This window comes from Podarcis muralis, chromosome 1 (assembly GCF_964188315.1).
Source record: "Podarcis muralis chromosome 1, rPodMur119.hap1.1, whole genome shotgun sequence".
NCBI lineage: Eukaryota > Metazoa > Chordata > Lepidosauria > Squamata > Lacertidae > Podarcis > Podarcis muralis.
Genome location: NC_135655.1, coordinates 130349875 through 130637357, shown reverse-complemented (window position 1 = coordinate 130637357; position 287483 = coordinate 130349875). Strand labels below are relative to the sequence as shown.

Here is a 287483-nt window from a genome sequence, read left to right as displayed (position 1 = left end):
TGAAACAGACCGGTGTCAGAGGGGAAAGCAGTTGTACAGAAAAATCCCACCTTCTGACTACCAGAGCCACGGCTCGTGGCTACCTTTGGCTTCTAAGCTTTGGGGGAACTTTATCCAAAATATAAAGCCCCTAATCCACCTGTGTCTTTACCACCTCTTTAGTGCTTATAGCAGATCCTCCAGATTTTGGTAAGCTTGTGTATTTCATTTTACTGCTGTTGCAAAGTTGTGGAGCAATAAATGAGAATGCCCTTCTGCATGTGGCTGCTGTGCTAATTCACTGCCTGGATTGTATGTACCTTCTGTCTAACTGAAAATGAGAGACTGTGAAAGGACATAGCACAATGCCATTATGAATAGTAGCCTCTTATAGTCTTATTCTCCACTTGTCTTCCAGGACGCAATCCTGCAATCCCATTTTTGTTTTTCTCATTCTGAAACCTTTGGTATCACCAAAACTAACTCCAGATCACTTATGAATAAGTTAAAAAGCACTGATCACAGTCCAGAAAATAAAATTACAGTTTATTGCTGTTTGTGTGTATATATCATGAAATCAGCTTCACACTGCTGTGATGCTACTTGGGAAACCTGAGGCCAGCAACCTGCCAAATGTGATTCCACTTTCAATTTTAACAAGTTGTTGTGCGCAGGAGAAATTCATCACTGTGTTTAATCAGGACTGTCTCAGCTGTCAGGATTTGATGAGAATTCTCACTTGCCGTCTCCAGCCTCTTGGTTCATCCCTTTGGAATGCTAGGAGCTGAAAAGACAGCCAGGACCTTTGGAATGAAGGAAACACAACAGGATTGCTTTAAAAACCTAATTATTATCAGTGGGTAAGTCACCTTGTCTTTTCATCAGGCAAGGAAAATATATTCAGAAGAATTCCTCTAAGTCTGTTTAAAAGAAGATATTCATTCTAAATAATGTGTTGAAATTTTTATGGTGGTATGGGGAATATTTTATCCCACTGCCCCACTGGCCCTAAGCTATATCTCCAGGATACTTACCAGGGGTGGCCCATCCTGCTTCACTGCCTGAAGCAAAATGGGAAGGTGCTCCCCCCCCCGCCCCCACATCAAAGCCTTGCTTTCCAGGGCTGCGTGGTGGCAGTGGTGATGGCTTCCGGTGAGATCTCACAAGATCTTGAGAGCTCTGTGAGATCTTGCCAGGAGCCCCGTCTGCACGGGGTGGCCAGGGTGCCTGTGGGATGCCACAGGGCAGGGGCCTGCAACCCACGGCTCCGGAGCCGCATGTGGCTCTTTTACACCTTTGCCGTGGCTCCGGGGCAGATACTAGTGAGGGGAGGAGGCGCATTGTGTGCCCCGACACTCCCCACTGTGGCGGGCGCTGTACTGGCTGTGACGTCGCATGGGGGCGGTGCGTGCATTAGTCATGCACCGTCCTGACGTCACCTTCCCGCCCGCTGTCAGATCGCGGCTCCGGAGATATATTTGTTTTAAATGTCGCAATGGTTTTGCGGCTCCCAGTTGTTGTTTTTCTTCGGAAACGGGTCCAAGTGGCTCTTTTTGTCTTAAAGGTTGCAGACCCCTGCCATAGGGTTAGGGTTGGGTCAGGGTTAGCATTAGGTTTGGGTTAGCATTAGGGTTAGTGTAGGGTTAGGGATAGCCTTGTGGTTCCCTAAGGGGTAGGGTTAGGGTTAGGGTTAGGGGTAGGGGTAGGGCTGGAGCTACATTTAAAGCTAGGGCTAGGGCTGCAGCAATGACTTGAGGCAGTGGCGTAGCGTGGGTTGTCAGCACCCGGGGCAAGGCAAGTAATTTGCGCCCCCTAACCCGTGGATTTGCGCCCCCTAACCTGTGGATTTGCCCTAACCCCAGATGTTGCGCCCGGTGCGGCCGGCCCCCCCTGCACCCCCCACGCTACGCCACTGACTTGAGGTAGACTCCACCATGGTACCATGGCCGGGACGGGAGACTGCTAGAGTCCTGTCTACTCAAGCTGCATGGGATCAGTTCCAATCCATTACCTCCGAGGATGTGGACAGGCTGCTTTGGTGAGTGAAACCGAACACCTGTCTCCTTGATGAATGTGAGCTGGGAAGGGCTGGGTGATGGGCTCCTCTGCTTTCCTCTGTGAGGGAGCCTTCCCAGACCCACTGAAAGAGGCAGTTATTAAACTGCTTCTTAAAAAAAAACATACAGTGGTACTTCAGGTTACGAAGTTAATTCATTCTTAATTCGTTCTTAACTCAAAGCATTCTTAACCCGAGGGGCGCATTCCTTACATAGGCTTCCCGTGGCCCCAGAAGTGGGTTGTGTTCGAATCCCGGGGCAAAATTCACAACCCAGAACACCTACTTCCAGGTTTGTGGAGTTCGTAACCCGAAGCATTCATAAGCAGGACTGTTCGTTACCTGAGGCACCACTGTATTTGGACCCGGCCAATATGGCCAGCTACCGCCCAGTCTCAAATCCTGGGCAAAGTGTTTGAGTGGGTGATTGCTGAACAACGTGTCTGTGTGTCTTATTATAATCCTATGCGGGTGGCGGGTCCTCGACTCACAAAGCACCAGCTGGAGAGCGAGTGAGCGCGGAGCTCAGCCCTCTGGCGGCGGCGAACGAGGGAGCTGCCTCCAGCCCAGAGCAGCAGGGCTTGTAGCTGCGGTCGGTGCCCGCAAGCATGGCCCTCCGAGCGGCTGCTTCACCCGCCTGCCTCTTTCTTTTTCTTTTTTTAAAAGTTTTTATTCAGAGTTTTTTAAACATACAATAAACAGACAAAAAAGAAAAAACAAAGAGAAACATACAAAAAAGATAACAGAAAGTATATACCATCAAGGTCAGATTCTTGCTTTCGTCACTTCCTCACATCTTTCGCTCCTGCTTTCCATTTTTATAAAATTCTAAACAGCAAATTATCACCTTGTTTCAATTCCTTAATTGTATTCTTCCAATATTATGTCTCTAAGCTTAGGTTTGTATCCCAAAAGACTTAAATATTTAATTTAGTCATAATATTAACCAAAAAACAAGTTCACTTTTTTCTCAAATTCCATCCATTCTCAAATTCTTATCAACTAACTTACTGGTGCCACATTTTTTTACTCTTGCATCTTCTTAAAATTCATACAGTTTACAATGTTTTTGTAAATAGTCCTTAAATTTCTTCCAGTCCTCTTCCATTGCTTCTTCTCCCAGATCACGAATTCTGCCAGTCATTTCTGCTAGTTCCATATAGTCTATCAGTTGCATCTGCCGCCTGCCTCTTTCCCACAGCGGGGCGGGTGCAGGCAAATCGGATGGCAGGCGCGCGGCTCTTTGGGCTCCCTGGCTGCAGCTGCCCGCCTGCGTTGCAGAAGGAGGCGAGCGGGCGAAGCAGCTGCTCAGAGGGCCATCCTTGCTGGCGCCAAGCGCTGCTCGGCTCTGGAGCACTGGCTGCCTTTCCCAGCGGCAGCGGAGGGTCGTGGCCGAGCTCACACCCACCCACCCCGGCGCGGCTCTTGGCACAGCTTTGGGCTGGGAGCCGCTTCCGAGGCTGCAGCTCCGCTTGTGCTCCGTGGCGCAGGCGCTGGTGCCACGCGTGGCGCAGGCAGCAAGCTACTGGCAGTCGATGGCTCCGTCCTTACTGCCGGGATCCCCTCTCCCTGCTTTCCTCCTCACCACCCCCCCATACTGATTTTATACGAATGCAATCCGGAGTCGCTCCGAATCGGGGCCGCCTTCCCCTCCCCAGGGCGGACTTGGCGCGCGCAGAAGTCCCGGTTTCTACTTTCGCCCGCTTCTTAGCCGGAGTAGAGTTTGTGTTGGGGGTTTGGTGGTGGGGTTTTTTTTGGAGGGAGGGTGTTTGCGTAAAGCGTCCTGAAGGTGCCGGGAGATGCATGCCTCGCCTGCAAAAACCCGCCCATCTGACGGTCTCCTGACGGGGAAACGGGGGTGCGGAGGGAGCGGACCTCCCCCGGCACAACGATTCCGGTAGGGTGCCATCCTGGCCCCCCTGGATGCGGACTGCACCCCCCCCCCCGCATGCCAGGCACCGCGCCCCCACAGGCAGTGCGCCACGCCCCCAGAACACGCGCCACGTCCCTGTGGGTGGCGCATGACACCCTCACGGGCAGCGTGCCATGCTCCCCCCCCGGCAGGCGTGCCAGCCACACCCTCCCTGCTCCACCTCCCCCCCCCCCCCCGGTAGCGGAGCATGCAGCTTCGCCAATGCTCCTCCCCTCCACCGCTGCGCTGCCTTCCTCCTTTTCCCCTCCCGGCCAAGAAACTGCAAGGAGCGCGAGGGGAAAACCTATTGGAATCCCAGTCCAGCCTTTATTGTGCTTTGCTCTGTGGAAGGAGACACAATTGTGGTAGATGAGGCTTCATAACACCTTATGATGCAGGAGGGAGAGAGGGGGCATAGCTGAGCTAGGAGAGGAAAATTGCTTGGAAGAGACTGGAGTGGCTGACAGCCACAGAGAGAGGTAGTAGTAGTAGCAGTGGCGTAGCGTGGGTTGTCAGCACCCGGGGCAAGGCAAGTAATTTGCGCCCCCTAACCCATGGATTTTAGCACCCTAACCCGTGGATTTTAGCACTGCGAGTGCGAGCGCGCCCCCCCCCATGTTGCGCCCGGTGCGGCCGGCCCCCCCTGCACTGCACGCTACGCCACTGAGTAGTAGTAGTAATTTATTTATACAGCGCACATCTGGCTGGGTTTCCCCAGCCACTCTGGGTGGCTTCCAACAAAGGTGTGTTGTATCTGTAAGTGTTGCTTCTCTGCATCCTTGGCTGGGAAGCTGACGGAAAGCCGGCTGGTGCAACCTGGGAGGCGGATGAACTGTAGAAGGGAGCCCTCTGAGTGCCTGAAGCAGGGGCGGACTTGGGTAATCTTTCATAATATGGTGCCCTGTGCAAGCCCAAAATCTAGCACCCCCAAATGGGTCTTTTCTGTTTTGGACCTTGAGGCCCTGTGCAGGGAAACTGCCTTTGCTGCCCTAAATCTGGCCCTGCCTGAAGGGGGCTAAGTATGGCCACAGGGCTTCTTCAGGGGGGTCCTCTGCCTCAACTCCCAGTTGTAGAAAGGAAGAGCCAGATGGAGGAAGCCAGGAGGGAAGGAACAGCTGGACTCTATTTGCTAGATGTCAAAGTGTTCTTGCGTGGGACCACTGGCTATCTCGTGGGTGGACTTTCTAAAGCCCCAGTTCAGGAAGGCTGCAGCTCTTAACTCCTCATAAAAGCTGTGAATTTGTTTATTTCCCCCCCCCCCAAAAAAAAATATTAGTTTTCACAATATTATAAACAAACAAACATAAATCATAGCCTTATTGAAAATTACACTTATTAACTTTGTTAAGTGACTTCCTCGCTTCCCCTTGGTTGAATTTCATTGCATGTCCTTTTAGCAGTTTTCCAAATCCCAATTCTTATGAAATTTAACTTAAACATTAACATCCTTAAATCTTCACCTTATGGAATTAAACATATTAATTCATCACTTAACATAAATAAAATCCTAAGCCAATTAAGTATCTGCAAGCTATTTTCAGTTAATTTAACTTAACAAATTTAACTAGATAATCATTCAATTTATTCCACTCTTCCTGATAATCCTCCTCCTTCTGGTCGTGGACTCTTCCGGTTAGGTCAGCTAGCTGTGAATTTAACACCCCACTGGCTGTGGCTATTTGTTCAAAGGAAGACGAGGACTGGGAGAATGGACACAGAGGCCTTCAGGTGTACCCCTGTCCATGGAAAGCCAACAAGGTCACCATGCAATGTCAGCCCAAGAAGGCCTCTATGGCTGTTCCATCCTAGGATTGTGATGGAATTTGAGAGAGGTGTCCATCCACCTCAGTCCTGATTCTTCAAGAAGAGGAATCCCATATAGGATGTCAGTTCTCTAGCCTAGAGAAACCTAAAGCACTGACAAGGTGGAATGTTGGCATTTGGAACAAGGATCACTCTCGAGCAGCTTCTGGTTAGGGAAAGATAATTTCTAATGGTAGCTAGTTATGGATCTATGTTTATCGAAAGCAAATTGATCAAACTAACCTCACAACTATCCCTGACCAAAGTAATGTAAAATAGTGTTATGTCTGGAAAAGGGAAGGGTTTAGAATTTCTAGCCATGTCAGTCCTTTGGCATTTTTGTATCTGAAATCAAAATTTTATGATGTTTCACACAGAAATGAAGACTAGAGACAGATAAATGATATTCTCTCTCTCTCTCTCTCTCTCTCTCTCTCTCTCTCTCTCTCTCTCACACACACACACACACACACACACAAACACACACACACAAACAACATATTTTGCTACATAAATCAACTGCTTTGTGGTAAAGACAGTTTTGAAATCTAGCATTGCAGCCACTGAAAACCGCAGCACAATTTTGAATTTATTGAGTAGAGAATGAACAGAGCATCAGACAGATAGAGACTGCTGTGTGTGTGATGGCTATAAAACATGTAACATTGTCTCTAAACTCTTCTTGTGACCTCTCAGATTTGGGAAGTTTTGACAATCCATGCGTGAGATGTCACTTTATTTTTCCGGTAAGAAACTTTATGATCGTATCAAGCTTTCAGACACCATCTTGATGGTTAATACTCCAAGAGACTTACTGTTTGTATTTTTAGACACTCTTCTGTTTGAGCTACTAATTCTGTGAAGTTTTGAGGTAGCGTTGAGTACAGTCTCAGGATGCACAGTCCTTCCCTAGGGATAACTCCATATCTTGCATCATAGAACCATCCATGCATCCTGACTGCACCTTCTTTTTCCAGCAGCAGGATAGTATCCTGGGATTTATTGAAGTATCTTCCCTTTAGTGTTTCAGGGAAGATGCATATCAGATGTGATGACGCTAGTGGGAGACTCTTGAGAAGTTTCTCAGGTGAAGAAACTAAATCTAGTTGATATTTTTTCTAAATCTTATCCTCCAGCACCAAAGTAATGTATTCTCCCCACACTGACCATTATAAATTCCATTTCCCACCAGTTCTTTTTTAATCAAAGCAGAACTTGGTGAATTGCAAATATGAAGAGAAGAAACATTAAATGTAGAAAGGCCACCTTGCTCATACGTAATTTTTTTCAAAGTGACAGTTTGAAAATTACAAAGATAAATACTGTGCTAAATAGGGTTATAAAGGTGTGATTTATCTTTGCAGAACATTTTTTCTGCTTTTCAAACTACTCTTTTATTTTAAAAGGTGAGGGTAAGACATGGTGTCTGCATCCTTCTTCCATTGCAGAGCTGGGAGAAAGAAGAGCAGTGAAGCTTCAGCAAGCCTTCGAAATTAGGGTGAATATATTTGGATGCTGCAGGGGTTAAACCAAGGAGCCTAGGACTTGCCAATCAGAAAAAGTCCAGGAATTTTATTTTTTTATGTTGGGCTTTCAGCACTAGGTCGATAGAATGCTTTGATCCACTTCAAAAGTGCAAACCTTCCAGTATATGTTTGAATTCCTCTTGCAAAATAGTCACCCTAGGAACGGTATTGACCCACACCTCCAGAAGGTGTGGTAGAGCTTTAACAGGTGCATAGAATGGCAACTAAAATGGCACAAGTCCCTTATGGGGAAATTTAAAAGGGGTTAGAACTTCTTAGTTTGGTGGCATACAAAAGATGAACAAGTTAAATCTGTAATGAAACACTGGGTGAGAGAGATCTGTGGCATAATATTCAATTTTCAGATTGGGAAAAGTTATGGAAAACTGACTTAAAATTCATGGCTTGTTACACACTGAAAGAAAATTATATGTGTCAGGGGTTCAGGAGCAGAGGGACAGGAGAGGGAGGAAGTAGAGACCGAGGGAGAGGAATCTGAGGGAGAAGTCAGCGAGGGTAGCCATCCGAGGTCTCTAAGTCTCTCCAGTGAATCAGAGGATTCACAGAAAGGGGCCCCAGTGGTCAGAGCCAGGGGGTTGCCAGAGGGAACACCCCAGGAAGGAGGGGCCAGAGGGGACTCAGAGAGCAGCAGCTGGAAATCGGGACCAACTTTCCCACCGGAGAGCAGTAAGGGGGAGGAGTCCCAAACATCGGCAGCAGGCAGCCTTCCGTCAGCGGAAGGACATGAGTCAGGGTTAGCCACGCCTGCATCAGAGAGCGAGGTAACGGTCAAAAGGAAGGTCAGGGGCAGCGCGCGCGCGCCAAGTTCAAATGTACAGGAGGGGGGCGCAATGGGCAGTCCGGAGAGAGAGCCGGGTCCCAAAGCCCGCCGGAGAGAAGGGGAGGAGTCCGAAGGGTCCGCTTCCAAGGCATCCCGGAAAGAAGGCACCCAGGGGGGTAGTAGGACCCAGAGGAGGAAGGAGAAACGTAGAAGGTGGAGTAAGGCTAGAGTCTTAAGCTGGTGTACAGGGGGCGGAGACTCAGACGAGGCTTCGCTGGTCTAGGGTTTAGACGTAGAGACGCACGCTAGTGTTTGGAAATGGAAACTAAATGCCAATAAAGACTTCTGTACAGTTCTAATGGCTAGCGTTGGTCTTCTGTGAGCTGAGACCGGGAGGCAGTCTCTGACAGTAAGCCTCGTCTCCAGTTATCATCGGTTTTCTTCGCCTCAAGCATCGCTAAGGAAGCGAGGCAGGGAGGGTGGAAGACTGGTGCCTTGCGAGCTCACAAGAGTCAGGCAAGATGACTACAGAACAGAAAATAGCTTCCCTGCAAGAAGCGGTGACGCTACTCAACGCTGAAATAATCGCATCCAGGAAGAGAGAGGAAGAAGCGGCAGCTGCATGCAGAGATCTTCAAGCCAGGTTGGAAGGGCTTGTAAAGCAGGGGATCCCAGCACCCAGGTCCGAGGGGATCGGTTTGGGGAAGAGAGGAGGCAGCATTGTATCTCATTTTGATGGGAATTTGCAGCAGTACCCCAATTTCCGAGCAGATGTGCTGTTTGCGCTGCAGCTGCTGGAAAGAGACTTTAGAGATGAGCGGGAAAAAGTGGGGTTTATTTTGTCTCATTTGCATGGGGACGCGAAATCATGGCTGCGCAACCTGTGGAGAGATAAGGATCCAGCGCTCCAAAGCGCAGATGCGTTCATTAAGGCGATGGACTCCTGTTTCTTATCCAAAATAGACCTGGACCTTGCCCGGAGGGACATATTTGGGCTAAGACAAGGGAAAGCCAGCGTAAGGCAGTATCATTCCCGGTTTTTTGCATTGGTCAACGCGCTGAATTGGGATAAGGATTCTCCGCCGGTTAGAGACCTTTTTTGGGAGGGTCTGAATGCACAGATCAAGGATGAGATGGCAAGGGGAGAGAGACCCACCACCACTCAGCAAGTGGTTGAAAGAGCGTTGTCTATTGGGGTGAGGCAGGAAGAACGTCCGTGGAGCAAAGAAGAAGGGCGTTGGGGACGTTCACCAGCGAGAGTGCCCTCCCTCTTGCCCAGAGAGGCAGCGCGTGCGCAGTCCACGCCTCCACAGGGAGGGGGCGAGGAGCAGATGGAGATTGGCGGTGCTAGGGCTCACTCAGCTACCAGAGCCTTAACGCCGGGAGCAGTAAAATCGAAGCTGCCTAGAAGGAACAGGAAGTGTTATATATGTGAGAGTGCAGAGCACATGGCGAAAGAGTGTCCCCAGAGGAGTTTCAAGCACACTGCAGCTTCAGTGACAGTATTGGAAACAACTCAGCAGAGAGCACCACAGCAGGGAAACGACCAGGTCTGGCTGGAAGAGGAGGCACTGGGGCCCAGCCAGACGAGTCAGTGAGGAAGTCCCCAGAGATTTTGCAGCCCACGGACCCCCTCCCGCCCAAGCCAGTGGTGCAGCTAACCGCATCGCTTCAGCTGCCCAATGGACTCACCTTAGAAGTGCCTATTACAATTGACTCTGGCAGTAACGCAGACTTTATAGGATTGGAGTTCATTCAACAACACAACGTAGCATTACTGCCAGCCACACTGCCCCTGAAGGTTGTCACGGTGGATGGCAGGGAACTGCTAGGGGGGCAGGTGGTGCAGCAGACGCCGCCTATGGTGATGCAAATTGGGAATCACCGGGAAGTCATCAGTTTCAATGTCACCCAGCTGTCCGACACGCCTATAGTATTAGGCATGAGTTGGCTGCACAGGCACAGCCCAGCATTGGCGTGGTACCAGCGCCACCTGACTTTTGGCTCCTCCTACTGTGCAGAACACTGCATTATACCCAGCCCGGAAGGGGAAGAGGAGGACCCGCAGTTGCAGTTGGGCACGCTGCAAGCAGTACCCCACAAGTATGCGGAGTTTTTGGAGGTATTCTGCGAGAAGGAGGCGGACAAGCTACCCCCTCACAGACCCTATGATTGCAAGATTGACCTCCTGCCGGGGGCGACGCTGCCAACTGGGAAACTGTACTCCATGTCTGAGGATGAACTGCAAGAACTCAGGGAGTTCATAGATCACAATTTGAAGCGTGGGTTCATCCGGGAGTCGAAAGCGGTGGGAGGCAGTCCCGTATTCTTTGTGAAGAAGCGGGATACGCCCCAAAAAAGACTGGTGGTGGACTTCAGAATCTTGAATTCGAAAACCAAGCCCTCAGCTTTCCCCATGCCCAAGATAGACGACCTGCTCGCGACGGTGCGGAAAGGACGCGTTTTCACCAAGCTGGATCTACGTGGCGCGTACAACCTGATTCGCATGCGCGACGGAGACGAGTGGAAGACGGCCATGTTCACGCCACTGGGCACCTACGAATACAGAGTTATGCCCTTCGGATTACAAAATGGCTCTCACACTTTCCAAGCCTTTATGCATCACGTGCTGGCGGGGCTCCTTTACAAGAAGTGCGTATGCTTCCTGGACGACATCCTGATTTTTTCAGAATCGCGAGAGGCGCACGAGAGGGATGTCAGGGAAGTTCTGCAGAGACTGAAGGAGCACAGGCTGTACGCCAAACTGGAGAAGTGCCAGTTCGACGTGACGGAGGTGGATTTCCTGGGCTACAAGTTGTCGGACAAGGGGCTCGCCATGGACAGCGCCAAGGTTCGCGCAGTTTTGGACTGGAAGAGCCCACGCAATCGGAAGGAAGTCCAGCGGTTTGTCGGCTTTGCCAACTTTTACCGCAAGTTCATCAAGGGATTTGCCATGCAGACAGCGGCCATCACCGACACGCTCAGCTCCAAGAAGAAGAAATTCATCTGGACGGAGCAAGCGGAGCAGTCCTTTCAGAAACTCAAGCGTCTCTTCGCGTCCGAAGAGCAGCTGCTGCATGTGAATCCCAGCAGACCCATGAGGGTGGAGACGGACGCCTCAGACAGAGCCGTGGGAGCTGTCCTGTTGCAACAAGACCAGCAGGGGGACTGGAGGCCGTGCGCCTTCTACTCGAGGAAGCTCAGCAAGTCGGAGCAGAATTACACTATCTGGGACAGGGAGTTGCTAGCCATACATGCAGCATTCAAGGCATGGAGGCACTTCCTCATCGGAGCCAGACATACAGTGCAGGTCCACACGGACCACAAGAATCTGGAGTACTGGCGCACGGCTAGGTTCCTCAACCAGAGACACATTAGATGGGCAGAGTTCTTCGCGGACTTCGACTTCAAGATAGAGTACATCCCAGGCGACAACAACGTGATGGCGGATGCATTGTCCAGAAAGCCGCAATACCTGGAGGAGGCGGCACCGTCGGCGGCCAAGCACATTTTCGCACCGGAAGCGTGGGCATGCGCGTCGGCAACCGTGGACCTGGACGCCGTACGTCGCGCGCTGCGGGAAGACCCCTTCGCACGGGCCAAGATGGAGGAGGTGCACAGGGGCACAGCGAGGGCCGACGAGTTCCAGATTCGCGATGGGTTGCTCCTCCACAAGGGAGCACTCTACGTGCCGGGAGATGACCTCCGCGCAAGGGTCCTGCAGCAGCTACACGACGCTCCCACCGCAGGGCACTTTGGCAAAGAAAAGACTGTGAACTCGTAGCCAGAGACTTTTGGTGGCCCAAGATGCGGGGGGAAGTAGCGGATTACGTCTCGAGATGTGACACCTGCCAAAGGGCCAAGTCAGTTCACAGACCGCCGGCGGGATTGCTGGAACCGCTGCAGACACCGTCTGAACCGTGGGAGAGGGTGGCCCTGGACTTCGTCACGGATCTGCCCAGCTCGAGGGGAAAGACAGCAGTGCTAGTGGTGGTGGACATGTTTACTAAGATGGCACACTTCATTCCGTGTGCGAAGGTAGCCACGGCAGAGCAGACCGCCAAACTGTTCATAGACCATGTGTTCAAGGTCCACGGTCTGCCACGGTCTATTCTTTCCGACCGGGGGCGACAGTTCATCTCGAACTTCTGGCAGAAGCTGATGGGCATTCTGAACGTCAAAGTCAATTTGGCGTCGGCGAGACACCCGCAGACCAACGGACAAGCGGAGAGGGTCAACGCCGTCATGCAGCAGTACCTAAGATGCTACGCCAACCAGCAGCCCACGACATGGGTGGACTACCTGCCGCTCGCCGAGTTCGCTTACAACAATACGAAGCACGTGTCGACGGGGGTGACGCCGTTCTTCGCCAACAACGGGAGGCATCCCAGAACCTTCCCGGGTTTAGAGAGAGTGGGGGAGGGGGAGCCACAGGCAGCGGAAGCCTTAGCGTCAGAGTTGCAGGAAGTCCACGAACAGCTCAGGAGGCAGTTAGAACTAGCAAAGCACGCATACAAGGTGCAGGCCGACAGACACAGAAGAGTTGGGGAAGACATACAGGTGGGTGACTGGGTCTGGCTAGCAGCGCAAGCAGTGCCGACCAGATCATTAGCTAAGAAGAAGCTAGGACATAAGCAGCTAGGACCTTACCAAGTCCAGGCGCAGGTCAATCCAGTGGCCTTCCGGTTGGCTCTTCCGGAGGGTTCCAGAATGCATCCGGTGTTCCATAGATCGGTGCTCACGCCCTACAAAGCACCTCATAGGTTTCAGGAGCCAGACACCGCACCAGACCAGAGCAGTGAAGGGCCCAGAGTGAGGGGGCCGCCTAGGAAGGGACACATCAATGAGGTCACAGAGATTTTGGACTCCAGATGGGGGGAAGAGGGAGTAGAATATTTCCTAGCCAGAGAGGGTACCCCGGCCAGTGCCAACAGCTGGGTACCGGACTATGCCTTGGAGGAACCGCTGCTCAAAGAGGAGTTTCATGCCCTCTTCCCGCACAGGCCCATGCCAGCAGAGTATTTCGATGACTGGCTTTTCACACCCACTCTTTCAGCCAGCACATTCCTGGGGTTCGACTCGGACGAGGAACAGGCACCAGTCCCCAGCTCTCAGGTGGGTTCGCCACCGGGGTCTGCCTCAGACCACTCGTATTGGTGGGACGATCAACCAGAGGAGCAGTGGCGCAGGAAGTGGCTGAGGGGTCCTTGGATGGGACCACCCGAAGAGGGGGAGAGGGGCGAGACGGACATGGACGTGTTGGGGGACAACGTGGGGTTCGAGCATGAAGACAGAGAGATGGAAGCAGAGGAGAGCGACGTTGACGAGTACATGGGGGATGAACTGTATCCGGCAAGCACCCCCGCGACGACGGAGCACCCAGTACCCGCACCGGAAGGAGGGGAGGGGGGAAGGGGGGGCTTCGAGGGGGGGATGGATGTCAGGGGTTCAGGAGCAGAGGGACAGGAGAGGGAGGAAGTAGAGACCGAGGGAGAGGAATCTGAGGGAGAAGTCAGCGAGGGTAGCCATCCGAGGTCTCTAAGTCTCTCCAGTGAATCAGAGGATTCACAGAAAGGGGCCCCAGTGGTCAGAGCCAGGGGGTTGCCAGAGGGAACACCCCAGGAAGGAGGGGCCAGAGGGGACTCAGAGAGCAGCAGCTGGAAATCGGGACCAACTTTCCCACCGGAGAGCAGTAAGGGGGAGGAGTCCCAAACATCGGCAGCAGGCAGCCTTCCGTCAGCGGAAGGACATGAGTCAGGGTTAGCCACGCCTGCATCAGAGAGCGAGGTAACGGTCAAAAGGAAGGTCAGGGGCAGCGCGCGCGCGCCAAGTTCAAATGTACAGGAGGGGGGCGCAATGGGCAGTCCGGAGAGAGAGCCGGGTCCCAAAGCCCGCCGGAGAGAAGGGGAGGAGTCCGAAGGGTCCGCTTCCGAGGCATCCCGGAAAGAAGGCACCCAGGGGGGTAGTAGGACCCAGAGGAGGAAGGAGAAACGTAGAAGGTGGAGTAAGGCTAGAGTCTTAAGCTGGTGTACAGGGGGCGGAGACTCAGACGAGGCTTCGCTGGTCTAGGGTTTAGACGTAGAGACGCACGCTAGTGTTTGGAAATGGAAACTAAATGCCAATAAAGACTTCTGTACAGTTCTAATGGCTAGCGTTGGTCTTCTGTGAGCTGAGACCGGGAGGCAGTCTCTGACAATATGGAAATGATGTACCAGTGGTATTTGACCCTTAGTAAGCTAGCAAAAAGGGACGCGGGTGGCGCTGTGGTCTAAACCACTGAGCCTTGGGCTTGCTGTTCAAAATGGTGGTTCGAATCCCCGCAATGGGGTGAGCTCCCATTGCTTAGTCCCAGGTCGAACTTAGCAGTTCGAAAGCACATCAAAGTGCAAGTAGATAAATAGGCACCGCTCCAGCGGGAAGGTAAATGGCGTTTCTGTGCGCTGCTCTGGTTCGCCAGAAGCGGCTTAGTCATGCTGGCCACATGACCCGGAAGCTGTACGCCAGCTCCCTCGGCCAATAAAGCGAGATGAGCGCCGCAACCCCAGAGTCGGTCATGACTGGACCTAATGGTCAGGGGTCCCTTTACCTTTTTATTTGGATGCTGCACCAGTGTTTCATAGACTTTATAAGCTCTCTCACTCACTCTCACTCTCTCCTAAGTGTATACCTTTGGTGACTGCCAATAGTTTGGTGAGTGAATCCACTCTTGTCAAACCATCTTCACTCCGATTGGAGTCTTAAGCCATTGCCAATTTGTCTCCAACCAAGTTGTTCAAAAGCCTTCTCTTTTAGTGGAGGTGGTTCTACATGGGTGAGGTCAGTGTGGTGAGTACAGGATTGGAGCCTGCCACTTCCCAGGGCACATCCTGTAGGGTTCCAGCCTCGTACATATAACTCTAGCATGTTTGAATCTAATTAGTGTATGAAGGGGGTTAAGCCATAGAGTAAAGCTGTCCTGCCAGGCTTAGCCTGTGTCATCACTTCCTAGTAGACACCTAGTTTGGTTATCCTAGGGGATTTTAACCTCCATGCTGACACGACCTTACAAAGGGCCACTCGGGACTTCGTGGAAAGCATGGCCTCCATGGGGCTGTCCCTGAATAAGTTTGGCCCAACTCATAGCTGTGGACATGCCTTAGACCTGGTGTTCACTTCTACAGATGTGGGTGATCTGACACTAAGTAAAAGTGAAACAAAAGAAGTGCCATGGTCGGATCACTTCATGGTGCAACTGGACTTCTCCGCGACCCTTCCCCTCTGCAGGGAGGTGGGACCAATTCGGATGGTCTGCCCCTGTCAATGGATCCAAATGGTTTCCAGAGAGTGGTAGGGGATGTTTTATCCCATGTTGATAGCCTTTCAGCTGATTCCCTGGTGGCCCGCTGGAATGTGGAGATAACCAGGGCTATCGACTGTCTGGCTCCGAAGCGCCCTCTCCGATTGCATGGAGCCCGGACAGCCCCGTGGTTTTCCCTGGAGCTGAGAGTGATGAAACAATCGCTGAGATGGCTAGAGTGCCGGTGGTGGAAAACTCATTCTGAATTGGACCAGACACCGGTTAGAGCCTGACTTGTTAGTCAAGGACCCGCCACCTGCTTGAGGATAAGAAAGACACAAGGACACAGTATATTAGGTTAATGGGCTAAAAAAGGCCACAACTTTATTGATTACAGCATGTGAGTGGTATTGGCTTAGGCATTGGATAAAACAACAGAGCGTGACTCCACCCCCTCAGGAAAGGGTGAGTCTATCAAGGGTTAACCACCAATAGGAGGAGCCTGTTGATGCAAATACAACTGTAAGCTCCCCCTGAGGGATCTGTAAGGGTAAGGATTAGGGGTTAGGGATTGGGGTTAGGGTTAGGAGTTACAGATTAGGGGCCAAGATCAAGGGTCAAGGGATTTGGGGTTAGGCAAGGGATTTGGGGGTAAGGGTTAGGGTCAGGGGTCAAGGGATTTGGGGTTAGGCATAGGCGTTAGTGGTTAGGGTTAGGTGTTATGGTTAGGGGATAGGGTTAGGGTTAGGTTAGGATTAAGGGATAGCGGGGTTAGAATTAGAGGGTTAGGGCTAGGGTTAGAGGTTAGGGGATTAGGGTTTGGGGTGGGTTAGGGTTTAAGAATTAGGGCTAGGGATTAGGGTTAGGTTTAGGGTTCAGGGTTAGGGTTTAGGGTTAGAGTTAACAATAAAAACAACAGCAAACTAACCAATGGCAGCAACAATACTACTGAGAGGGGCAGAAAGAAAAAAGATTGCACCCTAGACAAGAAGAGCCAGGACCCACCCCTCCCCAAAAAGAAGCCCTGTGCAGGGACCTTTGTTATGTTTGATGTTTTATTAGGCTTTTAGATTTGTTGGAACTTGGAAGCTGCCCATAGGGGTGGAACAATCCAGTCAGATGAGAGGGGTACAAATAATAAAATTATTTTAAAATATTAGTGCATTTTTTCTCTCCACCATTCTCCTTCCCTTGAGGGGGTCCAGTCCATCCAGAACAAGCAGCTCTGCAATCCAGATCCTGTCCTGAGAAGCCCAAATTTATTTATTTATTTATTTATTTATTTATTTATTTATTTATTTATATTTCTTTCATTTTCAAATTTTCAAACAATCATCAAGAAAACCCCAGATTTATTAGTTGGGACATGCTCTGGGAGCCCATGGAGCCAGGACCCATTTTTTAGACAGCCTTTGCACCTGCAGGCTCCCTTGGGGCGCAAGAGGAGACATGAGGACATCACATAGGATGCTTCAGCGAGGATCGCAGATAAACTGCCTCTGGCACTGGAGGGTCCATCAAGCAGTAGCTGAGACCTGCCCAAAGATCTCTGCCAAATGAGGACAAAGGAAGCCACGGACAAGAACCCCCTTTTCCCGAAGCAGGGCAGGGGGAGTGCATTGGACTTTGGACAGGTGACGTGGTCAGCGGCCCAGGCGAGGACCACCGAAAAGGGCACAGGTGACTCCCCTGTTTGGGGCACTTCTGCTCCTTGACAGATAACCACCTTTAAAAAAAAAAAGAAAGAAATATCATCTCAGAGGTGGATTTAAAGGGCTGTGCTGGCTTTTCTTGCTGTCTGAGTCCCTGGGCAAAGAAACATACCTGATGCCTCTAGTTTCTGCACCCTGCCTTGGGCAAAAGACGCCTGCCTTGTAGCAGGTAGAACTAGATGAGCCTCCCAACCATTCTATCCTTCTTTTTCCTGGTTTTTCTAGCAACATCCTCACCAGGTCCTTTTCTGGAGATGAGATGCGGAAAGAATGGAAACTCTTCCACTGAGGCAGTTCCTGCGCTACTGACTCTCCAGCTTCGGGACTGTCAAAAGAAAACATGAACCGGTTTGAGTCGGGCGGCCACATTCCTTTCCGCAAGGGGGACTCAGGTTGCTTCTGTCGTCTGTGTGCTCAAGGTGTGCTCTGGGAGGGGCCTGTGAGCCAACAGTGACCTCATGGGGGAAGGAGGGGCCGGAGCAGCTGGCCAGGCGTCCCAAGGGTGTGGCTGGCTGAAAATCAGCCAGGCAGCCACTTTGGGGTCTCCCAGAGGGCGGAAAGTGCCAGCGAGGAGGAACAAGCCCAGCGCCAGGTGAGTGTCTGGACACCTGCCCCTAGAACCCACCTGGGCTGCCCTTCTGGGTGCAGGGATGCAAGGGAGGTCTGCCGGGGAATCGGCTCAGCACCCTGCAGGGACTCCCTGGATCTGAGGCAGTTCCTGGAAAGAGACTTAGCAGGGGAAACCCTCTCCTGAAATCTTCATCTTGTTCCGTGTGTGTAAAGGCTGTCAGCATTTCCATGTGATTTTATTTTCGGGAGTGTTTCTTATTTTATTGTATGGCTTGTTTATCTGATGGACATTTTTCCAGAAAAAGACTGCTCAGAGGCATTTTTATATAATAATAATAATTTATTATTTATACCCCACCCATCTGGCTGGGCTTCCCCAGCCACTCTGGGCGGCTTCCAAAAGAATATTAAAATACTATAATACATCAAACATTAAAAGCTTCCCGAAACAGGGCTGCCTTCAGATGTCTTCTAAAAGTCTGGTAGTTGTTGTTCTCTTTGACATCTGGTGGGAGGGTGTTCCACAGGGAGGACGCCACTACCGAGAAGGCCCTCTGCCTGGTTCCCTGTAACTTGGCCTCTCACAGTGAGGGAACCGCCAGAAGGCCCTTGGAGCTGGACCTCAGTGTCCGGGTAGAACGATGGGGGTGGAGACGCTCCTTCAGATGTACTGGACCAAGGCCGTTTAGGGCTTTAAAGGTCAGCACCAACACTTTGAATTGTCCTCGGAAATGTACTTTTCAATATGTTTTAAAAATGACAACAATCTTAAAAAACACAGGTGCGATGGAGCAGAGTGGCTGGAGAAACCCAGACAGATGGGTGGGGTATAAATAAATTATTATTATAGTATTATTATTATTATAATAATAAACTGCAACAAACCGATTTCATGGTTTACATGCAGCAGCATTTGAAATGACAGCAGCAACTTCTAGCTCAGTTGGTAGAACATGAGACACAACCTCATGGTCATGGGCAAAAGCCATTGCAGAGGGTTGGACAAGGTGACCCTCACGGTCCTTTCCAATTCTACAAAAAACATCAACACCTGAACCCCAGTTTGGTCAATACTGCAGGCAGGCTGTCACTGAAGCCAAAGTTTCCTCCCATCTGATTATGGGCTCCTGCTCAGAATAGAGTCCACCCTCCGGTATGTAAGATTTGCGTCTTACAAATAAGAAATAGGCACAGAAGGCAAGTGAAAAATGAAAGGAATGATTAACCCTGATTTTTTATATACCCTGATTTCCTCTCCCCCCCCCCCCCGCCCCAAAGTTCAACTGGTGCAGTTTTCAGTTTCTTATCTCCCAGCCTTTCAGCATTGGGGGGATTTTAATTCTCCCTAATTCTGTAGCCCCCCCCCCCACATTTCTGAGGCTTCACCAAGGATCACACCCCACAAATGTCCTGACCCCACAAGCAGCTTATCCCTTGACTGATACATGCCAGCTGTCTTGTCGGGGTCTGCAGCAGCCACATTGACATTTGACTGTTTAGATTAGCACTTCAGGCAGTTGTCCAAACTGCATTGCCACGTTTTTTCCGCTGGCCCTGCTCCTGTGCATTGTATAGCTGCCCTACCCCTTAACAGGTATGGGAAGCCTCTGAATCTCAGGGTTATGGGTTCAAATTCCATGCTGAACAAGATTCCTGCATTGCAGGCTACACTTCTATGATGCCTGGCACCAGTGGCGTAGCGTGGGTTGTCAGCACCCGGGGCAAGGCAAGTAATTTGCGCCCCCTAACCCGTGGATTTGCGCCCCCTAACCCGTGGATTTGCGCCCCCTAACCTGTGGATTTGCCCTAACCCCAGATGTTGCGCCTGGTGTGGCCGCCCCCCCCTGCACCCCCCCACGCTACGCCACTGCCTGGCACAGAGGAAATCTGCTGCTGTAAGTGGCGCTGTGGGTTAAACCACAGAGCCTAGGACTTGCCAATCAGAAGGTTGGTGGTTCGAATCCCCGCGGCGGGGTGAGCTCCCGTTGCTCAGTCCCTGCTCCTGCCAACCTAGCAGTTCGAAAGCATGTCAAAGTGCAAGTAGATAAATAGGTACCACTCTGGCGGGAAGGTAAACGGCATTTCCGTGCGCTGCTCTGGTTCGCCAGAAGCGGCTTAGTCATGCTGGCCACATGACCCAGAAGCTGTACGCCGGCTCCCTCTGCCAATAAAGTGAGATGAGCGTCGCAACCCCAGAGTCAGTCACGACTGGACCTAATGGTCAGTGGTCCCTTTACCTTTAAGCCTTCACCTCTGGAGTGTGCGGTTAGGGTTAACACTTTCCCCATTCCCACCCTCCCTTGGACTCACTGTCCCTAAACTGCATGGCAAGCACTTTAGACAATCTACACAATCTTAATAATCCCCTTGCCTCACAACTTGGAGCAGGAAGCCATAGCTGTCAACCTTCCCTTTTTTTGCGGGAAATTCCCTTATTCCAGCGCCATTTCCTGCTGCTTCCCGCTGCCATCCAGGATTGTTAGATATCCCCGGGACAGGTGAGGCTGCTGATCCCTTATTTTCGAGGCCGCTGATCCCTTATTTTCAATTCTGAAAGTTGACAGCTATGCTCCTGTCCTCTGGCAAGGGCATTGCTTGTGTGCAGGGAGGAAAGCACCCCAAGTTGAACTTTGGCCTGGCTGTGTTGGTGCGCATGAGCAAGCCAGGGAAAAACAGGCGGCTGCTCCCTCCCAGCCTTCCTCCCCCTTCTCTTGGACTCTCTGCCACATTCGTTGTCACTCTTCTTCCAAGGGGGAGCGGCAGCCAGACAACTGGTTGAAAGCAGGGAGAGAGATGGCAAAATATTGGTTTTGGCCACCTGCCCAACTCCTAAGACAAGCTCTGCAGAGTTGGCTGCGCTTAGGAGGAAATGCTGCCCTTCCTGGTCAGAGAGAGGACCTGTTTCCCCCACTGCCTTCAGTCCTAGAATCATAGAATTGTAGAGCTGGAAGGGACCTCAGGGGTCATCTAGTCTAACCCTCTGCAAGAAGAAGCTGGCAGCGGCGGCAGGTTAGGGGTTAGGGGGCGCAAATTACGCCGCTGAGCAGGACTCTCTTTTTTGCACCACTTTTAATGGTTCTGAGAGACACGGAGAAAAAGGACAAGCAGGACATTCCAGTGTCAAATAAAAAACTGGGGTGGCTTTTGTAGTTCTGGAATTGTCCCCGGAAAAGCAGGAGACATTGAGGGTCTGAGAGTTACATTGTCAGGCCATTGACAGAAGAGCTCCTATTGCATTAGCTGCAGTTATGTGTGGGGGTTTGGGGTATGTGTGAAAGCACTTATCCCCGTGTCTTTATAATGTCTGTAACAGTGGTCTATAATTTCTTAAATATAAATGAATAAGACAACTGATGATTTTTCAACCATTTCTCCCCACGCTCTTTCTTCTATAGAGCTGGGGTGATCTGCTGCTGGCCTGAAAGCCATCTCTCCCATTGACCATCCGGCTGCAAACTTCTCACCCTGCGGCTCCCAGGAGCTTCCTGCTGGATTCCCATGGATCGCGGGCTGACCGTCGAAAACCCCTACGCCAGCGTGAGCCTCCCTCGTGCCCAGCTGCCAGGCAGCTTCCTGAAGTATTACCTGGGCGAGGGCTGCACCCCAGACACGGTTATCTCTGACCCCAGCAGCTGCTGCACTTACTCGGCGCAGGAGAAGGAGAGGGAGGCCGCTCCGCAGGGGGCGCCACCCAATGCCCCCTGGGGCACGCAGAGGATCTCGACGCAGGAATCGTGGGCCCAGCCGTACAACCCCTATGCCAGCCTCAAGATGCCCCACCAGGGCTCTCCACAACCCTTCCACTGGAAGAGCCAGCAGGAGGGCTGCTGCTGCTCCTGTTTCAGAAAATGCTGCCCCTGCTGCTGCAGGAAATGCCCCTGCGTCATCTCCTAACTCTGCCGGCGTTCGCTGGGGGCAGCTCCCAGTCTGCTCTCCAGGTGTCTCTCACTTAAGGGCGCAGAGTGGGGCAGGAGCTCCCCCTGGACTCCTTTTTCTTCTGCATCTCTGAACAAGAGGTGGGTCAGGTGGATGGGAGGCAGGGAGTTGCTGGCTACTTGGGTGCCAGAAATGAGGGCCTTGGGGCCAGGATTGGGCCCTCTTGTGCTTTGTAAGAGCACCCATCACCTCAGTCCTTTGGAGGCAGAGGTTGCCAAACCCCAAACCTGTGGAAAGGCTGGTCTTGCGCAACTGGTCGCCAGGGTTCCCTTTCGTTATGGGCCAAATCAGCTGCTTCGAGGGGACTCTGCCTCCCCTTCTGCTTCCTCTCTTCCTCTCCAGCACAGAGTCGTTTTTTTCCACATTCCCATGAGCTTTCTGCTCTGTTCTTCCCTTATCCGAAGTGAAAGGAGCTGCTGTGGTTGCCTTTCTGGGCATGAGGTGACAGAACATTCCTAGGACTCACACACCAAAGATCGCTTTGTGGGCCAAAGCAGCCGTGCCCTTGAGCCTCCATTGGCAGCGCCACTCAGCCTCAGCTCCCCATATTTGGTGCAGTCTCTCTCCTCCTCCTCCTCTGCCACTGCAAAGGCTTCCTAGTGTCACTTGAAAGTAGGGTGGCCGTCTGCGGGAAGTGGCTGCTTTGTGGAGGGCAGGGGGCCACACACCAAGAAGAAGAAGAGAAGAGTTTGGACTTGATATCCCACTTTATCACTACCCTTAAGGAGTCTCAAAGCGGCTAACATTCTCCTTTCCCTTCCTCCCCCACAACAAACACTCTGTGAGGTGAGTGGGGCTGAGAGACTTCAGAGAAGTGTGACTGGCCCAAGGTCACCCAGCAGCTGCATGTGGAGGAGCGGAGACGCGAACCCAGTTCCCCAGATTACGAGTCCACCGCTCTTAACCATTACACCACACTGGCTCTTAGCCACTACACCAACTGCCTGGTGTCACAAGGCTGGGAAATATATTCTGTTGCCAAGTAAAAGAACCTCAGAGGATCCTCACCGTTGTCTGGATGGTGTGCTCTTAACGGTTCATAATAAAGAAACAGAAGACAAAGGAAAATATATCCACTATTCTTCTTTTTAACTCTTGCACATTGAAAACACCCTTGAGGAGGCGGGTTCGGGGGGGGTGTTCTTCATGTCTTTTATTATTGAAAAAGCATGCCTATTTCTGTGGAAGTGACTTGGAAGTGGCACTTGAATTCCTGGAAGTGGGGGCTGCCCACTTTAGCTTGAGCAGGGTCAAGCAAGAATTGCCTTCCATGGGATGGAGTTGGGGGGGTGCTTGTGAAGTTCACAAAGGGCCCTCTCTTTCCACCTGGTTGGAAGCTGGTCAGGTTGCCCTGGGGGGAGGGAGACAGGGCTGCCCACACCCCTCCCCACAAAATAGCCCAGCTGGAGGGCTTCCTGTGTGATTTCCTCCAACCTCCCTATACTGCAAGGATAGTTCTCCCTGGACCAGGGTGGGGTGGGGTGGGGTGGGGGGTCGGCCAGTCTTCACCCTGCTTACTTGCCCCCCCCCCCCGGTTTCCTAGTTCTCTGGGGAGTTGTGGTCCTGAGGGCACCAACTTGGTGCAGACCCAGAGATGCTGCGGAGCTTCACGAGCTGAAAGCCACTGTGATAGGGGGGGGTACCATCCGCTGTCTGGGTGCATTGGAGGCCAGTTTGCACAAACTAGGTGCCAGTGGCTGCAGATGCCTCTGAGCCCTTTGTGTGTGTAAGCCACAGCGGAGACTCTTCCGGGGCATCAGCTGTCTTGAGTTCAGGTTTCACAACAAGGCTCAGCAGAGTTATAAACCCAGAGACACATCCGGAGGATTGGAAGAGGCTCACATTCTCCCCAGAGTTGCCCCAGAACCTGGAATCTCCAGCAGGATCTGTTTGGGATACTTCTCACAGCAGTTTGATATGAACAAAGCAGCCAGCAAAGGGTTCTGTTTCTTAGTTTACAGCATTTGGTGACCCCCAAAAGGCTCCCCAAGTAGCTAGCTCACATACGAAACAAGATGGAAGCACCCATTCTCATTCAGACATGTTGGCAGCACCAGCCTAACCGCATGGCATGCAGCCCGAGGCTGGGCACCGAGGATTCTGGGTCCTCCTGGATCCACTGGGTTCCTGCCATGGAGAGTCTTCCCTTTGCAGCAGCTGCGAAAGAGAAGGATAGGCAAGAAAGAGCTGACTTGGCCATTTGGCCATTTCAGGCGCCCCAGCGATGCTGCCCTGACTTGGCAAATGTCCCCTGGCAATTCCTCCAGGGCCCATTTGCTCCACCCCTATCATTCTGCCCAGACGCTGAGGTCCAGCGCTGAGGGCCTTCTGGCGGTTCCCTTATTGAGAGAAGCAAAGCTACAGGGAACCAGGCAGAGGGCCTTCTTGGTAGTGGCACCCGCCTTGTGGAACGCCCTCCCATCAGATGTCAAAGAGATAAACAACTACCTAACATTTAGAAGACATCTGAAGGCAGCCCTGTTCTGGGAAGTTTTTAATGGGTGACATTTTAATGTATTTTTCATCTGTGTTGGAAGCCACCCAGAGTGGCTGGGGAAACCCAGCCAGATGGGTGGGGTACAAATAATAAATTATTATTATTATTATTATTATTATTATTATTACTGCTGAACTGCTGTTTGCCCTGGCACAGCCTCGCCTCTCCGTCCACATGTTTCCTTGCACTGTGCCCGGCATTTGTGGCCAGTCAAGGTTGTGCCTGTTCTGAACAGAGCAGACGCTGCTGGGGACGTAACGCCGCCATGGTGGGCGAGGGCACAGCGTGATGCCAAACGTGCCCTCTGGTGTGATGTCCTGAGGGCGGGCAGAGGCAGAAGCCACCATTTCCGCCGCCACCATGCTGGGCCCAGTAGTGCCATCCTAGGAGACACACAAAGAGTAGGATCAGGGTTGAAGCGGCGGATGTGAAACACACAAATTTGGTAGGATTGCTACATTTTACAACAGAGCCATTGATTTAAACAGAGTAAAATGAACAGGTGAAAAGGAAAAACGTAAAATAAAATCCTAGAATAGGGGTTCCCGTGGGTCATCTAGTCTGACCCCGCAATGCAGGAATCTCAGCGAAAGCATCCAAGACAGATGGCCGTCCGGCCTCTGCTTCAAAACTTCCCAGGAAGGAGAGACCACAAAATGGGCAGGTTGAATGCTTAAGTTGTGGGGGAAGATGGGGTTGGTGCAATGATGTCATCACGCCGGGTACTTGTATGTGGGTGTATCTGCATGTGGGCAGACCCGCCTGGAGACAGATAGAGGAGAAATCTTTACCCACAGACTAAAGTTTTGCTCATCCATCTTTGCTCTCAGGAAGCCAATAAGAGAACAGAAGGAATCCCTTGGTCTTCTGCCAAGTTCCTTCTGTCCTAATGAGAGGCGCCAGCAAATCCTACAAAGCAAATACATTGTTCTCTTATAAAACTGACATACTGGAGAAGAAAAGGGTTCTCTCAGGAAGTGTGGATGAGTCTTGCCAGGAACCACAGCCCTGACTCAAGCTTTCTTTTAGAAAAGAAGGATAAGGAAGCCCCTAGCCGTCCCAGAAGGAAAGGGACCGTGCAAAATGTGCAGGCACCTTGAGGGATTTTGGGAATCAGCCTGGCTGCCCCTGCCTTTCAGCGTTTTCTGACAATGAATAAAGTCAGAACTGTGACTGACGTGCAAGGAATTTGCACCGAGTGTCATTTGGACACTAAGCTGTCGTGGGGGCCCCAACTCTAACGTCCCAAAGAGATGCTCTCCCTCACACCCTCACTTCAGGGCACATTTACTTCCCGGGTGCTCTCTGGTTTTCTAGCGCTTGGAGTCTGAAACCTTGTCAAGTCATACCAGTGGGATTGGTTTCCGTTTTTCTTCATTCTGAGGGCCAGAATTTCTTCGTTCCGGCCAATACCCTGAGGCCCACATGCAAGAGGCAAAGGACATGTGTGCAGGGCCAAAGGAAAGCCTAAAAAACCCCCCAAGAAGTAGGACTCACCTTTTTCTGTGATTCTGAGTTGCTTTGGGGTTTTAATTTTTTTATTTTAATGTCATCTGCCTTGGGAGCTGAGGGTGTAGGGCGCATCAACAATAATAGCAATACTAGTAATAGTAATAATAATAATAGTAAGAGTAACAGTAAGTGATCCAGGGTCACTAGCCAGTCCGAGCTGTTTCCCAGGGTGAGACTGCTGCTGCAGGCTGACAGCTTCCAGGAGGTCCGGGTGAGAGCAGACTGGGGGGGGGGGGAACCACAACAGGAACTGTCCCCCCCCCCCCAAGGTAAGACCCCCTTCCCCCCTAACATTCCAGACACCAGAGATCAGAGGGACCCAAGGCCAGGAAATGGCCCTCACATGAGAAGAAGGGAGGAGGGAGGACCCTCTGCGGAAATAGGCTGCGGGCGCCATTTTTGAAGAGGGAAATAGCCGGCAGAAGTGCCTCCATGGTGGAAGAGGGCAGAGAGCGCCACTGACGCCATTTTAGGAGAGGACTGCAGCCAGGCAGATGGAGAGATGCTAGGCCCAGAGGTGGCTCCAGAAATCTCCATCCAGTTGCAAAAGGTGGGTTTCCTGTAGTAAAGTGCAACTGGAACAATGGGAGTATCGAACGCTACCCATACTCAGTTTGGCACCCCCATCCACATTTGCATACCCACACACAGAGGCTGGGAGCCCCAATGTCACAAGCATCAGTGGGGCTCGGCCCCTGCAACACTGGCCAAAGCCAAAAGTCTATTGAAGAAGTAATATTTACAAATACTGGCATGTATGTTTGTGTTTTGGACTCAGTTTGCAGTTTGCAATGTTAAGAGGTGCTCTAAAGAAAAGCACTTTCTACATTTATGAGCATTCCCTTAGAGTATGCTCATGTTTTTAACTTTTGCTGGAAGCTACCCTGAGTGACTAGGGAAACGCAGTCAGATGGGTGGGGTATAAATAATAAAATTATATTGCTGCTGCTGTATTATTATTTGATTGATTGATTGATTGATTGATTGATTGATTTCATATGTACAATCAATTTTGACTGACTGGAAACTGAGGAATTGCTGCTTACAGCCTCCCCGGAATCATTTCAACATTCAGGAGCAGACCTAGAGCCTTCTGGGTGATTGTACATATGCGGGTTATACAACCCAGAAACACTAACTGTCAGCCTACAAGGGGTGCCTGTTTTGGGGAAGCAGGGTGGCCGTTCCCCAGCCTCTGGGCCAAAAGGTCCTCACAGCCCTACACGAAACACACCCTTGAAGGCCCTTGCAAGGAGATATGTGTGATGGGCCAGGAATCAATGGGGAGATAGAGGCCTGGCTTAAATACTGCCAGAACCACCAGGAGTCCCGCCCAGATCCCCCAAGGGCCCCCGTCCAACCCTGGGAGTCCGCCCAAGCGCCTTGGTCCCACCTGCATGTGGACATCGCTAGCCCCTTCCAGGGAAGGACATTCTTCATAGTGGTGGACTCATACTCCAAATGGCTGGAGGTCCCCCAGGTACCATCCACTTCCATGGTTGCAGCCATCCGAGTACTATGTAGGCTGTTCGCAACCCACGGGCTCCCTGACACCCTCGCCTTGGACAACGGAACAGCATTCACGTCAGAGGAGTTCCAGACCTTCGCAATGCAAAATGCCATCCGCCACGCACGATCAGCGCCGTTCCACCACCAATGGCCAAGCAGAGCGCATGGTACGGACCACCAAGGACGCCCTCCACTGCACGATGCAAGGGGACTGGGAGTACCGCCTCACTGCCTTTCTCCTAGCCCAGCATAGCACCTCCAGCACAATGACCGGCCGGAGCCCAGCGGAACTACTCATGGGTCGATGTCTCACCCCGACAGGGCCCATGACGAGGCAGCAGTGGGGGAAGGTAGGAACCCCCCGGACCTTCCAGCCCCGCAACTCAGTGTACACAAAGAACTTCGGGGCAGGCCCAGCATGGGTACCCGCCACAGTCACCAGGGCGACTGGCCCCGTGTCGGACGAGGTGCTAACGGGGGGGGGGGGGGCAAGCCTGGCACTGCCACTGCGATCAACTATGGTGACGATTCCCTGGGGGAAACTGTGAGAAGGGCTGGACAGAGGAATCCCAAGGGGACAGCAGAAGGGTAAGGCCCATAGAGGAGGAGGAGCGGGTAAGGGAGGCAGAACTAGGAAGTCCAGAAGTGACCCCCGAGGCCGAGCAGCCACAGGAACCAGAGCCATGACCAAGTGGACCAGCGGCGCCCAACCCAATGGCCCCGTCACAGCCGGCAGCCCCAGAACAAGAGCCAGAAGCAGGAACCCCTAACGAGAGACACCTGAGACCACAACGCATACGTAGGCGACCAGCATACCTCAACGACTACGAATGCTAACCTTCTGGGCGCAACGGGAGCTTAGAGGGGAGGGGTGTTATGTACTAAGCTTGGATCCTTGAACAATAGGCAAGTAGGATCGTAGAATGCAACAACTGATTGGCTTGCAGGAAAAGACCAATCAGGCTCCAGGAGGAAGTTAATCAGCCTATTAGGCTAGTAGGATCGTAGAATGCAACAACTGATTGGCCTGCAGGAAAAGACCAATCAGGCTCCAGAATGGAAGCAGAATCAGCCAATCAGATGGGACTCATTGTGTAAATAATGTATACAAAAGCCTGAGGTTTGGGGGACAATTCAATCACTTACAGATGGGTAGCCGTGTTGGTCTGCCATAGTCAAAACAAAAAAAATTCCTTCCAGTAGCACCTTAAAGACCAACTAAGTTAGTTCTAGGTATGAGCTTTCGTGTGCATGCACACTTCTTCAGATACCAAATCTGAAGAAGTGTGCATGCAATCTGAAGAAGTGTGCATGCACACGAAAGCTCATACCTAGAACTAACTTAGTTGGTCTTTAAGGTGCTACTGGAAGGAATTCAATCACTGTTTTACAAGCTGCAATAAAGAGCATGAAATCACTGCAGGACTCCGAGTATATTTCATTCCCTTTGACCTTACCGCCTTGGGTGACCCTGCTGGGAGTACGAGATTCCCAATGGCTTCGCTCACAAGGGTCACAGGAATGTGCAAGCCCACTCACCATGACAAGGTAATGACCCAGCGAGTGAGAGAACTGAGATAGATTGCACTGAGCCCTGGTCTCATTAGACAAAGCATTCCACCAAAAAGGCTCTGGCTCTGGTTGAGGACAGCTGGATATGTTTTGGGCCAGGGCCCACCAGTAGGTTGCTGTTAGATGAGTGTCATGCTCTTGGGGGGGGGGGTGTATTGGAAGATAATTTCCACAGATAAGAAAGGTCACAGACTGTTTAGGGCTTTAAAGGTTAGCACCAAAACCTTGAACTTGATTTGATACTCCACCTGGAGCCAATCCAGCTGATGAACAACCACCTGAATGTGGGCTCTCCACAAAGTCCCAGTAAGAACTCATGCATCTGCATTTTAGACCATTTGGAGTTTCTGGAGCAGTCTCAAGGGTAGCCCTGCATTTTTATCTATCTATCATCTATCTGTCTGTCTGTCTGTCTGTCTGTCTGTCTGTCTGTCTGTCTATCATCTATCTATCTAATCTATCTATCATCTATCTATCTATCATCTATATCTATCTATCATCTATCATCTATCTCTATCTATCTATCTATCTATCTATCTATCTATCTATCTATCTATCTATTTATCGCATTTATACCCTGCCCTCCCTGGCTCAGATGTAGAGCAAGTTAAGGTAGTCTAGTCTGCAGGTGACTGCTGCATGGATCACCATGGCTAGGCTGGAAAGGGACAGATACGGTACCAATCGCCTAACCTGGCACAGATTAAAAAATGCCACTTTAGCTACATTTGTGACCAGTGCCTCCATAGAGACAGAAGCATCCAGGATCACACCGGGACTCCTGATGGCGGGTACAGGTGATTATTGCGCCCCATCAAGAGGTGGGAGCTGGAAAACTGAACCAAAATCATTCCGGCCCAGCGCAGGATCAGAAAAACCAAATGTTACCACTTTTCTTCTCCTTCCATTGCAGCACTTCTGGAAGCTGCCTTCCATGTCCCGCCATGCAGCCCCCGCTCCCCAGGGCACATCAGTCAGCACAGCATCTCCTGAGCCTGCAGAGGAGGAGGCGGCCAACGGACAAAGGTGGGAGGAGATTACTGAGCAGGTCCTGGTGAGGGGGTGGGTGGGTGAGGAAGGGGGCAAGTGGAGTTGGTGGGGTGGTGGGAGGGGGCCCCTCAATTTGCCCTCCCAAAATGTCGGGGGCGGGGTATGCCTGATCAGTCATCTCTGAAACTTTTCCCCATGTGAGGCTTAAATTGGGCACAAACATGAATCCTGCACTAGCTGAGACATTTGTTTTATTTTTCTGCCAAATCCTCTGTTGAAATACAGTAATATGGAACACACAGAGGAGGCAGTGGGGCTAAGAGCAAATGAGCTACTTAATGTTGTGCAAGAAAACTGTGCTCTAGATGAAGATGCAAACTGTAAATCCTGATACAGATAGGTAGCCGTGTTGGTCTGCCATAGTCAAAACAAAAAAAATTCCTTCCAGTAGCACCTTAAAGACCAACTAAGTTAGTTCTTGGTATGAGCTTTCGTGTGCATGCACACTTCTTCAGATACACTGAAACAGAAGTTGCCAGATCCTTCTATATAGTGAGAAGGTGGGGAGGGGTATTACTCAGAAGGGTGGTGGGAATGGGTGATTGGCAGATAGCTGTGATGAGCCTGTTGACGACTCTTAACGACTGCAATAGGTCTTACAGGAAAAAGCAAGGGGTGAGAAAGTGAAAAATGGCTTTGTCATATATAATGAGATAAGAAGTTTGGTAATGAGTTGCAATTCAGCAGCTTCTCTTTCCAAACTTAAAACCATGGAGAGACCTGGTCTGAACAAAGACATTGGATTCTTATCTCATTATACATGACAAAGCCATTTTTCACCTTCTCACCCCTTGCTTTTTCCTGTAAGACCTATTGCAGTCCTTAAGAGTCGTCAACAGGCTCATCACAGCTATCTGCCAATCACCCATTCCCACCACCCTTCTGAGTAATACCCCTCCCCACCTTCTCACTATATAGAAGGATCTGGCAACTTCTGTTTCAGTGTATCTGAAGAAGTGTGCATGCACACGAAAGCTCATACCAAGAACTAACTTAGTTGGTCTTTAAGGTGCTACTGGAAGGAATTTTTTTTGTTTTGTAAATCCTGAGGTGGTCCACAAGATGGCAGGAGAGTACCGTGGAGGTATAGAAACAAACTTTATTTGCATCAGCCGATGGCCATAGCAACAATAAAACATTACAATATACACAGAAAAAAGGAAATTTAGTATAAAAGCACAGTTTAGGGTCCTGAATCAACAATCAATTTGCACTATCGACCCCCAAGAATGGATGCAGTACTATCACTCACTTTACCAAGATCAGGATCATAGCTGTCAACGTTTCTCTTTTTTTAAGGGAGATTCCCTTATTCCGAATAGGATTCCTCGCAAGAAAAGGGAAAAGTTGACAGCTATGATCAGGATGCTCAGCCTAATCACCCAACAGTATCTCCAGAAAATTTACCAGCTTGGCCCCCAGTATCTATAACTGAGGTCAAAAACCTCATTACGCAGCTAAGGAACAATAAAGCCCCGGGCATCGATCATTTGGTCCCTGCTTGTGGCAATATTCTCTCATATTGATTCATCTGGCCTACTCCCCGACATCTGGGCCACTGCAGTAATCATCCCAATGTTCAAAAAGGGCCCTACATCGGATCTGGCTAGCTGTAGACCTATCAGTCTCTTACCTATTAGTAGCAAACTAAACGCAAAGCATCTCCATAGCAAACTGGTTGATGAAAAATGAAGGGGAAATGTGGTTGCGTCCTATGGGGCGAATGCAGGCTTTCGCTGAAGCCTGGAGGGCAAGAGAAGGGTTGTGCACACCGACCCCTCTCGCTCTCCAGGCTTCAGGAAGCTATCCGCAAGCCTGCGGAGCCCGGCGGGAACTCCCGCAGGCTCCGAAGGCTTGCGGATAGCTGCCCTAAGCCCGGGGTGCACAGCGGGCTACAGCGCTGCGCTCCCTGGGCTTCGGATAGCAGCAAGCTCCGGGAGCGATGGCGAGGTTGAGCGCAACCTCGCCGTCGCTCCCGGACCCGTTCTGGGGGCTGGGGATGGGGGAAGCTTGGGCTTCCCCACCCCCAGCCCCGCAAGCTCGGGGGGAAATAATTTTTTTTTCTTTATTCCCCCCCCCCCCCCCAAAAAAAAATAAGTGCGCCCTATGGGCCATTGCGCCCTATAGGGCGAAAAATATGGTTGGCTTTCTACAAGCGCATCTCTTGGCTGAATCGAAATATGCACTCCAAACAGGGCACTGCATTAAATTCTCAATCCTACTGGATTGGAATTGGGCCCACAGTCTGCAGTGCAGGGTGGGATATGAAGACATAGTCGTAGGAATGGGATCCCTAGTGCCGTTGTGGAGTACGGATGGAGATATTCCTTCTTCCATTTTGTGATGTGAATGGCGCAGACGTTCCCGATAAAAGCAAACCAGCCCACCCACACTCAGGATGTTTGTGGCGGGATCTCAAACTGCAGCATCTCCTTGTGAATGAATTGGATGAATTTTTATTTTGCTATTGTCTCCCACTTTGGTGAACTTGGGCCTCCTAGATTTCTGCATTAGTTTTCTATTACTAATGTATCTACGTATTATTTGCGTACATCACTGTACACGACCTTCATATTTTAGACGAAATAGCAGTATGCAGGGATTTTTATAAATAGATAGGGTGAGCTGTCAGGACTACAGATAACAAAGAAATGAATAAATGAGGAGATCTATGATCTGCTGTGCTGCAATGGAACCTTTCTATTATTACGCAAACTGCTGTTCATGAAACACGAACAGTTTAAGAGCAACACAGCATGGAATGGAACACACAGTGTTAAGAAATCTCACTACAAGGTAGAAAACCTAATGACTGGATACGACAAAGACCCACAGTTATGGATTTATTGGAAAAGGCCGCAAAGCTGAAATGGACATAGGCAGGACATGGGGCCAGAGACAACTTAGCAGAGTTAACACTGAGACCTTGCAATCTTAATGGATTCGGGAAGCAAACAACAAAAAATGCCGGAGAGAACTTGAAGAGGCCTCTATCCAAAGATGGACGTGAGATGCTATATGTCAGGGCTGCATCAGGTCCCAGCTCACAAGAGACCAACGCCAAGTCCAGTTTATATACAAAGATGTTTATTGAAGTCCATTGTACGCTCCACAGCCGAGGCGCGCAGCCCCACGTCTGTTACGCTTAGACCGCTGAAGTCCCCTCTGAGTCAGTCCCTCCTCTGCACCAGTTTAAGAGGGCTGTGCTGCTCCACCTCTTCCTTTCTTTCCTTTTCCGCAGGGTCTTCCTGCCCCCTGGGGTTTCGCCCCTCCTGGATTCCCCTGACGCGGAATCCCCAGACAGCTCTTCCCCCCTCCTGCGTGCTTTGGGACCTGGCTCCTCCTCCGGGCTCCCTGTACTTCCGCGCGCCTCCACATTTGAACTTGGCGCGCGTTCGCAGCCTCTAACTTTCCTCTTGACAGTTACACTACTCCCTGCACTACTCCCCTCCCCTTCCGGGAGGATGTCTTGCTCCGATCTCCCCTCCCTCTCTGCTTTCGGACTTGCTCCTCCTGTCACTGTGGAATCTCCACCCCCTTCACTGCGCTCTGGCGGAGAAGCCGGTCCCGACTCCCAGTTCCCACTTTGGGTTCCCCCGCTGGTCCCCTGCTCCTGACGGGTCTCCCCTGTGACTCCCCTCGACCTGACCACAGGCGCCCCCCTCTGGGAATCCTCCGAATCACTTGAAAGGCTCATGGAATCCCTCAACTCATTGTCATCCTCTTCCTTGCTGTCTCGGGATTCCTCCCCCTCGCTCTCCGTCTCCTCCCTCACCTGTGCCTCTGTCCCTGAACCCCTGACATCCATCCCCCCCTCGAAGCCCCCCCTTCCCCCCTCCCGCCCCTTGGGCGCAGGTTCTGGGAGCTGCGTCGTTGCGGGGCTAGATGCTGGACACGGGTCGTCTACGTCGATCTCCTCTGCTTCCAGTTCCGTGTATGTGTGCTCGAACTCGGGTTCGTCCACCAACCTGTCCGTGTCCTCCTCCCCCCTTGTTACTTCGAGCGGTGCTGATTGCCAAGGCCCCTTCATCCACCTCCTGCGCCAGTCCTCTTCTAGTTGATCGTCCCACCAGTAAGAGGGGTCCGTGTCCACCCCCGAGCACGATCCCCTTGGAGGGCTCGATTCTGGTGTCGTCTCCTCTGCGGAGGAGAACCCCCGGAAAGTGCTGGCTGAAAGTGTGGGCGTAAAAATACTCGAAATACTCGAAATACTCGGCTGGCATGGGCCTGTGTGGGAAAAGGGCATGGAACTTGTCTTTGAGAAGAGGTTCCTCCAGAGCGTAGTCCGGCACCCAACTGTTGGCGCTGGCCGGGGTACCTTCTCTGGCGAGGAGATATTCTACTCCCTCCTCCCCCCATCTCGAGTCCAGAATCTCTGTGACCTCGTTGAGTGGCGTGGCCCTCGGCGACTTCCCTCCCCTTGGTGACTCTCTATAGAAAAATGAGAAACTGCAGACATGGTTCTAAAGTCCTCATTAACCCACATAGGTAAAGGTAATGGGACCCCTTTACCCCTTACATAGGTAAAGGTAAAGGTCCAGTCATGGCCGACTCTGGGGTTGCGGCGCTCATCTCGCTTTATTGGCCAACGGAGCTGGTGTACAGCTTCCGGGTCATGTGGCCAGCATGACTAAGCCGCTTCTGGCGAACCAGAGCAGCGCACGGAAATGCCGTTTACCTTCCCGCCCGAGCGGTACCCATTTATCTACTTGCACTTTGAGGTGCTTTCGAACTGCTAGGTTGGCAGGAGCAGGGACTGAGCAACGGGAGCTCACCCCACCAGGGGGATTTGAACCGCCGACCTTCTGATCAGCAAGCCCTAGGCTCTGTGGTTTAACCCACAGTGCCACCCACATCCCTATTAACCCACACGCTAGATTCCAATTAAAGGCACAGCTAACATAATGCGTAATTTAGCCCTGAATTGCGGTTCTCCTCTTTGCCTATCTCTGCCAATGCCATCGACTCCTCAGGAATGCATCGTTCCTCCCTGGCTGCAATAGCAGGAAGCAAGAGGTCGGAGAGTACTGGGGAGAGAAGAGGAAAGGAGTGTGAAAATTAATCCGTGTAACTGGAGTGTAAATCCATAGCACGTGCCTCTGCCACCAGGACTGCAGGCAACTGCTGCAAGCACTTGGTTAGCAGCCTCTGCCTTAAACTTTGTGCATTCCAGCACATCTGGCTAATAAAAGGGCAGGTAAAACTGGGGAGCTTGAAGGGAGTAGCTCAAAAGAACCCTTGTCAGACTATAACTTGCCTCCAGCTAGGCTTATCTGGTTCTCCGTTCAACAGTGGGTCCTGAAATATGTTAGGTTCTTTCCTACTGGGACTTTCCCAACACGGTCAGTCTGAGTACCGTGGTACCTCGGGTTAAGTACTTAATTCGTTCCGGAGGTCTGTTCTTAACCTGAAACAGTTCTTAACCTGAAGCACCACTTTAGCTAATGGGGCCTCCTGCTGCCGCCGCGCCGCCGGAGCACAATTTCTGTTCTCATTCTAAAGCAAAGTTCTTAACCCGAGGTACTATTTCTGGGTTAGCGAAGTCCGTAACCTGAAGCGTATGTAACCTGAAGCGTATGTAACCACTGTACAAACAATTCAAGAGCTGCCATTGTCTTGAATCCACTTATAAGGTTATTTCAACTCAAATTTCCATAGTCCCTGCAGATGTTTCAGTAGCTATCACAGGCCCAAAGCCTTTCTCACAAATGTGTATGGCCACCAGGCAGCAGAGGTTCAGAGTTTTTCTTTTCATAGAATCATAGAATCATAGAATCATAGAATCATAGAGTTGGAAGAGACCACAAGGGCCATCGAGTCCAACCCCCTGCCAAGCAGGAAACACCATCAGAGCACTCCTGACTTATGGTTGTCAAGCCTCTGCTTAAAGACCTCCAAAGAAGGAGACTCCACCACACTCCTTGGCAGCAAATTCCACTGTCGAACAGCTCTTACTGTCAGGAAGTTCTTCCTAATGTTTAGGTGGAATCTTCTTTCTTGTAGTTTGGATCCATTGCTCCGTGTCCGCTTCTCTGGAGCAGCAGAAAACAGCCTTTCTCCCTCCTCTATGTGACATCCTTTTATATATTTGAACATGGCTATCATATCCCCCCTTAACCTCCTCTTCTCCAGGCTAAACATGCCCAGCTCCCTTAGCCGTTCCTCATAAGGCATCATTTCCAGGCCTTTGACCTTTGAATGGGCTATTTTCCCAGGTCGATGAGCCCCATTTGTCCCTCATTTCCCTCTACAGAATGTGCGGAAACCGCCTTCTTGACTGCTGGACCCACTCTTGGTCTCACTCGCTGAATGTGCCAGAGCTTGTCTTCGTAAGCAGGGGAAAACCCTTACTCACCGAAGGTGTGTGATATAAAATGGTTCTCGGTTAATTAGATGCCATCTATAAGCAGAACGAATAAATCGCTGTGTTTAACAAGAACGTAATTACAGCAAGAGAAACAACACTTTATGATGTGAAAGTAGCAATTATTTTAGGCAGCTCTTTAGGAGCTGTAATTTACTTTTGGTAGTTGCACGACAGCACGCTGTTTCATCTGCCACATTTGTTGGTTGATTGTTATTCAGCATTTTTTCACTTGAACAATGGTTTTGTAGTATGTTGAGAAGCCCTGGATATATTGCTTTTTAAATCTCCTTCAGTGACAGAGAATGCACAAATAGATCTTATTTATATTCAATGGCATTATAATTGGCATTACTTTCAAGTGAGTGTTTTGAAGCCATCTCAAAGAAAACTTTCCCCTCCAACAGAAACTTCTGCTGCTCACAGGTGGGTGGAAAATTAATCCCACCAGGTTTCAGTTACATAACAAAACAGCTAGTAATGCTAAATAAAGTGACTTAAATAAATATAGCTAAATAATAGTGACATTTTGTGAGGCTGCTGTACTTTTTCTGTGAAAGCATTTTTTGGATCAAGCAGCAACAGAACATTTGAACAAAGCTATCCTCTATAGATTTGCCCAAAACTGGCAGAATGCTGACAAGTGTTTCTGTGTAATTGGGAAGCAAACAAATAGATTTCTAGAGGAGAATTCTTTAATAAAACCAATGTAGGCAATTACCCAAGACTTCACTGGAGGCAGTGCTGACAGCTGCAAGGTACATCTAATGGCTCATCAATTACTAGCAGCCAAAAGGTAGGGTTACTACTGTCAGGGATAAGATAGGCTGATGCACACTAATGATTAGTTCACTATGCCATTACACGTGGCTTCATTATCTCCTGAACTTTGTTTGCTGATATCCATCAGTTTAGCAAGCCATCAGAAGTACAGAAAAGTAGCAGGAACCTAAGAAGCATAATAAATTATTTCTTGCCTGCTGTTGGAAGAAACCTCCAATTTTACCACCTGCTAGCCATTTCTGTTGTTTACAATCAAATCCTTTGGTTCACCATCAAATCCCTAGATAGACTCCTTCAGTCCAACATTTATTAAATGAAAACAGGCACATTTCTGTAATAAAGAGAAGGTACTCATAGTAAAGCAACAAGGAAATACTTGAAAAAGTCAGTGCTTCACATACTCCACTATTTTGGAGACATCTAATGCCCACTGTATTGTACAAGTTTGCCCGTGCATGAAGACTGCGCCTGCTTCTTCCCCTATGTGCCAGTGGACCCACCTTCAAAGGTGAACCAACAGCTCAATGCCTTTTCTTTCGTATCCAACATGATCTTGTCCTAAATGGAAAACCCTTGAGATTTCTCACCCAGCCACTCTGGTTACTGTTGCCTGCCCTTCCATCATCTTCCCACCTTTCCCTTGTTTCCTGTTGTCTCTGGATAATAGCAGAACGAGCGTCTCTACTAGGCAGAGATGGGCCCAGGCTGACTTACACTCTTGGCAAGAAGCTGTACTGGTCCCCCCAAAGCCAAGAGAAACCATGGACCAGAAACTCAAAAACGGCTTGCTGCCTTCCCTTCTGCCTCCTTCCTCCTTCCCTTCCTTTTCCCCCTCCTGCAACTCATCCTTGCTCTGTCTTCCTTCCGAGCCCCGCTGGGCCCTCCACACACACTTCAAATACTGCTTCTGGCTGACTAGGGAGGGGGCCACAGAGGGCTGCTGTGATGGCCCTTGCCAACCACCAGATTCCTCTACAGAGGTGCCCAGAGGAGTCGACATGCCTCGCCAGACCTCCTAGAGCAGTAGCAGAGCTTCCCGGGGAGTGTGTAGGGGAGCTCCTAGCCACTCCGACCCAGAGTGGAGAAGCATGGTTTTTGCAACCCCCTGGGCCTGCCCCCCCCATAGTAGGGTCCAGTTAACTCCCCTCACATGTTGAAAGCAAGCTTGGAGGGGGAGGTTTGAGTTGTAGCAACTAGCTCTGCTCCCGATACACCAGCTGGACGCGTGTTCAGTGTCGGGCTGAAACAGTCCTATGCCCACGCGAACACTTCATTCACACGAGAGGAAATCCACCACATCAGCTTCATATGGAGGAGGCAGGGATACTGGTACACATTGGTACACAATCCCCTTTACCCAGACACCAGAAAAGTGGCTGGGAGGGGGTACGGCTAGCCAGCAAAACCCCTTCACCCTTGCTTTCTGACCCCTCTACAGTGAAGAGAAATGATTTCTTAAAGTCCCTGAAGCAAATGTGCTCTTCCCTACCAAAGGGCAGCCAAATGTCATGTAATCTTAATGCTCATCATCTAACCCATGGATAGGTTAACTAAGGCCCGGGGGCTGGATCCGGCCCAATCACCTTCTAAATCCGGCCCACGGACGGTCTGGGAATCAGTACGTTGTTACGTGAGTAGAATGTGTCCTTTTATTTAAAATGCATCTCTGGGTGATTTGTGGGGCCTGCCTGGTGTTTCTACATGAGTAGAATGTGTGTTTTTATTTAAAATGAATCTCTGGGTTCTTTGTGGAGCATAGGAATTCGCTCATTCCCCCCCCCCCCAATATAATCCGGCCCCCCACAAGGTCTGAAGGACAGTGGACCGGCCCCCTGCTGAAAAGGTCTGCTGACCCCTGATCTAACCACTACCATGAATTCAATGGGACTGAAGTCCCCCCCCCTTCTATTAGCATTGGAGGCTATTTGAGGGGGTCTTCTAAGACTCCTGAGTAACTTTGCAGAGGTGCCTAAGGGAGGCAAGGTAGGAAAGTGCTCATGCGTGTGTGGAAGGCTCTGCACCAGGTTTTTTGGATCCCAGTTGGCTTGCCGTAAAACACCTGGTTGCAAAAATTGTGCCTTTCCATTCTGGCTCGGAATGGCTAGGAACCCGGCTGCTGATTGGATCCCATCATGATCTTTGATGAGACCTTTGAGAAATACACATGTACATTCCACAAAGAATGAGCCCGTTGTATACATGAGACTTCCTATTCCCCTTTCCTATTATAGCGTAATTTTTCTTATTTAGCAAAAAGATTGGAGTTGAATAATGCTGTTAGTCTCCTGCTGTTTTCTTGCTCTTATTCTTTTCTTTTTCAAGTTTTTAGCAAACAACACTTTGGTGACTCATAATACGTAACAACTCATTTAGAGATATTCAGCAGAATATCTTTTCACTCTGGTTCATTAACGGAATGTATCTCTGGAAAGCTCTGTGCGTATTGAGGGCAAATATTCTACAAGATTAAGAACATTTCTTCTGTTGTTTTAGAAAAAAAATATGAAGCTGTTTAATTAAGTAAAGCTGCAGAAATATGAAGCTGTTTAATTAAGTAAAGCTGCAGAGATGATAGCAGTCAAAGCCAGGACAATATTATCCATGTTTTACCTCCCTATTTTGAAATGCCTTTAGCCTTTGACTAACCTCCTGAGAATTTGTGCCGACATCCGCAAGTGGATCATGGTAACAAACACAGGCCATCAAGAGCTTTATGTATGACAAACTCACTTCATGCTGGAATTCATTCTGTCAGAGAAAGCATTTCATTCTCCAAGCACTCCTGTCCCCTGTTAAGTGTGAACTGTGTCTTTATCCAGTAGGAAAATAACACACACAAAACAGTTCCAGATAGGATTAGGTGGCAAAGATATCCATATTGGGAGAGCACCAAATCTCTTCAGACTTTCTTACATATTCTCCATATATGTACGACTGCCCATTAACCAAGGTTGTCAGCTGGTCTCTTCTGAATATAGACCAGAACATTCTAAACGAATACAGTGGTGCCTTGCAAGACGAAATTAATCGGTTTTTTCGTCTTGCGAAGCACGGCTATTAGCGGCTTAGCGGCTATTAACGGCTTAGCGGCTTTAAGAAAAAGGAAACAAACTCGCAAGAACTCGCAAGACGTTTCGTCTTGCGAAGCAAGCCCAAAGGGAAATTCGTCTTGAGGAACGACTCAAAAAACGGAAAACTCTTTCGTCTTGCGCGTTTTTCGTCTTGCGAGGCATTCGTCTTGCAAGGTACCACTGTACACAAATGCTCAGGCTATGTGCACCCCAAGAGGAACCTAGCAAAGATTCTACAACATGCAGAAAGTAAGCTGAAAAAGCAGAGCGATAAAAGATGATGAAATAGTCAGAGCACAGTTTTTGAGGAAAGTCTAGAGGCCATTGGGGAGCTGAGCACGCAGAACGGAAGACAAGCAAAGAGTTCTTAATGAGAACTGCTGAAAGAAAAAGAAGCAATGTTGCAGAAGAGGTTCTGTAATGGCCAAGCAACTTGCTTTAAAAACAGTCGCAGGAAATATTGACCTTTATTGAACAATTTGCTATTGGGAATAAAGTGTGAAGATACATAATTATGATTTCTTTTCTTGGAAGGGGAGTCTTGCGAGACAGTTACAGATACATGTTTTTGGACAGATTTCCTTTATAAGCAAGTGCTCAGATACTTTTTATTGGCATATTTTGCTGGTAACTTGTAAATGTTGGGAGAGGGGATTAAAGATTTGCAGCAAAGGAGATGTGAGGATCCTTCCAGACTGTTGTGTTTTGATCATATACTGGCAAATTCAGGTCACACAGTAATAGCGGATTGGGAAGTGTTGCACAACAAACCCAAAAGATTGGATTTTCTGATGGAAGGAAAGTGAGAGGAAAATTCACTGGAAAATATGGATAGAGTTCCACTGAACATTGCATTGTTTACTGGTTTGCAACGGCCCTTAAGTGTTTCAGATGGGAATCTTTCCCTCAGTATCAATGGCATTCAGATAAAGTTCAGGCCTTCTGGAAACCACATTGAATGTAAACAAATGACTTTATGACCTGGAGGAGAGACATTGCACAGTCTGTTATAATTCATGAAAACCTTTAATAAAAATTATTTCAAAAAAGAAAGATGAAGATAAAATGCACATTGTTTTTCATTGCTGAATATCTTTGGCCATGTTTCTTTCCATAGCACTAGTCTCTGTCCTAGGAATACCTTTTAAAATGCAGTCCTCATAACGTCAGCCAAAGTAGAAACACGGTGCAATAATGAGACTTTGAACCCAAGGGATGCTTTTATAAACATGATATTCAATCATGATATTGGAAAGTCACAAACATGCTGCAATTTCTCATTCTACAAGTGACTTGTGTGGCCCAAAGTAATGTGCTGCTATGAAAGATAGAAAAAATTGCCAGGATGATATTTATCAGCTCTCTACTTTGTGCATTACCAAACTAGGATTGTAAATTGTGCACTGCATAAAAATTGAATGCAGGTGATTCCCTCCCATCCCACGCCCATATAACAAAACGTTTCCAGAAGAGGCTCTGAAAGGGCTGCCCAGGGCCGGCGCATGCACAAGGGAAGGTGAGGCAGACTCCTCAGGAGCAGGGTCCACCAGGGCAGCGGATTCCACTGTCCTGTTCCATCTTTCTTCCCTGCTTGTTCCTGTTGTAAATCTTCCTTGTCATCCCCTTCTTCTCTGGTGGGGAAGAGGGCAACATTTGGGAGTCCATCTTGGGTGCCAAAATGTCTTGGGCCAGCCCTGGGGCTGCCCATGCAAAATATTTAAACATACCTATAATGGGTATGAGTTACTCGTGCGTAAACTGGTGCCTCTCTAGGCTGATTTGCCTGGTTAAACCTTTCTGACTGCACAGCCCCTTCTCATCGTGGCTGCCTCAGTCGCTAGCAGAATCTGTCAGTGGGCATTTCTTAAACCTCTTCCAACATAAAAGCTGTTTGACACCCAGTCTCCTCCTCCTCTCACTGCGCGGGAGTCTTCTGCGCAGGGAGGGCGTGCGTAATGGAGGACATGTGCTCTCCTCACTGATGTCCAGTGAAGAGTCCTGGAGCCCTCTCTCCGCTTCCCCCATCTGCCCCCCTTTATCCCTGGTGTTGCGCTGATTTGCTTCCCCCTCTACTGAGCCGTTTCTCCCCCTGCTGCTAGGTCCCTCGCCAGCATCATCTGGGAGCCTCCCCTTCGCCTCTCCCTCCGATGTCAGTTCCCTGACAATACCTTCCAAGATTTTTAAAATGATGGAGGGAACTTCGACTCCATCCAGAAGCCCCTCCCAGATCCCCAAAGGTCCTCCTCCCCACCTGCTATCACCAGCACTGTTCGCCTTCAAGGGTGCCGAACGACGGCAACCACTTTGTTGTGCGCATTGCCTTCAAGGATTTTGTCTCTCTCTTTAGATAAGAATATGTGAGCCATTGATGTGAACCTTACCATGGTAAGAATCATTTTACTCTGCCCATTCCCAAGCTGACTCTGACCAGCCTGATCCTAAGGGATAGCTCAGTCAGTACAGCATGAGATTCTTGATCTCAAGGTCGTGGGTTTGAGCCCCACATTGAGTGAAAGATTCCTGCATTGGATGGGGTTGGACTAGAGGACCCTCGTGGTCCCTTCCAGCTCTACAATTCTATGATTCTATGACAAACCTAGACAGCATCTTAAAAAGCAGAGACATCACCTTGCCAACAAAGGTCCGTATAGTAAAAGCCATGGTTTTCCCAGTAGTGATGTATGGAAGTGAAAGCTGGACCATGAAGAAGGCTGATCGCTGAATAATTGATTCTTTTGAATTATGGTGCTGGAGGAGACTCTTGAGAGTCCCATGGACTGCAAGAAGATCAAACCTATCCATTCTTAAGGAAATCAGCCCTGAGTGCTCACTGGAAGGACAGATCGTGAAGCTGAGGCTCCAATACTTTGGCCACCTCATGAGAAGAGAAGACTCCCTGGAAAAGACCCTGATGTTGGGAAAAATGGAGGGCAGAAGGAGAAGGGGACGACAGAGGACGAGATGGTTGGACAGTGTTCTCGAAGCTACCAGCATGAGTTTGACAAAACTGCGGGAGGCAGTGGAAGACAGAAGTGCCTGGCGTGCTCTGGTCCAGGGGGTCACAAAGAGTCGGACACGACTAAACGACTAAACAACAACAAATGACCACAGTACAGAGAAGCATTATTACCCCTCTAGAAAAGGGGTGGGACACACTAGAATACCTTACATGACTTGACTTTACTGATGCTAAGTGTCTGTGCTACTGTGTCCCTCTTAATTCTTTTCAAAGGTCTCCTCCATCCTTCTGTTTGTTCCATGATTTAGTACCTTGAACCCAGATGTCCACACATTCATCTCCCTGCTGCTGCTGCTTTCAATTTTTTTTCATTCACTTGTTTTATTCTGTTTTTCAAAAGAATCCAGTCCAATACAGTATTCTGAAAAACTCAGAGCTGCAGACCAAATGAGAGTATTATGGCATTCCCTGTGGACGTCTTTCACAGGGCTCTGCTATGGGCTGATAGATACTGCTGTGCTCAATATTCTCATAAGAAACCAAACAGAAGGAAGCTTGAAAGGATAATGGTGTCCCTGTGCCTCAGGGTGGTGCTTTCAGGATTCTTTCACTTTTCTTCATTAATGCTACAATCCTAAACTCACTTATCCAAAAGTAAAACTAATTTAATTTAATTTAATTTAATGTAACTTAATTCCGAGCAAACAGTAAAACAAATTTTCAAGAGCATAACCAGAATTGCTGGAGCTGAATGAAGTGTTGCCAACCAAAAATGTGTCTATTTCGTTCTTTTTTAATGAACCATTTATTTTTTTTGAGAGGGAGGGAGAATACCTTGAACAGTAAAAAAAAGGGGGGGGAGGGGAATAGCAGCATATTAGCATGGGAATAGCAAGTCTTCCCCAACTATCTATTTTATTTCTGCAGTTTTCTTCTTGGTTCTTTATGTTGTAATACTGTGTTATGATCTGTATTATGTTTTATACTTTTTCTATATAATAATTGGGTATTAAGGTAAAGGGACCCCTGACCATTAGGTTCAGTCGTGACCGACTCTGGGGTTGCGGCGCTCATCTCGCTTTATTGGCCAAGGAAGCCGGCGTGCAGCTTCCAGGTCATGTGGCCAGCATGACTAAGCCGCTTCTGGCGAACCAGAGCAGTGCACGGAAACACCATTTACCTTCCTGCCGGAGTGGTACCTATTTATCTACTTGCACTTTTGTGCTTTCGAACTGCTAGGTTGGCAGGAGCAGGGACCGAGCAATGGGAGCTCACCCCATCGTGGGGATTCGAACCGCCGACCTTCTGATCGGCAAGCCCTAGGCTCTGTGGTTTAACCCACAGCGCTACCCGCGTCCCTCCAATTGGGTATTATTTGAATGTAAATCTTGCCCTCTCTCTCCCCCCCCCCGTGTGTGTGTGTGTGTGTGTGTGTGTGTGTGTGTGTGTGTGTAAAGGCACATTTGCATTGGTGAACCATGGCAAAACCCAAAGAATGGACATGAGCTCTGGCTGACTACTACTCTCCTGAGCATGTCCCTATGTTGTCCCTATGTAGGGCAGGAGCAGATTTAGGGATGTGTCAGCACTGCGCATGCACTAGGCGCTGGGCTTTGGGAAGGAGGCATGATGCTCTGAGAGGGTCCTAGAGTCATCCTGCCTCTTTCCCAAAGCCTAGTCAGCACTTTTTTAATATATAAAGTTTTTATTAGGAATTTCAATGTAACATTTTATCAAAAGACATATCATCCTTAATCCCCCCCTATTTTTTTCCTCCCCCAAGAAACCCCCCCCCAAGACTTCCCACAGCTCCTCTCTCTGGTTTTTCAATACATGTAATTCTCTGCATATTATAAAATTATAAATATCCTTAATTTATCTATCTATATGTTATTAATAATAAATTTGTGTATGTTTATTCAAAACTTGCCAAGGAGTCCAATTCATTTTGTTGTTTCTTTAAGTACTTTGTAAAAAGTTCCCATTCTTTTTTTAAGTCACAGTTGTCCTTGTCATGCAGTTTATGCCAATTCCATACAGTCCATCAGTTTCTCTTGCCACAGTTCTTCAGTTGGGACTTCTTCATTCTTCCATCCTTGTGCTATGAAGACTCTTGCCGCCGTTGTCGCATACATGAAAATGTCCTTACATTTCCTTGGCTGGTCTTTTCCTACAATCCCTAACAGAAATGCTTCAGGTTTTTTAGCAAATGTTACTTGGAACATTTTCTTCAACTCATTATATATCATTTCCCAGAATTTTTTAATTTTTCTACATTCCCACCACATATGGTAAAAGGTCCCTTCTTTTTCCTTACATTTCCAACACATGTTTGAACCAGTTTTATACATTCTTCCTATCTGCACTGGTCTTATGTACGCCTAGACAGCACTTTTCCGCCTTTGGGGAGGAGGTGGGAGGGCTCTAACACCCTGTCAGAGAGCCCTCGCACCTCCTTCTGAAAGCCTAGTGCCTCTTTACCCACCTTTGGGAAAGCAGCATGGGGCTGGGGGGGGCACACCAAATTTTGGGCTTCCCCAGGGACATCCTAGTATCTACATGTTGTCCACTGGTGCAGGTCTCCCCTTCGCACCTTACAGTGTTCACCAAAAGACACTGGTGTCCCATTGGCCCCATGGGACTGACAGCCCTGCTAATAATAAATACTGGATAATAAGGCCTTACCATTTCCCATCTATCTGCTTAAAATGTCTGACATCGTATTCTTTTCTCCTTTACTTAAAGGTAAAGGTACCCCTGACCGTTAGATCCAGTCGCGGACGACTCTGGGGTTGCGGCACTCATCTCGCTCTATAGGCTGAGGGAGCCGCCGTTTGTCTGCAGACAGCTTCCGGGTCATGTGGCCAGCATGACTAAGCCGCTTCTGGCGAACCAGAGCAATGCACAGAAACGCCATTTACCTTCCCACCAGAGTGGTACCTATTTATCTACTTTCACTTTGGCGTGCTTTCGAACTGCTAGGTTGGCAGGAGCAGGGACCAAGCTGCGTGAGCTCACTCCGTTGCGGGGATTCGAACCGCCAACCTTCTGATCGGCAAGTCCTAGGCTCTGTGGTTTAACCCACAGCGCCACCCACATCCCACATGTATCTGACTGACAGCTAAAACAAAGGTCTACTGAAATAATGCCCCACCCACTTTGTGAATATAACAGATTATGCACAATAATGTACTGAAATAAGAATTACTTAAAAAATAGTATTTTAAATGTCACAAATGTACAGGAAAGAGATCACACACAGTAGTCTGGTTGGGAGACAAAATGTCATTTACTCTTAGCACAACATAGCATAAGTGACAGGTGGCTGTTTGGGGAATTACAGAGATTGGCAGTTTTTCTTTGAGCAAGGAAAGCTGGGCAGGAGCAGGGACCGAGCAGCGGGAGCTCACCCCGTCGTGGGGATTCAAACCGCCAACCTTCTGATCGGCAAGCCCTAGGCTCTGTGGTTTAGACCACAGCATGCAAATAATCTCTCTATACAAAGTCTCTGTTATTCACTGACTCACTATTTTTCCTCAGAGTATCACCAAAATCAACGAGTCGTACAAAATTACTTGAAAATGCTTTTGCTGCCCAGCAGACTTGACATTTCATATTTTGCCTGAAGCAGGTCATTCAGAAACACCACTTTACTAAATTGCACATAGAGGTGAGGTGGAAAAAGGGAAACTGGCTAGCAAGCATTCTGCTGCAATATTTATTAAAGGTAAGGTAAAGGTACCCCTGCCCATACGGGCCAGTCTTGACAGACTCTAGGGTTGTGCGCCCATCTCACTTAAGAGGCCGGGGGCCAGCGCTGTCCGAAGACACTTCCGAGTCACGTGGCCAGCGTGACAAAGCTGCATCTGGCAAGCCAGCACAGCACACGGAAACGCCGTTTACCTTCCCGCCAGTAAGCAGTCCCTATTTATCTACTTGCACCCGGGGGTGCTTTCGAACTGCTAGGTTGGCAGGCGCTGGGACCGAGCAGCGGGAGCGCACCCCGCCGCGGGGATTCGAACCACTGACCTTTCGATCGGCAAGCCCTAGGCGCTGAGGCTTTTACCCACAGCGCCACCCGCGTCCCTTCACCTTCCCGCTAGTAAGCGGTCCCTATTTATCTACTTGCACCCGGGGGTGCTTTCGAACTGCTAGGTTGGCAGGCGCTGGGACCGAGCAGCGGGAGCGCACCCCGCCGCGGGGATTCGAACCGCCGACCTTTCGATCGGCAAGCCCTAGGCGCTGAGGCTTTTACCCACAGCGCCACCCACAATATTTATTAGTGGGGCATAAATACCACCACCTCCTTGCTTTCGAGCTCTTTTAAAATGGCTTTTTACTCAGAGTTCTGGGTATGGTTGTTATGTACTGAAGTTCTCACCCTGGACCAGCAGGGGGATACTGTAGATAGTTTTCACTCAGGTCCACATATGCAAATAAGGAATTGAAAGTGACGTTCAGTGATTGGATAGTTACAGAAAGTTGTTACTGTTGCTTTGTAGTTGAGCTCTATATAAGCAGGCTGGCTGAACACTTCAGCCCAGTTCTGGGCATGTGAATAAACAAGAGCTGTTTGAAGAATTGCTGTGCCGTCTGATATGTTCAACCACAACTTTACAATGGTCTTCACTGATGAAAAGGTGCCATTAATTCGTTCTTCCTGTCAACTGTGAGTGTCTGATGTAAGAGAGCATCAAGCTCACTCTGGGTTCCACCACACTTCCACTTGTTCCATGCCTAGAAAGAATGGGAGCCAAGAAGTTTTCCACTTGTCTCACATTTTTAGGCATGGGTCTGAGCAGGTTTGTCTTTATCCCATGCTTTCCCCCTGGAAAACCTGCTCTTTAGTGTTAAATCAGAGCAAACAGCAATCCACGCAAAAACTGCTTTCCATTTGTTCTGATTCAGTGCTAAACCATGGGTTTTCCTGGGGGGAGGGGGATGATGGGATCAACAGAAGTGTAGCTGCATGGTCAACTAGCAAGTGTACCTTCTAGTGGTGCCCCTAACACCATAGTTGGCCAAGTAAAATTCTATCAGCTCTATCTGCTGGTGGATGGCCACACCGCCTCGGCCCCGAACACACTGACCAGATGGTTGGAAGCTGTGGCTGGATGGTTTTGTGGGAGCCGATTGAAACTAAATCCTTCGAAGACAGAGGTCCTATGGCTAGGTCGGGATGGCATGGGGATGAGGGACCAACTCCCTTCTCTTGCGGGGGCCCAATTAGTGCCATGGCCTTCCGTTAAGAGTTTGGGTGTAATCCTTGACGCCTCCCTTTCCATGGAGGCGCAGGTTACAGCAATAGCCAAGGCGTCATTTTTCCACCTTTGCAACATCAAGCAGTTGGTCCCTTACCTTTCCCGCCCCGACCTGGCCACAGTGATCCATGCGACGGTCATCTCCAGGCTTGACTACTGTAATTCGCTCTACGCGGGGCTGCCCTTGAAGCTGTCCCAGAAACTCCAGCGGGTGCAGAATGATGCAGCGAGGCTCCTCACAGGGTCTCTGCCATGGAAGCATATTCACCCAGTGCTTTTCCAGCTGCACTGGCTCCCGGTGGAGTACAGGGTCAGATTTATGGTGCTGGTTTTGACCTTTAAAGCCTTCACGGCCTAGAACCCTCGTACCTACGGGACCGCCTCTCCTGGTATGCCCCACGGAGAGCCTCAAGGTCCATAAATAGCAACCCCCTAGAGGTCCCGGGCCCTAAGGAAGTTAGATTAGCCCCCACCAGGGGCAGGGCCTTCTCAACACTGGCCCCGGCCTGGTGGAACGCTCTGCCTCATGAGACCAGGGCCCTACAGGACCTGATTTCTTTCCGCAGGGCCTGTAAGACAGAGTTGTTCCGCCTGGCCTTTGGCTTGGAGCCAATTTGATTCCCTCCCTCCCTCTCTTTTTTCTTTTCCTTCTCCTCCTGCAATGAGGCTACATTTTAATATTTTAATGTTCCATTATTTTAATGTTGTATTTTATTTTTGTTTTTAAGTTGTAATCATTCTTCTTGTTTTTATTATTGCTTGTAAGCCGCTCTGAGCCCGGCCTTGGCTGGGGAGGGTGGGGTATAAATAAAAAATTACTATTACTATTATTATTATTATTATTATTATTATTATTATTATTATCCTTCTGTATCCATGCCTCATCCCTTTTTATTTCTGTAAGTCATATTTTGGAACATAAAGACAGGAAAATATGGTATATAAACAATTCACATTTTCTTAATAATAATAATAATAATAATAATAATAATAACATCCTTGCTAACACTTGTGGTTCTTAGCCCATTCAACTTTGCCACCTGAGGCCAAACGGGAATGTGCCACTTTCTGCCCCTACCTACCCCTGCCTGGGTGCCCACCCCACCACTTCCACCCCCACAAGAGGTGGGCATTCCGGCGGCAGGAGACGTGGTGGGGTGGTTGGGATGCCTCCTCGGGCACTTTCACCACCTGAGGCAGCTGCTTCACCCCACCTCATGCGTGGGCCACCTCTGTACCCTACCCCACCTCAAAAGTTGTTGCAGGACAACAATAATAAATGCTACCTTGAACTGTATAGAGGAAGGCTAAGAAATAAATTTCCAAAAATTCCCTAATTGCATATAGGAGCCTACCAAATGAACTGCGAAGAAATGAAGTTTTCTGTTCTTTTCAGAAACAAAAAAGCGACTTTTCTATTACTGTATGTTCTTCTTTCTTTTGCAGTGGTGATTATTTTAAGAAGAAAGATGTTGCCAGAAATGCGTGGCAGGTATGGCAGGAAGATTAAGGGATAATCAAACATTTAAACATTTCAGCGTAGCATAGGGTTGCCATATTTCAAAAAGTTAAAATCTGGAAAGTTGTTGAGCTTTTTTTTTTAGTTTTGCCCAAAAGTTGTTGGAATCTTTCAGCTATTTTTAAGGATATTCTACACTTCTGATAGGGGTTGTCATTTTATTAATTTCTGACGTATGGCAACCACAGCATAGCATAGCATAGCATAGCATAAGGTAAAGGGACCCCTGACCATTAGGTCCAGTCGTGGCCGACTCTGGGGTTGCGGCGCTCATCTCGCTTATTGGCCGAGGGAGCCGGCGTACAGCTTCCAGGTCATGTGGCCAGCATGACTAAGCTGCTTCTGGTGAACCAGAGCAGCACACAGAAATGCCGTTTACCTTCCCGCCGGAGCGGTACCTATTTATCTACTTGCACTTGACGTGCTTTTGAACTGCTAGGTTGGCAGGAGCAGGGACTGAGCAACGGGAGCTCATCCCGTCACGGGGTTTCGAACCGCCGACCTTCTGATCAGCAAGTCCTAGGCTCTGTGGTTTAACCCACAGCGCCACCTGCATCCCTTATGGCAACCATAGCATACCATAAAAACATTTTTTTAGGGATATACTACCGGAAACAATATCCACACCTCTCTTCAAGAGCAATGGCTATTCTTCAACAGTTTTTCATGACATATTGTTGTAAACAGGTATTTTCAACTCTGGCAGATACGGAAGATCAGGAGAAAGAAATGCTTCTTTGTGTTGATGAGGAGATGAGAGTTTGCTTGTCTCATATTAGATCTAATATAAATGAGATTACCTGGCAAAAGCAAGCTCATGCCTCTCATAGAGTTTGTATACATACTTAAGGTACATATGTAACAGGCTCGTTTATAATTGTATTTTGGGAATGATTCATGTTATTATGTAGCAGAATTGTTTTACACTTTCTGGATGTCCCATGATCATACAGTGGTGCCTCGCAAGACGAAATTAATCCGTTCCGCGAGTCTCTTCGTCTTGCGGTTTTTTCGTCTTCCGAAGCACGGCTATTAGTGGCTTAGCGGCTTAGCGGCTATTAGCGGCTTAGCGGCTATTAACGGCTTAGCGGAGGAAACAAACTTGCAAGAACTCGCAAGACGTTTCGTCTTGCGAAGCAAGCCCATAGGGAAATTCGTCTTGCGGAACGACTCAAAAAACGGAAAACCCTTTCGTCTAGCGAGTTTTTCGTCTTGCAAGGCATTCGTCTTGCGGGGCACCACTGTATTATAAAGTAGTTGTGTTCTGTGTTGTAAATCAAGCATTGCTGGGACCTGTTTCTTTTGGTTTTCCAATGTATTTCTTATCAATTAAAAAAACTCAGTGTGGCTCGAGCAAATTTTTATTCTGGAAGAGTGGTCCAGAGAAAAAAGTTTGAGAACCACTGATCTAATCACTTGTATGTGATTTCAAATCCAGCCTGTCCATTAAAGAACATGTACAAAGAGAGATAAGACAAATTCCCCTTGACCTCCAGAATACTATTGATCAGAAAAGGGGGAAAGAAGAGTGAGGTGCAGTCTTCTACTGGTTCCATTTGATCATTAGGTTTCTTTCCATAATAGTGGAAAATCAGGGATTAATTGACAGAAAATGAAAGGGAGGAAACTCTTTTGAAATAAATAATGTCTGGCAATACAGCAAAGGGAAGACGACTGTGGAAGTACAAATTCAAAGCAATCTGCAGTGTCTATAACAGTAGTGTTTGCTGGCATGGTACATTTTTAAAAGTATGTTTTTAAAAGTCCACCTGTTCCCTCACTACCACCTCCTAATTTGCTCTATAAATCTCAGCACCATCTCAAACGTGCTTTTTCTTTAGAAAGGTTTTGTCTTCTGGGCCTTGCAAGGCCATTACGTTGTTGGCTCAGCCTTTGTGGCTAATTTATCTCCCAGGAAACAGAATCTCAGCACACACACAAATACCCTCCAGCCCTGCTCCACACATCCCTTTGAGCGTTTTTGACCACTGGAATACCTTCCTGAGCTATGATGATGCCTCTCGCTTGCCTGAATGTAAGGAAGTCGATGTGGCAGATGAGTGTGTTGAAACATCTTGGTTTCACGTAACTGGAAAGTCGTATACTGTGGGGGGAAATTCCCCACCCTTGGGATTGGGATTTAAAAAAAACACTGTACGTGCCTCTTTCTAGTTGCATGTTCACAATTATGATAGAGAGGTGTTTTCCCTCCTCCCTCTTGAAAAAAAATACCAGAATTTGAGGGCACCCAATGAAGTAGGGTCCAGGACTGAGAAAAGGAAACTCTTTTTCACACAAAATCTTATTGACTTATGGAATTCCTGAGTACGAGCTGTGGAGATGGTAGCCAATACCTTAGATGGAGTTATTTTATTTTTTTATGACCACACAAATTCATGAAGGGGAAAACCGTCAATGACTATTAAGTCACAATAGCTATACAGAACCTTCATTATTAGAGGCTAACTTGGGCTCAGGTGAAGGGTGTTGTCACCTCCACACACCCCTTGTGAGCATTCACAAAGGTAGCTGCCCACCATTAGAAGCAGAGTACTCAGGACACGGGTGGCGCTGTGGGTAAAACCTCAGTGCCTAGGACTTGCCGATCGCATGGTTGGCGGTTCGAATCCCCGCGGCAGGGTGAGCTCCCGTCGTTTGGTCCCAGCTCCTGCCCACCTAGCAGTTCGAAAGCACCCTTAAGTGCAAGTAGATAAATAGGTACCGCTTTATAGCAGGAAGGTAAACGGCGTTTCCGTGTGCTGCACTGGTGCCGGGCTTGCCAGAGCAGCTTCATCATGCTGGCCACGTGACCCGGAAGTGTCTGCGGACAGCGCTGGCTCCCGGCCTCTTAAGTGAGATGAGCGCACAACCCTAGAGTCAGACACGACTGGCCCGTACGGGCAGGGATACCTTTACCTTTACCTTTTACTCAGCTAGGTAAATTGGTTTAACTCAACAGTACAATTCTTATGCTCCTACGTGCTGGTTATGCAACAGTTTTAGAAACTGGGTGATTTATTATTTTGATAATTCCATTAGTGCACATGACATTTTATAGAGCCAAAGAGGGCAGATCCCTGCCCCCCAGAAGCTTACAATCTAAAATTTGACACAGGGGAGGCAGGGGTTCTGAACAAACACTTGCACATAAATTCATGTCCCTTCTGGAAGCACACAGAAACACCTTTGCATTGCTGCTGGTGTTGTAAGGCTTGGGATATGTTAAGAAAAGGAAGGATCCCATCAATCACAGCGTTTTGACTTTGTACGGATGGCTTTTATGTGAGTTTGCGCTACTGCTGCTTGCCCCGAGGCTCTGGCATGGAGTGAGGTGTGCATTTAAGCAAAAGTAAATAAATAATCAAAATAACATTTCAGGCTGAATTTGCACAAAGTGTTCATCACAGTGCATTAACACTTGACAACCTGAGTCAAAAGCATCATGACTATCCATTCAGCATTAATACAAAGAATATATTTTAAAGATGAGCTTTCCTTGCTCAAAGAAAAACTGCCAATCTCTGTAATTCCCCAAACAGCCACCTGTCACTTATGCTATGTTGTGCTAAGAGTAAATGACATTTTGTCTCCCAACCAGACTACTGTGCGTGGTCTCTTTCCTGTACATTTGTGACATTTAAAATACTATTTTTAAAGTAATTCTTATTTCAGTACATTATTGTGCATAATCTGTTATATTCACAAAGTGGGCGGGGCATTATTTCAGTAGACCTTTGTTTTAGCTGTCAGTCAGATACATGTATTATGAAACATGTTACAGAAAAGAAAAGAAAGTACCTTACAATAACAGTGTTGTGATTATTTTTATGCCTTTTAAAAGGTTTTTAAAAGTTGCATATATTTCACATTCTTCTGCTGCTCCCTGCAACACTGCAGTAGAAATCAGGTACCAGGGACTGATGTCCAAGAGCTCAGAAAGGGGAAACATCAGTAACATCTGGGCATTTGCCACCCGTGTTCCCATGTGACATTTGCTGTTCTATTGTATAATGAATGTATGTATCTTTGGGCATGGACAGTCCATCATTTTCTAACCTGGCGGTGTTCGTCCTGTGTGAGATGCAACGGGAAATGGCAGGCTGCTTCTTGATGTAAGTCTAAATCCTTCTTAATAAAGACAATAGAACTGATCATTCTGCAATTTTCGGCATCCTTCTTTAGAATTCCTGTGTTCCGCAATTCTCAGAAAACCATGCTCTCAATTGCAACTGGGAAAATGAGCGTAGCTTGCATTACAAACGGCTAATGGCTCAGCGGACTCAACCATAAATGGCCAAAACAGATTCAAGTTTTCAGAACAGTATCTCAGGGGAAGTCTTCGGGGGCAACGAATAATGAATATTTTTGTTTCCCTGAATTCTCTGAAGCAGTTTTACTCAGGAACACTGAGACATTACTTCTCAGCTATTTGAATCTTAATTAGCAATCCATGTTCATTCTCTAAAGCATGATTGGAAAACTGTAAAGCTGACGGCACATTTGTAAGATATCCCATTAATAATACCTGCAGCTCATGTACCTATTGTTCAATCCTGTCTGTTGAGAGATGGGTATAATTCATAGAAGCTGTTTACTTCTGGGTTGCTTGGAAATAGCTTGGTGGGGATTAAGCAGTCTGTGAGTGGAGTTTAATTCTGCTACTGTTTATTGCAAATAGCCCCTGATTTTGCATTAAGCCGACTTGACAGGTCAATTTAGTTGCAATGTGCAGCTCAGTATGCTTTCTAAGTACATCTTGAGTTTTAATATGCTCTGAAGTGGAGCAATCTCCTTTGTCTCAGTGAGCATGCAATATCTGGCAAGTTCTCCTCCAGAACTAATACAAACTTATTTTAAAGTCTGAAATCTGCCAACTCCTTAGGTGGTCTCTCCATCTCCCCTGGGAGCCTTGGTGTTGGATCCCTTCCTCTTCCTGCCAGTTCCACACTGCGCCAAGGCACCCATCCCAATGCTTCTCTGCTTTAAAGCTTACTCTCTTTTGCATTATGTTGCTCCCTCGACCTCTCTGACACTAGCTTTCACTTTGCTCCTTGATAACACCAGGCTGACAATAATACCAGCCCTGTGTCTTCTTCTCTTCCCTTTTTAAGCCCCATCTTTGAACTCCAACTCTCCCTGTCCTAGAAAATGAGACATCGCTCATTGGGTGTGATGGATTTAAAGTCCTTAGTCGCATCATTGTAATTAACAGACGAAGCCAATTCTTGTTCAATACAGTGTAAAAACCACGAATGAGTCAAGGCACTGTGGGCACAATTTACTTGTCCTAATTTTGAGAAGTCTCTTTCACACAAACCGCTTGTAACTGCACAGCACTGAACAGATTTGTAAAAGGCATGAAACAGAGAAGATTGATTTGATTCCTTTAGCCAACCGAGCCATTCTTGGAGGTGTTTGGAGTGCTACCTTTAGGAGGAGATCTGTCACAACTCCGAAGCAATCTGACTTCAGCTTCCAGCTCATTCAAGGAATTGAAAATTTCTTAGCAATGATTCTCATATCATCCCTGCCAGGGACTAAGCTCAACAGTTTCCCCATTGGTGTAACAATTGTACTAGCCCCTGTTCAAATTGTGGGCCAATATCGGTAATCATTGAGTCTTGGAATGGGTAAAATGAAATAATTCTCTCCTTGACATCTTTTGTATCAAAGCAATTCAAACACATCTTCAAGACGATCCAATTTCTCTCTCTTCTTAACTGGGGGAATCGGTATGTCATTCTCCACTCACATTTTCACACTGTCATCAAAACCAGATTAAAAAGTATTTTGGCCCACTTCACATCTCAGCCGAAGAGTTATGCGAGCTTTCCACCCCTGTCACCACAGTAAAGAGAGATCTGGACCTTGAAGAGCTTTACTCATTTTTACCAACATTTGGTGAAGTGCAACAAATGGCAATTTGGGTTTTCTACGAATTGCTGTTTCCGCCAATTCAGCTTTAAAGAGCAGGTTTTTGTGGGGAAAGCTCCAGAGTAATGAAATCTGAGCACTTGAAAACAGCTTTAAAACGCAGACCTTGCCTGAAAAGCACAGAGGAAAGGTAATTGTGGATATGCCCTGAAAGAGTGTCTTAAAACAGTAAGCCGCTTTCATTTTGAGACCCTCCGGGTGATCCCTCAAACCAAGAACTGGACAATCACACACTCCTGGAGGCTCTGGTGGCATTGCAAGTGTCTATGGGAGCCATAGCTCCATTTCCCAGTTTGAAGGACAGGGAGAGGAAGGGGTCAGTGCCTGTCGGACTAAAAAGATTGCAACCAAGTCCTTCCATTGCTCCCTCCAGTGCTCTCCCCCTCGCCTAAAAACAGCAATTGTAGCGGAGGCTTCTGAGGTGACCTCTCATTTCTCAATGGAGGTGTGCTTGGAGGGCCCCTGGTATTTTCCCGACCGAAGAATGAGAACCTGCTCTCCACCCAGTGTCTTGGGCCAAGGAGGCATGAGCAGGTACGTGGCCAAGTCCTTCCCCTTTCCGAATATTATGTAAAATAATACAAATTCTGAAAAGATGGGTTGATGCTAGCTTTTTTGGGGAATCAAATCCCATGGTGCACTCTGGTTTATAGATATTTGCCACACACAGGTAGCAGACCCAGGTCTTCACTGAGCAGGGATTCACAACTCTGGCATTTGAATTGCTGCTACTGTTTCATGCTTTTCACCTTGCTGAATGGTAAGGATTTCCAGGGTAGCCAGGATTCACAGTGTCAGTTTCCTTGCAGAGAGAGAGAGAGAGCGCCTTGGAGACTTATGGGACCTCAGTTGCGACAAACTATTTACTGCAGAAGTGTACTTGAATGCTTTCTTTAAAAAACTAGCTCATCTGTCCCTGTTCTCTTCCCCCAATCCACCGACACGCCCCATATGATGCCACACAGTATGCAACATAATCATGGCATTGTAGGGGCATTATTTGGGAAGGGAAGAGAGCCCCCTCCCCATCAGTCAGTTCAAAAATATTGATCTTCTTCGGAGAGCCAGTGTGGTGTAGTGGTTAAGAGCAGTGGACTCGTAATCTGGTGAACCGGGTTCGTGTCTCCGCTCCTCCACATGCAGCTGCTGGGTGACCTTGGGCTAGTCACACTTCGCTGAAGTCTCTCAGCCCCACTCACCTCACAGAGTGTTTGTTGTGGGGGAGGAAGGGAAAGGAGAATGTTAGCTGCTTTGAGACTCCTTAAGGGGAGTGAAAGGTGGGATATCAAATCCAAACTCCTCTAAAAAAAAAAAAAAAAGATCTTCCCCTATGATATTTGGCAAGGCTTGCTGCTGCTCCCCCCCACCCCAGTTTTATCCACTTCTCCTCAATCGCAGCGACACCTCTATTTCTATCACCAATATTCCCAGGTGTAAATGCAGAACAGCTGGGAAGCAGTTGCCACTAGGCCTTAAACTAGGCATCCCCAAACTTGGCCCGCCAGACGTTTTGGGATGGCTGTCTTAAACAGTGAAGGACCAGAACTACAAAGGCCAAAGAGCTGCTTTTTCCAGGCAGAAACCTCACAGCAATAGTTTCCAGCTCCAAATGAAGACCTTTCTCTTTTATTTCCACATAGAATCATAGAATCATAGAGTTGGAAGAGACCACAAGGGCCATCGAGTCCAACCCCCTGCCAAGCAAACTGTATAGTTATGATTTCAGCCCCTACTGAGACAATTGTGGAGTGACACCAATCACAAGAGCAAGAAATGGCCATTAATAGAGCACATTTAATAGATCTTATTATCCAACATCAACTGACAAACTATATAAAAAGTTGAGAGATCCATTTCGTATAACCAGCCAGCATATATTTACAGTATTAAAACATCTTATCCAGTTTAAATAAGTTTTGCTTTTGGAAAGAATCAGGGGGCGATAAGGCCCAGAAAACAATCTTGAAAATACATCTTGATGGACACAACTCAGATTTAGCTAGATTAATAGGATCTGGGACAACTGGCCAAAAAGTAGAGTCAATTAAATTTTATATCTGAGTGAATTTGGCTCAAAACTATCATTTCACCCTTTAGTATCTTTTCCTAGTAGCTTTTCTTAAAAAAACCTAGTTTGGTCAGTCAACCAGTTACAAATCCACTTAACAGTTACCTCATTCAACCCACATTTTACCAGCTTCCTCACAAGAATATCATGAGAGGCTTTGTCAAAAGCCTTACGGAGGTCAAGATACACTATGTCCATAGCATTCCTTTCATCTGTCAAGCTTGTAACTCCATCAATAAAAGGAAATGAGATTTGCCTGGCATCGCTTGTTTAATTTCAGTTAGACTTGGGTTGGGGGCACTAGCTGGAAAAGATCCTAGTAGATGATTTTTGCCCAGATTGTTCATTAAAGGGTTTCTCTGGAGATGAACCTTGCCACCATGAAGTAACTTTGGGAGAAGAAGACAGCAGGACAGAGATTTGGGGCCCACCAAGCATAATATCATGGTAGGTTGAAAGGGGAGGTGTGAATACCAGGTGTGTGAGGGGGAAAATAATCTTCAAATCAGAACAAAGCTATTTTTCTTTGTTTGTTTGGAAAATAGCTTGGTTTTCTGAACTAGTGTTATCATCACCATGTTACAGATGTTCAGCCTGAGGCTGAGAGATAGTAGCTTGCCCAAGGCCACTGAATTTGTGGGCTGAAGTGGAATTTGAACTGGGTGGGATGTTTTCAATTGCACTATGGTTCTGTGCAATTGTCAGAAGCAGATTGTGTAAAGAGGTAGCACTGTGTGCTTGAATACAACCTTTTATATGGAAAAGTATATATTTTTATTGGTTTTCAATAGTAGATAATAATAAAGCAGGAGAACAAAACACAAGGCACCCCTCGCCACGCAGGTCTCGCTAGCAGCAGTAGAAACCAGTCTGTCTTCCTCACCTTGTGTTTTATTCTTCACAGGACTATTGTGTGTAAAGATGGAGGGGAAAACTTCCATGGCCAAAATTCAATGAGGCTGCATTGTCAAAGCATCCAGATTTGTGTTGAAACTGCCTATAAAGTATTATGTAGACTCCTGTTTCTTCCATACATGGAACAAAAGGCCAGTGTATGGCATTAAAAGCATCTGTTTTTTTTCTTTTTCCTCCCGACACTGGTAACCTTATACATTATTTTCCACCCCCTAAGCCCATTTTCCAAACATTTTAATACTATCAATCTACGTTAAGCCTAAATCCTGCAGATTCCTCCATGTATGGATTGCAGATAGCCTTGTTGCCGCAAGTGATATTATCCATAGGTGTACTTTGCCTTTATGTCATCATTTGCCCACTCAAAGAGTGACTGTAGGGACAACTGAGGAGTAAAATCAATTTGTTCCTGTATGATTTCCAAATTTTGGGGTTGTATTCCCCCAAGGGCATAGACAAGGGGGGCAGGGGGAAGCTGCCCCCCAAATCAGTAAGAATCAATAAAAATCTTAGGTAAAGGTAAAGGGACTCTTGACCATTAGGTCCAGTCATGACCGACTCTGGGGTTGCAGTGCTCATCTTGCTTTATTGGCAGAGGGAGCCGGCATACAGCTTCCGGGTCATGATTAAGCCGCTTCTGGCAAACCAGAGCAGCACACAGAAATGCCATTTACCTCCCCGCCAGAGTGGTACCTATTTATCTACTTGCACTTTGACGTGCTTTCGAACTGCTAGGTTGGCAGGAGCAGGGACTGAGCAACGGGAGCTCACCCCATCGCAGGAATTCGAACCGCTGACCTTCTGATCGGCAAGTCCTAGGCTCTGTGGTTTAACCCACAGCGCCACCCGCGTATTGCCCTCCAAATCCTGGCTATGCCCATGTATTTCCCCCCCCCAAAAAAATGTAGCACTGGGCAACCTCAGCAAAAATGATGCTACTTTCCCTCTGCAGTCGATGCATCTGTAACATATTGATGCTATTCCAGAAGTCATGTGGAACAACTGGACCAGTGTTCTATACTATCTGGGGGAAATCTCGATCAAATTCTGCCTAATGTATGCAGGGAATGACCTTCCTGGTTTAGCCAGCCATATGTTTTCAATCTCGTTCACAGATTTTGTGTCCTCAGTGCACCCCCACACCTTTTTCATACTCCCAAATGCACCATGAATTGTGGAAACAAGTTTATATTAATTGTGGATATTAAGCCTTCAAACTATATTAGGGACCTGCATGCCTGCATTTTGAGCCCACCGATAAATGACAGAGTTGGTGAATTTGTGGGCACCCCAGGTCCTTAATTTCTCATGCCTGCTGTCAGTTGTTCAGCACAACCTTCGGTTTAATTTAACTTAGAGTAAATATAGGGGAAGCAAAATGGACAATAGTGTTGTTGAATAATGTTATTTTTCCCGAAATAAAAAGTTCTCCTTTTCTACAAGTACTGCATTCAACTCCTCAAAAGCCTGTTCTTTGTGAGTCTTATTATAGCCTGTGGCCAGATCAACAACTCACTTTGTGACTGCGAGACACAATAGCAACACGGAACACACTTATAAGAGATGCAGGTGCTTTCCAGAGAACTTTAAATCCTTTGTAGACCACAGAGACCCGGGAGATGAAAAGCGAGGTGGGGGGTTGAATTGCAGAGTGGGATAGCAATGGGATGCAGCTGAGTGAGGCTACTGAAAATATCCACTGGGACCGGATTTGTGGTAATTTTTGTTTTCCATATATATTTTACTACAGGAATTAACCAGCGGGTTATTGATTTTAAAGGGCATAAGGGTTTAGTACAGCGGTTCTCAAACCTTTTTCTCTGGGCCTCACTTTCAGAATAAACCATTTCTTGCACCATACATTGAAAAACAAAAGGAAACAACTCCTAGCAGTGCTTGCAAGGAGGTGAGGACCCAGAACAAAGGCTTTCGAAATTACCCAACCACTTAGCATCACAGAAAGAGGCAGTCTACAAAAGAGAATGAGTGTGGCTTGTCTCCTGTTTGAAAAGATATCTGATAATGCTCGCTGACTGTGTTACCTGGCCAATCAATATCCTAGTCTGTGAAATGACTGTCACAGACCTCCCCTAGTCACACACAAAATACAGTGGTGCCTCGCAAGACGAAAAGAATCCGTTCCGCGATTCTCGTCGTCTTGCGGTTTTTTCGTCTTGCGAAGCAAGCCCATTAGCGGCTTAGCGGATTAGCGCTATTAGCGGCTTAGCGGGCTTAGCGGATCAGCTGATAAGCGGCTTAGCGGATCAGCTGATAAGCGGCTTAGCGGCTTAGTGGATCAGCTGTTAAGCGGCTTAGCGGATCAGCTGATAAGCGGCTTAGCGGATCAGCTGATAAGCGGCTTAGCGGATCAGCTGATAAGCGGCTTAGCGATCAGCTGTTAAGCAGCTTAGCGGCTTAGCGGATCAGCTATTAAGCGGCTTAGCGGCTTGGGAAAAAGTGGGGGAAAGGAAAAAAACCCTGCAGGAACTCGCAAGACATTTTCGTCTTGCGAAGCAAGCCCATAGGAAATTCGTTTTGCGAAGCACCTCCAAAACGGAAAACCCTTTCGTCTAGCGGGTTTTCCGTCTTGCGAGGCATTCGTCTTGCGGGGCACCACTGTATGCTCTTTTGACAGGATTTGTAGGTGAAAACAACTACTGGGAAAGGTTTTTCCAAGATACTTCTGCTGCAGAGGAAATATTTGGTAGTCATTAGGAGAGCCAAGTGGATTCAGCACGGACTGGAACAAAGGACAATGATCAGATCTTCCCTCTGGGGGCAGGAAACTGCCAACTCCCCTTTGTCCTCTGGAAATGACTCATGGGGAGGGGGAAAGGAGGAAACAGCCAGGTGACAAGATACTCAGGTTACCTCCACAACCCCTCCCTCAACCCCTCCTTTTTGTGATGTGTCAATGATGTAGTCATGATGTAGTTGTGATGTAGTTCTCTGGGGGATTAGTAACTAATAAAAGTTGGGGTCTTCTTTTGTTCTGGGCTTCCATTTTGTTTCACCTGGTGGCAGGTGGGAGTCCTGTCGCGACAGTCTTCAATAAAGACTAAGCCTACTGGCTGCTGTTTTGCTCTGGTATTCCTGGCTGATATCCAAGGGAGCCCTCGGATTTCTCCGTTAGCACAATACATCCGGAATTTTCCACACATTTGTCCGATTTCTGCTCAGACGATGCTGACGAATGTGGTATTCCAGATATGTCTGAAAAATTCCAGACGTATGGCAAACCCTACATAGCATGCCATGGCATGACTCTTAGCTAAAGACTCAGTCATGTGTTCCTTGTGTACATATTCCTAGTATACAAACATTTGGGGAAGGGCATGCAGTGATCCTGAGATGAAGGGCGGTATAGAAATTTAAATGAATAAATGCAGTAACAAGGGAATTCAAGCAGATTCGCCTTCACTGCTTCATTTCCAATCAGTGCTAAAATCCCTTAACTTTTCATACCGCAGATGTTCTAGCTGCCTCATTGCTCATTTTACCCTCCGCCCAGCTATCTTAAACTCTTTCCCCTCTCATCCTCCAAGTGTCATCCTTGATAATAATAAGGAAAAAGTCTGCTATCAGAACATAGCTTTGCTGTCACACCAAGTTAGAGCAAAGATTTTGAGTCTCCCTGTGGCTTCATTGGCTCTGGGTAGGGTGTTGAAAATAACAGCAGCAGCAATTTTTTATTTTGTAATAGTAAAGGAAAATATTGCTCAGAAACAAGATGGGAATAGATAACAATCCATAAGAGGTGGTTTTCACAGACGACAGCTGCAAACAGATAAGGAATGGAGGGGATGCGACAGGGAGGCAACACTTAAAGTGAGCACAAACCGAGTGCAATTCCACAGCCATAACCAGACTTTTCTGGACTAATACAGCCTCAACTTCAAAGTTGCTGCCAGGTTTGAAAGGATTCTGAATCGGGAGCCTTCCCTCTTCCCCTACTCTTGCCTTAGAAGAGAGTTGCTGACCTTCTTAGGAGAGATCTGGGGGGAAACACATAGAACGGGCAGAGGAAATGGGGGTGGGAGCCTAATTCTCAAGGGAAAAACCAACAGTCACCTTCTCCACCAAGAGGGCAGTAGAACTCAGAGGCTTCGCAGGCACCAGGGCAAGATCTCAAGGGCACCTGCGCAAGCGCCATGCAGGCAGCCCCTTGCTGAGATGTGCAAAAGGTGGCAGAGGGCTTTCCCCCTCTTTTTTAAACTTTAAAAAGGAGAGCTTGCTGCTCCCTCTGTACTCCCCCCGCCCATACTTCAGAGCAAAGTGCTGCTCCAGGGGTGCTCTGGGAAGCATAGCAAGAGGGAAGCAGCGTGCCAGAGCCACAACATGGCATTCTGTTATCTACTGAGTTGAATAGGAGCCAAAATGCAGCAGTCTGATTGGTCCTAGAACAATAGGATTCAGAATGCAGCAGTCTGATTGGCTCTAGAACAATAGGATCCAAAACGCAGCAGTCTGATTGGTCCACAGGAGCCACCCAATCCAGCTCCAGATGGAAGTGAGTCCGCAACCTGATTGGCCTACAGGTGAATCCCGGAATTAGCCAATCACGTGGGGCCCATTGTGTCAATAATGTATATAAAGCAGACATCCTAGGGGAACTTCCATTCCTCACCACCACTATGAGTTCAATAAAGAGCATGAAATCCACTCTCGACTCCGAGTATATTTCACATTCTATGGAGCCACTTTGCCCTGAAGCTTTGCTAGAAAGTACAGGCAAAAGGGAAGGAGCCTGAGCAGTGCGAGCCCCTTCTTTCTGTTCAAAAGTTTTAGAACAGAAAGAACCCTTGTTCCCCCCACCCAGTACATCTATGGTTAATTGGAAGCCCCATCTCTCCCCTCCAAAAGGGCTGAGCCACTTCGGGGCTTGAGGGCTCCCTGGGTAGTACAAGGCCTCTTGTCTCATACACCTCAACTGCCCCGATTCTCCCATGACGGTCCTGGAATTGGTAAAGCCATCACAGCTTCTGACTCGAAATCAGGACATCCCAATTTCAAGACTTTGTCCCTGCCTTTCTGTCCAAACATGGCGACCCGCTCCAAACTTGGTGGCATGGCCTGATGACGCCATTCGCCAGAAGCAGAGACAGGGAGGGGGGCATGGTTTGGAAGGGGCCACGGTGCAAACCCATCAACTGCTGCTTTTGAGGCCAGGAAAGTGCCGGCGCAGCCTGCCTCTTACTTCACCAAATGTTTTTTGAGTCAGACGCAGCTGTGAGTCTCTCATGACATCTGATTTGGTCTTTTGTGTGGTTCTAACTTGACTTTTCAAAGCTCAGTACTTAACTCAATAAAGGAATGCTCTGGCCGTTGTTAAAGGGTGATGCAGAAATACCTACGGCAACTTTGCAAGAGAAGCATGTTATCATCTCACAGAGCAGAGGATCTCTTTGGCTTTCGTACGTGTCCTCAGGTCAGGAGCAGCATGTTCGAGTTCTATCACCTTGTGAGCCCTGTCCCTCAGTCCTGATGGTCAGTAACAATGGTTTTACTCTGTTCCTTATTATTTCCACATCTTTTTAAAAAATGGACATGCTGTCAGCAGCTCCGAAGGAAGAACACTGGTTTCAGCACAGAGGTGTTAACAAAAAGATTTAGCAAAAGAAGTAATTTTGACAAAGAACAGGTCTTGCTGTTTCACTTGCGAATGTATTTGTACTTACCATAAGTGAAATCTTCTTAATGATTCTGCATCATACATCTCACATAGGTATGATTCAGAAGGGAAAAGGGTATCCAGCTTTTGTAGCCGGGTGCTCAAGACAATTTTGTAGTAATATTTGAGAGTGAAACCAACTTTCCACAGAGGGAGATGCTTTTGTTTATTTATCTATCTGTTGCATCCACACACCTCAAGGGAATGTACAAAATGTAATAAAAAAACAGCTAACAGGATGAAGCTGATGAAGGGACGCGGGTGGCGCTGTGGGTAAAACCTCAGCGCCTAGGGCTTGCCGATCGCATGGTCGGCGGTTCGAATCCCCACGGCGGGGTGAGCTCCCGTCTTTCGGTCCCAGCTCCTGCCCACCTAGCAGTTCGAAAGCACCCCTAAAGTGCAAGTAGATAAATAGGTACCACTCTCTAGCAGGAAGGTAAACGGCGTTTCCGTGTGCTGTGCTGGTGCTGGCTCACCAGAGCAGCTTTGTCACGCTGGCCACGTGACCCGGAAGTGTCTCCGGACAGCGCTGGCCCCCGGCCTATAGAGTGAGATGGGCGCACAACCCTAGAGTTGGACACGACTGGCCTGTACGAGCAGGGGTACCTTTACCTTTACCTAACAGGATGAAGCACTCTAAGGGAAGTTTTTAATGTGTGAAATTTTGATGTATTTTTAATCTTTGTTGGAAGCCGCCCAAAGTGGCTGGAGTACAAATAATAAATAATTATAATTATATAGAAAGATAGCAATAAATGGGAAAACCCATAGAAGGGGCCACGAGAGTCATCTAGTCCAACCCCCTGCAGTGCTGGAATCTTTTGCCCAGCAAGGGACTCAAATTCCATAAATAACGCAATAAGTTTTGAAAGCAAATGGCAAACTATAATTGGTTTGGTGGATGCTTCTGTTCTTCCCCTGAGCAATGGAATCAAGGATTTGATTTGAAAAGCAGCATAGTATAACATTAAGTTAGCCATTCCCATCCCTACTTTTGTTCTATGTCTGTAGAGAATTTTGTTGCTTATCCCAGATTTTTTTGCCTCCTGACACAAATGCATTGAGTTTGTTTTGCTATCTCTTTAGCTGAAGAGGAGGGATGGGAAGAGGCAAAACTTGGGGTGGAAAGAGTAAGAACTTAGGTAACACAGACATTTTGACCACGCCAATCACCCAAGCCAGCTGAGGCTGAGATGTTTCCATTACCTAAGTTCTTGTTGAATGCCTTTATACAGTCCCCTATAGTTTCTAAGTCCCAGTTGTCTTGTGCCTGCCATGAGATTAATAGCTAAGTACTTAAATCTTCCATGCACTGTGGCAAATGGAGAGAAGTCACAAGTCTCTTCTAGTGTCGTCTAAATTGATAGGAAGGAGCACGGATTTAGAATACTTGATTTGCAATCCTGCTACAACTGTGATACGTTTCTGTCATTGTGACTCAAGGGCTGCTGTTGGATTTTGCAAAAATAAGAGGGTGTCATCTGCAAACATATTCACTTTGTGTACCTCGTTCTGCACGTTGACCCCATCTATAGAAGTGTCTGCATAGTTGGATGACTAGTTGCTCTATGACCAACGCAAACAACAATGGCAACATTGGCAGCTCTTTTAAGAGACCTATAGCTTGAGCATCAAAGCCATTGATTGAAATGATTGCCTTTGATTTGGAGTATAGTTGCTTAATGAGGTGCAAGAACTTAGATCCAAATTTAAATTTGTTTAGCAGGTGTGTCAAAAACAATGAATCAATTCTATCAAAAGCCTTATAGTCATCAAGAGAGAGCAATGAACCAGCTTTTTTCTTTCCATTCGACTCGTGTATAATGCTAATAATCAGTAGGTTACACCCTGAACTTGATTGCACAGGTTTTGCCTACACAATTTCATCTAAGATCACTTCTTGAGAGTCATGCATGAAGGGAGCAATCATGGTGATGAGATCTGAACCAAGGGCTTTACACCTCGGTGTCATTACAGTTCAATCGGCTGTGTCTCACCTCCTCTGTCCACTAGGTGCAAGAGCTTAAAGGCTGTGCAACAAAGGAGTCCCAAACTTGATAGGTAACAGCTGATTCTGGCTGCACAATCTGTGGCTCAACAATCTTTGGTAATGTTCTTGCACTACCTCTTGTGCAAGAAGTATAACACCAAGCGACTTTAACTTGGTGCTATGCTGGATACAGGGACGCGGGTGGCGCTGTGGGTTAAACCACAGAGCCTAGTTGGATCACTTTCTGAGCTCGAAGCATGGGTACCCCCAACAAAAATTTGGCTTTGTAATTTGGAATTAATGTGGTTTGATTGGTTTGTTAATAAAAATTATATTAAAAAAAATAAAAATAAACCACAGAGCCTAGGACTTGCTGATCAGAAGGTCGGCGGTTCAAATCCCCGTGACAGGGTTAGCTCCCGTTGTTCGGTCCCTGCTCCTGCCAACCTAGCAGTTCGAAAGCACGTCAAAGTGCAAGTAGATAAATAGGTACCACTCCAGCAGGAAGGTAAACGGCATTTCCGTGCGCTGCTCTGGTTCACCAGAAGCGGCTTAGTCATGCTGGCCACATGACCCAGTAGCTGTACAACGGCTCCCTCGGCCAATAAAGCAAGATGAGCTCTGCAACCCCAGAGTCGGTCATGACTGGGCCTAATGGTCAGGGGTCTCTTTACCTTTACCTTTATGCTGGATACAACCCAATATCTTTCCCTCAAATGATTTTTTTAAAAAAGCAAAGCAGACAGAACTTAAAAACAAAACAAAATTTAATAGATCTTGTGCACCACTTCACAATATTTACACGGTTAAATAAGTTTACCATCTTCAGTATAGCTGCTAACATCAATTAACATTAATTCTCGTGTATTTGAGTAGGCAAATACCTGCTGAAAACACAGGCGGCACCAATTTATAAACCCACACACATATTAACAAATCAATAAGCAAACAAAGCTTAGTCAGACAATAGGAAGCAAACATTTTTCCTGGATTATGTCCAGTGTTGTCACAATGAAGCATTTTGAGTTTGGGTGGACCCTTGGCAACAGACTGGAGACGTGGCAGGCAGGGGAAAAGGTCTTAGCGTCTTCCCTGTACTTTTTCCTGAAGTGAACCAACCATATATTTGGGAACCCAGCTAGGAAAAAAGCTACCAGGTGAGAGAGATGAAAGGGAGAAATTTGTTGTTGTTGCTTAGTCGCGTCCGACTCTTTGTGACCCCCTGGACCAGAGCACGCCAGGCACTCCTGTCTTCCACTGCCTCCCACAGTTTGGTCAAACTCATGCTGGTAGCTTCAAGAACACTGCTCCACCATCTCGTCCTCTGTCGTCCCCTTCTCCTTGTGCCCTCCATCTTTCCCAACACCAGGGTCTTTTCCAGGGAGTCTTCTCTTCTCATGAGGTGGCCAAAGTATTGGAGCCTCAGCTTCAGGATCTGTCCTTCCAGTGAGCACTCAGGGCTGACTTCCTTCAGAATGGATAGGTTTGATCTTCTTGCAGTCCATGGGACTCTCAAGAGTCTCCTCCAGCACCATAATTCAAAAGCATCAATTCTTCTCCTCGATCAGCCTTCTTTATGGTCCAGCTCTCACTTCCATACATCACTACTGGGAAAACCATAGCTTGAACTATAAGGACCTTTGTTGGCAAGGTGATGTCTCTGCTTCTTAAGATGCTGTCTAGGTTTGTCATTGCTGAAAGGGAGAAATAGCAGGAGGCAATTGGGTTAAGCGCTCCCTGTCTTGACTGCTGCCTTTCTTCTCCAAATCACAACCTTCACTCTTCTCAAGTGTTTGATGGAACCACAGGTTCCAAGACCTGGGGCCTGATGCCCAAAGTCTGGTTTCATGCTCAAGCACATGCCTCCCCCACAGAAATCAATTAGACATAAAATTACTAAAATCTGGGAGGCTCATTTCCACTAATGTTCTACAAAAACACCCCTGACCAGAGTCCAAGCTTGTATTTCCCTTTCATTTACCTTCTGCTTTTTCAGCAATGTTGTTTTCCCCCCAGTAGCTGTTGTCTTATGTGTATTTTATCTGATGAACTGTGGTCTTTTACACTTTTCTTTCGCCTCTTTTTCCCCAAGCTGATGCTTTCACATTCTTTAAATTCTAAATAACATTTTAAAAATGAGCAGAGGGAGAGAGATAATGTATTTTCAAGCTTCTCCACTGCAGATCAAAGTCGAATCCTCATCATACTTTTCCTAGGAAGCTTTGTACTTTGTTCTTAGTATGAGGACTGTAGCTCAGTGGGAAAAGCAAACGTCCTGCATGCATAAAGCTCCGTAATCAAGTCCTGACATCTCCAAATAGGCCTGGGACAAACTCCTGTCTGAAACCCTGGAAAGGTGATGCTAGATGAATCAACCGTCAGGCTTGCTATAAGGTTGGTTTCTGTGTTCCGATTAACTGTTCTGGGCTGTAGTTCTAGGCTGAAGCACCTGCTCTGAAGGCAGGGGGTCCCAGGATAAGACAAGTGGTAGACAAGGCAAGAAAAATGTTGAACTGTGGCAGCTGTGGAAAATTCCAGGCACGTTCCACCATATGTGGTGGGCATGCAAAATAACAAAAGCAATCTGGGAAATGATATATAATGAGTTGAAAAAATGTTTAAAATAACCTTTGTGGAAAAACCAGAAGCTTTTCTATTGGGCGTCCAGAAAAGCCAAAGGAAAGACTATTTAAGTATGTGACGACAGCAGCGTGGATACTTTTGGGCCGCAGATGGAAAGAAGACAAAGTCCCGTCCAGAGAAGAATGGCTGATAAAAATGATGGATTACGCCGAAATGGCAAAAATGGCCGGGAAGATCAGAAATCAAGAAGACAGAAATTTTAATAAGGAATGTCAAAAATTTGTAAGTTACCTTGGAGAACACTGTAAGCAACTAAAAACTTTGGCAGGACTATAACAATACTTGTAATGTTACTATGGGGAAATGGGGAAAAAACTATGGGGAAATGGGGAATTTTAAGAAAATGGAGAATCTTATAAGATGCAGTTGAAAAAGGAATGTCAATGGAACCCACAGAGGGGCAGAGGAAAGTCCAAGGAATGAGGGAATCCTTTATGATTATGATTTGAACACAAATGTAAACTGCAAAAACCAATAAAAAATTGTTAAAAAGAAAGGAAAAGGCAAATTCCACAATGTGGTTGAATAATGGGAGATGCACGAGAGGCCAAATGGGTTTTTTTCCTTCCACACAACACATAAGCTATGGCATTCACCATGAAAAGTGAACGGCGATCATAAGGCGATCGACAGCTGCTAGCTATGAAGGCTGTGTATTACCTCCCAGACTGCAGGCAGTGGTCTCCAAATACCAGGGGAAAGCGCTGCTTGCAGACTCCAATAGGCACCTGGTCAGCCACTAGAAGAACAGGAGAATTTGGGCCTTTGGACAGATCCAGCAGGACTCTTACTGTGCTCTTATTTAAGATACAGCTATGGCTCTCCAAAGCCCTAATGGTTTTGGATCAGGTTATTTGAAAGACCAGCTTCCCTCTCAGATTAGCACCAGAGGCCATTCTCACATGTCCATGACTGAGATTTATCTGGCTTTCATGAGAAACGGGGGCTTTTTGTTTGTAGCCCCATAATGGCGGAAGTCTTTTCTGGGTGTGACATGTGTGATCGCCTCCCCCCTTCTTTTGGGCTGGAAGTGAGTTTTAAAGACCGACCTATTCTGAATTGCCTTTTCCTAGAAACATGCTGGGATTGAAATGTTAACATTTAAGTAGATTCAATGATATTATGCTGGTCTGATACTGTGATTTTTAACGCTGTGGTCATCTTTCATGCTTACTATATGTTATTGTTTTAATGGTGGTTGATATGTTGTTTGTATTTTTGACTTGTGTATTGTATTTTCCTTTTCATGGAATCTGCCATGTGAGGCCAAGTGCCCTAAAAGGCAGCCTACAATTATCACAAATAAACAAACATTTGAGGGGGTGGGGAGATCGACCAGATTCATAACAATGAGAGAAAATGCACATATGATACAGTTAAGGGGGAACGTTATGGTCGCACACATCTTTGACTCAGTGTTGACCTTTGTTACATCTTGGAAGGGATGTGAACATGAGTTTGGTTTTGCTGCAACACATCTGATTGGCAAGGACTTCTGGCCTCATTAGTGGGGATAGGCATGATGGCTGTGATTTTGTATTATTTGGACTTCATATGTGTGTGTGAATGGTGTGTGACGCTTCCATTAATCGAAATAATTCTCTTCTGCCTAAACGCCACTGAATTTCGACTTCACTGGTGCCCCTGATGTTTTTAAGGCAGAAAAAACCTCCTGCTAACACAGGGACATCATGCAGTGCAGAAATGCTTGTGAGGCCCCTGGGTCATCAAGAGCTCAGTAGAAGATGTGCTTTGCATGCAGAAAACCCCATGCTCTCTATGGTGAGGAAGCCCTGGTTGCAGCTCTGAGAGAAGCTTCGGCCTGAGACAGCGAAGAGCCCGTCAATGACAGTGGGCTACACAGATCTGAGTCAGCACATGACATGAGCTGTGTCTGAGCAAGCTTTTGATGAAAATGAGCCAAGATGGCGGGCTCTGATGCAGAGCTTAGTTACTTGGGTAGGAGAAGACGGGCCTGCCCATTATTATTTTTAATTCCCGGCCTCTCTTTCATGCCTCTCTGGCTTGCTAAAGTGCTGCCTCTACTTCAGCCCTGCTATCCGTCACCTCCTCGTTAAGAGAGCCTGCGCAATGGCCCTGAAGCATAAAGGGCTCCTTAAGAGAAACAGCATCCAGCTTTTTCTCCTCCTCCTCCTCCTCCTCCTCTTCTTTTTCAGCCTCTTCATGAGTCCACCAGTGCACACAGTCCTGTTCAGAGTTGCTCCTAACATACCCGGGCAAAGTTATCTGGGTGTCGTTCTGCCGGGTGACGTTTTTGCCAGCCCTGGTGGAAATCACGACCATGCGGGAACTGGCCGCCATCTGAGACTGGCTGCTGGTGCTGTGCGTCATGTTCATGTGGACAGAGCCATAGCGATAGCTCCCACAAGGAGCCGTCCTCTCCCAGTCCACAGCCAGGTTCCACCTGGCCCAGGTCTTCTTGATCTCAGCCTGCACCTGGAGGAGAAGGAAATGGCCAGATCAAAACGCAAAGGAAGAGTGTTAGGCCAATGTCGCCGTCTTCTTCTTCTTTAAAAAATAATTTTGAATATAGGAACAAACATACAGCTCCCCTGTTCCTCACCATAACAACTGCAACTATGTCCAGTTGTGTTAGTAATAATAAAATGAAACATTCATTCAGTTAGTATTTGCTTGGACTGCCAAATTAAACTTGGAGCCATGCCTACTCTTCAGCTGAAGCATTAAGGGGCAAGTGGAAACTGTGGTGAGTGGGTAGGAGAGCACAATGATATATGTTTTGGAGGTATATACAGTATATTAAAAAAAACTATGCAGCAGAAGGACAGAGAGCCACACCAGACACAGAAGCTCTGCTGAAACAACAAGAGCTGGTTATTTATTTATTTAGCTGTTATTTCTAACACCATGAGGTCCAAAAATAGAGAGATCTTATCTGGAATCTACATCAAATATTAGTTCCAGTCACTGCACAAAACAACGACCTAAAGACATGAAATTTAATTATTGCGTTGCGCTTTGTGAGAACTATTTAAGAGAGAAAAAGTTATTCAAGTGTTTATATGTCATGGTCATGACTCAGATCTCTCTGTCTCTCCTTCTTTCCCACCCTTAGCAAACCTGAAGAATAATGCCCAGAGGGCAGTAAGTTGATTAAGCCAACTAATGAGGTGCAACAAGAGTGGCTGGTAAATTACAAATGAGGTCCCTTCACTCATTTCTAATGGAAACAAGCCTTCTCTCCTGCCTCCACCTTGTGTTGGCATATGGCTGGAGAGAGTCCTTACTGGTTTTTAACAAACTGCACTTTCTTGGACAGAACCCAAGAGTGCCATACCAATGCAATCTCATTGGAAGCATTTTGTAAGAAGAGAAATCGAAATTATAAATAGAAGCTGGGATCCAAAGCAACAGGCACAGTCTTCCTCTCATGCTTTACAGGTCATTTCAATCACACATATATAATTATGTGTTTCTTTATACCTAAACATCTGCCTTATTAAAAATGTGTGTGTGTGTGTGTGTGTGTGTGTGTGTGTGTGTGGCTTGGAACAGGTAGCAACTTCTTAAAATCTCGTTCACTGTCCCAAATGCACCTGCTGACTAGGTCATGCCCCCCCCCCCCATTTCACAGCTAGGAAGGCCACCTGTCCCAATTCATCTAGTGACTTACCTCTCCATTACAGTAGCAGTAGAGGATGGAGACAAAGAAACCCTGCAGGAGAATAAAGAACAATGAAAGAATATCAGTCATTTCACCATCTCCACTTTGAAGCAAGAATTACACATGGATGCAGCTGAACTGAAATTTGTGAACGAGGGGCTAAAAAGTGAGATGAAATATTTTCATATTTCAGTAATAAGTACTGTGTGTGTGTGTGTGTGTGTGTGTGTGTGTGTGTGTGTGTAGTGGTTAAGAGCGGTAGTCTGCTAATCTGGGGAACCGGGTTCACGTCTCCGCTCCTCCACATGCAGCTGCTGGGTGACCTTGGGCCAGTCACACTTCTCTGAAGTCTCTCAGCCCCACTCACCTCACAGAGTGTTGGTTGTGGGGGAGGAAGGGAAAGGAGAATGTTAGCCGCTTTGAGACTCCTTAAAGGGAGTGAAAGGCGGGATATCAAATCCAAACTCTTCTTCTTCTTCATATATATATATATATATATATATATATGCTTTCGTAGATTTTCACGGGTACAGGAATGCAGGTTTTGGTGTCCTCGGGTATCTTCCCGTGTAAAAGTTGGGGTGTCTAGGCGACGTTTCGACGAGGTCTCACTCGTCATCTTCAGGCTGGTGCTTTCGGCTTCTTGTTACTGGAACAGAGCTCTGTTCCAGTAACAAGAAGCCGAAAGCACCAGCCTGAAGATGACGAGTGAGACCTCGTCGAAACGTCGCCTAGACACCCCAACTTTTACACGGGAAGATACCCGAGGACACCAAAACCTGCATATATATATATATATATATATATATATATATATATATATATGCATCCTTTGAGCCAAACGGCAGCTCCTGTATGTCTGCTGGCCCTAAGCCAATTGACACCATAAGCAAGGAAGATACTCAGGTGCCCTATTAGCTGATGCCCCCGATGGCCTGGCACAGGAGCCATTTCTCCATGACTGGCTCTTGCACCCAGGAGAATACTTGAAGGACTCAACAACAGAGCCGGAGCCTTTCCCATGGAATCAGCACCCTACCAGGGTGCAAGAATACATCACCAGTTCTTTGAAACAAAATCTCGCACTCGCACCAGGGAACTGAACCAAAAAATGAGAAAGTCCCAGCCAAAGAAGAGTTTGATAACCAAGATGATGGACTATGCTGAATGGCGAAGATAACTCTGAAGATCAGACACCAAGATGATAAAAAATAATAATCAAGAATGGAATTTTTTTTATAGAGTATCTTAAAGACCACTGTAGATATCTAAAAACGATAGCAGGATTGTTATAACACTTATAATGTAATATGACTTAAGTTAAAAAAGGATAAACATGAAATTGAAAAATGTAATTAGATGCAATAGAACGAATAGAAAAAATTGGAAACCATGGGGGGGGGGGTTCCAGCGATTTAAGTAATCTCAGATGTGTAAAAATTGAAAATGATTTAAATGTATACAGTGGTATCTCGGGTTAAGTACTTAATTCGTTCCGGAGGTCCGTATTTAACCTGAAACTGTTCTTAACCTGAGGTACCACTTTAGCTAATGGGGCCTCCCGCTGCCTCTGCGCTGCTGGAGCACAATTTCTGTTCTTCTCCTGAAGCAAAGTTCTTAACCTGAAGCACTATTTCTGGGTTAGCGGAGTCTGTAACCTGAAGCGTATGTAGCCTGAGGTACCACTGTATGAACATTGTTATAAAAAAACAAAAATAAAGTATTAAAAAACAAAAGCAAAAGACGAGACATTCCAGGATCAAACCAGAAGCTGGGAATGGCTTCCATGATCTGGGATGTCTCACTAAAAATGGGGCAATTGGCAGGTCTGTGCAAATCAGCCCCAGTCCACATTTGGATGGGTGATTCAAATGTTGCCCCAGCCATGTAAGAGCGATTCACAACAAATGAGTGGGCTAAATCCGATGGGTTACAAAAAAAACACAACAACCCACAAACCCTGTTGTCATTAACACATTTGTGATAATAGCATTTTCTAAACAAACAAGTTGGAGAGAAGACAAATTTTGGGAACTGGTGGAGATCATCACAGGAAGTATCAATTCCTACCTCTGATTGGGTTAAATATTTTTCCAATATACGTGTTGGTCAGTCTGGACAATCACACTTGCCAGTAGTGTGTAATGATTCCTCAAACATTCCTAAAACACAAGTAGTCTCCTGTATGAGACAAAGGCCCTTATTTCCTGCCTGAAATCAAAGAAAAATCCTGGATAATATTTGCTTCTCCCTGAGCTCTACAAGGATTACATTTAATGGTGGAGACCTATCCTGGCTGACTTATTTACCAGCATAAACAGCCCAGGCTAAACGCCCTCTGGGTGGACAATGAAAGTCATTTTAGTGATTTGTAAGAAAGGGAATAGGAAGGAGCCACAAAGCTATTGGCCAATTAGCTGGTTAGACTTCTCCAAACTATATGCACAGTATTTCCTTCAACAATTAACTGACTGGATGCAAAATGGCAACGTTATTCATGTAGAACAAGCGGGGTTCAAAGGACTGATCAATGTTTTACTCTGAACCATATTGTAAGGAAATACACAAAGAAGAAGAAACTTTATGCAGCTTCCATTGATCTTTCTGCTGCATTCAATTCTATTTATCGAAAGAGACTGGGGGAGAAATTTCAAATTGCCAACGCTGACTGCAGATTTCTGCTATTGATTCAAGAACTATACAGGAACACAGGAAAGACAAACAAGTCATCTCTTCTATTATATTGTAACTTTTAAAAACAACCTGATGCTTAAATTTTGGAACAAGAAGGAGACAGACTGAAACTGCAGAGTTTTGAGAAATTAAAAGACAAAGTGCGAGACTGGCTTCATTATTATCAGATAATGGAGGCTTACAATTTGGACAAGAAAATTGGCTTCCAGGTGGAAAAATCTAAATTAGAAACAGAATTGTTAGAACCCAAAACTAAGATTTTGTCAAAAATGTATAACTTGTTGTTGCAATGGAACACTCAGGATGAGACGGTTAAATCTGCTATGATTAAATGGGCACAGGATGTTGGACATAACATTATGTTTGCTGACTGGGAACAGTTGTGGACCACTGGGATGAAATTTACGGCATGTAATGCCTTAAGAGAAAATATTATGAAAATGATATACAGGTGGTACATGACCCCAGTCAAGCTAGTAAAAACCTACCACTTGCCCGATAATAAATGTTGGAAATGTAAAGAAACTGAAGGTACATTTTTTCACCTTTGGTGGACGTGCCAAGGATTAAGGCTTTTTGGGAGATGATATATAATGAATTGAAAAAGGTATTTAAATATACCTTCTTGAAGAAACCAGAGGCCTTTCTCCTGGGCATAGTTGACCAATCGGTGTTAAAGAAGGATAGAACTTTCTTTATTTATGCTACAACAGCAGCAAGAATACTCATCGCAAAGTATTGGAAGATGCAAGATCTACCCACTCTGGAAGAATGGCAGACGAAGTTGATTGACTGTATGGGATTGGCAGAAATGACTGGCAGAATTCGCGACCAGGGAGAAGAGTCGGCAGAAGAAGATTGGAAGAAATTTAAGGACTATTTACAGAAATATTGCAATATTAATGAATCTTGAATGATGTGGGATTGAAATTAAGTGGTTTCTAGCTGTAATGGTAAAAGAATATGGAAAAAAATGGTTTTTTATAAGTAAAGTTTAAGATATAGTAATTTAATATGTTGAATAGAAAATAAGGTGTTAGTTAGCTGTAATGCTAGGAGATAAGGATTTGCTGGACAAATAATTTGAACTAGAAAACAAGAAGGGGAGGTACGAGGAAGTCAGGGAAATATGTTATTGAAAATAAGTTGTGAAATGTATGTGTTTTTAATATTTTTTCTTTTTACGTTTTTCTTTTTGTTTGTATAAAATGGAAAACTTTAATAAATATCTTATAAAAAAATAAAATAAAAACAACCTGATGCTTATTGTTGTAATCATCTCAAGTGATCTGCTTTGTGCGTTTCACCTGAGGCTGAGGTTTGCATTTAAAACATATGGGGCAGGAGTCAATTGCAGGGCAGCTGTTTACCAGCTCCATCTGGTACGTAGGCTGAGACCCTATCTGCTCGCAGACTCTCTCGCCAGAGTGGTGCATGCTCTGGTTATCTCCCGCTTGGACTACTGCAATGCGCTCTACGTGGGGCTACCTTTGAAGGTGACCCGGAAACTACAACTAATCCAGAATGCGGCAGCTAGACTGGTGACTGGGCCGAGACCATATAACACCGGTCTTGAAAGAACTACACTGGTTTCCAGTAAGTTTCTGAGCACAATTCAAAGTGTTGGTGCTGACCTTTAAAGCCCTAAATGGCCTCGGTCCAGTATATCTGAAGGAGCGTCTCCACCCCCATCATTCTGCCCGGACACTGAGGTCCAGCGCTGAGGGCCTTCTGGCAGTTCCCTCGCTGCGAGAAGCCAAGTTACAGGGAACCAGGCAGAGGGCCTTCTCGGTAGTGGCGCCCTCCCTATGGAATGCCCTCCCACCAGATGTCAAAGAGAAAAGTAACTACCAAACTTTTAGAAGACATCTGAAGGCAGCCGTGTTTAGGGAAGCTTTTAATGTTTAATAGGTTATTGTATTTTAGTGTTTTATTGGAAGCCGCCCAGAGTGGCTGGGGAAACCCAGCCAGATGGGCGGGGTATAAATAAATTATTATTATTATTATTATTATTATTATTATTATTATTATCCCATCAGCGGAAGCCCTAGTCAAAGACTTCTGCTTTCCCACCTCTCCTCCCTCTGTGCCTCCAGAAATGGGCTGGGGGCTGGGGAGGTTGGGGGAGCAATTCCTAGCATCCTTAGCATACCACAGTTCCCAGGATTCCCAGGCACATCAAATGTATTATTTGTATGCCGCATGAAAAGAGGTATGCAAGAGCCTTAAATAAACAAAAACTTAAGCAATGCATTGATCTCACTCTATTCTTACATGGTGTTGCCACTCCAACACCAGAAACCAAAAGAATCCCAGACTGATGGGAAAAGGAAGCAGGTTTTATAAGAGACAAACAGAATCTGAGGGATAGATCTTCACAGGGCCTTCCTGTGGCAATCCACAAAAGAAAACAAGAAAACAACGGAAGAGTTTTGCAGCACCTACTTTGAAGGACTACGCATCTTTGCTGCAAATGAACATATACAGCTGCAGCTGAGTTTGGATGATCAAAGGCTGGCTCTTTCAGCACTTTACAAAAAAAAAAAAAAAAAAAACCAGAGACACAGGAAACAAACACGGGGCTTATATAATAGCTTTAAACATGTGTCACTTTAGCAGAGAGGCAAAGAGAAGGAAGAAAGAAGATGCAATGTTTGGATTCATATTCATTTTGTCTTCCCTCTTCTGCATCTGTTAAAAATTTCAAGGTGCATTTAAAGCACGAGTGCTGACCCAGTGGCCTTTCAGAGGTTGTTGAACTCCAATTTGAATCTGCCCCAGACAACTTGGCCAATGGGTGAGGGTGACAGGAGTTGAAGCCCAGCAACCTCTGGAGCTAGACACCCCACTCATACCCCCCAAAATCAGTGAAAACTGGTTGCATGAGTTCGCAGCAGAAGCCTGCTCTGCACAGCACTGATTGGCTAAATCTTCCTCCAGTTCCTGCAGCAGTTTTGCGCAACATTATTACAATGGGGAGCACTTTTTCTTTTTTAAAATCACTTTATTGCTTTATAATTGGGAAAAATCAATTAAATATCAATTAAAAAACCCCAAAACAACAGGTAGCACTTCTTGTTTTAAAATGGTGGCAATTGAGTGGTTTATGGGAAACTTTAAAACATTTCTGAAGGAAGCCACCAAGCCAGCCTAAACTGGGAAGGGCTGATGATGGGGCAGGCATGGAGAGAGAAAGAGAGACCAGTCACTAAATCAGCACTGGAATCGTTGGTATTTACACCTGCCTTCTGCATAGTAAAAGATACTGAGCTCACCCTGCAAAGGGTGGGGGGGAGAGCACAGCAAATGCAAACTCTTAAAGTTAACCTTGGCACAAGATTAATTGCATGGATGCAATTAAAATGCATCTTTCTTTAAAGGTAAAGATGCAGACGTAAATAGCAGCTGCAGGCAAGGAGGCCTTAAGCAGGTGTGGGACTGTGGGAGTGGGAAAGGCCAACACCATCTTGGAAGAAATCCTCCTGCAAGCTGCTACAGTGGTGCCTCGCAAGACGAAATTAATTCGTTCCGCAAGTTTTTTCTTCTTGCGAGTTTTTTGTCTTGCGAAGCACAGTTTCCCATAGGAATGCATTGAAAATCAATCAATGAGTTCCTATGGAGACCGTCCAGGGACAGAGGGGAACCGCCGCGCGCCTTCCCCTCTGTCTCCGGACCTGTTTTAAAGCAAGGGAAGGGGCAGCGGGGAGAATTGCTTCTCCCCGTTGCCGCCCCTTGGTTCAAAAGGGGTCCGGGGACAGCGGGGAAGACGCGCTGCTCTTCCCCGCTATCCCCGGAGCTTGCGGGGCAAGCTGCGTTTTGCGAAGCAAGCCCATAGGGAAATGCGTCTTGCGAAGCGGCTAAGAAAACGAAAAACTCCTTCGCCTAGCGAGTTTTTCGTCTTCCGAGGCGTTCGTCTTGCGGGGTACCACTGTATTTGCATCAGAAGGGAAATAGCTATTTCCAAATGCAAATAGCAGATTTGGGGGGGAAGTGCAATTTTTACCAGGACCACAGCAAGAAAGAGAGGCGGTGCCCCCTCCCCACAGTCCCAGTCTTGTTCAGCCCCTCCTGCAGTTGCTATTTAGGTTTAAAGAAGCACAAACGTCCCAATTAAGTTTAGCACTCTCCCAAAATGGTTCCAGTTCTCCAGCCCTTGGAGGTACAAGAGGTCCCCTTGCATATTCCAGAGTCTTGGACAAATACCTTCTCGCCACATTCAGCTGCCCGTGAAGGATCTACTGCCTCCCAGCAACAACCTCCTCTCCAGTTAGCATAAGTGAACAGTTACGGCTTATAAGAACACACACATCAGCACACCTGGAATGAGTTGAAGAAGAGTTCGCAGTGCATCCGGATCTCCCAGCCCAGCCCGGTGAACGTGTGAGGCAGGCATACGAAGACAAAGTAATGCACACCAAAGACAAGGACCAGGATCAAGGTGGATTTGGCTAGTTTTCTAGAAGAGTGAAGAGAAGTTGTTGCCGTTATCATCATCATCAATCTTTATTACGGTCCAGAGACCCAACAAATCATTACAAAGCAATACACAATTCATACAGCCTACCTCCAGGTTAAACAAGCATTTTGTTTAGAATATAGGGATCATTTGTTCTTGCAACCACCGATAAAAACTTTGCCACTGCGAATGTTCTAGCATTTGTCTGGTCTTTCTCTGATTTTCCCGGGAAAGGTACCAGCAAGGGTAGTATCAGTTCAGCCCTGGCTTGCTCATATTTTGCACAATGCAACAAAATATGTTTTATGGAATCGATGTCTTGAGCACACGAGCAAAGTCTGTCCTGGTAGGGAACTCCTCTCAACCTGCCATCCAACACTGCAGAAGGAAAGACATTTAGTCTGGCTTTGGTGAAAAGCCTTCGATAGTCTGGTACTGTCAGGTTTTTAATGTAAGATGTTAACTTAAAGACATACCCATATTGTAGTCCTACTGCCAGTGGACTACAGAAGAAGAAGAAGAGGAGTTTGGATTTGATATCCCGCCTTTCACTCCCCTTCAGGAGTCTCAAAGCGGCCAACAATCTCCTTTCCCTTCCTCCCCCACAACAAACACTCTGTGAGGTGAGTGGGGCTGAGAGACTTCAAAGAAGTGTGACTAGCCCAAGTCACCCAGCAGCTGCATGTGGAGGAACGGAGACGCGAACCCGGTTCCCCAGATTAGGAGTCTACCGCTCTTAACCACTACACCACACTGGCTCTGCGTGTGATCGAGATCGCAAGTCACTGTGTGCATTTTCCCATAATCTTTGCTTTAACATCTTTTGGGCACCTTCATAACCCAGGTAATACAGTGGGGGGGGGGGAGAGAGACCAATAGAGGTGGCTTTTTTAGCCATGGTTTTCTGCCATTTGCTGACAAATTCCTCATTGGTCAGGTGTTGGTACAAACCCTTCCCTAGATTAAACACTGAAATCCTGAGCCAATGTTTTAGGGCAGCCCACCGTTATCACCATCAGTCATTCCGACAAAGTGCTAGATGCTGCACAGAAAAGTGTCCTAGCCTACAATCCCTGAGGCGGCCTAAATCTCCTTGAGCACAATGGGATATAATCAGCCTAACTCTCAACAGAATTGCAGGCATGCAATCTTATTCAGTAGGAGTTGCCCAAGGACCATAGCATACTCTAAAGGTAAAGGTAAAGGTACCCCTGCCCATACGGGCCAGTCTTGACAGACTCTAGGGTTGTGCGCCCATCTCACTCTATAGGCCGAGGGCCAGTGCTGTCCGCAGACACTTCCGGGTCACGTGGCCAGCGTGACAAAGCTGCATCTGGCGAGCCAGCGCAGCACACGGAAACACCGTTTACCTTCCCGCCAGTAAGCGGTCCCTATTTATCTACTTGCACCCGGGGGTGCTTTCGAACTGCTAGGTTGGCAGGCGCTGGGACCGAGCAACGGGAGCGCACCCCGCCGCGGGGATTCGAACCGCCGACCTTTCGATCGGCAAGCCCTAGGCGCTGAGGCTTTTACCCACAGCGCCACCCGTGTCCCATAGCATACTCTAGTCCCCTGAAATTTCATCGCCTGTGAAAACTGGAGGATTTCTTGGTGCCCTTGGGCTTCTTTTTCGTTCCTTGTGTTTCTGACTGTCTGGCTTGTATTTACAGCCAGACGGGACAATGTCTCCGGCAGGAGAATTCATTACGCACAACCGGCAAGAGCCCCTTAGACGTTCCCTGTCCCTAGAACCAATTCTTCTATCTGCTCTGGAGATCAGAGGCCTACCTCACTTTCTCACTGGGCGCCTGTAGATCCTATCAGCAACAACGGCTCCCACTATCCCACTTGGAACCTCAAAGCCCTGGTGATCTACAGCGATCATCTTTCCTTCCTGCTGCCTGTGCACAGGGAAGGCTGAGAGAAACTCACTGACTCTGACTTTTGGTTCTTGAGAGAGCACGTCCCACAAAGAGCAAGGCTTTTTTTCACCAGAACTCAGTTCCAGCACCTCTCAGGTGGGTGCCCTTGCCTTTGTAAGAAAACAAGGGAGATGTTCGTGCTGAGCTCCTGCACCTCTTTCTAGAAAAATTGCACTGATATACACATACGGTATATATACATATACATGTGCACATACATCTCTCTTTTGTGTTGCAGAAACAAAGCTGATTTCTCCCTGCCTCCTTCTGCTTTTCTTTCTGCTTCTCAACCATCATCTTTAGTATGAAGAAGAGGTCTGAAATAACTCGGTACATTCCCAGAGAGAACAACGGCTTATTACAGCGCAGTACAGAAAAACTACGTTCTGCTTGGCTCTCTCTTCCAAATAAGAACTAATATGACTGCAGATGAAGCTGTCTCTGCAGTTATTGTAGGCTCTCTCAATTAGTATGGCTGTTTTCAACGAGAAAACAGAAGGATACACTTTGAGTTGTTGCTCACAGTGGCGAAGAGGGAGGTTTGAAGGGGGCGGGGTCCCAGAGACACAAAGTCCATTTGCTAACTTGAATCGCAGTCCCCCAGGGTGCATTTTAAAGAGATCAATGCCAAATTAGGAGTCCAAGTATGGGTCAGCTTTATTCTTGCCCCCCCCCCCCCACTTTCTTTTCTTCCATTTATATCCCACCTTCCCTCCAATAAACAAAGCAGCACACCTGGTTCTTTCTCCCCCTCTTACTCTCACAGCAATCCTGTGAGGGAGGTTTGGCTGATAGACGGTTTGAGGCCACCTCAGTGAGCCTCATGGCTGAGTGAAGATTTGAACCCGAGTCTTCCCACTTCTAGTCAGGCACATGGTAACTATACCATTTTGTTAAGGCTGAATGTTACGGCTGGATCTCTATGTGAGCATCCTGGCATCCTGAATAAAGCCACCGGCTTGGACCAGCTTCGGCCCATCTGAAGCTGATACAGGCTCGTCTTATCTTGAGCCCAAGCAGAGTAGTCCACACAGCAGAAGGATAAGCAGTATGTGCCACATTCTTTTTTTTTTTCCATTTTAAAATTTTATTAGGTTCCAACAAATCATACAAACAAATCATAAACAAATCATAAACATTTTGGACTTCCTTCAACGTCATTGGCCTCATTTGTAGTAATATCTTTAGTTCACATTTCATTTTTTCCTATTGCCATTTGTTCTTCCATTCCTCAAGATTTCAAATAAGCAATATTTACTAGTTGTTTACAGTGCCTCTTTAAACCCCACTAGCGTTGTATTTACATCACAGTTGTTTTCCAGATACCCCACAAATTTCTTCCAATCCTCAATAAATTTTTGATCTTTAGTATATCTAATTTTCCCGGTTAATTTATCCAGTTCCGCGTATTCTATCAACTTTGTTCTCCACTCTTCTACCCTTGGGATCTCTTCCTGCTTCCATTTCTGAGCTATTACTATTCTAGCTGCCGTTGCCGCATACTGAAAGAGCTTACAATCCTTTTTCCTGATATCTTTTCCTACAATGCCCAGTAAAAAGGCTTCTGGTCTTTTCACAAAAGTGTATCTTAGCATCTTTTTCATTTCGGTATAAATGAAGCTGATACAGGCTCGTCTTATCTTGAGCCCAAGCAGAGTAGTCCACACAGCAGAAGGATAAGCAGTATGTGCCACATTCTTAACTTTATTTCCACTCTATGCTGAGAGAATACAAACATGCATCTTGCCTCTGTGAGAGCAGAGAAGCAACTGTCTCTCTAACAAAGAAACCGAGAGTACACTGAAAAAACAGGAAACCAGTGAACGGCACATCCAGTCTCCCATTCCCGTGGGAATCCAACAGTAACTCTGACTGTGGAATGCAAAACAATGCCTTGTGACTGCAGTTGCTGCTCAGTGAGGGAAATAGAAACCAACACACCTTATAATCAAACCTTGGCCTTTAAGTCTTACCAGCCATTGTAGGCAGCCATCTTTGAAAACACCAACCAACCAACCAAGAATGCCCCCATGATATAGAACAAGGCAGTGTCATTCCCACGGGGCCATTCTCAATTACAGACACTGCAGGGCTCTGCCTTTTTGTTGCAGTTCAGCCACCACCTGAACCTCTGGCAAATCCCTTTTTCATCAGTAAAAAGAAAGGCTCGCCACCTCTAAAAGTGACAGATATCTATAGAAGCTATTCCCTCCCTCTCCAAGAAAGGTCAGAGCTGAATACTTCAGCCCAGGATAACACTCACATTAAGGAGTTTATGCTCAGGGAGGGTTGAGATGCTTAAGATGAGTGGAGAAGTATTCTATTTTAAAAATGCTTCTAGCCAATTTTTAAACAGCTCTCCTTTTTCAGCCTTCTTGAAATCTGCCTCACATCAGAAGTAAACAGCTGACAAATATTGATTATATTCCTAATTCATACTTGAAAATCTTCATATAAATATATATGCATCTGATTTAAAATTTTGGTAAGTGATGTTTGAGAGCCACTCTTGGAGGTGGATGCCTCTGGGAATGATGAAATCAATTAGCATATAAGTTACATTAATTTATACATTGAAGAAGTGAATTATTCATATGGGGAGTTCGCAAAACTAGTATTTTCTCTGGGGATGTTTTCAGCATAAGAAATAAGTTATAGCCCTTGACGTATTCAGAAGTAATATTACATTCTGACAGTTCCTCAGCTCTCTGAGGGCAACTGGAAAACAAAGACACAACTTAATTTAGTAGAGGCTTACCTATATTGCTTCCTTACGTCGTAGCCAACAGCATTTGTCTCCCAAATTTTTGTCGCCAGAGCCCGTACAGTATTGAGGAACAGAATAAAGTTTAGCTGTAAAACAGTTTACAGGTGTGTGTTATTATTCCCACTATCCCTTTAGAAATATCAACTGCTTGCCTCTATAACAGCGGAGGCAGACTTTGATCTTTCAAGTTTCAGCAGTGCCCTGTGCAAGGTCAAAATCCCCCCCCCCCATGCCTTCTATTTTACACCTGCACTAAGTCATAGCTGTGACGCCCTGCAGCGCCCCCCCCCCCAGCAGCTTGGTGCCCAGTTTGGGGAACTGACTGTGCTGCCCTAAATCTGCCTCTGATAACTGGAAGGTTTTGAGGGCACCTGGAATTTAGGACCAGGACGTGATTCTCCATTCGTTTCCATTTCTGTTGAGATGATTACATCATTAAGCCAATCCAGGCTGACAAGCCCAGGCTCCAAACTGCCCAGTTTCCGACATTACTGCTCTTAACCTTCCCCAGTTTCTTCCCAGTCCACCCCCCTTCCATTGACTTGGCATCATGCCCATGGGCTAATGTGTGAAGTGGAAAACTGGAATGAGCAGCACAGAAACTCAGTGAAGCATTTGAGTGGGAATACGCCTCTCCAACAGATGCAGTTAGGGACGCTCCCTGGCTGGCATCAGTTAATAGTCCAGGATTATAGCTGTCAACTTACAGATTTGAAAATAAGGGACCAGCAGCCTCGAAAATAAGGGATCAGCAGCCAAAATAAGGGATTTTAGCCAACCAGCTCCTTTCCTTTCCCCCATAACAGTCATTCAAAGGAGCCTCCAAAACAAATCCAAAAGCCCCCCTCCCACCATTGTACTCAACCAGCTCCTTTCCTTTCCCCCCACCATGTGCCCTCTCTCCAGACAGACCTTTTCCCTGGCAAAGGTGAGTGGGCCGTCGATGACGTAGCCATCCGATTCCGAGCACAGGTATATTCAACTTCTGAGCCCCTCCAAGCCAAAGGCAGAAAGCCCAGCCAGTAGCCAAACGAAGCCTCAAGAGATGGTTCCCACAGCGCAGCAACCCGGCAAAGGGGATGCAGCAAGGAAAACCGCCGTCACCTCTCCGCTGGGAAGCGCTGAGCAAAGGTGAGTCCCCAGGCAACGCGGCCGATTTGATCGGCATAAGGCATGCAAGCTCCACCCCCCAGTCGTTCTTAGACTCCTTATTGGGTGAGCAACACAGCCAAGCAACCCAGTTGGAGCCTCCCTCCTCCCTGGCTGGCCAGCAGGGAGGGAGGGAGAGGAGCTGCTTCCTTTGAAACCTGGGAAATTTAAGGGACATCATCAATAAGGGACAGAAGCGGGAAACGGCGCTGGATTAAGGGAGTTTCCCGCCAAATAAGGGATGGTTGACAGCTATGTCCAGGATGCAAGTCCAGATTGTAGCCTAAAAGCAAATGTCAGGTCAGGGCCAACATAATCCAAGTGTGCTGGTCCCGGGGGAAAGATTACTGTTACCGTAGTCAAAGTTCAGTCCTGAGTCACTAGCCTGGAAATAGTCCACAAAGTGCGAGGCGAGGTCCGAAACAGGGAGCCGGGCGGGGACAGGAACACTCGGAGATCAGAAGCAGGAAGCCGGGCGGGGAACAGGAACACTGGAGGAACAGGACTGGATGCTGGCCGAAACAGCTCTTCAATGACGACGTTGCTCCCGCAACCTGGGACCAGGCTGACTGGCCTTTATCTTCTCTAAGGCCAGGGGCGGTCCCGGCCCCCCGGAGCCCCGCCTCTCCTGGCCTTAAGGCGAGCACTCCTCCTGGGAGAAACCAGTTCCCTTCGCCTCTCTGCCCTAAGCCTCTGCAGTTCAGGAGAGGCTGAAGGGTTACTGGGCCCAGGGGGAGGCTCACCTGTAGGCACTGAATCCTCAACCACCTCCGGAGCCAGAGTGGATTCAGCTGGTGCCTGCTCCTGAGGATCTGGCACAGGTGCAGGCTCCTCAGAATCCAGGCCTTGCCCCAGTTCAGCCGGCCCTGGAGGCGGGGACTCCTGTGCCGGCTGGGATTCCTCCGGTTCACTCTCAGAATCGGAATCCCAGGCCATCACACCAAGCTACAAATATCCTGCAATGGGATATTAACACACCTGCAGCTCAGTCCTGCCAAAACAGACCACAGCGAGCCTCAAGCAAGCGGCCATTCAAGCTGGCCCAGCCTGTTTCCATAACAAGGACACATTGCCTTTGCTAGTATTGCTATTGACCATAGCAGGGCAGAGATCAGCAGATGAAGCTTTTGCTGCCCATGGCGGTGCAGTGGACCAGGAGAAATCTCTTCCTGTTTGCTCCACCACCACTTGTGCAACTTCTAGAGCAATGATTTAAAAGAAACCTTTCTCAAGTTCCCTTTAAGAAACAACACCAAAAAGGGAGAAGAGTAAGGATTTCAATGAGTCTTCCCTTATCAGGACCCTGGGATGGTGAGATGTCATCCCCCCACCCTCACTGAACCCTCTTAGTCAGTAAGAATCATAGGAAGATGTAGAAATTTCTTGGCTCCTTATCTCTTCTTTGTACTGGTTGTTTACATCACCCCTGAACTACTGCCATCAATTATGGATAGACGGAGGCTATTTTCAATGTTCACTAAAAATAAATACATATGAATAATCCTACCCCAATCGCTACTAAAACTGGAGCTTGGTAAATCCATTTTATGTCTCCAGCACTGAGTTCCCAGCACCTGCAAAATCAAGAGCATTTCTACATCAATAAACAGAGCAGGAATAAGTGGCCAAACAGTATATTCTTTCCATAGTTGTGTAAGGCTCTATTAATTATGGAGGGTGCACAGAAAAAGCATTTCAGGCTTTTTAAAAAATCGGCTTTAAGATTCTTCACTATTAACAAACAAATGCAGATTTTGGGGAGCAGTAACAAATGAGTATCACGCAGGGTGGAAATTGCCACTCTCATTACAATTCAAGGCAACCCATTCAAGAGCTAAAGATTATGAAGATGAGGCCCAGTTCTTGGAAACAGCAAAATGATGATGTAAATGGCCCCCCACTCCGACTATGCTACTTCAGGGTAGAGGGGGGAACATAAATGAACCACTTGAATTATAAAGCAATAAAGCCCAGTAACATGCTGCTCACACCATCTTTTTCGTGAGAACTAGGCTTAATCATAGTCTTCTGAGCCTAAATGCCACATTCAATTTATTGTGTTGGGGTTTTTATTTTTATATTTCAAACATTTATGTCCTGCCTTTCAGTGACCGTTCATCATTCCCAGGACAACTCATTAAATAGTTTGTTTCTTTGTTTTGTAATACAAAAAAAAGACAAACGAAACAGCAGCTTAAAATAATTTTGAAGTTTGGCAGGATAATTTCAAAGGTTGTCAGTGTTTACAAGGCTTTAAAATAAAGAGGTATTTGCCTTGTCCTGAAGTCCTAGCAAAGAAGGCAGCAGGCCTAGAAGCAAGGTTCAGGAGTTTGGCAACCAAGAAGCAGATGCAAACATCACAGGCTTGTAGAGCAAAACCCAAGGTGGAAAAGATTTTGGGGCTGGCACGTCCTTCACAAAGATGTCGTCAAATAAACTGAGGCCTGCTCCCTGCAAGGGATCTCTTCCAAAAGCAAGCTTTTAAGTAAAGGTAAAGGTACCCCTGCCCGTACGGGCCAGTCTTGACAGACTCTGGGGTTGTGCGCCCATCTCACTCAAGAGGCCGGGGGCCAGCACTGTCCGCAGACACTTCTGGGTCACGTGGCCAGCGTGACAAAGCTGCATCTGGCGAGCCAGCACAGCACACGGAAACGCCATTTACCTTCCCGCCAGTAAGCGGTCCCTATTTATCTACTTGCACCCGGGGGTGCTTTCGAACTGCTAGGTTGGCAGGCGCTGGGACCGAGCAGCGGGAGCGCACCCCGCCGCGGGGATTCGAACCGCCGACCTTTCGATCAGCAAGCCCTAGGCGCTGAGGCTTTTACCCACAGCGCCACCCGCGTCCCAAGCTTTTACTTCCAACTTAATTTTTCCTGGGATCATGTCTTCAAAGCAGTACCCTAGCAAAAAGAAACACCCCCATTTCTCAGCTACGAGACTGCTTTGACGATCCGCCCCTAGGACAGAAATGGGGAGCCTGAAACCCTAGATGTTATCAGACTACAATTCCCACAATCCCCAGCCACTGGACACGCTGTTTGGGGAAGATGGGAGGTGGAGTCCAATATCTGAATGGCTACTGTTATGTACTGAAGTTCTCACCCTGGGCCAGCAGGGGGATACTGTAGATAGTTTTCACTCAGGTCCACATATGCAAATAAAGGATTGAAAGTGACGTTCAGTGATTAGATAGTTGCAGAAAATTGTTACTGTTGCATTCTAGTGGAACTCTATATAAGCAGGCTGGCTGAACCCTTCAGTTCAGTTCTGTTCTGGCCTGTGAATAAACAAGAGCTGTTTGAAGAATCGCTGTGTCGTCTGATATGTTCACCCACAACTTAAGAGCTACAGGCTCCCCATTCCAGATTTCCAACATAGCACAGGAGCGCAGAGCATACAACAGGGTCTCATATTGACAGGAAACGAATCCCCGACTCAAAAATTCATTTCTGTGAAAAATGTGAAAAATGCTAAAAGAAAGTTCTCTTTTAAAATCATTTGCTGCAAAACCCCTGGGTGAATTCCAGCCATTGTGGCAAACTTGACTGTCATATACAGAGGAGCAGCATCGGTTGGCTGGCCCAGGGATCTCACTGGATCGGTTTCCCATTGAAATGCTGGCACTCTCCAACTGCTTAGTAGAACAGAAAAGAGGCATTTTGCAGCTGAAAACAGAACTTTTGTTTTAACCCCATCCGACACCTGTAGCAAAAGGCTGAACAAATAGAACTGGGCTTTTTTTAGGGATGGTGCGGGTGTTTGAGAGTGCATGTGCTCAGAAAGGTGAACCTCCTTGCTTACTGAATCATTAAAATAGCCCCAATCCAAGATGGGCAAGCCTCTCTGAGCACATTCTTACTCACATTGTAGCTTGCACCCACCTCCAGTGTTTGCAAATGGAGATCATGAGGCTAGAAAGTGCTTACAGCTCCAGGCTGCAAATGGCAGCCAGCTCCACACATTAAGGTCCAATAATGGCATACTAGAACCAGCCCTGTAAAATCAAATACAGAGGCAAAAGACTGAAACTTGCTCTCTTGCCAAGCTCTGGCAATCGCCTTAGCAAATTAAAGTTTTCACCTGTGGTTGAAACTGCCCAAGGAAGGAGCAAATTTAATGATCTGGAGGTGGGTGTTCCAAAGGATAGGTGCCACAGCAGAGAAGGCCCTGACGACCTTCTCTAAAGACTAACCACAAATAAATGGAGAATAAGCTTTTTGAGATATAGAAGATGTTGGCTGGTTAGGGCTTTAAAGCTAAGAGCCGGGACTTCGAACTGGGTCTGGAAGCTAATGGATTATGAATCCAGTCAAGCTTGCAAAAATCTACCATTTGCCCAATAATAAATGCTGGAAATGTAATGAGGCTGAAGCTACCTTTTACCACCTTTGGTGGACCTGCCCGAAGATTAAAGCCTTTTGGGAAATGATCTATAATGAAATTAAGAAGGTCCTTAAATGGACCTTTCCTAAAAAACCTGAGGCTTTTCTCCTGGGCATGGCTGGCCAATTGGTGTTAAGGAAGGATAGGACGTTCTTTATGTATGCTACCACAGCAGCAAGGATTCTTTTAGCAAAGTATTGGAAGACACAAGAACTACCCACGCTGGAAGAATGGCAGACAAAGGTGATCGACTATATGGGACTGGCGGAGATGACTGGCAGAATCCGTGACCAAGGGAAAGAGACGGTGGAAGAAGACTGGAAGAAATTTAAAATATACCTTAAAACTGTTGTAAAATTGATGAGTGTTAAAATGTCAAGGGATTGGGAAATAGAGAATTGCAGCTGTAATTGATAAGTTAGAGAAGAACCAAAAAGAAAATGAATTGAATAATTAGTTAATTGGGGGAGTTGCTGAAGAAATGCAAAAACAAGGATGCAGAAAAGGGGAGGCATGGGGAAGTCCGGGAAGTAAGGTTTATGAAAAGAGGGTTATGAAATTATACATGTTTAATGTTTGTTTGTTTATGTATTGTATATTGTTTGTGTTTATTTTGTGTTTGGAAAATCAATAAAAATCATTATAAAAAAAATATGAATCCAGACATATAAATACTAGAGCAATATACAGTGGTACCTTGGTTCTCAAACAACTTGGAACCCAAACAATGCAAACCTGGAAGAAAGTGTTCCGGTTTGCGAACTTTCTTCAGAAGCCAAATGTGCTCCCGTTTTGAGTGTTACATTTCCGTTTTGAGTGTTACGCTTCTGATTTGAGTGTTACATTTCTGTTTTGAGTGTTACGCTGAGGTCTGTCTGTTTTTGCTATTTATTTTGCCTTTTTGTTTTTGCGACTGGTTTTGTTTTGTTTTTGTGACTGTGTGAAACCCAGTTCAGCTACTGATTGATTGATTGATTGTGTGACTGCAGTACATTGTTTATTGCTTTAATTTTATGGATCGATGGTCTCATTAGATAGTAAAATTCATGTAAAATTGCTGTTTTAGGGGGTTGTTTTTAAAAGTCTGGAACAGATGAATCCATTTTGCATTACTTTCTATGGGAAAGCACGCCTTGGTTTTGGAACGGACTTCCAGAACACATTAAGTTTGAGAACCAAGGTACCACTGTAGTTTCTCTTACGTATACCAGCCGTGCCCTAGGAGAACAACTTCTGTGTGATCATGCCCTTCTCTTTCACAGAAGGAGAGAGACCAAATATAGCAGGCCTGCAACCTGCACTGACTGAATTTTGTGCCCGTTGACTTGTGGTAGCTGAACATTTCAGAGCAATTTAAAAGCCTGAAACATTTCTTTTTAAGCAAACAGCATTTAGTTTAAACCTCAACAGGTGAAAGAGGCGAAAGATTTATATGATCTGAAGAGAAACCAGAGAGAGGTTGTTTCAGCAAGTAAATGCAACGCTTCCTTCACACGATGAAGAAGAAATTGAGGACACATCACATCCACTAGCTAGTAATTGCTCATTAGGGGTGAGTTGTCTGATTAATAATTTTGTATAAGGTTAAGCTTTTCTAGCATAGTTCTGTCTCCAGAGGTACCTTTGGGGCACTGTAACAGCGAGGAGAACTATTATTACTGTTAAAGGAGTACTCTTGCTCATAATGTATTCTTGTATTCTTATAATTTCCTTCCCCAGGATGCATTGATACTCTGCAAGAAAACATTTAACAGGGGCATGATCCAATGCTGGAGGTGAAGCGGGAAGGTGCTGCCCTGGTCAGACAGTGTGCACAGTGCTCACCCCCACTTGCCACCCCCAACCAAGCTTTACTTATTGGAGAACGTAGGCACCATCCCTGGGGGTCCCCGGAGGACTCACAAAATTTCCACTGTGGGTGCCTGGCGGGTGGGCAGGCAGCCCAAGACCCCTACATTGGAGGGGAGGGGGAGGGAGGGAGGGAGGGAGGGAGGGTGCCCGCCCCGTTCCAGGAAGCTGGTGCCTGAGCACACATCTGGAGGGTTTGGGGAGGGGGGAGTAAGTGACACCCACCAGGCTGGCTGCCCATCAGCACACACCTAGCTGCCCAGATGTCAGCCACTGGAGCTGCAGCCATCACACACACTCAATGAGCACCTGGCGCTCCTGAAGAAGAAGAGTTTGGATTTGATATCCCGCTTTATCACTATCCGAAGGAGTCTCAAAGCGGCTAACATTCTCCTTTCCCTTCCTCCCCAACAACAAACACACTGTGAGGTGAGTGGGGCTGAGAGACTTCAGAGAAGTGTGACTGGCCCAAGGTCACCCAGCAGCTGCAGGTGGAGGAGCAGGGAATCGAACCCAGTTCACCAGATTACGAGTCTATCGCTTCTAACCACTACACCACACTGGCTGCAGTTAGTGGTAAATCTAGTTAGCTTCAACAAGCCAGCTTTCTAACCCACATAAGCGTGCATAAAATTGTTTCTAATTGTGTGTGTGTGTGTGTGTGTGTGTGTGTGTGTGTGTGTGTGTTGACGTCTATGCCCATTCTGTAATTACAGAAGCTTTTTGGTGGCAACCATCAAATGACACTTACCGGTATATTGGGCACGAAGTCTTTGCTGTTCTTTAAAGCACACGTCAAACAGCAAGGCATTCTTTTATACAATTCTAGACCTAACTCCAAAAGCCCACTGCAAGCACTCTTAACCACTACACAACACTGGCTCACACTGCCCTGCTGGGGACAAACAGCTGCAGCTTCTGGGTTCTGGTGCAACTTCACAACAGCCTTCGCGGGCACACAGATTGGGAGATCCCAGTGGGAGCAGTGGGGTAGGGGCCCGACCGCCACCTGAGGCAACTGCCTAATGGAACACTCCTGCAGGCCCCATGGCCTCCTCCAGCAACTGGAACAGCTACACAGCGTTCTTGGGAAGGGGTCCTGGTGTTCTGGGACTCACAGGTGTTCTCTTGTGAGCGCCCGGTCTTAGCATAGTAAAGCAGCGCAGACGGAGGTGAGGAGGTATCTGGGCATACCTACTTTATTTCTGTTAATTACAGATTAAAGAACATAATAAACACATCTGAAAGGAGCAGCCCTCATACAGACATCCTGTCTCGTTGCAAGACAGAGCAGAAAGAAAAAGCACAATAGTACCAGAGATGGGGGGACGCGGGTGGTGCTGTGGTTTAAACCATAGCGCCTAGGACTTCCCGATCAGAAGGTCGGCGGTTCGAATCCCCGCGACGGGGTGAGCTCCCGTTGCTTGGTCCCTGCTCCTGCCAACCTAGCAGTTCGAAAGCACGTCAGAGTGCAAGTAAATAAATAGGTACCGCTCTGGTGGGAAGGTAAACGGCGTTTCCGTGCACTGCTCTGGTTCGCCAGAAGCGACTTAGTCCTGCTGGCCACATGACCCGGAAGCTGTACGTCGGCTCCCTCAGCCAATAAAGCGAGATGAGCGCCGCAACCCCAGAGTCAGCCACAACTGGACCTAACAGTCAGGGGTCCCTTTACCTTTACCAAAGATGGAAGTCACACAGGCAGGCTTCCTTTCTCATGGAACAGAAAGTATACAATAGGGTCAGATGATCCTTGCAATGGGAGGAGTGAAATACTAACACAGTCTCGGTCTACCTTGTGGCAACAGCTATCTGCAATGGGAAAGTCAAGGGCTTTCCATTTTCTATCTACTTGGGCACATACCACCTACTGTCAGCAGCTGACATCCCTGGGCACTGCCAGGGCCCCAAAGTCCCAAAGCCCATCGTTGATGCCTGCCCTGGCACCTCCTGGTAAATGCAACATAGGGCTGCTGGGTGTAGTCCTGTCGCACTATGCTTCTCAGTGCTGTCCCAGACTTCTCCACCTTGCAGGGCTTTCGGATCCACGGAATGCCCAAAACAGCCAGAGATCATGTGCCAATGCCACATCCCACACAGGAGGTGGTTGGCCCCTCGCTCAGCTTTCACCCCATTCTCTTTCGGCAACTCCTCTTTCTCCACCTCCTCACCGTTTCACTTTAGTAAGCGATCGGGTAAATTTCCAGCAGTGGGAAATAAATGGAGAGGAGGAATGACTACCATGCACAAATTAGTTAATGGGTGCTTTAAAGGAAAAGGAAAAGAGGGGATTTATATCAGCTGCTTGTTAGCCGCTGCTGGAGCTCAGGAAGTGGGAAAGGAGACAAAAAATACCTTTCTGAGTGCCGAGAACAGTTAATGGCTGGCCGATTTAAATCCCCTCTCTTTTTCATTTTCTTTTTTGATAAACCATCAGCTAATTTGCACACAATGTTCATTAAATGTAGCATATGGGCGAGCCTGCTCTTTCAACTCAAAAATCACTGCAATGGAATATATGGAACAGGAGAAGTAGAACTGGGTGGGTTACTTGGTGCAGGGAAAAGCGGGGAGGGGGGGGATGTGTGTACTACAGCCCTAAACTCAGATTATTCCTCCACCACCACCACCCTTTCGAAGTGATGTATGGAAGTGAGAGCTGGACCATAAAGAAGGCTGATCGCCGAAGAATGGATGCTTTTGAATTATGGTGCTGGAGGAGACTCTTGAAAGTCCCATGGACTGCAAGAAGATCTAGCCTCTCCATTCTGAAGGAAATCAGCCCTGAGTGCTCACTGGAAGGACAGATCCTGAAGCTGAGGCTCCAATACTTTGGCCACCTCATGAGAAGAGAAGGCTCCCTGGAAAAGACCCTGATGTTGGGAAAGATGGAGGGCACAAGGAGAAGGGGACGACAGAGGACAAGATGGTTGGATAGTGTTCTTGAAGCTACCAGCATGAGTCTGACCAAACTGCGGGAGGCAGTGGAAGACAGGCGTGCCTGGCGTGCTCTGGTCCAGGAGGTCACGAAGAGTCGGACACAACTAAACGACTAAACAACAACAACAAGAGATATTATTTATCTATTCATTTATGAATCACTTTCTGTGAGGCATCTTGAGGTACCTGGTGGGTAAGGCTGCATGCTACTGGCTGGGAGGCAGAGACCGGCTGACAAGCAATTTATGAAAATTCTGGCCAGAGCAGAATTTTTTGCAGACAGCACTTGTACCCTTGCAGCCAATTGTCTCTAGTCAGAGGCTACTTGCTGGTACCTAAAAAGAAATGCAGTGCCACCCAGTTGCAAACCACTGAGTAGAGAAGGACTGCGCCATGACTTACATAGTTGCAGATGTGGACAGGATAACGCACTGCAAAGCTGGAACATGCTTTGAACATACAAAACAGTCGTGCTGATGTGGTTCAGCTGCATTAATGTGTTTAACAGGTGGTTCCTAGAATTCTAGAATGGATGCTTTTGAATTATGGTGCTGGAGGAGACTCTTGAGAGTCCCATGGACTGCAAGAAGATCTAGCCTCTCCATTCTGAAGGAAATCAGCCCTGAGTGCTCACTGGAAGGACAGATCCTGAAGCTGAGGCTCCAATACTTTGGCCACCTCATGAGAAGAGAAGACTCCCTGGAAAAGACCCTGATGTTGGGAAAGATGGAGGGCACAAGGAGAAGGGGACGACAGAGGACGAGATGGTTGGACAGTGTTCTCGAAGCTACCAGCATGAGTTTGACCAAACTGCGGGAGGGAGTGGAAGACAGGAGTGCCTAGCGTGCTCTGGTCCAGGGGGTCACAAAGAGTCAGACACGACTAAACAACTAAACAACAACAAAATGTGTGCACAGCAGACATTTCCCTTAAAAAATGACCTTAAATACAAAAAGGGGTGTCGGAGGGGGTGGAAATCATTCTCCCCTGAGGTTAGGAAGGCTCACAGAAGGAAAACTAGTAGGAGCAATCAGAGCAATTGTGACTTTTAATGTTAACTGGTGACAAAGTGAGAACAAGCAAACCGAGCAGGAATCTATTTATTTAAACATACAAGGGGGCTTATGCCCATTGCTTGCATCCCTGGCCAGTGTGTGAAGGGGCTCTCTGCATGTACTTCAATAATACGCATGCTGACTGAGTGCACAGGGGTGTGTTCCTGCAGCACAAAGCAGCGGGCGACAAGGCTGTCTTCTCTTCAGGCTGGGCTTAAGTCTTGATTCCGACCTGCCATCCTAAGGCCTTTCCCCTCTAGTCGGAGGACCGGAGGCAAGGAACAAAACTGCTAGCACATTTGCAAAGCTAAGCAGGGTCTGCTGTGGTTTCACATTGGATGGGAGACTGTGTGCTGAGATTTCCTGCATTGCAGGGGGTTAGACTAGATGACCCACAGGGTCCCTTCCAACTCTACCATTCTGTGGTTCAATGTTTCTAAGCTATTTGTCCTCGGATTGGCTTCTGAAACCTCAGCTGCTGATAGATAAGAGCATCTGTCTGTAGCCTGCAGCTCACTCTAGAAGGCTGTCCAAGCAAGGAGTCTGGCCTGTGAAAAAGAATTCATTGTCCTTATGACCAGTTATCTTGCTCTCTTTTTAAAGAGAGAAATAAACAGTTTTCAATTACTTTTCCCTTCTCAAAGCAATCCAGTCTAGCAAGTGCCAATTTTTTATATCAGTAGGACTTCTGGCTGATCATACATGGCATGTCTGATCTTTAGGGAGCTTTCTATAATTTTCTCCGGATATTTGCTAATTTATTATCTCTGTGAGGCAAATTTGAGAGAGAGAACGAATGGACTTGGACACATTACAGCCCTAATGAAGCACTGTTAGGCACCATTGATTTAAGTGGAAGAGGTTTAAGTATGGGATCCTTAAATTTTGCATTTTAATCAATGGTCTCGTGGCCTTCCAGCAAACGATGCAGACTTTCTGACTCTACGTAGCTCCGGGTGTGATCAGTCCTAGACAGGAGCGTGCTCAGGAATCCTCAAGGTACAGAATCTTCAGTCACACAGCACAGAAAAAGAGGGATATAAATGAAGTAAAGTGGAATTTCATAATGCTTAATTCTGGCTGGATTGCACCTTTGATAGCTATCTCGCTGACTATAATGGCAAACAAAAAACTGCCTGAAAGCCCCACCTTTTTGGCTCCTGATCCAGGTAGGATGATATGCTTGCCCTCTTTTTGTGAGGTCTTAAGCTGGATCAAGAGCCACAAGTTTTCTCCACATGTCAAGCGGGTGGTGGTGGTAAATAAGAAAACCGAGTTTCAACAATAAGCGGTTGCTGAGGAGAAGTGGGGGGCAAAGGGTGTGTGACTGGGATAATTTTCCCCAGTATAAAACATTGCCAGCATGCTTAAGGGCTCTACGCTTCCACTTGCCCCAGGCCTAGAAAGCAGGGGTGTGAGGGGTTTTGCCTTTGCCCCGCTGCTTCCCCCTGGAAAATCCACTCTCTGGTGCTAAATCAGAACAAACAGCAATCCATGGAAACCTCGCCAAAGAGCAGTTTTCCTGAGGGGGGAAGCAACCGGGGAAGAGGAAGTTTGGATAAGCCCCCAGTCGAGGCAACTCAAGCCAAGTACATTCAGAAAGCACCACTCCTCAAAGATCTGTCTGAGGGGTTGGAAAGAAAGAAGTCTGCAATAAGTGAAATACATCTCACCGCTCCAAATGAGATAAACATATATCGATATTGCTGTGACATTTAAATAGGGTGTTCCAGATGCAAAAGAGGAGAGGGCGTTTGCAACCTTAACAGAAGAGGGAATTTCAGCCTCTGTGTCTTGAAAGGCAAGCCAAGCCTGCCCGAAGTTCTCTCCGACACAACCGTGAAAGGTGAAGGAGCCCCTTCCCCGTTCAACGTTCAGAACAGAACAGGGGAAGAATTAAATTTTAAAAACCGGGCTACAGTTTTCAAAAACCCAGATTGAAAAAAAACATTTAGTAAAATTACTATAAATTTGTTTTATAGTGCCATTGTTCTCTGTAGCTACCTGCAATTTGGTTTTTGAAGGGATCAGAATTAACAAAAAAGTTATAGCAATTACGTAGTTGTCAGCAGTTCGAAAGCACGTCAAAGTGCAAGTAGATAAATAGGTACCACTACGGTGGGAAGGTAAACGGTGTTTCTGTGCGCTGCTCTGGTTCGCCAGAAGTGGCTTAGTCATGCTGGACACATGACTCCCTCAGCCAATAAAGCGAGATGAGCGCCGCAACCCCAGAGCCTTCCGCGACTGGACCTAATGGTCAGGGGTCCCTTTACCCTTTGCCAAATGATTCCAGGGTAGTTCACACTGATACATGAGCCAACATCAAATATGGACAGTTTACAATAGAACATATATGTAATAATAATAATTTTGACATTTATATGCCACTTATCTAGTCAGTGGGTTGCCCAAGCCACGCTTGTAAACAGCTTCGATAGTTTTTTTTCTCTCACACACTCTTTTACAATCAAGCAGTGAATAAATTGAACGAAATAAATAACATTACAAAATACTTGCCTGTTTAAAACTTTTATAAATGGGGGCAATGTGGGAGGCCTGGTCTAAACAGGGACCTTGAGCATATTTTCCATTAACCGTCTCAGAAGGGTGCACTGCAGATATATTTTCTTCAAACCGCTACCTTCGGTTCTGTGTCAGTGTATACTCAAAATATATGCAGAACTTGAATGGCAGTGTGCCAGTCATCCATCAATTAAAAAAAAGGAAAGCTCAAGTAAACTCTCTTGACAGTGCTCCCTTACCTTGCATCTGCCACGCTTGCTCGGACCACTCCCCAGGCCACCACAAAAACAGCTGGAAACCCTACAAATATGAAAAATTCATTGCCAACTGTTAGAACAGATTTCCCTTGAGGAACAAAAGAATAATTTATAATGCCTTTCTGCTCACTCAGAAGATATTAAATGAAGCGTTTAGAAAGAGCAGGCACAAAAAACCCAGACAGTGCCCTTTCCCCATGAACAAAGCAGAATGTCTGAAAGGTCACGATCCACAGGAAGCAAAAAAACCTTCAATTTCTGCTGAAGACAAATTGCAGCTAGCCTGAAGCTCACCTCCTTCCCATCCCATCTCCTCCTCCACTAAGTTCACATTTCAATGACCGGTAACCAGCTTATATCATCATGCAAACCCTAAACTATGGTCAGTTTTAACTAGGGTTTATTTAAAGAAGCCAGCTTCCTGACACCTGCTCTAGTGCAGATGAACGATTCGGATTAAAGTACATTACTTTATACTATCTGAATTAGATCTATAAAATCAGTTTTGGCCTTATACATCCCACTTAAGATATTTTGGGTATTCTGATCAATGCACTTTGGAGTAACAAAAAATTCCAGATTACGTGATGCTACGAATTAATGAACTGTGAGACGGCTATTGAGGTTTCATACAGAGGTTTGGGTGGGGGAAGCCTATGTTTTATTTACAAAACATAAAAATACAAGAAAAGTGTTTTGGATTGTAAAAAAAAAAAACAACCACATCCAAGAAATATGGCAATAAAAACCCATACATATCAGATTCAAAAATGCTATAAAATTATTACTTTAAGAGTTATAATGCTATCAAAAAAGGAGAAGGCGGCATGTGACCTAATATGATCATCTTCATCATCATCATGTTTATTGCAGTGCTTGAAGAACTCACCTTTTCAGGTAACTCTAAACTTAAGGCATATAACCATGTCCTACTTTGAAACAGACCCCTTGTACTTCTCTTTCCACTTTTTGAGCACTTGGTTGAAAGAACGTGGTCCATTTCTGAATAATGCTGTTTTGCATGGTATCTCCTCTCTGAACAGATAAGATATGTACCTGCACATCATTATAGCTACTGTATATAACCACTCTGGCACTGAAGGAGGAAGAGGTTTTTCCCCAATAATGAGCAATTGTCACCTTAGTGCCTACTGAATAAATTTATCGCTTCTTCCAAATCCGTGTCACTTAGCACTTGATGATTTAATAACACACCTACTGAATTCAGAGCAATTTCATAACCTGTAATTTGATGAATATACCACATAACTGTTTTCCAATATTATTTTATCTTCAAACATTCCCAAAATAAATGTGAGTTTGTCCAAAGCTTATTTATTTTGGGACCCACACACCTCAGCAATTATTTTCTACATGTTTTAGCTGTTGCCGGCATCTGTAAGAGTGTTATTATATTAGGATTTAATTATTATATAATTCCATTAGCTAATATTGAAACTCCCCCAACATAATAACCAGAGCTCCTTCAAATTAAACTCTAGCAATGAGATTTTGCAACCACATGAAATATACCTGTCAGGGGTTCAGGGACAGAGGCACAGGTGAGGGAGGAAGCAGAGAGCGAGGGGGAAGAATCCCAGGGCAGCGAGGAAGAGGATGACAATGACTTGAGGGATTCCATGAGTCTTTCAAGTGAATCGGAGGATTCCCAGAAGGGGGCGCCTGTGGTCAGGCCAAGGGGAGTCACAGGGGGGACTCGTCAGGAGCAGGGGACCAGCGGGGGAACCCAAAGTGGGAGCTGGGAGTCGGGACCGGCTTCTCCGCCAGAGCGCAGTGAAGGGGGTGGAGATTCCAGAGTGACAGGAGAAGCAGGTCCGAAAGCAGAGAGGGAGGGGAGATCGGAGCAAGACATCCTCCCGGAAGGGGAGGGGAGTAGTGCAGGGAGTAGTGTAACTGTCAAGAGGAAGGTTAGAGGTTGCGAACGCGCGCCAAGTTCAAATGTGGAGGCGCGCGGAAGTACACGGAGCCCGGAGGAGGAGCCAGGTCCCAAAGCACGCAGGAGGGGGGAAGAGCTGTCTGGGGATTCCGCGTCAGGGGAATCCAGGAGGGGCAAAATCCCAGGGGGCAGGAAGACCCTGCGGAAAAGGAAAGAAAGGAAGAGGTGGAGCAGCACAGCCCTCTTAAACTGGTGCAGAGGAGGGACTGACTCAGAGGGGACTTCAGCGGTCTAAGCGTAACAGACGTGGGGCTGCGCGCCTCGCCTGTGGAGCGTACAATGGACTTCAATAAACATCTTTGTATATAAACTGGACTTGGCGTTGGTCTCTTGTGAGCTGGGACCTGAGGCAGCCCTGACAATACCTAAATGAGTTCTAGTGGACATTGTTTGGTGCATGGTTTGATCCTAGTAGTCTACTTGGAAATAAGTTCAATTTATTTCAATAGGACATATTTCCTAGTAAGGTATTTATAACCAGCCTAGAATAATATAATAATAGTGTTTATTTTAGAAGATCTTCTGCCAACATTAAATTGACTTAAAAGAGAGCTTGAGAGTAAAAAAGCGGCCATCTTTTAGCTCTTGAATCAGAACTTTGTGGCTTTAATAGCTCCAAGCTTAAGGGGAAAATGCGTTTAAAATTTGTCTTTAATGAAATCTGCCTCCAGGCAAATTGAAATTAATCTGTTGTTTCTGGTCGAACAGGAACTTGCAGGTTATGTTAGTGTTTCAGAGTCTCTCAGAAGTATCAAGTAGAGGCAACAGTCAGAAGCAAGGAATGTGATGATCAAATAAACCTCTATCCTGCTAGATTCAAACACTATTTTGATTCAGTCTGATTCAGTGTAAGCCAGTTTCACATTATTATGTGTACCTCACCTCCCCAAACAGTGAAAGAACCAGGTGAATTTGGCATTTCGCTTTCAAAGGAATTAAAACTTACAGATAGTCACGGTCCCTGCTTCACATCGTTTTTTGAAACTCCTAGCCTTGCATCCTGACAAAATATAGCAGCCTTAGTTCTGATGGGAGCTTGTTAACGTAAATCATTCGGGGTCTAAGTTGTGCACAGAAACTTCCCTCACATCAAGCCTGCACACAGAAGCACTGGCACAGCAGAGACAGGGAGTGGGTTGCCTCCTGCCTCAAGTGTCTCATTAGCTAGACAGCTCTTCAAGCACAAGCGAGAATTGCGACATGCGCGGAGGCATGGCTAGAACAGAGAACAAGGCAGACAGAAGCCAAACAATCCTTTATGAGACACGGATGCTGCTAGCAAACTACAGGCCAACAGACTCCTCGTTTACACTTGATGGTGGTAAAGCTGTGTCTGGACTGAACCATTTCAGGCAGCGCCCGAGGTCTCACATGGCGGAATGGTCCTGAACTAAACATAAGGAAGAAAAGGTCTAGGGTTCTCCTAGACATGGCAGGCTTCTCTAGGTGCTTTTCTGTGAGGCAGCGTACCATCCTGTGAGCCTCTCGTCTTCAGTGGCAAGTCCACAAAAGGGATTTTACACCACAATGAGAGACCAGAGGGTTGCGGCAGCAGAGGTGGGCTTGAATCCTAAGACAGTTAACTCAAGGAAGTTCACGGAGGGAAGAGTTCTCTCCCCTGCAGAGACTTGTGTCCCTAAAGCCTTTCTGCAAGGCTGTGGGCCGTCCTGGACAGGAGATGAGGAAGAGGGAGTTGCTGGACGATGGGCGATTTGTCACAAACCAGATTTGGATCCCGATATACATTATAAAGTCTCCCGTCTGATGATTTTTTGGGTTGATTTTTTAAAAAAGATTTGGGCAGTGCCATTATAGCAAAAATGACAAATTATATACGACTCTGAGACAGCAAGGCGGTGCAAAAGATCAAAGATTTCTCACTAAAGATTGTGTTATGTTGGAACAATAAATATTGTTAACGTTTTGCTCCTATTCACTATTTTTTAAGTACAATGAGTATCTGATTAGAAGTTTTAGCATTTGGGAGACATTCTTTTGTGAAATATTCATGAAATAAATTTGTATCTAGACTAAGGCTGCAATCCTAATTACATGGAAGTAAATCCTATTGCAGTGAGAGATTTTACCTTCCTGGGCTCCATGATCACTGCAGATGGTGACAGCAGTCACAAAATTAAAAGACGCCTGCTTCTTGGGAGAAAAGCAATGACAAACCTAGACAGCATCTTAAAAAGTAGAGACATCACCTTGCCAACAAAGGTCCGTATAGTAAAAGCTATGGTTTTCCCAGTAGTGATGTATGGAAGTGAGAGCTGCACCATAAAGAAGACTGATCGCCGAAGAATTGATGCTTTTGAATTATGGTGCTGGAGGAGACTCTTGAGAGTCCCATGGACTGCAAGGAGATCAAACCTATCCATTCTGAAGGAAATGAGCCCTGAGTGCTCACTGGAAGGACAGATCCTGAAGCTGAGGCTCCAATACTTTGGCCACCTCATGAGAAGAGAAGACTCCCTGGAAAAGACCCTGATGCTGGGAAAGATGGAGGGCACAAGGAGAAGGGGACGACAGAGGACGAGATGGTTGGACAGTGTTCTCGAAGCTACCAGCATGTTTGACCAAACTGCGGGAGGCAGTGGAAGACAGGAGTGCCTGGCGTGCTCTGGTCCATGGGGTCACGAAGAGTCGGGCACGACTAAATTACTAAACAACAACAACAAAAATCCTATTGAACTTCTGAGTAAGCATGCATACAATTGCACTGCATGTTCGTTCCACTTAAGTCCTGTTGAAATCATTGTGACTTAAGTCACAGCACCATCAGTCCTGCACATCCTGTAAATCTGCTCTGGAGGGTTGAGGGAACTCCCCCAGAACAAATTTAGGGTGTGTGCAGGGAGAGGAGAGTGTTAGAATATTCCGTTCCACCTTAAGAGGAACAGGCATGACTGTTGTGTGTCACATGCCTGTTTACACTCCAGCACAGCACAGCTTGCTGGGAACTTCCTTTTGTGTGCATAGTTTTGCCCTTTTGCTTGGACAGAAAGGAGAGCAGACATGTTTTTCCTTTGTCCTGATGCTGAATAAAATGCCTGTAAATACGCTTTACACAGCCTCTCTCTGCCCTTCCGTTGCAAAGAGTTCTTATCTCTGCTGGCTTGGCTGCCCAGCTTCTGATGGCTTCTGAAGCTCAGGTCGCAGTTACGTGCTGATCCAAGGACCAGAGTTCGCCCGGATGCTGGCCAGTGGGCTGGAGCCAGCTGGGGGCCTGCCAATTGCCCCCGTTCCCTTGGGCGCATCCCAACAGAGAGGTGGGGAGTTCCAGTGCACAGCTAGAACTCCTTAGAATCATAGAATCATAGAATCATAGAATCATAGAGTTGGAAGAGACCACAAGGGCCATCGAGTCCAACCCCCTGCCAAGCAGGAAACACCATCAGAGCACTCCTGACATATGGTTGTCAAGCCTCTGCTTAAAGACCTCCAAAGAAGGAGACTCCACCACACTCCTTGGCAGCAAATTCCACTGTCGAACAGCTCTTACTGTCAGGAAGTTCTTCCTAATGTTTAGGTGGAATCTTCTTTCTTGTAGTTTGGATCCATTGCTCCGTGTCCGCTTCTCTGGAGCAGCAGAAAACAGCCTTTCTCCCTTCTCTATGTGACATCCTTTTATATATTTGTACATGGCTATCATATCACCCCGTAACCTCCTCTTCTCCAGGCTAAACATGCCCAGCTCCCTTAGCCGTTCCTCATAAGGCATCGTTTCCAGGCCTTTGACCATTTTGGTTGCCCTCCTCTGGACACGTTCGAGTTTGTCAGTGTCCTTCTTGAACTGTGGTGCCCAGAACTGGACACAGTACTCCAGGTGAGGTCTGACCAGAGCAGAATACAGTGGCACTATTACTTCCCTTGATCTAGATGCTATACTCCTATTGATGAGGCCCAGAATTGCATTTGCTTTTTTAGCTGCCGCGTCACATTGTTGGCTCATGTCAAGTTTGTGGTCAACCAAGACTCCTAGATCCTTTTCACATGTACTGCTCTCAAGCCAGGTGTCCCCCATCTTGTATTTGTGCCTCTCATTTTTTTTGCCCAAGTGCAATACTTTACATTTCTCCCTGTTAAAATTCATCTTGTTTGTTTTGGCCCAGTTCTCTAATCTGTCAAGGTCGTTTTGAAGTGTGATCCTGTCCTCTGGGGTGTTAGTCACCCCTCCCAGTTTGGTGTCATCTGCAAATTTGATCAGGATGCCCTTGAGTCCATCATCCAAGTCGTTGATAAAGATGTTGAATAAGACCGGGCCCAAGAATCATAGAATCATAGAGATGGAAGGGACCCCGGGAGTCATACAGTCCACCCCCCTGCAATGCAGGAATCTCAGCTAAAGCATCCATGACAGATGGCTATCCTCGCACTAGCAAAACCGTTAAGCTGGGTATCACCCATACCAATTTTACTAGGACCTACGCGAAACTTATTTTGGCTGCAATCCTTGCATGCTTACCTGGGAACAAGTTCTGCAGAACATAGTGGGGCTTCTTCTTCAGTAAGCACCCTCAAAATACGTAAACCACCCACTTCTGATTTTGTGGTTTGCAAAAAGAATTTAAAATAAAAAATAGAAATGCATTGCCCAAGAGATAATGTTAGAATGGACAGAACTGCGGGAGGCAGTGGAAGACAGGAGTGCCTGGCATGCTCTGGTCCATGGGGGTCACGAAGAGTCAGACACGACTAAACGACTAAACAACAACAACAACAACCATCTAGCTTTAAATGGAAAGACAATGCTTCAATGAGAGACAAATGTATCTTACCCCAGCCTGTTAAGATGAAACCCCACAGGTACTGGGAATCCGAAAAGAAAGCCACAAATATTAAGCTGTGCAGATAGAGGCCTTCAACCAAGATCCAGTAGTAGTTGGTCGTCAAGAAGTAAATAAACATCACCACAGTAATCTTGCACCAGACCTGTCAATCGGTTCAAAATAAAGCAGCACAGTTGTGGTGGTCAGGGAAACAGTTAAATGTAATAGTATACTTGCATATTTATCCTAGACTTCCAGTTTCAATGGCCTTATTAATTTGGCATCAAGGCCAAGGCCAAGGCTATGACTCATGTTAACTAACGTTGTTCAGTAAGTTTTACTGTTCTTTGTCGTCCCCGCACAAAGAATTGTTTCAATTCTGTATTAAATTGTGAGTCATATGTAATGGTTGTGAAAATAACGGGAGTCTGTTATGTGCTTTAAAAGCTACACAATTATTGCCAGCTACTTAAAAACAGTCTCTTCCACCAGATCGACACTTTTGCAGCCGTTGTGCTGCCCACCAGTGCCACAATCAGTGTTTGCGCAGTGACACAAAAGCTGTGAATTGAAGGCGTGCTTCCTCACATACCCAGACAGACCCATCAGGAAGCTGCAGCTCGTTAAGGACTTCTGTTCATGCCGTATGTGTCTTTATACACACAGCATATTGGTGGTGGTCAGCAGAAAGGGCTGGGCCAATAGTCAGGCTGCTTCCTGTGGACATTTGCTCATGTGGAAGACCTTTGAGGGACCACCCTGAATGCTCTCAATGGATCAGAACCTCTCTCTCTATTCTGTCACCAATACTGCTGCTCACTCCGGTATTCAAGGAAAGAGCCATAGCTCAGAGGTAGAGCATCCACTTTGCATGCAGAAGATCTTAGATCCAATCTCTGGCATTAGGGATGGGAGAGACCCTCACCTGGAGTCCTGGAGAACCACTGCCAATCACTGCAGACAAATACGGCACTAGGTGGGCCACTTGTCCGAGTTCCTAGTTCCTAGTCTGCAATTCTGTGCTCCAATCAGCTAAAGTAGACCCCTCACAGTCTGGTATCAGAATCAGCCTTTCTTGTCTTCTAGTGCCAACATAAAATGAATGTAGCAGGGGAGATACCGCAGTCACAAAGATGGCTTTCCCAGGGTGAGGCTCATCCATTGATGAAACAGGTGTGCTGATCTCTGCAATTTACCCAAATGCGGTAAAAACTCAGCTGCATAATTTGTGGTCGGCCTTTAAAACTGGGGTGGGGGTGGGTTTTGTTTGTTATTATGGTATGTGTTTTTGTGTTTTTATACAGTGGTACCTCAGGTTAAGAACTTAATCCGTTCTGGAGGTCCGTTCTTAACCTGAAACTGTTCTTAACCTGAAGCACCACTTTAGCTAATGGGGCCTCCTGCTGCCGCTGCACCACCGCTACACGATTTCTGTTCTCATCCTGAAGCAAAGTTCTTAACCCAAGGTAATATTTCTGTGTTAGAGGAGTCTGTAACCTGAAGCGTCTGTAACCTGAGGTACCAATGTATTGTAAAACACAATATACAGTGTTGCCCTGTGATCTTTGGGTGAAATTTAATTAAGGATAATAATAGTAGTAGTAGTAAGTGGTATTGACTGATCACACTGAAAAATATACAATTATTCCTAAGATATTTTTTCACAGTTCTGCTGAAGCTGGGAAGCAACACTGCAAATAAATTGGCTCAAATGACAGTATTCTTTACTGAACTGTATTCTTTTCAGTATTATTTACTGAATTTATATCCCAGGATCTCGAAGGAACCCAAGATCCAAGTGTGGAATGTATTTATATATATTTACTTTTTCAGCATGTACTGGCTGACTCCTGTGGAGACGGGTGACTTGGGCCCATTCTGAACCAGCTGAAATGCAACTCTTTCAGGAGTCCAGCACTGAAGTTTGAGCAACTAGGAAGGCTCAGGGACCATCACTGAAATCAGTAGATTTGGATGCACGGGAAATATTAATGGCTTCCTGCTACCAACCATAAGGGGCGAGACTCAACGAAGGTGTTGCATGCATATGATGAGTTCCACTCATGTAACGGAATGAGGTCCCCCTGTGCCCTAAATACGCTCTGGAGGAGTTGGAGGAATCCCCAGAACAGGTTTATTCCCCCCAAAAAAATACTTTTTATTGCTTTTTTGTAACAACAACAAATAAAACAAATACTCTTACATTCAAAAATTTGTATGTCTTCTTATTTACCCTGCGCCTTATTGCGCCCGGACTTCCTTCCATCCCTTCAATGGTTTTCATATCTCAAATCTTTTCTTACAGTTTCTTATTTACACTCCGTCCACATCACAAGATTTACATTAATCCTGCTACAGTTTTTAAATTTTGACAATTACTCTGTGTATATTCAACAAATTTACTCCAATCCTTTTCGAACTTTACTTCTTTTCTTTTCGTTCTTTTCGTTCTGAATCTTATAAGTCAATTTCGTCGATTCTATGTATTCAAACATTTTTGTCTGCCACTCCATTAAAGTTGGGATTTCTTGGGATTTCCATTTCGGAGCCACTAAAATTCTAGCAGCAGTCGTTGCGTACATGAATAGTTTGTAATCTTCCTTTTTTAATTCATCCCCTGTTATCCCTAGCAAAAATGCTTCTGGTTTCTTTGGGAAAGTGTATTTAAATAGTTTTTTCATTTCGTTATACATCATGTCCCAATATTTTTTCATTTTTTCACAAGTCCACCACATGTGAAAAAATTCACCATCTTTTGTTTGACATTTCCAACACAATTTATTACTTACTCTATACATTTTTGCTAGTCCCCAGAACAGGTTTAGAGGGTCCACAGGGGAAGGAGAGGGGAAAGGTCCCACTGGGCATGCTCCACTAAGCACTACGCTGAATTTCACCCACAGTCTCTGCCTGCTGGGTCACTTTGGCTTCAGCTGCGTGATAGTATTCTCAGATGCGGATTGGGCGCGAGAGAATATTGAACAGTGATTCTGCTAGGTAAAGATGGATGAACTTTAGCAAGAGGAGGGGAGAAGTACTTACGTACTGGGACTTGTCCAGGGCTGGAGCCGCTATGATATTTTGCAGGTCACCCATGAGCAGCGAGTCAAGCTCTTTGACTCCGATATGAGCATGAACTACTCTGTCTTTTATAAATATGCTGGTACCTCTGAGCATGAAAGAGACAAACAGATGCAGGTGTATATAATTCCGGGTGCAGTGAAGTCTCCTGTGTGCAAGGGGGGGAAACCTAATTAAAGGGAGCATAAGAACTCAGGAAGAGCCCTGCTGAATCAGACCCAGTCCTGCACTCTTGAAAAGCTCTTGAATTTACCGCGTCAGAAAAGGAAACCTCCAGTTGCTTCAAGAGCATCACTGGCGGCAGATATCAGGTGAGCATGTTGCCTGAACAGCAGGTTACAATGGTCTACCAATTGCGCAGGTAAGCATTCTAAAATGTGACAGCAATAGGATAGTTTCAGTTGTAATATAAGCGCAGGCCCTTAAGGAGGAGTCACTGCATGTTAAACATAGCTCCAATGTATTATGTTCCCTTCAAGTGTCATAACAAAGAGAGAGGCAAACTAAACATTGCATGCAAATGAGTGAAAAGGGGTTCAAACAGTTTAAAAAAAATGAGAAAGAACTTGGGATGCTAACATTTTTAGCAGAGAAGCAGCTCTGTGTGAACTACTTAATCCTTTCCCCACCGGTTGTTTTTCTGCTCAGAATTAAGTCCTCCAGCATCTTTCCCCCACTGGAATTCTAGATGTGTATCTGCCATCATAAATATAGATGCAGCCAGCAGGGAAAAAATTAATCATTTTTCTCCATGCTCTTTCCTAGCTTAAATCTCAGCCTGCTGAGGCAGCTTTTAATGTAATACGTATATAAAGGCCTGGGCTTTGTTACTCACAATTGTGTACAATGTTCAGTTTCCCCAATGATATTGACTGGCTGCAGGTGTTCAGCCCATGAAAGCCACTCCATTTTATACTGCAATTAAATTTATCCACTTGCCATTGTGAGGGAAAGAATGTGAGTGGCAAGGGAGGGGTAGTCATCGTAGAAATTGCAGACATTATGTCATCTTAAAGTAAAGGTAAAGGGACCCCTGACCATTAGGTCCAGTCGTGACTGACTCTGGGGTTGCAGCGCTCATCTCGCTTTATTGGCCGAGGGAGCTGGTGTACAGCTTCCGGGTCATGTGGCCAGCATGACTAAGCCACTTCTGGTGAACCAGAGCAGCGCACGGAAACGCCGTTTACCTTCCCACCATAGTGGTACCTATTTATCTACTTGCACTTTGACGTGCTTTCGAACTGCTAGGGTGGCAGGAGCAGGGACCGAGCAATGGGAGCTCACTCCATCACAGGGATTCGAACCGTCAACCTTCTGATTGGCAAGTCCTAGGCTCTGTGGTTTAACCCACAGCGCCACCCGTGTCCCTTATGTCGTCTTAGGACTGGCTAAAAGGTTTAAGAGAGGACGGACAGATTCTAGAGGTGTGATTTACTCACCTGAAGTAGCCCATGATGAAGATCGCCACAGCCAGAGAGCAGAACGAGATGGAATACCCAACGGTGTACATGACATAGAGGCGTTCAAAGAATTCCCTCTGGAGGAAACAGAAGATGTTCCGGGATTTTCTCCTTCAGCGCACAATTGAGAAGTTCTAAAATACGTCCTTTAAGAGAATCCAGTCTGGAGCTCAACTGTTGTCATTTACAGACCAACACAATCCTATTCTGCATGGAGGTAAAGCCAGGATTGTACCTGCAACCCCATTGTGTTACCCATTCTGGGAAGGTATGCTCCAATCCGTACGGCTGTTGTATGATGCTAAACACTTTCTATGCATTGTTTTGGGGTGACCAACATTTCTTCTGAGTGCCCCCTCCCTCACGGTCGTGTTGGAGATTTGCCATGTCCTGGAGAACGACTGAAAGGTGACGTTTCTCAAATCATGGTAGTTTCTGGCACAGTTTACAATATTTAATCGTTATCAAGATGTATGCACCCTCTCCTTATAGTGCAATCTAACTGCAAGAATTAAGACTAAAATAGACTGAGCTCTTCCTACCCTCTAATTTATGGATTAAAGGGACCCCTGACTGTTAGGTCCAGTCGCGGACAACTCTGGGGTTGCAGCGCTCATTTTGCTTTACTGGCCAAGGGAGCCCACTTTTGTCCACAGACAGTTTTCCCAGGTCATGTGGGCGGCATTTTTCCATCTCTTGCGGGGGCGCAATTAGTGCCAGCACCGTCCGTTAAGAGTTTGGATGTAATCTTCGACACCTCCCTTTCCATGGAGGCGCAGATTGCAGCTATAACAAAGGCGGCATTTTTCCATCTCCGCCAAGCTAAGCAGTTGGCTCCTTACCTCTCTCGCTCTGACCTAGCCACTGTGATCCACGCGACGGTCACCTCCAGACTGGATTATTGTAACTCGCTCTACGTGGGGCTGCCCTTGAGACTGACCCAGAAACTCCAGCGGGTGCAGAATGCTGCAGCGAGACTCCTTACGAGGTCTTCGCTGCGAGATCACATTCACCCAGTGCTATACCAGCTGCACTGGCTCCCGGTGGAGTACAGGATCAGGTTTAAGGTGCTGGTTTTAACCTTTAAAGCCCTATACGGCTTAGGACCCTCGTACCTACGGGACCGCCTCTCCTGGTATGCCCCACAGAGAAACTTACGGTCTTCAAATAAAAACATCTTGAAGGTCCCAGGCCACAGAGAGGTTAGGCTGGCCTCAACTAGAGCCAGGGCTTTTTCGGCTGTGGCTCCGATCTGGTGGAACACTCTGTCACAAGAGACCAGGGCCCTGCGGGACTTGACATCTTTCCGCAGGGCCTGAAAGACAGAGCTGTTCCACCAGGCCTTTGGCCAGGGCACAGCCTGACTCCCTCCCTCGGCAATCTTCGCGGAGCTCTGGCCCAATGGTTGCCAGTGGCTTGAATTAATTAATTTTAGAATGAATGATTTTAGAATGTTGTTTATGCTGTACTTTTGTACTGTTTTATTGTTGTTAGCTGCCCTGAGCCCGGCTTCGGCTGGGGAGGGCGGGATACAAATAAAATTTATTATTATTATTATTATTATTATTATTATTATTATTATTAATATTAATAAACGCCAGTTAGGTTCGCCAACGCTCTCAACACTAAAACACCCTCAAGCCCCACAGCTTTTCAACTCTGCTTCTTTGCTGGAGAAAGAGCAAGTACCTTTCCTGGGCTGTTTTCTGCTTGCAGGAAGTCAAAGCATTCTGAATAATTAGACCATGTCCGGTTCAAACTTTGCACAGAGACCCACGTTCCATTTGAGCTACAGTGTCGGAAAGCCAGGCCTGCAAGAGAGAGAGAAGAGGCGCTCCCATGAGAAGGTTCTCCCCAGCTAGGTTTTGTGTAAGATAAAATCCAACGTGAAGCTTGTTGCTGGTACCTTTGTGATTGAAGTCATATATATATGGAGGGCACGGGACAGCTAATGTTTTCCCCACAGACCCCCTGGGCCAGCAGATCAGACCATCCCATTCTGGGAAGCAGTTGCCTTCTGTAGGGGGAAAACAGAAATAAGCTGCAAATGAAGAACATGAGAAAAAGCAGGAAAGAGTACAGTGTGTGATCCTCGGGGGGCGGGGGGGGGAGGTTTAATGCTTTCAAAATTACTTCCCTCCAAATGAGGCAAGAACAGAGCATTTTCTGCCTAAATGGAAGCTAAAAATATTCTCCAATTTGTGTCAGAATCAATGTGAGCATTCAAGCAACTCCGATTTACAAAGAAACAACTTTTCATATTTCATGCAGTTACAACAGCACATATCTTTGGGTCATCTTATTTTGTTCTATGGCAATTTAACAACTGGTCCCTGGATCCTGCAATTATCATCTGAGGCAGCAACACAAGAAAGGGTCTTTTCTGTGGTGGCTCCCCACTAGTGGAATGCTCTCTCCAGGGAGACTTGCCTGGCACCTTCATTGCATATTTTTCAGCACCAGACGAAAACACTTTGGCTAATTAAACAATCTATGGCCTTTTAAACTGGGGGAGTTGTTGTGTGTTTCTATGTTATGTATTTTTGTGTTTTTGTATTGTAAACCTCCTTGTGATCCTTGGATGAAGGATGGTAAAGCAATTCAAATAATTAACAAACAAACAAATAAATTAGTCAGAGTGAACACAAATTCCAAGAATGGTCTCAAATGCTTCTAGGTTGATACTGCCCCCAAGAAAATTGCTGTTTCCCCTGGAATTAAGTAATTTGATATGCATTTTCTGTGGACTGAATCAACACCGTTGCCTCACGATAGTGAACAGAGACCTGGAACAGACTGACTGCCGTTATGCATTTTCTTAACAAAAGCCTCAGCAAAGAGAAATATAAAACAGTTTCAAGATATAGATAAGAAAAAAATAATATTCTGCAGACTCTCTCTCTCTCTCTCTCTCTCTCTCTCCATGCTTCCCTGTTTCTTCTGCCAAACATTTCCCCCCAATTGATTCTCACTCTTTCCATTTCTTCCAATTGTTACGCTGATGCTCCTTCCTTCTATTCATCTAGCTTCTCCTCATCAAGTCTTTGCCCAGTTGTTAGACAATGAAGTTGCTGATTGCTCTTCTGTCCCCTGTCTCCCAGCCCGCCTTTCTCTGAACACCTTCCTCCTCCTCCTCCTCCTGTTATCATTATTTCTCTATGGTAATTAAAGCTATAATGGTATTTTCCCATCCAACCTTAAATCTGCTTTAGAGTTTCTTCCTTTTAGGGAGGGGGAAAGCTCTTAAAGCTTGTTTTGGCTAACTAACATCTCCCATTTCCTTTATTTTAATTCGAAAATGTAGTTTTATCTCGGTGTTTGGAATTTATTATTATTTCACAGTGCAGTCCTGTGTGTGTCTACACAGAACCACACTCTGCTATATTCATCGGGGTTCGCTCCCAGTTTGCATAGGAATGTAGTCTTACTCCCAAGTCCTATTTATGTATGCGACGACAGCGGCAAGAATGTTATATGCCCAGGGATGGAAGGAGAAAGAACCACATCAAAATAAGAATGGATATTGAAACTGATGAACTATGCCGAAATGGCGAAATTGACTGGGAAGATTAGACACCAAGAGGACAGTAAATTTAGAAATGAATGGATTAACTTTATAGAATATATGAAGGAAAATTGTAAACATTTAAAAACGTTAGCAGGATTGGATTAGCACTTGTAATATATTCTGATAGAGGGTATTGAAAAAGGAGATTTAATAGATTGGATAAAAGTATTTAGTCGCAGAAAAGAGAAGAGACGATTATTGGAAACTGGGGAGAGGAATGGGGGGGAAGACCAGGGGTCGGAAGAACCCCTATAAAGATATTGAATTTGTTATGGATGAATGCAAATAATACTGTATGCTAAACATTTCTGAAATAATATAAAAATAAAAATAAAATAAAAAGGAATGTAGTTTTACTCTCTTTTGATCTTCATTGGACTGAAGGTGATTTGGGGGGGAGCAACTCAAACTTCAGTTTTTGTCAAGAAACTCTAGGCATGTTGTGGCTAACATGGTGTGTATGAGGCTTTGGAAACTAGCAGTGGGAGCACATTGGATGCAGAGTAAGCAAGAATGTGAACAAGACCTTAGAAATGCTGTCTGGAACGGGACTGGAAAAGAAAACAAGTTATTTAGAAATGCCACCTCCTTCCTCCTGTAGCAGAGACGTGATATTTAGTTCGCACTGAAGTTTGGCCTCCAGGAGAAGATAAATCTGGTCCTCCATTGTAACGGTGTCATCGAAGTCATCCTGTCAAACACAAACCCAGACAGAAATAAGGTTGGTGAAGAAGGATCTTCTTTTAGGAGAGAAAAGAAGGTAAACAAGCGAAGCTTTCATATTTCATAGTGGCTGCACTTTCATTCTGAAGTATTTGACACATTTTAAAGTAATAAATTCCCAGAGCTTTGGCCGTGGTTAAGACACCAGGACTTTACATAACCTGATCTGCCTTTGATTGTGTCACCTCAGGTTTCCTAGTAACAGTTCCCAAATTTATGAAGAGGCAGACATTTCAGCTTGTTCCAGCAGAGCCAGTTACTTAAGAATCTGCTTCATGTGCTTTCTGCTCTGCAACATCAAAGCAGTGCCAGATCTACACAGTGCCAGATCCCAGTACGTTTCCGAGCACGATTCAAAGTGTTGGTGCTGACCTTTAAAGCCCTAAACGGCCTCAGTCCTGTATACTTGAAGGAGCGTCTCTACCCCCATCGTTCAGCCCGGACACTGAGATCCAGCGCCGAGGGCCTTCTGGCGGTTCCCTCTCTGCGAGAAGTGAGGCTACAGGGAACCAGGCAGAGGGCCTTCTCGGTAGTGGCACCCGCCCTGTGGAACGCCCTCCCAGCAGATGTCAAAGAGATAAATAATTACCTGACATTCAGAAGACATCGTAAGGCAGCCCTGTTCAGGGAAGTTTTTAATATGTAACGCTGTACTGTTTTTAACACTGATTGGGAGCCGCCCAGAGTGGCTGGGGAAACTCAGCCAGATGTGCGGGGTATAAATAATTATTATTATTTTGCTATAGTGGGCAAAGGCCTGCAGTGACAACTCCCTCTCTTACAGGTCTGTGTGCCCCTACACTGTCCCCCCCCCAATCTGCCACTTGGGACACAGCAAGCCCGGGGGGGGGGGGGCTCATTGTCATCTGGGCAGCCCAGGACCTCCACACTCATTGCCCAGACTTGCGCCCCGGGGAGGTTACTTTGATTTGACTTCCCGCCACCCATGCCCGCTCACCGTGGGCCTGAGCTGCTCTGCCGCCTTCGCCAGGGAGGGGTGGGGATCCCCGTGGAAGCCAGCTCCTGTATGGGGGCACCTGGTTGTGCCCCTCAGAATTTGGTATCCAGGGTCGTGACCCCCCTCCCAGCCTCCTGCTAAGCTACTGCTCAACAAATATTACTATTGCTAAATGGGAAGAAGTGGAAGGATTCTTATTGAAAAAAACACTTCTTGTTTTGGATAATGAACAGAGATGCCTGCCTGACCCTCCACTTAAAGGGTAAAGTGACCCCTGAACATTAGGTCCAGTCGTGGCCGACTCTGGGGTTGCGGCGCTCATCTCGCTTTATTGGCCGGGATCCTGGTCATGGGCCAGGATGACTAAGCCGCTTCTGGCGAACCAGAGCAGCACACGGAAACGCCGTTTACCTTCCCACCGGAGCGGTACCTATTTATCTACTTGCACTTTGATGCGCTTTCGAACTGCTAGGTTGGCAGGAGCAGGGACTGAGCAATGGGAGCTCACCCCGTCACGGGATTCAAACCGCCGACCTTCTGATCGGCAAGTCCTAGGCTCTGTGATTTAACCCACAGCGCCACCCGCATCCCCGACCCTCCACTTACTGCAATAAATGAGTTCAGCAAGGTGGATCTGAGCTTTCTGAAGCAGTGGGGAGAAGACCCTTCACTTTGAAGAAAGCTGGTAGTGGTAGATTATTATTGCAGTTTATTTTGAGCTAATCCTAGGAGGAGATGGAAGACGCTTTTGAATGTAAAAAGGGCATTACCACCTGCCTTTCATTTTGGTATGGACAGGTTAGCCTTTGGAGACTTCCACAGGCAATATACCAATATCAAGTCATTATGGAAAGGGCAGTTTCCTTCTGACAGCAAGCAGAAAACACAACACCTTCCTCCAAAACTGCCTGTGAGATCATGTTTCCACATCACCCCCCCCCCCACCCCGGCTTTCTATTCTAGATTTAGGCTTCATCCTCATTGGGGATGGATGAGTCAGCCGACTGCCAGATTGTAATTACTGAAAGGTTTGGGCAACTGTTTCCCTTCCTGAATTTACAGGTCATGGTCGGACTGCCCACAAACTCTGCAGGGGCCCTCTTAATATAAACAAAGCTTCTAAAATATTTGTTGGAGAAAGTCTCTTAATGGAGTCAGGCTTCCTGGTTTCTTAAGTCCCAGGGAAAACGAACTGCTTGACCTCCTGCTTGCCAGCCTGGAGCTGCTAGTTGGAAAGCACAATTAGCAGTGCAGATCTGCCCAAGCCAACAGAGCTGTCCTCTGACTCCAGCACTGGCAAAAATCAATACTGTATTAAGCAAAGGCTGCCAAGGCATATGTTAAATACTTGCAGACAGCAAGATAAGGCAGAGGAGGAAAAACGGCCCAGAACAGACTCATGTTCCTATGAAATTCTCTTGATTTATAGCACCGGTCACAAAGCAATTTAAATAATGCCGCAGAGATAGAGAGATATTTTCATGCAAAGGGGTTGTGAGTTCAGCCACAGTCACTGCAGGGCCTCTGCTAATAAAATATCAAGGGGTGGGGAGCTGACTGGAGTGTTTGGGTGTTGTTAAGGTAAAGGTAAAGGTACCCCTGCCCGTACGGGCCAGTCTTGACAGACTCTAGGGTTGTGCGCCCATCTCACTCAAGAGGCCGGGGGCCAGCGCTGTCCGGAGACACTTCCGGGTCACGTGGCCAGCGTGACATCACTGCTCTGGCCGGGAGCCAGAGCCGCACACGGAAACGCCGTTTACCTTCCCGCTAGTAAGCGGTTCCTATTTATCTACTTGCACCCGGAGGTGCTTTTGAACTGCTAGGTTGGCAGGCGCTGGGACCGAACAACGGGAGCGCACCCCGCCGCGGGGATTTGAACCGCCGACCTTTCGATCAGCAAGCCCTAGGCGCTGAGGCTTTTACCCACAGCGCCACCCGCGTCCCTTTTTGGGGTGTTGTTAGCTGCATACAAAAAATGTCGCCTTTGTCCGATGTGAATTAATCTAAAATAACTACCTTGGTTTCACGCTCCATCGCTAACCTAGATTAGAACTTTCCATCTCCCTCAAGCATCAACTCACTAATGGGGAAGAAGCACCCATTTACAGTGGTACCTCAGGTTAAATACGCTTCAGGTTACATACGCTTCAGGTTACAGACTCCGCTAACCCAGAAATATTACCTCGGATTAAGAACTTTGCTTCAGGATGAGAACAGAAATCGCGCAGCAGCGGTGCGGCGGCAGCGGGAGGCCCCATTAGCTAAAGTGGTACTTCAGGTTAAGAACAGTTTCAGGTTAAGAATGGACCTCCAGAACGGATTAAGTATGTAACCAGAGGTACCACTGTGATTCTAAGTGATTCTGAATAAGCACTATAAGAGTCAAACACCTTTTACTTCTGGAATGTGCAGCCAGTGAGTTTTACTGTATTCATGCAACTTGGAAGAAGATAACCACTAGGAAGACTACAGAGTGGCCTTTCATGATGATAAATCAGTGGTGCCTCCCAGCTTGTGTGATACAGTTAAGCATGCTACTAACTCAGCCACCCAGTTCCCTTAAAGGGAGGCACCACCACCCCTCACCTGGCTGACCAGGAGCCCCTCTTTGTCTAGACCAGGGGTCTGCAACCTTTAAGACAAAAAGAGCCACTTGGACCCGTTTCTGAAGGGGAAAAAACCTGGGAGCCGCAAAACCATTGCGACATTTAAAACAAATATATCTCCGGAGCCGCGATCTGACAGCGGGCGGGAAGGTGACGTCGGGACGGTGCGTGACTAACGCACGTACCGCCCCCATGCGACGTCACAGCCAGTACAGCGCCCGCCACAGTGGAGAGTGTCGGGGCATACAATGCGCCTCCTCCCCTCGCTAGTATCCACCCCGGAGCTGCGGCAAAGGTGTAAAAGAGCCACATGCGGCTCCGGAGCCGAGGGTTGCAGACCCCTGGTCTAGACCCTTCATGTATCACTCTGGTCTGCTTCTAATGGGATCAGCATACTAGGAGGTGGAGGGGGGAGGAGTGCAGTATGCTGGACCCCCCCCTCCCAAATAGGGTTGAGCTAGATGACCCTTGTGGTCCCTTCCGACTCTACAATTCTGTGGTTCTACCACAGGTGTGGAGGGGACTCCATTTAGACTCCTTTCTTTAGTCATTTAGACTCTATATGTTAGACACTGCTTCAAATGGATGTTTCTAAGGGCTCATCCAAACTTCCTGGACCCATGCCAGTAGCAAAACACACAAGGCGCCTGGCTAATTTCTAACACTGCAGATCAGTGGCCAGCGGTGGATCCTGGGGCCCCAAATTTCAGCAGCGCCCTGTGTGAAGCCAAAATTTGGTGCCCCTCCCTGCCTCTCATTCTACATAATAGTTGCGGCACCCCAGAGACTTCACACCCAGTGTGACCAAACCGGTCACACTCCCCTAAATCGGCCTCTGCTGTGGCCTTCCTGACGTTGTTCCCACCGGTCCCAGCCAGCAGCATCAACAGCTAAGGGTGACAGAAATTCAAGTTCAGCAACATCTGGAGGGACACAAGTTCCCCATGGCTGCATTAAATGCAACTCTGGGTCTCTCTCTCCCCTCGACAAATTTCAGTAAGGCTCCTATGGGAGGGGATAGCAATTCATGCTGGTAACTGGGCAGGACCCCTAAGTGTCAAATGGAGCATGAGACTTATCCTTCTCACACCTGGAACAGCCCCTGGATGGGGCAGGGGAGACTTTCACTGGAAACCATGAATATTCCTGCGTTTGGCAGCAAGAATATTCATTGCAAAGTATTGGAAGACACAAGATCTACCCACTTTGGAAGAATGGCAGATGAAGGTGATGGACTATATGGAATTGGCAGAAATGACTGGCAGAATCCGAGACCAGGGAGAAGAGTCGGTGGAAGAAGATTGGAAGAAATTTAAAGACTATCTACAGAAATTTTGTAAAATTAATGAATGATAGAATGATGTTGGATAGCAATTAAGGGGTTTCCAGCTGTAATGCTCTAAGAGATATGAAAAAAGGGTTATAAATGGGTTAAAATTTAATGGTAAGGATTTGCTGAACAAATAAATTGAAGCGGAATACACAAAAGGGAGGTATGAGGAGGTCCGGGAAATAAGTTAAAGGAAAATAAGTAACAGAAAATATGTGTGTTTTTAACTGTTTTTATTTTGTATTTTTCTATTTTCTTTTTCATTTTTACTGTATTATTCTAAAAAAGCTTAATAAATGTTTCATTAAAAAAAAAGAATATTCCTGCGTTTGTAGGCTACAAGGTGTTTTCTTAACGCACTTATTAAAAGATGCTTGCCCCACATTCACTTTTTCAGGTATCAGAATTGTGAGCAGTGCCTTCAAAACACATCAAAATCTGAAATTTGTTTCATGTGAGTAGTTCCACAACATCCAGGCTCCTACAGGCGTCTGAGATGGAGACAATTTGCCTTCCATCTGGCCTCAAAGCCAACAATCCAGTTCAGTGCCAGACAAGCTACAGGTGGGACAGAAAGGGCCAAATTCTAAACCAGCCTGAGTGCAGTATAGAGCTGCTTACATTAACAGCAGCCAAGAATATCTTAAATCTTGCATGGTTCTTTAAATGCTTTTTAAAGGAAAAAAAAAACATGTAATCCTCTAGAAAAGACTGATTTACACTTAATGGTTAAAAAAAAAAACACCAGATGGCAAAGTGTAGCACAAAATACCAGCCAGCATTCCAGCAAAACAGCAAGTCAAGCTCCCTTTCCGACAGAACCGGGAGCTGAATCACTCTTGGCTCAGAAGAGGAGGAGGAGGAGAAGGACTGACAGCAGCAAACGAGAACATCTGGCTAAAACGGGACAAGCCACCGATGCAACCAGTGGCGTAGCGTGGGTTGTCAGCACCCGGGGCAAGGCAAGTAAATTGCGCCCCCTAACCCGTGGAATTGCGCCCCCTAATCCTAACCCCCAGATGTTGCGCCCGGTGCGGCCGGCACCCCCTGCACCCCCCACGCTACGCCACTGGATGCAACAGAAATGAGGATTCCCAGGGAATCTCGCTCAAACTAGCAGAATCCTATTTACCAACAGCATCAGTTTACAAATTTTGCTGCTTGAAAGGGGTTTTGGTCGCCCATTCCTTGGCTGAAAATCCGTGTAATGAAAGCGAACATAGCTGTGAGCGCCTCCTGGAGGCGTTTCAAATAACCCACAAACTTTCAACCAGAATATTTGGAAGGATTCCGAGACCCGTGTAAGGATTCAACCGCACAGCAAAACATCGAGAGATGTATTTCCTATGAAACTAATGCTGGGGGGTCTGAGCAAGTTCCTATCGCGTTTTCTTATAGCCCCATCCTTGGACGGGATCGAACCCCGCGCTGTTCCAATGCAAAGGCTGGCTTTGCGCGTGGCTCAACTTGAGGATTCGCTTGCAGTGAATGCCCGACCCCGTTGGAAGTTGCAAACGCTCAATTCGGCAAAGCTCGCTCGGATCTGGAAGGTGGAGCTACCCAAACCGCCGGTTCCCTCTCTTCCCACCCGCAGCCGGGCAAGACAGGGCAAGTAATGGGGGAAAGCGCGCAAAGTTGGGAAACCCAGACCTTTGGCTAATGAAGCCATCCTTTTAAGCGGCGTGCCGGGGGTTGTTTTTGTTTGGTGTGTGTTTTTGTGAACCGCCCTGTGATCCTCGGGTGGCGGGAGGTGTGGGAATTTAATAAATAGTAATAGTAATAATGATGATAATAATAATACCTGTGCCGATGCAGCCATAGCCAGAAAGCAGCCGCTCACCGCCAGCAGTCCCCAGGAGCCTGGCATCCTGCGCGCCACCGGAGAGCGAAGTTGGAGACGCTTCCGGGCTCCGAGCAAAAGTCACGTCGAATAAAAGGAAAGCGCCGAGGAAACCCGATGGCTAAGATGGGGAACCCCGGAGGCAAGTTGCTAGTCCCTCCCAAGGCCGATCCCACGAGCAGGTCTGGGCTTCTTCTGCGGGGAAGAATCGGCGCAGAAAAGAAACGAGACCCTCCAGCTGCGGCGGCTTCGGGTCCTTCCAGTCTTCCTACTCCGGTCAAAAGAAAATGCTGCTGCTGCTGCCCAAAGCCTAGCCAAGGGAGACGCACAGGTGCGTTCAAGATGCTGCCCGCAGAGGCGCGCAAGTGCGCTCAGCGCCAGCAACGCGCGTCCGGCAAGCAGGAGGCGGCTGCGAATGCGCGCGTTGCCTCTCCGGATTTCGCCTTTCCTAGACGGGAGGCGGGGAATCCGGGTTTAGGATCCCCCCGCGGCGGGTTTTCCTCTGCTAGCAATTAGCCAGCCTCCCGGGATAAGAAAGGCAACCCTGTCCGGGATCGGGAAAGCCCTGGCCGAGGAGTGCCGAGTAAACGTGGAAGTCAAGGGATGCGACCTAAGAGGATGGTAGGAATAAAATGCGCAGCGCGCACCATGGAGAGGCGCGTAAAGACGCGGGCTCCCCCGCAATGAAATCACATGGCCAAGGCTGCCTCTCCACCATCCCTATGGGGTCGTGGGTCTCTGCGAAGACGGGCAAAGCTGGAGTGGAGGGTCGGCAACACAGGAGTCCTAGAAAAAGGAGCACAGGAGCAAAACAAGTGCAAAATGACTGCGCACTGGGGCAGGGAGAAATCCGAGCTTCTCTCTCTCTCTTTCTTTCTCTCTCTCTCTCTCTCTCTCTCTCGCTTCTCTCTCTTTCTCTCTCTCTCTCTCTGTGTGTGTGTGTGTGAGAGAGAGAGAGAGAGAGGGAGAGATATTTTGTTTTATGGCAGTGCTGGATTTACCTATAAACTAAACAAGCTATAGCTTAGGGCCCCACTCTCTGGGGGCCCCAAAAAAAATTAAAGGGGGAAAAACTGGATGTACATTTCCAAAATATAAGATAAAATAAATATTACTTTGATAAAATACATATTTTGTTATGTGCAAATGGCTTTAGATACTAATTAGGTCCATAAATTACCATATAGCATATACCTCGGGTTACATACGCTTCAGGTTACAGACTCCGCTAACCCAGAAATAGTGCTTCAGGTTAAGAACTTTGCTTCAGGATGAGAACAGAAATTGTGCAGTTGCAGCGCGGCGGCAGCAGGAGGCCCCATTAGCTAAAGTGGTGCTTCAGGTTAAGAACAGTTTCAGGTTAAGTACAGACCTCCAGAACGAATTAAGTACAGTGGTACCTCAGGTTACATACGCTTCAGGTTACAGACTCCGCTAACTCAAAAATAGTGCTTCAGGTTAAGAACTTTGCTTCAGGATAAGAACAGAAATCGTGCTCCGGCGGCACGATGGCAGCGGGAGGCCCGGAGGTTAAGAACGGACCTCCGGAACGAATTAAGTACTTAACCCGAGGTACCACTGTATTTAAACACAAAAAACTGCGACAATTTGTTGTTGACAAAGAACAGCTGGACATATAAAGGGCCCCATGACCTTCAGTAGCTTAGGGCCTCATCAAACCGAAATCTGGCCCTGGTTATGGGGTCAGAAGTGGTTAACTGACCAGGAAAGAGATCTTGGAGTCTTCCTAGATAGCTCAGTTTAAACATGTGGCACCTGTGAAAAGGGTAAATTACATATTAATGTAATTTACAGCCAACTTGCTTCTCCAGCATTCATCCTGATAGGCTTCTACAGAGCTTACACGGTGGTTAGCCTAGGTCCAGTCCTTGCTTAACTGGTTCATATGACACTGAGCATTCAGCCGGATTTGGTTGTGAGGTGTTTACACTCCTTCCTGCTACCCATCACACGCTTTGCAATACATTTCTTCACTACTTTCCGAACCACAAAAAGTCCAGGAATTTTATTTTTTTATGTTGGGCTTTCAGCACTAGGTCGATAGAATGCTTTGATCCACTTCAAAAGTGCAAACCTTCCATTATACGCTTGAATCCCTCTTGCAAAATAGTCACCCTAGGAATGGTATTGCCACACCTCCAGAAGGTATGGTAGAGCTTTAACAGGTGCATAGAATGGCAACTCAAATGGCACAAGTCCCTTATGGGAAAATTGAAAAGGGTTTAGAACTTATTAGTTTGGTGGCATACAAAAGATGAACAAGTTAAATCTGTAATGAAACACTGGGTGAGAGAGATCTGTGGCATAATATTCAATTTTCAGATTGGGAAAAGTTATGGAAAACTGACTTAAAATTCATGGCTTGTTATACGCTGAAAGAAAATTATATGGAAATGATGTACTGGTGGTATTTGACCCCTAGCAAGCTAGCAAAAAGGGACGAGCGTGGCATTGTGGTCTAAACCAATGAGCCTTGGGCTTGCCAATCAAAAGGTTGGCGGTTCGAATCCCCACGACGGGGTGAGCTCCTGTTGCTCAGTCCCAGGTCCTACCAACCTAGCAGTTCGAAAGCATGTCAAAGTGCAAGTAGATTAATAGGTACCGCTCCGGTGGGAAGGTAACCGGCGTTTCCATGCACTGCTTTGGTGTCGGTGTTCTGTTGCATCAGAAGTGGCTTAGTCATGCTGTATGACCTGTAAAAACTGTCTGTGGAGTGGACAAACGCCGGCTCTCTCGGCCTGTAAAGCGAGATGAGCACTGCAACCCCAGAGTCGTTCACGACTGGACTTAACTGTAAGGGGTCCCTTTACCTTTACCTTTTAAGCTAGGAAAAATGTGTAAGACAAGTACAAATACTTGCTGGAAATATAAAAAGAAAGAAGGTGCCTTTTATCATATGTGGTGGTCATGTAAGGTAATAAAAGCATTCTGGGAAATGATATATAATGAACTGAAAATAATGTTTAAAATAACTTTTGTAAAAAACAACAACACCAGAAGCTTTATTATTAGGAATTATAGGTACCGACATACCAAAGGAACAGAAAAGACTTATGTACATGACAACAGCCGCATGGATGTTATTAGTCCAACGAAGGAAAGAAGACAAAGTCCCTATCAGAGAGGAATGGCAAATTAAGCTGTTGGGAAGTCCACCAAAATGGCAAAACTCAAGAAACCAAGATGAGAAAAACTTTAAGAAAGAATGGGAAAAAATTAAAATTGACCTAGGAGACCACTGCAAGCACATAATGGCATTAGCAGGATTTTAATAACACTTGTAACGTAACCAACGCTGTGGTTAATATGAAGAGATGCAATACATGGATTGTGAAATAATATGCAGATGAAGATGTTGACAATTGGACCCATGGAGCGAAGGACCAGGAAGTCGGGAGATTCAGAGAAATCTCAATATAAGGTTATATATTTGGTATTCTTATAACTTTTTGTTTGTAAAATAAAATAAATATATTTCAAAAAAAGAGAGAACTTCTTAGTTTGGGGGAAAAGCAGGGAAGGGCATCATAAAGTCTTAAATTATGTATGGTCTGGAAAAAGGAGAGCTGATAAGTTTTCCTCCCTCCCTCATAATATCCCCTGGAGTCATCCAATAAAGATGAATTTTGGGGAGATCCAGGACAGGAAGTGCAGTACATCTCCACACAACACAGTTAAGCTGAAATTTGTGACCACAAAGATGTAGCGATGGCCGCCAGATTACTTTAAAAGGAGATTAGACAAATCTATGGAGAACAAGACTCTCAATGGCTTCTAGGCATGATGGTTATCACAAAGGGAGACCATGGGCCTCTGAATACCTGCTGCCAGGAAGTACAAGCAGGGAGAGTGATGTTGCCTAGCCCCCAATTTCCTGGAGGCATCTTTTGGACCACAGTGGGAAACAAGAATGCCAGACTAGATAAGCCTTTCACCTGATCCTGCAAGGCTCTTAATCGTCTCCTACCTCAAGGTAAAATTATATCCCTCCTTCAACTGCAAGCCAACCTCTTAAGATGGAAAGATCATTATAGAGTCAATTAATTAGTGGCATACATTCCAACAGAAGGTTGACTCCTTATTAATGCAAAAGATGAATGTTTAATGCAAAAGTCTCTGCAAACTTCAAAGGTGTCTGTGACATGGATTTCCAGAGGGGGGCATGCAAAGTTTCCTAAGCTCTGATTTTGACTTTGGAGTGAAAATGGTATTTGAGATCAAGCGATATCAGAGGCTTTAGAATACATATATCTGCACATTCTGCTACCACAAACGTTGAAAATAAAGGTCACCCTCAAGCATTTTCAAAGTAAAAAAATGGAAAACTCTTGGTCCGTTTGTGCTGCTGCTTGACATTGCGAAAAGAGCTCAGAGGCAGCTGTGAAGAGGAAGCGAATTAGAGTACAAGTGTGCCCAAAACTGCCACAATGTACTTGGGTCTGTAGACAAAATGGGGATCCTTTTGGACAGATCTTGGCAGGGGACATCCTATGGCCTGAGGCTGAAAAGAGATGCTGCGGTTCAATTCTGTCCCTGCACCAAGGTCCGTATAATTCTTTTGAAACAGGCATGGAGCCCACCGGATATTGCTGAGCTGCAACTCCCATCATCCCTGGCCATTGACCACACTTTTGGGGGCTTGCTGGGAGTTGAAGTTCAGCAACATCTGGAGAGTCAAAGGTTCCCCACAATTGTTTCAAAATCCACATTTAGGAACCCTAGAGCAGTTGTCTGTAAACAAAACTCCCACTGGCTTTTTGTTCCCAATATTGATGCTATATACACACACACACAAAAAAAATGATTTTTCATTACAGTCAGCAAGACTTAAGATACGTTAAGGGCAGAATGGAAAAGTTGAGATTTTGTAATATACAGTGGTATCTCCAGTTACGATCCGTTCCCGATGCCCAACCGTATCCCAAAATCTTCGTAACTGGAGGCGCTTGTTTTGCGCATGCACGTGGTGCTGTAGAGCGCTTCTGTGCATGCGCGAGGCGCGCAGAGCACTTCTGGGTTTGCTACGTTTGCAACCCAAACGTCCACTGTCATGGTTAGGGTTTTTAGTGCACACCAAAGAAAAGAAAAGTAAATTAGAAAGGATCTGCTTATATATTCAATATGCTATTTTTTAGACATGTGAATGGCTCCAATTATCAAACGTCCAGCATCAAAGCACAGCTTTTTTCTGGAAATCATGGCTCAGAATTACCTGGCACTTCAACATTTGCACATTAGTGAATAGCATGCAGCTATGGCAACATCGAATGCCAAGTGCTAAAGCTCAGTGGTGGCTTCTGTCCAGAAGATGAGGCGGTGGCATAAACAATCCATACAGATGCATGAACACTTATATTAAAAATCTGCATATAGACATTTCCAAAATATGTTTACACATTTGAACACAGAAATGAAAGAAAACAGTGTAAAATATAATGGGTGACATAGTGCCTTTCCACACATCTGCAATGGAGTTCTTCAAACATCCCTTGCTTTGTTCAATGGAGTCCATCTTAAGGCAGAGAGTGAATTGTTAGTAGGATCAAGAGTGTTTGGTATGGCAAATACATCGTTGGGACGTTCCATCGACTGTGGGCATCCTTCAGCAAAAGTTTGATGAGCAAATAAAAGTGATCAGATGGATGAAATGGTGAATGAAAGCGGACCAGCGAAGGATGAAATGGGAAGTGGAATTAGAGAGGACACACGAGACTTCAGAGAAAAATAGGGACAAAGGGTTGCCAGAACAAGAGTGTGAAATGGCAGCGCTGGTGGCAACAGATTGGGAAATTCAAGGGTCCTTTGCTTGTGTCATAGATACTAGAGAAAAATAGATTTGACGTCTGTATACTAGTGCCTAACATAGGATTTACCAACCTGGTGGCCTCTCCAGATGTTTTGGAATACAATTCCCACCTGACTGGAGAAGGTTGGCTTAATGCATCATTTCATTAGTTAAAATTAACTTTGTGTCAGGAAAGCACTTAAGGCTAGATTATTACAAAGATTTTGACATGTGTGTTTTATTACAGCTGCCCTCATCATAGAGGCTGTCAAACGGAAATACATTTTGATGTTTTAAAGCATTCTGTAAATACTTTTCTCAGAAGTAACTGACTCATATTTTAATATGTCTGTACAGTATCTGTCAGCGCCCACACAAACTACAAGTGTACATTTTTAAAAATGAATATCATGTTCTGGTTATTACAGTGGCACCTCCGGTTGTGAAGAGGATCCATTCCAGAGGTCTGGCTGAATCCCGAGGAATTTGCAACCAGAGGACCGCTTCTGCGCATGGGTGCGCGGTGAAAAATACTTTGCATCCTGAAGTTTATGTATCCAGAGGGATATGTAAGCGGAGGTACGGCTTTACAAGCAGCTCAGGTTCTCCCACCCCAGGAGTTAAGCCAAACCCCATCTATCCGAAGCATATTGTCACACTGAGACAGTAATGAAATGAAAGCAACAAGGTACAGTAGGTACTCTTTATTTCCTGCCTATGTACAATTTAGTAAATGAAAGAGCCAACATAATTAGTTTAGCATGACAATATCATAAAAATACATCCATAACCAACGTAGGGTACAAATATATACATTATGATACATTAAATAAGTGCTTTCAATATAGTTTACAGCTAGTGTGCGGTATTTAAAGGGATTGATTCTACTCCTTCCCCATTTTGTGGCATCTTAACACAAATGCAACATTCCCCCTGGGCCTCAACTGTTCATACACAGTACAATGCCATTTTCTGCACGTTCCAGAGAAGCATGGCCTGCCATTTACAGACTGAACTATCCAGACAATAACATAAAAAGGCCAAAAAAACTCAAACAAAATCAAATGGCCCATTCTTATTTTCCCCAACAGAACAGCAGTTAACAGAACACGTCTGCTCAGTAAGTTGTAGACAGTTATTTGCTCTTACGGAGTCATATGTGGGATCCACATGGCAAGATTAAAAGGAACCTATTGCACCGTCTAAAACTTGAACACTGTACAACATAAATGCTTCTAGAAAATACTGCTGTGCTAGCACCTGATTTTTACCCCCCAAAAAACAGGCCAGGGATTTCATAATAACCCATCAAGTTTCAGGTGCTTGGCACTAAAAGTTTCAGGCCTGTTCCTGTTGGGACAGGGAGGCTGTTCTTCAAAATCTCCTTGCAGCAATAGAAGTTAAATGCGTAACAGGAAATATTTAACAACACTCTACATATAGGAAATGCAGATGGTTCAGTACTGGAGAACTTGAAATGGAAAGGCCAATTTAGAAAAGAAAAGCTAAGCTAACCTAGCCAAACTCAGCTGCTTTGTATTTAGTATGTTCCTATGATGATGCAAAACCCCAGCCCACCAATTCTTAACGAAAGTTACAAAAAGAGACCGTCAAGTTTCAGCTGTTTGTCCATCCTCAGCCAGCAATGATTGTGCTAGTTACTAAGCTTCGTCCTAGAGAGTTATTCATTACAGACTCTGTGTGCAAGTGTCTGCTCACGCATACAACAGAGTGAACAATGCTATAGGTCAGGGATCATGTTTTCAATGCTGTATGCTAAAAAACAAACAAAAGTACACTGGGAAGAAAAGATGAGCTGGACCTTGGCGTGCCTTGGCGTGTTACGTTTCTCCCTACAGGGTTTTGTTTTTTTAACACGGACACGCTGTGAAGTTAGACGGCCACCAGCTCATCTTCAGTCTGAGGTGATACTATTTCAGGATTCCACCATCACTTTCTGTTGTGTGTGCAGACCAGGCCTCTGAATCAATCTCTCTCACACTATGCATTTTAACAAATCCATTGAACGCTCCCAAGTCTTGCCCACAAATGCTCTATCCGAAGTCAGCATCTGAACAACCAGCAGTATGTTACTTGTCAGGATAAGACCATGGAAATACGGAAACGCTCCAGGAACCCTGCTCTTCTCTCAGAGCAAGTTGCCCTGGTTGTAACTGGCACACATTTTTAGACACGGGAAGAACTGGTGAAAATGCTTTTCATTGGTGAAGTCAATGCGATTAGAGACAAGTGCCTCTCGCATGCTATATCCCTGCCTTTGCAATCAAAGGAAGCTTGCCTTCCTCCTCCTGCCCTCAAAGCACTTGCCATTTGATTCTTCAGCACAACCACTAAGCTAATAGCAACACACACCTGACTTGGTCAGCATTAAGCAGAGGTCTGCTTCTTAGGCTGGAACGAGACATCATTTGTCCACATTTCTGCTCTATTCACATGTGAAGTAGAACCTTCTCTACATGAAATGGAGCATGCAGAGGGTGGGAGGTGACAAAGCCATGCCTTTCCAACTCAACTCAACTTGCAGCCCTCCAACAGTTCAAGTAGTTTTCTACCAGCCCAACTCTGAGAGCAAAAGCATACCACAGCCATCCTGAGCTTCTCATATGAACAGGGTCAAAATATGAATGAAATAAACTGTCCTGCAACACGCAGCCCGGCCCGTGTGAGACATACCCCATAATAAATATAGTTATAGCATAGAAACCTGCCAGTTACCAAAACTATTTTGGAAGCAGCTCCCCCCTCCCGGGAAGGCCACTTAGTTCTTGAAAACTCAAGCAGCAAGTCAACCCCGACTTTAACATTTATTCTGGCTTGGTGTTAATACTGCTAATTAAACTAGGGACTTGGATGGATGACAGCATCTTTCTTAATTAAGGAATGCTTTCAAAGCACTCAAAGCTGAAGGTCAGCAGAGAAATAGGGAATGTAAAAGCAGCTGAAGCTCAGCTACAATACTCATTTATTGAAACTGGTTATCAGGTTTCATATATAAGGTCTTACAACTGCAGACTTGAGCAAAGCAAAATAATACAATGGCTGGAAATCAAATTAAGAGTTGGACCGTTCCTCCAAGGTGTACACTGGGGAAAAAAGAAAACCCACACAATTCCCCAACCTGATGCCCTCCAAAGTTTTGGACTACAATCCCCTGAATATTGGTCATGCCGGCTGGGTTCTGATGGGTGTTGGTAGTGCAGAACATCTGGGGCAGACCACTCTGGGGAAGGGTGTAACAGGCCAGCGTACACCCCAGATATGACAGCTCTGTGCTTTCATTGTCAACCTAAACCAGAACTAAACTCCTAACTGATGTACAGAGGTCAACGTTCTCACCCTATATGCCTGGCCTGGCTTAATGGATGTGCTTTTAAGATGGCTTCTTGGCTTTCAACAGAGAACTCTGCCCACTTTACATGATACAGGGGGTCACATATATTGAGTGGGAGGCTTTTACAGGGAGGTAACGCAGAAGTGCTGCTTATTATGTCCATAGACTTTTCACTCATAATGGTTCGTAGCCAAAGGATTGGGAAACCCAGAGGATGCTGGGAGAACAACTCCCAATGTGGCTGATCATTGGCTATGCCAGCTGGAGCGGATGGGGTCATAGGGGAACAATATCTGGGGGGCCAAAATCCTCTCCATTTGGGGAATCCTGCTGCAGGGAGAAGAGGGACTATACAGGTAAACTGATCTCAGCCATTGCATACAATCTGTGCTCAAACCAATATTCCAGACAACTATTAAGGTTTGGGGACAATGTCCGCCGTGCCTCCTTAACTACAACACACCCTTATTTTTACTGGCCGTTATTATGTAAAAAATAAAGTAAATGTTTCCCATTTACAAAAAACTAATCATAAGTGCTTATTCTCAGGTAGCAAAAACACCCCAATCTCCACATACCTATGGCTGACTCACACCATCTAAGTTCAGCTGCTTGTTCAGAGCACCTAGTGTCAAAGGAATGATTGTTTAATCAGCCAGGTCTGTTTACACAACCTGTGTGTGTTCAGTAGCGAGACCCATTACGTTCTACAAAATGGTGCTGAAATGAAAAACCAAACCAAACCAGGGAGAACGACACTACAGACTAGATTCTTTAAGGCAGCCATTTAAAGGGGGGAGGGGGAGTACTAATGAAAAACAACAAAGTGCACCTCGTGGATGGGGGAGAAGGTCTTTTCAATACACAAATGCAGTAGCTAGTCAAGGACCTTCTTCTGGAGAAAATTTGTTTTGCTAGTATATTTCATCTGAAAATAGGGCAGCTCTATTTACCGCCGTGCACTAAAATCCAAGCGGCCATTACTGAAGTTGCCCTTCAGTAAAATATTTGACTGCCTGGAAGTTTGACACCATTAAAAGAAAAGCAAGGCTTCAGATGATGGGAGTGGAATGCTGGTAAAATCCTCTAATACTGCTCATGGAAACCTGCAAAACAACATCAGTGCATAACAGAGAGAACACGCAATAATAACGCTTAACAGAAGATCAAACCTCATGACAGCAGCAGCGGCATTTGTAAGAGATGTACAGAGCTCCTCGTGATTGTGATGCTTTTAAAAGAGACTGTAATATCCTCACTGCAACAAGCTGCAGCAGTCTGATTTGGGGACAACATGCCCACTGTTATTTCCTATTAAGACACTTTATTCTGTGGTGCAAGAGCCTTCTGTGTAAGACGTCATCAGGAACTCCAGTGGGATTTACCGTAATCTGCGGAAGGCTCATCTTGGCCGATCTATTTGATGGGATCGCCTGTGTCTTTCCAAAGATAGAGTCCCGCTGAGATTCTGAAGTCTCTCCTCCGGCCACTTCCGTTAACATTCCAGCACCTAAAGTGAAGACTTGCTTCATTTGATAGGCCAGTTTCTGCAGGCAGTGGCTGAAGATCTTTTAGCTGCTATTGAAGACACTGAGTTGGGGGCTGGACGTGTGGAAGGGCAGCCTTCGCTCGAGTTCTCTACTAATTAATCAGAAGGCGGCGTCCCGTCCCATCCCCCGAGGAGGTGCCTTACCTTAGCAGTTCAGGCCCAGCCCTGTCCAGTGATCTGGCACCATCAAAAAATACTTGTCCATTGCTTCACAAAACCTCGTCCGGTACAGTTCTGGAGATACTACCGTTGGCATCTTACCTAATTTATGGCAGAGAAAAAAATTGTCTTAGAAATTAACTTTAGGAATAACTAATCTGTCGTATACGTCACAAGTTACGGGTTGCATCCCAGTAGAGAATTGCAAAACATTCTCCCACCCCACCCCACCCCACCACCTAAATCTGTTCTGGGTTTTCCCTCAGAAACTGATGAGGGGATGGAGAGAGGGGAAATCGTATTGTGCTACTGCAAAATGTTCAGTACCGCCCAGTCTTTAGATTCTCTTTGACAAGGAGCCTGCAAAACGCAAGACCTCATGTTACGAGGACTGTTAAATCCACGTCGGCAGGGCAAAAATCCCAGAGGATTAATCCCTCTCTGCTCCCCACCCCATTTAGAGAATGTATAAGCACATACCGTATTTTTCGCTCTATAACACGCACCCGACCATAACACGCACATAGTTTTTAGAGGAGGAAAACAAGGGGAAAAATATTCTAAACGAAACAGTGGATGTATGATTTTTGTGGTTCATGCTGTGGCCACAGACATGTGATGTGACAGTGAGTTTGGGGTAGCCCAGTGCAAAAACCCTGAGGATCCATGTGGATCCGTGCTTTGTAACCACGTTTTAAGTGGGGAGGGAAGGAAAAGCACTCAAGGGACAAGGAACACGCGTGGGGGGGTGGAGAAAGATGCTGTTAATAATGCAGAGAGGAGAAGGCTCCTCTCCTCTCCCGCTTTGCTCCTTTAAAGCAAGCAGGTTCTGCTTCTCTGCCTCCTCCCCAGCTCACTGAAAAACTTTGCTGCTCTTTAGCGAGCTGAGTGGGGAGGAGAGAGGGACAGAGAGCCTGCTTGCTTTAAAGGAACCAACCGGACAGGAGCTGCTTACACTCGTGTAAGCGGTTCCTCTCCTCTCCCGCTTTGCACCTTTAAAAAAGCAGGCTCTCTGTCCCTCTCTCTCTCCTCCCCACTCAGCGGCTCTTCTCCCGCTTTGCTGTTTCAAAGCGAGCCACGGAGGAGGGAAGGAAGGGGAACCATGGATCCTCTGCTCAGGACTGCAGCAGATCCCCCCCCACCGCCATCCGTAGGCATTCGCTCCATAACACGCACAGACATTTCCCCTTACTTTCTAGGAGGAAAAAAATGTGTGTTATGGAGCGAAAAGTACGGTATTTTGTGGTAAACCTGACAACTGGAACCATATTTATTCTTAGGCTGCAGGCAACGGCCATGCCTAAGAAATACCTTCTGCGCTTTACATAATTGCCATCTCTATCAAACAGAGCTAAGTATCCAACCATTTTTAGCAGCATGACTTTTCGAAGCACTGTGCTTCTGCTCAAAGGTTATGATGTCACATTGACGGGACGGGACTTCCAAGGAAAGAATTCTAATAAGCAAATTTATTCCTCCCCCCCACCCCCACCAGGGAAGGAGATCTACAGTATCCTCCAAACTGTTTTGATTAATGCTCCCAAGTCAACATTTGAAGTAACGGACCTGGATGAACGTTCAAAGTATTTGTGGAGGGGGAGGTATGGGGACCCTTAATCAAACCCTCAACTCCCATATTCCAACTTTCCTTCTATTTCATTCACATGACCTCTCTGGAGCCCACATCTTTTTTTCTCCTTTTTTGGGGGGCAGAGAAAGAAAGGACAAAGAGTAATGGGTCTGGGCCTCTTGCTCCCCCTTAGTAATCTGGTGAAATGACCATGGACCCCTGATTTCAAAACAACTACACCAAAGTGGTTTTAAACACCAAAGCTGGTACTAGTGGAAGAACTAGGAATCTTTATTCTTAATGGAAAAATAAAAATAAATTCAGGCCCTTAAATGTTACCCTTAAGAATGTGTTACTTAAAAGGGTTTTGAGTGCCAGCATTTGGCACTCAAATATATACAGTGGTACCTCAGGTTACAGACGCTTCAGGTTACAGACTCCACTAACCCAGAAATAGTACCTCGGGTTAAGAACTTTGCTTCAGGATGAGAACAGAAATCGTGCTCCGGCAGCGGGAGGCCCCATTAGCTAAAGTGGTGCTTCAGGTTAAGAACAGTTTCAGGTTAAGAACGGACCTCCGGAACGAATTAAGTACTTAACCCAAGGTACCACTGTGTGTGTGTGTGTGTGTGTGTGTGTGTGTGTGTGTGTGTATTATATATATATATATATATATATATATATATATATATATATATGCTTGCATATTTATACTTACAGGAGAACTGGAATAAGAGGCGAAGGGGAACAAATCACAGTGTATGTATTGATAGCTAAGAATTAAGACTCACCTTGTCCTCCTAAAATGCCTGTTGACTTAACCACCATCTCAAGCTTTTTGTCCCAAGTAAATGTGCGAATGTAATCTGTAACGAAAAGATAAGGAGTGTGCGTGAGCTACAGAGGTTTCGATGCTCCACAGAATCAGTACCATTAACAGTCTTTACCCTTTCACAGTTCCTTCTGTCTACATGGCACCATCTCCCCGCACCTTCTGCAATGCTATTCACCCATATCGTTTTCAAGCTCATCACTTCGATGCACTGAGGGAATGTGGTGTATTCCTGGGAATCCTAGAAGCACAGTTTACCCCTCACAGCGCTACGCTACAGTTCCCAGCACCGTGACCACAGATCCCAGGATTCTTTCGAGGAAGTGGTGCAGTTTAATCGTGTGGTGTGCATAGGATCTGAGTCTGCTGTGTGGAGTGGCTGCCACGTCCAGGCAGCCCCAAGCGGACTCCGCGTGGTACCTAAATGATGGGAAGTTCTTCTTGCACAGGCAGCCTGTTGGGATATGAGTACTACGCAGCTGAGAACAAGCAGTTCGATGTTTACATCACATGATGGCCCTGACCGTGGGACAGGAAGTTCCAGGGATTTCTCAGGCATTTGTTGTTTGTGTAACATGAGACCTTCCTGTTGCTTGTGTGAAGGAAGTCTCAGTGAGTTGCTCGGAGAAGACTGAGCGAGCAGACATGTTTTTGTACAGTTGTACAGTCAGAAATAAACTAGAGATGTAATAGACTTTCTGACTATCTTCTTTCTCCTGCTGGTATGCAAGAGCAAAGGGAGTGTGCACCTTTCACGCAGGGAGGTGTCGCCTATCAAGATCTTCCTGGACTGCCGGGATGCCAGCCTGGGTAGATCACCGGCAAACAAGCCCCTGGAGCCTGGGAGAGGGGCCAGCCTCTCCCGAGGGGGCTAGTTTTCCAACACAGCCACCCCACGGGTTTTGGGGGGGTCGAAAGGTTACGTACCAATAATCCCAACCACAAGTTCGTCGGAGGTATCATCCCGACCCACAAGAAGAGAATAATCAATGATGAGATGGCTGGAAAGGAAATGGGAATCACTGTGGATGGAAGCCTTGAGCACGGCCTTGGAGTGAGAACGGATGTACAAGGGGTTGTCCCGCACAAGCTTCAAGAGGTTTTCATCCAGCAGAACAACATCGCAGCTCTCTTTCCCTGTGTCCGTCTTCACATTCCTGTTCCGTAAGGAGCCTTTCAGGTCAAAAACCTGGCAGCAGAAGAGACAGCAGGTTACGGTAAACCATGGTTTATCCTGCGAGGTGCCTCCTGATCTGCTCCTCCCCCACTGTGAGCAGGAGCATCAAACCATGGTACTTGGCTCAGTGGTGGGTCTCAACAGGAAAAGCGCCTTGTCTCGCTCCAAACCAGGCTTAGTAAGCCAAGAACAAATCTTGGCTACAAGGAAAGAGGAAAGCAGGCAGCAATCTCTGCGTTCACAGTAAACTAGAAACTGTCGTTTACTGTGACAGGGGAGTTTGAAATGACTTCCCTCAGAATAATGTCTGAAACTCCCATTGTTCTAGGCGCATTTTGTGACAGGAGATTTCATCAGCGCAAGCAGTTTCTGAGCTCTGGGCGCAGTACTGCGCCTAAGATTTCAGATTAAAACTGTGGAGTGGAAGGAAAGGAGGACCTTTTTCTGCCTCCCCACTTCCAGTTACTCTCTGAAGACTGGAGAAGAGACCCTCTTCAGAATATTAGGGGGGTGGGCCAGGGAAGGACAAGACCATGCGAAAAATCAACATAGTATTTTAGCTGCTGTTCACATTTTCAGCTTTGTGTTCTTATTATTAAAAAAATGCACCTAGACATTCCGTTGTTGGGCCCATAACCTAGGTTTAAGGTGCCACTTAGCTTTCATGTCTCAGTTTATAACACTGCCTCAGAATGCCAGCAGTCCTAGGGCAACAGCAGTTGGTTAACTTAATAAGGGTATTCCCCCAACTCCTCACTACCTTAATCAGGGGGGGGAAATAGAAAGGTTTGTTACACATAACTATTTTATTGAGAAATTCATTTTAAAAATTAATATCTATTAGTAGGTCTACTGCTATTACAGTGGTACCTTGGGTTAAGTACTTAATTCGTTCCGGAGGTCCGTACTTAACCTGAAACTGTTCTTAACCTGAAGCACCACTTTAGCTAATGGGGCCTCCCGCTGCCGCCGCACCACCAGAGCACGATTTCTGTTCTCATCCTGAAGCAAAGTTCTTAACCTGAAGCACTATTTCTGGGTTAGTGGAGTGTATAACCTGAAGCGTATGTAACCTGAAGCGTAGGTAACCCAAGGTACCACTGTATCAGTATTATCGCAAGTCTCTAAACTAGCACCTCAAACTGCTTTCCCTCAGTATCAGAGTGGGTGAAGTTAGAGTGGGCAGTGCCCTGTTGGCATCAATTTGCCTCGAGAGACAATGGAGTGTGCCTTCGGGGGTTAAATCAAACCTCTTTAGAATCCCAGCGGCTGCACACCATGGTCAAACCTCTGCACAGCTGCAGATGCATGAACATGGGGCTTAAAAAGTAACGCCAGCAGCCTCTGGTCTTCCAGCCACAAAACGGAAAAAGAGCAGAGAAATATAACCATTTCTCATGGTAATTCCAAGCCTGGCATCCACTAAGTATTTTGGGTGGCTGCTATCCCCTCTGCTGACAGAAAACATCTGACAGAAGAGCAGGGAGATTCCTCACCTCCCTTCAGGAATTCAAGCCACTGCTATTTTAATTTCATTAAAAATATATAATGTATGTGTGTGTGTAGAGAGAGGGAATATGCTGGCTGCCACATACTGAAGTTTAAGGAAATCAGAACAGCCATTTGGAAGGGAATGCAGAATCCGAGCTACAGTGGCGCCTCGCAAGACGAAATTAATCCGTTCCGCGAGTTTTGTCGTCTTGCGATTTTTTTCGTCTTGCGAAGCACGGTGTCGGGAAAGTTTTGGAAAAGCTTCAAAAATCACCAAAGTCTTCCAAAACCTCAAAAAAGGCTACCACGCCACGTGCTATGAGTTGCTCCTCGAAGTCAAGTCGCAACTGTATTAACAGTGTTAAGAAAAAGGAAACAAACTTGCAAGACGTTCCCGTCTTGAGAAGCAAGCCCATAGGGAAAATCGTCTTGCGAAGCAGCTCAAAAAACAAAAAACCCTTTCGTCTAGCGAGTTTTTTGTCTTGCGAGGCATTCGTCTTGCGAGGTACCACTGTGTATTGTTTTCGCTGTCCTCAGGGTCAAAGGTAGCTTTCAAATTAAGGGCAGAAAACTGCTTGCGAGGGGCGGGGAGAGATATATTTTCCCCTGGGACTATGCAGCTGTGCCCGCTTTCATGAAACAAGGACTTACTTCATGTACGCACATGTGCATGTTGGAGGTCACAATGCTGTGAGGAGACATGGCTGGCCCCCAAAGCCAAGTGGCTGGTGTAAAACCTTTGGAGGAGGAAGACGGACAAAGTCCAATGCAAATAATGCAGGCAAGTGCAGAGCAGCTCCATGTGTAACCAGCTGCTATTAGCAGCTTTGCCGACTCTCCTAATGCGAGAGTTTCCAACGCAGGGGCAAGCTTGCCACTTTGCCAGTGAGCCTTTTCTCACCTGAGCCATCTTTCTGCCATAGAAGAGGTTTTCCATGACCAACAGGTCAAGCTTCTTCTCCGTGTTGTTCTGAGAGTTCTTATAACCAATCCGGTAAACCCCAAGGATCTTGGCCAAAGCCGTTGGCTTCTGTGATAGAGGAGACAGTTGATTTGCCGAGTGAAAAGTTGCTCCCGTTTCAGCTCTCAAATGAAATGCACCTAAACGCGTACAGCATGGGGTAGGGATATGGGCAAGGAAGGATCTGCAGGAAGTGTATGTGGCCAGTTTCTCTAGATCGGCTTTGTCCTCCATGATCTCCGACAGCCATGGCAAACAGTTGGGAATGATGGGAGTTGTAGTCTAGCAACAGCCAAAGCCAGGCAGCAAGTATCAGGGATTAAAGCCAAGGGAGAACACTTCGTGCCTCTTACCTTTTGCTGAACCGCGTTAGTGATGTACATGAAATAGTGTGGGGCGAAGTCTAGAAAGGACTGGACTTCAAGGCGAGGCATCTGCTTCAAGATAAATCGGTCATCTAGGGGAGAATGTGCATTGATGCATGATGTACTTTTAAAACAAACAAATATCACTATGCGAAATTGTCTGGCCCTTTCACAAATCACCATCTAAAGCCCGGTTCCATGTGAAAACTATAGTTCTGAAACCAAGTTTCAGTTTTAGATGGATGATAGCAGAGAGCTGGCTCAAAATGTACTGACCTTGCACAATTCTTTTTTTAAAAATTTTTTTAATTAAATTTTCTGTTTTACAATTTAAAATACTCACTTAAACAACCTTAAAATATCAATCGCTTCCCTTCTTCTCCTTCTGTGGTCCATTTTGCATAACACAAATCCCTGCATATTTTATATAAACTAGACCATTCAGTATTCCATTATTACATCCATCAAAACTTATTTACACTGTTGAATTATCTTAATGCTGCCCACGTTTTCAAAAGTACACCATTTCGCTCCTTATATTAAAATTAATATTTTTCAATCTTCTTTAAACATATGTTTTTCTTGCTCTCTTATTCTATGGGTTAGGTCCGCAAGCTGCTCTTATTTCATCAGTTTAAGTTGCCAATTTTTTTTGGTTGTTAACCTCGCTCATTTTCTATTTTTGGGCTAACAAAAAACAGGCCGTAGTAGCGGCATAAATAAATAACATTTTTTGACATCTGGGAATTTCCATCTGAATTATCCCCAACAGAAAGGACTCTGGTGGTGGTGTGGGGTTTTTTTAAGTGCATTTAAACATTTTTTTCAATTCATTATAAATTATTTCCCAATACTCTTTTACCCTTTTACAGGTCCACCACATATGAAAGAACCAACCCTCAACCTCAATACACCATGCACGATTCATCCACGTGGAATAAAAGACAAGAGTAAGCGCTTACGCAAAGGGACAAGCGAGAGGCCAGTCACTTACCTTCAGTCACATAAAAAGCAGCTCCAGATTTGCCTCCCCGTGCCTGCCAGGGCAGAGAGTGAGAGAGGGAACGGATAAAATCTTCTTCGCTGCTCCCAAGTATCACTTCACGCATTTTATGGAACTCTCCCGCGTAGTAAATCCGGCAGTAGAACTTGGCGTTGGCATCAGAGAATTCTGTGGAAAAACACGGAGGCAGAGAGGCCATGGAAGATCCATTTCCCAGAAGAGATGCTCACCCATATTTAAGGTCTCCTCTTTTCAAAATCCTTACATTCCTCCACCCTAACCTTGCCTACTCCAGTTGGTGGCAGATTCTCCTACACGTCTGAGCCCCACAGGAACCCTCCGCGAGATGACCTTGTGTCCCTCTGGACCAGAATATGCCACTGGATCTTTGGTTCAGTCACTACATTCTACCACAATCTTCAGGTCTAGATAGTTTATATGGCAATGACATGTTGCAACACATTTTCAGGAGCATCACAACTGCAGAACTCTCTCCTAGTAACATTTTCTGAGACTGCAGCAAAAGCGTCTTATTGAGGCTGCATTGTTGTGGCTGGAGTTTATCCAATTATTTGGCACGCCATGCAACACAAATATCTAAGTGTAAAAGTTTGCTCTAAGCCTTTGTGATAAGGCAGCAAAAATATCTAAATGCACCAGTACAAATCTTTGCAGATCTCTATTCAGATAGCCCAGTGCAGTGAGATGTGTGCATCTTAAAAGCCAATAAAAGCTTAGATTTCTCGGGTCACAGAATCATCTTATCAGCTGCTATATGGAAAGCCAAGCTGACAAGACACATCTTTCACCTGGATAGTGAGCAGTTCTGGCTGACTCAAGAATGCGATGGCAAGTTCTGAGCAAAGTCCGTTGCTAGTTTACAATCCACCTCGGTCTCCTGATTCTGAGAGGCCACTGGGAATAAACAGCACTGGTGCATAAGCAAGGGATGTCTTACAGAGCTATGCTTCGTTTGCAAGTGGCAAAAATAATCAACTTCTTATCCAAGCAGGCCACATCCACACCATAAATTTAAAGCACTATGGTGCCATTTTAAACAGTCATGGCTTCCCCCCAAAGAATTCTGGGAGCTAAGGCTGCTGTGAGTTGTTGTTAGATTTCTATTCTGCTCACAGAGCTACAATTCCCAGTGTTTCCTGCATAGAGGGATTCATTGTTAAACCGCATTCGGAACTGCAGCTCTAAGACGGCAACAGCAGTCTCCTAACAACTCTCAGCACCAGGACGGGCTCACTCATGGGGCAAGGTGAGGCGACTGCCTCAGACCACAGGATCCCCAGGGGCAGCAGATACAGCGGCCTTTTGGGCAACAGGCGGCACTGCTAACCTCCTCTCACACTTGCTCCTGGTGTAGATCTTCACTCACCCCTTCTTCCCCGGCTGGGGTATGTGTGCCATTTCAAGGTTAGCCTTGGGTGCCAAAACGTATTGGGCCAGCCCTCTTAACAAACTACATTCCCCAGGATCCTTTGCAGGAAGCCATGACTATTTAAAGTGGTACCACAGTGCTTTAAATGCATAGTGTGAATGTGGTCGTAATCTACTTAGAAACACCCCTGCCCCCTTTCAGATATTTGTGGAACTCGGCTCCATGAAATACATTCAAGATTAGAGAGTGAATCTGTAATTCTGATCAACAAGGGACTTGTCAGAGGAGACGACGGAGCTGCCTCTGCGCTCCCCGCTCTCAATTCAGGCTCCAAAACAGATTCCTACTTACGGAGTTCAACATGTGGGTTTCCCAGCTGTTTCTTTTGTGCATCCCCTCCATCTGCTTCATCTAAAAGAGCAAACAGAAAATGGGACCAGAAGAAGAAGAAGAGTTTGGATTTGATATCCCGCTTTATCACTACCCGAAGGAGTCTCAAAGCGGCTAACATTCTCCTTTCCCTTCCTCCCCCACAACAAACACTCTGTGAGGTGAGCGGGGCTCAGAGAATTCAAAGAAGTGTGACTGGCCCAAGGTCACCCAGCAGCTGCATGTGGAGGAGCGGAGACGCAAACCCGGTTCCCCAGATTACGAGTCTACCGCTCTTAACCACTACACCGCACTGGCTCACCAGGGATGCAACCTTTCCGTTGTTCTTGCAGGTCAACAGAGGCCCTATTTTATTCCAGCAAAAAGACACACTGACCATTTCCCAAACCTACAACTGAATACTGTTACTAGATGCAGCAAAAGTCAAAATGGAAAAAAAAAATGTGAAAAGGTATCAAGGAATGAAAGTCAGTGGGATTGTCGCTACAACATACCCTGCTGTACACTGTTAATTAATTCAACAAATTATTCAAGAGATTCAGCACATTTCAGGGTTCAGGGGCGTCAACCTTGTATTTTGTTTTACTTTTGAAGTTGATTCCCTCCCCATCTCGAGAAAAGGGAACTATAATGTCATTTGCAGAAGATGAAGGATCCGTTTAAGGAAGTGGAAATGAGAAGAAGACTTCAAACCTTGTACCTTGCGCCTCTGCACTTTGGTTCTCTCCCCCTTCTTTGCCTGTCTGCCCAACCTGATAGTAGGCACTGTCTGCTCCCCGCAAAGTCTCCTTTTTCTGAGAAGAGAGGTCGGGGCTCTTCCCTCCTGTACCACGGAAGAAGGACAGAACTCCATATGGCTTCTTTGCTATAACCAAAGTAAGGACAAAACATTTGGTGCAGCCCACTCCTCATTCATTCCGTCACAAAGCCAAATGAGGCTGCCCTAAGCCCACCCAAGACTTCCAGCATATCTAGGTTGTTGCAAAAGGCTCTTTGCAGAATTGTTGGGGGAAGTGTTTTGCTCTTAAAGGCATGGTGGGCCTTAGGAAAAGTGTGTGTGTGTGTGTGTGTGTGCGTGCGTGCGTGCGTGCGTGTGTGTGTGTGTTGTTACCCACCAGAGACATGAGATGAGACATAATCATCTGTAGCTGAGTAAGCCAAGGAAGTGGCTTTTTCACAAGAGAAACACATTGCAAATACCAGTCCAAATACCTAAAAGACTGGACTAGATCTAGCAGAACTAAGTAACAGGTGGGTGGATTTGGGCTGAATGTTAGGGGAAATTTCATGATGGCACGAAGGTCATTCGAAGAGGTCACCTGCTACCTGTGGTTCAAGTTAAGTAGAACTTGTATTTAAAAACCATTTTTAAAAGCCTATCGCCAATCGCTCACCAGCATCTCTTTGAAAGATTTTCCACCAGTTAATCTATACGACCGGTGACATGTGGCAGCCCTAGCTCAAAGCCACCCACAGAAACTAGCTATGGAGTAGACAGAATATGAAGGAAATGACTGCCATAAAACCAGTGAGCCACTATGACCTTCACTAGACTTGCTGGGGTCTTCTGCCCTAATCCATCCAATATCTTTTGAGGTGAGGCCATGTTGGGAGAAAGCAGCTACCCCAGAAGCAGCTGTATGGCAAAGGAGTTGAAAAATCCACCATGTCATTAAGCTAAGAATCCACTCCGCAGTGAACAGGAGAACAGGAAATTTCCTAGCTTCTTAAAGCAGAACTCCCCCCACCAAAAAACCCCCCTCTGTCTTAAAAGGCTTTCAGGATCTTCTATTCTTTCAAAGAATTTTACTGGAATTCTAAGTCAGCAACTATTTTTCTTTTAATGGTTGCTGAACACATTCACCATCACAATGCAGAAGACCCACACCACAGCGGTGTCCGCAAGAAAAATTACTTGGACACAGCTAGCAATAGGTGGATTTTTCACATCAATATTACGATTTATAAACACTGCAAGGTTGGCGCAGAATAATGATAAAAGGTTAGGCATGCCTCAGCTAGCATATGCTGAGATTTGATTTTCAATATTTGGTTTTCTTTGCTAAACCATCAAGTGCTGAAGCTACACTGTTTGCACCTCCAAATTAAAAACACAACACCACAAACTCTTTAAATTCTTACGCTGCTCTGCTTCAGTTGTTTGGCTTGACTGCCCCATATTCATCTCAGGTAGTCGGACTGGACTGCTGTTCTTGGCTCTGCTTTCAGCCAGACTAGAGGGGGCAGAAAAAGAGCGTTTTGGGTCACTATGTTTTTACAATACAGCTGATGTAAATGCAACCACATTGTCATCGCTTGTAAGAAGGAACAGTCTTCACCAGAAGAAGAAGAAGAGTTTGGATTTGATATCCCGCCTTTCACTCCCTTTAAGGAGTCTCAAAGCGGCTAACCATCTCCTTTCCCTTCCTCCCCCACAACAAACACTCTGTAAGGTGAGTGGGGCTGAGAGACTTCAGAGAAGTGTGGGTAGCCCAAGGTTACCCAGCAGCTGCAGCTGGAGGAGCGGGGAATCGAACCCAGTTCACCAGATTACGAGTCTGCCGCTCTTAACCACTACACCACACTGGCTCTCACCAGCAGCTTCCAGGCTCCAAAGTCATAGCAAAAGTTCCTTCAGAGCATATAAAGGGCCCTTCTGAATTAGACCAAGGTCTCATCAAACCCCACATTCTCCCGCCCCCGCCCCCACCTTCAAAACAGCAGCCTGCTGGGTGCTTCTGCAAAGCTCACAAGGAGAGCACAAAAGCAAAAACGTTCCCTTTGTTTGCCCTCTTGGCAAGTGGCATTCAGGAGTGGGCTGACTCTGGAACTGGAGGTTCAGCTAGGAAATGGCTGTTGATAGGCAGATATGCTTCAATGATTTAAACTCAAGCTTCATGTGGAGGGTTGCCTGAAGAGCCAGAGACCAGGCACCAAAACCATACTGAACTGATAGTGAGAACATTTGGTTTAGCAATGCCAATCTCATGTCCTTGGAGGCACTTCATCTGCTGTGATAAGATGTAGTTTATCTCCCGCTTGGACTACCGCAATGCGCTCTACATGGGGCTACCTTTGAAGGTGACCTGGAAGCTACAATTAATCCAGAATGCGGCAGCTAGACTGGTGACTGGGGGTGGCCACCAAGACCATGTAACACCGGTCCTGAAAGAGCTGCATTGGCGCCCAGTACATTTCCGAGCACAATTCAAAGTCTTGGTGCGGACCTTCAAAGCCCTAAACGGCCTCGGCCCTGTAGACCTGAAGGAGTGTCTCCACTCCCATCGTTCAGCCTGGACACTGAGGTCCAGCGGTTCCCTCACTGTGAGAAGTGAGGTTACAGGGAAGCAGGCAGAGGGCCTTCTCGGTAGTGGCGCCCGCCCTGTGGAACACCCTCCCACCAGATGTCAAGGAAACAAACAACTAGCTGACTTTTAGAAGACATCTGAAGGCAGCCCTGTTTAGGGAAGTTTTTAATGTTTGGTGTGTTACTGTGTTTTTAATATTCTGTTGGGAGCTGCCCAGAGTGGCTGGGGTATAAATAATAAATTATTATTATTATAGAAAAAATGTGACTGTGAAGAAAACCTGGTCACAATGAAGCTCAGCATACTGACCATAAAACACTGAACAAAAAGTGAAGTTTCTAGTCAATTCGAAAGGTGTCAGGGGACTTCTGCAAGTGGATAGGTAGCAGACTGTCTCACCTGTTAGTTTGGAGTCCCTCTTCAGGATTGCTCTTCAGAGACACTTTGGATAATTCATCTAAGGCATTTCTGTATTCCTTACAGCTGAAGAGTAAAGCAAATACAGTGTGTTATACCAGCTGTCCAACGCAGCTCAAAGTGTGGCAGGCAAAGACAAGAGGACTTAGATTTGCCTCCTGAGCTAGAAGCACACTTGTGTCTGGGCTGTGTCATTTCAGATTGCAGGTACAGAGCCTCCATATAAAATATGGGCATGCATGTCAGAGCGAAGGTTTAATGAGACTGTTTCTTGGCATGCTAGTTTTCAATGGGGGGGGGGAGGAGTTTATTAGGGGTGGGGGAGAAGGTATGTAAGAACATTCAACCATGTGAGCCTCATTCAACCTGAAGTGATAAGGATCCACATACTCAGGAGGCAAAAGCCTATGGAGGAAGGAAAGAAGCAAACAGTATTTTTAACTGCTTAATTAAGACACAATTAAGAGCTTCTGCTAGTGCTGTGTCTCTGGAGGCCCTAACTGCATGTAAAAGGTAAAGGGACCCCTGACCATTAGGTCCAGTCGTGACCGACTCTGGGGTTGCGGCGCTCATCTTGCTTTATTGGCTGAGGGAGCAGACATACAGCTTCCGGGTCATGTGGCCAGCATGACTAAGCCGCTTCTGGCGAACCAGAGCAGCGCATGGAAACGCCGTTTACCTTCCCGCCAGAGTGGTACCTATTTATCTACTTGCACTTTGATGTGCTTTTGAACTACTAGGTTGGCAGGAGCAGGGACCGAGCAATGGGAGCTCACCCTGTCATGGGGTTTCGAACTGCCGACCTTCTGATCGGCAAGCCCTAGGCTCTGTGGGGTAAAAGTGTTACTGGTTTTACTTTTAGCCTGCCTCATCAAAAAACGTTCAAGCTTTTTTACACAAGCACACCTGTCAAATGAACATCAGAAAGCCCACTCTTTAAAGCATGCTAAAGTCACTTGGCATAAAGCCAGCCATCAAAAGGGCACTGGGTGTTTATGAAAAATGCTCAGGCTTGGCTAAGTGTCAAAGGCAAGAGCTCCATTAGCCTCACCTTCTAATGTACCTAATGTACTACTACAAGTCTCTAAAATATTATGGATCTTAGCAATATTCTTCATTGCAGATGAAAGGATACAGAGGAGGAAGCACTTCATTTCCCAAACGTGTCGGTAAGAAGAATAAACCAAAACACAACAAACCAACATACCTGAGAGCAAAGGCTATGATGGAGCTTGGTTCCTTTTCACAGACGGCAATAGGGACACGTTCGTGCTCATACATTAAGTAATGCTTGTCAGGCTCACTGCATTGAGAAGACAACAGATTAAACTATAATATATTATACGTTCAAGAACAAGCAATTCTACATTAACAGATCTGCCAGCCAAAAAGATAGCCGATAAATAAACTTTTCTTTCTTCAGGCTGTAGCAACACAACTGGAGTAGAGCTGACTTGTCAAACTGTAATAGTTTTCTACATATATATATTTCTATTCATGTTACAGATGGATGTGTGTTTTGATTACAGTCATACCTCAGGATGAATACGCATCAGCTAAAATATTTTCGGGTTGTGCTCCGCAGTGACCCGGAAGTAACGGAGCGCGTTACTTCTGGATTTCGCTGCTTGCACAGACGCTCAAAATGATGTCACGCGCATGCGCAGAAGCAGCGAAACACGACCTGTGCACGACCTTACGTTCACTTCAGGATGCGAACGGGGCCCCGGAACGGATTCCGTTCGCATCCAGAGGTACCACTGTACTGTTTTTATGCTGATTGTGTTTCATGGGTGTTGTTAACTACCCTTGCAACTGACCCAGAAGAGTGTGCTGTGTTTTGCAGAGGAAGGCTGCAGAAAATATGCAAGCTGTGCAGCTTTTCAACCCTTTTTAAACTAGCTAGAAGGACCATCGGATTTTACTAAAGGCCTTTCAAACCTGAGATCCTTTGCCAACCTGGTGTATTTTTTAGTTTGTTTTCCACCTCGTGACATTTTTGTATGAAAGTGTGGTGTGTGTGTGTGTGTGTGTGTGTGTGTGTGTGTGTGTGTGTGTGTGTGTAATAAAGGAGACCTTTATAACAGAAGACCTTTTAGTGGCTGTTAGCACGGGCCACTAGGCAGCCATCCCTGCGCTAAGCTTGGCCTAAGTGCATTCAGTTGGGTACCTCTGACTATTACTCCACAGGAGTGTTTGTGAACATCATTTCACACACCCCACAATCAAATGTATAAAGATAAGCAGCCCTGCAGCCAACCACATGCCACACCGTCAAGACAGCAAAATTCGGCTACCTGAAAAAATACATGGTGCACTTGCTCCTAAGTAGTGTTGACTGTACTTACAAAGGGGATGGGATGGGACTGTAGCTATTTCCAGGTAACAAATTGGCTAGGATAGCTTTCATGGTGGACTTTTCTTTCACCTGGCTGTCTGTGGACCCCAGCAAATGCCCATCAAAGACATCTGGAAGAATAATAAATCATACATCTCTCAATATTGTTAAAACACCAGAGTTCCAAGATTTGCTTATTCTGGGGACGTTCAGAAGTCACCTGTTATCTCTATCGTATTGATTGGTTCAGCTATTAAATTATTATCCAGTAATGCCACTGCTTCTAGCAAAGAGATCATTATGATTTTAATATACCTCACAGTGCCAAAAATCAGCCTCGAGGCTTTTGATAGTCTTGCGCTTGGGTCAACGTGAACAAAATGTACATGTCTAAAAAAAACTCTGCAGTTCTGAAAAAAGAAGGCATAAGCCCACAAAACCTGAATGCTGAAAATGGCAAAACTCTCAGTGATGTTGAAATGCAACTCCCTCCTCAACACCCAATTTTTGCTCACATAGCACACGTAGAAAGGGCATATGCTAAAGGAAGAAATGCCAAGCCTGCCATGAAGATAATTCATTGAATAAACGCATTTTTGGTTACGTGGTTCAGCCAGCAGGAGGGGATGGGGAAGCAGAAGAAAGGCACTACTGAGGATGGTACCTTCCGAGCCGCCAGCGATGTCTGCTTCTGACTGTGCGTTGGCAAAAGAGGTTCCTCCTGTCAGCTGGTCCGACACAACTTCCGGAGGCGTAGGGAGCTGGAGAAGGGAAGAGCTTGTGGAGCTTTGGCTCGACAAGGTTGTCAAGAAACGGTCCTCTGCAAAATGGGGGCGGGGGGGGGAGAACCATACACCCAGTTAATTACAGTGGTGCCCCGCAAGATGAATGCCTCGCAAGACGAAAAACTCGCTAGACGAAAGGGTTTTCCGTTTTTTGAGTCGTTCCGCAAGACGAATTTCCCTATGGGCTTGCTTCGCAAGACGAAACGTCTTGCGAGTTCTTGCGAGCTTGTTTCCTTTTTCTTAAAGCCGCTAAGCCGTTAATAGCCGCTAAGAGCCGCTAATAGCCGTGCTTCGCAAGACGAAAAAACCGCAAGATGAAGAGACTCGCGGAACGGATTAATTTCTTCTTGCGAGGCACCACTGTACTTAAAAGTTGACCCAACATACAAGCCGCATATTTCTGAAGGCATTCCCTATTTGCCTCTTGCGAATCATAGGTAGCATAGGTTGGAAAAAGGAAAATGGACACACAAATAAGCATCCCCCCCCATTTTTATCACTTGCATTACCCTTCATCTGCCAGAGGAACCAGCCAGCTCTTCCTATTATCTATCTTTCTATCCTTAAAATTCCAAATAGCTAAACTTGTAGAAAAATGAATGTTGCAGTAAAAGGCGAAAGATTCATACGATCTGAAGAGAAAACAGACTTTAAACAAAGAGGACTTTAAAAAAGTAAAATAAAAGGTAACAGCCAGGGTCAGGAGAGAGAAATAAGATCATAGGGATATCAGTAAGAGCGTTTTCCTAGCCTGAGAGAACCAAGATGCGGAAACTAAAAGAAAATGAGCTGAGATTTAGGCTTGGGTCTTCTGATGCCAGCTTACTTACTCCTGACCAAGCATCATGACACAACATTCCAATTACACTGAAACAACCTTGCAATCTAAGATCTGGGGACTGAATTATTTTAAAAGCAGAGATCTCGGTGATGTTGCACTGAGAGTAAAATGGGCATTTTCTTCAGCTCCCTGTCAGGCCTGCACAACTTGAGGCCAAGATGACTGCAGCTCACTATAGCCACAAATGGCAGCCTACCAGGTATTCAGCAGCCCCCTCCCCACAATTTTCCTGCCAACCCGGGATGCAGTGGTCTAAGGGGGTCACAAGTTGTGTGGGCATAGCTTAAATAGAGACACTGAATGAACCTATTGCTCAATTCTCGGCAGTGTTCAAATTATGGGGCAAGGGAGGGGAGTCTGCCATTAAATCAACAAGCACTGCGTGGCAGTGACACACAGCTAATAATTAGCCCTTTGAACTCTTGACCAGTGAAATCTCTGCACCAGCCGGACACTCACAGGAGGAGCCCGTCTTTATTCTTGGCTGGAATTTTCAGGAATTTTTTACTTGCTGTGTGAGAATTTGAAAGGGGTGACAGCGTACTGCAATGGAAACAAATCAGTGTGATATTGTGGGGACGCTAAGCATTCCAAAAAGCTGATTTAAGTAAGCATAAGGGTACTGTGCAAAAGGACATTTCCATTTCCACACGAGACATTTCCTCTTCCTCATCTAACCCAAGGAATATTAGCGTTTGGTAATAAAGTAAGGTAAAGGTAAAGGGACGCCTGACTGTTGGGTCCAGTCACGGACGACTCTGGGGTTGCGGTGCTCATCTCCCTTTACTGGCCGAGGGAGCCGGCGTACAGCTTCCAGGATGCAAGCTTACTGAGGGGCATTCAGAGGCAGCCTAACAAGTAAATGAAAGGCTGAAGTTTCTTAGAGAAGGCAAACATACCTTTCTCGCCATTTTGTAGCGCTGGAGAAACATTGCGAGGAGAGGCATCCATTGAGCTGATCTGTGGAATAAAAAGTAATCTGCATTTGCCTGTTCTCCCTTGGACTCATTGGAGGCAATACGGATACCAAAACCTACACTGATATTGCTACCCAAATCATTAAGTTACCTTGATGATTAAAGTAGCAATGCCTAATTCTGGTTTTCCCTCTTTCACAAGCTGGATCCTTAACTCCAGACTAACCAAAAAAAGTTACTCTATTCATTTGACTGTGAAAACTGTAGTGGGCTTCAGGGCTGCACACCTCTGCACACTTATTTGGAAGCAAGAAAGAACATAAAACATAAAAACACAAGGAAAGCCCTGCTAGATCAGACAAAAGATCAGTCAACTCCAGCATCCTGCTGTCACAAAGTTCAATCAGAGGCCATGGGGGAACCTGTAACTGAGTTCCTCTCATTGGACTCACTCTGCGGGACTTGCCTCCAACAGGAATCATGCTCAGTGCCGAGCCATAAAATCAGAAGACGAAATAATCCCTGGAGTTTCAGGCTGTCATGCAATCTGTCAGCCCGCTTACTTGTATCACCCAGCAAGTCAGCCCATCAGCACCTGCATGGTGGGAACGCAACTACCGTATTTTTTGCTCCATAAGACGCTCCTGACAATAAGGCGCACCTAGTTTTTAGAGGGGGAAAGCAAGAAAAAAAAATTCTGTGCAGAGCATGTAAGCGGCTCTCGCTTTTCTTGCTTTAAAGCGAGCAAAGCGAGAGCCGCTTACATGGCTTCTCTCCCGCTTTGCACAGCTCTCACTTGCCCATCCCTCCTCCTACCTCGCTGTAAAAGAGGAGGAGGAGACACCGGGACAGGGGCTTTGCTTGCTTTACAGCGAGGCGGGAGGAGGGATGGGCAAGCAAAGTGAGAGCTGAGCAAAGCGGGAGAGAAGCCATGTAAGCGGGTCTCGCTTTGCTTGCTCCCGTCTGTCCCTCCTCCCGCTTCGCTGGGAAGCCAGAGCAGCGCAGCGCCTCTTGCTCTTCTGGCTTCCCAGCGAAGCAGGAGGAGGGACGGAAGGGAGCCCTCACAAGGAGCCCCTTCCGTCCATCATCCCACTTCGCTGAGAAGCCAGCAGAGCAGTGCATTCGCTCCATAAGACGCATAGACATTTCCCCTTACTTTTTAGGAGGAAAAAAGTGTGTCTTATTCAGCGAAAAATACGGTAACTTCTATTGTGTGCAATGTTTGAGGAGCTGTGCTGGAAAAGCTCAGCCAGTGTCACATGTCCCCTCCAGAGACACTTCGGAAGCTCGGGAGGAGACACAAGCAACACTTCTTCATTCTGCGCATGCAAACCGGTCTCCCCCAAGAAATGGGTGCAGCTCCTGCATGGAGCTGTGCCTCAGCAGGCCTAGAACCTGAGTGGGGAGCCTGAACCGGGGTGGCCAAATGCAACTCTTGAGACTCTCCTCAGGCCACACGCTCTCCTTAGCCTGCTCTGGGCTCTCTCCAGGTGCTTCTGTCTGGCTGGAGCGTGTCCTTCAACTGCGCAAACGCCTCTTGCTTGGCCTGGACAGATGGAGAGATATGTGCCTGTATGTTTGCAGAAACCTGTGACTTTTCCATGGCTGGAATGCCTCCTACTGTACAGAGGTGAGATCGGCACCTGTTCCTCTCTCCACTGTTTGCCCCTTGCTTTATGCACCTCCGCCAGGTGGCCTCTCTAAGGTTACTCATGAAAGGGGGTGGGGGCCTTGGAGCTGGAAAATGTTCCCCATCCCTGGCCTAAGAAGAATTGCAGTTTCAAATTCATTACTATGAAGAACAGAAACCATTACCTTGCTGTCTTCACCTTGCCTCAGTCTCCCAGGGCTAGGCGGCACTGAGGGGCGTTTCCGCCCTTTCTCTTGCTGGAAGAGATCTTGTAACCTGTAATAATAATAATAATTTATTATTTATACCACACCCATCTGGCTGGGTTTCCCCAGCCACTCTGGGCAGCTTTCAACAGAATATTAAAAATATGATAAAAGACCAAACATTAAAAAACTTCCCTAAACAGGGCTGCCTTCAGATGTCTTCTAATAGTCAGATAGTTGTTTATTTCCTTGACATCTGGTAGGAGGGCGTTCCACAGGGCGGTTGCCACCACCGAGAAGGCCCTCTGCCTGCTTCCCTGAAACCTCACTTCTCGAAGTGAGAGAACCGCCTGAAGGCCCTGGGCGCTGGACCTCAGTGTTTGGGTTGAACAATGGGGGTGAGACGCTCCATCAGGTATACTGGGCCAAGGCCATTGAGGGCTTTAAAGGTCAGCACCAACACTTTGAATTGTGCTTAGAAACGTACTGGGAGCCAATGTAGGTCTTTCAGGACCGGTGTTATATGGTCTCGGCGGCCACTCCCAGTCACCAGTCTAGCTGCCACATTCTGGATTAACTGCAGTTTCCGGGTCACCTTCAAAAGTAGCCCCACACTACCTTAATGTTTACAACAGGGTAAACATTAAAAATGCTTTGATTCAAACATATATTTCAGTGGTTGTGTGGCTTATCTGTGAGCAGGATGTCTGTATGTTTACAGTACAGTGGTGCCCCGCAAGACGAATGCCTTGCAAGAGGGAAAACCCGCTAGACGAAAGGGTTTTCCGTTTTTGAGTTGCTTCGCAAGACGATTTCCCCTATGGGCTTGCTTCGCAAGACGAAACGTCTTGCTAGTCTTGCAATTTTTTTTTCGCCCCCCCCCCTTTTTCTAAGCTGCTAAGCCGCTAATAGCCTTTTAGCAGCTAAGCCGCTAAGCCTTTAATAGCCGCTAAGCCGCTAAACCGCTAATAGCGCTAATCCGTTAAGCCGCTAATAGGGTTGCTTCGCAAGACGAAAAAACCGCTAGACGAAGAGAATCGCGGAACGGATTCTTTTCGTCTTGCGAGGCACCACTGTAATGCCATCCCTCTCAAATTCACACTAGGGTCTACTTGAAAGACAGTTTTTGCAAAGAAATCCAGTACTTTTCAATGCCTGCGACTGACAAATTGAAAGGGAAAAAAACCCCTACTTTGTACAGCAAGTCTATCTATGCCACAGTACTGAAATTACGCACCAGCCAGAGCTATCCAATGGAGGGGGGAAATTGCAGTGTGCTATAATGGCTGGTGATCGCAGGAGCACCAGAAATTTAATAGCTGCCACTCACTCACCTGTTATTCCAAGCTTGCAGCATCTCACAGAGGCTCTGTTTTTTGGCTATTAGAGATTCAGAAACTGATTGCAGCTGCTGAGGAGTGTCAAGGGACGAAGAAAGCATCCTAGCTTGGATTTTCTCTATCCAGTTGCGAAACTCGACTTCCTCCATCTGTCCAAGGACAGGGATACAAACATTGCAATGGCTCTTCTCGGGCAAAGACCTACCCATGACCTGTCTGCAATGTCTCCTCCTAGCAAGCTATCAAACACAGATCAAACTTCCAAGAAAGGGAATATTGAGTAGGCAAAACCCATCTTTTCTTTTATATATATAAAAAAAACAGCATAGAAAGATTTACCATTATCGTGGCCAAGTACTTCAGCTACAACTCTGCCCCTCCCGCTACTCTTTTCTTAGAAAAAAATTATTCATGATTTTCAATTTTATACATTTCAATAATTTTACAATCATTTTAACATTTCAAAACTCAACTTCCTTTCCCCTCTTTCTGCGGTTCCTTAAATTTATTTTTTATATTTTCTGCATATTCCAAATTAATTTAACTTATTCATTCATCTAGTTTAAATGTATATGCTTATAAAACTGCAGGTTATTACAATAATCCTGCCAGGGTTCCTATCTGTTTATAATTTATTTGTAAATATTCAATAAACCATTTCCATTCTTTTATAAAAAGTTTGCTATCTTAATTTCTAATTTTTCCTGTAAGTTTTGCCATTTCTGCATGTTCCATAAGTTTTTGTATCCATTCTTCTTTCATCGGGACTTCTTCTGTCCATTTTTGGGCAAATAACATTCTTATTGCCGTAGTGGCATACATATAGTTTGGCTAGTTCTCTCCCTATGATTCCCAAAAGGAAAGCTTCTGGCTTTTTTTACAGATGTTATTTTAAACATCTTTTTCAATTAATAATATATCATTTCCCACTACTCTTTATTGAGAGAGAAATCAAGAACAATGCCCAAAGTGCTCTCAGCTCCCCCAGAAGTTGTTGGACTACAACTCCCATCATCCCTAGCTAGCAGGACTAGTGGCCAGGGATGTTGGGAGTTGTAGTCCAACCACATCTGGGGGACCCAAGGTTGAGAAAGGCTGGCTGAGAGTGTAGAACTGCTGTCCTCCACACGCCATTCTCTTCAGCCTCATGTAAACTGCACCCTGGATCTGCTAGCTGTGATGCAAGAATCAGAAGCCTGCCATGTTTAGCAAACCAAGCAAACCTGTAACATTGCATATAATTATCGTGCTTTTCTCCACAGAATACATCAAAAATATTTTACCTCCTTTTGGGCAAAAAGATCCTCCATTTTCTCTTCTCTTGTTTTGCTAAAAGTATCTGTTTTCAGAGAGGTGAGGCGCTCATCCACGGCAATATATACCTGAGACACCCTAAAACAATGAGGCCAAAGTTTGGAACAGAAATGCACACCTTTCAGGTTTTGCCACAATAAAAAAGGTACCCCTGCCCGTACGGGCCAGTCTTGACAGACTCTAGGGTTGTGCGCCCATCTCACTTAAGAGGCCTGGGGCCAGCGCTGTCCGAAGACACTTCCGGGTCACGTGGCCAGCGTGACGAACCTGCTATGGCAAGCCAGAGCCGCACACGGAAACGCCGTTTACCTTCCCGCTTGTAAGCGGTCCCTATTTATCTACTTGCACCCAGGGGTGCTTTCGAACTGCTAGGTTGGCAGGCGCTGGGACCGAGTAACGGGAGCGCACCCCGCCGCGGGGATTCGAACCGCCGACCTTTCGATCGGCAAGCCCTAGGCGCTGAGGCTTTTACCCACAGCGCCACCCGTGTCTCTTTGCCACAATACACCCACATTAATCTTGAATACTATGGGATGTGATTCTACACCTGTTGAGCCTGAGCTACTCTAGGCAGCTTCACACATGGCATATACGATACTTTGAGATAGCACAAAAGCACGGGTATCCTCACAGAAATGTACCGTATTTTTCGCTCTATAACACGCACCCGACCATAACACGCACGTAGTTTTTAGAGGAGGAAAACAAGGGAAAAAAATATTCTAAACGAAATAGTGGATATATGATTTTTGTGGTTCATGCTGTGGCCACAGACATGTGATCTGACAGTGAGTTTGGAGTAGCCCAATGCAAAAATCCTGAGGATCCATGTGGATCCATGCTTTGTAACCACAGAGGAGGGAAAGAAGGGGAACCATGGATCCTCTGCTCACGACTGCAGCAGATCCCACCCGCCACCCGCAGGCATTGACTCCATAACACGCACAGACATTTCCCTTTACTTTCTAGGAGGAAAAAAGTGAGTGTTATGGTGCAAAAAATACGGTAATTACATGGTAAAACACACATGATAGCACATCTGTGCAGCTCATGGCTTTGGTTTTTTTGAGGTGAGATGCTTCACTGCCCTGCAAAGCTTTTTTGCAGAACTATGCAAAATGTTAAAACAAAACAAAATGCTTGATTTCCTTTGCATTACACAAATGTAATCAGAACTTGGATTTTGTCCAAGTGCCAAATTTCAGCTTTTTAAAATATAGAGTACACACAGCCCTGAATGCATCATAAAAGGTAAAGATAAAGGACCCCTGACAGTTAAATCCAGTCGCAGATGACTCTGGGGTTGCGGTGCTCATCTCACTTTACATGCCGAGGGAGCCGGCGTTTGTCCGCAGACAGTTTTCCGGGTCACGTGGCCAGCATGACTAAGCCGCTTCCAGAGCAGCGCATGGAAATGGCATTTACCTTCCCACCGGAGCAGTACCTATTTATCTACTTGCACTTTTTGGCGTGCTTTCGAACTGCTAGGTTGTCAGGAGCAGGGACCGAGCAATGGGAGCTCACCCCATCGCGGGGATTCGAACTGCCAACCTTCTGATCGGCAAGCCCAAGAGGCTCAGTGGTTTAGACCACAGCGCCACCTGCTTCCCTACAAATGCATCATAGCTGTTGTCTAAAGGAACTATAAGGCATATGTCAAAGGAAAGACTCCACCTATCAGATGTAAACATTCTTGCATTGGGGTAGAAGGCTCTCAAAGTTTAGATTTTACAACTATCACAACAAAGAGGTACACTTCTGAGATGCAAATGTGGATCTTGAACTAGGGGAAGGGCCAAGCATCCTTCTTATCGCTTATCACGTCTCCCCACCAAGTCAGTCCATCTCACTGCCTCTTTGCTGAGAAGTGGCTGGAAGAAGGAACTTAAGGGGGATGTGAAGTTTTACCCGACTGCAATATGTCAACACGTTGTAATTACTTTTCATAATCAAACCCCGAATCTGTATAGGGTCAGCGTTATATGACCACAAGAATATCCCTGGACAGCTCAGAACATCCTGGAACACAAATCACAACTGCCACATCAGGAACAAACCACTGAGTTTCATTTGGAGCAAAAGAAACTGCAATCCCTGCTTCAGGCATAATGCTAAGAAAAGGACCGCGGTTTGTTGCTCCAACCTGCTCTAAGGGAAAGAGGAAAGCAGGTGGCGTCTCATGGCAAACCATGAACTATCAGTTATTGCAACATGAGAACACGACCAATCCAATGCAAGGCAATAGCAGTTAAAGAACCATAATGGAAACGCCATTATCAGGTTAAAAGGTAAAGGGACCCCTGACCATGAGGTCCAGTCATGACAGACTCTGGGGTTGCAGCGCTCATCTCGCTTTATTGGCCGAGGGAGCCGGTGTACAGCTTCCGGGTCATGTGGCCAGCATGACTAAGCCGCTTCTGGCGAACCAGAGCAGTGCACGGAAACACCATTTACCTTCCTGCCGAAGTGGTACCTATTTATCTACTTGTACTTTGATGTGCTTTCGAACTGCTAGGAGGGCAGGAGCTGGGACCAAGCAACGGGAGCTCACCCCGTCGCAGGGATTCGAACCGCCAACCTTCTGAAGCAAGTCCTAGGCTCTGTGGTTTAACCCACAGCGCCACCCACGTCCCATTATCAGGTTAGACATACACTAATCTGGAGGGGGAAGGGGAGAGAACAGGTGCAGATACTTACTTTTGAGAAAAATCCTTCAGGTCTTGAAGCATGGCAACCTTATGCGGAACCTGACGTTTTATGTAGATCTTGGGATTTGGAACGCACACTTCTAGCAACCGTATAGGAGAATAACTAGGAAGAGAACATAACGCATCTTCAAACTGGGCCACATTGTTAACGCAGGCGTCGTTTCGTATGGTGTCTGAAATTCAGGACCCCTAAATTTTAACAAACTGATTTGTGAATTGCCCGTAAGACAGAATCAGAAACGATGGTTTGAGGAGGACTGGAAAACGCCAGTTTCTGCTAACGGTGGTCATGCCTCCTGCTCAAATATGGGAAAATAAAGAGGCTGGGATATGTTGAGTTGTTGGGTGCTAATATTTTATTCAGGATAAATAAACAAGAATAATTTTTTTGGGGGGGGGGTAGCTTAGAAACTATGTTCTTTGTGTACCAGATTAAAAACAAGAGCGGGGTTTTAAAAATAATTCTTGAATGTTTATGTTATAATAATAAATATATAATAATAATAATAATAATAATAATAATAATAATAATAACAATAATAATAATAATTTATTATTTGTACCCCGCCCATCTGGCTGGGTTTCCCCAGCCACTCTGGGCAGCTCCCAACCGAATATTAAAAACACAATACTGCATGTTGAGCAGAGCAATCCTATATGGAGCCGAGGAGGAAGGAAGAAATGAATCCACTGCCTGAGATCAAGTCCTGCCAAGGCAGAAGGCTGGTGGGTGTCTCTTCCTTCCTCTGTGCTAAGCCAATTCTAGGTTGGCATAGCTGAGGGGCCTGAGCACTGGTCCTCTCGGGGTATCTAAAGCTATCAGCACTCCACACCCAAAACGCCCTGTTTCAGGGTCACGTGCTACTGCAAACAGTAGTTTTTCGACCACCTGGGCAGTCAGGGTCTCTGCCACAGTGAAGCCCCACCCAACAGCCCTCTTCTCCATCAGGGGACACTGGCAGAGGCACCTACATGCCATTCTGACCGCCTCCCCCCCCCCCACCATCGCAGCAGTGGATAGGTTACAACTCTTCTTAGCATGAAAACAAAAGGTGAAAGTAAAAATTACCTACATCAAAAGATCACTGAAATTTAGAATTATAAAATATTGTGATGATGTTTTGCTGACCCACTAAGATTATGGCTTGTGGGCTTTATGATTTGGTACGCCACACATCATAACAAAACTAATTGTGTTTGATTGTTTTCTTTCAATTGTTCTATGTTTCACCCTTATTTGCTTTACTGGCTAATTCTACTAAAAATAAAAGTTATTATTATTTTTAAAGGCTGACATGTTACTCCATATATTTATTGTATTTTTGATTGCAGGGGTTTATACGAATACAGTCATACCTCGGGTTGAAGTAGCTTTGGGATGAATATTTTCAGGTTGCGCTCCACGGCGACCCAGAAGTAATGGAGCGCATTACTTCCGGGTTTCACTACTCGCGCATGCGCTCAAAATGACGTCATGTGCATGCGCGGAAGCGACGAAACATGACCTGCGCACGCGCAGATGCGCACTTGCGTCTTATGTTTACTTCAGGATGCAAACGGGGCTCCGGAACGGATCCCGTTCGTATCCAGAGGTACCACTGTATGTACAGTGTTTCTTAAAATAAAAAGTAAATAAAATAAAATCAGGCCACTTATCTCCTGAATTTGCAGAGGGAGGTAATAAACCTTTGGAGGGAAAGCCTTCTTACCTGAAAGAGGCCACCATCTGATTGTAAGAGAAGTACTGGTGGTAGTCATGATGTATGGAGTGGCCACAAGGCTCCGCGTTGGCCCTTCGGGTGTATTGGTGCCCGTAAAAGCGCAGCTCAAGGTATTTGGCAAAGGACATGGACCAGGAGTCATTGGAAAGCGGAACTACTGGTGTTACCTGGAAAAAGTTAGTGGTTTTATCTGAGCACTTTGGCGACACGCGGAAAAATCCATCCAAGCCACATCTATGACTTAACATGAGCTTCAGCCGTTCTTGGGTGTGACTTAGAATCTAAAACACGCCCGTGCATAGCTTTGATTTATATAGGAAGGAGTCAGCAAAACAACAAGGCCAGCACACCTCTAGATAACAGTGTCACTGGGACAGAGGTAGCAAATGAAACTGCTGACTTGGAAGTCTGGCTGCAGAAAAACACAACTCTCAAAAAGCACAAATAGTCCATATTGTGGCACACTCTTTCACAGCATGAAAGCACTGCTGGTGCAGTCTGTTCACATCGATTTATTATGCTGCTGCTAGGAGGTCTCCAGTTGAAATCTCACTTCTGCGCATAAACATATAGGACGGGGCTTAGGCAAGCTGATATCGCCCAGCCTCAGTCGCCCACCTGTATTATGGGTATACTGTTCCTTGGCACACACTATTTTAAGAACTATGAGGTACAGCAGAAGATTAGAGTATGTAAAAAGTGTAGCATAAGTGCAAAGTATCATATTCAGGCCTACTAACTTAATTTTAAGTTCAAATGCAGTATTTTTATACGGTGTAACAGAAATGATTTCACGTGGAAATGCAAAGTCTCTCTAACAAATGCTAATAGCCAGAAGCGGTTTAGTCCTGCTGGCCACATGACACGGAAAAGCTGTCTGTGGAAAAACGCTGGCTCCCTCGGCCTGAAGCGAGATGAGCACCACAAGCCTGTAGTCGCCTTTGACTGGTCTTAACCATCCAGGGGTCCTTTACCTTTTTTACCTTTACCATTACTCTACTTAGAAGGCAGCTGTTTTTAAGAAGGGTGATCTTCACCCATCACGAGTGGATAAGAATGCTGCCCCAGCAGTTCATGAATTATCGGCTCTTAAATTCCATCTTTCAGGGTCTTCTTCCCCCGCTCCCACAACAAAGGTCTGTCAAGAAGTCCAATCCTTGTCTCGTGGGCTGCAAAGCCATTTCCAAAAGCAGTATTTCCTTGCCCCACAGGCGTGAATTCTGCTTCATATTGGTTTAGTATCCCACTGCCCGACACTAACCAGGTTCCCTCTTAAAGCCTGGATTTGCAGACCCACCACAAACTCTGGTTAAAAAAGGTAAAGAGACCCCTGACCATTAGGTCCAGTCGTGACCGACTCTGGGGTTGCGACGCTCATCTCGCTTTATTGGCCGAGGGAGCCGGCGTACAGCTTCCGGGTCATGTGGCCAGCATGACTAAGCCGCTTCTGGCGAACCAGAGCAGCGCACGGAAACGCCGTTTACCTTCCCGCTGGAGCGGTACCTATTTATCTACTTGCACTCTGATGTGCTTTCGAACTGCTAGGTTGGCAGGAGCAGGGACCAAACAAAGGGAGCTCACCCGTCGCGGGGATTCGAACCGCCAACCTTCTGATCGGCAAGTCCTAGGCTCTGTGGTTTAACCCACAGCGCCACCTGCATCCCTGGTTAGAACTGTGCAAATTTGAACACTAAGTTAGGGGAAAGGGATATATTGGAGCTTTTTCCTGAGAAGGGCAGTCTCTTCATAACAGAGTTCTGTAGGTAGTCACTATTAACTTGATAGTAAAACAATACAAACGGTATTTGGTATGATTAAACAAAGTTTTTGACAAGAGAATGAAGGGTACAAGGCTTAAATTTGCCTTGAATCACAATAAAGACATCTTAATTAAGGACATGCAACCTTGCCCTTCACAGATTACTTTGAATTAAAGGCAGGAACTTAGAAGAAAGGTGGCCTTTGTGTAATTTTTGTGTGTTCAGCTTAGACCCACCTCCATGTTTTTGGCCCCTGACCGCACCTTTGCTAAGCAAGCATCCGCACTCAAAGTCCACTTTATGATACAAAAGCTTGTGGTAACTGACTCACCAAAACAAAACAAAACCACCACCGCAGAACGGAGATCTCTCATTACCTGCTTGCACATCCTACACCAGGAGTAGGTTAGAATCGTGTGCTGATAGCCCGGCACCGGGGAGTCCAGTTCCTTCAGTATGATCTGGACGCAGCCTTGCCCATGGACAAAGCGACGGATGTGGTGCACCATTGGGGTATCGCAGAACATGCTTGGGCACTGGTAGGACGGCCTGGGAAGAACAAAGGGCAAAAATGTGAAGCAAGCATCTTTCACTTGGCAATCCTCTTCAGTCCGCTGCAGGGGCAGGAAACGGAGGGACCCCCAGGAGTTGGTGGACTACAACACTCAACCGCTTGGACACTGGGGAACTTGCAGTTTTGCACGGGCCACAAACAGCTCCACCTGCATTTGTGAGGAGTCAGATCTTTGAGTGTGGCAGCAGCTGTGCTTTGTGAGCTCCCTGCTTATTGACATAAAGCTGGCATCCTTGCTATACAGTGGTACCTCGGGTTAAGTACTTAATTCGTTCCGGAGGTCCGTACTTAACCTGAAACTGTTCTTAACCTGAAGCACCACTTTAGCTAATGGGGCCTCCTGCTGCGCCGCTGGAGCACGATTTCTGTTCTCATCCTGAAGCAAAGTTCTTAACCTGAGGTACTATTTCTGGGTTAGCGGAGTCTGTAACCTGAAGCGTATGTAACCTGAAGCGTATGTAACCCGAGGTATCACTGTATTGTTTTGGACACCAGCTGAAAGCTTTATTTTAGCAAGACTACATTAATTTCTGGGGTTTCCTTCAGCTTTGCTGATTTTATCTGTGTTTGATTGATACTTATTATTCTTGACTGCCCAGACATACTTTTTCCTGATTTAAGTGGCATATCTATGCTTTGCTATATAAATAAAAATAAACTACCAGCCATGCTGGCAGCGCCTGGTGGAAGCTGGGAGCCCAAAACATCTGGAGGACCACCAGAGAGCTCTGAAGGGTCCGCTGCTTCCTTATTTTATTTTATGCTGTGCCTCTTATGAAGACGATACATGCACTTCCTTACAGTGGCACATTGGCTGTGTCTATAAAGCGTGAGAAAACCTTGCCTCAGGAGGCCTGCTTGTGTCTTCTCCACATGATGGCAGCTTTCTTCTTGCTTACTGCCTCCATTCTTCTCCAAGCACTGAAGAACACCTCAACTTTTTCCTCTGTTCAACCACTATGGTTCAAGTGTTTATATTCAAGAACAGATGGTACTTAAGAAGGACCACTTTGAGGGGTTTTTTGTATACACTCAAGCAGTGTATAAATTTTATGAAATGAATGAAATCTAAGAAAGTTGAAATTTCTTACCTGAAGCAATACCTTTCTAGAAACACACCCAGAGTGAGGTCATTCTTCCCATAGAACTCCATAACCACCATCCTAAAGTGACCGAGAGCAGAACAATGATTCTTTGGGTGGTTTGAGAATGGAATGTAGAATACTTTCCTATAACGCTTTTTCTGACCACCAGATAAATCGAAGTGTGGTTCCAGAGACAGGCACAGGCTCCATAAAAGCCATTGTGGGTGGATCAATCACAGACACAGCTTGAACTTACTCCCCATTAATTATCAGCATTAAACTATGTCACAATGTAGCACCTGCAAAGCTGCTGAGCCATTTCCCTACATCCATCATCCACAGCCATTATCTGGGGATAATATCATGATACATGAGCTGTAAGGTTGAAGAACACTGGTCTAAATTACAGCATGGTGTGGAAGCAATGTGGCTATCCCATTCTTCCTTACAATGAGGAAGAAAGCATGGGGGATGCAGCATTTGGAAAGAACACTCTACCTAAATGTGAAAGGCACAGGTAATAAATGCACTGCATTTGGAAATAGCTATACTGGATCTTCCAGCTGCAACGGCAGAGATGCAATATTGAACTTCCACCAGCAGAAGGTGAGGTCTTGCAGCAGCAGCAAATGGACTCAAAGGTAGCACAAGCTGCAAGCAGCCAAAGCACAAAAACATGCAATTGTGTTTTCACTGGTTTTCAGGACTAAGGTCTTAGGTGGCGGAACCCCAAGAGGTGTTGCCTCAGGTCACCCCTGGTCAGGACCCACTGCCTGGTCGCTACCTGGTCAACAATGCCACCAAAAAAATATAAGGTGAAAAATTAAGATAGGAGTTCCCTACTGCATGCTTGAGTTAAAGGGGAGGCCAGGATGGGAGGCCAGGGAAGACTACTGATCTGGGTGACACAAGGTAAAGGTAAACGGAACCATGACAGTTAAGTCCAGTTGCGAATGACTGGGGTTGCGGAGCTCATCTCACTTTACTGGCCGAGGGAGCCGACATTTGTCCGCAGAGTTTTTCCGGGTCATGTGGCCAGCATGACTAAGCCGCTTCTGGCGAAACCAGAGCAGCACATGGAAACGCCGTTTACCTTCCCGCCAGAGTGGTACCTATTTATCTACTTGCACTTTGACATGCTTTCAAACTGCTAGGTTGGCAGGAGCTGGGACCGAGCAACGGGAGCTGACCCTGTCGCGGGGATTCGAACTGCCGACCTTCCGATTGGCAAGTCCAAGCAGCACGGTGGTTTAAACCACAGCGCCACCCGCGTCCCTGGGTGATACAAAAGTATGCCCTAATCTTAGAAATGGCTTGATTTTAGAAAACCAATTATTTCTCCAATTAACATTGAAAGGGTTGCCTGTACACTTCTGCTTTGCATTGAGCTTTTAAGGAGTTTTAGGTCTTAGGCAGATTTTTTTAAAGGGTGCCACCCATCTGGTTCCTGACTATATTCTTAAAGCAGTAAGTGAGGAATGCATGTTTTACTTCCCAGACTGGGAAATGGGGGTGGAAGGAGTGGCTCAAATCCCCTACACAGGGCGATGGGGCGATCTTCCTCACTGCCTGTCCTTCGATATCCTCCCTAACTGAGAGTGCTCTGGGAGGAGATGGAGGAGAGTTGGAGGTCTTCCAGGTCTTTATGCAAGTCCCCTAATCCAATAAAAAATACCTGTCTGCACTCCCTTACAGGCCCCCCCGCGCCCCTGCCCAGAGTAATGCACCAGTTACCCACTGCAGAGCTCCCACCTCGACTTACTGGGGAAAACTTACTGATAGTTAGGAAACATTTAAATTAGGTCAGAGGGAAAGCAAAAGCAAACCAATGTCGCACCATGGGCTAACGCAGGCACTTGGAGCATTGCTGGATTGGGCTGAAGAGCTGCTGAACAAGACGCAGAGCCTCTGATGGTTTGCAGGGCTAAGACAGTCCACCTGGCAAGACACATCCCAGGAGAAAGAATTAACACACCTTAGAAACTGAAATATGAAAGCTTGGAGCTAAGTGGCACCTTAAACCTAGGTTATGGGCGCAACAACGGAATGTCTAGGCGCTCTTTTTTATAAGAAGAATACAAAGCTGAAAATGAATGAACTGCAGCTAAAATATTACGTTCATTTTTCACATGGTCTAGTCCTTCCCCTGCCCACCCCCCTGATATTCTGAAGAGGGTCTCTTCCCCAGTCTTCAGATAGTAGCTGGAAGTGGGGAGGCAGAAAAGGGTCCTCCTTTCCTTCCATTCTGCAGTTTTAAACTGAAATCTTAGGCACAGTGCTGTGCCCAGAACTTAGAAACTGTTCGCGCTAATGAAATTCCCTGTCGCAAAATGCGCCTAGAGCAGTGGGAGTTTCTAACACTGACCGCACCACTTCCACTTGTGCAATAGTATCGTTCAGGAAGTAACAAATGGCCTTAACTCCAATGCAATTCAAACCAGATTTTTTTGGTGGGTGGGGGCATTTAAACTTAATTTGTACAATTGCCCAAGGTTATATATTCTATTGACAGGTTTTATGAAAACAGGGAAGAGATTTTGGTAATTATCACTTTGATAGGCTAGACAAACATAAATCTGAAGCATAAATGTATTTTTCACTTGCATATGAATAATCTGCCCCGCCCTCAGCTTCTCTCCTTTCTATTTATTTTTATAGCGGTTAGGAACATAGGAAGATGCTTTCTACCAAGTCAGACCACTGAGTCTCCTTATCTGCACTGACCGGAAACAGTTCTCCAGGGTTTCAGACAAGGCATCTTTCCCAGACCTGCCTGGAGATATTGTGGGATGAATCTGGTGTGGAAACAGGGTCTTCATCCACAGATTCTTACACGTGCACAGAGTTGTGTGTGAAAATTCTGTGCAACTTGGGGAGTAGGGGGCATAGCAGTTTCAAGACGTTTAAGAAATGCAGCTGGAGTTTGAGCATCTCTGTCTAAAATCAAACTCTGCTTTCTTTTAAGATTTGTCATGAAGGGGGCAGGCCATCCCTCTAAAACCCTAGACAAAAAAACAACAACCCCAGTGTATTGTAAGTGCTCACTTTATGAGACCATAAGGATTCGTTCTGAATGAACCCTCTGTCGTCGTCGTCACTCCTGAGTCCAAATTTCATGCCGGACGCCTCTTTAGAAGACTGAGCAAATGGGTCCGAGTCCTTTTGCACAATCCTTCCTCCTCTGGCCCGGAAGTCGGCCAGCATTCTGGCCAGGCTATGGCTGCTGTTCAGATGCTCAGCGATCCGAGTGCTGACAAGCTGGTGGGAAGGTAATATCTGGACAGGCTTGGCCGGGACGCTTCCGTTCATGCCTTGCAAGCCAGACAGGTCCCTTAACAGCTGCTTCTTCCTTCTGCTGTCCATCTCCTTGTACTCCTTGCTGAGCCGAGGAGACACATAGACCTGCTCCAAGAAATACTCCCTCGTAGGGCAGCGCATGCCTTTCTCCGTCAACAGAAAGGGCTCGCGGAACTTGATCACCGGGGAGGCGCAGAGGATAATGTCCTTCAGCTCTTGCTTAAAAGCCAAAGAGGAGGTTTTGAGCCGGTCTTCTGAAGACGTCACTTCCTCTGTAACATACAATCCAGTGTCATCCTGCAGAGGGTCCCGAAATTCCCTGATCTGACTTTTGGGCTCCTGGAAGTCGTCCATGTGCCTCAGACTCTCCAGAGGCTCGCTGTCCAAAATCCCCAAGTGTTGGTCCGTCAGCTCGAGGGGTAACAATGTCTCTGGCACCAACACTGGCGTTACAAAAGGGGCTCTATAGGCAGAATTCATTAAGAAGTGCAAATGCTGTTTCTGGGGGGCAACTGCTTGTAGATCGCCCATCTCCTGGCCGTCCTCTTCTGTCAAAGTCCTTTGTTCCAGGGAGCCCATCTCATCTGAAGACACCAATTCTGAGATAGCGGGCAGCTTGTCGGGGGCCACGTCTGCATCTTTTCCTGCTGTGCTGCTTTCTCTGTTCAAAGTATCTTGCTGTCCGTTGTCGTCCTCCTGCCCTTCAGGCAGACAGTGGAAGGAGCCATGTCTGGCCAACATTGGAGGCATCGCAAACTCATCCATAAGGAAGGAGATCTCCAGCTGGGAATGATAAGCCACACAGATCATGAAAATAAGGATCTCCTTCACTCGAGCCAGCTCGTAATCCCCCGCGCCACGCAGCTTGATGGTGCAGCCCAGGTGCTGCGGGCAGCCTTCGAAAAACATCAGCGTTTTCGTTTGCTCTGGAAAAAAGAGGAAGAGAAAGTTGTGCTCGTTTCTCTCTTTTTGTTAAAACTGGGCAGGCTCTTTAAGTGGTCAGCTGGTATATATATCCCAGAGTTACAAATGGCTTTAGATCTTTTTCAGAATATAGGCTGGCCTTCGCCAACGTTCCCTATTGCTTGCAGTCATGTGTCAAACCATACGGATCCCTGCAACCACTTCCATAAAGTAGTAATGCAGTTAAGCTGTTCATTAAAATTGTTCGTGCACTTCGAGCCAAATGCAAAACCAGAAGAGGTTTCATTCATTCCTTTATTATTTATATTCATTAAATATATTCTATTCATTAAAAAAAATCCGCATAGTTTACAACACCTCTGCATAAAGCCATACAATAAAAACCCATTAAAAAGCCAGGAGATTATGGATGTAAAGGAAGATTCCCTTAAGAGATGAGTGAAGAATCGTTTTAGTGAGAAAGGAAGGAAGTGCTAGAAATCTGCCTTGATCAAAACCTTTAGAAAAGCAGGAGTTTGGTGACAACTGAAACAAAACTAACATAAAATTATTAAACCAAGTGACAAATAAAATAATAAAATTAAAGAAACCCACAATTTTAAACCTTGCCCCTGCTGTGAACTCATGACATGGCCTGAGGGAAAGCCACTCTCTCAGCAGATAGTAGCAACCTACCAAAGGTTAGGGTAAGAATTACAAAATCCAAAACACTTTGGACACTCAAAAGCACTACATAAATGCTACATATTATTATTATTAGTGGTGCCAGCTCTATAGAATTTACTTTGTTATCACATTAATCGTGACACTGTATTTCAAAGAAGCCCAACTCTGTTAAAAAGGAGGCGCAGCCGGCCCTGTTTCCAGACAAACAAGGTTAGGACTTTGATCACTCACCATTAGGCAACTGAAACACTTGGATGTAAAATTTGTGGCAGGTTCCCAGGTGTGGTTTGGTCAGCAACTGATCCATTGACATTAGCACATCTCCTTGAGTCATCCGGCTTACTCTGTCCAAGACGTGCTGCAAAACATTGATAAGAAAAATGCTATGCACTCGAGCAAGGAGGGGCGAGCGCTAGCCGGCTAGCTCTAGCCCAGCAAGAGGAGGAGGAGGAGGAGGAGCACGTCGTCGCTTCCACAGCGGCCGCCCCACACTCCCCTCCCCGGGCACCGGCAGGGAGAATGACGGAGCTCCAGTCCGCGCTGCTACTGCGGAGACAGCTGGCAGGTCGGTCCGTCCGTCCGTCGGGGCAAAACACACCACAGCGCAGGCAGAGGCAGGCAGGCCCGTCTCTCCCTGCCCCCCCCTCGGACCTGGCCGGCCTGGGGTTTGCACCCCAAACATTCATGTCCACCCCAGCTACACAAGCCACACCTTGCTCTCAGTTCGATCTGTCAAATAACTCACCTATCATTCACATAAAGAACCTAGTCTATCCTCAAACGTCAGAATGTACCTCCTCTCTAGCTTCCCCCACTTCATCTAGGCACTTTCAGCCCTTACTTAACCCACCCCAGCCTGCTTACTCTTCCTTCATTTGCTATAAAAACTAAATACAGAGAGAGACTGAGAGCTGTTGACGAAGAGCTACGTGTGTGTCTTTCTTCGATTCCAGCCAGAATATCAGCTTTGTGTTCAGCCAAACAGGCCCAGGTTGCGCACTGAATAAAGTATTTTATAATGTTTCATATTTCTGTTTACTTACTATTTCATAATAAAGTAATTATAAAATACTTTCTTTGTGTTTATTTGATTCCTATTAAAGAGAGTTACTTTATATATAGTCAATATAGGCACAGAGTTAATTTTTTAAACATTTTCTAATGGTGGTGTGCCTCGAGATTTTTTTCATGAAACAAGTGTGCCTTTGCCCAAAAAAGGTTGGGAAACACTGGTGTACATCACCAAAAAAGGAGGGGAAACCGGTTACTGAACCACGATTTCATTTAGCATTCTAGCACTTACCGGCTTAACGTTAATGACCAAAGTGATGCCATGTTCCAGCAGCATGTCTTGGGCAATACGGGACACAGTTTTTTCAACCAGGACCAGAGTTGGCCTGACATCCACTATCCTCTGAACATAGTTCTTCAGGAACTCCCTTTCCTATCATGGCAGAAGCAAGTATTGCAATCATCAGATACCAGGCCCTACATGAGGACTAAAAGCATGTCTAAGGCTGCAAACTTAAAACATGCTTACTCAAGAGTAGTTCCCCCCCCCCCCTAAAACTAAACTGACAGTTCAAGTAAACACTAACCTATTTCAGTGCACTTTATGCACTGACTAATAAAACAGGGAGACACAATGCTCAAGAATTTCAGCAATTCTAAAATTAGTACTTTGGTATGCAGAATGGTGCTGCAACTGGTGTTCTTAATTTTTGGGGGGGGGAAATATTTTTTTAAGAAGCACTAAAACACCTTGGTTACAATATTTGCAGATTAAATGTTTTCCATAGTCAGAGTTGCTCAGAGCAGATGTACGGTTCCGATATCCTTGGAGATGAGAAACATTCTGTGGTCTGCGTACTCTTCACCCCCTGCCCAGTTTCTGAAGTTAACCATGACACAATATTATGACATGCTCTTATGTCAATGCTAGTTTTATGCTAGTTTATGTCAATGCTAGTTTTACCTAGAATTGAAAAACCCAACTTCAAATTCTGGCTTCAAGCTGTATCAAGAGTGGCTCACATCTGCGCTAGACCAGCACTGTTTTCCCAGCAAAGCTGGTGTTTGGGTGATTTACCATTGGAGCTGGGGAATAAATAGCAAGGCTGCAATCTTAAGAATATTTACAAGATAGCAAGCCCCAGTATATAAAATTCACACACCGCTTAATTGTAAAGAACCTCAAAGCCGTTTACAAAAAGATAAAACAATGACATCAATAAAAATGCACAACTATGCCTTAAAACATATGAAAGTTAAAATACTAAAACAGATTAAAATTACTTTTTAAATTCTCAGTAAACAAGGACAGGACTGTGTCATATGTGTGCATACCAAGATCCTCATATGGCTCTTGCATACTGGTATCGTTAAAAACCTCTCTCATTTGCTAGGTAAGCTTTCACAATGTAAGGTGTAAAAAAAAGGTAAAAGACCCCTGGACGGTTAAGTCCAGTCAAAGGCCACTATGGGGTTGCAGCGCTCATCTCGCTTTCAGGATGAAGAAGCTGGTGTTTGTCCACAGTTTTCCGGGTCATGTGGTCAGCATGACTAAACCGCTTCTGGCACAATGGGACACCGTGACGGAGGCCAGAGCGCACGGAAACGCCATTTACCTTCCCGCCACAGCAGTACCTATTTATCTACTTGCACTGGTGTGCTTTCGAACTGCTAGGTTGGCAGGAGCTGGGACAGAGCAACGGGAGCTCACCCCGTCGCCGGGATTCGAACCGCCGACCTTCCAATCAGCAAGCCCAAGAGGCTCAGTGGTTCAGACCACAGCGCTACCTGGCGTCCCTCTTTCACAATGTAGAAGACTATTAAAAGCATGTTATAATGAACTGAGCAAAGCACCAGTCCGTTTTCAAATCGGCTGCAATTGGCTAGTTCTGAATAACTGCAGGGAATATGTGGTTGGCCATAGTCTCCGTGCTTTGCTGACTTGAAGCACAGAGACTATGGCAAGCCACATATTCCCTGCAATTATTCAGAACTAGCCAATTGCAGTCACGAAGAAACCAACTCATTAGACTTTGAGAGGATGGTAAAAGAGGATAAAAAAAGGAAACTATCCCAACCTGAAGGACAATGGGATCTATGCAGGTAAACTTTGTTTCTTCTCGGTAGAGATATTCAATGGAGCACTTCAGCATCAGAATTTTGGGGTTTTTGATACAGGAGTTCATCTAGAAAGAGAAAAGGTTGTTAAATGTATCCCTTCACTATTTCGTGCTGAAAAAAAGAGCAATACCTTCCCTTAGAAGGTGCCATAGGAGGAGTCAACAACTCAGTGGCAGAGCGAAAAGGCAGCTGCCAAGGCAAAAAGTGGAGGGGACCCAATAAAAATCAGGATAGGGGCCAGTCTGCTAGCTGGAATGTGAATCCAAACCCAGTACGTTTTTGCTCAAATGAGCCACAATCAGCCAAGTGGGAGACCCTCTTGGGACCTTATGACCTCAGTTAATCCTTGTGAGGGATTCTACTTTCCTTAATCCTGTGTGAATCTGAACCTTCATTATGCCAACAACCTATTTTCTATGTTTTTAGCCGTTCTTATTTTATCTGTAAGCCGCCTTGAGTCCCTGTCAGCGAAAAGGGCAGGGCATATACAAACAAACAACTTCGTCGTAACAGTAAGTGGGGTAGGGAAGATTAAGAGCAAACACTGTTACAAAACTAGTCAATTAGGTATTATATCGAACATTAGACGTTCCAAGTCATCCATGCTACCGTATTACATAAACTGACATAGCTGCACCATACCTTTTTATGTGCTATGTTCTTGGTGCAAACAAAGCCATTCACCACAACCGAGTCAAATTTTTTCCCACCTGGAATCTGTCAAAACAGTAAGAATTTTATTATCCATGGATCTCCTGATTTTCCGAGTTTGTGTTAAAAAGCAAGAGTCTTATTTTTAAAAGTATTTTCTTTTCCCTCCTAACATCAATAAGCTAACTAGAAATAGCCCAGATAAATGTAGCTTCCATTATTTCTTGCATGAGGCTCAAATGGTTAATTCAGGCATTCAGTTTATCGTGAGAACAAAATATGCAAATTAGGTTCATTTGTAGCACACAATTAAAATTATTTAGTCCAGGAAAGTACTACTTTTTTAGGAATATGGCATTTCCCCAGTACTCACAACTGCAATATATTGTAAACCAGGAACATCTCGCTAAGGAGGCCACTGGAATTTGAAATGTTCCATGAAGTGTAATCATGCAAACAAATATTTAAAAACAGCTCTCCCCTGCTGTTAAGCACAGGAGTACCAAAAAATACCAAATTGATGACAGGTCTTCGCCATTAAAAAAAACACCTTTCTATTACAAAAGTAGGTTGCCTTTTATGGACATGAATTTTAGCTACATACCACTTTTATTCCTGGACTAATCAAATCTTATTTTATCATTTATCTTTATTACGGATAGTCTAAAAATGTTCATGCTACGTAAATGTTTAGCATAGTGACCTGTTTTAGTTCAAGATCATGCCTAGGAAACGGTAAAGGAAAAGGGGGTGGGAAAATCTAAATTCAAAATGAGGTCAGAACTAAGAGATGATTGAATACCAATCAATGTAATTAAACATGGGACACTTGGTGAGAGCTGGAAATAAGCTGCAAAGAATTGCCACTTAAAGGTAAAGGGACCCCTGACCATTAGATCCAGTCGTGACCGACTCTGGGGTTGCGACGCTCATCTCGCTTTATTAGCCGAGGGAGCCGGCGTACAGCTTCCGGGTCATGTGGCCAGCAGGACTAAGCCGCTTCTTGTGAACCAGAGCAGCGCACGGAAACGCCGTTTACCTTCCCGCCAGAGCGGTACCTATTTATCTACTTGCACTCTGACGTGCTTTCGAACTGCTAGGTTGGCAGGAGCAGGGACCGAACAACGGGAGCTCACCCCGTCGCGGGGATTCGAACTGCCGACCTTCTGATCGGCAAGTCCTAGGCTCTGTGGTTTAACCCAGAGCACCACCCATGTCCCTAACACTATTGCCACTTACAATAATGTTAAACAGAAGCAATGGTAGCTGAATGCTAAAGTTTTCAAAAATGATCAAGGGTTAGTTCAGGTGTGAATGATTGGCGAGTTGCCTCCCAAACATTTACCCACTAAGCCAGCAAGATGCTGACATAGCCCTGCGCTTGTACAACCAGGCAGACACCAAGAAATGGAGGTTTATCAAGCAACTGGCTTGGAGGGTGGCAAGTTCTCTGGCAGGCTTGAGCTAGTTTTTGGATATGGAGGTGCCATCATTCTGAAAGTCAGCACAAGCCTTGAGCAGCCACCTCCCTTCTCGCTGCTCCCCTGTCCCCCCCCCCCTTGAACTCACTTTTTTGATATGGACAAACTGACGGATGTCCATGTCATCGTCCCTGTTCTTGACGTCGGGTCGGACCGTCTGAACCACCTGGCAGACCACAGGCACGATCATATCCCTCCAAGAAAGAGACAAGGACTCGTTGTAGAGCAACTGCTGCAGCAGCGCCATCATGTGGTTGTGATTAGCTGAGCTGCAGAGAGAGATTTAAAAAGATGGTGAATGTTCAGGAGATGGCAGAGGGAGGGAATATCCTCTGGAGCCATATATACCTGTTTGCCTGACAGTGAATTATGCCTGCGAAGCGGCTAGAGGAAGACCCTGTAAATCCCCAAAATAATCGCTCCGGGATCCCAAAGCAAAGAGGAGGGCAGATTCACAAATTTAGGGGCTCCGTTCTGGATTTGTGTAGGGTTTAGCCTTTCCTTCTCCAGAAGATACAGTGGTACCTCGCAAGACGAAAAACTCGCAAGACGAAAAACTCGCAAGACGAAAGGGTTTTTTGTTTTTTGAGCTGCTTCGCAAGACGATTTTCCCTATGGGCTTGCTTCGCAAGACGGAAACGTCTTGCAAGTTTGTTTCCTTTTTCTTAACACCATTAATACAGTTGCGACTTGACTTCGAGGAGCAACTCATAGAACGCGGTGTGGTAGCCCTTTTTGAGGTTTTTGAAGACTTTGGTGATTTTTGAAGCTTTTCCAAAACTTTCCCGACACCGTGCTTCGCAAGACGAAAAAAATCGCAAGACGACAAAACTTGCGGAATGAATTAATTTTGTCTTGCGAGGCACCACTGTATCCCGCAAGGCAGCAGAGGTTTACGGTGGGAGTTTTCCTTCTCCTAGACAGACTACCTTCCCAGGCTGAGGAGCCCCAGCTGCCTCTCACTTCCCTCCCTGCTTTCTTGACTGTTGGTCTCATTTGCTCAATCCGCCAGAGCCCGCCTTTGCAGGCAAGGGAAGGGAACCCAACTTACAGCAGCCTCTCCATGGCTTGTTTTTCCCCATTCTCCTCCCTCAGAAGGTCCAGGCTGCTGCTGTGCCAGCCCAAGGGTGTGAAAAACAGCTCTTTGGATTTTTCTTCAACTCTCCGATTGAACAGCGACTCTAAAAAACACAAGTGGCGGGTGGGAGGGAAGTGGTAAGAATTGCACTTTAATCCATATACAGTCGTACCTCCGCTTACGTATCCCTGCAGTTACTTAAATTTCAGGATACGTAAGCGGCAAACCCGGAACTATATTTCCGGGGTTTTGCAGCGTGCGCATGCGCAGAAGTGCTCTACCGCTGTGCGTGTGCAGAAGGGTCTCTCTGGTTGCGGAAACCACGGGATCCGGCTGGACCTCTGGAATGGATCCCATCCGCAACTGGAGGTACCACTCTACAGTATGTGTTTTTTTAATCGATTTAACTTCAATAAAGCATTGGGGGTTTTTTAAAGAGAGAACTGTACATCTTATTCTAATTGATGAGTTAGAAAATCACAGGGTATCAGACCACGGCTTAATAGCCTGTTTTGTTTAAGTTGACTATTGTCAGAGCAAGCTATATATGGCTGGAATGGTAATTAGTTCTAAAATTGAAGCTTTCCATCCCTTTCACTTGCACGAGGAGGAGCAAAGAATACATGTGCGCAATGCTTGCTTAGGCTGATTCCCATAATGCTAAATCATACCATTTAAAGCAGGCACCCCCAAACTCAGCCCTCCAGATGTTTTGGGACTACAATTCCCATCATCTCTGACCACTGGTCCTGTTAGCTAGGGATGATGGGAATTGTAGTCTCAAAACATCTGGAGGGCCGAGTTTCGGGGTGCCTGATTTAAAGGGTTGCTACAAGAATGTGGATAAATCCTTCTTGGAGGAGGATACAGTTCATAAAAATGAAAAAGGATGTCACAGGAATGTCACAATGGCTTCCAGATGTGTGTCTTCACAACACACATTTTCCACTTTGGTGGTGTCTGAAAACAGTCATATGTCTAGCAGCTAGAGAAAAGAGGGGGAAGAGAATACTGCAAAGAGGAAGATCTCCTTTTATTTTAGCAGAACAGTCTAGAAGCACCATGCAATTCAAACAAAGAGCTTACAACAATGGTCTCCGAATCCAGATTAATTTCAAAAGGGGCTACTGGGGTAGGAAAGCATCTTTATATGTAAAAAAAAAAGTAGCTGTCGAAAATATACTACCCACTGCAGCTAATAATACACATGTTTTAAAACATTGGTTGAGGTATGTTTGTATATTAAGAAGAGGATATAAAAAGTATAATCGTATAGACAGAAGAGTCTTTTTTTAAGACATTCTTCCAGTTAAAATTATTCTGCAGGACAACTTTTCAAGCTGCAGTCAAGCAGGTTTCTTAAAAGCCTACGGCACTTGCTTCTTTGTTTGGCTAGCATCTGATGAAACCAGGAAATAGATATTAACGTAAGTTGCATGACACAAGGGGGAGGAATGTATCTCAAGCACAAGTCATCAGTTCAAGCGAGTGTTAGGTAGCTTCTTTTCTGTGTTTAGAGAGAGAAGCTTAAAACAGAACGATCACTCGGACTGGAAAAACAAACCCCAACTCCCAGAAGCATCCTGTTTCATCATATTCACAGACACATGCAGAGACTTGTACGGATTTCATCAAGCTTTGGGGCAAGATCATTTGACGTGTTCAAAACCCTTCAGCAAAAGGAGAGAGAGAGAGAGAGAGAGAGGGAGAGGGAGAGAGAGAGAGAGAGAGATGTTCACCCAACATCCAAACCCATGTCGAAGGGGGAACATTCTTCTGGCATTCAACTCACCTTTGATAAAAGCGTCGCTTATTGAGATCATCTGCTGCCCTCCGTTGTCGGCAATCAGGTACTCTGAAAGGAGAAAGAAATATGAAGATGGCAGGACACAGGGCTATAATCATATGGCTTACACACCCACTCCACAAGAGAAAGAGAGGCATGACTCATGCTGTATTTTAGTCACTGTTGTAGTAACAACTCCAAAATGTTCAAGTGAAGGGAATCTTCGCTCTCTTTCCTTGTTTTGATGACGTGTCAAACAAGGCATTAAAGCAGTTCTGGAACCAGATTGACATGGAAGAGCCCATTTGCCAATTTACACATGTTCCACAGCTTCATGGTCTTTTGACGTGGAGGCCAAGCAAGGATACAGATGCTATCACTATTATTATTATTATTATCCACCCCTCACCAGCAGGTCCTAGGGTGGGTTACTACAATGTAAAATTCAGAATTAAAAACATACAAAGAACAGTGGCAAGAATAGCATAGGCCCTGAAAGCACACATGTCAGTCATCAAAGGCCAGGATAAACAGGTGTGTCTTCAGCACTGCCCAAAAGCTGTATAGTAAAGAAGCCAGGCGCATAATATTAATTCTTCCCAGCCACAATAATTTCATATGCACACCCGTATTAATTATATTTTCATGGTCACTGCCTATCTCCTCCATTCACCTTCAGACCAGCTTAAAAGGAATGGAGATGTTAGACCATTGAGGTTCCTCACCCCCTGGTCTTATTCCTCCTATAGGTAAAGGGACCCCTGACCATTAGGTCCAGTCGTGGCCGACTCTGGGGTTGCGGTGCTCATCTTGTTTTATTGGCCGAGGGAGCCGACATACAGCTTCCGGGTCATGTGGCCAGCAGGACTAAGCCACTTCTGGTGAAACCAGAGCAGCGCATGGAAACACCATTTACCTTCCCGCTGGAGCGGTACCTATTTATCTACTTGCACTTTGACGTGCTTTTGAACTGCTAGGTTGGCAGGAGCAGGGACCGAGCAACGGGAGCTCACCCCGTCACGGGGATTCGAACAGATGCCCTGTACCATTTTAGCATCGTTCTGGTCTTGCTGGGGAGGTTTACTATAAGCTTCTGCTCATCTTGCAAAGATACTCCTGATCTACACCAGCATTAAATTCAATAGTCTCAGTTACCTTGTGGATTTGTTGTTTCCCCACATAATCTGAAACAGCAGCTATGCAAACGTTAACAATGAACTTGGAACTGAATTTCCTAGATGTTTTGCATAACGCATAAATGCTACGGATTTTTACAGATTGTTTTCCTGATGAACACAGAATGCATTCCGGATGCATTCAATATACATTACAAGCATGCAATAATATTGGGGGGGGGGGGGGTGTTACAGTATGTTAATTCACAAACCAGAAAAAAAAACTTCTATTACTAAAGCTATTTTATGAGATTAGTTTCACCACACAGCAACTAATAAAGAATTTTAGTAAGCAGGTGTTTATTGCATAGTGTTATTAGGCATGGAGGAGTTCAGCCACATGCTGAATTACAGTATCTCCAAGTTACTCTTGTTAACTTCCCTCTTTACCTGTGAGCAAGAGTGGGCACAGGCAAATTTACCTCCTCTTATACACATTATTTTACAGAAGCAAAGCCCCAGAGGTTCCACTGTGGTTTTGTCATGAACTAATGACAAAGAAATGAGGAAGATGAAAAGGTCATATTAAGATCAATACCACTAGCAGAGTTTTAGTACTTGGGGCAAGGGAAAAGAATCAAACATTTATTATAATTTTTACTTAAGAGGTCTTGTTTTCAGACTTTTATTTTAACAAAAAAGCTGAAGGGATATCAATATTGCTACATGTAAAACTGCTATATAAAGCAGTCCAGAAGCCTTAACATGATAAGGTAAAGGTAAAGGGACCCCTGACCATTAGGTCCAGTTGTGGCCGACTCTGGGGTTGCAGCGCTCATCTCGCTTTATTGGCCTTTATTGGTACAGCTTCCGGGTCATGTGGCCAGCATGACTAAGCCGCTTCTGGCGAACCAGAGCAGCGCACGGAAACGCCGTTTACCTTCCCGCCGGAGCGGTACCTATTTATCTACTTGCACTTTGACGTGCTTTCGAACTGCTAGGTTGGCAGGAGCAGGGACCGAACAACGGGAGCTCACCCCGTCACAGGGATTCGAACCGCCAACCTTCTGATCGGCAAGCCCTAGGCTCTGTGGTTTAATCCACAGCACCACCTGCGTCCCCCTTAACATGATACAAGATTGTAATTTCTCTACCATTTAAAAGGTGTAGATCAAACTGACATAAAATCTTGTCTATGAAGACAGACAATGGTCTGAGGTGAAGTTGGCCTGAACCCAAGCCTGCCACATTCAACACCAGTACTTGAATACAGCAGAATTCTGGTCTTTCCAACTAGACTGAGCTCTAGATGGTACCAGCCAGTTCTATTTTTCTAGAAAAAGAACGTGCCAGACCTTATGATGAACGCCTCCCTTGTTCTCTTATAATGGCAATGGTGCCCACCTGAGAGGTGCCGGAACTGAGTTCCGGCAAAAAAACCAAACCAGCCCTGGGACCAGACCTGCCTGACATTTGCATCCAGCACAAATGACTGAGAAACAGAAGATGTCCTTCAAAACACCCTTGCTCTCTGCGGGCAAAAGATGGCCTGTCAAAAAAGCTATGTGAAAACGCGTTGTCTACGGTGGTTCAAAAGCAGAGTGGCCTAATGCGAGAGGAAGGAGGAGCAGAAAATAAGACCAGTGGGGGGGCAGGAGGAGCTGGTGTTTGGGCAGACGGCTGCCTAGGCCCCGCTTTTCATCACGTGTGACTCCGAGTGGCAACTACCGCATACCTTTTTGGTCGGCAGGGTGAGGGGGCACGTGGGGGTACTTGGAATGCTTCTTGATATGGAAGTTCACGTTGTCCAGCTCCACGTTCAGGCTGATGGAAGCAGCTGAGTCGCTGTCCATGGCAGACTGGAAGCTGCTGACTGAGGTGCGCTTGCTAGGGCTGGCAGAATCTTTTAGGTTTGAGGAGAGGGGGAGATACAGGAAGGAGAAGGGGGGGTTCAAATAATAGGTATTCACGGGGGATCAAGGAAAGGAGAGAAATGATCTCAATTAAACTGTGTGCAATGTTGGAGAGAGAGAGAGAGAGACAGTAATTTCATCCACTTGCATATTGGCGTTTCTCATGATTTGGATGGTGTTTTGAGGCCATTTGCTCCTTTCTTTAAAGCAGGGCTGCTGTCAGGACCAGGATGCCCGAACAGCTGCAGACCTTATGCCAATTTGGAATCTGGGGGTGTGTGGAAATCTAGCCAAACACACAGAAGATACTGTATCTCCGTAAAAGAAATAGATAAAAGCGTTTATTTCTACAACAGCAGCAGGCAGCAGCAAGGCAGAGCTTTTACTTGCTATTAAGACAGATATCCTCGGAAAACAGACACAAACACTCACTGGTCAAGTTATCATCTCCGTCTTCCGCAATCTGCTCTGTATCGCTGTCGTCAAACTTGATGTCTTTGAACCAGGATGGCTCAGAATGGCCCTCCACCGAGTTGACCGAATCACTGTCTGGAGAAGGAGTTTCAGAAAACTCTGTGCTCTGCGGGAGACACACACATTTCTCTCACTCTATTTGCTAGCACCCTTGGATTAAGTACAATTCCTTCATTAGAATATACAAATTAATACAAAACTTTGTTCTTACGATTTGCTTTGGAAGGTACTGGATTAGGTTATACCAGGTGAGCCAAAATAAATGGGAACAATCAAGCGTAAGTGTAACTTTCAAAATAATGTTAACTGACCGCAAAGCACAAAAGTGGGGAACCTGTGGCTCTTCAGATGTTGCTGGACTCTCAGCTTCCATCACCCGCCATGATCAACGGCCAGGGCTGCTGCTGCTGCTGAATTTATATTCCGCTTACATGCAAAAATGGATTCTAAGAATTTTACAGCTATAATATCCATCATAAAAACAATACAGTGGTACCTCGGGTTAAGTACTTAATTCGTTCCAGAGGTCCGTACTTAACCTGAAACTGTTCTTAACCTGAAGCACCACTTTAGCTAATGGGGCCTCCTGCTGCTGCCGCGCCACCGGAGCACAATTTCTGTTCTCATCCTGAAGCAAAGTTCTTAACCTGAAGCACTATTTCTGGGTTAGCGGAGTCTGTAACCTGAAGCGTATGTAACCCGAGGTACCACTGTACATAAGTAGAAAGGATTCCCCCCCCCCAAGGCAATCAGGACAATCTGCTCATGCAAATATGCATTAACCACCCCCTGGACCCACCCGGTCAGCCCCCAGGATGGGCCAATGATACAATGGACAGTCGAAAGCACCTTGTTCACATCCTCAGGTCTCTATCACTAAAACTTACCCCGCAGAACTGGACATCTCACCAGAGACTCTATTAGCATCAATATCACTATGGAGACAAATGATATTGTCTTCAGTGAACTTATTGTAGCAGTCCTTTGATGGTCCCGATGGCTCATTAAGTGGGGCTTTTTCACCACTTGAAAGTTACCTGGGGACACAGTGATGGGAGCTGGAGAAGTCTAGCAACACCTGGAGAGCCACAGGTTCCCTTTTTCTGCAAGCGGCAATTCCATTTTCTCTATATTTGATTGTGTTTGCGCATGTTAATGTTGGAAAAGGAAAAATAAAGAGTTCTAGAAATACGATAAAGAGCAGGAACTGCACGGGATTGTGGGGGGGGGCAGAGCTAGATGTAAGCTTACTATGAAGGGATAAATCTAAAAGTCTGTAAAACTTAAGTGTGCATAGATATATATTTAAGTCACATGAATTTCGTATAAATATGTAGCACAAATATGTTGACAAAATATAAGCTAATTGGAATCTATACATATAATATTCAGGAAACCATGAACAATGACAATTCATTTTTATTGGGGATATTAGACACAGATATAGCCAGAGATAATAAGAAAATATTCCTTTATGCTACAGGGGCTGCGAGAACACTAATTGCCAAAAATTAGAAAAAAGAAACAATACCAACAAAAAAAGAGTGGCAAGATAAATTATTTAATTATATTGAATTCGCTAGATTGGCAGAAGCCATTAGGGGTCAGCCCAAGCAAAAATTTCAAAAAGAATTGGGAAACTATAGAGAATACCTTAAAAAGCAGTGCCCTCAAATTAATACTTGGACTTGTTTCGATTAACTTCTGCAAAATAAATTATGGTATAAAAGTTAAAAAACAGAAATAAAATGGGGTAATAATGAACTAAGAAGGAGGCAATTTACCAAAAATAAAAAGAGAACTGTGTTGAGGATGAAGGAAGACAACTGGAAGAAAAGAACTGAAATATATATATATAGAGAGAGAGTGCGTTGACTATTGGATCTGTGTAAGTTTCCGTATGTTATTATATTTTATTTGTATTTGTATTTTGTTTTTTGATTGTGTATTATTACTTTTATGTTTAGTTTTATGAGTGTGTGTGTGTGTATGTGTTGTAAAATAAACTTAATATAAATTGAAAGAAAAAAGGAACAATGACAATTCAGTGTCGAATATGCAAAAAAAAAAAAAAGCTAGTCATGGACTAATGATAAATAAGGAACTGTTAATATTTTGGACAGTAAAAGTAAACTAAAGAGCTATGTAGCCATTGAAATTGCAATACTTTAATCTAAGTAGATAATTCTGGCAGCTCAGGAGAAAAAACACGTTTCAAATCACTTGAAGAAACCTAGTTATACTGGGGTTGTCTTCCATAGGAATGGCTTCTCATCTATTTTTCTCCAAAAACAGAGATGGATAACTAACTTTTTGTTGTAGAACACTGTGGCCCAACAGAAGACTAAAGCAAATGAAGTATTTCTGCACTGGATAAATTTGTCTCATCTTGTCTGTTTTCCAGTACTGGAAATTCTCTCCTATCAATCTGAAAGGAGAGCAAATCTCTGTATCCACCCAATAAATCATTCAGACTATTAAAATGTGCATGAAAGCCATATATATTTAGGTGTATAAGCGACCATGTTCATGCTAGAAGGCACTAAATATGGCATCCAAATTATCCTGTAATCTTGAAAACTATAGTAAAGGTAAAGGTACCCCTGCCCATACGGGCCAGTCGTGACCGACTCTGGGGTTGCGTGCTCATCTCGCTTAAGAGGCCGGGAGCCAGCGCTGTCCGCAGACACTTCCGGGTCACGTGGCCAGCGTGACGAAGCTGCTCTGGCGAGCCAGCACCAGCGCAGCACACGGAAACGCCGTTCACCTTCCTGCTATAAAGCGGTACCTATTTATCTACTTGCACTTAGGGGTGCTTTTGAACTGCTAGGTGGGCAGGAGCTGGGACCGAAAGACGGGAGCTCACCCCGCCGCGGGGATTCGAACCGCTGACCATACGATCGGCAAGCCCTAGGCACTGAGGTTTTACCCACAGCGCCACCCGCTGCAATATATGCAGCCCCTTTAGATACTTCTAGGTGGGGTACCAGGAAAGCATGTCAGGGTTTCCAACTACAACAGCTACACTCCGACTGCATACTTCTGTAACAAAATCCCTTAAGTAAAAAACCAATAATTCAGTTGGCCACATTTCCCACCTGCCCCAAACATACACATTTTCCTACAGGCTTTAGAGCCCCACTGGCGATTTCTCATTCCCTTCACACCCATATTATTCATAAGAAACTTCATAGGAAACTAGCACGGCAGGCTCCCTTCTATACCTAAACAGTAGCCAGCAGCTCCTCAAATCCTGGGAACACAGCCAAGGCGTTGTGCTGAAATGCAGCCTTTGCCCCAAGGTTAGTACTCTCTGCCCATGGAAGAAGATACGCATTTACTACTTGAGCAATGCTCTAGCTGACCAAACAAAAAGTGACATCAATCTGTTCCATCCACAATGCCAGCTCTGACCTTTCCACAGATTAACTCTACAAATGCAGTTCTAAAGTGAGGTCTACGACTTCCAGGAATTGCACTTGAACCATGTTTCAACGCGAAGGCAGAACGAAAAGACTCAAATTATGTGTGTATATACCGTATTTTTTGCTCTATAAGACTCACTTTTTCCCTCCTAAAAAGTAAGGGGAAATGTGTGTGCTTATTATGGAGCGAATGCAGGCTGTGCAGCTATCCCAGAAGCCAGAACAGCAACAGGGATTGCTGCTTTCACTGCGCAGCGATCCCTCTTGCTGTTCTGGCTTCTGAGATTTAGAATATATTTTTTCTTGTTTTCCTCCCCAAAAACTAGGTGTGTCTTGTGGTCTGGTGCGTCTTAGAGAGCGAAAAATACAGTAATTCAGGTTCAGTGCTCCTGAAACACTTTAAAGGATTCAAATGGCTTTATTCCTTCCCAGGTGGGTCTGTCAAGCATAAGCTCTCTGAACACTGCCATAAATAAGTAGGGCTATAGGAACTCTGCACTAAGGATTTCTTTTTTAAAAAAAACCTGCACCAAGGTACCGTATTTTTTGCTCTATAAGACTCACTTTTTCCCTCCTAAAAAGTAAGGGGAAATGTGTGTGCGTCTTATGGAGTGAATGCAGCTATCCCAGAAGCCAGAACAGCAAGAGGGATTGCTGCTTTCACTGCGCAGCGATCCCTCTTGCTGTTCTGGCTTCTGAGATTCAGAATATTTTTTTTCTTGTTTTCCTCCTCCCAAAACTAGGTGCGTCTTGTGGTCTGGTGCGTCTTATAGAGCGAAAAATACGGTAAGTTCAAGTCTGCAACAAACAAAGGCAGAATTCGCTTCGTATTTGCATTCGCTGGTGATGCAAATTAAGCAAGTTTTACATAATTTCTCTCCATTTTGCATAGTTGTTTGGAAACAAGGACTACTTCGTTTAATGGGCGTGTATACAGGATTGTAGCTTCAGTCAATTTCTGGTACACAGAGAGTGCAACAAGGAGCTGTAAAGGCTTATCCATTGACATATGACCCCTTATTCAGCAACCCTTCAAGCTTCCAAGTTTCCGCCCAGAATTATTCACACATTTGCAACCAAAGGAGCTCTCTGGCAACCAAAGAAGCTAAACACCTTCTCTTTTAGATAAGAGCTAAAGTCACTATTACACAGGTCTTTTTTATCTATAGTTTACTAAGGTTTTCACAGCATTACAATAAAAGGGGTCCCTTATTTTCCCCACCCAATTTCCCCACCTCCTCTAAAAAAAGTTCATTTTCATTCCAGCACTTTCATTTCTAATATATAAATGATAGCGGACTTTTTTTGGCAGTTGCACAACCACCGGGCACCAGATTTCACCCTGAGTCAGACTGATTTGATTCTACACCTGCAACTAAGGCAAACATAAAGGCAGATCAGCTTGCATACTATAAACAGGTTTACACACCACACTAAGAGAAAACACGGGTTGGCATGAATGAGCAAATGGAGCTTCTCCCAGGGCTGAGCCACTCTTTGGCTTAGCATCACAACCAACCAAGTTTTGTGGATTGTCTTGCTCCAGAAAAACCAGAATCTGTAACCAAGGTTTGTTCTTGGTTTGCTGTTTGTGGTTTGCCTGGAGCGAGACAAACCATGAGCCTAGGTTCAGATGTAATGCAAGCCAAACCATGGCTCAGCCCTGGATAGCAGCCCTGGGAGCAGGACAACCAGGGAAGACGCCCAGTGGACACAATCTTCACTCCAGCAGTCCTGGAGTGTTTGCTTGCTCACATTAAGCCGTGATCTGGCTTACTAAGGCATTACATGTGAACTGGCTCTTGTCCCCAAGCTGCTGCTACAGAGATTAGAAAAAGAAGCAGCCAGGTGCTTTGGGAAAGCAAAGACAGCATCTTCCACCGTGCCTCACTGAGTACTGCCGTATATGCACATCCTAGACCAGGCACCCCCAAACTCGGTCCTCCAGATGTTTTGGGACTACAATTCCCATCATCCCTGACCACTGGTCCTGTTAGCTAGGGATGATGGGAGTTGTACAGTCATACCTCGGGTTGAATGCGCTTCGGGTTGACTGCATTCGAGTTGCGCTCCGCGGCAACCCGGAAGTAACGGAGCGCGTTACTACCAGGTTTTGCCACCTGCGCATGTGCAGATGCTCAAAATGTCACGCGCATGCACAGAAGCGGCGAAAAGTGATGCGTGCGTGCGCAAACGTGCCGTCGCTAGTTACGTTTGCTTCTAGATGCGAACGGGGCTCTGGAAGGGATCCCGTTTGTATCCAGAGGAACCACTGTAGTCCCAAAAGATCTGGAGGGCCGACTTTGGGAACGCCTGTCCTAGACCCAAGGCAGATCCCATGTCACTCCACATAGTCCCACATTGCCCCTGTCCAATCTCACGACAGCAATGTGAACCAGGGACGACTAAAGCACCAGAAATGCCTCAACTCCAGTCTTCGAGCAGCACTTACATCCAGCCAAATGAAAGTCTTGGCTGTGGCACTGGAGTGCAACTTGAGAAAGTAGCAGCTAAACGAATCAGGATACATTCCCCCACAACAGCATTGCATTACAGGCATTTCATTTTTTAAAAAAAAGATTGCCCCAAAATCCAATAGTGGGTGAATTCTCCACCCCACCCCCAGCCCATTGATTGCGCTGTATTATCTTCTCCATAACATGGGGGGAGGGGGGCTGCCCATCAAGCAATGACTCATTTTGATTTATGCTTCCCTTCCAGATGCCCCACTAGCCCGGAGTACTGGCACAATGCATCAGAGCAAGCCAGAAGTTCCTAGATGTAAACAGTGACTCTCATTGAGTACTCACTATCATGCCTCACTTTTTGGTACATTCATAAATTATGCTACTTTGTCCGAAAGCTACCAGGGTCTTTGCCGTAACCTCTCCAGCTCACCCCCATAGTGAAGAAGCCACTACTGTCAAACATTTGGGCCATTAGCAAATACCTAAATTGCTCAGTCTGTTCCTTGAATTTGCATTACTGGTGTCTTTAAGGCTGTCGCAAAGCCCTTAATGAGAAAGCTTTTAAGGGGCAATCTAATACAAAACACCTTTTTCTGAGACAGCCTAAACCGATCTGTGCTTGATACGTCTCATTTCGAAGTCACTTTTTTGTTAAAAACTTCCCCTTCAACCCGTTTCCTCCCGATCCACCAACTTCTCTTCTCCAGTTACCTGGAAGATGCCTACCTTTCTTTTCACGGAAGGTTTCACAGCCTTCTTGCTACATTTCTTGACCTTAAGTGAATTAGTTTACATTAGTGACTTATCAGAGTTGCTTTTGCACACCTTTTCAAACAAGCAAATGCAGGGCCTGAATACACAGCCTTGGGGAAATTGCCCTGGCCCATTAGGATTTTCTTTATATCTGGGTGAACAAAAAGTCAAAAACCGCTACACAGCAGCAGAAAGCAATTTGTTCAGCAGCCCAATTCACGTGTGAAATCACCACACACACAAAATCCATACCTGCAGTGGTCTGTAGAGCGCATACTCATCTCTGAAAATCTGATCGTGGTGGCTGACACAATCCAGCCAGCGCCCGTCGACCAAAGCCTGACCAATTGCAATAGCTTGAGCTCTGGAAAAAAAGATAGGTTTCGAATCGCAAGTGAGTTACCAAAAACATTTATAAGCCCAAAGTGAAAGCTTCACAAATATGGAGTTGCAGTCTTTATTGTTTCTTCCCACTATTTAGCGGGAAGAAATTCGAATGAAAATCCTCGCTGTTACTATTTTACATGGTTGTTTATTTGTATATATTTTAAAATTTTATACGTGGATGTTTTATGAGGCAATTTATTTTATCAGGCATATATTGCAATGCCTAATATTTTTTCTTTTTTTGAATTCATTTTTATTGATTTTACAAATACAAAATACAGATAAGGAAAAAGTAAAACAGACATACATATCTATATAAAGAGATTTTCCAAATCTCAGCACTTCCCCTCATCCCCTCCGTGGGGTCTCATTTCAAACATCTACAACTGCATATTCATCCATACTCCAATTCTTATATCAAACCCTATAGTGATTTTTACGCTACAACTGAATGAAAATCCTGCTCTTGTTTCCATCTGCTTACAGTGGTCTCCTAAGTAGCTTATAAATTTCTCCCATTCTTTTTTTTTCCGCGACACTTTCCCTGGGACAGGCCTCTCCTGGGCCCTAAATCAGAGCAAACGGAAATCCACGGGAAACCCAGTGGCCGTTTGTTCCAATTCAGTGCAAACGATTGGGTTTCCCCACGGGGAAATGACAGGGCAAGTGGAGGCATGGAGAAGCCCCCAGCCAGGCTTCCATAATCTGGTTCTCTCCAGATGGTTAGGATAGCAACTCCTATCTGGGACTGATGAAAGCAAAGTTTGTAAATTGTTTTGGATGGGTTTCCCAGATAAATGGCATATACCGTATTTTTCGCTCCATAAGACACACTTTTTTCTTCCTAAAAGGTAAAGGGAAATGTCTGTGTGTCTTATGGAGTGAATGCGTGGTCCCTGGAGCCAAATTGCCCAGGGGCAAAAAGCAGATCATGCTTTTTTTTCTGAAAGAGGGAAGAGGGTGTTGAAACAAAGCTGCTGATCGCAAGCGATCGCAAGCGAGAAAAGGGACGCTAGCAATAAAGTAGGCTGCCTGGGAGCAGGGAGGTAAAGACAGCAAACTTGCAAGGAGAGGAGACAGGAAGACTAAATCAATGAGGAGAGAAATTAGAAGAAAAGGAGGAGTAAAAAACTGCTCCAGCTAAGGAAAAGACACTAAGGCAAACAAGAGGGAAGGGAGTGTTGAAAGGAAGCAGCTGATCGGTGGGATCGGGAGAGAGATAAGGGATGCAATCAAGGAGGCTGCCTGGGAGGGGGCAGGTAAAAGCCCATGGATCCTCAGGATTTTTACACTGGGTCACCCCAAATTCACCATCAGATCACATAGCATGTCCATGGCTACAAGCCTGCAGCAAAAAAAATCACGCACCCGCTGTTGCCTGGGGCAAAAACGTGGTTACAAAGCACAGATTCACATGGATCCTCAGGATTTTTGAATTGGGTCACTCCAAACTCACCATCAAATCACATGCCTGTAGCCACAGCATGAACCACAAAAATCATACATCCACTGTTTTGTTTAGAATATTTTTTTTCTTGTTTTCCTCCTCTAAAAACTAGGTGCGTCTTATGGAGCGAAGAATACGGGACATGTTTTAAAATAAAATAAAATAAAATAAAAATGGTCCACATAGCATGCTTCATAAACGGTCAACGCTGGAAGGATCTTCATTGGAGAGGAACATATTTTCACTTTAGAATACTCTGTTTGTTTGGAAGCAGTACAATATTAACACAAATATGAACGTGCAGGCTATGACACATTAGCAATATTGGAACATTTTTAAATCTCAGAATTGTGGAGGTGGAAGGGACCCTGAGGGTCACCTGGCCCACTCCCTATCAGGACAAGATTCTTATTTTAAAAGCTGATTATTTTTTCAACTGCAGCATACTTAGGTCATATCGAAATGGACAGTGGAAGGAAGGAAGGAAGGAAGGAAGGAAGGAAGGAAGGAAGGAAAGTTGAGGACCGCACACATTTTAATTGAATGCAGACTGCAAGGGGTTATAATAATTAGGAATAAATGTTTAAAACATATTGGGACTCAGCAGAAAAAGCAAAATAATAATTTGAGGAATGGCGCTTATATTACATTCACAGAAGGAGAACCACCGATTTAGAACAAGCCCCAAAAAAACTACTTTACGATAACAGAGTAGCATTTTCTACCTTGGATTAGAAATGGGATGAGGGTGGGTGGGTTGAGGGTTTATGCTTTATAATACCGTTTGCATTTCATAATTTGGTTGCAATCTAAAAAAAATAAATACAGAGAACACATTCCCTTCATGGATATAACTAGTTCATAATAGCCCAGTAATCTCCTGAGCCATGAAGAAATGAGACAGTCATGAACTCAGGGTTGCCCGGTACCTGGTTGTGACGTGGCCGTTTCTCATGAGCCAGTTGACCAGCTCCTTCCCCACGATGCAGTTGGGATGCGTTCGCAGCCAATAGCGATGATCCTGGAACTCCATGCCACTGTTGTGATGGCATATTTTCTTCCACAGGTCCTTTAGCTGGACTGAGTCCTGCGAGGCAAGAGTGATGACACTTTTAGATAGCATCTGTTTGGTGGGCTTAAGTGTTCCCGCCGTCTTGGGAAGTGCTGTTTACATCTGTTGCAAGTGATTTGCACCGTCCCCACCCTGCGATGCACCGAAGGCAGTGTTCTGTTATACACATTCGTTAAAAAGGCAGGGCTATGTACCGTATTTTTCGCTCTATAGGACACACTTTTTCCCCTCCAAAAATTAAGAGGAAATGTGTGCGCGTCCTATGGAGCGAATGCAGGCTCCTTGGCTTCAGCGACAGCAACGCTAAGCCTCCGAAGCGCAAAGGGAGCGCTCCCTCCTACGCGTTGCTTTCGCTGAAGCCTGGAGAGCGAGAGGGATTGGTGCACACCGACCCTTCTTGCTCTCCAGGCTTCAGGTTCCTTTTGCTGAAGCCGGGAGAGCAAGACTCTCCTGGCTTCAGCAGAGAGGGAGAGCTGTGCAGCGCCCCTTCAGCCAAGTGGGAGGAGAAATGGAAGGGGCTCCGTTTCTCCTGCCGCTTCGCTGAAGGGGCACTGCACAGGGGGGGGGGGAGATTTTTTTTTTCCTGTTCTCCCCCTCTAAAACAAGGTGCGTCCTATGGTCGGGTGCATCCTATAGAGCGAAAAATACAGTATGCACATTGTACCTGAGTACATATCTGCACCAGGAGAAAACTTGGCCAATATCTTATTGTTATCTTTTTTTATTCAGACTGCAAGCGCTTGCGGAAGGGGGAGAAAGATTAAAATGTCGAACTTCCCTTCTTCACCAGCAGACATGTGTGTCCGTCTGTTGATTCTGTCTTCAGGTAGAGCAATAAACGAAGCTCTGCTGAACATTTTGTGCTCTTCACACTTAGAACAGCTAACTAGAGGTTGCTTGGCTCTCCCTTACATCAGGCAGGCCTTTGAAGCAGCAGTGAATACCACAATGTATTACAAATCATAATTAGGGATAATTCAGACATGCACACTCATTCAAAAATTATATACAAATTATTACTGTTATTAAATTTCTGTTCCACCCTTCCTTCCAAAGGAGTCCAGGGTGGCAACATCAAGCAAGCACCTGCCTGTCTGAGACGTCATCTCAAACAAAATACTTTTCAACAAAAGTAGTTGAGATATTTAGCTGAAAGTCATATGGGAGAGGAGCTCTTACTTAAGCGCAATATGCATGCTTGCATATAAGAAGAAGAAGAGTTTGGATTTGATATCGCGCCTTTCACTCCCTTTAAGGAGTCTCAAAGTGGCTAACATTCTCCTTTCCCTTCCTCCCCCACAACAAACACTCTGTGAGGTGAGTGGGGCTGAGAGACTTCAGAGAAGTGTGACTAGCCCAAGGTCACCCAGCAGCTGCAAGTGGAGGAGCGGGGAAGCGAACCTGATTCACCAGATTATGAGTCCACCGCTCTTAACCACTACACCACACTGGCTCTCATATATAAATTAGTCCTATGATGCTGAAGCAACAGTATCCCTGAAAAAGATAGTGTGGTGTAGTGGTTAGAGACCTGGGAGGTCAGGGTTCAAATCCCTGCTCGGCCACGAAGCTCATTGGGTGACCTTGAGCCAATCACAGCCTCTCAGCCTCACAGTGTAGCTGTGAGGATTAACTGAGCAGCAGGAGAACCATGTACACCACCTTGAGTTCCTTGGGAGAAAAAGGTGGGATATAAATGCATTAAATTAAATATGTAAATAGTCTTACACGACATAGAAAGTCAATAAATGGCACGGAAGCGCACACACAGAGAGAGACAAACGAAATAAAGTGCTAGCATTTTCTCTTGCAAAACTGGTTCAAACAACCACCGCAGTTGCATTCTGAGACCTAACAACACAAGGGTTTAGCAATTCCTTAAAGGTTTTTAAAATATATATATAAAGTTGCTAATCTTTCCATGCTGAAGCTGAAAACTCTGAAATCTCTTCAAAAACTAGGCAGTGGTATGAAAGTACCTTTTCAAACATACATATAGGATTATAATGAAGATAAAATGGGATAGCCCATGAGGGTGGGTTGCAAATAGCATTACAACAGTTCATAAACTGCAGCCAGAGAACAGCACAAGGTGACCGCACCTAAGAAACAGGGAGCCCCAAAGAAGCAAGACACTACAGATTTCTGCAAGAAGAATGAAATATTTTTTTAAAAAACTGCTTGGCTTGTACCAGGAGAATTTTGCGCTCGTCCTCGTTGGCCTCCTTGGCGTATGTGCGGTTAGCTTGTGGACTGACCGATGTCTCATAGGAAGGGACCATGGGCGATCCAGAGCGATCCAGGGACAAGTTAGTAACGCTGGCTGATCTGGCAGGAGAAAGAAAACAATGCCTTTAAGCTCACTCCAGCTCTTAAAAATTAAAGTTTAACAGAGCAGGTCCAAGATTTTACAACGTTAGTTAAGGTAAGGAACCTCCCAAGTAATGCCCATCTCTCTTTCTCTCTCTCAAAGTCAATGTAGCGTTTTGAAAATCCGCAACTGGAAATAAGCTTTTGGGATCTCAGTGCAAAGCTATTAAGCTGATTTGTCCCAAGTGAAATTCTTCCCCCTTCTTCAAATAGTAAGGAGGAGCTTGCTTGATATACTAATCCCCTCCCCTGTCACTAACTCTAATATTGGGGAAATTAAGATCAGTCTACTTAATAATAATTCAGAGGACCAACTTCCGTTTTAGGACAACCTTCGATGGGAAGAGGGACGCGGGTGGTGCTGTGGGTAAAAGCCTCAGCGCCTAGGGCTTGCCGATCGATAGGTCGGCGGTTCGAATCCCCGCGGCGGGGTGCGCTCCCGTTACTCGGTCCCAGCGCCTGCCAACCTAGCAGTTCGAAAGCACTCCCGGGTGCAAGTAGATAAATAGGGACCGCTTACTAGCGGGAAGGTAAACGGCGTTTCCGTGTGCGGCTCTGGCTCGCCAGATGCAGCTTCGTCACGCTGGCCACGTGACCCGGAAGTGTCTCCGGACAGCGCTGGCCCCCGGCCTCTTGAGTGAGATGGGCGCACAACCCTAGAGTCTGTCAAGACTGGCCCGTACGGGCAGGGGTCCCTTTACCTTTACCTCGACGGGAAGACTTTGGGAGCAAATTGGAGCCCCAGACCAGATGACCCTCAGAGTCCCTTCCAACTCTACAACCCTGATTCTGTGTGAAGGCACCTCTTATAAATGCCTCTGGCAAGACTGCTTCCTTGCCGTAAGTCTGGCAATGGAATGTAAAACACCAGGCCTTGACTATTTCAAGAGTAAAGGAGTTTGAGAGACACTGATCTTCCAGCTGACCTAAGTATCTAAGGTACCGTATTTTTCGCTCCACAAGACGCACCTGACCATAAGACGCACCTACTTTTTAGAGGAGGAAAACTAGAAAAAAAATATTCTGAACGAAACAGTGGATGTATCATTTTTGTGGTTCATGCTGTGGCCACAGACATGTGATCTGATGGAGAAGTTGGGGTGACCCAATGCAAAAATCCTGAGGATCCATGTGGATCCATGCTTTCTAACCACATTTTTGTGCCATTGCGGCCCCACGCAACAGCGGGTGCGTGATTTTTTTGCTGCAGGCTTGTAGCCATGGACATGCTATGTGATCTGATGGTGAATTTGGGGTGACCCAATGTAAAAATCCTGAGGATCCATGGGCTTTTACCTCCCCCCTCCCAGGCAGCCTCCTTGATTGCATCCCTTATCTCTCTTCCGATCCCACCGATCAGCTGTTTCCTTTCAACACTCCCTTCCCTCTTGTTTGCCTTAGTGTCTTTTCCTTAGCTGGAGCAGTTTTTTGCTTCTCCTTTTCTTCTAATTTCTCTCCTCATTGATTTAGTCTTCCTGTCTCCTCTCCTTGCAAGTTTGCCATCTTTACCTCCCCGCTCCCAGGCAGCCTCCTTTATCTCTAGCGTCCCTTATCTCTCTCCCCACAAATGATCAGCGGCTTTGTTTCAACACCCACTTCCCTCTTTCAAAAAAAAAAAAAGCATGATCTGCTTTTTGCCCCTGGGCAATTCGGCTCCAGGGACCACACATTCGCTCCATAAGATACACAGACATTTCCCCTTACTTTTTAGGAAGAAAAAAGTGAGTCTTATGGAGCAAAAAATACGATAATCTGTACATCTTCTACTGTGGAGAGAAGAAACAAGCCCTGGAAGTTAACCTCCCCAAAATCCTGAGGACATATGACGTATATGGCCAAAGATCAAGATTTGTGAGAACGTTGATAGCAACACATACAATTGCTCACCCACCCCAAATACTGGGTCACTAGCAAGGCTAAGGTTTGGACCAGCAAGAACACCCCTGGTCCACAAAAATGAGCCACTATCAACCTTTTGGAACAGCCCAGTAAATCCCCCAACCACCCAGAGAAAGGACCAGCGATAGGGAAAAGTTATTCCACATGTCCAACATCTCTGATGTCATTTCACTCAGCACAAGACCTGAACTATAGACTTCACGCTGTGTTTGCAGATCTCTTGCCATCTATCGAGGACAACACAAGCGAATATCGTCGTAATGTCGCTCCATAACCAAAGGACACGATCGTCTTTCGACGGAAAGTCAATGTCATTTTAAGACTTCGTCCGCAGAAATAAACTTTACGCTGGATCCGCAATGTGCCACTTCCACAGATGCAGCTTCATACACACATAAGCATGAGAGAGGGGGCTCACCTATTCCGGGCCGGAGACTTCCCTGCTTCCTCCTGAACTGATCCAAGACGTGTCGATAAAGTGGAGGATGAAGAGTCTGGGTGAATCAAGCTGCAAGTAAAGGACACTGTTTTGAAGCAGCAATTAGCACCAAATTACTGCAATTAAAGCAAGCCATCATGATTACGCTACAACTCAGCGAGTTATCCCAGGACTTAAAAAGCAGCGGATTTATATTCTTTACAATTGTTCTTCAAAAGGAGAAAGGTTTTAAAGTGCTTCCTTAAAAGCTGTAGCAAGCAACAAGTTCTCAAATGCTGTGGAAGACTGCAATTCTGCAAGTGGGAGGCGGAACTAAGGATAAGAAAAACAAAGTCATTTAAAAGTACAGTCGTGCCTTGGCTCCTGAACACCTTGGGAGTTGAACGTTCCGGCTCCTGAAAGATCCAAACCCCTGATCAAAACATCCGGCGGGGCTTCTGATTGGCTGCAGGAGCTTCCTGCAGCCAATCAGAAGCCACACTTTGGAAGTCGATCGTTTCGCAAGTCAAACGGATTTCCAAAACAGATTCAATTAGACTTCCAAGGTACGACTATAACAAGAATCTTCTCTATGTATCACATAACACTATCATTAGAATTCTGAAGTCGGGAATATGAGGTTTTAAAGTCTTTTTACAAATTTGAGTCTGAAAAGAATAGGGCAGGTTACATATCCCAGTAATCCAGGGCTGTGAAATATGAAATCTGTTTGGTTGGCCACCCAGAATTGCTCTCAATTATTTCTGCAAGCCGAGTTTCTTTGGGTCAGGGATGGGGAAGGAGGTGCCACCTACATCAAAATGCCCTCCAGGAGAACAGAAGTTGTTTACAGTGGCCAATGCTGCTAAGGAAAAGCAGTCTGTACATGCTCAGAGACATTCCTCTATACTGAGAGTTCAGTGCCAGGAGTATGCTGGCTGGGGAATGCATACGCCAATCTCTCAATGTTTCGACACTACTGAAAATAATCATTTTCAACTCACAGACAGCAGAGGGTGCTATATTCAAATTTGGAAAGTGAAAAAGAAACAAGGCAGGATTCATCCCTCACACCACAGGTCAGATGTTTTACTACAGCTTATCACTGATGAGCAACTTCAGTGTTTACCTACAGATGTTGCTGGAGGGTACTCTTAGTTGCAGCAGTTCATGTTAACATATTACAACCTGATCCATCACAAGGAAGCCACAAAACCACGTCTCAACTGAACACTTTTACAGAATTCCAGCCTCAATAAAGCTGCGGGATTGCTAAAAGGACTTGGACCGAGAAGAGCAGTCTAAATTCACTTTGAGATTTACAAAATATGCATCTCTTCCTTTCAGATTCAAGCTAGGAAAGTTCGGGCGCTCAAAGCCTGTCCAATCATGCAACTTTTTTCATCAACATCCGTCAGACTTATTGAAAGATCCCCAAGCAGCTTACATTTAAAAACATATACAGTGGTGCCTCGCAAGACGAAAAGAATCCGTTCCGCGATTCTTTTCTTCTAGCGGTTTTTTCATCTTGCGAAGCAACCCCATTGGCGGCTAAGCGGATTAGCGCTATTAGCGGCTTAGCGGGCTTAGCTGTTAAAAGGCTATTAACAGCTTAGCGGCTTTGAAAAAGGGGGGGGAGCAGGGGGGAATGGCGAGACTCGCAAGACGTTTTCGTCTTGCGAAGCAAGCCCATAGGGAAATTCGTCTTGCGAAGCGCCTCCGCGACGGAAAACCCTTTCGTCTTGCGGGTTTTTCGTCTTGCGAGGCATTCGTCTTGCGGGGCACCACTGTACTGTATTTTTCGCTGTATAGGACGCACTTTCCCCCCTCCAAAAATGAAGGGGAAATGTGTGTACGTCCTATGGGGCGAATGCAGGCTTTCGCTGAAGCCTGGAGAGCGAGAGGGGTCGGTGTGCACCGACTCGTCTCGCTCTCCAGGCTTCAGGAAGCTATCCGCAAGCCTTGGGAGCCCGCGGGAGTTCCCGCCGGGCTCCCTAGGCTTGCGGATAGCAGCCTGTTCTGGGGGCTGGGGTTGGGGGAAGCGCCTGGGGGGAGGAATAAACTTTTTTTTCTTTATTTCCCCCCAAAAAAACTAGGTGCACCCTATGGGCCGGTGCACCGTATAGGGCGAAAAATACGGTACGTAAATACACCTTACTGGTTTTTTAAAAAATCATAAAAACTGATAACTGATAGAACCTTGAGGGGGCTAGAAACTCTCTCCTGTGCCAATGAAACCACCAGATTGTGCTTATTTCCATCGTGGCAGATCCAGGCCACTGGAACAATGCGGGAGCAGAGGGCCTGACCCAAAGGTCTCCTTTGCAACAGTTCTCCCCACCCCCTTGCTCACATGGGATGAGGAACCATAGAATTGTAGAGTTGGAAGAGACCACGAGAGTCATCTAGTCCAACCCACTGTGTTACAGGAATATTTTTGCACAACTGGGCTCAAACCCATAACCCCGAGATCATGCTCTGCCAACTGAGCTATGCATGTGGAAGCCAAACACAGAACACCATAAGCTGCTTTAAGAAACAACTGAGCCAGCAAGCCTGTGGCGCGAATGACATTTCCTTCCTTGCCCCACATACCCAGGGAGAAGAATGGGCGGTGGGGGGGGGGACTCCCTCCTTCTTGGGTCTGCTGCTTGACTGCAGCATGCATGTGGACCCAAAGACAGGGTTTTTTTAAATTGTTGTAGTAGTAACCAAGCTGAAGATATGAGTAAATGAATTAATGGCATGTTCTCTGCCCACTTCCACTTGTCCCCTTCCGGTGTTGTTTCCTTGTGTCTATCATAAGATTGGAAGCCCTTTGGGATCGGAAGAGGAAAGTATCTCAGTGGCACCTTGCAGACTAATGGGTTTATTGTGGTGTCTGGTTTTCCAGGCATTTGATGAAGTGGACTCTCATTCAAGGAAGCTTACGCCACAATTACCGTAAGAAGAAGAAGAGGAGTTTGGATTTGATATCCCACTTTATCACTACCCTAAGGAGTCTCAAAGCGGCTAACATTCTCCTTTCCCTTCCTCCCCCACAACAAACACTCTGTGAGGTGAGTGGGGCTGAGAGACTTCAGAGAAGTGGGACTGGCCCAAGGTCACCCAGCAGCTGCATGTGGAGGAGCAGAGACGCGAACCCGGTTCACCAGATTACGAGTCTACCGCTCTTAACCACTACACCACACTGGCTCTCAGTGTTTAAGCCTTTGGGTGTAGAGAGAGACGGCATCTGCTGGGAGAGACAGACACAATAGAAGGCTTTAACAACCTAACTGCAGAGGAAGGGGCAAAGATGGGACACAGCAGGAAAGACTGGAGGTGGCATCCAGCCCCCAGCTGCCCCAGTTGTTTATCTTTTGCAGAACTCTTAAGTCTCTCGCACACACAAAGTTATTCAGATACACAAACAAGGCTCTCTGCCTGCTCTGTCTTGCTAATGTTAGGGTTCCCGGAACAAAAATTATGGCGAGAAGACAATATGGCAAAGTCAGTTAAGCCATTCCGCTACTGACGGAAGCCATGGCTTATCAAAACCTGGTGTGCAAAATCAACACAATACCATAGCAACAGCCAGCATGATTGGACCACTGCATTCAAGCAGAATATTGAAGACAAATTGTGTGGCTGGGTGGACAAAAGATATTCCAAACACTTAAAACTAAGTGGATTCCCCGCCAAACCAGATATATTGATACCTTTGCCAGGTAAGGTCTTCTTCGAGGAAGATGTTGCGGCTGGCTTTTCTGCTGCCAACCGGAGTCCGCGGTTCCCCAGGATCCAGTACTGACGCACAGTTGGCAGAGTCAGACAGAGCATTCAAGTCTTCCCCGATGGAGTTACTCTCTGCGGAGTGAGCGTAGCTTAAGGCTATCTTACGGCAGTAAGTGCAAGCTCGGAGGTCACCTGTCGAAAAACAATAAAGATTGAACAGCCTTGCCCTCTACAGCAACGAAACTAAGGATCCAAAAGAAAGTCTACTTTCTGAGATTGTTTTTCTCACCAGGCTTTTCTATGATTTGAGAAGCTGTGAGTTGAAAGGAGCTCCCTCCTCCTGGAAGCATTCACTGTATGTGAGGCTTCTTCCGCGAGCAGCCACTGCTTCCAAAAAGCAGTTTCCCCCGCCTCCCCATCAGGTGATCAGGAAGGTAGAAGAACAGTTTCTTTGGCGAAGCGCTTCAGACATTGCCTCCTCGCTCCCGTTTCAGCCTCAAAGGCTCTAACAGAAAAGGGGGGGGTGCCGTCTGAAAGCCTTTTTACAAACAGCAAAAGAGCTTTCAAGCAGCATTGCCCTTTGAAGTCCCAACAACTGGGACTTCAAAGCACAACATCACCTGACACCATCGTGACATCACGCCCCACCCACCTGTCAAGTTTGGCCTGCCAGGAAGTGGGGTGATAACAATAATAGCCCAACAGCCAGAATATTTACTGGCAGGCACTGATTCCTGTGCACAATACATAACTAAACCAGGACAACTTTCTTCCTTGATCTTAAGGAGCAGTGATCTCAACTACGGAAGCTCATTGACCCGGCTTTCCCACAGCTCTTGCCACCGATTCTTCAGGTTGGGCATAAAAATGGGGAGTAAAGCCTCCTGGTGGGACTTCTTCATGCTTAAAAGCAAGGTGGGCTGCCATCCTGGTGCAGTATTGAGAAAATCCCAGAAACATCACAAGAAGCTATAGTGTGATTTTTTGAAAGAAAGGGAAAGCAGAGCACAAAGGAAGGGCACATTAATGTGTGTATAAGGAAGTCTTCCTTCGCCTTATGCCACTGCACTGCTCAAGGTGCCATCCCTCATGCTGTGAAGTCAACTACATTCCCACCAAATAACTGCATAATGTACATTTATGAATAGGTAAAGGTAAAGGGGCCCCTGACCATTAGGTCCAGTCATGGCCGACTCTGGGGTTACAGCGCACATCTCGCTTTATTGGCCGAGGGAGCCGGCGTACAGCTTCCGGGTCATGTGGCCAGCATGACTAAGCCGCTTCTGGCAAACCAGAGCAGTGAACAGAAACGCCGTTTACCTTCCCACCGGAGTGGTACCTATTTATCTACTTGCACTTTGACGTGCTTTCGAACTGCTAGGTTGGCAGGAGCAGGGACCGAGCAACGGGAGCTCACCCCGTTGCGGGGATTCGAACCACCGACCTAATTATCGGCAAGTCCTAGGCTCTGTGGTTTAACCCACAGCGCCACCTGTGTCCCTACATTTATTTATGAATATAAGGGAGCAAATTCTTTCAGAGGTAGGTATAAAGCAGGGAAAGACCTGCAAACACAGCTAACAGTGTCCTACCTTTAACTTTGCATGGAACTGTGAATGAAGCGGTTGAAGGAGCCCATCATAGCACACTTCCCATGTGGAAAGGCTCCATGCTCAGTCCTTAAACAAAGGCAACTTTCTCCCCTCCCCTAAAAAGGCTGAGACTTTGAACGCTTCATGCCTTACCTGTGTAACCCATGAATTTCCCAGGGATTTCCTGGTTGCAGCAGCGGCTGCAGAAAATCTGCCCGCACAGCCGGCAGTGGTGCCTGCGGCGAAAGGTGGTAAATTTCTCACTGCAGTCATAGCACTCCTTGCACTGGCTGTCCGGCATCCAGTATTGCTTCAGATCACTGTCCTGGGGAGGGAATTAAGTATTTAGCCTGGTCACAACACAAGGCAACAGATTTATGTAGGATATTTCTATCTCCGAAGCTAAAACAATACCATGGGAAGTCACAAGGCCGTGATGAGATTGCATTTCCTCAGTAACTGGCTAATTAGATTTCCCAGGGCAAATCCTTCTTAGACACATTGCCCGATAGCACAGTCTCTAGATTACCAAGTAAAAGTTTAAGCCCAGTAGACAATGGCCCAGCCGTTCAACAAGTTCTGATCACACTCAGGCAATTCCTCCAGAGCATCCTAGCAGAAATATGTAATGTTAAAGGCATTAAGCAGAGGACTCCTCCCTCCATTCAACCGAACCTTTAAAAGGCAGCCTTCTTCTTTAATACACAGGCATGGTTTACTCAAGCCAAAATAATTTTCTAGGTGTTATTATTAAAACTACAGTGGTGCCTCGCAAGACGAAAAGAATCCGTTCCGCGATTCTCTTCGTCTAGCGGTTTTTTCGTCTTGCGAAGCAACCCCATTAGCGGCTAAGCGGATTAGCGCTATTAGCGAGTTAGCGCTATTAGCGGCTTAGCGGGCTTAGCGGCTAAGCTGTTAAAAGGCTATTAACGGCTTAGCGGCTTTGAAAAAGGGGGGGGAGCAAAAAATAATAATGGCGAGACTCGCAAGACGTTTTCGTCTTGCGAAGCAAGCCCATAGGGAAATTCGTCTTGCAAAGCGCCTCCGTGACGGAAAACCCTTTCGTCTTGCGGGTTTTTTGCCTTGCGAGGCATTCGTCTTGCGGGGCACCACTGTATACAATTTGATCCAGTAAAGGATTCCTACCATCTCAGGAAGGCAAACTTTGCCTGTAAGCCAGGGGTGAGGGTGCCCAGGGGCTTCAATTTAGCATGTGAGGCCATTTCCCCCTAACCATGCCCACCAGTCAATCAGCTGGCATCACTTGGCAGTGGCGTAGCGTGGGTTGTCATCACCCGGGGCAAGGCAAGTAATTTGCGCCCCCTAACCCGTGGATTTGCGCCCCCTAACTCGTGGATTTGCGCCCCCTAACCCTAACCCCCAGATGTTGCGCCCGGTGCGGCCGGCCCCCCCCTGCACCCCCCACGCTACGCCACTGTCACTTGGTGACATCAGCTGATGGGAGGGGGGGAGGGTTCAATCCGGCTGGTGAAGCAGACCCTCACAGAGAGCAGGACTAAGACCTCCATTCATCAGCTGATGAACAGAGAGTTTACTCCTGCTGGGTGGTGGTTCACCAGGGCATTTCCAGTGCAGGATACACTGGCAAAGCACACCCCTTCCCCCACCCCCAAGGGCTGACTGACAGGTGAGCAAGACCACCCACCGGTCAACTGACGTCAGATGATGGACAGGTGAGTGGCATCGCCCACCTGTCCAAGTTGGTGGAAAGATAAATATGTGTACCACTAGGCCAAAAGGGTTTCTCAGCCTTGTTTTAACCCACCATTTTGGAAGAAGCACGTCTCATTAGGCTGAAAGCCTTAACTAAAAGCTCATTTTCATCTATTCTTCGTAAGCAATTAGTTTCATCCGAAATTAGTGAGGCTTAATCTTGCCTTAAGGGCTTGTGGGAACTTCTTGCAGCAGCAGGTAGTGCTGTTTCGATCCCTGTACTGACTCAAAGAACAAGACAGTCTTTCGTAAACACCAAACACGACGTGTGTTTCATAGCAGCTCCATCATATTAACACCTCTCCCTCCTCCTCAAAGCATTACCTGGCTTTTCCCTTCCATTATTTCTTTTAGACGTTTTAGAACAGTACTGAGGCTTCGAAGCTGAACAGCCGTTCGAGGATCATGACCGCCAAGGGGAGGTTCTTTTCTTCGATTGTCTGAGGACAAGAGACATTAGTTACCATTTGAGATAGATATTCTCTTTGTGTTGCCTATCAATGGACATCTCTTTAGAATGCAGAAGATGTAACTTCAACTCTCTTAAGCAGACATTGATGCAAACTTTTTACAGTAAATACTGACCAATTGGAGGAGCTTTTTCAGAGCTGAGTTGCTTCCTTGCATGAGAAACGGGCATTTTGCAATGATCCAAAAGGTATAAAATTTGGCATCCATCAAAACATGTTTCCAACATGGAAGTTCTAATAGTACAGAATCTGAACCCACTTACTCAGAAGAAAGCCTGACTGATTTTAACCAAAAATTAACTCCAAGAAAGCATAAGTTAGGAAAACAGCCCTCACATTCAACCATGAACCATTATTCTGTTAACAGTATGGCTGGCTTCCGTGAGATCAGCAGGGATTTTTTTTAAGAAGTTCAGAAATATACGTAGTGCTTCTCGGTTTATTTTGAGTGTTAGGATAAGTAACTTGAAAGAAGCACATAAAAAACTTGCCTGTATTACATTCCTCAAAATACACACCTTGAGGAATTAAAAACCAAATCTATGTATATGAATAAGCTTCCTTTTGTCGCTTTCACTGGAACTGTTACTGCAACATTCATATTGAGGTATTTAGCAAAAAGTCCTCCTCACAGTGTAATAGCATACATCACAAATGGAATACAGTAATAGGAGGTTTGACCGTATTGTGTTTTTACCAACATTTGGAAATTTGTTCAAAAACAGATTTATAAAGCACACATCTTAACAAATTTACTGGATGATTTTTCAGCGGTTCACTACAACCCTCTGCTTCAGCTGCATGGTAATCCATAAAAATCACAGGAATTCACTGTTAGAAGTGTTCATCAGGAGCTGCGAACAATTACATGAACAAAGTACTAACTTGCATTCATTTTAGTAAGTCGAGCGTATTTTACATACCCCTTTTCTATGTCAAAACAAAAAAAATTCCTTCCAGTAGCACCTTAAAGACCAACTAAGTTAGTTCTTGGTATGAGCTTTCGTGTGCATGCACACCTTTTCCATGGTTACTGAACTCAAAAGTAGCTTCACATACAACCATTTAATTCATACGAAACCCAACCGGTCAACGTTTGTGGATAAAACGCACTAAAACTACTCACCCACACTTTAAAAGGCGAAAGGTTTATACGATCTGAAGAGAAACCCACACTTTAAAAAGCTGCAATCCATTGCAAAGCAACATTTGCTAACTATAGAATAAAAGGGTGTGTACACTTTAGCAAAGTTTCTTCATATCACTGTACGAAGTTTCCCATTCTAACATGCTTGGGAACAGTACGCGCCCCAGATTTGCTAACTGTGCTCCTTTCATGGCATTCCTTTTTAAACAGGTCCTTTGTAAAACCTTTGAAAAATAATAATAATAACATCAAGTTTCTCACCAAGCGCATCGCTCTCCATTGGACATGCATTTTAATTGGCGCTCCCTGGATGAAGAGAAACAAACATGGCTCCTTTTGTACGTACTGCTTTATATATCACTGATGTCAGCAGGAATGCTGGCAGCTCAGACCAGAAGCAAGCAAGTTAACTGTTGCTGTGCAACAGCCAACCTCCCAGTTTCGGAGGGATGAGGAAACAGCTTGCCTTTGTAAGAGCAGGACCTCTGAAACACTCTGCGGCTACGGGTCGTTTTCTAGCAAGTATCTAACTGCCTGGCAACACAATTCATTTCCTAAGGAAATTTGAGGCAAGGAGTTGTGGTATGGGATGGAGATGAGATGTTCTGCAATTGACCTTGACCATTTCTACCAGGTACTAAAATTCCTGTGCCACGGCTTCCAACCACAAGTGTTGGGGAAAGTCCAAGCATATTTCAGTTTTCAGATGCATTCATGGTAGATCAAAGTGTTGACCCCAGATTTCAAATGAGGAACCATTTATCATCTATTGGAGGTGAATTTTCCCTGGCGGCAGACAACAGAACCACGAGACTGATGTAAAATACCTACACAGGCCATTTTTTATTCCCAGGGTGATCTGCAAAACTGGCTAAGAACAAGTGCAATGTAAGTGTCATCAAAATATAGTTACAGTGGTGCCCCGCAAGACGAATGCCTCGCAAGACGAAAAACTCGCTAGACGAAAGGGTTTTCCGTTTTTTGAGTCGTTCCGCAAGACGAATTTCCCTATGGGCTTGCTTCGCAAGACGAAACGTCTTGCGTGTTCTTGCGAGTTTGTTTCCTTTTTCTTAAAGCTGCTAAGCCGCTAAGCTGTTAATAGCCGCTAAGCCGCTAATAGCCGTGCTTCGCAAGACAAAAAAACCGCAAGACGAAGAGACTTGCGGAACGGATTAATTTCGTCTTGCGAGGCACCACTGTAAAAGGCCACCAACGTCACAATAGCAGCATTAAGCAGGGAGCAGCATTATATCTAAAGCACTTGGTCTTTGCCTGGCACTATGGTGATGTTTAATTTTTTTATGAAATAAGAAAAATAGGTCTCTCTCTCTCTCTCTCTCTCTCTCTCTCTCTCTCTCACACACACACACACACACACACACACACACACACACACACTATACAGATAAAAATCTGCTAATCATTAAATGAATTATGAGGAACTAGAACTCCTACCATTTTGTCTAATTTAATTAAAATCACTTGGCCATCCTTGATAAACGTTTAAGTACCAGTATCAAATTTCTGTAGCTTCCCCATTCTGATTTTCCTTTTACACAGAATACTTGCGCATGTGTAGTAATCCTGTTAATATTTAAAATGCTAACTCTGCAATTATACTTGGCGTTGAGGAGAATGGGAGCTGGGGAGACCAGCTCAATACACTGTTGCACTTACGCAATTTTTCATTATGAACTCATAGAGCATGAAGGAATGCGCACTGTGCCCAAAACCAACAGCGCAGAGGCGCCAAGCCTCAAGCCTTGTTGCAATCTTTACAAATCTGCTAAAATCAAGCATATGCATGAAAGGGTCCGTTCTGCAGCGCCCCTTGCCCCACCTCCCTACCCAACCATACAAAAAGTTTTAGTATTAAGTAGCACAGGAATCATAACTCCCGCTTTGAATATTTCAAATCCCACCTGGGCATATCATCTACAGCTGTAGCTCACGTACAACTTTTGGGCGTACGAAAAATGAACTTAATCTTACTCCTGAAGCCAGGCCAGGATGTCTACATGTCCCTAGTCTTTCTGCTAAATTTTCAGGAAGACCCTGGTGCTGATGTGATTGTGGCACGTTGCAACCTATTCACCTGTGGGTACACGAGGACATCCTCCTGGGAGGGAAACCCCTATCTGCCTAGGCTGGCTACCTGCCTGCCGCAGGTAAACAGAGTTTCTGTGGCTTTTCCTAAAGCTTGTTCTGAAGCAGCCAACCTTTGTCAGGCAGGCACAGGCCATCAGAAGAACTTCACGCCAATTCCTTGGGGACAATCACCCCGACGTTTCCCAGCGTTTGGACCACAGCCTGTTTCTGCACACCAAGGATAAATGTAAAGGTAAAGGGACCCCTGACCATTAGGTCCAGTCGTGACCGACTCTGGGGTTGCGGCGCTCATCTTGCTTTATTGGTCGAGGGAGCCGGTGTTTTGTCTGCAGACAGCTTCCGGGTCATGTGGCCAGCATGACTAAGCCGCTTCTGGTGAACCAGAGCAGCACAGGGAAACGCCGTTTACCTTCCCGCCAGAGCGGTCCCTATTTATCTACTTGCACATGATGTGCTTTCGAACTGCTAGGTTGGCAGGAGCAGGGACTGAGCAACGGGAGCTCACCCCGTCACGGGGATTCGAACCGCCGACCTTCTGATCGGCAAGTCCTAGGCTCTGTGGTTTAACCCACAGCGCCACCTGCATCCCTAGCACTAGCCATCCCTAGTGCATTCCAAATATTTCACACTACAACTCCCATCAGCACGAGCCAGAATTACTGTTTCCAAGCCCCTGTTATAGCTTCTCCTGTAGTTCTCTGGGCTAACCAGTAAAATTCTGTAATTAGCTAAAACTTGTGTCTTTATTGGATGGGTGGGTACAGATGGAGAGGGAAGGGTATGCAAGGAATGGCGTCTGGGATGAATTCTCAGGAAGCTGAATGCTGACCTCAATTGGGCCCAGATGCATTGGAGGCCCTAGGGCTTGTAGGTGCAAACATATCTGCGGAAAGGAGTGCATTTTACACCTCTTACAACTAGGGAGATGGGTGATGATAACCAGGTAAGGGATTCTGCCTGGAAGCAGAAATACGGTAAGAGTCATATGAGTTTGCTGGGTGAACTGATAGGAAGAGACGACAAAATCCATTTAGGCTTGGGCTGGAGGCTGGGAGACAGTGAGAGCTGAAGACAGAGCTGAAGATTTGTCTCAGAGATTTGAGAATCTAACAGAGAGCTTTCACAACTCCCTTCGCCTTTGGGGGATACTAGGAAAAAACACACCATGAAATTGCAGGCAGAGTCTTGCAGCGAGAGATTCTTTTGTTCAGGAAGATTGGGATCAAGGGGTTAAGAAACAAAGCCAGCAAGTCTCTACCCACCACATCTAGAAATACGGAGGAGGAGGGAAGCTTTAGGACTGTGCTTGGCTTGGGCTTGCTGGGAACAGATGAAGAGTTCAGAGGAGGAGATCACTGATGTTCCCCCGCCCCATGTCTGCGGCCAGCCAATAGCACGAGAACTGGTGACATGAGGTGGCCGTGCCAGTCTTCAAGTGCCACACAGGCATTCGGGATAGCAGTCCAAGTATTCACAGAGAAGGGGGTGGGGAGAGACAAACCAACCAGCATCAAGTGAAGCAAACCACAGATGAGCAAAGAAATTGAAAGCTGCATCCTGGCTTGCTCAACAAATCATGACCTGTAGTTAAGCTTGAATGCAGCTACTCTGCCTCTAGGCTCTTATTACAGCCAAGCATTGCACTGAAAAGTTCTGCTCCCCATCACCTACAGTGGTACCTCGCAAGACGAATGCCTCGCAAGACGAAAAACTCGCTAGACGAAAGGGTTCTTTGTTTTTTGAGCTGCTTCGCAAGACGATTTTCCCTATGGGCTTGCTTCGCAAGACGGAAACGTCTTGCAAGTTTGTTTCCTTTTTCTTAACACCGTTAATACAGTTGCGACTTGACTTCGAGGAGCAACTCATAGCACGCGGTGTGGTAGCCTTTTTTGAGGTTATTAAAGACTTTGGTGATTTTTGAAGCTTTTCCAAAACTTTCCCGACACTGTGCTTCGCAAGACGAAAAAAATCGCAAGACGACAAAACTCGCGGAACAAATTAATTCCGTCTTGCGAGGCACCACTGTAGTTTGCACTGGGGGGGGGGGTGAGAACCACTGTTCCTGGACAGTACCAGGATGCAGGTTGGGGCTTGCACGACTGGATGGCTCCATTTAAAACAAATCTCTGAACGCTAAATCCCTGAGCTTTGAGTATGCCAGAGAGGGCTAGCCTCCTGCTGCCACAACATGTCAGTTTTCAGTGACCAACGAATACTTTTTGCATGAAGGAGCATCCAGTCCTGTGGGCCTCCGTCTGCAGTCTGAAATGGCAGAGCCCGGAAGCAGATCTCCCCCCATGTACTGAGCTTTCACAAAACTGCCTTTATGCTATAGCACAAACCCACCTGGCTCCCACTCTGTGGAACTTATCATTTATTTTGCACACCCCAATCCTCCTGGAGAACTTGAGCAGAGTTCAGAGACAGATCAGGGGAATCCTACCTGAAGTATTAACAACACTGGTGCTTCAAACACAGCAAGAGACAGACTTATTTCAAATTGCAGGGTGCCAAATCCTTGTCTCCCTGTCCCTGCATTTCACCAGTGTATTCGCTACTGGCAAAAGAGGTCCCTCCACAACACACACACACACACACACACACACACACTTCAACTTTCTTGTTCATGTGTATGGGAGAGAAAAGCTTGCTTGCTGCTCTGACCTTAAAATCACGACAAGGTGGGTGATTGGTTCATATATTATATAATTATTTGGGGGGGGGAATCACAGCAACTTTGCATCAGCTTCTGAGCCAGCTTCTCCCATTCCCAGCTTCTTGGAATGCTTGCTTGCAAGATCATCTCCAGGGGTTTTCCCAAGGAGACCGGCACTGAAGGTCTCCAGAGACTGTTTTATTAAAGAAGTGAAGAGGTTATTCAAGGTCAATGATTTTAGAGGAAGAACAATAGGCAAAACCTCTCATGACCATCCACATACAATTCCGCCCCCAAAGGTCACATATTATTTACTTTCGCTGATCCCGCACATGGATGGATTTTTTAAAAGCAAGCAAAAATATTGGCATGACACTAACAAGGCTGGGAAACCTATGGCTGGGGGGGGGGGGGAGGAATCCATTTTAACCAGATTTATACACAGAACTTGACTGTCCAAACCTGACTGAGCTTTGCTTGCATTAGACTTCCCCTTGTATCGAGCGCCTGCTTGTGTCTAAGCCACTCCTGCGTCATCGGGGGGTTTTAGAAGCCCAACTAATTATATGAAAATTATATGCAAAATACACCCACTCCGTATTATAGATATAAGAGAGTCAAGTCGCACGCTGTGCTATTCTCGCAGTGCAGTTTTATATTAGTACATTTGTTTTTTATACAGTTATATGCACTATTGAACATTATCTGTCCATGTGCTGTTTACTTTAGAAATCCTGGAGTGTAAAAAGGTAAAGGTAAATGGACCGCTGACCATTAGGTCCAGTCGTGGCTGACTCTGGGGTTGCAGCGCTCATCTCGCTTTATTGGCCGAGGGAGCCGGCATACAGCTTCCGGGTCATTTGGCCAGCATGACTAAGCCGCTTCTGGCGAACCAGAGCAGCACACGGAAATGCCGTTTACCTTCCCACCGGAGCGGTACCTATTTATCTACTTTAACTTTGACATGCTTTTGAACTGCTAGGTTGGCAGGAGCAGGGACCGAGCAACAGGAGCTCACCCCGTCTTAGGGATTCGAACCGCCGACCTTCTGATCAGCAAGTCCTAGGCTCTGTGGTTTAACCCACAGCACCACCTGCATCCCCTGGAGTGTACATGTGTATAATTTATGTGAACAGTAACACAGCAATCGCTCATGTTTTTAGTGAAACAGGCGGACAAGGGGACAACTTGCATCTCATAGAGATTAAGGATTGAGCCAGTAATTAAGGGGGGGGGACTGCATGCATAAGCGTGACAAAGATTTCTAGAAAACTCCACCACTATCTGTGGCCTATCCGTTACGTGTTCTCTGGCCTCCAATTGTATGGGACTTTGTACACCAATATGTGCAACATGAATGTTATCTAGAAGCTAACTGGCAGCCAGTGCAATTTTCTCAGCGGTGACCTACTATGACAGTGACAGTCTGCCCCAGGGAGCAGTTGAGATGCTGCATTTTCTACTAGCTGCACCTTCCAGGTCAGCCGCAAGGACAGCATTGCAATCCATTCTGGAGGGTGCCAGCAAATAGAGAGCAGTGGTCTGGATTTCCTGACCCAGAAACAGTCGCAGCTGTCTTGCCAACCAAAGCTGGCAAAAGGCACTCCTAGCCAATGGAGTCACCTGGCCCTCTAGCAACATAGATGGATGCAGGAGGGCCCCCAGAATCTTAGCCCTTGCTGCCCCTTTGAGAATAAGGATCAAGTGCAATAGTGTTAAGCTTGTGCTCCTTGCTCCTTGCCACCTGAACATCTAAAGTCTGCCAAAGTAGCTGCAGCCTATGCAAATGCATCTTGTACGCGAAGTCTCAGTAGGCTTAAAATAACTTCCCCCTTATTGCTTTCTCTGTTCTGGAATCAGAGAAACCTGGTCTATGTATGCAGAATGATCTTCTTCATTATTTCCTACTGGGGTTAAGCACTTTTTATCCAAGACAGGCTAATGTTCATCTCTGTAAACGCTATCGGAGACAAGGAAAAGAAACCAGCGCATCCAATTGACATGAGTGCCCCCTGGAGGCTATCTGTCACAAGAGAAGCACAGCCTGATTCTGCTCTTCAATATTTTTCAGCAGTTAGTTATAAGTCTAGGCCTGATGATCTGAAATGCTGGAAAAGCTAACAACTCCAGCTTTCTGTGGCTAAGTTAAACAAAAACTAATGGCCTGATATCTTTTGTACTGAGTTTAGCCAGCTTCCCATTGCTACTAGGATCAGGAAAGCAGGATTTAACCCCGTCCCACATCAACCATTTCCCCCAGTGTAAATGCTCTCCCAGGGGAGGGGAGAGGTGCTTGTATTCCTCTTTCCAAAGCAAAGAGCAACTTATGGGGGGGGGGGCATTGTATAACATGAAATGGCGTAAGGCCAGGGTTAAATGGCCCCATGCTATTGCCCCAAACAAATGAGCACGCACTACCCTACTCCTGTGGGACTATCTGATTCAACAGAAGTGAGAGCGTTAATCACAAACCTCTCAGTGTAACATGTACCGGTAGTTTTGCCTCAGCTCTCAAGTCTCTCCCTGAAAATGATTCCTAACAGAACAGAGGGCATTTCATTTCAAATAACTGTTTGGACTTTTAGACTTGGGCACAGTTGAAATCTAATCTACTTAGGTCACAGCCCTGTTATGCGACCTTGGAATGCCAGCTGAATCTTGTACACCAGGGTTTTGTTCACATCTACTGGAGGCACCAACAAGGAATGGGGGATCTGACTGCCCACATCAGGGCTTCAGGACCGCGCATAGGAGCCAGCGATTTACGTATCATTTGCTAACGCTTTTAAGGGTTCATGGCCCCAGACTCAAATTGCACCATCCCCCACTCTGCAGATCATTGGAAGTTATCTTTTTTAAAAACCATGTTTTCATTGCTTCGAAACATAATAATTCATGTGTTCTTCTGGCTTTGCACCAAGAATGGAAAAGAGGTCTGGAAAGTAGGACTTTTCAGTGGGCACAAAGGTAAGCAAGTCACCATGGACAGCCATTCGTCCATCTGCTCTCACATACATACTTCCCTCCTGTTTTCCACATTCCCAACAAAAAGGATGGCATTAGAAATTCCATAAATGTATACATTAGAAATCCCACGTAGGGTAACAAAATAAAGCAGCAGGAAACACATGCAGGTTTTCCTTCTTGCTTAGAAGAATTTTTAAAAAAATCCAAAAACACACAGAAAAACTGAGTTTTCACATTGCCAAATTTAGGAGTGTGTAGTTTTTTAAAGCAAGAACAGTGTTAGAAGATTCCTTGGAAGCATCTCTTGAGCTGAATGGGGCTTGGAAAATGTCAAAGCCCCATAAAGAACAGACCACCTCTTTTCAAACTCTGATCTCTTACCTAAAGACGCTGAAGATCTTCTCTGCAACTCCCCAGAGGGCTGGGCTTTTTTGTAAGGTACAGGTGACGACCTTAGCGACTGCGACCTCAAAGTATGTTGTGGACTTGACCAGCTTGCATTCAGCGTCTGTTGATCGCCCTGTCCTGTCTCTGCTCTCTCCACGGAGGAAGCAAGGCGACCATCGTCTAGAAAGAGGAAGTGTTAGTCTAATCAATGTTGAGATATGTGAACTGGAAAACTACCTTTTTATATTATTCTCAAATAAATCAGACACTAGCGTTTGTTCACACGTAAGACATGACTTATGAACCTGGGAAAGATCGTCCCACCTATTGAATAGGTGTGTGTACAAAATATACGCAAAGCAGAAATGTCGTTATTTTACAGCCCCTTCTCTAGTATACCAGTGTTGACCAGATTTCTCATAAATCTCTCTAGAACCACAGTTCCCACACTGAGTCATAGTGAAAGACTTGGATCTAAAGAAAGAACTCTTTGGCAGCCCAATCTTCTGCATTTCCCACCTCCCGAAATAAGTCCCACTGGGCTTACCTCTTTAAAAACTTATCATAGGCCAGCAGCCTGTTATCTATTGACAGCACAAACAGTGCTTAGGCTGCCAGCGCTCACCTACAACTCTTATTAGCAAAAGAGAGAAGGAAATCACGACCAAACATTATTTATTGTTCTTCAAAGACAGTTCCAAGGAAACAGTCCCCTCACTCTGCTCCCAACAATTACCACCGTCCATCACTTTAAGTAACAGGGGAAAGGAATCATGGAACTACAAACTGCATCTAGCAAGAGCAGTAGGTCTGCCCCCTGCCTCTCATAACTGCTAGTACCAAGCCCCAGTTTCAGAGCCAAACCTCCAGAGGGTGCAAAGACACATCAGACCTTCCAGCAGGAAGTTCCAGGCCAATGGCATTCTAGGCAGCTTATAGCTATAAATTCAGGTGTTGGGGGATCGCAACCCACAAGTTACGAAGCAATGAGGAACTAGTTCTTGGCTTCAGTACCTCCCAGTTCCTTTGGTCTGGGAGGCCCTCCTTCTTTGGCCACTTGTTTCTCATGCCTACAAGAATTACCATCGCAACCTGGAAGCTTACTGTTGACTGGGTCTGGTCATACTTGGAGGAAAAAGCACAACATGTGACTCACTTTATTAAACAAAAAATTAGGACAGTGAGAATTTCTTTTGCGTTGTCAGGCAAGACCAGGCCTCTTAACCAAAGGAGATGTTCATCCGCTGCCTTCCCAAACCATGATTCTTTTCATCCACCAATACTCTCAAAAAGGATAAGCTACTTCACCTACTTCTTCAAGTTACTCCACTTTTAATCTTATTTTGGGTTCCATTGAACCTCCTTATTCCAGTCTAAAAATAGAAAAGCTTTTCTGTTTAGAACGGCACTGGCTGAGTGAAATAACCAACACGGTTCAGAAATCAGGGGAATGAGGAAAGAGGTGACAAGGAGAAGCTCTAGCTAAAGTTAAACAGAGACTCCAGCTCCACAGTCAACCACTGTGGGGTCCGACATCTGAGGAGGCAAAAAAAAGCAGTGTGGAGTACCATTGGGTGAAAATCCCCCAAAGCTGAACCAATTGTGGGTGCAACATACACTCGATTATAGAATACAGTGGTACCTCGGGTTAAGTACTTAATTCATTCCGGAGGCCCATACTTAACCTGAAACTGTTCTTAACCTGAAGCACCACTTTAGCTAATGGGGCCTCCTGCTGCTGCCGTGCCGCCGGAGCACGATTTCTGTTCTCATCCTGAAGCAAAGTTCTTAACCCGAGGTACTATTTCTGGGTTAGCAGAGTCTGTAACCTGAAGCATATGTAACCTGAAGCGTATGTAACCCGAGGTACCACTGTACTTCATGAGTGAACTTCAACTTGAATCTGAAAAGGCCTTTTCACAAAGGTCCAGGCTACACATGAGTGTTGTTTTTTAAACAAAAGACACAGCTGATGAGTTTTCCTAGACCAGCCAGAGTTATAAGAGCTATGTCTTCTGCCTGAGGACTTAAAGCAAGACACAGGGGCACCCCTGACTGTCAGATCTCACTTTAGTGACATGCTCATTTCTCTCCTGAAAGAGGACGCATGTGAGCCTCTTCATAAATATAGCAGAACAGACACTTGTTCGACTCAAGGCAAGATATGCTGACTGACTGGTACCCATTAACTCACAATGGATGATTAACGACACAGTTACAGGCATTGTTTGTATTAGATATGGCACTGGGACTGGAGATCAACTAGGCAATTACAACCTCGTGCCTGGGATCAATGTCATCTGCCACCATAGGGGCTCTTGTTGGTCTACCACAATGACACAGCCATTGCTCAGAGCAAACACAGTCTTGGGGCGTGCTCAGAGTTCCAGCACTCAGTAACATGGGGACCTATATTTGTGCACCCAGACATGCACATGCAAGCCAGACACTGTATATGATTATCCACTTTGGCAAACAAGTCACCCACTTTGGCTTGAATGCTTGGAGGTAGAGGGCAGCGGCAGTGGGAACAAGATCAATCCATTCTAGAAGACACTCATTTCACAAAATGGGCATCTGCACAAGGTTGGCATCTGCACAATGTGCAGTCCATGTTACATTGCACTAAAATGACTGCATTGCGCTTAATACTAGGGTTGTGTGTGCTCATGGGCTCTCCCTCTTCCTCTGGTGCTGCTGTGAAGAGATTGGAAGTTTTCACTCAATTTTCATCTAACCACAGTTTCGTGTTACATGCTAACCAGGAACTGTGGTTAGTGTGAAGTTGGCTTGTTTCAATAAACCAGTTAGTTTAGTGTTACATGTTAATGAGCCCAATGGCATGTGGTTTTTGCATGCTTTGAGTAGGCTGTTCCCACTTTTGGCAGCAAGTCTTCACTCATAACTATTAATCAATCAACGTACAGTCATGGAAGGAAGTTAGTACTTACCTCTACTGAAACGAAAGAGATTCACGAAAGAACTATAGGCAGATTTAAATGGCGGTTCATCCTGGTCAGGAGTCAAAGGTTTGAAGTGCGTAAGGTGAGACGGGCTGCCAGGAGAGTAGGGCAGGTCGTTCAGAGTGTCCAACGTCGGAGATGCTTTGTCATCTGTGGCCATTTCATGGATCCTAAGAAAATTGAAGATGCACATGTAATGCCCCAATGAAACATAAGCCACTGCATGTTACCGTCCTCCTGCTTAAGAATTCTGCTTTTCACAGTTTATTCTGTTGATTTTTATATTATTTAAAGTGTTCTCTGGTGTGGTAATACTGAAGGGTGGGATGTAAATTCCAAAGGAGATCCAGTTTAGGAAGGAGGAACAGGTAGTCAGCTTAGAACAGGCATCAAGTATGATGCAGTCAGAAGTGAATTCAGAAATAGGGAATAAATTGGAACAGAGTAGCTAAACAATTATTCACTTTTGAAAAAGCACATTCATGACTTTAGAGGAAGTACTAAAACCAGATGATTCAGAAGAAAAGTAAGACTCTGTCTCATAGCAATAAGGAAGTGAAGTTTGTCCATTGTTTCAACAACATAGTAAAACTGTCCAGAGAAACCAGTTTGTGTTTCAAGTTGAGCGCAAATTAGAGACAGTGGCAGTAGGCCTGATCCTGATTAATTCAGACCATAGTGCCCAGTTGCTGACAAAAGAGAACTGTAGCTTAAGTTAGCAAGGATTGGTCTATCAATCTGAGTTACCTTAGGCTATAGTCTCCTGTTACAGGAACGGCCAGCCAGATCCAGAACTCCCCTTCACTCTGTGCACCACTGACAGATAGGTGGGGCTGCACACCTACCTATCACTTGATATCATGCGATGCCATGCAACTCACCTTTAAACCTGAGGCTTGCAAATGAAGACTCAGGAGTGCATTGCAAGTGCACTCTCAGTTCTTTCCCTTCCTCCTTCACAGCTCCATCGTGACTTCAAGCCGCAGTTGCAAAGGAAGATTCTTCCCAGAAGACAGAAAAGGGCACCAAATTCCAAAAGCACTGAATTCTACCAGTGGCTAGAAGGGAAGAATACAGAGCATATGTCAGAGTGTGCTCCCAAGTCCTCCTGTTTGGTTTAGCTGGTCCATGCCCAACACTGTATGGTGTCAGGGGATTGACAGGTTGGTGGTGCCACGGACCAAATGGGGAGACTCGGCGGGCACTATCAGTTCTGCAGGCTGCTCACTGCTGTTTTAGAGCAAAGGAGGCATGCAAAAGAAAACGCCCCCCAGCTCTTTCAGTGTTTTTCACACATGTGAGTTCCTTTGGGTACAAAAACTCAACTGAAGGAAAAAGCACCTGGGGGAAACTGTGAGGAGTTAAGGCATAACTTGGGAAGGGTTCAGCTCCCCACATGCACATACATACATCTTTTGCTCCAAAAAGAAGTCTCCCCCCCCCTCCATTTTGGACATGGTGTGAGTTCTTTTCCTTAACTATTCCTCAAATGGCGGAATTATTTATTATAGAAGTTTAGTTGCTTATAGTGAAATAGTTATGAGCTACCCTTCTGGGTACCACTCTTTCAACGTGGCATTTTAAAAGTGCTAATACAATTATCAATAATACAGAAGACAGAAACTACTGAAATCCCTCCTCAATTAATTAATTAATTATCCAGTAAAATAAACAGCTAAAAACCAAGCAAGCAACTCAGCCAAGAATGCCGTTCATATGCATAGGCCCATCTGAAACAGGCAGGTCTTCAAAGTCTCCTGAAATAATTGAAAGTACCCACATACTTTGCAGTGGCCAGAAGCACCAAGAGAGATGTGGGCGTTCCTCCTGGAACTTTTGAATAAGCTATTTGGGAGGTGGGCTATGAGGGCTTCCCCTGAAAGACAGCATGTATGTACCTCAAATAAATCTAAATAATCCTCTTAAGAGAGCCTATATAAAAAATAATAATAATAATTATTATTATTATTATTATTTATACCCCGCCCATCTAGCTGGGTTTCCCCAGCCACTCCGGGTGGCTTCCAGCAAAATATTAAAAATGAATAATTCATCAAATATTAAAAGCTTCCCTAAACAGGGCTGCCTTCAGATGTCTTCTAAAAGTTTGGTATTTTTCTCTTTGACATCTGGTGGGAGGGCTTTCCACAGGGAGGGCGCCACTACCGAGAAGGCCCTCTGCCTGGTTCCCTGTAACTTGGATTCTCGCAGTGAGGGAACCGCCAGAAGGCCCTCGGCGCTGGACCTCAGTGTCCGGGTAGAACGATGGGGGTGGAGACGCTCCTTCAGGTATACTGGACCGAGGCCGTTTAGGGCTTTAAAGGTGAGCATCAACACTTTGAATTGTGCTCAGAAACGTACTGGGAGCCAATGTAGGTCTTTCAAGACCGGTGTTATATGGTCTTGGCGGCCGCTCCCAGTCACCAGTCTGGCTGCTGCGTTCTGGATTAGTTGCAGTTTCCGGGTCACCTTCAAAGGTAGCCCCACGTAGAGCGCACTGCAGTAGTCCAAGCGGGAGATAACCAGAGCATGCACCACTCTGGCGAGGCAGTCCTCTCTAAAGTTCAGATACACACATAAAAGGGAAGTTCTGCAAGTTACAAGATGGTAATGTTTCAAGCTCTCTTTAGGCAAAGATAAGGGATCCTCTAATGCCTGCCCCACCCCCAAGAAAAACCCAGCACACGAGTTGTCTGTGAAGTTGTGCTGCTCCTTTGTGTGCTCAGGGGATGGAACAGAGGCACAAGTCCTCACTCAGCCTGCCAGAGCAGGGAACGCTGATCCCAGTTTCCGCCCCCTGCCTTCCACTATCTTCAGGAATTGGGGAAGTTGAGCAGGATCAGTTCCTCATCCCTTCACGTGCCCTCACCCCCAAGCTGTCAGGCAAGGCCGCTGCTGTGTAACAGCTCACAGGATAGCAGCCCTTACAGCATTCTGTCAGCTCAGGAAAGGGAAGGGGGAAGGAAAAGAGAAGCAGGGAGAAGCAGGGTCAGGCACAAGGAGGTTGGGAGAAGATGTGAGTGCATAGAAGAGCACACAAGTCAGGTTGGGGGAAGACAGGTGGGGCAGCTGCAACAAATTCCTCATTTGTTTTCCTATTCAACTAATTATTCCCATACAATTGCAGATTCATATTGTGAACAGCTATGGCTTAACTCACCATCAGGCTTAGCTGACAAGACAGCCATGCGGAAAACAAAACAAAAAACCTAAATGTGGAGCAACCACCAACACAATTTACATCACAAGTTCCATAGTTACTGTTTTAAGCCGGTTGTTTTCCCCGATAGAGGATGACAGGGCAAACTGGATCACTTAGTCAGAAGTGACTTCTGCATTAGTAAACTGCAGATGAACCAGAGTCCTACCAAACTCGTGCAAACTCTAGAACTGTTTTGTGATGTGTGATCTCTTCCCGAAACACCAGTATAGCTTCTTTTCACCATAATTCTAGAGCAGGCCCAGAACAATTTCATCAAGCGAGGCAGCATAGGACTGCTAGTGCCAGCTAGCATAGGTCAGGAAAACATAGCTAAGTGTAAAAAGGTAAAGGTTAAGGGACCCCTGACCATTAATTCCAGTCACGGATGACTCTGGGATTGCGGCACTCATCTCGCTTTATTGGCTGAGGGAGCCGGCGTACAGCTTCCAGGACATGTGGCCAGCATGACTAAGCCATTTCTAGCGAACCAGAGCAGCGCACAGAAATGCCGTTTACCTTCCCACCGGAGCGGTACCTATTTATCTACTTGTACTTTGATGTGCTTTCAAACTGCTAGGTTGGCAGGAGTAGGGACCGAGCAACAGGAGCTCACCCCGTCACGGGGATTCGAACCACCAACCTTCTGATCGGCAAGCCCTTAGGCTCTGTGGTTTAAACCACAGCGCCACCCATGTCCAATAGCTAAGTGTAGCATGGGAATATTCTGTCCTGCCCAAAAGACTCTAAGGAAAAGAAACAGAACAAAGATATCCATGCAAAACTGGGGTCAGTTTTGCCCACTTAAGATGCACACAGCTGCAGCCCCAAACCATAACTTTGTGATAAGTTTTACAAAAGGTTATGAATAGAAGAGCTTAACTCATGGGCCGGCATTATGCTGAACATCTCTCAGCCCTGCTCCACATCACTGCCTGCTGACATGGGAATGGGAGGGAAACTACACAATGTAATGATTTCAGGATAAGTGAGATCTTGGAGGAGCCAGAAACTCCATTTTTCTTATAGTGTGAAGTTACATCAGTCTCACCCCGCTCACTAGGAATAATCATTTGAATGCCACTTCTTAAAAGTCAGCTCAACAAAGCTTTGCAATTATTAATTATTATTAAGTACTTGCCCTTCCCCCTTAAGGTACCAGGGAAGGTTACACAATAATTAAAACGCAATATTAATAACTGCTTAAAACAACTTACAATCACAGAAATAAAATGGGTCTTAAAAATATACATCCCAAGCATCAAAAGCCAAAGTATTAAACACTAGCCCATATTTTTATACACACTAATTTAGTCCTACATTTAAGAACTACCCTCCTCTGCCAACCCTCTTGCTTGCCACATGAAGTTACTTGTTATGCAGATGTGGCAGTTTCAGCAAATGCAGGTCATCATAAAGAAGTTATATGACAATTAAGTAAATTGCAGAGAGACTCCTGTTAAAAGTTAAGTGTTAATCTCTCATTACTCTCAACAATAGCTTATCAAAGCTGAAAGGATTAATGAGATTTATGGTTGCTCTGGTCAATAGTTCAAAAATGCAAGCTTCAAGCATTCAATTAAACTGCAGTAACTGCTTTACCAGGAATGAAAAAGTATGTGCGCTGCTCAAGCAAGGGGAGAAGGGGATTTCATTTTTGTCTGGATTTTAATTTAATTCTTAGTTTAATTCAAGACCACTTCAAGATATTAATCAATATCTATTAGATGTTTAGATTACTAGATGCTTAGAGCTATTCAACATACTTAACTTGAGATAGCTGACATCTGTCTCTAGAAACCGAAGGGTACGCTATACTGTACCTCCCAATAAATTCCCGCATGTTGCTAATCATTGCTGGCATGTTAGGCTTTAACACAGAGGTAAACACTCACCAAAAAATAAAGATGTAACACAGAACAATTCCTAGCAAATTTAAGGACATTCACTGGATAAATCCTGTTGATCCAAATGGAAGGGGATTTCCAACACATATACCAAAGTAATGTTCTCTCCACCTCTCTCTCACACACAAACACAACAGGGTGATAATTAATATTTCATCACACTCTCAGCAACCTTAAAAATAAAGATTCCATTCATCGTTAGTCCAAGCAATTGATGCTGTCCAATATAGTCATGAGAATTTTTTTTTACAAGCTCAACAAAGCAAAGATTGTAGCAGGTTTTGATTGAAGCAACAGCCACTTCCTCCTTTCCTGCTACAGTTTGTCCTACTAGTGGATCACTTGGATATATTTTTTCAAAGGAGAAAAACTGCATGCATATTTTACACTTCTCTACACAAACTATTCCAGGCTTGCATCTTAAGACCAGCTACTCTCTTGAAGACAGGTTCCAACAATTATTCTACCTTGGGGCTCTTTTTGTGACAGTACTCAATAGTACAAAGTACCAACACCTCTTTTTCTTACTGCCCAGCCATTTTCTGCTGGCACCCCTGGCACCTATATAAATATATGAGTAGCAACACCTCTTTGTCTTTCTTTTTTAACCAGAGCAAGAGTTTTCCTGAAATTGCTGCCCTACTTTCAGCTTTAAAGGGTGGAGTTCTCATACTGGCCACCCCAAGTTTTATAACAGAGTGCCCCCTTGCCATGGAAAGCACTACAAAATGTGCTGTAGTCATTGTGGTCAAGTTAACGTGTGTTGGATCCGGACTCAGATCCTCTCCCAATCATCCATCAACCTATTAGGTGACCTTGTACAAGTCATCTCTCAGCATCAGTTCCCCACCCATAAATTATATTCTACCAGAGGTACAAGATAGTCATTTACACAGCACTTTCTGTATAAAAAGCCTGACAAAAGTGTGTTCCTGCACCTTTAATGGTTGTGCAGAAGGGGGAATGCCAGGTGCAGCTCATTACAAGGGGGAAGGATCCCACACGATAACCAAACATTCCCAGTACTACTCAATACTGAAAGGTTATCGCAGCCCTCTCTTCCTTTGCACCTGTTACAGATAGGTAGCCGTGTTGGTCTGCCATAGTCAAAACAAAAAAATATTCCTTCCAGTAGCACCTTAAAGACCAACTAAGTTAGTTCTTGGTATGAGCTTTCGTGTGCATGCACACTTCTTGTGTATCTGAAGAAGTGTGCATGCACACAAAAGCTCATACCAAGAACTAACTTAGTTGGTCTTTAAGGTGCTACTGGAAGGAATATTTTTTTGTTTTCCTTTGCACCTGTTCACCTTAACACAGGAGTGTCGGGCAGCCTCCTGCCTTCTTCTTTATTTCCACGAGGCAGCAAGGTACATCACTACCACACACACTGCAACTTTCCCCTCCGGAGGACCCAGGCAGAGGTGGCAGGATTCGAACACCACGTCCTACACACCCGAGTTGCGTACGTAGGCTGCATAAAACAAGTAAAAACAAGCCAATTGGTTCATTCGTTTCCTTTCTTAGCCTTAGTTTGGTGTTCTATCAAACCTTCCCCCCCAAAAAAAAAAGCTACATTGTGAGAATCAAAATGTTCCCCCCTCCAAAAAAAAAAAAAAAAGTATTCACACATACAAAATAAGCCATCTGCATACTTTAAAAGCAAGCAAATCCCACTTTAGAAAAAGGGTTGACAAGGGAGGTTTCTTTGCTTCCTTGCCTCCACGCAGGCAGGAGGGCAAACTGGCAGTCCCGCCCGAAACGAAACGCCCTCCAGACCCTCCTGCCAGGAATAGGAAGGACATTAATACTATTAATACTCATTAGTGATATTTAATGAGGATGGGGGCGGCGAGCATCTTACCTGCCCTTGCCGCTCTCTCCTTCCCTGTCTCCCAGCCAGGCAGCCCCTGCCTTCTGCCTCCCTTAGCAGGCTGCGCTCCCCACTCCGGAAGCGACACCAAGACCGCCAGTGGGACGACGACAACAACAACAATAACAATAACAGCGACAGAGGGAGCGCGGGATGCCCGGCAAAGGCAGCACCTGACTCGACTTGGACGCGCTTCCGCCTTTGCATCAACTTCCGGCCTCCACTCCTGGGCCGGCCACGGGCAAGAGGAGGAGGAGGAGCTGCCGTCGGCGCAGGCAACGCAATCGGCCCCCGAGAAACGGAGCCAGGAGGAGGAGGAGCCGCCGCCGCCGCCGCAGGCAACGCAATCAACCCCCGAGAGACGGAGCCGCCGCCGGCAACGCAATCGACGCAAAATGCGGCGAGCGGCGCAGGCGCGAGCAAACGAGCCCCGCGATCGTCGTCGTCCACGCAGGCCGCCGGTTCGAGTGCAGTTGCTTCGATGGACAGAGCCTAGCTGTCAACGTTTGCCTTTTCTAAAGGGAAATTCCCTTATTCCGAATAGGATTCCTCGCAAGAAAAGGGAAAAGTTGACAGCAATGGGACAGAGTTCTCAAGTGGCAGGGGGGGGGGTCATAGGTAGGAAGGGACCCCGTGGGTCATCCAGTCCAACGCCTTGCAACGCAGCAGAGATCTCGACACTTGGTTTCCCCCATCCCATTTCGCACTCCTGTCTCAGCGACTAAGAGACTGAGGTTGAATCCTGACAAGACAGAAGTACTGTTTTGGGGGGACAGGAGGCGGGCGGGTGTGGGAGATTCCCTGGTCCTGAATGGGGTAACTGTGCCCCTGAAGGACCAGGTGTGCAGCCTGGGAGTCATTTTGGACTCACAGCTGTCCATGGAGGCACAGGTTAATTCTGTGTCCAGGGCGGCTGTCTGTCAGCACCACCTGGTACACAGGATGAGACCCTACCTGCCCACGGACTGTCTCGCCAGAGTGGTGCATGCTCTGGTTATCTCCCGCTTGGACCACTGCAATGCAATCTACGTGGGGCTACCTTTGAAGGTGACCCGGAAACTACAACTAATCCAGAATGTGGCAGCTAGACTGGTGACTGGGAGTGGCCGCCAAGACCATATAACACCGGTCTTGAAAGACCTACACTGGCTCCCAGTACGTTTCCGAGCACAATTCAAAGTGTTGGTGCTGACCTTTAAAGCCCTAAACGGCCTCAGTCCTGAATACTTGAATGAGCGTCTCCACCTCCCATCATTCTGCCCAGACACTGAGGTCCAGCTCCAAGGGCCTTCTGGCGGTTCCCTCACTGCGAGAATCCAAGTTACAGGGAACCAGGCAGAGGGCCTTCTCGGTAGTGGCGCCCTCCCTGTGGAACGCCCTCCCACCAGATGTCAAAGAGAAAAATAACTACCAAACTTTTAGAAGACATCTGAAGGCAGCCCTGTTTAGGGAAGCTTTTAATATTTGATGAATTATTGATTTTTAATATTTTGCTGGAAGCCACCCAGAGTGGCTGGGGAAACCCAGCCAGATGGGCGGGGTATAAATAATAAATTATTATTATTATTATTATTATTATTATTATTATTATTATTATTATTATGTCTACACCCGCTTGGTCATGGCCACGGAACAGAAGCTGGCAGGATCCCCAAGGGCATGCACTATGGGGGGGGGGAACATGCCCATTGGCAGAGCCAACTGCGTTACGAGGATTTCTGCAAACGTGTGAAGGCTGGGAACCCCTTGCCGATGACCGCAGTGCCTGGAGACAGAGTGTCTGGTGGCCGGAGGAGGAATGACCACAGAGGAATGACCATAGCAGTGGCCGGAGGAGGAATGACCACAGAGGGAAGAAACGCCCTGGTGCATCTGCAGCAGCACAACCAGACGCCTTCATCTGCCCCGGCTGCAACAAAACATGTCTCTCCCGTATCTGTCCCTACAGCCCCAGCAGGTGCTGCAACCTTCCAACAGTTTGACTTCACCCCTAAAGGGGAACTCCTTCATTGTATCCAGAGATAGACAAATTTCAGCAACATTTGGAGGATGATAGAAAGCTCACCCGTACACACAAAAGTGCCCAGTGCTGGGGGCTGGGGTGGGGAGGAGAGGATAATCGTATGCCAGGTTAGGATTTTTTGCTTTGACCATACCAGGAAGGATTATACTGTGGGTGTGGGAACGATTTCATCCATCTGAAGTCAGAAACGGCATGCCTCAAATTTCAGCGAGATCTGGATCAGAACTGGGAGTTAACCAAGCTCATGCAAATTTCAGTCACTTAAAAAAAAAACTCTCTCTACATAAATATATACGAGACATCCTAAGTAGAGTTGCCACATTATACTCACAAGTATTCTGACCACTTGAATTGTGTGCCCCTGAGCATGTGCAAAGTTTATTTTCCTCCATGAATGGGGTGTTTCCTCATTCTCAATGTATGTAAATTATGAATATTGTTAATTTGAGACAGAAAGGCAGAAAAGAGCCGTGTGTGCGTCAATGTACACATTGAGCAACATGCCATTGTGGTCTGATTTTGAACGCCACAAGCTCAGATGCAGCTCTCAGAATTAATTGTGTAATTTTTTGACCCACCCAACTCCCCACAGTGGGACACTGACTGTTTGCCCAGTGACAACATGTTCGGCTTGGAGCTGAGACATCAAATAACGTCAGTGGACGGCCTTGGATAAGACATTTATTTCGCCTTCAGCTCTCTACCCCATAAAATCATTGTCCAAGCTGTGAGGAAATAGAAGTACCTCCTTCAGTTTTTTAACTGGTAAAAAGCGGTGGTACATGATAGTCTTCTCAAATATATAAAAAGCTAGTTTTGCATACATCCTTTACACTCCAACCACCAGTTTAGTGTGACCATCATACAGAGCCCAAAGGGAAAATGCAGAGAAGAATCTTGATTTTCATACGCTAGAGTTGCCATGAATTCTTCCATGCAAGGAAGGAACTGTAACCATGCTTGTCTCAAGGTGTGGTCTGAAATATCACGGCTTTCTTGGGTTTTCGGAGAAAACAGCAACATCTCTGCCTGTGACAGGCCAGGGCTTGGGCGTTCTTGTTTTTCATTGCCTTGAAAGCCTTTGCCCCCTTCCTACCAGCCAGGTGCCATTCTCTGCCCATATCTAGGCACTGCCCCTTAAGATCCTAGGATCCTCACATTCAGATTGTTCCCAACTTGGGGAAACACTGCGCAGTGCCACTGCGCAGCCTGGTGCCCAGGATCAGATTGGCGGTTGCGCTGCGCGCCTGGGGCTCAGAGATGCGTTACACTTTGCAAAATACCCAAGCCCTCCTCCTCCCAGATCCCCGGTTCTCTTTCTTGGGGATCGTCAACTTCCTCCTTTTCCCTGCTCTGCATTTTTGCTTCCTTGCCCTCCCCGTCGGCAGATCGCCCCCGAGGCCGCCCTTCCCTTTCTCTGGGCGCGCTTCCTTGCAAGCTGCGTGGGAAGCGCGCATTGGCGAGGCGGGATCCTCCCTTCTCCTCTCAATGGGGGAATGCGGCGGCACAGGCGGGACTAAGGCGACGGAGGGCCGCCGAGGGAGGAGGCGTGGCCCCAGCAGCCCTTCTTTTAAAATCAGCCACGGGCATCGGCTTGCAAGCGCCCTGAGAAACGGCAGCAGCGAGCAGTGGTTGCGGAGGGGACGCCGGCGCAGAGCTCAGCGGGGAAATCGGCATTGACTTCGACTCCAAGACCACCGGAGACCTTCAGTGACTTGCATCTAAGCCGAGAGAGAGGTGAGTTTGCTGGATCCCAACTTCTTTTGTCTGCGGGTCTTCTCTCTCTCTCTTCATTGGCATGCACTACGGGGTGGGTCTTCATTTTCTCTTGCAAACCACCCTGCAACTAAAACTAGGCAGACAGAAATGCCACACACGCCTATAGATGCGTAGCGCCTTCCTTGTTGTTATGACCCCTTCACCGCCTCTTTATTTTTTATCTCTTTGTCCGCGCTTCACTGCCAAACCCACCTCTGCAAATTGGAGACATCAAAATGACAAGGGAAGGCCGTTGACACCCGCTTGTTGCGCAGCTAGCCAAGCTGGGCTTGCATCTGATCGGTTGGGGATCGTTTTATGTAGATCGGTTCCTTTATAGCATGCTGTAGTAACGTACACAGTGTCTTGTCCCTGCAGATGTATGGCTAAAGGATCGGCTCCCCCACCTCTTTTCAGTTCAGTGCAGGTTTTCTGCATAGGGTGGTGCCCTGCATGGTGAAAGTATGGCAGCAGAAGAACCAGTGGGTGGTTCATTATTCCAGATTAATTGACCCCAATGGCACAACCTTAGATTGCGTGCCTGTGTTCCCATCAAGGCAATGAAATCCCAGTACTAATCTATTGGACAGCTAAATTACACAATCTGAACATTTCAGCAGCCTTCTATCTGAACTGTGCCCTTGACAGAGTTGGTGTTCCAAACAGTCTGCTTAATAATAATAATAATAATAATAATAAATTTTATTTATATCCCGCCCTCCCCAGCTGAAGCCGGGTCCAGGGCGGCTAACAACAATAAAACAGTACAAAAGTACAGCATAAACAACACTCTAAAATCATTCATTCTAAAATTAATTAATTCAAGCCACTGGCAACCATTGGGCCAGAGCTCCACGAAGATTGCCGAGGGAGGGAGTCAGGCTGTGCCCTGGCCAAAGGCCTGGTGGAACAGCTCTGTCTTGAAGGCCCTGCGGAAAGATGTCAATGTGTTTAAGATCTTGCCAAGGCACCCAGGCGCCTCTTCCAATCGAAAATGCCTTTTGCTTAGCAATGCAATGTTTGCTGCTGCTTCTTCTTTTTACATAATCGGTTATATTTATCTGCGATACCTTATCTGTATCTTATGCCAGTTTTGCACAATCTCCACTTTCAAATTGCTCTTCGGCTTAAAGGAAGTGTAGCACAGAAAGTAGGGTGTGTACCATTTTGAAATGGGGATTAGATTTGCTTATTACTTTTTTTATATATGTTGGAAGCTGCCCAAGGGGGTGGGCAACCCAGTCAGATAGGTGGGGTACAAATAATAATAGCATTTCTGCTGTATGATTTTTGCAGTGCTGCACAATGCACTGCAAATACAGTCTTTTACCATTTAAATGTTTCATTCCGGTTTTTCATAATCGTATGTAATCTGTCTGTTATAGTGAGTAAAACAAAACCAAAGAGTAAGTAGAAACTGAAAACTCCACATGGCAAACAGTGCAAGACTGCAAGCATTATTTATATTTATATCCTGCCTTTCCTCCAGTTAACTCAGTGACAATCACTCCAGTGAGCTTCATGACAGAGCAGGGATTTGGGGTCTCAAATTTCAGTGGCTGCCTGTGCAATGCCAAAATTCAGCACCTGCCGCTTGCTTTCCAGTCTACATCATAGTTGGGGTACCCTCAAGACTCTGCACCCAGTGCAGCTGAGCCGGTCATGGTCCCCTAAATCCACCTCTGATTTCCAGCTGGGCCTCCAAATATCAATCCCAAGACATAAACCTGTGGCCTTCCAGATGTTGTTGGACTACAACTCCCATCATCCCTGGCCATTGCTCTTCCTGACTGTGGCTGATGGGTGTTGAGGTTCAACAATATCTGGAGACCCCCAGGTTCCTTACCCCTAATCTTTGCACTATGCTGGATTTTTTGTTTAGTCGTGTCCGACTCTTCGTGACCCCATGGACCAGAGCACGCCAGGCACTCCTGTCTTCCACTGCCTCCCGCAGTTTGAGCAAACTCATGTTGGTAGCTTCGAGACCACTGTCCAACTATCTCGTCCTCTGTCTTCCCCTTCTTGTTGTGCTGGATAGAGTATGTTTATTTCTGAATTCGAGACTGCTTTCCAAATGTGTTCCTTGTACTCAGGTATTAGTTGGGCCCGGTATTATTTTAATAGTAAAACTCACCTACTGAGGTCATGTTCATCCAGATGTTTAATTTGCACTCAGAAAGACCTCCTTTAAATTATGAGTACTGATGTCAATACTTCCCTTAAAGCCCTCCTTTTTCCATTGCGCCACGCACACACATTCCAGGGTGTGTGAACAATCTGGGAGAAAGGTATGCCATTCCTAAACTAGCAAAATGCTTGGAATTATGGTGCCTGAGGAGGTATTTTGCTGGGATTCCTGGCAAGGCAGAGTTGTAGTATTATTGGCTTTCTTGTCAGTATGTTTTTAAAATTGTTTTTATCACTGATGTTCCGTAATGTGTTTTTAGTATTGTATACCGCCCTGGGTCCTGCCAACCTAGCAGTTCAAAAGCACATCAAGTGCAAGTAGATAAATAGGTACCACTCTGGCAGGAAGGTAAACGGCGTTTCCGTGCGCTGCTCTGGTTCGCCAGAAGCGGCTTAGTCATGCTGGTCACATGACCTGGAAGCTGTACTCCGGCTCCCTCGGCCAATAAAGCGAGATGAGCGCCGCAACCCAGAGTCGGCCACGACTGGACCTAACGGCCAGGGGTCCCTTTACCTTTACCTTACCGCCCTGGGATCTTGTGAAAAAGGGCAATCAATCAATCAATCAATCAATGATGATGATGGACAGTATATAAGTGATGATGATGGTAATAATAGTACACTTTTTGTGCAGAGGTCACATGCTTGCAGGAGTCTCCACCTGTATCAGCCTGCCCCAAACATTAAGATCTTTTCCCAATGCCCCACACTATCGCTTCTATCAGAGGTGAAGTTTGTCATAAGGGTCTGGCTCACACATAATGCTAAACCAGGGTGGGCGAACTCTGGTCCTGGGGGCAAAGGTGGCCCTCTAAGCCTATGTATCTGGCCCTTGGACTCTTCCCAGGCCACACCTGCTTTGCACCCTCCTTGGGGGTGCTTTTGCCTGGCTAGAATATATCCTCAAATTCTGTTAATGCTTCTTGCTTACTTGCATGGAGTGTAGAGAGGGACGTGCGACTGTGAAGGACTTAGCCTACCTTACAAAGGTAAGAGTCGAATTTGTTGCCCTCCCAGCCCCATTGGGTTTCCTACTATAATGGCAGCGGTTTACTCGGCAGTAATCGGTCGCTGTGACCAGTGGTTTAGCTGTGCTGTATAATGAATTGTTGCATAACTCTGTGTGTGCGCACACCCAGTCACCTGTGACGATGAAAGTAATTCCATGAAACATTGTGAAATGTAATTGTGAATGAATAATCCTGGTCGTACAAGCTAGAAACTTTGCCAGGGAAGTTTTCCTGGCGCCTTCATTATACACCGTTAGGCACCAGAAAAAAAAGTTCCTTTTTAACCAGGCCTTTGGTTAATTTGATTGACATCCTACACCCTTTTAAAATGTGGTTGTTGTGGGGGGGGGTGTTATTGGGTTGTGGTTTTTATTTTTATTTTGTAGTTTTATATTTTGATTTTATTCTGTGAACCGCCCTGAGACCTCCGGTTATAGGGTGGTATATAAATTCAATTAATAATAATAACAATAAAGAAGACTTGCATGCACATTGAGTGAAGGATAACTTATAAAAATGTGCGGAGTACAGCCTAAAGCTCTGTTTTTATATTATTTATATTTTATTTCATAAAATTGGTACACTGCTTGATTGTAAAACAAAATCCTCAAGGGGTTTACAAAACATAAAACAGTAAAATCACACAAAAAATTACAAACCTACTATAAAACATACTAAAGTTAAAATGCTAAACTGATTAAAATTACCTCAGCTTTCTAAGCATCTGGGTAAAGGTAAAGGGACCCCTGACCATTAGGTCCAGTTGTGGCCGACTCTGGGGTTGCGGCGCTCATCTTGCTTTACTGGCCAAGGGAGCCGGTGTACAGCTTCCGGGTCATGTGGCCAGCATGACTAAGCCGCTTCTGGCAAACCAGAGCAGCGCATGGAAATGCCGTTTACCTTCCCGCCGGAGCGGTACCTATTTATCTACTTGCACTTTGATGTGCTTTCGAACTGCTAGGTTGTCAGGAGCAGGGACCGAGCAATGGGAGCTCACCCCGTCACGGGGATTCGAACCGCCGACCTTCTGATCGGCAAGTCCTAGGCTCTGTGGTTTAACCCACAGCGCCACCCGCGTCCCAAGCATCTGGGTAGGCTTGCCTAAACAGGAATATTTTTAGCAGGCTCCAGAAAGGGTACAGTGAAGGCGCCTGCCTAATCTCAAGAGGCAGAGAGTTCCAAAGGTCAGGCGCTGCCACACTAAACAACTGAGGTCTTACAAATCTGGAATGGGTATCATGTGACACCTGTAATGGCGCCAATTCCGCCGATCGAAGCGTTTGAGTGGGCACATGTAGAGCAAGGCAGTTTTGTAGGTAAAGGTGATTTTTTGCATTAAACAAAAGCATAGGATAAATGGAAAATATTTTAAAGCAAAAATGGCCAAGTCATTGCTCTTTCATAACCGGCAAATACCCGTGGGGATTATAAGTAAGCCATGGATTGTTTTAGAACAGTGCTTTTGTTGACAGGGATCAAGGGCCAAGTAGGAGCTGCAATTTTCCCTCCTATTTACTTGAATGCCTGGCTCTCTCACTTTCAGAAAAGTAATATACAGCGGAACTTCCTGCAGGCCTCTTAACTCGCGGGGGTCATTCGCTTGCATGAAGAGATCCTGTTTGTGCTCCCCTGTCACACATGGCAACTTCTGCGATCTAAAAGGCATATCTTGGAGCTTTAGGCTGCGTGCGCAGGCATCAAAGCGGCCAAGATCTGTGAGCGCTCATATAAGGCACCTTGCAAATCTTAGGCACTGTATGATTATTTAAACCGAAACGTTTCAAGCCACTGTGACTTAGATGGCATGGCTTTGAAGGAAGCTTGCCAAAACTTGCCGTGGCCCATCCTCAATGCCAGGAGACCCGTGGCTGGAAACCCCATAGAATATGCAGACTTTGTGCTCTAGTCTAGTGTGTACCTTTACCAGAGAGGAAATTTCCTGTGCCTTCATCCCATGCAATTCTAGGAATGTCTGAAGGACAGGAGCCATGTAACCTTGGCATTCCAAAGCAACGCAGCCAATGTAAAACAACTATACTGGTCCAGAAACATCTAGATTTCCCTCCGCCTGTTGTGGCTGAACTGGTCTGGCCTTGAATACTCCTCTCTGCTTTCTCCTGGCTTGCTACTGTCCATTCCCCCTTGGTGCAAGGGGGGGGGGAGATGGGTGCTATTTTGGTTGCAGACAGCGGAAATGTCCAATTTGATATTCTCCGGAGTGGTTTATGCACACAGGAGGATCTGGGCTTGTGGCAGATACGTGGTCCTTCCGCTTAGCAATGCTCAGAGATAGTCCAGCTGTTGCAGCTTATGTAGAGCCAATGGAAAAATAAACTCCATTCTATGCTCCAAGAAACTACAATTTAATTTTTTAAAAAATCAGAATGGAGCATGAATGTCATGGGTGTGCATAACTTACCTTTCTTGCCCCCAAAATCTAAATTGCACTGGGATCATTTCAGACATGAACATCCCCTTCGTAATGTCTCTGTTGCCAACTAGCAGCCCAATTTGATCAACGGATGTCACCATAATCTGTATTTAGTGTTTGTGTTTTTCCCCTCCCCATTAGATCACAATGTCTAAAAAAATCCATGGCGGATCTGTGGTGGAGATGCAAGGAGACGAAATGACCCGTGTGATCTGGGATCTGATTAAGGAAAAGCTGATCTTTCCCTATGTGGATCTAGATCTTCACAGGTAACTGGATTTCCACAGGTCCTCTGTATTGTGAGGAAATTTCCAGTTTATACGTGGGTGTTTGTCGACTGCTTAGCTCTTGTTTTTGGGAGAGTCTTGCTTGATATTTTCTTTCTCTCTTAGGGACTATCCACATGTTACTTTTGCTGACCCCAAGATTAATATCCACTTTGAAATGGTGTGCCTTGATTATAAATAATTGTCAAATAGAGGCAAATTCTGTTATGTACTTCGTGACTGTGTGTTCACACTTAATGCCGATTCTCAAATGGGTACCCTTTGCCAGATGGGCGGGGTATAAATAATAAAATTATTATTACAGTGGTACCTCGGTTTACGAACTTAATCAGTTCCAGAAGTCCGTTCTTAAACCGAAACCATTCTTAAACCGAGGCGCGCTTTCCCTAATGAGGCCTCCTGCCACCGGTGCCCTTCCACCGTTCAGATTCCGTTCTTAGACTGAGGTAAAGTTTGCAAACTGGGACACTACTTCCAGTTTTGTGAAGTTCATAAACAGGGCTGTTCTTAAACCGAGGTGCCACTGTATTAAAAGAGTGAGGTATTTTGGCTTGTAAATTCTTGTAAGTGGCCAGTGCAAACTTGCTTAGAACAGAAGGTGCTTCTGTTGGCCAAACTTCTCTTTTAAAACAAAAACCTTGGGGTCCAGGGAAGCCTGAACTGCTCAGAAAATAGGAACCTGACAAGTGTTCCTTGCTCTCTCCTCCGGCCACACAGCCCAGGATTTTTTCACGCATCTAACAGTTTAATAGTTTTCATGCTGGGCCGTGGCTCTGTGAATTAACTAGGCAAACTAAGTTGCCACTTACCGTATTTCCCCCTCTATAAAATGCACTTTTCCCCTCCTGAAAAGTAAGGGGAAATGTGTGTGCGTCTTATGGAGCGAATGCAGGCTGCGCAGCTATCGCTGAAGCCAGCAAATCCCTCTTGCTGTTCTGGCTTCTGGGATAGCCACGTGAAGCCTCTTCAGGGCAGCGGGAACGTTCCTGCCACTGTGCTGAAGAGGCATTGTCTTGCATTCTTCAACAACATTTGATTCAGAATATTTTTTTTCTTGTTTTCCTCTTAAAAACTAGGTGTGTCTTATGGTCGGGTGCGTCTTACAGAGCGAAAAATACGGTAGTTTTTCTTTTCTTGCATTGCTCCTGTGCCAGTTGGCACAAAAGCCTGCCACAAGTGGCAGCAGTGTAAGAGGTTTGTGGTTCTTTTACATGAACGTCTCTGTGCTAAGGAAAGACCCATGTTTTGGTGTTCTGTCTCTCTCCTGCAGCTTATTAAGGGCCTGGGGATTCTGCAGTGGAGTCTGGGGAGAGTAGCAACACAATAGGCAGCTTCAGGTTTCTGTTTGATCTCCTCAGTGAACTAATCCACCCCAACCCCACAGCAGCACTTTCACCCATTTTCCTGCTTCTGAAGAGCTCTGATGGCTACCAATGTTATGGCTATTCAGAAGAACCCCACCCCCACCGCTGTCACCACCTGGGCATCACCTGCTAGCAACAAAACTGTAGTCACAATGACTCATCCCCACTTTCTTCAGCCTTCAAACCACGTGGGCCTGCGGTGGGCATTTACAGTGTTGAGAAAATAAGTCAACCTGCTATTCCACACATGGTTGTTGGAATCAAACCGCTGCCTTACCAGCACCAAGTGACCTCCCTTTGGCACAGTCTTGGGCAGTGTGCGTGGAGGTCCTGGGCTTCCCAGCCTCTCCAATGTGGTCCAAAGGAAAGCAGAGCAATACGTTTAGCACCAGCTTGGCTGCAGGAGTTGCCGGAAGGAGGCACACAAAGTGCCCTCCAATCATCTTAGGGACTCCGTTCCTGTTTTGTGTAGGGTTTACCTTTTCTTCTCCCAAAGATCTCCTAAGGCAGCAGAGGTTTAGGATCAAGAGTTTTCCTTCTCCTCGATGGGCTACATTCCCAGGCTGATGAGCCCCATCTGCCCCTCACTTCCCTCTGCAGCAGGCATCCCCAACCTTCGGCCCTCCAGATGTTTTGGAACTACAATTCCCATCATCCCTGACCACTGGTCCTGTTAGCTAGGGTTAGGGTTTTCATGGGAGTTGTAGGCCAAAACATCTGGAGGTCCGCAGGTTGGGGATGCCTGCTCTACAGCATGTTCAGAAACTGCCCTCCTGACCATTGGACCCACTCTTGCTCTCGTCTGCGCAATCCTCTGGAGCCTGTCTTTGCATGCAGGGCAAGTCCCTAACTCACTAAGGGCTTGAGACCCATCAGCTCCCCTCAGTCAAAGCCGTTCCCGGGGTGTGGCTGCTGTCACATGCTGACAGCTTCTAGGAGCCACAGTGCAGAACTGAGTGCAGGTTGGGGGCCAAAGGTGGACAAACTGCCGCAGAAGGAGCACAGTGTGTCCCCCACCAGAGGTACTACCCTTCCCCTAACACCACACACTGCCAGAGCTATTGGCAAGAGTACCATGGAGAAAAGTACAGCAAAATCTTTTCAGTGCATCCACCGGTTGTACATTAAACCGTTGAGTCGTTAACCTTTCCCCTACTTCCCTTGCACTTTGCTTTTTGTTCCGGATACCTGCCTAACCAGATGTACTGCTTTGCTTGTGCTGACACTGCCAAAGCAGAATAGGTATCTGATAGCATAGCTGTACAATCCCACACACCTGAGTCCAGACACATTTTCATTCATTTGTTTTTATTGGAAGGAGAGCATCAACATTGCTGTCCAAGCGGCTTTTGCTCATTCCTCCAGGTGTTAACTTCATGAAATTATCTACTTGTATATGAAGTAGCTCCTTCTTTCATGGCGACTCCAACTCCCATCAGCCTCAGCAAGCAATTGCGGGGATGATGGGAGTTGTGGTTCAGCAACATCTGGAAGGCCAATGGTTTCCCACACCTGCAGAAGATGGTCATTTTACTCAGTTTGTGCCATTTCCTATCTCTTCTCTTCTTTTTGAGCATGTTTTCCACCCTAAACTACGATGCACATGTTTAGTAAGGCCTTGGATGGGTCTGTAAGGCACTTAACAAATGACTGTGTTTTGGGGACTTGCTTGCAGCTATGATCTGGGCATAGAGAACCGCGATGCAACCGATGACAAGGTCACCGTGGAAGCCGCAGAAGCTATCAAGAAATACAATGTCGGAATCAAGTGCGCTACTATCACTCCGGATGAGAAAAGGGTAGAGGAATTCAAGCTGAAGAAGATGTGGAAATCTCCAAATGGAACGATCCGAAACATTCTTGGGGGCACAGTCTTCAGGGAAGCCATTATCTGCAAAAACATCCCCCGACTAGTATCTAGCTGGGTAAAGCCCATCATCATTGGCCGTCATGCTTTTGGAGACCAAGTGAGTCCTTCATGCAGCGTTTGGCATTTATGGCTTTTACTGTTGAGCGCACCCTCTCAAACATCAGAGATTTTGTATGGTTGGGGAATGCATGCAAGAGAGAGCAAAATGCAGCTGCAGGGCCATCGATGAATCGTCAACAAAGCATGTCTCTTACAGATTTTTGAACTGAACTGCAATTCCTGTTAATGATTAAAATAGATTGAGCTGTGTTGAAATCTCTGCAAGCTACAGCTGTGCCTGTTTGCCTTGGTCTGGAAATCATTTAAAAGAAGTACTATTTCCCCCTTCTTTCTTCCCTGCAAAGGAGGAATAATGGAAATCTGACCTGACCCATACATAGTATATAATTCTGGTAGGGAGAGGGTACTGGCCAGTTGCATGTTGATCATCCCTGACCTAAGTGGCCATTTTGTTTGTGCTTCTGCAGTACAGAGCCACAGACTTTGTCGTTCCTGGCCCTGGAAAGGTAGAGATGACCTACACACCGAAGAATGGAGGCAAACCCATAACTTATTTGGTCCATAACTTTGAAAGTAAGTGTTGGATTATATAAAGGATATTTGAATATGGAGAATTGGGGAGGCATGTTAAGTAGAGTTAGGCTTGTAGCCTGAATAATGGATTGAGCCAGACCTTCAACCAGGGATCCACAACTGGGGAACCATGGACCAAACCTAACCCCCGTTGCCCTCCATCCCAAGTTGCCAATGTGGGAACAGAATGCAGAGGAACTAGTAACTATGGTGATATTCAACTAAGTCTTCCTCGCTAGACCCACTGAAGTTAATGGACATAACTTAGTCATGTTCATTAACTACAGTGGGTCCACTCTGAGTAACATTTACAGTGGTGCCCCGCAAGACGAATGCCTCGCAAGACGAAAAACCCGCTAGACGAAAGGGTTTTCCGTTTTTCGATGCGCTTCGCAAGACGAATTTCCCTATGGGCTTGCTTCGCAAGACAAAAACGTCTTGCGAGTCTTGCGATTTTTTTCGCTCCCCCCCCCCTTTTTCTAAGCCGCTAATAGCCTTTTAGCCGCTAAGCCTTTAATAGCCGCTAAACCGCTAATAGCGCTAAGCCGCTAATAGGGTTGCTTCGCAAGACGAAAAAACTGCTAGACGAAGAGACTCGCGGAACGGATTATTTTCGTCTTGCGAGGCACCACTGTAGTTGAATCATACCCTATATAGCTATAGGCTGGCGATCTTAGTAGTGAGCCAGGGTCTCCCTTCCAACAATTCCTTGTGGTCTTTCCATAATATTAGATCAAGGAGCACATGAAGTATGAAAAACAACAACAGCATTTCTGTTCTGTACATGCTGTTCTGTCACCTGTCACCATTGTTCCTGTTACATACAGGCCTGTTCTTTTCTGCCAGAGGCAAGGGCACAGCCCAGGATCCCAAAGTTGCTTTGGTGTTGCTCAAACAGTTGTGAAACTGGCGTCGGTGGTTGCAAAACCAACTTGTGATTTACGTGTGTTTCAATGTCTTGCTTCATTCTGCGCAAGGCAATAATGTAATTTGGGGTAATTCTAGCTTTGATGTGTATAGATAGGATGAAAGGACTACAAGGGAAAGGATTGATTCTAGCAATCACAGATGCAGAGTTCTTGAAATGTACCTATGTTTGCTGAAGGACTGTGTTTCCCTGCCTGGATTGCCCAGGAGTCTTGAGAGATTGAATTGGAAGAATGTTGCAGAAGGGATGCAACACAGCCATTTCCATCTTGGTCCCATGCACATCTTGGAACCAAGAAACTCCTAAGAGTCTAAGAAGGAAGAGGCTGAAAGGAAGGGAATCTGCACAGGAAAGGAGAGAGCCTGCAGAATGTAGACTTGGCCCAAGTCACTTACCACCCTCTCATGATGGTTCCATAAATCACTTGGACAATATCTACAGAGCACTCTGAATACTCAAGTGCTTTGCAAATGCATACTATCCATAAGCATTAAATGGGCGTTTGGTGATTCCTGTCTGAAGGCACTGGAGAGGTTTGTGCTCGTGTGTCCCACAAAGTTACGATCAGGTTCTTTACTACTCTTAAAGGGGGGAAGGAATTCTGCTTCTGCCTTCTTAACTCCTTTAGTGGAACTTGGGAAAGTTGCTAGGCGGCTGTGTTTGCATGGAGAAGCAAGTGATTTCCCAGCCTTCTGTATGAATGAGAGGCTCCATTCATTTCAGCTGTGGACTAGATCTGTATGTTTAGTATATGGTTGTGTTCATTGATGTAGAGATGTAATGATGTAATGAATGCTGCATTGAACTGCACATATGTGCCACGCATCAGGCCGTACAAAAATAATTGGTGGCTGCAGTACAGTCCTTAAACGTTCTGGGAATGTTCCCTGTACACTTTCTCTCCATTGAGCCATGGCCATGAATGAACAGTTGTAGGCCGTGTGCCAGCTCGCAGGCTGTGACAAGCGGAGACTGGGTGGAATCCGTTCAGACACACTGAGGTTTTTGTCCTTCGTCCCCGCCCAGCGTAACTTCATACTTTGCAACTCCTCAGTGGTACTCCAGGCATTAAAAAAGAGAGAGAGAGAAAGCCTGGGAAATTGCAAAACAATCCTTACAATAACCCTGTAAGGTATGTCAGTATTATTTCTGTATGTCAGACTGGGGTGTAATAGAATAGCGACTTGCCTAAGACCACCCAGAGCTGAGATTTGAACTAAGGCAGCCTTGCTCAAAACCCTCCTTAACCATTAATTATTGTTGCATTACACTGCACACATCGATGCGTGTTCTAAGCCCTGCAGAATCATTCCAAGGAGGTCAATTGTCATGTCACAGAGTAATGTTTCATTATTAGTCATTACTTTAGTCGTCTTGCATTAAAATGTTCAGGTATGAAATTATCACCAGAAGGCATTCCAGTTTCTGAAAAGACTGATTTAGAGTCCTGTTTTAATTTTTTAAATTTTAATGTGAAAAAGGAGTAAAGATAAAAAAACACACTTAAGCGAGTTGAAAATTCATAATATTTATAAAAAATATTTTTATACTCTCCATTTTAAAAGATGTCAGAGTGGTTTGCTGTTTTCTTAAAATGAAAGTATATAAAAATATTGAGGGGGGTGGTGTCAGAGAGAGGAGTGGTACACACTATTAAATACCGTACTGCTCAAAAGCAGATGTTTCTGTTCTAACAGACTCCTTTTTTTTACTTTCCTCTTTCTCTCTCCTGTGGTATAGACTGTGGAGGTGTGGCTCTGGGAATGTTCAACCTTGACCAGTCCATTGCGGACTTTGCCCACAGTTCTTTCCAGATGGCGCTGTCTAAAGCATGGCCTCTGTACTTGAGCACCAAAAACACCATTTTGAAGCAATATGATGGGCGTTTTAAGGACATCTTTCAGGAGATCTATGAGAAGTAATCAATATTTTGTTATATATTCATCTTGCAGGTGTATCTTTCTTTAAAGAACTGTCTTATTAGTCACGGTAGCTGATCTTTGAGTCTTTGGTCAAAAAGGTCTACCTCAAAATCTCACATTTTTTATCTTATTTCTTAATGCCACTGGAAGCTGAACCAGTTAGTCATTCGTTGTGCAAAACCTCTTTCTGTTAACTCCTACAGAAACGTGAGGTGGAGGAAAGCTATGAACCTGAGTGAATGAAGAACTGATTTTCATATTTCATATGAAAATAAAAATCCGACAAGAGAGACACTGGAGGCCCGGACATAAAATTCAGTCCCCTAAGGTTCATTGGCTGCCTTGCATCCTAGCCCAAGATCCCAAGGTCAACCTCATTTTTCCAGGCTGAAACACAGGCAGAGGACACTAGATCTGCCACTTCTACACTGTGAACAGGAAGAGATGCCTGGGCAGAGCTCTCTCTCTGTACTGCGGACCTTGGCTCCTTGCCACTGCACTGACCACACTGGAAGGAAATGGTAGTCCGCAACTTTGCTGCTGATTACTCTGTAGAAGAGCATGAGGGATTGAGGAGCTACAGAATCCTAGTTGCAGGGGTCCTTGCTGCCCATTTAGTTCAGTCCCCTACAGGAAGTTCAGGTGACATCCCCAGCTGTTCTGCTTAAAGGCCACCAGCAAAGGAGAGACCACCAACTCCCACCAGCCCCAGAAAGCACGGTCAGTGGCCAAGGATCATGGAAGCTTGTAGTTCATCTGGAGAAGCAAAGGTTCCCCACACCATCTTTTAAGTACTTGGATCCATTATTGGACTGCCCTTACCTTCATGCAGCTTCTCATATTCTGACTAAAATCTGCCCTCATGTAACGCAAGCCAGAAATATCGTAAGGTACATTAGCATGGAAACTCAGGCAGGTTTCCTCCCCTTCCCCACCACATTCCCACATCCTTTAGGCAAGGCGTAAGCTGCTTTCCCTTCTTCTCATGGGTTGTATATACCGGACCTGCAATTTTCACCTGTGATTCTACTTTACTTTTCCTTCCAGGGAGTACAAGTCACAGTTTGAGGCCAAAAAGATATGGTATGAGCACCGGCTGATTGATGACATGGTGGCCCAAGCGCTAAAATCTGAGGGAGGATTTATCTGGGCCTGCAAGAACTACGATGGGGATGTTCAGTCTGACTCGGTTGCCCAAGGTATGATCTACCCCTCTCTTCTAGCACTGCTGCAGGATGCCATTTTGACAGCTTGAGGTCAAATTCTTTATCTTTGGCAAGATGTGGGTTGGCTGTGTGAGGAGTGACTTAATGATTGTTGGGACATCAGAATAGCCCTGTTAGAGCAGGCCAAGGGGCGTCCTGGCTCAGCATTTTGTCTCCAACAGTGGGCAGTTAGATGCTTCTGAAAAGCCTTCAAAGACTACAGTTCCTGGTGGCAAAATGTGCAAGCTTTCACCTGGCGGAGGATTTGTCACAGAAGGGGAAAGCAACTAAATTCCCTGCGGTATACAAAACAAGGTTGTTCCCTTGTACAGATGATGGTACCCACTCAGCTATGTAACAATATTTCATTCCAGCAAACCTTTCTACATCAAACATGAATGTGTACAATGGATCGGCCAGCAGGGAGTTGCAAATTATTGTACATAATGTTGATATAAGGAACACCTATTTCCGATAAATATTCCTGTATCAGCAATACATGGTTTCCAAGAATGGCAAGGGGCCACCAGAAAGGAGACGTGTTCTCTGCCTTTAATCAGTGGCTCAAAGCAAGTTTTGCGGTTTCTTTGCACTGGTAGCAGTCATAACGTTTCATGGCTATGTTGCTCTTACCCAGGTATTGTGTGTGGCCTATAACAGCAAGGAAAATGTATGCTGCTTTCTTGAGTATTGGGAAGCAAAACCGGTCTTGCCACACTTACGTGCTTGGGAGGCAGGAAACTTTCTGAAGGAATGGAGATGATAGGGCTGAGAGGAAGAGTTAGCAGCAAATTCTAATTGTTAAGGAGCTAGCCTTGCTTGAAAGACAAGTGATGGGTGTTCGCAATTAGCCTTAAGGTGAATTGTCATAAAATTACTCTGTAGCCTAATGGCAGACGCGATGCTGTTGGCCCTGACAATTGCCCCACATGGCTCAGCAATTTACAGGACTCCTAAGGGCAGTGGCTTCTGCATAGCATTTGATCACATGCCTTTAGGCCACCACGATCCTGTAATCAGAATTTTATTGCCTTCCTCAATTCCACCAGTGGAAAACACTTTGTGAATTCCAGGCAAATGCAAGTCAAGTCCAGCTAAGCATATACTTAACTCACTTTCCTTAATTGTTGTCATTTCCTCACATTTGTCCTTCATTTCTGACAGAATTGGAGACCACTTGCATATTTTGTTCCAAATTGCTAGATTGAAACTTATCTTCTGTATGTATGAAGGCTGTTGAGACATACCAGGTTGATTTATTTGCCCCGCCTGGTACGCCATGCAAAAAACTAAAGTTCTCAGTTTATTCTCATGCCCAGGTTATGGCTCCTTAGGGATGATGACTAGTGTCCTGATCTGCCCAGATGGCAAAACTGTTGAGGCTGAAGCTGCTCACGGCACAGTCACCCGCCATTATCGCTTGTACCAGAAAGGTCAAGAAACCTCTACAAACCCGATCGGTAAGTTTGCCCCCAGCTGTCTCGGCCATACCTAGAAAATGTGCGTGAAGCATGTTTTGCCGCAGCTTATTCCCAAGAATAAAAGTCTCGTTTAGTTCTCGTGCTTATTTTGTTAAGCTGTATCTATTGGTATGGAATATTATGCCTGTAGGAACAGCGGGTTCTGCCTCCTGCAGCACTGTTTCAGGGTCCCTTCACTGCAAGGATTACTGCTAGTGCAAAGGAAGTCCCCCCCCCCACCTGTGCCCCCCCCATCTGTTTTGAATCAATTTCTCCAAGCCTCCAGAGCAGATTTCAGAGGGGGCGTGGAGGCAGGATCCTGTTGTGGTAGCAGTTATCCTTGCACGGGTAGGACAAGTTAGTAAAAGGCTACCCTGTGTACAACGTGAAATCTGGTGCTGCTGTTTCACTTGCAGAATGGCTTTTAATCCAGTGGAGGCATCTTCCTGTGTGGGGGGGGGGGTTCAAAAAAGGGACCGGCAAGAATCACCTCCCCTTGTTTTACCCTAGCAGACACCTCTGTTAAGAGTCATTCTGCAGGTGGTGGAACAGCAGCAGATAGGAGGGAATGGATTCTGCAGACATGTCAGATAGCAAAATAATTGTGTGGGGTGCGTGCTGTGTAGTTTGCACAGCACAGATGAAAATACAGTGGTGCCCCGCAAGACGAATGCCTCGCAAGACGGAAAACCCGCTAGACGAAAGGGTTTTCCGTTTTGGAGGTGCTTTGCAAAACGAATTTCCTATGGGCTTGCTTCACAAGACGAAAATGTCTTGCGAGTTCCTGCAGGGTTTTTTTCCTCCCCCCCCCCTTTTCCCAAGCTGCTAAGCCGCTTAACAGCTGATCTGCTAAGCCGCTTAACAGCTGATCCGCTAAGCCGCTTAACAGCTGATCCGCTAAGCCCGCTAATAGCGCTAATCCGCTAAGCCGCTTGCTTCACAAGACGAAAAAACCACAAGACGAAGAGAATCGCGGAACGGATTCTTTTCGTCTTGCGAGGCACCACTGTATTGCTGTGTAGCGTGCGGAATTCAAAATGAATAAAGGCAGAACCCAAACCGTTCCCAGGATTCACGTAGTCTGTCATTCCACAATTATAATACAGTAATGGTTCCATAGTGTCTCAGGAAACGCATGTGCCAGGTGAGAGGTGCAAGAAAAAATGTGTGGCAGGAAAGCATTTAACTTCTACTGCTTGGATGTCTTTGTCGTCAATCTCTTAATGGGAAAACACTGTGAAGCAGAAATTGGAAATCTTGACGCCATTTGAGGAACGAGATTCCCATATGGGGAGATGCAGATGAGTCGCGGGGCCATTACAGTGGTACCTCGGGTTAAGTACTTAATTTGTTCCGGAGGTCCGTTCTTAACCTGAAACTGTTCTTAACCTGAAGCACCACTTTAGCTAATGGGGCCTCTTGCTGCCGTCGCGCCCCCAGAGCACGATTTCTGTTCTCATCCTGAAGCAAAGTTCTTAACCTGAAGCACTATTTCTGGGTTAGCGGAGTCTGTAACCTGAAGCAGATGTAACCTGAAGCGTATGTAACCTGAGGTATCACTGTATAGCTGTGTGTCAGGAGGCTACTTGCTAAAAGACTCTAGAGGAAAACACTTCACAGGGGAAGTTTTGATAATTCAGTTCAAGGAGTGCAATCGCCAGTTGAAATCAAAATTAGATTGTTAGGTGCTCGTGAAGTAATGTGGTAATAGAGATGGTCATAATTTCAGAAGTGGAACCATTGGCTCAATTCATCTTTTCTCTCTCTCTCTCTCTCCTTTTGACCTTTCTCAGCATCCATCTTTGCCTGGAGTAGAGGTCTTGCTCACAGAGCAAAGTTGGATAACAGCACAGACCTTAAGAACTTCGCTTCTGCCTTGGAGGATGTTTGCATAGAGACCATTGAAGCTGGCTTTATGACAAAAGATCTGGCTGCTTGTATCAAAGGGTTACCCAAGTGAGTAAACTCAGCCCATTAGGAAAACTTGATTTATCTTCTTTTGAAAAGGAATTGTGTTACTAAGAATTTGTACATTTTTTAAAAAACTAAACTGCTTGTATGGTGTTCATTGCAGCATAGACCTGAATTGCATCCCAAAGACAGGCAATTACAAGAAGTGAAAGCAGAACTACTCGGGTCTCCAGTAAAATATGGCTGCAGTGTTTTAAGTCATTCTTTGCCAGGGTCGTAGCAGCTAATCCTTCTTCTGCCAAATTGTGAAAGCTCTTATTCTGTATTTCATGCCAAAGTCGCCACACAGGCCCAAGGTTAGGGAACATGCATCTAAAATACATTCTCATGCCTATAAATGTAGGTTTTTGAGAAAGGAATGACCCCCCCCCCCATGTTTTTTCTTCTTAACCAAAGGAAAGGAAGCCTTGAGATACTAGATTGAGGGGTGGAAAGGAGTGGATTGAGGATTCACCCCACCCCAGAATGAGAAAAATCAGGTGGCATAAAACATTGTCAGAACATTTCTTGCGCGTGTATAGAACAGCCAAGGTTTGTGCCATGCTGCTCCTGACACAAACCTGCAAAACTAATGTTTTAGATCAATTTTAAATCTCATACTACCGTAACATTTACTGTTTTCTTTCTTCATCTCAGTGTGACGCGCTCTGACTACTTGAACACATTTGACTTCATGGATAAACTTGCTGAAAACCTAAAGGCAAAGCTTTCTTCCCAGCCAAGACTTTAAGGAACAGACCTCAAGAATTGCTCCAGAAAGAAGGTCGCCTGCCACATGAATGAATCACACTGTTGTGTAGTATAGCACTTGGGGGGGGAATATGTCTACATTGTCAGATTTTGTTTTTTGTAAAAAGGCACACAGGGCAGGCTAGATGGCTGCCTGTGAATTAAGCTGTTAGCCTTCTTGCCAACCAAAACCCACAGTGACAGTCCTTACTGGGGGTGGAGATGAGCTCTACAGTGAATGATTTAAATAATGGAGTAGGTTTTGTTTTCTAGCTGGCTGTTGGGCCCTTACCGGAGTATGTAAAGCACTGCAAGTTTTTAAAACCTAGTGAAATTGGACAAAGGCTGCAATCCTAACCTCAGTTGCCTGAGTAAGCCCCAATGAGTTCAGTAGGCTTTGCTTCTGAACAGACATGGTACACTGTAAAGCCTCACGTTGGCAGGATTGTAAGAGGATTCTACTAATGTTAGAGTTGTGAGTATTTGCCACAGTTCAATAGGGCAAAGACTTAGACAAATGCAGTCCTTTTCTTATGTATAGTACCCAAGTTGAAGTGCAGGAATGATTTACTCCTGTGTTTAGGCCGGGTGTATTTTATTTCCTTTCAGATGGGTTAACGGTGCAGTTTCTCAGACTATTTTCAACCATTTGAACATTCTCTTTTATTATCATTAAACATTGTCCCATCCATGGCTCCTATTCTTTTTATGGGGGATATTTGGCATAAATAAACTACTAATATCCAAACCTATGTGTCAACTTGTTTATGAATTGTAAGGAGACAACTGGTAAACTGTAGTTCAATTTACAAAATAATCCTTGCACTTGGAACAGGTGTAGGATAGCTGGGTAACTTGCAGATCTAGTGCATGGCCTAAGCAGCATTTAAATGGGGTCATGTCTTCCCTGAAACTCAGCTTTCGACACTTTCATGCAAGCCAATAGTCATATATTGTTTAGAATAAGATGTTCTACATTCCTGGAGTTCTGACAGGCTTTCAAACATCCAATTGAACTTCAGGTGGAAATGTTTTATTTCTGAAATGCAAATACCAGAACAAAAAAGACTAGGTAAGGGGGAATACTGGAGACCCCAAAGTTTTTTTAAACAGTAACAAACTTGTTTCCTACTAAAAACCATGAATTCACAAAAGGGTCGATTTCCTCTTTTTAGGTTTCCTTGGACTTTCCAGATCCTCTGGTCAACTTCTTTCTTTTAGTGTTGTACACAGGGGACCCGGGGTAGATAGAAAATGTAAATGGGTCACCGCTCCTCAGTTTGCTGCAGCAGAGAAGAGAGAGAAGCAATATAATTTGTTGTACAGGCTGTTTTTGATTTTTATATTCCGGGAAACGGCACCCCCAGCAAGACAGTCAAGGTTTCAGGCCACAGACAGCACAGGATTCCCATGATATATATTTCGACTCCCTCTCTTATAAAAGGGCACTCAGCATCAAACAGAATACTAACGTGTTAATCTTGGGCAGTGCATAGCGAACTTCTTTTGTCTGTCTTCTTGGCCGTGTTGGAGGTGATTCCAGAGGTACAGAATTGGTTGAATCTTGCAGGACCTTGTTCTCTGTGAAGAGTCAGGAATTGATCACCGCTTAAGCTACACTGAGACTCCCTGTTAAACCTATTAAAAATAAATAAACTCAGAGTAAAGGTAAAGGACCCCTGACCATTAAGTTCAGTTGCAGACGACTTTGGGGCTGCGGCGCTTATCTCACTTTACAGGTTGAGGGAGCCGGCGTTTGTCTGCAGACAGTTTTTCCAGGTCATGTGGCCAGCATGACTAAGCCGCTTCTGGTGCAACGAAATACTGAAACCAGAGCAGCGCACGGAAACGCCATTTACCTTCCCGCCGGAGCGGTACCTATTTATCTACTTTCAATTTGACGTGCTTTCGAACTGCTAGGTTGTCAGGAGCAGGGACAGAGCAACAGGAGCTCACCCCATCACAGGAATTCGAACTGCTGACCTTCTGATCGGCAAGTCCTGGGCTCAGTGGTTTAGACCACAGCGCCACCCGCATTTCTAAACTCTGAACATCGAGTCAATTGAGAATTCAATGTTAGGCCTGATTGGCTACCAAATGTGGTTTTATTTCAAAAGCAGTAGTTTAAATTCCACATGGTTCCCAACAGCAAGTGGTTACTAATGTTCTCCTGTTCCCAAAGGTGCAGGTTTATTTCCCAGACAAGGTATCATTCAGAGATTCACACATGCAACTTGTGCAAAACATCTCTGGATTTCAGGGCACCTCTTTAACATAAATATTACTTCCTATACTTCTCTTCTTCCACTAAAGCAGAAGCACAACAGCAAAGGAAGTTCCTTGGTGGACATGCCCTTAATACCTAATAGTAATAATTCACGCAAGGTTAAGAGGCAGGAGATAAAACCAGCACACTATCCTTTGCTCGCATCTTTGATTCTTGGCTTTGGGCAATTTGTGGATATTGTAAGGGAGCACAAAGCAGCTATTGTGTTTCTTAGCTGGACTCCCATCCCCCTCCAGTCACAGTGAAGAAAACAAGTAAAAAACCATCTGTTTCTTCACTTTTTGCATTGGCAAACGTCTAGCACGTGTATGGGACAAACCTCCATCCGACCATAGGCCTTTTGCTTTCCTGGGCTTTCTCATAGTGAGCTGCCACTATACTCACTAGCTTTCATTTCATAAAAGCTCTGGGCTGGTTGGCAGAGAAAACCAGATCTTCAGGTCAGCTTAAATCAAGCAAACCCAATAGGAGTGCACAGATTTGCACACAGAAAGAGGTGAATGTCAAGATTTAGATGGAGGGCTTCACCCCCCCCCACCGCAATTCACCTATTGAACCTCCTATCAACAGCCCCTTTTCATCACTCACCTTTTCCTTGTGCTGTGTTTTGCAAGGTTTCAGGAATTGCATGTGCTGTCTTTTTCTCACATCTGCCAGAAGCCACATGCTTTGAATCGTTTTTTAAGGCTGTTGAGACTTTGGGCAGAGACGAGTTTCTTTCTGGGCTCACTTGATCTTGAAGTGCATAATGTGACTGAACAGAACTACAAGAACGTGGTAAGGTGGTCTTAGAAAGACCAACTGCAGAAGACTCAGGAGTTTTGGGACATACAGCCACAGAATCAGCCTGAGGCGAAGCCTTAGGAAGATCCTTATGGAAATAATCTTGCTGAGTCCTGGAACCTGAATCTCGAAATGCGGAATGCACATTCCCTAGAGAGAAAACAGGGGTTGCATCTGCTTGACTTGTTGATTGAGAAGTGAAACTCAAATTCTTCCTCTTCCTTTTATTGGCTCTTTGAGCACTCAGACCCGTGTCTGTTTCCCCATGTTCTTTCCCTGCATTATCCTTGCCCGCTTTAACTGTTTTGTGTTTATGCCCTTCTTTATCCTTGGTTTCTTGAGGCTGCACATCAACACTGAAGCTCTGTAGCTCCATCTCACTGATCTCCTGTTGTAAACAAATTCCCTGGGTCGTCTTCTTGGGTTTTTTATGCTTCACATTCAGATCCAGTGTTGCTTCTTCGCCAGGAATCTGCTTTTGGAAACCAACCAACTGTTTTGTACCAAGACCATGCAGTGGTGCCTTGTTGCTTAACAAACTAAACTCCGGACTTCGGAACACAATTCCTCGATCCTCTAAGTTTTCCGAGGGTGCATTTCCTTCATGTGCAAGGGGAGCAGAATTGTTCTGATAATCTAAAGGGCCTAGCTCTAACACAGAGGTCCTTCTACAACTCCTGGTTTTCTCAGAACACTGGGAAGTATGATTCACATTGCAGGCATGGCTCTTTTTATCTTGTAGTTTATTGCTTAATGAGATAGTATCTGGATTTTGGAACCGACTTTCTGAATTCTTCATTCTTCCCAAGAATGTTCTTTTTTTTGTTTCCTGGATCAAAGCATTGCTGTCATCTACATTGCTTAGAGAAGTCTGGTCCACTACATAGGTCCTTCTGCAATCCCTGGTTTTCTCAGAACACTGGGAAGCATGTTTAACATTGCAGGCATGGCTTTTTTTATCTTGTAGTTTATTGCTTAATGAGATAGTATCTGGATTTTGGAACTGACTTTCTGAATTCTTCATTTTTTCCAAGAATGTTCTTTTTTCAATTTCCTGAGTCAAAGTGTTGCAGTCATCTACCTGCTTTGGAATAGTCTGGTGCACTACATATGTCAATCTGCAACCTCTGCCTTTATCAGGCTGCTGAGTACTATCCGCCTCCTTCTGACTGCAGATGTTCAGTGGTGGTCTTTCTTCCAGAGAATCGACTTGACCTGACTCTTCAGTGTGACGTGCAGGCTCCGGAATTGTCATCGCGCTACTGTTCGATTCAGAGGTTTTGTATGGTACTACCACAAAAGTATTCCTTATTCCACTGTTATAATTAACCAAATGTCCTTTGGACTGCCTGACAGCAGAAGACCTCCTGTGCACATTCCCCATACTCACTTTTTTTACAGCTGTGGTTTCATTGGCTTTGATCGTCTCACAGCTTTTATCATTGGTGTCTGGTGCCAAAAGCTCACCAACCTGACTGACTTCAAAACACTCTTTAACAGCCTGCTCCGATTCCTTTGTCCACTGAAGCATCTCTGAGGACTTCTTTTGAGAATCACCTCCAGATGCAGCTGATGAGCTTATTCTGCGTTTCTTCCTCTGAGTCACGTGACCACCTGATAACAACACGCTACCAATGAGTGGTGCCGTAGTCACCTCACAGTGCTGCAGAGGTGAACTATTATTCAGGACGGACAGCAAGCCGCTCCTAGGACATCGTTGTGTTCTCAAAAGGTTTCCTACAATGACAAATAGCTGAATTTAGTAGGTGAACACAAACTTGCTTTCTTAAAAAAAGAATCCATGAACATTCCATTAAGCTTGTGCAATAAACGCAGCATAAGGGGTCTCTATAGTATAGTGTATTTTAAAATGGGGTTTTAGAGTTCTTAGGGGTTTTTGAAAGTTTTATGTAGTTCTGTAGTAGTTTTATGTAGTTTTTATGTAGTTTTATGTAGTTTTTCAATTTCATTGTTCTGCATGGGACAATGACAATAAAGATATCTATCTAGAAAAGTAGTTCTCAGTCTAACCAAGGGCCCATCTCCTTTCCAACAGAGACCAGGCAGATGCTTCCAGGAAGCCCACAAATAGGGCTTTAAAGCCACAACCCTCCCCCCCCACTTCACATTGTGCGCCATGCCCCACAATTAATATTCAGACATTATACTAAACAATGGCAATGTTTAGTATGCAAATGAGCCTAGCCGCTTCCTGGACTCATGCATTTTTCATCTCCCTTGCACAACCAAGGAGTTCAGAAGCATTTGTTTCCATTTTCAGTTAATTGTGGCGTCCCATGTTGTCTGAACCGGAAACTGTAGTTAGAAGAAGAGGAGTTTGGATTTGATATCCCGCTTTATCACTACCCTAGGGAGTCTCAAAGCTGCTGACATTCTCCTTTCCCTTCCTCCCCCACAACAAACACTCTGTGAGGTGAGTGGGGCTGAGAGACTTCAGAGAAGTGTAACTGGCCCAAGGTCACCCAGCAGCTGCATGTGGAGGAGCGGGGACGTGAACCCGGTTCCCCAGATTACGAGTCTATCGCTTCTAACCACTACACCACACTGGCTGCAGTTAGTGGTGAATCTAGTTAGCTTCAACAAGCCAGCTTTCTAACCCACATAAGCGTGCATAAAATTGTTTCTAATTGTGTGTGTGTGTGTGTGTGTGTGTGTTGACGTCTATGCCCATTCTGTAACTACAAAAGCTTTTTGGTGGCAACCATCAAATGACACTTATATTGGGCACGAAGTCTTTGCTGTTCTTTAAAGCACACGTCAAACAGCAATGCATTCTTTTATACAATTCTAGACCTAACTCCAAAAGCCCACTGCAAGCAATCTGATCCAACCTCAGGCAAAACAAGCTGTGGCGCCCATTGCATGAAGGGGGAGTGAGAAGAAGGAAGGTGGCAGCAGAAAGAGAAAAAGGGGGAAGCAGCCCTGCCTACTTTCCACTCTGTCCCCACTCAGCTCTTCTGCCAGCTGACATGTAATTCCTTCATGGGAACACAGCCCTCACCAGAAAAAAAAGTCTGCCTGCTTAGGAAAAATGGTATTTGGTACTGAAGACATGCCTTAAAAGCTATGCCTTTCAATGTTGCCTACATTGAGTGTAACACTCACAGTCTGATGCAATAGGTGGGGCTCCATCCAGACCTCCACGATATAGTCTTGGCCAAATCTGCTTGCCATTCCTTATCCACAGCCCACAACTGACTTTAACTTAAGGACCATCACTTGGGACTAAACAAACCCTAAAGACAAGGTTATAGAGATTTGGCTCTTATTTCTTCCCCCAAATGCTCACAGGATTGTAAGAGAATAATTAAGAATGATGCACACTGAACCTATTGCCCGGTACTGAAAAGAAACAGAATTGTGCATTCCTGACTGGTATACTGCCAACACCCAATGGCACAGTATATAAATACATAAGTAAGACGCAGATTCCCATCTTGCACTGCAAAGTACAGAAGACAGGCAGTTCCAGTGTCAGGTTGAGCCAGGAGTAACTGGAAATAGTCCTCAAATGATTCTGTACCACACCTGTAGTTAGAAGGAAGAGACAACCTCAGCGCCACATAAGCTCAGGCAATGAATAAAATGTGCAGCCTGATCTTATACATGGTTATTCAGAAGTAAATCCCCACTGAGTAGGCTTACTCCCAAGACCACAGATGTGGCCGTCCCAAGCATACGGCTTTCCAGTTAACATGTGTCTCTCACTCATACAGAGGGTGCTATGTTTAATTTATGGAAGTATTTATATCCCGCCCACTCACATAATATATCAAGGAGGTGCACAAAATAAAAATCATAAAATATAGAATCATCACAAGAATGAGTGGCTCACCTAAAAAGAAATTCAACATATAGATTTGTCAGCATATAAAAAGGTTTTCAAGAGATGTTTGAAGGTTATTGGGGTTGCCTGCCAGATATCTGCCGCATACAGCCAAAGTAGAAGTAATTGTATGATAAAACCTCTATTATACCACCAAAAGGCGTGTCCCGATCAGGTGCCAATGCAGTGCCTTCCTCTTCATCCTGAGGTCTGCTCAGCTTGATTGCTATTTGCAAGTGGCTGTTCATATATTGGTGCAGTTCGTGAATAGATTTGTTCTGCATACAAACAAAAGGGTTAACATTTTTAAACCTATCGAGTTTAAATAAAAAACAAGCAAACCAGGCCTAATAAGCATTGGAAAGCTTAGGTTAAAGACTCTTTACAGTATTTTCAAAGAAGCAATTAGAATAATGTTCCTCTTTTTATTATGCATTCTGTGTTTTCATTTTGAATTTTAATGCTGTGAACTGCCCTGAGATCTTTGAAAGAGGGGCAGTATACAAATGAACATAAATAACATTCTTAATAATTTCCCCATAGGTTCTTTTATAGTTTTATATATGATTTTATCTCTGTGTTGTAAAGTATGTATGATCTATTAATTAATCCGTGAATCTTAATCCATAAATTAGTAACAAGAGCTTCCAAAATTTAACAAAATTTGTTTCTCTACACTTGCCTCTCTTGTTTCTTATGACTTTGGTTCTCATGGACCTTATCAAGTATTTGTAGGATATGCCATGTCAATGTGTGTATCCCCTTGACCAAGGTTCCCTAATCCAGCCTTCTGTGACTCAAGACACCCAATTCCTCGTTACACCCTTCCAAAATGCTAATGGGTGTGTGGGTGCGTGGGTGTGCACGCCAAACTGGGTCTTTGAACTGGGTAAAATAAAGCCTAGTTTCACCCCTGATTTATGCACCATTGAAGAAAAGGTTCCAGTTACCACAAATAACATGGCTGCAAATACCGTACCACAGAGAAGAGCTTTCGGCGCAGTGAAGCATTTTCAAAGTGACACGACTCCACTTCTTTTTGCAGTAGCATCTTTTCAGCAGTTAGTCTTTGACTAGCTCCCTTTGCACCATTGAGAGCTAAAGCCAACGCTTTGTTGTTCTGTTTTAGGGAGAACTTAATTATAGAGGAGTTATCTGTATTTTTCAAAAGAGGGAGAGAGAGAGAAAAGGGGTGGTTTTTGTTAGCTTTACTGGCCAACCCTTTCCAAAATTTTGCCTTATCAAGACAAGAACAAGAGAAGTCGGCAGCCAAAATTGGTAGGTGAGCTCCAATCAACATAGGAAACCTGTGTACCCTACCACAGACTTATGCTGTGTATTATGAAGCAAATTCTTACTGGTCTCCCCCTGGGCAATCAGCAGTGGCTTGGCAAGGCTGAACAAATGCAGTTTCAATCACTAATATTATGCTGCTGTTTAGAGTCATAAGACCTGTGCCATAAATCATACATCTTTTTCAAAGAAGACAAAAATGCCAAAGAACTGTCAAATGCCACTTCAATGGGACTGAAAACACAGCTAAGGCCAGTGGTGATACTTATAAATCACTTCCTGTGCCATTTTTCTTGAGTGGTCAAATCTTCCCCAATCCTGCTAACAGCTGGGTTATCATCTTTTCTCCTCCTCCCTCCATTTACTGAAACCTAGTGTTTCTCCACATTGCAGGGATATGCAGCAGCATCAAGGCTGGCACTCCCTGAACCAGACTCATGCAAATACACAGCACTCCATCTGTATAACCAACTCAAGCTGCACCTTCTGTGGTTTTGCTGTGCGGAACAGGTGGGGGGGAAATAGCTCCTATAAGGCTTTTGTTCTGATAATGCCCTATATTGGCTGTGCTTGCGGTTGAAGACTAAACCTTTCCAGCATGCAAGCTCAGCTCTGTGATGGGGAAATCGCCCCATAGGCCAGCCATGTGATGGATTTAAACCTCTCGCCTCAGCCCATTGTTGACAGGGATGAGTGTGCGCCTGTGTGTGTGTGTGTGTGTGTGTGTGAGTGAGAGAGAGAGAGAGAGAGAGAGCCAACCTGTTGGAGGTTTTTCAGCAGGAGTTGGATTGCCATCTGTCATGGATGCTTTAGCTGAGATTCCTGCATTGCAGGGGGTTGGACTAGATGACTCTCTACAATTCTATGATTCTGTGTGTAAGTGCAGTATGTATGCATGAGTTTGATGACCACTTTAGTCACATTCATTTAGGCTGTAAAAGGTCAGCAACTCTTGTCTTATAACTCACGCCAATAGAATAGTCCAGGTCTCCAGTGAAGCACCAATGCTCAAGCATAACAAATTATTTTTAAATAGTGCCACTTACTTATTGTTTTTGTTTTGATCTTTGATGCAAGAGAAGCATTCAGCTTTGCCGTCTTCAATGCACCATTTTTCTTTTCCTTCATCCGTTCCCTGACTTCACTTGTGAAGGAAATGGATGTTTCTTCAAGTGCCTGAAGTGACATTTTTCAGGCAGTCCTGCCAGTTGTTCAGAAAAAGAAAAGGCTGTCATTATCATCCTTTATATTTGCAAAACACTCTACCATCATTACATTGCTTCTATGTTTGCACTGACTTATACTCCAGGCCCCTTTGGAGTCTGAAGGGACTTCCTCTGCTCTGCCACATTGTTGCATTGCATAGACCAGACTGAAGTGTAGAGAAATCAAGCGATTTGTTCACGCATTTGCAAACCACTGCCGAGACAGAATACTTGTGCAGCCCAGTGTATATGCTTACTGTGAAACAAGTTATGATACGATACGATAATCTTTATTGTCATTGTCCCATATGGAACAACGAAATTGGAAAAAAAAATCTACATATGACATTCAAAACCAACAAGCCTGCTATCCCAGCCTGGTTAGCCCCCTAAAAACTCTGATACCCCATTTTTAAAATACAATACACTCCCATTGAGACTCCTTAAAAAGGTAAAGGTAAAGGTACCCCTGCCCGTACGGGCCAGTCTTGACAGACTCTGGGGTTGTGCGCCCATCTCACTCAAGAGGCCGGGGGCCAGCGCTGTCCGGAGACACTTCCAGGTCACATGGCCAGCGTGACAAAGCTGCATCTGGCGAGCCAGCGCAGCACACAGAAACGCCATTTACCTTCCCGCCAGTAAGCGGTCCCTATTTATCTACTTGCACCCGGGGGTGCTTTCAAACTGCTAAGTTGGCAGGCGCTGGGACCGAGCAACGGGAGCGCACCCCGCCGCGGGGATTCGAACCGCCGACCTTTCGATCGGCAAGCCCTAGGTGCTGAGGCTTTTACCCACACTGCGTTAAAAACCAAAATCGCATTTGGATAGAAACTGTTTCTCAGGTGGCTAGTCCTAGTCTTTATAACCCTGTACCTTCTTCCAGTCCGGTTGGGACGCGGGTGGCGCTGTGGGTAAAAGCCTCAGCACCTAAGACTTGCCAATCGAAAGGTCGGCGGTTTGAATCCCCGTGGCGGGGTGCGCTCCCGTCATTCAGTCCCAGCACCTGCCAACCTAGCAGTTCGAAAGCACCCTCGGGTGCAAGTAGATAAATAGGGACCGCTTACCAGCGGGAAGGTAAATGGCGTTCCGTGTGCTGCGCTGACTCGCCAGATGCAGCTTGTCACGCTGGCCACGTGACCCGGAAGTGTCTGCGGACAGCGCTGGCTCCCGGCCTATAGAGTGAGATGAGCGCACAACCCTAGAGTCTGGCAAGACTGGCCCGTACGGGCAGGGGTACCTTTACCTTTACCTTCTTCCAGAAGGCAGAAGCCGAAAGAGATCATTTCCGGGGTGTGCACTATCCTGCGCTATCTCTGCAGCTTTCTTATGACACCTGGAAGCATAGATTTGATCCAAGGTGGGAAGAGTGCACACAATTATTCTCTCCGCAGTCTTTACAACCCTGGACAGCATTGGTTTTTTCCCTGACTGTGCAGCTCCCAAACCACATATCTTTATGTGACAGGTAAAAACGTTTCCCTTCAACCAGGCATTCGGCTTTTGAAATGTGTTTGTGCGAGGGGGGTTACTGGCTTGTTTCTGTTTTATGTGTTTTATATCCTCGTCCTGTATTTTTCTGTCGTGAACTGCCCTTCGGGGTCTTCGGGTGAAGGTCGCCCCATACGTTTAATAAATAATAAGTGCATTTTTAAACAGAATTAAGCAAAAGAAACGTGGCTGAGGAAGCAAAGGACTTGAGGCTAAGGTGGCGGTGTTGTACATGCATATATATATACATCCACCCCACCCCCCGCCTCCGAATCATAACCATTAAATGAAAGGTTAAAAATTGTAAATGGAAAATAAGGGAGAGGATTTGCTGAATTAACAATTGGACATTAGAATACAGAAAGGGGAGGTATGAGGAAGTCGAGGAAGTAAGTTATATGAAAATAAGGGATTGAAAGTATACTTGTTTTTTATTTGTTTCTTTTCTTGTTTTGTCTTGTTTTTATATAAATTTTGAAAACTTTAATAAAAATCTTTTTTTTAAAAAAAAAAGAATCATAACCATTAAATTACAAGGAAACATACTTACCACTTTCATTCAAAAAATGAAATAACCCTCCCTCAGGCAACCCAGTTCAATCCTCCAAGCGGCCTCAGCCTCCTCCAAAAAGCGGGACAGTAGTTAGTACTTCATTTTGAAAGAAAACAACAAGAGCAACAAAGATGTGCTAGGGTTCCCGTACGCCTTAATGCCCTGAATGAAGAAAGTCCGCCCTCGCTCTCCCTCTCGCCTCTCCTTTCTGCTAATTCCTCTGCCACATTCTATAAGCAAAAACCGCGTTTGGGTTTGGACTTTATCATGTGATCCGCTCCGAGCGACGGGATTGGCCCTTCCGTCAGCCGCGGCGTTGACTCCGCCCCCTTCACCTTCCAAGAACTACAGCGCCCAGAATTCCTTGAGGGGCTGAGGCGTTTCCTGTCCTAAATTTTAAAAAGGAACAAAATAAATAAAAACGTGTTATTGTTGTTGTTGTTGTTTGTGCGCTCTTCAGAGCCGCTCTGCGCGGCCGCTCTGTTCCCCCGGCAGCCCTTCGGCCTGCTTGCCTCCTCCCGCGTGTGAGGGAAGGGCGAGGCCTAGCTCCCTTGAGGTGAGCGGGCTGCGTCGCCATGGAAACCCGCGCAGCTTCTGCCCAGAGATGAGGGCCGGCCTGCCCGTGAGGCGAGGTGAGGCGGCAGCATTCACAGGGGAGCAGACCTCAAAGTAGACCTTTACTTTCTTCCCTTGTTCCTGGTCTTCGCTCGCCGCCTTTTCCCTGGCGAGGACCAAGAGAATGCCATTGTGTGGTTTCCCTCAGGTGCCAAAATGTCTTGGGCCAAACCAGTGCTTTTTTTCTAAAAAAAAAAAAACATGTTTGGGGTACTCTCATTTTCCTACTCATGTTGAAATATTGCCCCTCAATGAGGCCAAACTTAGATTCACAAAATGTTTAGGGGTACCCCTGCGTCCCCCCAGGAAAAAAGCACTGGGCCAAACCCAGCAGAGATGCTGGTGGCGTCAGGGCTGGGCAGCCTAGTAATTCAGATCGACAAAAAGTGCGCCAAGATTGCAGGAAAATGTGCAAATTGTCCCACCTTTACTTTTTTTTTTTAAAATTAATTTTTTATTGAAGTTTTAACAAACCAACAAAACACAATAACAAACAAAAAAAGGAAAAAAGACATAAGGAATACAAACATAAAACACATATAAATTCAATTTTTACTTTCTTATAACTTACTTTCCCGACTTCCTCATGCCTTCCCTTTCTGTATTCTAATTTCTGATTAGATTATCAGCAAATCCTTCCCTTTTAACTTAATTTTAATATTATTTATTTTCTTTAAGTTATCCCTTACCGCTGTTAACCCCTTATTTTTTAATCCAGCGTCATTCTAACATTCATTAATTTTACAGTATTTCTTTAGATACTCTTTAAATTTTTTCCAATCTTCTTGCGCCGTATCTCTTCCCTGGTCTCGGATTCTGCTCGTCATTGATGCCAGTCCCATGTAGTCTATCACCTTCATCTGCCATTCTTCCACGGTGGGTAGATCTTGCGTCTTCCAGTACTTTGCGATGAGTATTCTTGCTGCTGTTGTGGCATACATAAAAAATGTTCTATCCTTCTTTAGCACCAATTGGCCAACTATGCCCAAGAGGAAGGCCTCTGGTTTCTTAGGGAAAGTGTACCTAAGTACCTTTTTCAATTCATTATAGATCATTTCCCAGAAAGCCTTGATCTTTGCGTCCCACCTTTACTTTTAATAGCACTGCGGACTTCTGCAGCAGCTCATGTTCTAAAGGCGCAATCCCATGCACGTTTGATCAAACCCCACCGTTTGATGGAGCAGAGTGCAGCGTTAGTCAGTTTGTAGCAGCTGTCACACATTTCAACAAGTTTTTGCACCTGCATTCACACACACAAAAATCGCAATTGGTCTTCATTGTCAGGGGTGCGTGCAGGAGCCGGGCCCTGTGACCAATAGGACTCTGCAGGCCTGGGGCCTTCCTAAGGTTGTTCTGAAGAGACAAGGTGCGGTCCCACAGGTGAGGCCATTTGGTAACTCACAGCACCTGGTGCAAAATACGTAGCAAAAAAAAAGAACGGAACCGAAAACAAATCAATAGCCCCACAAGATTTATGTGGACTCTTAAGATGGTAACAGTTGATTGTCTCTAACCAACTGGTTCCCAGGGTATAGCTAGCTGTAATAATGATGATAATAATAATAATAATAATAATAATAATAATAATAATAATAATAATAATAATTTATACCACACCCATCCTGATATGCTGGAATATACTGTTGTGTTGTGTTGTGTTGTGTTGTGTTATGTTATGTGCATGTTTAATTATTATTTTTTAAGGGAATCTGAGAAGCGCCCTACCTTCCCCATTGTCAGGTGCGTGTGCAGGAGCCAGGCCCTGTGACCAATAGGACTCTGCAGGACTGGGGCCTTCCTAAGTTTGTTCTGAAGAGGTGAGGCCAATTGGTAACTCACAGCACCTGGTGGCAAGAGCTGGGAAGAGATATAAGGTCAGCATTTCCCTTCAGCTCTTTGCCACAGCAGCACGCTTCTTGCCTTTGGCTTCTTGCTTCCTGATCCTTGAACCTCGGCTTCTTGATCCTCAGACCCTTGACTTCTTGACTCCCTGCTTCCTGGCCCTCGGACCCTTGGCTTCTTGACTCCTTGATTCCTGACCCTCAGACTCTTGGCTTCTGACTCCTGGCTTCTGGACTCCCGTTCCTGCTCCCACCCCGCCATCTTCCCCCCGGTCCTCATGTCCCCTGCCGGGACTTTGATTGCCCGTGAACCGGAGCATGACATTCATATTCTGTATAATACTGTTAGGAGTTTGTGCAGCAGGGGTAGGCTTGTATGCAAGGGCCCCTTCTAATTCCTGGATCCAGCAAGTGATTCGAGTTCTTGAAATAAGACAGGCTAGCTTCCTGGTGAGGTAGTGGCCTGAGTATGGGTCATTAAGGTAATAAAGGAAGTTGCTCTGTACCAGAGTGGAGAATTGAGTTATGTGAGCTAGAAGCTGGGAGTAAAGTGGCAGGTTGGGAAGCCAGAAAGACAGAATGCCTGATTTCTGCTTGAATTCAAGGCTGTGGCTATGGGAGAAGCAAGACCTTTTTGGGGTGTTAATGGTGTGAACCCTTCTATCGTGGGCTCAGGTTGTATACATGTGTAATAAACCATATATCATAAAGACACCACAGTCTCCGCTGTCCCGCATTCTGAGAAAAAACAAACCCTGAGAACTCAGAGATTGGGGTGTCATGCAACAAATACTGTTGAGTTGAACGCTGCATTAAATTAAACACACTTAACATCCATTTGATTTCAGTGGCCTTAGGTGTGCTTCGATCCACACAGGATTAGACTTCAAGCGTCCCTAGGAACATGTCAATTCTTTGTTTTCTTGACCCCTTGCTTCCTTTTGATGCAAGTGATTGTTGACGCAAACTGTTAACATCCAGTAAGGTCCATGGCAGAAGAGGGACCAGTTCTCATTTATCAACCAGCTATCAGTGTTTCAGATAAAACATTTAGCTTTGAAATCCAATGCCTTGGCATGTAAAAGGATCTCTTGCACTCTGGCCCAGCAGCTCAGCCCAACGGGGAGCTGCTTGCTAGTACTGTATTCTTTTTCTTAAAAATTCAGTTCAGCAATATTGTGTTTCTAAGCAACAGACAAGTGGTTCATTCTCTTGCTTTCCCTGAGCAAGGCTTTCATTTCTGTTAAGGCTCAGCAGGGCAAGCAAGAAGAGAATAACATCATCTGGGCAGAAGGCTTTTCTAATGATACCAAGTCAACGAAATCCCGAACCTGAATCTTTTTAATAACCATTGCGTGGGAAGAGGTAATGGCTTATTTTTCATCCATTTATGTAGAAGTACCACACTGTATCATCTTTAAGATGCTATTTAAGATGTTGCATTCTTTTCACAGCTGACAGTCATTTCATTTATCTCACTGCTAAATGGACAGAAGGTAGCATGCAATTTTGCTTTCATTAGAACAGAATGTGTAGACCTTACCATGCCAATTTAGGCTCTTAGAAAAGAAATTAGGATCTTTGAGAAGAAGCAATAAGAATAACTCAACAGTTGCTCACAAAATAATTATCTATCTTTCACACATCAGATATGTTTAAAATACGGTTTACAAGTATGTTACACATTAATGTTTCAGTTATGGGGATCTGTGGATGGGTTTTTGTTGTTAATAGAATTCATTGATACCAGTATTTACAGTGAAATATCACCACCGGAGTATATTACCTCTATTTTTTCTGTGGTTTCTTATCCTTATACATGTGCATGTATAGTAGGGAAATGTACCATTAATATACAGTGGTACCTCGGGTTACATACGCTTCAGGTTACATACACTTCAGGTTACATACTCCGCCAACCCAGAAATAGTGCTTCAGGTTAAGAACTTTGCATCAGGATGAGAACAGAAATTGGGCTCCGGCGGCGCAGCAGCAGCAGCAGGAGGCCCCATTAGCTAAAGTGGTGCATCAGGTTAAGAACAGTTTCAGGTTAAGTACGGACCTCCGGAAAAAATTAAGTACTTAACCTGAGGTATCACTGCACAGTGGAAGATTTTCATATTATTGGATCCTGGAGGAAGGTGTGTACAGGGAATAGTGGGTTGCCAAGGTGCAAATTCTTTGTGTGTTGCATAGCATGCAGCTGTTAACTTTGTGAAGAATGCTGCAGCTGCTGCTAGACCTGAGTAACATTATGGGCAATGCCAGGAGGAGGATAAAAGGTAAAGGGACCCCTGACCATTAGGTCCAGTTGTGGATGACTCTGGGGTTGCGGCGCTAATCTCGCTTTATGGGCCGATGGAGCCGGCGTACAGCTTCCAGGTCATGTGGCCAGCATGACTAAGCCACTTCGGGCAAACCAGAGCAGCGCATGGAAACGCCGTTTACCTTCCCGCCAGAGCGGTACCTGTTTATCTACTTGCACTTTGATGTGCTTTCGAACTGCTAGCTTGGCAGGAGCTGGGACAGAGTAATGGGAACTCACCCCATCGCGGGGATTTGAACCACCGACCTTCTGATGGGCAAGCCCTAGGCTCTGTGGTTTAACCCACAGCACCACCCGCGTCCCATAGGAGGAGGATAGGGGCTCCTATTAGTAGCCTCTAATCAGGGAAGCTGGCAGGTCTGCCTACAGTTGGCTGTGTATCTTGAAATTGCTAACAGGAGCAAAACTTGTAATACATGCCCTGAGAAGTTTACAATCTCATGACCTTCTAATTTTCCTTTATTGACTTACCTATCCTTAATGTCTTATGTTCTGTCACTGTACATAGTTCTTACCTAACTGGACCTTTGCAACTGGCACGTGGAGAAAGAACTCACAAAGTAATGGAGAGAAAACGTTTGAAACAAGAGATTGAAAAACTCTTGTAAGTACCTCCTTCTATCTTTTTTTTTTTTTTTTTTTGATATACTGTACTTTAAAGTAGATTCACATCCAATAGCTGCATTTTATACCCAATGTGCATAGCAACTCACACTTTCCTCTCCCAGCCCAGCGCACACAAATAATAATGCACTGAGTGGCTGAGCATTGGTCCTAATTCAAAATTATTCTTTTCCTGGAAGGGGAGATTATGTTGGTGTCAGACTTCGAGAAAATGAATTTGACCCACAAGGAAAGAGGAAGACTACCTTTCTAGATGACTTGGTAAGCAACTACTTTACATTCTTGCTGGCTTTTAGCCAAAGCCCTTTGGGAAAGGCTGCAGTTCAGTAGTACAGCAACTGTTTTGCATGCAGACACTCACAGGTTAAATCCCTGACATCTCTAGGTAGGACTGGGAGTGCTCCCTGCCTGGCAGTATGGAAGGGCAATGTAGACAGTCATTGGGTGTAGACAATCTTGAGCTAGAAATTGACTGACTCAGTATAAAGCAATAAGGAGAATCCAGGTGATGCATAATAACTATGATAATATTTTATTCTCTTGTTAATTATCCTGTTTTAAATGTGCATTTTGTATTTGACTTCACTTAGCAATGTGTTTTGTTTTTTTGAAATGTTTAAGATTTTTTTTGTTAACTTTGTGTTAAATATGTATTCTGTAGTCCTCCTTTGTAATGTTTTATTTTGAAATCTTTAAGATATCATTTTAGTTTTAGTTTTCTGTTAATTATGTTGCTTTGACTGTATACTTTATATTTGACTTCCTTCAGATTGTTTTATTGATGTTTTAATATTCTGTAAACAGCTTTGAGATTTTTCTTAAAAATATAAAGCGGTTTAGAAATGAAATCAACAACAACAACAACTCTAATGTCTTTATCAATCAGACAAACTTCATTCCCCCACTAAGGAATGATGTATAAAGGATGAAATTTCCTTGCCCTTTGTCTCATTGTGTCAGCTCTGTGCTGCTGGCAGACATGCTCATTGGACACATCCACCAGTAGAGGTGGCCATTTAATTGTAGCATGCCAAAAAGTGGCATCTTCCATTCAGAAGTGAGTCGGGAGTACAGGAAGCAAATACTTTCATGGCACACTGCAGCTTTGGCTGCATGCACACTTTACCCTTAAAACATATTCGAAACACATTCTTTCCCTCAAAGAAGTCTTTGAGGGAATTCTGCTCCGAGGGGAGTAGGCCAGCAGCGGCAGCCATGGAGAGACAACAGGATGCTCCGCCACTGCCGCCGCTTCAGTCGCCCAGGACAAACACAAGCTCATCCTCCTCTCTGAGCTCAGCAGCAGCAGCACTGGCTGGGGAAATCAGGACATTTCAGGATCAAATCAGAAGCTGGGATGACTTTCTTTATTTTTTTCCCCAAATAATTTTTATTAACAGGCCAATCAAATCACATTAATTCCAAATTACACAGCCAAATTTTTAAATTTTTGTTGGGGGTGCCCATGTTTCGAGCTCAGAAAGGGATCCAAACATCTCTCTTGCTTCTGCTTTAATGTACACGTGTTCTGTCCAAATATTATTCACAGTTCTGTTCAATCTTCTCTTTGTTATTTTCCTCATCTTCTTGTTGTTATCATATATTCCTCTTTGTGATCTCTGGTAGTCTCCACAAGCGGGTTGAAAACAAACGTCGTTATATCCTGTGTGGATTTTACACTCCTCCAAGAGCCATATCAAGATAGACAGACGCCATTTCCGCACCTCCACACAAAACATTCCCAAAGTCTGTCCGTTAATTTCCACAAGCCTGCCAATCTCTCCTCAATTTTCTCAGGGGGCCCAGCCAGGTCAAACTCACAGTCTGATATAATAACAAACCATGGTCTTCCTCCCCCTCGATCATCCTGTGGCCAGGCCTGCCATAACAATTCTCTTTTTATGACTGCGTCACAAAGAGCTTCCATTCCTTTCCCGATGTTCCCACACGCCATGCCTTTGATTAGTAAGTTATTTCCACACAGTTCTTAATCATCCTGCTTGTAATCAGTAATTGCAACGGTTCTTTCTTGGGGGGAGGGTTATTGGGCACTCACATAAGATAAAAAAAAGAAAAGCTCCCCCCCACCCGCCTTTTCAGTTCTGCTCCGACATACCACTCGCTGGGATGACTTTCATAATTTAGGGGCTGTCCCTGGAAAATCGGGACACTTTCAGCTTTTGCACAAATGCACTGAATCAATGCAGCAACCAGTGCTGCTTATTGGGAACTCTATTTGCAGGATAGACTATGTAACGTAACCAAAGATAACACAGACCCTGTGAGTCAACAGCACACATGTTTGAGCTGTGCTAAGTTCTCTTTTCAAGAGCAGGTGGTCAAAGCAATCCAAAAGTAGACCAAATCAATACAAACCCTGTGGGTCAGCATCACACATGTAACACATTTGAGTTGCACTAAGCTGTTGTGCAAAGAAATCATGTAGTTTGACATCACACACAAACTTTTTTTCTCTTCTAGGCTCACTATGACCTGGCCATAAATGTTGCTTTACCTTGGCTCAATGATTCAGAAGCCCAAATGCCTTGGGGAAAAGAAAAAAGGCAAGTGTAAGGTCTCACTGTTGTAGTGATTCTGTTAATATGCGTAGGAAAGCTGGAGCCAGGTTTCTTTTTCAGCCACAACTCGCCAGAACCCAGTTCCGGTACCTCTCAGGTGGGCAACGTTGCTATTATAAGAGAATAAGAGAGGCGTTCATGGTGAGTTCCGGCAACTCTTTTTCTAGAAAAACAGCACTGGCTAGAGCTGTATGTTTAATGCAGTACCCATTTAAAAACTTACATTTATGGGGCCCTCCAGATGGTCTTTTTCTTGCAAATTCATGCTGATAGTGCTCATGATGCTATCAGAGTGGTCACACACAATTCCACTCTCAGTACTGTTTGCATCTGCAAAAGCTTTGGGGTAGTCACACTGCTTCGCTTCCAATCAGTGCATATCCCGTTACTTTCTGCTGAAATCTTGTAACTTTTTATTCCTCTCACACTCCGCTTTTGTTGCACTATAGCCCCTCCAAACAGCAATAATGGGGTGGCAATGGAGAGGCATTACAGAACAAACCAAAGCAGGATAAATTCAGCACTAATGCATTATCACTGTATCAAAAATGTGTTGCAAAATGCACCCACAATAAAACCCCAGTCTGGAGGAACCCTAACTCTATTGATCTGAATGGAGACATGCCCACAAATGTTGATAATACAGATTAATTTGAGTTTGTGTTAACCTATAAGGGTTATCTTATTTATCCTCACATTATCCTTGGTACATGAAGCTGGCCTGTATTTTGTTGAGTCACATACCTACAGGACTCTGAACTTGTGCATCACATAGTTTGCCACATACTCCTTACGGGATCGGGAGGCCAAATGGAGAAAAGCCTTTTAAAGGGATTGCCCCGTATTCCACAATCCTCTAGATCTATAAAACAGAATGAACAGTCCTTAATCCAGAGCTCCAAACAGAAGCATTATAGCTTGACGGTTCCAAAACACTATGGAGCATAAATCACAATTCAACAGTCACGCTTTTTTAAAGTCTTAAATGGGATCCCAGGTAGAACAATCCAAAATTCCTTTGGATCCATTGGATCCCAAGTCAGCCCTGCTGCTGTCAGGTGACAGGATTGGGTGTGATTGCTGCAACAGCTCCAGGCTGGCGCAGCAATTTGCCTGTCTTCCACATTCTGCCCTGATCATCGTTAAGGCCCACCAGGCAGTGGCTGAGGTTAGCACTGCCCCCTGAACCTAGGAAAGATTTGGGCTTTGATACCCTCCTCTACAATTTCATCATGCAGGTGTGAAAACCACAGTACATATCACTTATAAATTGTTAGATAAATTTACCTGTTACTTTTTTCTTGATTTCCTTTGGACAGGAAGCTACCATTTCATCGACGATATATTTATCCCAACCGAATTGAAAGAGAAGCTATGATTTTATCATCTTATGCCGGGATGCTAATGGTATAATCCTTTGTTTAAATACTGATTGTTTTAATAGAAATGGTTGTGTGTAAGAGTCCCAAAAAGGAAAAATATGTTATCAATGAATTAAATTTTCTTTTATATGTATTTTTCTTGCAGGCAAGTTACTGTTTTTTATTAAATTGAGGGTTGCAAAATTTGCCCTCTATTTTGGCACTTTGCCTTTCTCTATTTTTTTTTTTACTCTTACTGGAGTAGAGCAAAACAAAGCATTGCCTTTCAATCAGTGCCCTTACTCTGCCTGAGGTGGGCAGTGGGACTGGAGAAAGGACAAGTTTTCCATCCATCTGCTTCTCCTGCCTCACAAATTTGCTGGGCCCTTAGTTAGTTTTAGATAAAAAGCAGAAAGATATTTAAAACAAAAACTGAACTGTACCACTGTTTCTACAGAACAGCATTCCTGTTGAAGATGTCATTGGGATTTATACCACTGGAGCCTGTGCAACGCACTGGCAGAGTTCTGCAAAAGTAAGTTAAAAAGGTAAAGGGACCCCTGACCATTAGGTCCAGTCGTGGCCGACTCTGGGGTTGCGGCGCTCATCTCGCTTTATTGGCCGAGGGAGCCGGCATACAGCTTCCAGGTCATGTGGCCAGCATGACTAAGCCGCTTCTGGCGAACCAGAGTAGCGCACGGAAACGCCATTTACCTTCCCACCAGAGCGGTACCTATTTATCTACTTGCACTTTGACGTGCTTTCAAACTGCTAGGTTGGCAGGAGCAGGGACCGAGCAATGGGAGCTCACCCCGTTGCGGGGATTCGAACTGCCGACCTTCTGATCGGCAAGTCCTAGGCTCTGTGGTTTAACCCACAGCACCACCCGCGTCCCTAAAAGTAAGTAACATGCACATTATTAATCTGTTACCAGTTTTAGGCCGTGTGACAAACAGGCTTCCTTTCCTTCTGGGGGCATTAGTCTACTCATACTGACCTTCCCAACCTGCATTATAAATTTAATCCCATGTTTATCCCATGCTTCTATTAAGGAGTTCAGGAATCAGTGCAGTCAAATGCAATTACCTATAGTATGGCTGTTTTTCAGTTAACTTCAATTCAGTCCCCGGCACCTCTAGCTTAAACAAGGAAAGGAAAGATCAGGTTGGTACTACAACTCCCATCACCACCAGACAGCATGGCTAATGATCGGGGTGATGGGGGTTGTAAACAACAAAATGTGGAGGACCACAGGTTTATCATCCCTGCCCTAAAGAGTCATTGGCATTCAGTAGTGGGCACAATGAACAATTATAATCTTGATGATATAAGGCAACGTCTTTTATTCCTATGGGTGTTGCTACACACACTGCTTAAATCAGGCATGTCCAAAGTCCGTTTTGGGGACCTAATCTGGCCCGCTGGTTGGTTTCTTCTGGCCCCTGTGGCAGTTTATTTTCTGGGGTAAAATCCCCCCAAAAAGCTCAACTTTGGTCGGCCCTCATGCATGTTCATTTCATCAAATCTGGCCCTCTTTGAAAAAAGTTTGGACACCCCTGGCTTAAATGATACACACACATATATAAATATCATTAACTTTTAATATAACTTCAACAAGTACAGCTAAAAATAAAACTGATAATATTGCATTGTTTCAAATATCGAAGTGGTGTGAAGCATGTATGTGTAAGTGAAATCATAATATCATTCTTTATTAATTTGGGGCCAATTACCTGAAATCTTACTGGCTATTAGGGTTCCGCATTGGCCATGTTGGGCTTCCCAGTTAGTTTTAATTAGTTAGTTTATATCTTTCTGTGCTCCTGGGGGACATGAAGAAACCCACAAAGTTTTCTGTGTAAGACTAGTATACAAGCATATATAAAAGCTTTCTATATTTGTGTAATTGATCTTCTGGGAATGTTTTGTGTGTTTCTCTCTCCTGCATAATATGATATATTCCCCAGGCTAAAATGCAGAAAAGGTGAAAAGCAATGAAATTAATTTTTTCTTTTCTTTTTCTTTACAAAAAGCTTGATACCAGCTGACACTATATGGATAAGAATATTATATCAGTGAGTGTTCTGTAGAGAAGTACCATTTGTCCTCTGGCTCAGCTTTACTGAAAGTCACTGAGAAAATAAGGTGCCCTTCTTGCCTTTGTAAATCTATAAAATATTGCCAGACTGCAATCATATTTTCAACCCAGCCCTCTAAAATTTTTTAATTCATAACACTTAGGAGCCTTACATGTGATGCTGAGTTACACACACATATGAAAGGTGTCTGGATCATATGTTGGATTACAGCTCCCATCGTCTCTGGGCATGCTGACTGTGGCTGATAGGAAGTCCCAACACCTGAAGGGCCGCAGGTTCCCCATCCCTGGTCTAGATACATCCCATATTATCTGCAAGACTGCAACAGAGGCCAAATAAGCAGCTCAGCCCTCTTGTATAATACAGGAGAATGCATGTTCCATTCTTTCATTTGGTTTTTTCAGTATTGGACTCTTTGCAATCATTTCTTTTCACAATCTGATTCATGTAAGCCTGTGTTGTACTGAGATTATTAGTGTAACTATCCTATTGCCATCTACTCCCAGCTGGCAACAGCTGTCCAAGGTCCCAGGCAGAATAATCTTTTGCAGCCTGACTACTTAAGATCCTTTAAGTAGAGATGATGGGAATTAAACCTAAGCATTCAGAGCTTGTGCACTGACTTTTTAAAAAGAAAAAAGAAAGTAGTCTAATCTCTGCAGCTCTGGGTTGCTATTACAGCTACTCTCTTTCCCCCTATGGACATGGTTTTGACATCAGTGTGTATATGTCTCGATGTATTGGGCAGGTAACCCTACAGCCATTCAGCACACCTTCAGTATTATCACCCTTTTTATTCACCTGAAACACTTCCCAGCTACATATTAAAATATCTGCACAATAGACTGGCCGGCTAAACCAAGTGAGAGTAGCCAATGGGTCTCAAACGCTCAGTAAGTGTCAGGGAACTGCCATCGGAGCTAGAGGCGGAGGGAAGGCTCCAGAGTGATGCTGGAGAGGGTCCCAGCAGGGAGAGAGGCAGCCCATCTGCTGGGGAAGGAAATCAGCATAACACCAGTGGAGAAGGGGGGCAGATGGGGGAATCGGAGAGGAGGTTCCAGGACTCTTCGCTGGAGACCAGCGGAGAGAATACGGGTACTCCGCTGCCCACACCTTCCCTGCGCAGAAGACTTCCGCGCAGGGAGAGTAGGAGGAGACTTGGCATCAAACAGCTTTTATGCTGGAAAAGGTTCAAGAAACGCCCACTGACGGATTCTGCCAGCGACTGAGACAGTCACGATGCTGGAGGCTGTTCAGTCAGAAAGGGTTAACCAGGTAACCTAGCCAGGAGTGGCGGCAACTTACGCACGAGAAACCCCTAAACCCATTACAGTAAGTTAAGGACTTCCCCTGCATGTGAAGACAGGCTTTGGCAGACTGGGAAGATGACACCAAAGGTGGGTCCAGTGGTCCAGAAGGCTTGTCAAGCTGGAAAGGTAGCCCATCTAGGAGATGGGAAACTCTGATCCTAAACCTCTGCCGCCTTGTGGTATATCTTCAGGAGACGAAAGGGCTAAGGCGTAAACCCTACACAAATCTGGAGTGGAGTCCCTAAGGGGGTGTCCCCCTCCTTCCAGCAATTCCTGCAGCCAAGCTGGTTCCAAATGTATTGCTCCGCTTTCCTTTGGACCCCATCAGTGAGGCCAAGTGGGGGGTCTTGTTGTCTGGCCAATCCAGAACCTCCGTCTAGACCAGGGGTCTGCAACCTTTAAGACAAAAAGAGCCACTTGGACCTGTTTCCGAAGAAAAACAACAACTGGGAGCCGCAAAACCATTGCGACATTTAAAACAAATATATCTCCGGAGCCGCAATCTGACAGCGGGTGGGAAGGTGACGTCGGGACGGTGCGTGACTAATGCATGCACCGCCCCCATGCGACGTCACAGCCAGTACAGCGCCCGCCACAATGGGGAGTGTCGGGGCGCACAATGCGCCTCCTCCCCTCGCTAGTATCCGCCCCGGAGCCGCGGCAAAGGTGTAAAAGAGCCACATGCGGCTCCAGAGCCGCGGGTTGCAGACCCCTGATCTAGACTGCCCAGGCTTGCGCCCTAGGGAGGTCACTTCATTTTGACTTCACCCCCAGAGGTGCGCTCCATTGTCTCTCAAGATGAATGCCAACAAGAAGTGCTTAAATAAGTGTTATAACACGATTTTTCAATATGAAATTTAAATCTCCTGCTATGTTTCTTGACATCATTTTAGTAATGTGTACAATTCCCCCCCCCCCACCTATAACTTTTAAAAATGTTTCCTACCAGTCTTAAAGTGGAAGAGCAATGAGTGGGTAGCTCTCGGAGCTGTCCATTGGGAGCAGCCATAGGATGCCATCTAGTGTGCAAATAATGTTACTGTGCTAAGCTATAGGCTGCAGGAAAATAACATTGGCTACATTTCAGAAGATCCCGTAGTCTATGTCCTGGCGTTAGGTGTCATATTAATTGAATCCTAACAAGATTCCATTGTTAAGTGCCTAAAGAAAATAACAGAAGAGCAATGCCGCAGCGGAAATCAATCCTGATGAGATATTGCAAAGAGGAAAGTCAGAAATGGTGAACTAGAATGATAAATAATTAGTTCTTATTACCATAATTGCAATAACCTACTGGTATTCTGATACCAAGCATTTTTGCTCTGGTTTCTCCCAATAATCTCAGCATGTAAATGATGGCCTATAATACTGTAGTCACATATTTGCTGCCACAAGTTATGGGGCGAAAGTAAGGTACCAGTGACTTTGTTTAACCTGCAGGGCCACCGAATTCATTCTTGCAATCTCTCACTGCATCCTTTTGCAATGTTGACAGCCCCCCAAGCTGCAGAACATGCAAGGAAACAGAGTAAGTGGATATTACCTTCTCTCACAAAATTGCGTACTGGATGTTATGGAATTTGGGGGTAGGAGTTCTGAAGACTTGTTACTTCAGTTTTGCCAACAAGCAAATCTCTCTTATCTATCAGTCATTCTCTGCTACAATTGGGAGATAACTAAAAATAGCCAGTGTTTTTTTTGTGTGTGTGTGTGTGTGTGTTTTTGAGATGTAGCTATTTTCCCCAAGTGGGACTGATGATGAGATAACTAGACCAATTGAACTGATAGGATAAACTGAAACAATGTGGACATGACATTGTAATAGTGGCTCATTATTGCTGATTTGTATGAGTTTGGGTTTCTGCCCAAACATTTTTAGCTCATTAGACATCACTCAGCCATGATACATTTCCTCCCAGACCTTCATGCCAACCCCAATGGTGTTGCAGGTGGGGACTGTTGCTAACATCATGGTACTGTTGTTGTTGTTGTTTAGTCGTTTAGTCGTGTCCGACTCTTTGTGACCCCATGGACCAGAGCACGCCAGGCACCTCTGTCCTCCACTACTTCCCGCAGTTTGGTCAGACTCATGCTGGTAACCTCGAAAACACTATCCAACCATCTCATCCTCTGTCGCCCCCTTTTCCTTGTGCCCTCCATCTTTCCCAGCATCAGTGTCTTCTCCAGGGAGTCTTCTCTTCTCATGATGTGGCCAAAGTACTGGAGCCTCAGCTTCACGATCTGTCCTTCCAGTGAGCACTCAGGGCTGATTTCCTTAAGAATGGATGCGTTTGATCTTCTTGCAGTCCATGGGACTCTCAAGAGTCTTCTCCAGCAACATAATTCAAAAGCATCAATTCTTCGGCGATCAGCCTTCTTTATGGTCCAGCTCTCACTTCCATACATCACTACTGGGAAAACCATGGCTTTAACTATACGGACCTTTGTTGGCAAGGTGACGTCTCTACTTCTCAAGATGCTGTCTAGGCCTGTCATTGCCCTTCTCCCAAGAAGGAGGCGTCTTTTAATTTCGTGGCTGCTGTCACCATCTGCAGTGATCATGGAGCCCAAGAAAGTAAAATCTCTCACTGCCTCCATTTCTTCCCCTTCTATTTGCCAGGAGGTGATGGGACCAGTGGCCATGATCTTCTTTTTTTGATGTTGAGCTTCAGACCATATTTTGCGCTCTCCTCTTTCACCCTCATTAAAAGGTTCTTTAATTCCTCCTCACTTTCTGCCATCAAGGTTGTGTCATCTGCATATCTGAGGTTGTTGATATTTCTTCCGGCAATCTTAATTCCAGCTTGGGATTCATCCAGCCCAGCCTTTCGCATGATGTATTCTGCATATAAATTAAATAAGCAGGGAGACAAAATACAGCCTTGTCGTACTCCTTTCCCAATTTTGAACCAATCAGTTGTTCCATATCCAGTTCTAACTGTAGCTTCTTGTCCCACATAGAGATTTCTCAGGAGACAGATGAGGTGATCAGGCACTCCCATTTCTTTAAGAACTTGCCATAGTTTGCTGTGGTCGACACAGTCAAAGGCTTTTGCATAGTCAATGAAGCAGAAGTAGATATCTTTCTGGAACTCTCTAGCTTTCTCCATAATCCAGCGCATGTTTGCAATTTGGTCTCTGGTTCCTCTGCCTCTTCTAAATCCAGCTTGCACTTCTGGGAGTTCTCGATCCACATGCACATCATGGTACACAACTTCACAAACCAGTGGTGGGAGTGCACTGGATGCAAAGTGCAGGCATACACAGCCTTTCCATTTATGAAGTCTGAACCCTTTCAAACAGCCTGTGGTACTTTGCCCACAGCTTCTGCTGAAGGCTCCTTTAGCTCAAAGTCAATTCTTCATTTTAGTACAGTGGTGCCTCGCAAGACGAAAAGAATCCGTTCCGTGATTCTCTTCGTCTAGCGGTTTTTTCGTCTTGCGAAGCAAGCCCATTAGCGGCTAAACGGATTAGCGCTATTAGCGATTTAGCGGCTTAGCGGCTATTAAAGGCTTAGCGGCTAAGCTGTTAAAAGGCTATTAACGGCTTAGCGGCTTTGAAAAAGGGAGAAAAAAGGGGGGGGGAAATGGCGAGACTCACAAGACGTTTTCATCTTGCGAAGCAAGCCCATAGGGAAATTCGTCTTGCAAAGCGCCTCTGAAACGAAAAACCCTTTTGTCTAGCGGGTTTTTTGTCTTGCGAGGCATTCGTCTTGCGGGGCACCACTGTATGTGCTACATGAATTGCATACTTTGGACTTCCAGCAGACAAATATCACTATAGTCACATGCTTAGGGCTGTTTCTGTGTCAAATGGGCACAATTTGTTGCCAAACAGGAGACAGCTTTCTGAGGCTCCGCATAACATGCATGCTCACAGCTGGTGGGAGTGGGTGTTACAATGACTTCCCTCCCTCATCACACCTGTCCTCAAGCACAGATCTGTCAAACAAGAACCTGGACCTCTGTCTACAGAGGAACAGTTCTTCTTAGTTCTGCCCACCTTGAAATTCTTGGAGATTATCAAAGGACAGCCTTGGGCGGCAGTGGAATTAGACAGGGAATACCCAGGATTGGTATGCAGTTTCAGCAAAACATTTCATCCACATTCACTGTTGATCTCAGGAATGTTTCAGGAACATGTCAGCCAATTTCAAGTTAAATGACAAAGGGGGTGAGGGAATGACAATCTATTCTTTTCTCTTTTTCAAGGTGTCAAATTCCACAGGACAGAAGCAAACAGAAATGCCACCAGCAACTCAAGAAAAACAATGGACACAATTTAGAAACAACCAGAACTTTTAGTTTCAAGAAAGGAAGATCATGAGAAAGTAGTTTTTTCCAATAAATCAAATGAGAATAGACCCTACTAACAACAGAGCTTCTGGTTTCAGGCAGCCTGGTCCTATCCATGTTTACTCTTAAGTTCATGGGCTTTCAGATAGGATTGCAGCCTTAAGGTGCTGTTGGAAGTTACAGCTGTGCTGTCCCAGAACCTTATATTTAACAGGCTTCACTGTTGCTTTAGGAATTCCTACAGGTGTTTATCTCCCACCTCTATTTAGATATTTTAGGCACATCTCACTTACACTCTGCCTCCTCTTGGAATTTCACCATTGTGGCAGAAACCTCTCTCCAGTCGATAAAAGCAGGGGAGTGTCATAAATAAAAACAATAATTTATCCAATGCAGCCATTTGATTGCAGATGTCCTTCCTGTCCATGACCCTGAAAAGTTGTCCTTCCTGTCCCTTCTCTGTTCTACTCATATTTAAATCTTAGAAGTCTCATTTCTGTAAACACAACATACACATGTTGCTTTTCCCTATTGGCTACCAGTTTCATATGTTAGAAAAAAGGGAACTTCAAGCACTAGGAGCCAGGGAGTTTCCAACATTGCTTTAACAACAGTTGTAGCAGTTTACAGTTTTGTTTTCTTTCCACAACTCCAGTGCTTTTTTCTGGCGGTACTCAAATGTATGCCACAAATAAAAATAAATTTGATTATCTCATTCATGTTGTTTTGTTCCAAACTACTCAAATCTATTTCTGGATGGCTAAACTAACAGCCCTCTTGAACTATGCAAGATTCACATTTGCTGTGAATTTGAGAGACACAAATTAGATTAAGTTTGATACTCTAGCAGCTCAATCAACCCCATATGAAGCCTCCAGCCAAGTAAGATATAGAGAGGAGGCCCTGTTCCACCATTCAAACCAGACCATTTAATCTCATGTTCATTCTGGACCCTTGTGATACTCTGCAGTTTCCATTATGATCACTAGAGGCCACTGAAACACTTGCTTATAAGGGAGAACCAGTCTGACTGGGGAAGTGAAAGTGCCTCCTTTGTCAGGTGGTTCATATATTTTGAACTGGACAGTGCAGATTTCATTAGATTTGCGTATACTAAATTGCTCTTTCAATTCTTGATTGCGCCCACAAGAGAATGGATTGAATCCAGATATTGTGGCCAGTGCTTTGAGACCTGAACCACTCAGAATACCAGCCCCTCAGGTGCCAACTTGGTTTGAAAATTAACTTTTACTGACTTCAGCTCATAAGGAATTGTTGCGCCTATTAGCCTGGATTGTCATTGGCTACAGCTCATAGTTTGTTTGGACCAAGGCAGACCATGAGCCTGGCTTCACACATAACGCGAAGCCAAACCATGGCTTAGCTCCAAGAAGCACAACAGCAACTGGATTGCTGAGGAGCAAATCATCTGTGATTTTTCACCGCATGGTTTTGGCTCGGCGCTATGTGAGAACCAGGCCACTCACTCACAGTTAAATAGAAAGCCTAATGAAAAAAGTTAAGATTGTGAGGGTGTTTCCCTTTCATTACAAATAAGAAGCAGTGGTTGCTTTTTCAACAATTAATACAGTGGTACCTCTGGTTATGTACTTAATTCGTTCCGGAAGTCCATTCTTAACCTGAAACTGTTCTTAACCCGAAGCACCACTTTAGCTAATGGAGCCTCCTGCTGCCGTCGCCCGATTTCTGTTTCTCATCCTGAAGCAAAGTTCTTAACCCGAGGTACTATTTCTGGGTGAGCGGAGTCTGTAACCAGAAGCGTCTGTAACCTGAAGCATCTGTAACCTTAGGTACCACTGAACATAGGACACAGGAATCTGCTTTATAGTGAGTCAAACACTTGGCCAGCCTAGGTCTCAGTTGTCTACATTCACTGGCAGAAGCTGCCCATGGTTTCCAACAAGAGTCTCCTAGCTGTACCTGGAAATGCCAGAAGCTGAACCTGGGAGCTTCTACATGCATCTCTGAGCTACAGCCCTTCCCTAGCCCACTGCTGCTGTTTTACTTATGAATCAGCAATGCTTCTGAATACCAGCTGTTGGAAACCACAGGAGGGGAGAGCGCTCTTGTGCTCGAATCCTGCTTTGCTGGTTTGCCACAGGCATCTGGTTGATGAGTGAGAGAACAGGATGCCGGGCTCTGCTTATGTTCTCTTCATCCAGCAGTTTAGTATGGGGGGAAAGACATCCAAAGCCCCACATATTTTTGAAAATTGAGAGCTCGTGCACACTCGTCCTAGACAGCAGAAGTCCAATAGGTTTCCCACTTGCCCCACGCTTACTAGGCATGGGTCTGAACAATTCTGCCTTTCCCCTGGAAACCTGCTCTTTAGTGCTAAACCAGAACAAATGGCAATCTGCAGAAAACCGGATTGCCATTTGTTCCGATTCAGTGCTAAGCCACGGGTTTACTTGGGGGAAAGCAGTGGGGCGAACAGAAGTGTGGATAAGCCCCCATTCTTGCCTTCCCATCACTATGGTGCAGCTCTAGAACCTGTGCTCAGTTTACAGGGCTCAGCCTTCAAGCATGTGGCGTCATTGCAGTGAATGCAGTGACTTGGAGCATCTTAACTGACAAAGTGTCATGCCGCGGTCAGCTCCACATTTCACCTCTGTGCTTTTTGGACATGGATGGGGGCCGGACCCCACCCCCAAAATATTTGAGGGGCTCAAAAGGGCTCCGCTCCCAGGAGCTGGTGCCCCTGATGTGCTTAGACTGTGTCTTTCCACTAAGTTATAGGGCAGCCACTAATCATGTATATTTGGCCTTTGGAAGTAGACTTTCCAGAGAAGAGGGCATGATGTCTACACAAGTATGTTCCTAGTACGTCTTGTTTTAGAAATTAAGCACTGCATACATTACCACAGTGCTTTCCACCTAAAACTGTAGGCCAACCAGCTACTGATGATTGTTTGAATTTATATTAATTTTTGTTTTACATGTTTCTATTTCCTGCCCTGAGGCCTTCGGATTATAAATGCTTATAATCAAATGTAAATAAATAATAGTTGAAACAAGAGCATAAAAAGTAGCCTCGGTTTACAGGCTTTAACTCCTGTAGAAGGTCCTTAATAGGACTTCTGTGCAGAGTTCCTGTATGTATTCATGGAGAGAGATGTTCATTGTAATGACTGTAAAACAGAGTTGCTTTCCAAGCAAAGAGAGAGAGGCCAGAAAACCATCTTACTTTGAAGATGAGATCTATTTACAGAACCAATTTGTTTCCATGTATTACTTTAGAGGGTTTTAAGCAGGCAACCTAAATCCCCACAGCATCACAAGTAGTTGGGGGGGGGGGGGTGGGATGGGGGGTTATGGAGAGAAAGGGAGGGAGGGAGGGAGACACAGGCTTGGGACAAGACACATCACCATGGAGATAGATAAGAGCAAATGGTTGTACCATCAAACGGAAGGAAGAAAGCCAGGAGAAGACACAAATAAAAGGAGAAATCTCATTAAACCCAACACTAATTTTGTAATCAGAGGAATAAAGGTCCCTTGAAAGCCTCCAGCCCGAAGATACGGCACAACAAAGAAGCACCAAAGGTTTCTAGCAGCCAGGTGTGGAGTGCATTTGGACATGGCAGCGCTCTGCTTTTCGTCTGCTTTCGTCCCAGATTGTCCAGCATAGTGCTGGGGTGGCAGTCATCTCTCTAATCATGATGTTCGGCAGCAGGAAACAGCATGAATGGCCTTTCCTTATTATGCTACATTGCTGAAAGAAAACTGACATGCATGGGTTTCTGAGGGAAAGCTCTATGGAAGTAATTTTTATCTGCAAATCCATGAGGAAAACTGAATGTGGGAGGACTCTTATCTATCATCTATCTATCTATCTATCATCTATCTATCTATCTATCTATCTATCTATCTATCTATCTATCTATCTATCTATCATCTCTCTCTCTCTCTCTATCTATCATCTATCTATCTATCTATCTATCTATATCTATCTATCTATCATCTATCATCTATCTATCTATCTATCTATCTATCTATCATCTGTCATCTATCTATCATGTATCTATCATCTATCTATCATCTATCTATCTATCTATCTATCTATCTATCTATCTATCATCTATCTATCATCTATCTAGCTATCTATCTATCTAGCTATCTATATCTATCTATCTATCTATCTATCTATCTATCTATCTATCTATCTATCATCTATCTATCTATCATCATCTATCTATCTAATGCCTCCCCCACCCCCCACAGGAGACATTGAATACAGTGGTACCTTAGGTTACAAACACCTCAGGTTACAAACACTTCAGGTTACAGACTCCGCTAACCCGGAAGTAGTACCTTGGGTTAAGAACTTTGCCCCAGGATGAGAACAGAAATCGGGCGGCAGCAGCAGGAAGCCCCATTAGCTAAAGTGGTACCTCAGGTTAAGAACAGTTTCAGGTTAAGAACAGACTTCAGGAACGAATTAAGTTCGTAACCAGAGGTACCACTGTAATTATCTTTTTACCCCTTGTGCCCCATTAACATATCCCTACATTTTTGCAAGTTCAACTGTAGTGATGTAGTGAGAGAGTATGAGCTTTGCCTGCTGGTGGTTCTAGGCAGGGGACTACAATTTTTGCCAACCCCACCCACCTCTCCCAGCGTGGGAGAGAATCAGTTTGCATGCTGCATCTTGAAGGTGCGAGTGTGGCAACCGAAATGGTCAGACGCTGGCCCTGGGCTCAGGTGCCCAACTTCTCCAGGTAGGGCTGGGAAATCTGAAATCTTCAGAGCTACTGGCAGCATAAACAAGACAGGCAAAGGGCCAATGGTCGCACCGTCAGATTGATAAGGCAGCTTCCCATCTTCTTCCTAACTTGAGCATACTTGGGTGATCAGGGGACCTGAAATGCCAGAGAGCAGAGGCATGGCTGGTAGGGGATGGGTCCAAGGTGCATGAACTGACAGAATGGTCCTTGGGAATAAAAAGTCCAGTCAAAGGTGACTATGGGGTTACGGCACTCATCTTGCTTTCAGGCCGAGGGAGCCAGCATTTGTCCACAGACAGCTTTCCAGGTCATGTGGGCGGCATAACTAAGCCACATCTGGAGCAATGGAACACCTTGATGGAAACCAGAGTGCACGGAAATGCCATTTACCTTCCCACCGCAGCAGTACCTATTTATCTACTTGCACTGGCATGTTTTCGAACTGCTAGGTTGGCAGGAGCTGGGACAGAGCAATGGGAGCTCACCCTGTCGCATGAATTCAAACCACCGACCTTCTGATCGGCAAGCCCAAGAGGCTCAGTGGTTTAGATCTCTAGAACAAGCCCAGCCAGAGTGCTTTGGCTTGTCACAGATGAATCTTTGTCTGGGGCACAGTACCAATCCAAAGGAAAGTAAAAATAGTAGTACTGTCTCTCAATGGGGATATTGAAAGGCAGGGACCTGTATAGAATCTGACCCTGACAATTGCCAGTAGGACTAGCCACATCAGTGTAACCATGGGCAGTGCTTAAATTATTACCACTGGACATTTTACTATTGGACATTTCAACTTGGAAGTGAAGGAGTGTGCCAGAAAATGACAAATCACTATAATTTAAAATGTGGAAACTTGGAAAGTATAGTTATGGCAAGGCAGAAGGAAACAAGATGTACTCTAAAACCAGACTCTGTATGAACCGAAGTGACCATTATGTTGTGTGGAGTTTGGTAACCTGTCACTATGACTCTCCCACAGTTCTTCTGGCCTGCGGACCAGCAGAGGGTTTCTGCAAGGATGCTGCCAGCTCAATTTTACAACCAATAAAACTGCAGCCACTGCCTGGCGATTTACTAGTGTCAGGGTCTGAAAAGCCAAAGAACCTGAGAGCCACATGAAGAAGGAAATAACTTACTTTGCTTGCTTGGCTTAACTATTTCCTAGTTCTACTAGGTCTTTGAGCCACCAGATTCTGCCTCGAATGCTACCTGTTCAGAAAGCAGGAAATAAGTATAATATGGCATCTTAAAGAGCAAAACATTTATTGTGGCATCAGCTTATGGGGGCTACATTCTGCTTCACCAGATACTTGAGTCTTATCTTGAGTTGCAGTGGGGGGCGGGGAGGACTGTAATAAATGAAGTCAGAAATAAATCAAATGCCCCCCGAAAAGTACCGATGGAGATAATTACATTCACAAAAGTCAATCATGTTAATAACACAAATATTCTGGCATTGGTAAACCAATTGGCACGGATAATGTGATAAAAATCCATTGTGCCAATTCAATTCACAAGGGATGGCACTGAAATCCAAAGTTGGCAGCCATGTCCACACACCAGCGGTGAAGTTGTCCTCTAGAAGAACCAGACCTTAAATCTTAACCATAACACCAGCTTTTCTCCTTCAGCCTAGAGATGGTGCTTTGGCTGAATAACTCTTACGACTGCATGCTGAGGCATGCTGCATTCAAAGGAAAAATAGCTGCGTGTAAGTAGCCAAACAATGTCAATGAACTAAAGAACATCAATAATTTGTCAAGGCTGCTGCATGTCATGTATCTAGACAAAAGCTGAGAAAGTACAGAGACAAAGATGGCAAGCACATGTTTACTAAACTAAATAACTCTTGCAAAGCTTAATGGCCTTTTCCTATCCAATATTTCATTCATTCATCCATTCACAATAGCTTGCAAACAAACACATTGCTGATTTGCTAAATGGCATTCCTTGGCACTGTTTCCTTTTGCTGGGTTTCAGTGAATAAAAGCAATGGGGGAGGGTAATCCACCCTGTTTTGTGTAACGTTTAATGAACTTCTGCCACAATCCTCATAGATTCCTAGGCAGAATTCAGCAAAGTCTGCGGAAGGCATTCTTTTGATTTGTGTCTTTTGGATAAGTTCTTTTTTTCCTTCTCGCTGGTAGTTCCTAAATTCCAGTGATAAGTGTGTTTTGAGACACACACAAAAATACTTATTATTTAAGGAACAAACATTCTTGCGACACTCAAAATATTAAGCCAATATTAAGCTTTCGAAAACGATCAGAAGTACCTAGGACATTATTGGAGAGTATCAGTTTTCTTGGGAGGGGAGAGTATTATAAACGCTTGGTGTTTGGGGTATTTACTTGGATATCATTGTGTGGTGGTTTTGATATTTATTTACAAAGAGTGGAATTTAATGTATGGCTAAGTACAGGGCTGGCCCAACCATGAGACAAGGTGAGGTTACTGCCTCAGGTGTCACACTCCCTGAGGCAGCAGATTCTGATGTTGATCTTTCTTCTCCTCTTGTTCCTGATGGAGATCTTTCCTCACCCCTTATTCCCTGGGGAGGGCACCATTTTGGCGTCTGCCTCAGGCGTCAAAATGTCTTGGGCCGAAATGGAAAATGAATTTTAAAAAATTTGGGGGGGGAAAATGTCTTGGGCCGGCCTCGGCTAAGTGGGGTATGTGCACAGGGAATTAAGTCCACTTGTGCAACTGTTCAGGATTGGCCAACTGTTTTCATCCATCTTCCCCAAGTAGGTGGGGAATTTTGCACCCAGGGCCATGCCCCCTCACACCCCCCATGCTACGTCACTGGTGCCTTGTTCTGTTTTTGTGTACTGTCCTCCCCCCTTTTTGTTTGTTTGTTTGTTTTGCTTTTATTAAACTAGAAGTGTCCTGGGCCTCTCTGGACCTATGAGGTGGATGCAGCTGCCATCCGGATGGGCAATGCTGTGACATACAGCTCATTTGAGAAACCCAGCCATATAGGGCAGGCACCCAAGGCCCAATTTAGCAGAATGAGCAGGAGGGCACCCCAACACAGCAGGGTTGGTTTGTAGCCTTATGAGGCTTTGTCCTCGGGTGGGAAAAATATTGCGCCTGGGAAAGGGAAGTGGGAGTCAACAGACACTCAAGGAATAGTTTCGGAGAAAAGGCTTTTATTTCTACCATCCATGAACTGGTAGAAGGAGCAAGTGTGATAAGTCACAAAAAGCATGCATGAAGTCCACAGTCATGTGCACAAGCATATATACCCCGGACCAGATCCCTCCTCCTTTCTCCTCCCTCAGGAGTCCTCTGAGCATGAACAGAAAGCTGTCTTGGGACTATTGGACTCTTGGCGCCCTTCCCAGGAAAGGGGTTTCAGAGTGTTCAGATACGTTTCAATCTCTTGTTCTGGCATGGTTCCCGGACAGAAAGCAAGTTGCAATGTGGTTCTTTAGCAAGGCCAGAAGGCATGAGAAAGGCCCAAGAAAAATGGACTGCTCTCTACCTTTGTTACAGCAGAGCGGAATGTTTCTGATGCTTAGCTGCTGAGAAAATGATTTTGAAAAGCTTTGAGAAGCTTTGAGCCTGCTTTGGGGGGGGGTGACTTCGGGCCTAGGTGGGGTCACCTGTCCTCACCTTCCTTCAGGTTTAGTGACCACATAGGGAAGCAAGTGAAGTTAATGCACCTGAACTTAGAGGTAAAGGTACCCCTGCCCGTACGGGCCAGTCTTGACAGACTCTAGGGTTGTGCGCCTATCTCACTCTATAGGCCGGGGGCCAGCGCTGTCCGCAGACACTTCCGGGTCACGTGGCCAGCGTGACAAGCTGCATCTGGCGAGCCAGAGCCGCACACGGAAATGCCGTTTACCTTCCCGCTAGTAAGCGGTCCCTATTTATCTACTTGCACCCAGGGGTGCTTTCGAACTGCTAGGTTGGCAGGCGCTGGGACCGAACAACGGGAGCGCACCCCGCTGCGGGGATTCGAACCGCCGACCTTTCGATCGGCAAGCCCTAGGCGCTGAGGCTTTAACCCACAGCGCCACCCGCGTCCCTAAAAAGGTACCTCCCACACAAGACCATTAAGTCCAGCACCTAAAATTATTCTCCCAACTCCACCACTGAGAGCAGGGACCATTTTCCTTGCAGCTGTCTGTCTCCCTCGCCCCAGAGCACCAAATCTGATGACAGCTCCATCGATCATTGTTTGACTTGGGCAGCTCACATTAAGCTTCTTCCTCCCGTTAACTGTGCTATATGTTGAGATTCCCTCATGCAAGTGATGTAGGAAAAAACCTGCTCCTTTTCCCTTGTGGGGTATCCAAGAGCCCATATAGAGTCCTTAAATGGGTTCCCTATCTGTAGCAGAAAATAACAGCGGCCAACCAGAGAATATTGAGAAGCAAAGCAGCTTGTAAGCCTGATCTTTATTAAACTGTTGCAACAGGGTCCTCACTCACCACATGCAGGAGAGAGGAGGCGAGGAGAGAAACGCCTAAACGTGAAGGGGTGCAAGAGATATTCCGATGGCACTGAAGACGTGCGTCTCGAAAGCATTTGGGTTCACACAAAGTTTTCCTGAAGGTCATTATTCAGTATGGTAACTTATGGCTTTGCTGTCAGTTTCCATAAAGCCACTTCTTGTAACAAGGAGGCGGTGGGGTGGGGTGGGGTGAGGTGGGGAAGAAAAGAAAAAGGGTTTTGTTTGGAGCCATTAGGGGGCCCCTCCCCCACCAACCCTATTAGTGAGCTTTATTAAAGCCGTGCAGACAAAGAGCAGGGATGCCCTCCTTAATGGAGAGCCTCCGATAATTACTCGGCTCTGCCGCTTCTTCTGGGGCCTGAATGGCCTTTGAATAATGTTTCTCTTGCTGTGGCTGCAGACAATGTCCTAGCAGACTGCTCTAAACGGTGCCAATCCCATTAGCGGAAGAAAAGCGGCCTCCTTTCTAGGGACGTGGATGTTTGTTTGTGGTGGTAGCGGCGGCCTTGCAGTGGGAATGAACTATGCCCACTGCCTGGTCGCTTCTGCGAGGCGAAGGAGCCGTGCCAGGAAAAGCTTGTTCAAAAACAATCTCCCTCTTTAAAAAGACCCTGAGCTAAGTGGCTTGGGAAAGAAGGGGCTGGCTGGCAGGAGGGCTCGCGGATGGGAACATCTCTCATCAAAAGGAGAAGTAAAACATAGCTTATTGAATGTTAAAGAAAAGGTAATTGCTACAGTGTTGAATTCCAGTGGGCAGCTTTTCCTCTGCCTCCAAGGGTCAGCTCTGATGTTACATTCCCCCCCCCCCCCCCCGCCATGTACGGCTGTGAAGAAATTGCTTGTGAAAAATGTAAGCGTAAAGCAAAACGGATGCATGCAGGAAATAAATGTTATTGTAATCCGAGGCAGGGAAGAGCAGAACGCCTACTGGCTCCAAGTATACCCTGAGGGAACAGGCCGGTATTTTAATTTTAATTTTAATAATAACTCATAGATCTTTCATGCAAAAACTGAAGCATGTTTCCCATTCCAAGGCAGAATTTTTCACCTGCATTCCTAACTCAGGAATACAGCAAAGCACTCTGGTGGAAGGAAATCATTTGGGTCGAATCAGAATTTCTGTAAATATAAACAAAGATGGTCAATGCCCAAATTCTAGCCGAGCCACCCCTTTCCCCGATCAGTAGAACCTAATGCAGACAACCTGCAGCCTCAAAGCAATACCAGTGCAATTTTTCTAGAAAAAGAGGTGCCAGAACTCACATGAACTTCTTCCTCATTCTGCTAGAATGGTAATGGCGCCCACTTGAGAGGTGCTGAGAGTTCCATCAAGTTCCAGCTAAAGAAAGCCCTGGTCTATACTAATTTTACTTATAAAACACAAAACACTGAACAAAAGAATTTAGTTCAATTTTAAATGTTGTCACAAACTTTGATTAATTGTTGGTCTGTCTGCCCCACTGGCTCCATCCCCTAAGCTGGCAGGACTGCTCCGAAAGATTATTTTTAAGGTTGCAATCCTATAACCCTTTACCTGTGAATAAACCCCATTGAACTTGATGGCACTTGCTTCTGAGCAGGCAGGCAGGCATAGTATTGTGCTGGCAATTAAATACAAAATAGCATCCTTTATTAATTGAACAACACATTTACAAAAAATGCTTTTAGTATGAGTACTTATAAAACCACAGATAGCAGGCATCAAAAAACAGGACAGGAGCTCCTCCCATTCATAGATATTCAAATTCATATATATTCAAATTCATATATATGAATATTCATATATATATATATATATGCTCTGTTCCAGCAACAAGAAGCCGAAAGCACCAGCCTGAAGATGATGAGTGAGACCTCGTCGAAACGTCGCCTAGACACCCCAACTTTTACACGGGAAGATACCCGAGGACACCAAAACCTGCATTCCTGTACCCGTGAAAATCTACGAAAGCATATATATATGCTTTCGTAGATTTTGACGGGTACAGGAATGCAGGTTTTGGTGTCCTCGGGTATCTTCCCGTGTAAAAGTTGGGGTGTCTAGGCGACGTTTCGACGAGGTCTCACTCGTCATCTTCAGGCTGGTGCTTTCGGCTTCTTGTTACTGGAACAGAGCAGGATCTCAGTGTTTGAGTTCCTATAAATACTGTTGAGGAGGTATGGTCTGGGCAGAGAGGAAGTTCCCAGGCTAGTGTGCCTTTTCTTCTTTTGTTCCTTAATTGCTTGAGGGATATCTTGAGTGATTTCTTGAGTGATATCCTGAGTACCACTTAGGTGGGTCATTAGGTGTGGATTAGTTGCTAAAGCCTTTGTGTCTTGACCTCTTGAACTTTGTGAAGAGTTTTTCTGAGAAGATGGGTGTACTACATTTAGTTGTGCTCTGGCTTGGCTTCGTGTATAGGGGCGAGCTGTGGTTTTGTGGCCTGTGCCAGCCAGATCTGTGTAGGGATTGCAGGGGGGTGCAGCATCCGGAGGTGCCACCATGGTTTGGCTACTGGATGGTGTCTGTAATTTATCTGTGGAGAGGGTCTGGGTTTGGGTCTGGTGTGGTTGATTGGTGATGGCGTTCTGTGTGCCTCTGGATCTGGTGTCAGTTTTTGTGGGGAGGGCTAATTTCCAGATGTCTGGCAAGCGGGATGTGTCGTCACGCTTGTTCATGTTGTGAGGGTGTTTCTCTATCTCGATGGCTTCCATGATTATTCTCTTGTGGTGATGTTCCATGTTAGAGAGCAATTTGGAATCTGCAAAATTAATTTCGTGTCCTGTTTCTTTCATGTGTTGGAAGAGAGAGGAAGTTTTTTCTTCTTTTTTGACGGCATTCTTGTGTTCTGCGATACGTGCATTTATTCGTCTGTTTGTTTGTCCAATGTACGTGGCTGGGCAGACTTTGCAGGGTATTTCATAGACCCCTTGGTTTTCCAACTGGATTTTATCCTTGGGGTTTCTGAGGATATTGGCTATTTTTTGGTTGGCGCAAAAGGCTGTTTTGATATTGTGTTTATGGAGGATTTTGCTAATTTTATCTGTAGTGCCCTTGATATAAGGAAGGAGGGCCATGCCATTGTTTTCTTCTGTGTCTTGGTTTTTGGGGGGTGTTTCTTTTTGGATTAGCTTCGTAACCCTGTTTTGCTGGTATCCATTGGCAATTAACACATTTGAGAGATTCTGTAACTCAGTTGTCAAGTGGTCTTTGTCAGCCAGGCGTTTGGTTCTGGAGATGAGAGTCTTGGCTACGGAGTTTATTTGTGCAGGGTGGTGGTGTGATTGTGCATGTAAGTAGCGGTTGGTGTGTGTTTTTTTCCGGTAGATAGTGTGTCCTAGGGAGCCATCAGGTTTTTTGTAGATTAGGACGTCAAGAAAGGGAAGTTGGTTGTTGGCTTCTATTTCCATAGTGAATTGTATTTTGGGGTGTAGGCTGTTGAGATGTGTGAGGAAGCTGTCCAGTTTTTCCTTCCCGTGTGGCCAAATTACAAAGGTGTCGTCAACATATCTGAGCCAAAGTTTGGGTTTGTGTTCTGACTTGTCTAAAGCATTGGTTTCAAAGTGTTCCATGTACAGGTTTGCGATGACCGGTGAGAGGGGTGATCCCATAGGTGCTCCTTCTATCTGTTTGTATCTTTGTCCATTGTGGATGAAGTACGTGTTGGTTAGGCAGTGGTTGGTCAGGTCCAAGATGTATTCGGGGGGATTGTATTTGTTTTGAATGGCTGTCAAGGCTTCATTAATGGGCACTTGTGTGAAGAGAGATACAACATCGAAGCTCACAAGTAGGTCATTGGGATGTAGGTTTTGCTTCTTTATTGTTTCTATGAACTGGAAGGAGTTTGGAACGTGTGAAGAGATGGATTCTGCATAGGGCTGGAGTTGCTTGGCGAGAAATTTAGCGAGATTTTGTAGAGGAGAGCCTATGGAGCTGACTATTGGTCTGAGTGGTGTTCCTTCTTTGTGTATCTTGGGGAGGCCGTAGAGTTTGGGGCATCTGGATGATTTTTCTCTGGGGATGATTCTTAGCTGGATTTCTTCACTGATAGGAGAGGCTTTTATTTTGGATTTGGTGGTTTTTTCCAGGTAGGTGGTGGGATCTGTTTTTATAGGTTGGTAGGTAGGGTCTTGGAGTAGATTTGATAGTTTTGCTTGGTAGTCCGATGTGTTCATCACAACAGTGGCATTACCTTTGTCTGCTGGGAGAATGATTATGTTGTTGTCTTTCCTCAGGTTGGTGAGTGCTTTCTGTTCTTCTTTGTGTAAATTGCTTCTGGGTGGTTTGCTGGAGCAGAGGATGTTGGTGACTTCAAGTCTGATTTTATTGGCTTCATCTGGGTTGATTTTGGTTAGGCTAGCTTCGACTCCGCATATGATGTTTTCCGTGGGGATGCGTCTCGGGGCGACTGCAAAGTTGAAACCTTTGGAGAGTACTTTGGTTTCAGTTGAGGTGAGGATCCTGTCTGATATGTTATGTACTGTTTGTTTCATGGGTTGTTGTGGAGGGTGGCTGGGCTTCTGGCGTTTCTCTAGTTTGTGGAGTTTGTTGGTATGTGTGTCTGTCTTATGTGAGGTCTCCGTTTCAGCTCTCCAGACGGCTAGTTGTTTGCATTTGTCCCAGAGTGCAGGGTGGATTTTGTTACAGAGTTTGAGGTGAAGAGTGAGCAGATCTTTGTTGGTTTGGTTTAGTAGGTATCTTTTCTTGTGTAGTTCGTTTCTGATTAGGGATAGTTCAGTTCGTTTCAGGATCCTTTCGGTAGCTGGGGTTTTAGAGTGGAATTTAAGTTGGAAGCTTGTGGGAATTAAGTTGTTGTCTCAGCAGACAAAGGTAATGCCACTGTTGTGATGAACACATCGGACTACCAAGCAAAACTATCAAATCTACTCCAAGACCCTACCTACCAACCTATAAAAACAGATCCCACCACCTACCTGGAAAAAACCACCAAATCCAAAATAAAAGCCTCTCCTATCAGTGAAGAAATCCAGCTAAGAATCATCCCCAGAGAAAAATCATCCAGATGCCCCAAACTCTACGGCCTCCCCAAGATACACAAAGAAGGAACACCACTCAGACCAATAGTCAGCTCCATAGGCTCACCTCTACAAAATCTCGCTAAATTTCTCGCCAAGCAACTCCAGCCCTATGCAGAATCCATCTCTTCACACGTTCCAAACTCCTTCCAGTTCATAGAAACAATAAAGAAGCAAAACCTACATCCCAATGACCTACTTGTGAGCTTCGATGTTGTATCTCTCTTCACACAAGTGCCCATTAATGAAGCCTTGACAGCCATTCAAAACAAATACAATCCCCCCGAATACATCTTGGACCTGACCAACCACTGCCTAACCAACACGTACTTCATCCACAATGGACAAAGATACAAACAGATAGAAGGAGCACCTATGGGATCACCCCTCTCACCGGTCATCGCAAACCTGTACATGGAACACTTTGAAACCAATGCTTTAGACAAGTCAGAACACAAACCCAAACTTTGGCTCAGATATGTTGACGACACCTTTGTAATTTGGCCACACGGGAAGGAAAAACTGGACAGCTTCCTCACACATCTCAACAGCCTACACCCCAAAATACAATTCACTATGGAAATAGAAGCCAACAACCAACTTCCCTTTCTTGACGTCCTAATCTACAAAAAACCTGATGGCTCCCTAGGACACACTATCTACCGGAAAAAAACACACACCAACCGCTACTTACATGCACAATCACACCACCACCCTGCACAAATAAACTCCGTAGCCAAGACTCTCATCTCCAGAACCAAACGCCTGGCTGACAAAGACCACTTGACAACTGAGTTACAGAATCTCTCAAATGTGTTAATTGCCAATGGATACCAGCAAAACAGGGTTACGAAGCTAATCCAAAAAGAAACACCCCCCAAAAACCAAGACACAGAAGAAAACAATGGCATGGCCCTCCTTCCTTATATCAAGGGCACTACAGATAAAATTAGCAAAATCCTCCATAAACACAATATCAAAACAGCCTTTTGCGCCAACCAAAAAATAGCCAATATCCTCAGAAACCCCAAGGATAAAATCCAGTTGGAAAACCAAGGGGTCTATGAAATACCCTGCAAAGTCTGCCCAGCCACGTACATTGGACAAACAAACAGACGAATAAATGCACGTATCGCAGAACACAAGAATGCCGTCAAAAAAGAAGAAAAAACTTCCTCTCTCTTCCAACACATGAAAGAAACAGGACACGAAATTAATTTTGCAGATTCCAAATTGCTCTCTAACATGGAACATCACCACAAGAGAATAATCATGGAAGCCATCGAGATAGAGAAACACCCTCACAACATGAACAAGCGTGACGACACATCCCGCTTGCCAGACATCTGGAAATTAGCCCTCCCCACAAAAACTGACACCAGATCCAGAGGCACACAGAACGCCATCACCAATCAACCACACCAGACCCAAACCCAGACCCTCTCCACAGATAAATTACAGACACCATCCAGTAGCCAAACCATGGTGGCACCTCCGGATGCTGCACCCCCCTGCAATCCCTACACAGATCTGGCTGGCACAGGCCACAAAACCACAGCTCGCCCCTATACACGAAGCCAAGCCAGAGCACAACTAAATGTAGTACACCCATCTTCTCAGAAAAACTCTTCACAAAGTTCAAGAGGTCAAGACACAAAGGCTTTAGCAACTAATCCACACCTAATGACCCACCTAAGTGGTACTCAGGATATCACTCAAGAAATCACTCAAGATATCCCTCAAGCAATTAAGGAACAAAAGAAGAAAAGGCACACTAGCCTGGGAACTTCCTCTCTGCCCAGACCATACCTCCTCAACAGTATTTATAGGAACTCAAACACTGAGATCCTGCTCTGTTCCAGTAACAAGAAGCCGAAAGCACCAGCCTGAAGATGACGAGTGAGACCTCGTCGAAACGTCGCCTAGACACCCCAACTTTTACACGGGAAGATACCCGAGGACACCAAAACCTGCATATATATATATATATATATATATATATATATATATATATATATTCTAATTCATACATATTCAAATATATTCAAATATTTAAAGGGCTGTCCCATGGATGATGGAGCATACTTGTTTTCTCCTGCTCTGGAGGGCAGAATCCGAACCAATGGCTTCAAGTTGCAAGAAAGGAGATTCCGACTAAACATCAGAAAGAGCTTTCTCTGTCTTGGATGCTTTCATTTAGATTCCTGCATTGCAGGGGGTTGGGCTAGATAACTACGCTAGCCCTGGTGAACATCTCAAAATCCCAGAAAAAAGCCAATTGTGTGTGTGATGTGGGGGGAACAGAATAAAAGAACCAACGGACTTTTTCTTTTGAAAAGTACCCACAATGTTGAGATGCATTCTCATAACACTAGGGCCTCTGGCTGTTACCTGCCATCACACACTGATGTTCTTGTTATTAGTGTTGGTTTTTTAAAAACAAATTTTTATTATTTTCCTTATACATACTTTTACAATGCATTACAATAAATCACTTAAATACTTTTAGCTCTGCTGAGCCTGCGACTTCCCTCCAACTCTTCAGCGAGTATCCCTTATTTTCTTGTATTGCGTATTCTATTTTTTTAACTCTTATATCTGTCATACATTGTAAGAGCTATTTCAGTCCTGCCAGTGTTCTTAGATTTTTACAATTATCCATTATAGTGTTATTATTATTACCAGCTATCACTAGTTGTTTATTCCTGTTCCATACCCTCCAACATTTCTCCGACGAAAATAGGGACATCCTATTCCATAATAAACAAAGGTCCGTATAGTTCAAGCTATGGTTTTCCCAGTCGTGATGTATGGAAGTGAGAGCTGGACCATAAAGAAGGCTGATCGCCGAAGAATTGATGCTTTTGAATCATGGTGCTGGAGGAGACTCTTGAGCGTCCCATGGACTGCAAGAAGATCAAACACAGCCATTCTTAAGGAAATCAGCCCTGAGTGCTCACTGGAAGGACAGATCGTGAAGCTGAGGCTCCAATACTTTGGCCAACTCATGAGAGGAGAAGACTCCCTGGAAAAGACACTGATGTTGGGAAAGATGGAGGGCAGAAGGAGAAGGGGACGATGGAGGACGAGATGGTTGGACAGTGTTCTCGAAGTTACTATCATGAGTTTGACCCAACTGCGGGAGGCAGTGGAAGACAGGCGTGCCTGGCATGCTCTGGTCCATGGGGCCACAAAGAGTCGGACACGACTAAACAACAACAACATTCCATAATAATAATAGTAACAATAATATTTATACCCCACCAACCCCCATCTGACTGGGTTGCCCCAGCCACTCTGGGCGGCTTCCAACATATATAAAAACATAATAAAACATCAAACATTACAAAAACTTCCCTTCAGATGTCTTCTAAAGGTTGGATGGTTACTTCTCTTTGCTTGGGGGTCGCATAACTCCATACCCTCTAACATTTCTCTGATAAAAATAGGGCTGTCCTAAGGAAAGTGGGACATTCTGGGATCAAATCAGAAACCAGGACGGCTTCTGTAAATCCGGGTCTGTCCCTGGAAAATAGGGACATATGGGGGGCAGGGGGGGCAGTGGCCCCCCTCTAAATCAAGTAAATCAATAAAAAAGTACTTTAATAACTGAGGTTCTTTCACCCCTAACAAAAATCCTGGCTATGCTGGAGGGTCTGCATTGTTTTTTATTATTATTATTATTATTATTATTATTATTATTATTATT

The 287483-nt window shown here is 45.8% G+C and overlaps 5 protein-coding genes across 22 annotated transcripts; 2 read left to right on the top strand and 3 right to left on the bottom strand.

Annotated features, from left to right (window-relative positions):
* Positions 1–67804: 67804 nt before the first annotated feature.
* On the bottom strand, positions 67805–121668 carry PTH2R (parathyroid hormone 2 receptor). 2 transcript variants are annotated; one of them, XM_028702731.2, is made up of 13 exons: positions 120763–121668; positions 113930–114035; positions 111683–111793; positions 111466–111587; positions 109756–109853; positions 108278–108464; positions 105245–105398; positions 98489–98549; positions 87011–87077; positions 84346–84440; positions 79527–79665; positions 72525–72566; positions 67805–71326 (listed from the first exon to the last, which is right to left on the bottom strand). In XM_028702731.2, exons 1-13 carry the CDS (start codon positions 120826–120828, stop codon positions 70898–70900), a joined length of 1677 nt encoding a protein of 558 aa, XP_028558564.2. In that variant the 5' UTR covers positions 120829–121668; the 3' UTR covers positions 67805–70897. The 2 variants fall into 2 exon arrangements, with proteins under 2 accessions (XP_028558564.2, XP_028558573.2); XM_028702740.2 differs by having other exon boundaries at positions 108278–108404.
* Positions 121669–127296: 5628 nt separating this feature from the next.
* PIKFYVE (phosphoinositide kinase, FYVE-type zinc finger containing) lies at positions 127297–219507 on the bottom strand. Of its 9 annotated transcripts, XM_077918513.1 has the most exons (45): positions 219259–219506; positions 218705–218868; positions 213170–213346; positions 212277–212458; positions 209320–209505; positions 199914–200029; positions 198009–198180; positions 196248–196455; positions 192547–192636; positions 190052–190187; positions 187717–187874; positions 185206–185317; positions 184927–184974; positions 178266–178413; positions 177656–177823; positions 174812–174874; positions 172993–173122; positions 172030–172210; positions 170452–170526; positions 169767–169874; positions 167981–168121; positions 166909–167035; positions 164836–166013; positions 163628–163728; positions 161797–161868; positions 160509–160680; positions 158360–158538; positions 156640–156753; positions 153912–154020; positions 152623–152777; positions 151268–151358; positions 149435–149495; positions 147574–147729; positions 146920–147040; positions 145779–145874; positions 144554–144637; positions 142989–143080; positions 141547–141711; positions 140808–140867; positions 139058–139234; positions 138052–138155; positions 137639–137767; positions 134997–135258; positions 134029–134103; positions 127297–131769 (listed from the first exon to the last, which is right to left on the bottom strand). In XM_077918513.1, the coding sequence occupies exons 4-45, from the start codon at positions 212446–212448 to the stop codon at positions 131654–131656; spliced, it is 6408 nt and encodes a 2135-aa protein (XP_077774639.1). In that variant the 5' UTR covers positions 212449–212458; positions 213170–213346; positions 218705–218868; positions 219259–219506; the 3' UTR covers positions 127297–131653. The 9 variants fall into 9 exon arrangements, with proteins under 9 accessions (XP_077774639.1, XP_077774643.1, XP_077774637.1 ...); XM_077918517.1 differs by lacking the exon at positions 218705–218868 and having other exon boundaries at positions 141547–141669; positions 219259–219507; XM_077918511.1 differs by lacking the exon at positions 218705–218868.
* Positions 219508–222820: 3313 nt separating this feature from the next.
* Positions 222821–241793, top strand: IDH1 (isocitrate dehydrogenase (NADP(+)) 1). Its single transcript, XM_028702655.2, has 9 exons — positions 222821–223027; positions 228818–228945; positions 232003–232294; positions 232725–232830; positions 235499–235676; positions 236728–236879; positions 238205–238345; positions 240139–240301; positions 240953–241793. Exons 2-9 carry the CDS (start codon positions 228824–228826, stop codon positions 241044–241046), a joined length of 1248 nt encoding a protein of 415 aa, XP_028558488.1. The 5' UTR covers positions 222821–223027; positions 228818–228823; the 3' UTR covers positions 241047–241793.
* A 269-nt stretch (positions 241794–242062) lies between these two features.
* On the bottom strand, positions 242063–252759 carry LOC114581901 (uncharacterized). 6 transcript variants are annotated; one of them, XM_028702608.2, is made up of 7 exons: positions 252499–252758; positions 250302–250456; positions 248942–249117; positions 248114–248240; positions 243921–245852; positions 242518–242626; positions 242063–242328 (listed from the first exon to the last, which is right to left on the bottom strand). In XM_028702608.2, the coding sequence occupies exons 2-7, from the start codon at positions 250441–250443 to the stop codon at positions 242217–242219; spliced, it is 2598 nt and encodes an 865-aa protein (XP_028558441.2). In that variant the 5' UTR covers positions 250444–250456; positions 252499–252758; the 3' UTR covers positions 242063–242216. The 6 variants fall into 6 exon arrangements, with proteins under 6 accessions (XP_028558441.2, XP_077774605.1, XP_077774607.1 ...); XM_077918479.1 differs by having other exon boundaries at positions 245506–245852; positions 252499–252752; XM_077918481.1 differs by lacking the exon at positions 242518–242626 and having other exon boundaries at positions 245506–245852; positions 252499–252751.
* A 190-nt stretch (positions 252760–252949) lies between these two features.
* Positions 252950–270266, top strand: C1H2orf80 (chromosome 1 C2orf80 homolog). 4 transcript variants are annotated; one of them, XM_028702667.2, is made up of 9 exons: positions 252951–253133; positions 256206–256322; positions 257792–257887; positions 258087–258168; positions 260389–260471; positions 261806–261893; positions 262305–262382; positions 266697–266784; positions 269468–270266. In XM_028702667.2, exons 3-9 carry the CDS (start codon positions 257847–257849, stop codon positions 269539–269541), a joined length of 534 nt encoding a protein of 177 aa, XP_028558500.2. In that variant the 5' UTR covers positions 252951–253133; positions 256206–256322; positions 257792–257846; the 3' UTR covers positions 269542–270266. The 4 variants fall into 4 exon arrangements, with proteins under 4 accessions (XP_028558539.2, XP_028558500.2, XP_028558531.2 ...); XM_028702698.2 differs by lacking the exon at positions 252951–253133 and adding an exon at positions 253164–253264; XM_028702706.2 differs by lacking the exon at positions 256206–256322 and having other exon boundaries at positions 252950–253133.
* Positions 270267–287483: the final 17217 nt, after the last annotated feature.

What these genes read in the sequence shown, in the direction of transcription:
- PIKFYVE (XM_077918513.1), bottom strand. Translation starts at nt 212,448, where the DNA reads ATGGCCACAGATGACAAAGCATCTCCGACGTTGGACACTCTGAACGAC. An exon ending in TAATGGAAGGGAAAAGCCAG is followed by an intron (nt 198,181 to 199,913) that starts GTAATGCTTTGA and finishes TTCCCTCCCCAG; the next exon opens with GACAGTGATCTGAAGCAATA. An exon ending in TGGTCATTAACGTTAAGCCG is followed by an intron (nt 167,036 to 167,980) that starts GTAAGTGCTAGA and finishes AATGTTTTGCAG; the next exon opens with CACGTCTTGGACAGAGTAAG.
- LOC114581901 (XM_028702608.2), bottom strand. Translation starts at nt 250,443, where the DNA reads ATGTCACTTCAGGCACTTGAAGAAACATCCATTTCCTTCACAAGTGAA. An exon ending in GATCAAAACAAAAACAATAA is followed by an intron (nt 249,118 to 250,301) that starts GTAAGTGGCACT and finishes TGAAAAATACAG; the next exon opens with ATAACTCCTCTATAATTAAG. An exon ending in AAACACAGCACAAGGAAAAG is followed by an intron (nt 242,627 to 243,920) that starts GTGAGTGATGAA and finishes GACTCTTCACAG; the next exon opens with AGAACAAGGTCCTGCAAGAT.
- PTH2R (XM_028702731.2), bottom strand. Translation starts at nt 120,828, where the DNA reads ATGCCAGGCTCCTGGGGACTGCTGGCGGTGAGCGGCTGCTTTCTGGCT. An exon ending in ATATGACTTCAATCACAAAG is followed by an intron (nt 111,588 to 111,682) that starts GTACCAGCAACA and finishes TCTCTCTTGCAG; the next exon opens with GCCTGGCTTTCCGACACTGT. An exon ending in CCCTGGACAAGTCCCAGTAC is followed by an intron (nt 105,399 to 108,277) that starts GTAAGTACTTCT and finishes ACCGATTGACAG; the next exon opens with GTCTGGTGCAAGATTACTGT.
- IDH1 (XM_028702655.2), top strand. Translation starts at nt 228,824, where the DNA reads ATGTCTAAAAAAATCCATGGCGGATCTGTGGTGGAGATGCAAGGAGAC. An exon ending in GTCATGCTTTTGGAGACCAA is followed by an intron (nt 232,295 to 232,724) that starts GTGAGTCCTTCA and finishes GTGCTTCTGCAG; the next exon opens with TACAGAGCCACAGACTTTGT. An exon ending in AACCTCTACAAACCCGATCG is followed by an intron (nt 238,346 to 240,138) that starts GTAAGTTTGCCC and finishes GACCTTTCTCAG; the next exon opens with CATCCATCTTTGCCTGGAGT.
- C1H2orf80 (XM_028702706.2), top strand. Translation starts at nt 257,847, where the DNA reads ATGGAGAGAAAACGTTTGAAACAAGAGATTGAAAAACTCTT. An exon ending in CAAGAGATTGAAAAACTCTT is followed by an intron (nt 257,888 to 258,086) that starts GTAAGTACCTCC and finishes TTTTCCTGGAAG; the next exon opens with GGGAGATTATGTTGGTGTCA. An exon ending in ACTGGCAGAGTTCTGCAAAA is followed by an intron (nt 262,383 to 266,696) that starts GTAAGTTAAAAA and finishes TTTAACCTGCAG; the next exon opens with GGCCACCGAATTCATTCTTG.